This window comes from Hermetia illucens, chromosome 4 (assembly GCF_905115235.1).
Source record: "Hermetia illucens chromosome 4, iHerIll2.2.curated.20191125, whole genome shotgun sequence".
NCBI lineage: Eukaryota > Metazoa > Arthropoda > Insecta > Diptera > Stratiomyidae > Hermetia > Hermetia illucens.
Window position 1 is genome coordinate 169569962 of NC_051852.1, and position 226675 is coordinate 169796636.

The following is a 226675-nucleotide window of genomic DNA, read 5'->3' on the forward strand; positions in this document are numbered from 1 at the left end:
GTAGGTCAGGAGGCCAGACAGCTTTTAGGGGTACCGAATTGGTGGACCTCGGCGTAAAACCGGGATGTCTGGAGTTCCTTATTAAGGCATGCCTAGACCGGATACCGGTTGTTGCGCCGTTGATGATGATGAAGAACATCTTGAGTCTCCTCTCGCTGGCCACTGGATTCAGTATATACTTCTCTTACGCGCAGTTATTTGCGTCCTGTCTAGGCCAGTCAGTTCTTACTACTCAACAAAAATTAATTTATTCATTTCTTGATGAAAAGTTGAAAATCACAACAGGTTGTTAGTGCTAATAAAATGAGATGCGAAGATGACTTTGAGAAACAGCAAGTGCGAATTTGATTAACAAAAAAATTTCCCATACCGGGAATCGAACCCGGGCCTTCTGGGTGAAAGCCAGATATCCTAGCCACTAGACCATATGGGATATATTTACGATTCTTCCCAAAGATATCCATCTTGTTATGTATTAAACAAATTTATATATTACACAATCATATCAAATGACAAACCAAAAATCACGCTAATGATGAACTGTAAAATGGATCTGGAATACAATTTGATTGCTATCTTTTGAAGCAAACCATCGATAAAACAACATAAGGATCGCACGTCGTGAATTAGATGATAACGATTTTGCGAGAAAAGAGAAGAAGTCAACTCACGTACTTACTCGTGCGGTTCATCAATCATCAGTTCGAGTGTCATTATGGACACGGAACGCAACATGCACTGAGCTACTTTCACGAAGTTACGTCATCCTTATCCATCCGCCTACACATGTCGGCATCATCAAAGAACGATGCCTAAATAAATACTCGCTAGCAAGTAAGTTAGTTTTATTGCACTAGACCTAAGTAAATACATAATTGTTAGGAAGTAAGAATAAGGAGAAGATGTGTATTTTATTGCTTGCATTGTGACCCTTTAAAAGGACATGTAACTGCAAGCAAAGGGTGCACTCTTATCCAAGATATTAAAGTGAAGAGTCACAGTTGAAATCATTTGTTTTGTAAAGGCGGATCACGGTCGGAAACTCGTGATCATAATTACGACACTTTCGTTTCTAGACTTAAAGTTAACAATAGCTTCCGCATTGGATCTAGAAAAGACCGTTGACTCCGTATGGGCAAACGAATTGATAAACAAACTAATCGAAAACAACTTCCCAATTCCTATTATCAAAATTGTCATCAGTTTCTTCGAAGATAGGCTATGTATGTCAAGGTGGGAAATGAATTTTTCGATCTCTTGCCAGTAACCACAACGATCCATTTCAAAACCTACCTTATACAACGTTTTCACGACTGATGTTCCCATTCCTGAGATCGGCACTGACATTATCCAATATGCCGATGACACTCTTATCTTCGCGTCACAGCTCCGTCCCGACAAGGGCGCCAAAGCAATAGAAAAATACTTGGTACTTCACTGCAAATACTCCTGCTATTGAGGCATTATAATAAATGAGGCAAAACACAATTGTGTACTTTCAGGAGACAATCTATAATAGATACTCAGGCTCTAGAAGTATCCACAAAAGTGCTAAACGTTTGAAAATTAAAATCGGAAATATCTATAATAGTGAGCAATTCACAGACGATCGAATATTTGGGAGTTAAGTTTCACGAATTTTTCAAATTTAATCCGCACCTGGAGTTCCATGGCAAGTAAGGCACGGAGCGCAGTTAATAAGGTCTATTATCTTCTTCCCAAGAAAATAGATCTTAGCGCCAAAGTCAAGCTGATTCTCTGCAATACCCTGATAGGACCCATCATCTGTTACGGAGTACCTACATACGTGGATCACCTGTTCCAACCCTGCCATGAATAAATGCGAATCGTTTGAAAGCCGAATATTAAAATATTGCGCCGGCCTATCTTATAACTGGCAGACTAGAAAAGTCGGGAGAAATACTGAATTATATCGGCGAGCAAGAATGAAACCACTTCGAGGCTATGTTCTCAATTTGATGAAAAAGGGAAGTTCACTAATTCGGCAACTCTATCAACATTTTACCACATTCCCTTTGCCATATTTTTAAATGAATTTAATGGAATATTTTTAAGATTTTTTTTTGTGGATACAGATAGTGCCAACTTTAGTCAATTTTCATCATCAATCATAGTTTTATTGGTGGAAACTTGAGCTCAACAATTGCTAATAATTTGGGAGCTGACCGGACGTGTTTCGTTCGCGCTCCGTGTATTTTATTTGGAAGCAATACACTCCCCGCCTTATTTTCATTAACGCTGAAAATCACTCCTATGGTGCAATCTAACAAAACTCTCAAAGACCATTTCTGAAAAAAAAATATATTTTTATAGTTATCAGCATTTGAAATTTCTACGAAATTCAAACGCACTAAAAAGCCCGCGCCATGTTGTGTGACGTCATAATTCGAGCCAAGAAACTTCAGTAGCCCGGGAACTGACAGTTACTCATAAAAATATAAAATTGTCAAAATTATTTTCCCGCAAAAAATCAAGGAGGACACTGGAAGATTGTTTCGTGCCTTGCTGTACAAATAACTCCATAAAACCCACAGAAAGCTGGCTGTTCCGAAAGAAGATTTACGGAAGAAGTAAATCGCCATTGTCCAACGGAATCCAGTTTCCTTGGAGTCAATTTTAAATTGTGACGATCATTTCAATGAGAGTTAATATTTTTTAGACTTTAACTTAATCTTAATTGATAATATATGAGTACGTTGAAATTTTGTGCCAATTGTATCCAAATTCAAATCAAGTCACAAGAGATACGCAAGATACGCAAAATATTCAACGTGCCCAAGGTCCGAATCCCGCTCAGGGCAAATCAATTTTTTTTTGCGGTCTGTGAATCTTTTAGAATGCGGTAATGGAGACGAAGATGCTACGTTGGACTAGTGGCGTCACACGTTTAGATCACATCCGAAATGAGGACATCCACGATCGTTATGGGGTTACACCGATCGTGGAAAAGTTGCGAGAGAGGCGTCTTCGATGGTATGGTCACGCAATTCGTGCAAACGAGAATTCACTTGCCAAGATTGGTCCGAACATCGAAGTCGATGGTAAACGACCAAAAGGAAGATCTAAACAATGGTGGCTTGATACGCCAGATGGAGATTAGAAAGCCTCGAGATTGCACCCAGATCAGGCATTCGATAGAGCCAAATGGCGCAGCCGATCACGACGAGCCGACCCCGCTTGTGAACGGGACAAAGGCTGAAGAAAAAGAAGGATTGTGCTATTATAAGAAATGAGGGATTCGTTTTACGGCTCCAAGCGCCGCAAGATAACTGTTACCTACGCAACAACTCTGGTTCCACGTTGGACGCCAACTCTGTTACGATGAGAGTCCAATTTTGCATCACCGAGGCACCAAGGCTGTCAACCAACCTAACTCCCTTAACAGGTTTGCTAGTCGTGAACTCCGACTGGAACTAACCCGAATGCTAGCAGTTCGATGAGATATGGGCCGGGGTTCTTAGTTCTCATATTTTATCTCCCTGTCAGGACAGAGATTTAATCACGTACCTTGACTCAGGAGTCATCAAAATAAAACCCACCCGGGGTAAACTACTCTAATAGAGACGTGAAGTCTCGAGGGGGAGTGATATCACCGAGGATTTTAATCTCAGAGAAGCTAAAATGCCCAACGGCTTGATAAGGAAGAGGATTAATTCGATTCGGACTGAGTGTATTTATGCGGTGTTTCCAACGATTAATTATCTGAAATAATAAAAAACTTGTTGTTTCTTTTTCGTTGGTGTAGATATTTATTCTTGTAAATACCGATATTTCGGGAACCACTTGTTCCCTTCATCAGTGGTAACAGGTCTGCTCATCAAAGCAATTTCTAGGATTTCTGAAATTGTTCCTGGATATGATGCGTTGATGACGTTAGTTTTAAGTAGAGATGAACTCCTACATATTCGACTCCTTGTACTAGCTAGCTTTTCATACCTGATAAGGTGAGTAGTATATAACTGCCCCGATTAAGGTTCCTAATGAACAAAACTAGTTCAGCCTTCTCGGCATTCACTGTGAGCCCGTTACGGAGGCCTTCGTTGTGGATTACCTGCAGAGTTTAATTTATTGGTTATAAACTGTACTCACACAGCCAATAATAATAGTAATAATCGTTGGCGCAACAATCCATTTGGATCAGGGCCTTGATGTGTGTTAGAGCACTTCATTCAAACGGTACATTACAGTACACTTACAGTACTCTTGTATCTCTTTCGGAACCCACAGCAAGGTATCTTATCTCAATGGATGTCCGTTCGACAATAATATCGATCTTACTCCACTACAGTATTCTGCCACTACGAACAAGACGTAGTTTAAGGTACCTTCGATATTCTTGAATTTTCAGGCATGGCTTTTTCAAGGTCATTGAGTCCTGTTTTCTTGAATTTGTCTCTCTAGTATAGTCGTGGAGTATAGGACATCCCCACAGTCAGGTTGTGCTTCAGTTTTGCTATCATCACACTTAATGCTGTACAAGTGATAAGCACACAGCAACGAGACAAACACAAAACAAACACAGACTGCTTAATAATTTCTGGTGACAGTTTCGCGATAAACTGGTGGTTTTAGAAGTTGGAAGACTTTTAGGAGCGAAATTGGTTTCTTGGTAGAAATTTCAAAGAAGTTCTAATCAATGTTCTTAGTTTTTCGGCAGTGATCAGGAATGACCTTCTTGGTCCCCTGTTTCAAGCTGACTGGGAAAGAATTCCGAATGCTGTTTCGAGCAAGGGAAAGGCAAAACACATACCCGAAATGGCTCTTCAATGACGCAGGCAAGAGTAACCTTTAAGGGCACAGACTTTATTGTAGACTTCTATAGAATTTTTGAAATCGACTTTTTCTTAGAAATATCCCTCTGTGCGACGGAACGACGAAATTGATTGGATACCACAACCGGCTAAATAGGTTCCGGTGGTTATTGATGGTGTTGGTAATAACATTCTGTTTACAAACTATAAAATGAGACAGTTCTTTAAAGCATTGTAATAATATATATTTATATTTTGTATATATATTTCATTTACAATTTTATTGTTTGCATTTTTTCTTTCAAAATTACAATGTAAGTACATAAATAGTATTGTATATGTGTAAAGATCAAAAAGGTTTCGAGAAACACTGAGGAAACATTAGTTATTCGGTTTTGTAGGTTTCTTTTAGTTAAGAGATTTGTAGCTGCTCATTGAAAGGAAATTACAGATATAGCAACAGGTCATTAAACGAACTGCATAGAAGCCTATAAAACGGTCCCTGACCCATCAATCATTTTCCCAATAGATTGCATTTCTGTATATATCAAATGCAAGTATCTACACATTTTCATGAGAGTGAAAAAAGCACTAAAACATTCATCAAACTGCGGTGTTTAATTATTTGCTTCGCTTAATGATTTTAATAAAAATGGTTTTGCACGTTAAAAAATTTCTTATATCCTATTTGAATTTTCGTCACTTTTTGAGAGCTTAGTTTATTCGAGTTCGCCTCCACGAATGAGACAATTTGAAAATTTCCTTAACTTACTTTTGTGTTGTTTCGCTAATATCTAAAAAAGCAGTCATTAGAATATCTGAGGCCAAAAATGCACGCCTGAATTTTTCTTTATTTTTACTTCATCTTGATTCTCAAAAAATGTTAATCAGCTAGATTATATTAGGTTGGGGAAAAAGTAATGTCGTATTTTGTCAGTAGATGGCGACACTTAAACATGTGTTGTGTTGTACTGATCGCATCGGGTCATACTATACGGCGATTTGAAGACGACAATCTGGGCTACAGGTGTCTCTTTGACAGTTTTATGATCGTGTGTTTTAATCTTAAGTTATAGCGCGTCAAAGATGGAGTCCACCAAGGAAGAAATTCGTCATATTTTCCGTTTTTACTACCTGAGAGGTAAAAATGCCACGAAGGCGGCCGAACAAATTTGTGGGTCCGATACTGTAACGATTCGCATAGCACAGCGTTGGTTCGATCGATTTCGTTCTGCTGTAGTAGATGTCGAAGATACACCCCGTACTGGTAGGGCAATCGTCGTAGAAACTGATAAAATCGTCGAAATCATCCAAGTAGACCGGCATGTGAGCATTCGCTCGATTAGCCACGAACTTGGTAAGGACCATAAAACTGAACCATTTGCAGAAGATTGGATTCCAAAAAAGCTGGATGTTTGGGTGCCACACGAGTTTACGCAAAAAAATCTCTTCGACTGAATCAACGCCTGCGATGCACTGCTGAAACGGAACGAATTCGACCCATTTTTGAAACGGATGGTGAGTGGTGATGAAAAGTGGATCACGTACGAAAATCAGATTCAGTCCTCTACTGTGAGCAATTCGACGGTTTGAAGCAAGCGATTGACCAGAAGCGGCCAGGATTGGTCAATAGGAATGGTGTTCGGTTGCACCAGGACAACGCTCGGTCTCACACATTTTTGATGACCCGCCAGAAGCTACGGGAGCTCGGATGGGAAGTCCTATCGCACCCACCGTATAGTCCGGACCTGGCACCAGGTGATTACCACTTCTTTCGGTCCATGCAAAACGCTCTTGATGCTACTAAGTTCGCCTCAAAAGAGGCTTACGAAAACTGAATGTCTGAGTTTTTTTCCAAAAAAGGAGGGGGGTTTTATAAGAGGGGGATTATGGAGTTGCCTTCTAAATGGTAACAAGTTGCGAACAAAACGGCGCATATTTGACTTAAATCAGATGATTCCAAATATGTTAAATAAAGCGTTAAAATTCCATCACAAATACGACATTTTTTTTTCCCCAACCTAATATTATAGTTTTTTTCTTTTGTTTTTATTCTAAAGAGTTTTGATTTGCTTTATCATTCGCTTTTATGTAAATTTGTTGGGTATATAATTTTTGTCCGCTTATATTGTTCTCTTTTTTCTTTATTTTCACTTTGAAAGTTAATTTGTCGATGTCATATTGGGAAATTATAATAAATTATCATAATAATAGTTGTGTATAAATTAAACAAAATATTTGAGCGGTACGACTTTTCACTTAAGAGCTAGGAAGTTGTCTGAGTATCTTTGATGATCGTTTGAGTTGGGTAGATAAATCCTATTTGATGCTGCTGCTTCTGAGCAGATGGCAGTGACATAAAAACATTTCATTTTGACCAGCATCTTTTGTGAAGAAAAATGGCAAGAAATATGCCGATGGTGACATTGATTTCACATGAGATTCGCCGGTGTTCAAACAGTATAGATTGATTCTAATGTACTATTGTTCGGCTGGCGTTAATAATTGTATATCTAACGGCAGTGTTTGTGAATTTCATGGGCTTGCTTGACCCATTCATCGCAACGTTATCGCCAGTGGTAATGTGTAATAAAGTGTCTGTTCGGTCCAGCCGGATTTCAGTTTCTGTCACAGCCGACCAGACATCAAATATTGAGAAAGGGAAACATATGTAAGCGTCCAAAGGCATATTACTATGTCAACAAATCAATTTGCCGCTTAGTACCCCCTCGGTCATGAATCTTACGTCCTAATAAATACTCACTGGAGGGAAAGGAAAATTTAATCATTTTCTATAAAATAATTTTTCTAACTAAATATCTACTTTAAGGAATAGTTGGGAATTGTTAAAGCTTAGAAAAACTACTCAAATCTATTATTTCGAAAACAAAATAATAAGCACGAGAATGCAGGACTCTAATCAAACTCTTTTCCGCTGTTGGTTGTGGCAATCAAAATTGTTTTCTACTTTGGATATGTAGTTTGGATTATGGTAGGAGGTGTCAGTCACTTGCATCGTTCAAGTGAGGAATCGAGTTTAATGAAAGTGAGCATTGCTGTTGGACTGGTGTTCCTGGAGAGACTCCAACTATTAATTGGAGATTAATATTTATTGAGTGGCTAATTCAGAAATAACATACCGTTCAATAAGTCCCGGGACTAGCGTAGAGATGGTGCTAATAATGCCATTTATATACCAAAGTTCAGAAGTACCAACCTTCAGATAAGTTGTGTCAAAATTAGATGTAATTCGAAACATAACCAAGAAAGCTATAGTGGTTAAAGTGACACTACCTTTGCAATCGTCAAAAAATGGACCAAAACGAGTTTCGTTTGTTGATAAAATATTGTTTTCTAATGGGAAAAAACACTGTTCAAGCTCAGCAATGGCTTGAAAAACGTTATCTGCACTCTACTCCGTCAGAAACAACCATTTGTCGGTGGTATGCTGACTTGAAACGCGGTCATGTTGATACAAATGATGCGGAACGTTCGGGTCGGCCAAATGAGGCGGTAACTTCCGAAAACACCAAGCAAGTATTGAAAATCGTGATGGGTGACCGCAAAATGAAAGTGCGCGAGATAGCTAAGATGGTGAACATATCAACTGGTAGTGCATTTACTATTTTGCACCAAAAATTGGCTATGAAAAAGGTTTTTTCCAAATGGGTGCCGCGTTTGCTCACAATGGAATAAAAGCAACAACGTATCCATGATTCGAAGAGCTGTTTGGCACTGTTAACTCGCAATAAACAGGATTTTTTGCGTCGATATGTGACAGTGGACGAAACATGGATTCACCATTTTACTCCGGAGTCAAGTCGGCAGTCAGCTGAATGGCGTACGACCGGTGAAAGCCGCCCGAAGCGTCCAAAAACACAACAGTCGGCCGGCAAAGTAATGGCGTCCGTATTCTGGGATGCGAATGGTATAATTTTCATTGACTACCTCGAAAAAGGAAAAACCATCAATAGCGACTACTACATGGTGTTATTGGATCGTTTGAAGGTCGAAATAGCGAAAAAACGCCCACACATGAAGAAGAAGAAAGTCATCTTTCATCAAGACAACGCACCGTGCCACAAGTCAATCAAAACGATGACCAAATTCAACGAATTAGGTTTCCAACTGCTTCCTCATCCTCCATCCTCGCCGGATGTGGCCCCCAGCGACTACTGGCTCTTTGCGGATCTCAAAAAGATGCTCCAGGGAAAAAGATTTGGCTCAAATGAGGTGATCGCTGCTATTGAGGTTCATTTTGAGTCAAAAGACAGCAAATCGTTCTACAAACATGGCATTGAAAAGTTAGAGAAGCGTTCAAATAATTGTATTACACTTGAAGGAGATTATGTTGATGAATAATAAAGTATTTTGCCGATAAAATGTTGTTTTCATAGTTAGTCCCGGGACTTATTGAACGATGTGTTATAGTTTTCGCATTCAAACAAACGCGGAGTCCTTTTGTATTCTATTCCTAATCAGAGAACTTTGACTTTGAAAGCCTCCAATTCAAACCAATGCCAGCAATGTTCACACTCCACTAAACTGTCTTTCCAGTTCCTAAACTTCACCAGGGGTGCTTTTCATTCATTCGATCAGTTTATATGCGAATGAATGTGTGACATTTTGTCACACCGATGTCTCCGAGTTTAACTTCAAAACAAATTTATTGCTCTTCGGATCGACAACCTCCTCTGAAACATTGAAGTGCGGCAAACGATGCACGGTGACAATCAGCGATACATCGCACTGTATCAACTGAAATGTAGTTTCATTTGAAATTGGTCGCGACAGAAGTTCCTCGCAGACAAGTGACCAAGACTGCACTGAACGACGCTCTTTTTCATTTTGTAGAACCGGTGATTCCGTTAGATAGGGCTCCAAGAATGCTCTGGGCGACAAATCGTGTTTCAAACAATTCGACAAATGTTTCAGGATGCTTTCGAAAGTATGACGAGGTTGCTGTCGAGTAACACGCAAGAATTTTTGAAGTGCTCGTGCCATTGATGGGAAAACTGCCTGAGCGGCCTCGGTAGGATCCAGCGGGATAGCAGGAGCTGGTTCATTGTGGATACGTTTGATATGCGTGAAAGCTTCCTCAGCGGCCGTAATAAGACGAGCTCGACGTTTCTTTACGCGGCGTTCGTACTCATGTTCTTCATAGAATCGTTCATTATGTGATGAGTCACGACGGCGAGCATTGGCTGCTAACACAGCCCGACTCTGACTCTGTTGCTGGGATGGATTAGCTCCATCAACTTCATAATACTTAAAGCTAGACGAATGCTTTCGTTGGGATTTCGAGACAGGAATACGCTCCAAATAAGGATTGTAGATTGAAAAGTCTACGTAGTACCTTTGTAAGACCCACACCGCAGCACGTTGAATACTTAATTGACCTATACAATAGGATTTACTCACTCCGTCCGGTGAGCGGATAACTTTGATATAATACACTGGCTCCTGATGGCGGAGTTCAAGCAACACAACCGCTATATAGTGAATAAATAGTAGCGTATCAACAAAATTTGTTGCATAAGCCACTAGCGATTTATATGTGATTGCTTCTCCCCCCTCGACAATAATCTTCGAACCATTCGTCACTTGTACAATATAGAAAAGCCAGTAGGAAAACGTCGACACCACAATTAACAACAGAACAGTCGCCCGGAATAGAAAAATTCGGGGCATCGTTGCAACCGATCGTCTAAGGAACAGAGCCCAAGTTCCTAATGCTAATAAAATCAGTCTTGCCGTAAGCGACACCAACAATCCCTTACACTCACTGCTGCATGCCAATAGCTTTGCTTTATCGGTTGGTGTTAAGTCACCATGATCGAATGCTGACGTGAAAAATCCCAACTTTGGGAGCATTACCATCGCCACAGGCGAAAAGAATGCCACAAATCCTAATACTAATGAAAATATCGATTCGACATAACGTCGACATGCAAATCCTAATCCTGATTCGTTCTCTCTATGCCATATTTTGTTTACGTCTTCCATTGATATGCTCTGTTCCGATGTGTTGCCTGTGACGGCTGTTGTGTTTTCGCCCCAATTTTCATCCTGGGGAAGGATTTGAACTTCGATAATTTCCTGCCCATCTCGATTTTCGTCACCTGTAATGGAAAAAGTAAAATTTAAGAATAATTAAGTTTAGCGCTTTTGTATTTACGAGGTGAATAGCGAAACCGAATGTCCATAGAGGTATATTAAAAAAAATCGCAAACCGGCTTGGCGCTTCAGGATCGATAAACAGAGGTGCATCCAGTAAGGGGAGCTAATTGTTTATGAGATCTTAGATATTCACGGCGATGAGAAACTTTGGCCAGGAGAGCTCCCTAAACACCCTGAAATGTGAGTAAACGGAAATGGAGTTCATTCTAGCCCAGAAACAGGTTCATAAACAAAACTCCAACCTACAAGTGTCATCCAACTTTTCGTTTAGAGTTAAAATTGTTGAGCTGTCCGAAAAAGAATTAACTAGGAATATGGTGAGAGACCGTGATAGTCCCACCGTAGGGCTGAATCAGAAAAGTTAAAGAGAAGAAGGACTAGATAAAGATGTCATTCACAGGCATTTTAAGAAAGGTGACAATGCCAAATGCTAACGGCCGGCGATGCTTACCCGCAACTATAATGGATCCTGTTCTTCCTCTGATCGGTGTGGCAAAGACCGACCCTAACTTCAACTTCTGGCTCAGTGAACACATAGAGAAATAAACTACAACATCATGCAATTTTTCATATATCATAAGTGCTGGTGAAGGGCAGCACCTACTGCAATGTCTGAGGCATCGATGAATACTGTTAGGGGTGCATTTGGCTCATGGCTAGCTTTGTAGACCACGCAATCACCCCGGAGAATTTAGTCTTAGATCCAGAATAGTACGCATTCACGATCGCGCGATGTTGTGTGTCTTTGGTGTCAATCGCTATAACCGTCTCCGAGAAAAATGCGTGTGACGGACAGACAGACCCCGCCAGGGGAACCGTCCTCCTATAGACCCATATGTCTTCTAGACACTATGAGGAAAATGTTGGAGCGGGTTATTTATAATAGACTACTCCGTCATCGAGAGCCAAGGGGTCCTTTCAGATGGGCAGTATGGGTTCCGTAAAGCCAGATCAACCATTGATGCCATCAAAATGGTTACTGTACTGGTTGTACCAGCAAATATTGTGTGGTGGTCACCTTGGATGTGAGGAATGCATTCAACTCGGCCAATTGGAACCTTATACGAAAGTGTCTGGTGACGATTGGTGTTCCCACCTACCTCGCCATTATTATAGTTAGCTATTTGCATGAGCGAACATTGTGGTATAATACTGATGATGGACCCAAGGAGTACGTTGTCTCCGCGGGTGCCCCACAGGGCTCTGTACTGGGCCCACTACTGTGGAACATCATGTACAATGATGTGCTTAACCTTCCCGTTCCGGAGGAGGCCACGGTGGTGGGTTACGCCGATGACATAGCACTGGTTGTGGTCGCAAAGCATCTCGAGGATGCTGAGTTGTACTCAAGCGAAGTAATCAGTGTTGTTAAGGCTTGGCTAGAGAGTGCTGGACTGACACTCGCGCAGGAAAAGACGGAAGCGGTCCTCATCACTAAGCGCCGCAAAAGAAATTACGCCTGCATTAGAATCGGGAATCGTATCATCACTTCCAAATCTGCCCTCAAATACTTGGGGATGATGATAGACGGAAAACTCAATTTTAAGCAGCACACAGAGCATACTTGTAAAAAAGCATCCACCACGAGTATGGCTCTAGCAAGGATGATGCCGAACGTAGGAGGACCGCGGCATACTTGCAGGTTGCTCATAGCCAAGGTGGTGAGTTCTATTATGCTGCATGCAGTCCCAGTTTGGGGAAACGCGCTGCAGGTTTTAGTCAATGCTTATAAACTGAGTACGGTTTACAGAAGAACAGCCTTAAGGGTGTGTTCTGTCTTCAGGACCGTCTCAGACGATGCAGCGTTCGTTATCTCGGGAATGGTGCCGATTGACATCCTGGTAACCGAAATGATGAACATTTATAACACCAGGTCCATCTCTCCCTTATCGAAGGTGAAAAAAGCCGAAAGAGAGAGTTCCGTAAGCAGATGGCAACAGCGATGGAACCAGTCAGAAAAGGGTCGTTGGACTTACAGGTTGATCCCTTCCATCAGGGAGTGGCTGGAGAGATCAATTATAATCTCACCCAGTTTTTCACCGGCCATGGAGGATACCGTCAATACCTGTACAGGTTTAAATTGGACACCGGACCTAATTGTCCAAACTGCGACGGGGTCCCGGAGGACCCAGCGCACGTATTCGTCCAATGTCCTAGGTTCGTGGAAGAAAGAAGGAACCTAGAGGAGACTCTAGGTGAAGTGCTATCACCGGAAAATTTTGTCCGGAAAATGGTAGCTTGCCAGGAAGACTGGGATGCCATCAATTCCATGACCGCAGTAATCCAGAAGAAACTGTGAACAGCACAAGTGAGGAAGGCGCGGTTACGAACCCCGCGGGACGACGGAAGGAGACTTAGCTAAAGTAAGCTAACTCCGCCCCGTGATGTAATAATTAAAGGTGGTTCCACCGGGTAGGGGGGGAGTCGGGGGTGGTTTTAGTGGGTAAAAATCCTATACTCTGGCGTGCCCAGGCCAGAGTTTTTTGAAGATTTCCACCTCCTTTAAAGAAAAGACAGACAGAGGGGTGGTGATAGACAGGAATCTTAGCTATAAGCAACACGTGCGGTATGTTTGCAACAAATCATTATTTGCAAGTATGACCCTGGCAAAGATGATGCCGAACGTGGGAAGGCCACGGCATACCTCTAGGTTGCTTATAACCAGAGTGGTGACCTCAATAATGCTCTATGCGACCCCAGTTTGGACCGAGGCATTGCCGATGCCAGTTAACACTAGCAAACTGAATGCAGTCTACAGGAGGACAGCTCTGAGGGTATGCTCTGCCTTCAGGACTGTCTCAGATGACGCAGCATTCGTCATCTCTGGAATGATGCCGATTGACATCTTGGCAGATGAGATGGCGAATATATACCATACGAAGCGAATCTCTCCCTTATCACAGACGAAGAACGCTGAGAGGGAGAGATCCATAAATAGATGGCAAGAGCGGTGGGAACGCTCGGGAAAGGGTCGGTGGGCGGGTCACTTAATCCGTATGGATGAGAATGAGCCAGACAGCTTTTGGGGATATCGAATTGGTAGACCTCGGCGCAAAACCAGAGTGTCTGGAGTTCCTTGCTAAGGCAGGCCTGGACCGGATTCTGGTTGTCGCTCTCCGTTTTGCATGTATGAGGACCCTCCTTTTTTTTTTGAGGCTAGGGTAGGTGAATGCATTTACGCACACAATGTTGGACTCCCGATTCGGTACGTCGTCGGACTACCAACTAAACACCTCCCCATCGTCAGAGAGCTAGACTGGAACCGTTTGTCACATTACTTCGAGCTAATCCCCGAACTCTCCCGCTTTGCGGAGCTTTCAAATCAGGGAATTCCTTTCACCAACGGGGGGGGGGGGGGGGGGGAGAGGAGGAAGGGAACTGTCAGTTCAAGGAACTTCTTGCCATCCGGCTCCTCCACCGGTCGAGTTCTATCTTCTTAGCAACGAGAAGGGCCCGAACGTAATGGGCAACACGATTCCACCTGTCAGCAGTCCTCAGCATCTCTTCGACAATGTTGTCTGGAGAGAGATCCCCTGTGTTTAAATAGAGCTGCTGACGAACCCCATCCCACCTTCCACAAGAAAAAAAAGTGTGGTGGGCGTCGTCCACAACTCCATTGCAAAGCACACAATCCGGAGAACGCGCCTTTCCAATCTTGTGCAGGTAAGACTGAAAACCTCCATGCTCACTTAAAAATTGGGTAAGGAAATTGTCAATCTCACCATGCTTCCGATTCAGCCACGCACCTAAGTTGTCGATGAGTTGCGCAGTCCATCTGCCTCTAGTTTCATTTTGCCAAGAGAGCTGCCACTCGTCTAGAATGTGTTGCCGTTCTTTGCGAGCAACTACCTCCCTTGGCTCATCTCCCTTGCGCTTGTATATGCCCTGACGCTCCCTAGCAAGAAGGGCAACGGGGATAACTCCCGCGATCACCATCACGGCCGGTTCAGAGACAGTGCGGTATGCAGACGCTACCCGTAAAGCTCTCCGTCTCTGTACTTGCGCGAGGCGTTTACGATATACCTCTTTTTTAAGAGCGCCAGCCCATACCTCCGCGCCGTAGAGCAGGACAGACTGCGTTGAGCTCATCAGGAGACGTCGCCTACTAGACGTAGGACCCCCAATGTTTGCCATTAGTCTACTTAACGCCGAAGCTCCACCCGCAGCCTTGTTCGCTGCTGCTTGGATTTGCTCAGAAAAGCTAATCTTTGAGTCAATAGTCAACCCGAGGTACTTTACCGCTGATTTTGACTCCATGATCGACTCGGCGAACGATATGGGACGCAGGGTCAGAATTCTCTTTTTAGTCAGGATGACTACTTCGGTTTTTTCCAGTGCAAGGTTGAAACCATGAGTAGTCATCCATCCGCTTACCCGTCGCATCAATATGCCGAGTCTGCTTTGCGCCTGTTCGACAGTGCGTCCAGCAACAAGCGCTGCGACATCATCTGCGTAGCCGACCAGGCGCGACTCTTCTGGCATGTCGAGTTTAAGCAGAAGGTAGCGTTCCAGAGGTCCGGCCCTAGGATGGATCCCTGTGCTACCCCCGACGTGACCTCCATTCACCTTTGACCCTCTAGTGTTTCATAGAGCAGGGAGCGGTTCCTCAGATAGTCCCTCAAAATCCGTAAGAGACAGTTCGGCACATTGAAGGTATTGTCTAGTGTGCCTAGAATGTCTTTCCATCTTACGGAATTGAAGGCGTTTCTGACGTCAACCGTTACGAGGAGCACCACCCGTCGAGTTCGGCGGCTATGTGCCTCTGCTCGTCGAACGGCGTCCACGACTTGCATGACAGCATCAATTGTCGATCTCCCCGCCCTAAAACCAAACTGCCAGGGAGATAAATCTCCGGCAGCGCGTATCGCTTCAGCGAGTCTTCTTCTGATGAGCTTTTCGAGCACTTTCCCAGCAGTATCAAGCATACATAGTGGGCGGTATGAAGACGGCAATTCGGGATCGCCTTTCCCTTTAGGGATCAGCGCAAGCCTCGCAACTTTCCAACGAGCAGGGAAAATGCCCTCTTTCAGGCAAGCGTTGAATGCGCCGAGCAGTAGGTCTGGCCGGTGTTGGAATACCAGTTTGTATACCTCTGCTGGAATACCATCGGGTCCTGGCGCCTTCTTGTTTTTCATAGAGAGGACTGCCTGTTCCAACTCTTTTATAGAGAAAAGTGGATAGTCCTCTGCGCTCTCCGCGCCGACGTCACCATCCCATACGGGATGCCCAGGGAAGAGTGCCCTTACAATGCGGTCCATCTGCTCGGCCTTAAGTGAACAGGGTTTCCGTAGAGCTCCGATTTTTCGGGTTACCAGTTTGTAACCGAGTCCCCACGGATCCCCATTCACCTCGTCGACCAGATCTTGCCAGCGAGGACCCTCCCTTAATCTCAATGTAGAAGGATGTAACTCAGCACATGTTTTCACTAAATTTCCTATCGTTTCTGAGAAAAGTGCATGTGACAGACAGACAGATTTTAATTTTACAAACAAACCCTTAAAAAACACCAAGATCCGTACACAAGGGCGGCTGGATGACGATGGCGACGAATCTACTGGGTTTCACCTCGGGAGATCGATTTTTTCAATATATATCGGGTCTTCCAATCTAGCTAAGGAACGACCTTCCTTTTGAACAAGAAAAGAAATTTTTCAAAACATGAGTGACGTGAGTTTCCTTGAGAGGAGTTTGAGGTTTTGGTATTTGAATAAAAAATATCAAGCTTTTGTTCGAGTGGAAATGTTGAGGTCGTGCCGAATAATTAGAAGTCGCCAGAAAACAATGCACCGGAATTGACATTTGCATGGCTCGATAGCGCCGGCACTCACTCAAACCGCATACCTGTTAGGTTGACGCTCGTTTGAAAAGGTGCCATGTCGCCGCCCCGCTTGCTCTTGTTGCTTCGATGCGAGTGCCTGGTTCGATCCCGGTCTCGATGGTGGTGGCTTCCGCCGCCGATTGTCGGTGTCGAGCTAAAGGATCCTCCGCCGCCTGAGTTTCCACCGACTACGCTACCTGCCAGTCCCCCGGCTCCAGGACCCGTTCCGCTGCTGGCGTTCTGATTGCGAGATCTCCTCGACCGTCCACTATGCTCCGACTTGACGGATTCCGTATCCATTGTAGACGCAATTGCGAAAAACTAATTTGGGAAAACTAAAAACAAAACAAAAATCGCACAGCGAAGACATTAATCCAAACGACATTCCGTCGCGCGTTCTTTTCGATTCACACACTTCCGAAAATGCGAAATGAGTTCTAGACAAAATGCACGCGCGATGGATAGCAAAAGTATCCGCGCGGCTCGAGCGAGGTAGAATTTATGTGAAAATCAATAGACGAACATGTTTTTTGTTATCATTAATGTCGAGTCGTGGCACACACTCAAGTTTCGATCTGACGGCGCCGGGGTGTGGAAAACGTAAAAAGCAACAAAACTTAGAACTCGCCGTGACCGGAGAGTCCAATTAGAAACTTGTTTTCACGTTCTCGGTGACAGGTGCATGGCGACGGGTTGTTATTCACTTTATCTTTATGAAGTTTGCACTTCCGGGTGAACAAAGCGCACTATTTGAAACACCTCATTCGTAGTAAAGCAGTATTTCCACCGAATTAAAAGGAAACCGCCGTGCTCACGAAGCCATCTCACAAGAGTTCAGTCACTTTTTGTTGATGTTCAAAGGTTTTGGAAGGGAGGAACGTGGATTTCTGTCGCGCATGTTGGCAGCGCCAGCGGGTACAGATTCGGAAATTATCTTTATTCATGCTGTTACTGAAATGAAATAAAGTCAAAGGATTTCTGGAGTGATGTCAGATATTTTTCATATTTTCGGATTTTTTAATGCAGGTGATAATTTCTCTACAAAGTATTTTAGCCACATCAAATTTAATTCCTCCACTATCTCCGCCCACAATTACAGACTGACAGTTTACAGTTTGACTGTTCGTCGGGGAAGATTAGACCACGAGTGTTAAACTGAGATGTCAAAAGGGAATTTTCACATCTATTCAGTGGGGGTTTCCCTGTTTTTATGGAGTTCTTGGCACTGATTGGCCAACGCTAGACACGTATTCGTAATTTTTCCTTGCATCGATTGCATTCTCGGTCATTCTTTTTGTTTTCATCCGGCTGTCACTTGACAGTGTCAGATCCCTAAAGTGTCGTGTTCGTTTCCTAATTATTTTGTGTTTATAGATTGTTGAATTCCACAAGTCGACTTTCTTCGGAACACGAATCGATTGCTCATTTGTTAGGGGAATAAGCCAGCATAATTAGTTGGAAATATCAGCTCTGATTTGTGGTTTGGTGTTTCGCGAAGTAGCAAATATTGGATCGTGAGCTCGAGGCTTAAACAATTGCAGTTCGCGGATAGGGTATAAAACCTTCAAGACGTCGGGCCGGTCATAATACTTTCGAACAAAACGTACAAGTGTCGAGGGCGTAGTTTGAAACATCAGAAATGGAGGTAGATAGTGAAACGGTATATTGAATTTCATTGACTTTACTAACCGTTAAATGTTTTCTAACGCGACTTAATTTTTCCTACAGGGTCCCGGGAGCGACACTCTCAAGGCGAGACCCTATCAGACTCAAATTCTGGAGGTAGCGCTCCGACAAAACGCGATAATATATCTTCCGACAGGCTCTGGAAAGACTTACATTGCGATTTTGGCTATGAAAAAAATGTCGCAGGCTTTGGAAAAGTGAGTACTGATTTTCACTTTTAGTTTGTGGCGAGAATGTTAAAAATTACTGGCAAAGTTTCTACTGGAAATTGCAATGGTGGCTATAGGTCTTCAGAAATATTAGGCGGTGCTGTGATTGCATGGACTTGGAAATGATTTCGTCATTATCAGAAATAGGGCTTCCAACAGCTAAATCTGGAGAGTAAAATAAGTGATATCCAGCAAAGGAAGGAAAGTGCGCGCAAATCATGGACATATCGTCAAAGTCAGAAATCTTCAAAATTGTAGGTTTGATGAAATAAAGGATTCGAAGTTTTGAAGGTCGCTGGAGAATCGGAATTTTCTTATTATTCCTGGACAAGACAGAGGACTAAGGCCCCCTGGCAGCTAAGATACATAAAAGTGATGGCGGCACAAATACACTGGTTCTGACGTCCATTCATAAACCGAATGACTCATTTGTCGTTATTTGATAATATTTCGAGTTTCCCTTTATCTTGTTGAGAGAGAAATGGGTGCAGTGTGCGAAAAAGATAGCATGTGTGTTTTTCTAGGGTTTATAGTTTCCGCGCTTTATACTCGCGACCGCGATGATGCCCGTTTTATTGCCTTTCCCCCCTCAATCCTCCTAGTTTGCAACAGGTACAGATTACTGCAGCAAATGAACCTATTATTTCACCGACTGCGTAACAGATGCAACGCTGATCACTGTTTGCTCTCCGAGATCATTAGAAACCTGTCCAGCAAAATTAAGGGGGAGATCTACAATTAGTCGAAAAAAAGGCTTATTTTTGAGAATTTTTTTTTTAATAGAAAATTAATATTTCACACTTATGAAACTATACAAACTTGAAGATAATATATTGATCTGTGAAAAAACAATTTTTGTAATATGAGTAAAAACAAAAAGGCGGAGTTATGGCACATTGTTGCGGCAGCAGTTTTAAAACGGTGTAGACTCTCTCGTTTTGTAGCCCACATCCTGCCAACGTTTCGTGACATCTGCCGCTGTTTAGTTTCAAGTTAAATCTCTCTTTGCCTAGCCTATGGGTGTAATAAAAGGTTTTTCTTTTTAAGGTTTTGTGTAAACACAAAACCTTATTAAAATCGGTTTACCGTCTGTCTGTCTGTCTGTCTGTCTGTCTGTCCGTCACACGCATTTTTCTCGGAAACGGTTACAGTGATTGACACCAAATTTGGTAAAAATGTGGGAACTGTGAACGCTCACGCATACAGTGAGTTACATCCTTTTACATTGAATTTAAGGGGGGGTCCCCATACATGCAGAAGGGGGGTGTAAATTTTTTTTTCATCAAATATACTCATGTAGGGTATCAAATTAAAGGTCTCGATTAGTACTTTTTGAAGCCGGTCTTAGTTTTGACATTTGTTAGAAAGGTGGGGAGTGCGGGGGGTTGAAAGTGGCCATTCCTTTAAGGGGGCCATTCTCAGAAACTAACAAACCGAAAAATCTGAAAAAAATCAGGAGGCTGCCACTATATGGTGCCTAGGCTCCGAAATACCTTCCATACTGATATCTGTACAAATAAAGTTAATAATAGTATATTACCATAATTTTTAGTAATTGGCTGCAAAACCCCCCTTAAGTTCATGTTAGCAACATGAAATTTCGCAATAATATAGGGCATAACATAAAGCACGATCTCACCAAGTTTGGTCGAAATACCACTATTACTAACAAAGTTATAATACGTCAAAGTTGTCACTTCCTTGTAAATTCAAGACTATGAATGTCAATGTCATCCGAAAGTGGATATTCTCACATAATATATGAATATATTACCTGCTACGTGCAAAGGAATACACAAAACCTTTCGTACCTGAAGCGTCCAGCTTCCGGTTTCCCGACTTGTTTTTATATTTTTTTTGGCTGTGAATCCGTTCCTGCTAACAGAAGGTGAGTGCTTAAGTTTTATTTCTGCTCTTACATCCAATCAAACTTTAAAGTGGAAACCTGTTTCTGTATTTTTCGGCGTGTGTTTCCCCTGTAAACAGGAATTTACAAACTTAGATCGGTCCGTCTCGCAAATTTCAACATCTCCTCAGGCACCAGTAGGACCACAGCTTAAAAGCCCAATAGAAATCAGTGGCTATGTCCTAACCAGGAAAGCCTTCCCAACCAGGAAAGAGAGAAGGGCATCGAGGAGCCTGTCAAGATCCCCAATTCAATCTGCCACAATCAAACAGGCAAAGATTTCTGGAATTCTACCAGTCACGGCTCAACTCAAGCTTTTCCTGAGGTTGCCCGGTCTCAGGACCTAAGTAAAACTTTCCCACTACATACATAGACAAAATTAATGATGTAAAAAGAATTGCGACTTTCAAACCCCCCAATTTCTATAAGCTTACGAGGCGTCTCAACCTCAATGACCAGGTAATTATGGTCAAGGACGAGGATAGAAGTTTATTGTAAGTCGGCGTCTTGTGCAAACAATCTGGCATCTGACAACCGGTTGAGTACATTAGGGCTAAACGCGTATCTATCCTTGAGAGACTCACAGATTTGGAATTATGAAAGGTATCCCCGCTGATTTCTCAGAAGAAGAAATATTACAGGATATAAACTCCCCGACTAAAATAACGAAAATACAACGGCTGAATTTCAGATCTAAGGAAAACAAAGATGTCTTCCTTCCATCTCGGAATAGTCAAACTAACCTTCGTGGGGTCTGAGATCCCCAAACATATCTCAATTGGTAGCGTGAGGGTAGAGGTTGACCATTACGTGAACAGACAATGTTCGCTTGTGGTAGATTGGGCCACATTGCCACGAATTGTAAAGCGAAATCGAGTAGATGCTTAAAATGCAGTGGACCGAAAGATCAATGTGATGGCAACTCGTGCGAAAAAAATGTTCTCTATGCGGCAAGACAGATCATGACGCCAGGGACAAAAATTGAATTTGGGTTGAATATTTGAAGATTATCTAGACGGCAGCAATAAAAAATATCTTCATGAGGGAAGCTACCAAAGAAGTAAAAAATTATTATGATTCATTGGACTGTAATGTTGACTGTAACGTTGCCTTCTCTCCGCTGGAGAAAAGAGCAAGTCTGAACAACTGGATGAAGAATCCCCAAGATGAGTTCAACAGAACCATCAGAGGAAGTAAACAATTCAGGTCTGCAGTAAAATCAAATCCACGCCCGAACCCCAGAATACCCTTCCCCAAAACTGATCAAGATCTACCTATGCCAAACCATCCTGTTTTCGAACATCCAACCTGCACTGTTGTATCCGAGTATCAAAAAGTTCTGTCTCATGAAGAACATCTCCTCAAAGATACAAGATCTGTTTTTGGCAGAAGAAATACAAAAAATCAAAAAACAGCCGGACAAACTTAACATCACGAGCGACTTAACATTCGTAGAAGTTGCAAATGGTCAACATCCTACAATATAATATTCAAAGTCTGGCTAACAATCATTTTGAAATAGAATATTTTGCCGTGAGTGTTGGCTATGACATACTATCCCTACAGGAAATTTTCGCTTTTAACTCGTCCCATCATTCTCGCTACCTAAAAGGTTTCAGCCTTATATATAAATTCAGAGAGGATGGCTATGGTGAAGTTGCCCTTGCGTTTCGCAAAGGACATCATTATCGCTAACATCCTGAACCTTAATCCAAACATCACCATTGCCTCCATATATATGCCACCACATATACCCACGACTACTTTCAAAGTAGAACTGGACAAATTATTTCAATTTCTTAGCAATGCTCCAAACGCCGACGTCATTTATACTCGGGGACTCCATAGAGAATAGTACAGGGACACATCTCTCAAACACAATATACAGATTAGACTGTAGACCACTCAACAATGGTTCAATAACCTTTGTTGGACAGTTAACAAATGGCAGCTCAAAAGCATCTGGCCCAGATGTCACCCTCACTAATTCCAATACTATATCCTGGTCCTGGACCTCCCTGGTACAACCGATTTCTAAGAGCAGGCATAAACCAATTGTCATTCACAGTAACACCATTGTAATTTAACAGAAATACAAAATAGGCCTCCATCTAAAAGTTGCCTTGCAGTCCATCTCCCCACTGAGAATTTGAACGGTTTGACATTGGAAATCCAAACTAAAATTAAAGAGTCGACATTAAAAATCCGTAAGGGCTCCACCCACAAACCGTGGTGGAACAGCGATCTGACAACACTCTTTGTAGAAGAAAGACAAACTCTGAGAGCTTACCACAGTAATGTCAGTCATAGTAACTTCATGCCCTTCTCTGTTGCAAACAAGAAATGATTACAAGCGGTGAAGGCGGCTAAGAAAAAAGCCTGGGATGAGGTCTGGGAAGAACTCAGCGTTGAAAAAGTCACTAAGATATTCTGGAAAAGTATAAAAAAATTTGAAAATTAGCCTGGCGGGGACAACGTGGGACAAAACAAAAACACACACATCCACGCTTCGTAGCCTTTGATCTGGAAAAAATAAACAATGGCGTTTTATTTTAGACACATATAGTTTGACATTGACATTGGCGAAAATTTTAAAAATACAACGAAACAAATGGCTGGTATGCTTGATTGTTAATTAAAAACTCTTTTTCGAACTTATCAAAAAACAATAAATGACATATAGAAGTCAATGGTATTGTTTAGATGTGTAAAAAGGCTCAAGTGGATCGGTTGTGAATTCTTCGCGGTATCCTGTACACCGATTTCGAAAATGTTGTTTTGAGATAAACGCGTTTAAAGTATTGGCACATGAAAACAAATGGTTCAGATTACTTTCGGATTAATCAGCTATATACTAGGTCCATAAAATGACCCTTCCTGTTCCTCATAGAAGTCATTTTCCGCCATCAAGGATTTTTTCCTAGCAATTCGAGCCCCCTTTAGTTGCAAAAAGGCTGCGCTGTTTTCGATCCAGGTCTCTTTTTTCAGCGTAGTTTTTGCACGTTAACCCAATTTGGAACTGCAATAGATGAATAGCTTTCGTTGAACATTCCAGCAGCCAAAAACGCTGCTATCAACTATTTTAAGGTCGGAATGCAGGTGCTTCGGAGCAAGATGTCAAACGGTTGGATTAAAACTCTCGTTTGAATTTTGCGTGTGGGCACCCAAGCAGCTTCCCATTAAATCACTTCTCGTCAAATCTTCGTAAATGGGAAGAACGCACCTTTCGACGTCGGGGTGCAGTGGTGGAGGGTGCTGCAGTAGCTCTTTATTGGCTCCTACAGCTTCGTCTTTTTTCCACCTTCACCGGCTGTCGGCTCCAGTAGGGCACATATCCATGCCGCGGATTTTTGGCGGTTGAACACCGATGACAAATATGTACACAATTTTTTAATTAGCGCATCCGTTAATTCACCCCTGCCACTAAGTTTCTGTTGGTTTTTGGCATTTCAGAGCCTTTCTCTTTGCCCTCACTCTTTACAACTGGAAATTCTTCGCCATATGGGTTAACATCTAATATGGCCTTAAAAGTTTTTGAATCACCGTCTTTGCCATATTTCGCACCAAACTTATCTTCAGAGGCTGAGACCATTTCAGTGGTAGAAGTAACTTCCATGTTGCCTGCGGAATCCTCGTGATTTCTCATGCATTCTTCTGTGTGATTTTCAAGCCAATCATTATGTTCTTGGGAAGGTGCTTTTTTTCCAAGACGTACACGCTTGGCAGTAATTGCTTTTTACACGCAAATCAATTACTTTTCCAGAATAATAGCCTACAGGCATCGTGACACCATATAGCGATTTAAAATCACGTTTCTTCCAAGAGCCGTCTTCGGAAACTTTAAAATTCAATATCGGTCGTTCGTGATCTTCATTTTCCTTTTTTTTTTTCTTTTTCAACGGCTTTTTTCGAACACCATCCAAACATTAATTTTGTGCTTTCGTAAATATGCCGGACGATGTTGTTGTATGCGCTTTCGTTGAGGCAAAAATCCATTAAAATTTAACTGTTTACACTCTAAATATCAAGATTTGAGAGTGCTGTGAATACCGTGAAAAATTCGATAAGCCGGTATGTGTGCATAGGATTACACGGTACCACAGTTAGATACTAGACAGCTACCTCACTCCTCCTTGCCCCTCAAGGGGGGAAATCAGTGCGAGTACACACGATTTCAAATTGTTTTGCCCTTGAGCATGAGCGAGATATACCGAAAACCCGACCAGCTGTGTTTGGCATACCGCCCGGACTTGCCAATGTATTGGTGAGATTGGCAAGTTTTTGCTTATGGATAAGTGAATACGTGAAACAACTTTTTGCTATATGGGTGAGCACGCCGTAGTACCAGAATAGCAAAAGCTCACCGATCTCTCTCTTACCAATACGATTTGACGAAGATTATGCCTTTTCCTTGTTTAGCGTCTCTGATGCGTACAGATAAGCTTTTGCAAGCACATTTGCAAGTGGGGTCATTTTTGTACGGGTACTGCCTATAGTAGATCTACTGTGCACGGTACATTCTCACTACTTGCGGTGAATAGTTTCCTGGAAGTAGCACTATTTGCGGTATCTCTGGCGGACTCATTTCTATCTTTCGACGTGCGCGGTCCTTTCCTTTTTCGTGGCCTTGATGATCGAGACGGCTGCTTGCTTGGGAGGCCCACGGAAAATCCAAGAAAATTGAAAATGTCCACGACCCCCGAGTAGGAAAAATGGTGAAAAATACAAAATCGTCGGATTGCTGCGGGCAATATCTCGTTGGAAAGGGGAGGCGAACCAGATTCAGAAAATGCAAGAATTTTAACGCGTAGTGCTTTATACAAGTTCGTGTAATGAACTTCATTTGACGGCTCTCTCACTGCGGACAGATACAGTCACTCCGTTGTTGTGTTTAGGCCGTTATGCTCGTGGCCGCCATGATTCCCGTTTCATTTTATTGTGAGCGCTTTGATTCACACTAATGGCATCTTGGGCTTCTCTTGCGTAAAGCATTCCACCCTCTTTCCACGCTGTAGAAAACCTTTTTGGAAATCGAGAGACCTTCAAGACTTTATGGCAGATATAATTTCGCTTCAGTTTGGAGGAGTGATCCATATCCATCCATCCATATGCTACGTTGGCTTGCCATCCATCAGATACTCACTCCACTTATTCAGCAGCTTATTATCGTACCTGAGAAGCCTCTCGTTGAAGTCTCTCACAGGACCATCGAGTTCCTGGCCATCTGCGATACTTTTTGAATGAAATCAAGGAAACATCTTTGTCTTCATTACCATGAGGCGCCGTTCATTGCCTTTGACAGACGACGGACACTCAGAACCATAGAGGTTGACAAGGCGATTAGCACTGTCGTAAGTTTGTGATTTAAGACGTTCGCTGATATGTCGCTTATAAAGAACACCAAGTTGCCCTGTTGCGTAAAGCAATTTTATAATCCAGTTCACCCTTCACTGATAGTATTTATCCGCAGCACTTTTGGACAAGTCCTGCTGGTTTCCCTGGTTTTGATTGGTTCAATAATAGATTGGTAGTATTTGGTTGATATCTGCCGTTAATAAGCTTTAAATGTAAAAATGAATGAAATTGTGAAAAAATATAAACCATGATAAGGAACACAATACTGGAAAGTTTGGTGGAAATATTACCATTATCAGCAAAGTTTATTAAATCCCCTGTATAGGTTGTTGCTTGTTTTGATTTCCTGAATATACTGAAGTAATTATTGTATATATGTATATTACAATCTGTGTACAATGGATCCTTAAAATATGATTGCCCAGAGAAATTCGGATTAATGCAAAAATATTTAAGTGAAGATTGCAGAAGAAAAACTTTGCCTAGAAATCTTTCTAGAGTTGGGGTCCACTATGTGTATAGAAGGTCAAATTTACAACAATAAAAAAAGTGCTACCATGTCCTATTGTATATATTCGTCGATTCGATTTCGCCAGCTGGAACCTTTTTGGCATTTAGCTACGAATCTATTTCTACGGCGCACATACAAATTGTTAATCGAATCTTTAAAACAATGTATATTTATGATTGTCATTAGAGGCAATTAGCTTATCGCCAAACAAAACCAAAGGAGATGAGTTTCTCTAATGAAGTGTAATTGTTTACAATTCACCCTCAATTTGAAATGTGATAAACGACTTAAGCCAAATAAGAATTAACAAAGTTTTGTTTATGTTTAAATCTCGACCAGACGTTTTTATCAGTTTGATGAAGCCCTGACGAGGTATTTTCCATCGCTCAATCGAAATGAAGTTTAATACATGATTTGTTTGCTGGAATATCATCAAATTCAAAATATGTTTGGGTTCCCTCTCAAGTTTCATAATAGATATGAAAATATTTCAGTTTGATTTTTTGCTGGCTTTAAATGTGTAAAGTTATTTTTATCCATTGAAATACCATTTTTATGGTCGACATCGTCTCTTACCATAAATATTGCCCTTCAGAGATTCCGGGCTGGGTCTTATGACCCTAAGCTATCAAAGAATACAAGAAGACTTTGAAAATCACGCGATTGTCCAGTAAGCGCTTAGAGCCTTTGATATTTGAAGGGTATAGTTTTGATAGACTGAAGTAGGCTTTGTTGGCTGTTAACACTTGTGCACGGATTTCTTCATTGGTTTTTAGTGCGATGATTTTTTAGCCAGGGTAGGAAAATGATTTAAACTCTTTTAAGTTGATATTTTCCTATTCTCGATTCATCAGCCTGCCTCGCTTTTGTTTTCGATGCTGATGCTACCATTATAAATTCGGTTTTGCTTTCGTGGTGTTCAATTTCAGATGTTGTACTTTCTGGTCAATCTGGGCGAACGCTTCCTTTGAGGTACATTCGTTTCTATAAACGATATCAATGTAGCTAACATAGGACAGCAATAAAGTAAACTAATGGTTTCCAGATATTTTTTTCGAACGCCAGGACTGCACCTTCCTATGTATCCGATAGTAATGCAGCTGTTTTGATCTGGCCCCGAACATTACTCATGGTCAATAAGTTTAATTTATTTTAATGGCTGCTGAATTTTCCCATGGCGGTGCAAAGTTTTCCCTTGGTTGTACTGCTTGCCATAGGAGCGCCTGAAATCAATGAAATGGTGGTATAACTTCTGTTCGTATTCCAGAAGTTTTTCTATCAATTATCGCGGGGGGATATTTGATTGACAATTTTTCAGGGTAAAGCCTCGTTAAAATAGACCAATGATGTTCTGTTCTATCCTCGTAAGTACAGTCATCATCATCAACGACGCAACAACCGGTATCCGATCTAGGCCTGCCTTAGTAAAGAACTCCAGACACCCCGGTTTTGCGCTGAGGTCCACTAATGCGATATCCCTAACCGCTGTCTGGCGACCTGACCTACGCCATCACTCCATCTCAGGCAGGGTCTGCCTCGTTTTCTTTTTCTACCATAGATACTGCCCTTATAGGTTTCCCGGTCTGGATCATCCTCATCCATACGGATTAGGTGACCTGCCCACCGCAACCTGTTGAGCCGGATTTTTATCCACAACCTGACGGTCATGGTATCGCTCATAGAATTCGTCGTTATGTAGGCTACGGAATCGTCCATCCTCATTTAGGGGGTCAAAAATTCTTTGGGGGATTCTTCTCTCGATCGTGGCCAGGAGTTCTCAAATTTTCTTGCTAAGAACCCAGGTCTCCGAGGAGTACATAAGGACTGGCAAGATCATAGTCTTGTGCAGTAAGAGCTTTGATTCTATGATGAGACATTTCGAGCGGAACAGTTTTTGTAAGCTGAAATAAGCTCTGTTGGCAGCCAACAACCGCGCAGATTTCATCGTCATAACTGTTATCGGTTGTGATTTTCGACCCTAAATAGGAGAAATTTTCAACGACGTCAAAATTGTAGTCACCTATTTATTGTTTTCGTTTGACCAGTGCGATTCGATGTTGCTGATCCTTTAGTTTTTGGCGTTGACGTTACCACCATGTACTTCATTAATGTGCTGCCCGAGATCTTGCGCCCCATGCTCGATCTGGATGAAGGTAGACTGTACATTTCGGGTTGTTCTTCCCATAATGTCAATATCTTCAGCGTAGGCTAGTAGTTGTGTGGACTTGAAGAGGATGGTGCCTCTTGCATTGACATCCGCTTCGTGAATCACTTTCTCCAGGGCCCGGGAAAAAAGGATGCATGATAATGCATCCCCTTGTTTTAAACCGTTGTTGATGTTGAATGATCTTGCTGCTTTTATCTGCCCTCGCACATTGGTCAGGGACAGAGTAGTCAGTCATATCAATTTCGTCGGGATACCGAATTCTTTCACGGCCGTTACAGTTTTACCCTGGCTATGCTATCATAGGCGGCTTGCGAGTCCGGGGATGGGTATAAGAATTCCGAAGAGGAGCTACGAAAATTTGAAGATGATTTGTATGGATACGTAAATCCAAAAATAAAGTTGCAGACGTGCCGTTAGGTGGATATTTTTTATAAGGCTTTGGTACTGTCTCCAAGAGAATAAAAGGAGTCAATTTCTTCAGTTAGATATAGTCAATTGAAATTAACACGGCTTTGTTTTGTAATACATTTTTTCTTTGTTTTGCAAAAAATCATTTTTTTTGTAAAACGACATCAAGTCTCCTGAATATACCGAAATGAAATTTGTGGACGACAATGTGGGCACAGGTCGTTCCTAACGACGGGTCTGCCATTGGCTCTAAATCCTCACTTGGAGGACCCTGCAAAACCTTGACAATCACTTACGATTGCAGTAACAGATTCATCGTCGGATGTAGTTGCAAGACTGTGCGACTCAAGCAAAAATCTTTTACCCGCTCCTCACAGTTTGAGGAAGAAATGATGCGGATGCCCAGAACCCACAGACACTACAACAGCAATAGTGAACACTAGAATCCAGACGAGTAGAAATTCAAAGAATGCAATGGTTAAGCTATAGCAACGACCAGATCTCCAACATTCTAAGGGTCAACAAAAACGTGGTGGAAAAATGGATTTCCTAAGGAGGAAAAGAAGAGAAGGGGCGGATAAGCGAACAATGACGAAACGGTTAAACGATATTTAAGATATAAAAGTCATAATAGCTGGTGGAGTGAGCAGTGGGGGAAAAGATCGACTACACGTTATCGAGGAAGGACCGTCCATTAATGGAAAGAAACAAAGGAAAAAAATATGGACGGAGAGGTGACGATTTCGATGCAGGATGGAAAGCTTGACCGTATACAGTTTTGACAACTTACGGAATGATTCATGAGCACTTTGGGAATGTTTATATAGATTTCTCTGATTACTCTCACAACTGTAGTAGTAAATTGTATGGTAACGATGATCAATGACTACCCTGAGTGGCTGAAGACAAATCCTAACAAGATGACCAAATACTGATGCTCCATCGAGGTGTTCCGTCGACACGCTCTTTGCTAGCCAGGCTCGGGAATGTCGGGGATCCTTTGAGCACTTCCATCCCTCAAGTTTCACTTAGCAAAACTTCGTGTTCTTTAACAGATAGGTAGCTCCGTACCCGAGCCTGAAAAGTGCAACTACCACAGGACTTCTGTGCGCATAAGGAATAATTAATACCCAAGCTATATAGGAATTGAAACAACAACAAAATAGCGGCTTGACCGCGCGTGAGGAGCCGTGAGCCTCCGGACCCAACTGCCGCGATCAAGAGGGAAGATCCACGAATACTCGAATGCTCAATCTATGCTTCTTCTGCTTCAGGTTGCTATGAGGCAGTTAAGAACAGTTAAGGTTCCCGACAGATTGGGTGACGTATAAAATAGAATTGAGCGCCCGACTCACGATCCCTGGGAAGCGCATCAAATACATTGCTGGAATTGAGAAGACGACCCAGATGATCACAACTAGCATGAGAGAAGCTTTCGCAGAAAGCTGCCCACGCAAGATGTCAAAGAAGGGTAAAACACCATGGTGCAACTCGGATTTGGCAAAACAGGAGAACGACAAGGATGCTCCTCAATCGTGGGCTGAAGCGTGATTCAGACACTAGCTGGAATCGCTATAAGAAGACACAGAAGGCTCTAAAGAAGAGCATAAGATCGAATAAACGATCATCATGGATACGCTTTTGCGAAGAGACTAACTCTCTTGAGGCAACCTCAAAGCTGAAGCGGAATCTGGTTAAAGAACGTATCCAGAAAATGGGTTCTCAGGCGTTTTCACAAAAAAAATTATAAATGAATATAGGAAATTATGTCAGCTTATATTTTTGCGTTAAAACTTAAACTCTAAAACTAATTTAGCAAATCGCTCCGCATATTTGGTTGGATTTGTTTCCATTTCGGTTTGGTTACGTGAATCCTGAGAACGACCACTAAATTTTTTGTGTATTTCCGGTGTGGCAAAGAAATACGACTTGCTCCATCGTTCGCGGTTACCTGAAATGCGCTCCAACTCGCCCCACGACTTCACGAGACGCCCGCACTCCTCCTCTACTGTTCTGCGCCAAGTGCCCGAGATGGCTTCAAGGACCAGACGTTAAGAAAATTCAAGGCATGAAATCCATGACCACCAAATGGTGATTAATATGTTGGATCCCACAGGGAGTCATACCACAACGAATGTAAAAAATATCGAATTTTAGGAATAATGCATTTTCATATTTATACCGGAGACTCTTAACATAGCCAGAACCTATACATGGCTTGGCTTGATAAGTTGTTTCCGTTTCCTGTGTTCCAGGATTTGTAGGAAACTCCCTTCTAGGGAGGCTTTGTTTTATAAACTTCATCATATCCAAAAATCAAATTTAAAGTGTCCTTTATGCATCATTTTCGTCATCTGCGCCCCACCTTATTTTGAGTCTTAAAAAATCGCGATTGTATTCCTTCTGAGTGGAATTATGCGGTGTTTCCAACGATTAATTATCTGAAATAATAATAATAAAAAAAAACTTGTTGTTTCTTTTTCATTGGTGTGAATATTTATTCTTGCAAATACCGATATTTCGGGAACCACTTGTTCCCTTCATCAGTGCTAACAAAACAAGTTTCATCAGTGCTAACAAAACAAGTTTCATCAGTACTAACAAAACTTGAATGAAACTTGTTTTGTTAGCACTGATGAAGGGAACAAGTGGTTCCCGAAATATCGATATTTGCAAGAATAAATATTCACACCAACGAAAAAGAAACAACAAGTTTTTATTATTTCAAATGGGGAATAGCAATTACCCAGATCTGAATTCAACCTGGTGTTAACCGGTTGTTTGCTAATGATCCAGCTTTCATAGGCATCCAGCTGGTTAATTTTCCTTACCTGCTTTAGAACCTTCAAATCCTCGGCGCTTATTTTATGGCCGCATTCCACCATATGTTTAGCCACCATAGATTTAGTAGGTTTTCGGGAGTACTTGACAGCCAACTCTGCCTCCTTCATGTGCTCCCTAAATCTGGTAGTTACCAATCTTTTTGTTTACCCGATATACACCTTCGGACAATCTGAGCAAGCGATTTTATACATGCCACTCATCTCCTCTACCGTTTTTCGGGCTTTTTCCCCTGCCAGCTGGGATTTTAGCTGGTAGATACGGCTTGATCCTACCAGGGGCAGAGAGTATGCAGATTCTTCATTGAAGAAAACCTTGTCAAGGTGTCTTCGGCTGAGATCTGAAGTGGCTGGACAGCTGCAGGGGCGTCTCCTCCTCCTCACATTGGCTGCTCATAGCCGAAATTATCACCCCAACCTTTTTGGGTCTTTTTTCGTATGATAGTTCAAGGAACAGTGTCCCGTTAGAAGCCCTACTAGGATTTTATGTCCCATTTCTTAAGGGACAACAAAAATGCCGATCTAGTGACCTCAGGCCCTTTCACAAGGATTGCCGCCTGCCGGCAAGAGTTCAAATTTCTCCACTGAATCCTTGCAATTTCACCCTTCAGAGTAAACTTGACATTGGATGGCCGGATTCCAAAAGCTGGTTCTGACCCCACCGTTGTGGATCCAGACCCTCGACGAGCCGATCTGTTAGCCTCCTCATTACCAGCGATGTTAGAGTGAGCCGCCACCCACATCAGGAATGTTTCGTTCAGTCGGCCAAGTTTCAGTAGCACCTGATGACGACACCACACCATCTGGCTTGATATGTCGTTGCTGTTTAGTGCTGATAATGCCGCCCGACTGTCGGAACAGATTCGAATGGTGCGACCCTTCCATTTTTGTCGCAGACATTCTTTTGCTGCTAATGAAATGACATATGTCTACGCCTGGAATATGGTCGCAATTTTTCGGAAGGGTCGGGCCAGTTCCATAATCAAATTCCCCGAGGACACCCCTGCACCCGATCCCGTCGGTGGAGATTATTAAGTCTGTAATCTGAAAAGATTCATGGCCATGTGTCGACCATTCTTCTCTTTCGGTGATTACGATAGTGTATGTCTTTTCAAAGACGAATCTGCAAACCATATGATCGGTCGGCATCACAGCTACCGGTTGTTTGTCAATGAATTTCTAGATAGACACATGACCGTGTGATTGGCCGTTTATCCACGCTCCAATGGTTTCGACTTGAGTTTCCCCTCCAAGTGAATAGGAGGTAGATTTAGGATAGCTTTAAGTGCGGCAGTCGGCGTAGTACTCATTGCTCCAGTAATACTTAGGCAACCAAGTCTCTGAATCTGCATTAGCAGCTTCCTGCTGTTAGCAAAGTTCAGTCGTGGCCACCAGACGATGCATGCATACATCAAAATGGGTTTTATTATGGATGCATACATCCAGTGTATCCGTTTTGGTGAAAGTCCTCAGGTCTTACCTATCGCATTCCTACAGCAACAGAGCAATCTGCAGGATTTCTGATATTATACCTGGATATGGTCCTTCCACGTTAACTTGGAATCGAAATGTTCTCCTAAATACTTGACTGTTTGTGCCAGCTGGATTTCCGCCCCTGCTAAGGTGAGTAGTGTATAGCCCGACCTGACGTTCCTAGTGAACATAACTAGTCCAGTCTTCCTAGCGTTCACCGTGAGTTCATTGCGGAGGCACCAACTGTGCAGAATTGCATTCAAGCGGTCACACACTTTGTCTGCGAACTTGCCGGTAATTATTACGGCTAGGTCGTCCGAAGACTTTTTTGTCCTCCAGGAGCCACAGCAAGGCCTGAGGCGTATTCTTTTTCGGACATCGCCTTTTCAATTTGTGGCATGAGTTCATGGAGTGCTGGCTCTGTGGATTTGCCTTTCTGGTAGGCGTGTTGCCTATGGTGAAGTGGCCACTTAGGAATGTGCGTATCCCTTATGAACCGATTTACTAGTCTTTCTAGTCCTTTTAGTAGAAACGGCATTAGACTGATCGATCGGAAGCTTCTTGCATCTGTGTAGGTGGGTTTCTCTGGTTTGGGAATGAATAACACCTTCACATCACGCCAGTTAATTGGAATATAAGCGTGTGCTAGGCATGGGCAATATATATTCCGAGAGCCAGCTGGGATTTTAGCTGGTAGATACGGCTTGATCTTACCAGCTGTAGGTCAAACCTTTTCAATGTCCTTTTTATGTGCTTGGACAGATTTGAGAAGATGACACTTGATCGTTTTTGAGCGGTAGAGGGCGATTGTTGGCTATATAGTGTAGTGAGATTACTACGTTCTAACCTTCGTGTGTGTCTCCTAATCATTGTGTCTATGGTGGCGCTGGTGTACCCGTTCTTCTTTGCTGTGTCCATGTATCTATAATGTACTCCCGCATCTCTTCTCTTTCGTCCTTCATATTAAATGTGCTGTATCATGTAGTGCATTCAGACTCTATGAGCTCAGATGCTTGGCGGTGAAGCCCTACATAGTTTGGTGTCATCATAGATGAAGTACCTCGAGTACTCTGGCGATTTTCAACGGACTACGCTATACGTATGCTGATGGGTTGCACCGAAAGTTTTTCGCTCCGGTAATCTTCCCCTGTGAGAGGGATTCTTAGGAGGCGGTGGATCATAGTGCCATAAGTAGCCATTTTGTGCTGGTAGCTGTGGAACGAAGTGGCCTGGATTGTACGCTGAGTGCTGGTTGGTTTCCTGAAAATAGAAAAAGAAAATTGTCCGTTTTGACGTTTGATTAGTAAATCTAGGAAAGCCAATTGGTTGTTAACTTCAATCTCATGAGTGAAGGTTATTTTAGGGTGTAGCGCGTTGATTTTATTCAGCATATTTTCGATACTTGTGTCCGGGATCACTGTCAAAATGTCATCAACGTACCTCAACCATATATTTGGCAGTAATCCATCCTGCTCCATTTTTTCCTCCAGTGATGCCATAAAGATTTCACTTAGGACTGGGGAGAGAGGATTGCCCATCGCTACGCCCGAGGTCGTTTTGAAGTATTTTCCCCTGAATGTGAAATAATTTTCATTCATGCAGAGGGAAGTTAACCTCGCATATTGTTTAGCCTTTTTCCTCCATTCTGGTGCCGAACCAAAACGTAGTAGCCACTCTTCAAATTTTGTTATGGCCTCTTTTACAGGTGTACTGGGAAATAGGGCTTTGACGTCAAATGACACTAGGCGTTCATTATCAGCCAAAGCCCCTACTGCACTCAATCTATCAATCAATTCTTTCGAATTTTTGACGGATTGGTTTCCGTTAATAGACCCCAATTTTTGGCATTCCTCGGCCAACCATTTTGCAATATTGTATGTAGGGGAGTTAGAATCTGCAGTAATCTCTTTCATCTCATTGCCTGATTTGTGTATTTTTGGTTGGCATCTAATTCTAGGTAAAGATTGGTTTGGCATCCGCAGCCGGGCTTGGTTATCAATCACTAGAGAGCATTCCTTGAGGGCCTTCTCTACCCGTTTTATGGATCCTGGTAGCGGGTCGTTCCTTAGTTCGAAGTAGTTTCCTCCAGTCAACTTTTCCATTACTAGGTTATCGTAATGTTGCTTATCCATAATTACGATTGCATTACCTTTGTCCGCTTATATTCCTTCTTGGCTACTATGCATTGATAACATTTTTCTCGTTCTAGGCCGCTAAGTCAAGGCGGAAAACGTTCAGTTTTCTTGACTAACACAGTTGCTTTGGCCCGTCAACAGTATGAGTGCATAAAAAATTTGGTAAATTTGAAAGTTACTCATTATACAGGTGATATGAATGTAGATAATTGGAAACGAGAAAAATGGCGAGCTGAATTTGACGAATATCAGGTAAGGAGCTGTTAGGAAAGGAGAACTTACAGGGAAATTCTAAATGTGGGATTTCAGGTTGTTGTGGCCACAACTCAGATAATATTAGATGTTGTTCGCCATGGGTTTTTGTCTATAACCGACTTCAATTTAATGATCTTCGATGAGTGCCATCACGCTAATAACGATCATCCCATGAGCCAGTTGATGGGGCATTTTAAAAATCAACCAGCTCATCTATTGCCGCGTATTATTGGATTGACCGGATTACTTTTGAAGTCAACCTCGCCCGTCAACATCGAAGACGATTTGAATAAAATGGAGGCCACTTTTCGAGCAACTATTGTAACGGTTTCAGACAGTGCGGAATATGCAAATGTGCTGGTGTAGGTATTGTTTCCTGATAGCTATGAAACTCGAAAATAATTCTGACTATTTATTATAGGTATTCAACGAAACCTAGCGAAAAAATTCTTAGATATCACGAGTCGCCTTCCAGAGAATCTATTTGCGGAAAAATTACTTCTCTGGTAGATGAATGTACAAAACGAATAGGACGATGGGATTTGGACAATATGCAATTGCAACCAACGAAAAACCTAGAAAGTTATCGTGCGGCGAATCCAATTAAGAAACATAAAAATTTCTATAATGATTTTCTGCATAAAATGGAAGATATGGGCATTTACGGGGCTTCGATAGCCATTCTATCAATCTTAGTTGAATTTGAGTTGAAAAAGCGAGCTGCTGAAACCGTTGCTATTCGACAAATGTCGCGTTTATGCATCAGCAGTGCTGAGCGTATCCGTCACGAATTGGTTGCTTACATGAAAGCCAATAGCGATTACACGGACGATGATGAAAATGAACTTCATGAAATGATCTACGATAATTCGTCTCAAAAAATTCAATCTTTTCTGGGATTTTTGGAAATGACATTCAAAGGGAAGAATCCGAAGGAGATAAGTTGTTTAGTGTTCGTTGAACGCAGACAGACCGCGAAGTGTCTATTCTATTTGGTTAAACATTTTGTGGAGAGTAAAAAAACAATTCCAATTATCCCGGAATTTATGGTTGGAGGGAGCAGAGCTATGCCTGAATCAATAGAAAGTTGGTTGGAGTCAAAACGGCACAAAAATGTAAGTAGTCGGGCATGTTTATGAGAATATTCAGAAGGAATGATATAATATTATTGGTCTGCAGGTTTTGCGAAAATTCAAAAAAGGTGAATGTAACATGATGATAGCTTCGAGTGTGCTTGAAGAGGGCATTGATGTACAGTCTTGCAACTATGTCATTATGTACGATACCATAAAACATTTTAGTGCGTACGTCCAAACAAAGGGGAGAGCTCGCATGCAAAGCAGTAGTTACACGATTATGATCGAAGAAAAAGAGATTTCAAAACTTCTAGGCAAGTTGGAAAAATGGAAAAAGATAGAAGATCAGCTACAGAAATACCTGATCGGGAAAACGGTGGAACGTCACTTACCGCTTGAAGATGAGATAAATGAACGATTTCCCGTTACAATTAAGCCGTTTTATACTAAAATTGGAGCTGTTTTGGAGGCTAGCTCAGTGGTTCAGCTATTGAATCGCTACTGCATGGCGTTACCGCAGGATTTATACACTGCTTCAACGGTGAGTTGGTTTAAAGAAACCACGGATAGCAAGATTGTTGTAAGACTTGTAATGCCACCACAATCTACAATCAAAGAGGACATTATTGTGAGTATAGTTTTGAGGGAGATGCGACAATAATTGCATGTTTATATTTGTAAATTTCGCGACAGAGTGACAAGGTCGGAACAGTGAAGGATGCGAAACGATCGGCCGCAATGAAAGCATGTATACGCTTGTATGAAAATAAGGAATTGAACGAGCATCTTTTGCCTATTTCAAAGACAAATTGCTTCGAATTGGTTGATAATATATACTTTGAACACTGGAAGGAATTTAGCACAGGTAAAAATTAAAGACTCGTATGGATAAGATTAACAGTCACCATTATTATAGGGCCTACAAATAAGTTCTGTTGGTTTTTTTGTTAAATTTGAAGCTTTATTGTGAAAAATTGGTTATACATTCATTGTTCAAAGTATTGCCCATCGCTAGCCACAACTTTCTTCCATCTTTCAGGCAATTCATAGATACCATCGCGCCAAAAATTGGCCGGCTTGGCCGCTATCCACTCATCGAGCCATTTTTTGAGTTCCTCGTAATTGGAGAAGTGCTGGTCAGCCAGGCCATGCTGCAGCGACCGGAACAAATAGTAATCAGAAGGAGCAATGTCTGGGGAGTACAGCGGGTGGGGTAGGACTTCCCATTTCAACGTTTCTAGATATGTTTTAACGGGCTGTGCAACATGTGGACAAGCATTGTTATGTTGCAAAATAACTTTATCATACCTTTGCTGGTATTGCGGCCGTTTTTTCTTGAGTTCGCGGCTCAAACGCATCATTTGACGTCGGTAGAGGTTGCCCGTGACCGTTTCGTTCGGTTTTAGCAGCTCATAGTATACCACACCCAGCTGGTCCCACCATATACACAGCATGATCTTCTCACCATGAATATTCGCTTTGGCCGTCGATGATGAGGCATGGCCGGGGTATCCCCACGTTGCCCGGCGCTTGGGATTATCGTAATGGATCCACTTTTCATCGCCAGTAACTATTCGATGCAGAAAGCCCTTCCTTTCTTGTCGTTGGAGCAGTTGTTCGCACGTGAAAAAACGGCGTTCGACGTCTTTTGGCTTCAGTTCATACGGAACCCAATTTCCGACCTTTCGGATCATTTCCATTGCTTTTAAACGGTGGGAAATGGCTTGCTGAGTGACTCCAAGTGTTTTTCCAAGTTCTTCTTGCGTTTGCGATGGATCTTGGTCGAGCAATGCCTCTAATTCTTCATCTTCAAAAATTGTTGGCCGTTCGGCGCGCTCTTCGTCTTCTTCGGTTGCTTTTTTCTTCATATTGAAATAATGAAGTAGAACTCCCCGCAAAACACATTTGGTACAAAATTGGCCATTTTCGTTGATGAAAAAAGTATTGTTGTTTACACTTCAATTAAATAATTTATACTGACGTTTGTGCCTATTGACAGTAGCTTTCCGATGAATGTTTGGAAATGTGGTTCAATGGAATAAAAAACAAGCTACGCCATCTATTGTGAAAACCGACAGAACTTATTTGTAGACCCTATAATAATAACAATATTGTCAAGGGACGTCACCCTGCGTGGTAAAAGAAATTATGATATCCCTTTACTGGTTATAATGTAATAGGCTATAGTGTGTCGTTTAAGCCTAGCAGGCAACTAGAGCCACCTACATATTTTTAGTTTCACATTAATTCCTGTGGCGCCTTTTTCTAATTTTTCGCGTTGTCACAAATTGCCCCGGTCACCACTACCATTCATATTGAGAGGGTTGTTCGGATGGTTGGGGAGATTGACACACAAGGACAAGCAATTTGAGCTTCTATTAGTAAACCATTTTTTTATGAAGGAGCCTGGTGCAATATTAACGTTTGTCAAGAGAAGGAAACTGAAAGCCCAAGTAGGATTTCTAATCGGACTTCTAAAGAAGACGATATATTTCTGGCGCAGCAGGGTCGAAATAAATTTTGAATGTTGTTAATTCGATTGACAGTTGCCAAATAATCGTTCGTTGTTTAGGTTGTTGCTGCGAATGTTAGAAGGTGGTCGCGCTCGTTGGACTTCTGATGCACCGGCTCTCCGAGTGGGTTTGGATACGTGGTAAATGATGGGTTCGCTGTCGCGAGCCAGAATTGCAACAACGGCGGCGGAGTCTTCTGACATTGCGAAGACCCGTTAGTCTAACATTAACACTACTATTTTCTCGATTTTCTCGAAGGTGCGTCCCCTACTACCCCAGAAGCTGGCTATTGCACGGAAAGAATTTGAACAACTTATCTGCAGACCTTCGGTCTTCCGCACTCCATATGGTCCCTGAGCCAAATGGCGCCCCTGTGGAGATTATATAAGGCTAAATGCACAGACTGTTCCTAACCGATATCGCATTCCACTCATCCACAACGTTGCGCATCATCTCGCAAACTGCCGCATCTTTTCGACCTTGGATTTAACCAAGGCATATCACCAAATTGCTGTAGCTCCAGAAGACATTCCAAAGACGGCAATATGCGCACCCTTTGGACTCTTCGAGTTCACACGGATGATTTCCGGGTTGTGGAATGCGGCGCAAACCTTTCAAAGGTTTATTCACTCGGTCCTGCGAAACCTCGACTTCTGTTTCGTGTATGATGATGTTTTGGTCGCTTCTTCCTCAGAGTCTGAGCACTTAGCCCATCTCGAGTGTATTTTTAAACGTCTCCTTGAGGCCGGTTTAGTCCTAAACGTTGATAAATGCAAGCCTCTCCAGACACAGGGAGATTCCTCGGCCACTTCATTTCCCCTGACTGAATACAGCCCGACTCAGACAAGGTGCAAGCAATCACAGGCTTTCCGCGTACGAAAACTTTGAAGGATTCGCGGAGGTTCTTGGGCATCCTAAACTCCGTTTTGACCGCATACTTCTCTGGCCCTAAAATAAAGGACACACGAGAGATTGTGTGGTCTGAAGAGGTTGTCCGCGCAACTAGCTGATGCTACACTTTTGGCATTTCCTTGACAAGATGCACTCCTAGCCGTTTTTGTTGATGCCTCTGCAATCGCAGTAGGTGCTGCTCTTCACCAAAAGGTGAATCAAGTCTGGCAGCCGTTGAGCTTCTTCTCCAGACAGTTAAAATCCGCTCAACGGAACTACAGTACCTACGCTCGTGAACTGCTCGCCGCGTACTTGAACATCAAATACTTCCGCTTCTCCCTTGAAAGCAGGCCGTTCACAGTGTTCACGGACCATAAGCCTCTCACATAAGCTTTGAAATAGAAGTCCGTCAGCTTCGACACCTGAGCTTTATAAGCCAGTCCACGTCCGGCTTACAGCACGTGTCCGGCAAGGACAACGTAGTTGCTGACGCTTTGTCACGTGTCTCCGAGTTTAACATCCCCGCCTCACTCGACTTCTCGGCTATCGTCAAGGCACAGGAGGATGGCGCAGTACTTCAGAGCCTCAAATCCAACCCCAAATACAAATTTCGGGAGTTGCCCATGTTCGGCTCGAATCTCTCTGTTGCGAATACTCGGAAAAGGGGACCCCGGTCACCTTCCACGCGGTTCACGACGTAGCGCATTCAGGCATCAGGACGACAAATCGGCTAGTCACCGAGAAATATTTCCGCCCCCCCCATGAATAAGGACATCAAGCCAGAGAGTGAATCGCATGCCAGAAGTGTAAGGTCACCAGGCATGTAAGAAAAGAAGTGGGCTCATATCCCTGCACTACCAAGCGGTTCCATAACATACACCTCGACATCGTAGGGCCTTTGCGAGACTCACACGGTTTCAAGTATTGCCTTACAATCATCGACAGGATTACGCGGTGGCCTGAGGCAATTCCTCTGAAGGACATTATGGCGCAATCATGTGCCGAAGCTCTGGCGTCCCTGTAGTGATCATCACTGACCAGGGAATGCAATTTGAGTCCACCCTTTTCTCGGAGTTAGGCATACTCCTGGGATTCAAACGCCAGCGAACTACGGCATACCATCCGCAATCCAATGGGATGCTAGAACGTTGGAACCGGACGCTGAAAGCCGCCATTATGGCTCGCGACGATCCGTCCTGCACTCAGGTCGTACCTCTCGTCCTACTTTTCCTCCGAACAACCCGCCGGGAGGAATTTGCTGCCAACCCCGCGGAGCTGGTATATGGAGAGAACCCAAGGCTCCCAAGTGATCCTGTCTTCGACAAGAGATCGGGTCTCACAGATTCGGGATTGCTGCGCCTGCTGAAAGAGAATCTCTACCGCCTTAAAACTACACCTCCCACCTGACACACATCTGTACCTGCCTGCGCTGGTGCTGTCCGGAAGCCGCTGCAGACTCCATACGAAGGCCCCTACCGTGTTCTCGAGAGGGGAGAGCATTTCTTCCAGCTCGAGAGGGGACATAAAAAGGCTGTCTCCTTATCCAGGCTGAAGCCCATTTGCGCCCCAAGCCAACGTCGCGTTCGCTTCACCGAATGATGGGGAACGCAGTAGGTTTCATCTGTGGCGCAGCAGGGTTAACAACATTCGAAATTTATTTCGGTTTTTTTCATCGAAATGTTGCCAGAAGGCATCTTTCTCGGCATCAGGTCGACCTGTCTGTGGTATCTATGCGATGAATTAGTGCGATTAGCTGATATAATAGTGAGCTTCATCAGCCGATCATTAAATCGTTCGCGTTCTAAGTCGCAGCTTTTTGTCCCAAACCATCGGGTTTCTTGCAGAACGCTTTTTCGGAAGAGCTCTTGCAAGTTCCTCGGCCTTTCCAGTTAGGGTGGCAACATTTAGCGTCCAGACACGTATTTGTTTTGCTCGGACTAATTTACATACATCCTGACGCCGTCCATGTGTCAAGAACTCTTGCCCATTTTTCAACAGGACCGGGGCCCGTCCTGCCGCGTCGAATGAGGTAGACACTCTAGTATTTTTCCAAGGCTTGTGACTCAATTCGATCATCTTGTTTCTAGCGACATTGTAAGCATTTTCTTGGTGTTAATAGCTTGGCGGAGTTAAGCTGAATGTAAGGTTATTCACCACGTTTACTTTCTGAAATCTCCGAGCACGATGAGCTTTGTCTTCTCCGTTTTCAACTGCTTTGGGACCGCCTTTATGGAATATGGAGATTTTTCTTTAGGAGTTTGTTTTTCAGTGTATAAACGATGAATATCCTGAAGCAATGGTTCGATAACTTTACTGACCAATGCAATAGCCCACAAACTATAATAATAGGGGAACTTTTGTAGGCCTTTTTTGTTTTCCTCGTGAAATTTCTTATCATGGATATCCTGAAATCGAAACACTTTTCACTAAATAATATAAGGTTGATAAATCCCCGAAGCATAATCTAATCATGTTAAATATTTCTTTTTCAGATGACCCTCGTTTGGCCGGGACTAAATACAGACGGACTCATGTGAATCAGTATCCTGATCAGCTAAGTGGCGCTACTCCCAAAGTGGGAAAAGTTTCATATTTGTACTCAATTGAGTTAACACCATGCTTCCCAAGAGATGATTCCAATCAGTATGTACTGGATTTGCTGGGAATGTCGTCTAGTTTCGCCTTTTTTACTTCCAAGGAGCTTCCTCCGTTGGCAAAAATGCCACTTTTCATGTCGCAAGGCCAAATAACAGCGGCAGTCAATTCGAATCCTACACAAACCACAATTTGCAGTGACGAAGAGATATCTGCATTACGTGGATTTCATGTGATGTTATTTCGCGATTTATTGGAGACTTGGCATGGATTCTTCGCAAGTAACTTTGAGAACAAAGAGAATTCGTTTTTAATTGTACCAACGAAAAATGGGAATTCAATTGATTGGGAACTGGTGAAACGTTGTCAAAGTTTGCAAAAGCCGAGGGAGTTAACAGAGCTTCAACGGAAAAAATTAGATTTGGATCCTCGCGAATACGAGAATAGTGTGGTGTGTCCTTGGTACAGTTCCTCCCAGCGTGATCGGTATGTTGTTACAAAAGTGCTTATGGATATGAATCCTTGGAGTCCATTTCCCAATGGCGAATACCAAGACTTTGCGTCATACTTCAAAGATAAATATAATCAGAACGTTGTCAAGCGAAATCAATTTATGCTTCTCGTTAAACCTATGACTAGAGAACGTAATTTGACACGTCCAGGAATGGGTGTGGCTGGTGGTCGAAATAAATCGAAACGTTTACAGGAAATGTTACTTGTTCCCGAGCTTTGCCACAACTTCTGCTTTCCTGGTGATCTATGGTTTAAAGCTTTGTTTTTGCCAAGCGTCTTGCATCGAGTACACTATCTTTTGCTTGCTGAGAATCTCCGGACACAGATAAATGGTTTTCTAGGTATTGAAAGCAAAAATGACCCACTCGATACTCTTAAAGTTGAAAACTTAAAACAAGCTGAGTTGGCTGAAGACGAATCGATGGACGTGGAAGACGGGGAATCTGACGGTTGTCTGAAGAAGGGTCCCCAGCACGTGGGCAAAGTGGATATTATGGATCCTCAATGTCACTGGGAAGAATATAAAGAACCTGTAGATATTGAGAGGAAAATGGATGAATTGTACGAAATTGAACTGGATTATTACGTCCAATTTTTGAACTCTGCAATGGAAGCACTTTCTAACGAAAAGCATAACGACAAAGTTAATGGAAATAACTCGGTGAAAATGCCGAAAGTTTCTGCCATTTGTGATAGACCAAGTAATAACAGCTACACGATCGAATTTCTTCAAAATGTTAGTGCTTTAAGCCAAAGTGACCTTTTGATGGCTATAACGCGAAAATCTGCCGGTGATGCGTTTGATATGGAACGCCTGGAACTCTTGGGAGATTCATTTTTAAAGTTCAGCGTCTCTTTTTATCTGCTTGATCAGCACATGGCCTGGAACGAGGGCTGTTTGACTGCACTTAAGGGTCGTTTGGTGAGCAATCGTAACTTGTGTTATCACGCAATACAATTAGGATTGCCAGGCATGCTGGTTACTACTCCGTTCAATGGAAATGATTTGCAACCACCCCTTGTGTCCGTTCCTGTAAAGATACAAGAAGCAATGAACGTTACAGGGGTGTCGCCGTTTATGCTATGTCAACTAGCTTTGGACAACGACGAAGTGAACAGCGGAATAGTAAAAGAGAAAACGCTGAGTGATTTTATACGTTCATTTCAACAAGAGCCATTCCAAGAGTCAACATTTATAACCATGCTGGGAAAACGTTTCGTAAGCGACAAAGCCTGTGCTGATTCGTTAGAGGCAATTTTGGGCGTTTGTGTTAAGAATTTGGGCGTTGAACGCAGTTTTGCTATGCTAAATTTCTTCGGGATATGTCCGAAAGATCCGAGCAAAAACATCACGGAATTAATGAGACGCATTTCTTACACTCCACGATTGAAACCCGATATTAAAGACGCTGCAATTGATTCTTATTTGGTGAATCATAAGGAGCTGGAAGAACATTTGGGTTACAAATTCAAAGACCGAGCTTATCTACTGCAAGCACTAACGCATCCTTCGTGTGTATCAAACCGATTAACAGGCTGTTATCAAGTTTTGGAATTTTTGGGCGATGCCGTTCTGGATTTTCTCGTGTCGTCCTATATATTTGAACGGTGCAGTCACATGGGACCAGGTGAATTGACTGATCTACGATCAGCTCTAGTGAACAATTCATTTCTTGCTTGCTTGACGGTGAGGTATAAATTCCATGCATTTCTGTTATCCGAAAGTGCTTCATTGATGAAAGCAATCGAACAATTTGTACGATTCCAAAGCAGTGAACATAACAAAATTACGGATCAAGTCCGTATTCTGATACAAGAGGAGGAATGCTCCATGGCTGATTATGTTGATGTTCCGAAGGCTCTTGGGGACATTTTTGAATCGTTAGTCGGGGCTGTGTTTCTCGATTCCGGGAATAGTTTGGAGCGCACGTGGTCTGTTATATACAATTTAATGTCTGAAGAGATTGGCGAGTACGTGCAAAAAGTACCGAAACAATTGGTTCGACAACTGTACGAATATCCAGGTGCAAACCCTAAATTCCAGGAGCCACTTGTAGAAGATGGGATTGTGATGGTGAAGTGTCAATTTACACACCGTGGAGTTTTATGTGAGGTAAACGGATTTGGCAGTAATAAGGAAGGTGCGAAAATCTCAGCAGCCAAGTTAGCTCTGCAAACGCTAGCAAATAAATAATTTTTATTTCGTTTTAAATCGTTAATATCTATGTATAAAATATTTTTTATCGGATTTCAATAAAATAATTGTATCAGTTTGAGTGGTTCGTTTTAATTTGATTGCATAAATAGTAATGATATTATTTATCACCCATTAAGATAACCGGAAGCTCAGCGCTTCAAGTATAAAAGGTTTTCTGTTCGTGTTTCTGTCGATGTTCATCAATCAACCACTCGTCCTCTAGCAACTTCTCTTTGTTCTTGTTATGGAGACTGCCACGCGAGACATCCAGCTTTATGTAGATTACGTTTTCCTTCTCATAGCAACAATGATCTCGAGCAACTTGTTCAAAAATGCAATGATCGCCTCATGCAATGCGGTCTCAGATTGAATCTGAATAAAACTGAATTTTTGTCGACTAATTCCCATGAAATAGGCACTATCACTGCCAGCGGCAGTGACCTGCCCAGAACTGAGTGATTTAAATATCTCGGGGCAATGCTATCAGCCAATGAAGAACTGTGTTATGAAATTGCTTCACACATTAGCGCCACCTGCACGAAGTGGCGTTCCACAACTGGTGTTTTTTGTGACCGACGTATCAAAGAACGTTTAAAATTTAAAATTTACCGGAATGTCGTCCGCCCTGTCGCCCTGTATGATTGTGAGTGTTGGCTGACTATAAAAGACAATGAGCCGCTTTTCGCGGTAATGGAGACGAAAATGTTGCTTTGAATTAGTGGCATTACATGCTTTCATAACATCTGAAATGAAAATATCCGCGATCGATATAAGGTTGCATCGATCGTGGAAAAATTGTGAGAGAGATGTCCACGGTGGTATGGCCACGTAATTCGCGCTCACTAAAATTCACTTGCCAAAAGTTAGTCTGAACATCGAAGTCGATAGTAAACGAAAAAAAGATCGAACGAAATAACGATGGCTGCATATGCTAGATGCTGTTTTGAAAGCCTCTCGACCGCATCCAGTTCAGGCGTTTGACAGGAAAATGGCGGCAGTGGGATTTGTATCTTAATTTGACATCGGATACCAATTGGCTCAGCTGTGAATGAGTATCTGAGTCAAATTAGTGCTCTAACACGCTTCAAGACTCTGGAGGACCCACCAAAGTGCCCTAATCTTCCGATCCCATCGTGACTATGGGTGCATTTTTAGCTGACCGAGCTTGTTTATTGCCAAATTTATATAAACAGTGAAGAATTGATTATTCGAATGATGATAGCACCGCTAAATGGATCTGTATTCGCCGAAATCGTCATCACCAGCTCTGCGCAGTTGTGTCTCAGCGTTCGCTTCGAGGGGAGATTCTCCTTTATTTCTGGTATTTTTATTATATTTTCATTTTTTCATTCCTTTCTACTTCATTTTTCTATTTTATGAGGTTTGCTTTTGGAATTGTGAATTGGAATTTCAGTTAAATCTTTCTTGATTTGACTCTTCCTCTTCCCCTCCAATATAATGGTCTGAGGATGCCAAGGTAGGGAGGGAACTTCAAAGATCCCGCCTGAGGCAGGAGAACTATCCATTGAGGATATGATTCGTCGTGGAAATTCCCTTTCGATCGCGGCGCTCGGTTCGGAGTTTGACGGCTCTATGCGGGCGGTCGAGTCGTAATTTTTTTTGTTCTTTTGTGTGCATCGGTTAAGGACACACGAAATTTTGTTAAATTACACATAAGGGATTGAAGTTTAAGGACCACCCAACGTTTGTTACGTCAATATAATTTTCCTGGCCGCTTTCGAAGTTTGAATATTCCAATTTGAAATTTAAAATTTGAATCTTCATGCTTTGACCACCAAAGAGAAATTTACAGCGGTGGCTTCCCTACTCTGCTTTGCCGCGCTACATGGTTGGGGAATTGGGTCTTGGGAGGAAGGCGGAAGAAAAAGAACGATGGCCGTTGACAGTGTGGTGAGGTGTTTTGTAAGCGCGAGGTCGCGATCCGAATCTTAATTTCATTGCGATGGTGGTGTTTTGCGTGATTGGATATGCGCTTGGATCGGTTGTTGTATTCTTGTGATGGAAGAATTGAATCTGTGCCAATATCAATGCATGTATGTACTTATGTATGTATGTGATGGCCGTGAACTGGCAAATAATGGGCCCTAATCAGTACTAGCTGCAGGCAGTCCTTCTGTCCTTAGATTGCAACGTCTAAATCTACAGTTCGTTCCAGTTCAATGAGTTGCTGATCATCTGTGGCTTGCGGAACTAAGGTTACTAGAATAAGAATACGACGTAAAAAGAGTCCAAAGACAGTAAAATAAGGATAAGAAAGGATATGTTGTAATGATAGGAGTGGATAGGAAGATCAGGTCGATCATCTTGAGTGGCCGATAACGACCTAGAGGGCAGAGCTATCCCAGAAATCTAAACAAATTGGCTAAGTTGACTGTGAAGGTTCGCCCACAAAGATTGAAGCTCCATCAAAGTGCTCGGTCGACACGTTCCTGCACGCCTCTGTGCTAGCCAGGCTCGGGGATGTGGGGGGGTCCTATGAGCGCTTTGATCCCTCACGCTTCATTACTACAAAATAACGTGTCTATTCCGATGCGTGGGCCCGCACCGGATTCCAAAATAGACATTAAAAGGGACTTCGCGACGGCCTATCGAATGATAAACGGAACGCGAACTAAAATTGGAAAATAGAAAAGAAAAAAAAACGGCTCAACCGCGCGCGTGGAGCCGTAAGTCTCCGGACCCGAGTGCCGCGATCAAGGAGGGGAAGATCCACGACGGATCACCGTCTCAATTATTGCCTCTTCCGCCTCAGATCTTGTATGAGGCGCGGCCCCTGAGGTTCCCACCCTTCCTCGACATCCTCAGGCCAGTTTATCATTTTGAGGATGTCCCTATTAATGTCTATTTTGGAATCCGGTGCGGGCCCACGCATCGGAATAGACACGTTATTTTGTAGTCGTGCAAGAACGTGTTGACCGAGCACTTTGATGGAGCTTCAATCCTTGCGGGCGGACCTTCACGGTCAACTTAGCCAATTTGTTTAGATTTTTGGGATAGCTCTGCCCTCTAGGTCGTTGTCGGCCACTTAGGATGATCGACCTGATCCTCCTACATCCACTCTTATCATTACAAATGGCGCCCAACGTAGGGCCCGAACCCACGACCCTGAGATTAAGAGTCTCATGCTCTACCGACTGAGCTAGCCGGGCTAGCACAGAGGCGTGCAAGAACGTGTCGACCGAGCACTTTGATGGAGCTTCAATCTTTGCGAGCGGATATTCACGGTCAACTTAGCCAATTTGTTTAGATTTTTGGGATAGCTCTGCCCTCTAGGTCGTTGTCGGCCACCTAGGATGATCGACCTGATCCTCCTATATCCACTCATATCATTAGAATGTATTGAAGAAGTATGAGCTATACACGTGCTTCTATTAATGGAAATGAAAAAAAGAAAAAAAATTGCATGAGTAATAGCTTTGCAAGCACATGATCGATTGGAGATCATAGCAATTAGTCGGACTTTAGTCAGATTTTTTAATTCTTAACTCTGTGAAATATTCATAGTAATAAGATTCTACTAAGATGCCTAGTTGTTTAGTTTTTCAAATGTGAAATAGGATCAACGGATCTATCATAATCGTCGAATATGTGTAGGATACTGCAAACTTATGAAAACGCAAAACCCGTTATTAATACAACAACGATTTATTGAAAGTTGGAATATAATTCTTTGTTGGATGGATGCCTGATTTCGACTGAATCAATGCAACCCCTTCACGACACTCATAAAACACTAGCACTAACTATATGTTGGATTCATCTTCATCAACGGCGCAACAATCTCTATTCAGTCTAGGCCTGTCTTAATAAGGAACTCCTGACATTCCGGTTTTGTGCCGAGGTCCACCAATTCGATATCCTTAAGAGCTGTCTGGCGTCCTGGCCTACGTCGTTGTTCCATTTCAGGCAGGATTTGCCTCGTCTTCTTTTTCTACCATAGATATTGCCCTTACAAACTTTTCGGGATGTTGGATTAAGATACAAAAAGAATAGTAGTACTACCATGACGAGGGAGTCTTTAAAAACCCTTTATTAATTTCATATATTTTTTTTTAATTGCAGATAAATCGAACAAAAAAGGTAGATAACATTGAAAATTGTTCGCTGAGAAGATCTAGCCCTTCCGCCCCCCCCCCCCTTAATTTTAAAGTGGCAGGGGGGCGAACGATCCTCCATGAGCATGAAAGGGAGACGGGTGTAACAGTGTGAACTAACCATTAAATGTATAAGTTTACTACAACTGTATTGGGTATACATTCAACTGTCAAATATGTTCTCAAATAAATATGATTCCACAACATACTGGCGACGAGGACGGTCGTGTTTTTCGTTTTTCCGAGCGCGAGTTAAATATGGACGCCACACAGTTTGCCGAATTTTTACGTGTGCAGGCGGAGCAACAAACCGTCATCCTAAAAATTCTTGAAAATTTCGCCACCGTGACGGTTGGTAGAGAAAACATCTCTACAGAGGTAAAAAAACAAAACATCCTAAAAGACTTTAAATGTGAGAAATATGATGGCGTTACAACGGCTAGTGTTTTCGTAGATTATTTTGAAGCCCAGTGCCACATGTGGGAAATCGCGGATGATATAAGTTCGAAAAGAGAATTATTCGTATCATGTCTAAAGCCGGAAACCTATCGTGAACTAAAAATTGCATTTGCGGACGCAAAGAAAAAATTTGAAAACCTGACTTACACGGAAATCGCGGAAAAATTCGTGAAGCTTTTTGAACGGAAAACCACGCGCTTCAAAGCTCTAACGAACTTTTGGAATTGTGTGGGGAAAAAAGATGAGTCATTCGAATCTTACGCGAACAGGCTAAAAGACATAAGTCGCGATTGTGGCTACGACGGCGACATGCTAGAACGTCAATTACGTGATCGGTTTGCAACGGGTCTCAACCATCCCCGACTTGAAGTGGAATTGAAACAAAGGTGGCCAGAGCTAAAAACATTCGATGATATTGAAGGCATAGAAAACGAAGTGTCGTTCGCGGAAGTTTTCAAAATAGCGCTATCAAGAGAGTTGGCGGAAAAAGACATTGTAGAAAGTGAATGCGCGGAAGTGAAAAAGATAGTAAAACGTCGTTCGAAAATCGGTAAGCGGATCCGAATTTTGTCGGAAGAACAATGTTTAAGATGTGGTGCGCGCGAAAAACATTCAAAAGACAACTGCAAGGCGGTGAATCACAATTGTGAAGCGTGTGGCAAACGTGGACATTACGGGTCGTGCTGTATAAGAAAAGGCAGAGCTAAATTGATCGCGAGAGACAAAAAGAAACAACAGCGTATTTACAACGTAAAAAATAGTGATACATCTATTTCGAGTTGTGAGCAAGTTTTTAAAGTAATGAGTGCCATTGCTAAGAAAAGAAACATTGACGTTAAGATAAACGGTGTCACGTGTACGATGGATTGGGATCCGGGCGCGTCAGTTTCCATTATAAGTACAGATTTTTGGAAACAGATCGGATCACCAACGCTTAAAGGGAAGCCAAAACTACGGGCTTATGGCAATTTCGATTTACCTTGCCAAGGGGAAGCTACAGTGACAGTGACGCTGAACAAGCGACCGCGATCTTTGAAAGTAGTCGTGGTGGACAACGCGAATCCAATGTTATTTGGCTTAGAGTGGAATGAAGCCTTCAATTTGCCACTGCCCGAACCAGTGTACAACGTAGATCGTGTCAACAACCACGTGCAGCCGACAACGATACCACTGCATCAGAAGTTAAATGACATATTGGAAGAGAACAAGCAGCTATTCGAAGAAGGACTGGGAAAAATAAATAACTACCAAGTTAAAATTCACGTAAAGGAAACAGCAACACCAATACATATTCCAGCCAGGCCAGTCCGATTCGGAATTCAAAAAAGCGTGGAATTCGAACTTGAAAGGTTACAGCAGCTTGGAATTATCTCACCTGTTGACCCCAACGAAACACCGATCGAATGGGCAACACCCACTGTCAACGTGGTTAAACGAAACGGAAATATACGTATTTGTGGTGATTTTCGTGTTACACTGAATCCAGCACTAGTAACAATACGACATCCAGTACCAACATTCGAAAACATCCGTCAGCAGCGTGCCAAGGGTGAGAAGTACACGAAATTAGATCTACGCGATGCCTATCTACAATTCGAGATTAGTCCAGAGTCAAGAAAATACCTAATCATATCCACACAAAAAGGGTATTTTCAGTATAATGACTCCTGGTATATCGAGTGCACCCGGAACATTTCAAAATTATATGGAAAATCTACTTGCTGGCATACCCAACGTTGCAATCTACTTCGACGACATAGGCATTACAGGTCCAGATGAAGATAGCCATCTAAGATCATTAAGAGAAGTTTTTAAACGTCTGCGTGAAGCTGGTTTTCGTATCGAAAAGAACAAATGTAGCTTTTTTCAAGACAGTATCGACTATTTGGGCCATCAATTCAACCGAAAAGGGATCTATCCAGTGGAAGACAAGCTGATAGCAATCAAAAATGCTGCAATACCCACTAACAAGAAGGAGTTACGATCCTTTCTGGGATTGGTCAATTTTTACGAAAAATTCATACCCAACTTACATGGAGCATGTTCCGAACTACATGCATTAACAGCTAGCGCCCGTCATCTAACTCCTTACGATCACACAAAACCGCTTTATTTGGCAACAGACGCATCCGATGTAGGCCTTGGTGCTGTTTTATATCATCAGGACGAGGCTAACAACGAGTTAACTATCGCCTACGCGTCACGAAAATTCAACGAAGCAGAACAAAAATACGCTACCATTGACAAGGAGGCATTAGCAATATTTTTCGCCGTGAAGAAATTTGATCCATATTTACGTGGGACAAAGTTTACATTAATTACGGATCACAAGCCGCTTCAACACCTGTTGGGAGACAAACGAAATTTGCAAAAAATCGTAAACAACCGTCTGACGAGATGGGCACTAATGTTAGGTGCATACAATTACGATATACAGTATCGTCAAGGCAAATACAATATTCTAGCTGATTGCTTATCACGCTTACCAAACGCACATGAAGCAATTTCGGAGGAAGCGCAGAAGATTCATAAAATTTATGCGGTAATTCAAACACGGAAGCTTGATGATATTGTACTAACAGAACAGGAACTTAGGAAGCAGACGAAACATAACCTAATATTACGACGAGTAATTGAGTTAATTGAGCGTCACTGGCCAGACACGAAGTGTATCAACAACGAGCTGAAACCATACTACGACAAACGGGAGGAACTATCATACGAAAACGGTATTTTGATGTGGCAAGGACGAATTATCGTGCCCGATAATCTTCAAGAAGTAACATTGAGGCATCTTCATAGAGGGCATCCAGGCATTGGCTCTATGCGTGCGTCAGCGAGGTACTATGTATGGTGGCCGAACATCGACAAGGACGTGGAACATACAGTGAAATCATGGATGGCATGTCAACGGCAACGCCCAAAACAATCTGAACTGCCAATCTACTTTTGGTCCCTGCCAGAGCATTGTTGGCAACGACTGCATGTGGACTTTGCAGGTCCCTTCGAAGGAAAAATGTGGATTGTGCTTGTTGATGCTTTATCAAAGTGGGTAGAAGCAGATGTACTTTATGCTGCCACCACAAGAACTTTGTGCGAATTCCTAGAGGAGAAGTTTATAACATTTGGTTATCCGGAAATTATCGTGTCGGATAATGGTAGTCAATTTACGTCAGAAGAGTTTCGAAATTATTGTCAAAGTCATGGAATAAAACATGTAACGTCTTCACCGTACCATCCGAAAACCAACGGACTAGCCGAACGATTCGTACGAACATTCAAGGAGCGTATGAAAGCCAGTGAATATGATGGTTTATCACAACGTCAGTGCTTGCGCACATTTCTATTTACATATCGAAACACACCACACTCCTTTACAGGGAAGGCACCATCTGAATTTTTGCTAGGTCGACGCCTGCGAACTTTATTTGACAATCTGAAGCCTAATGTACGGCGAGAGTTGCATTTTAAACATGTAAAACAAAATCTTCAAGCAGAGCAGTCTAACAGAGAGTTCCAACCAGCACAACCAGTATTCGTAAAGACAGACATCGAGAAAATGTGGGAACCAGCCAACATAGTCGAAAGAACAAATCGATATTCCTACCGTGTTCGAACAAAGGACGGTGTAGAAAGAAGACGACATGCAGATCATATCCGAGAACGGAGGGTAATACCACCATCAATCGACTTCCGGGATGTTTCAGATTTTAAGCGAAACAGTTTCCATTACCAATCTGCAAGCCCGACAGCAAATGATGAACAGGAACATCAGCAGTCTATGCAGCCCGCTATACCGTCGCATGAAAACGGAAACATGAGTGAACAAGGACAACACACCGAAGCACAACAAATTGAACATCCAGTACGGCGAAGCCAACGGCTAAGAAATCGACCCAAGAGACTAGTCGAAGAGATGTAAAATTACTGAAGGAAGGAGAAATGTAACAGTGTGAACTAACCATTAAATGTATAAGTTTACTACAACTGTATTGGGTATACATTCAACTGTCAAATATGTTTTCAAATAAATATGATTCCACAACAACGGGGGCCACTTGTCGCGTAGATGTCCGAATCGGCTCAGAGCTGATCCTTACCCGTCCATTCCTCCCGCGTGATATTTTTTTTGTGAGTTAGTCCTTTTACTTATAAGGCCGTTTGGCATTTTCGGTGATATCACTACCCCTCAAGATTTTACGTCTCTAATAGACTAGTTTACCGCGGATGGGTTTAGTGGCGCGCGATAGAATCTCTGTGTCCTGACAGGGAGATAATATGTGAAAACCAAAAACCCCGGCCCACATCCGCCGAACTGCTAGCATTCGAGTTAGCTCCAGCACGTGCCGTCCGGTTCTATATATTATCTCGCGCAGTCGGTGTTCACGCCTGGCAAACCTTTTATTGGATTTTGGTTGATTGACAACCTTGGTAACAATTCCGGTGCCAAAGTGATGCAACGCTGAACTTTTATCGTAACATTGTTGGCGCCCAAGCTGGGGCTAAAGGTGTTGCGTACGTAACACATTCCTGAGCTTGGCCAGCATAGGACTAGCTAACCCGTGTTGACGGAGCACTTCGGTGGAGTTTCAGTATTTGTAGGCGGACCTTTACAGACAATAACGCCAACTTTCTTTTGTTTTGTTTTTAGGTTTTGGGGTAGCTCTCTGCTCTTGGTCGTCTCTGGCCACTCAGAAAGGTCTTGAGGCCATCCACATTTTGTCGTTACAATTGGGTTATTTTTTGAAAAAAGGGGAAAGGGTGGAGAATATGCTAAAGTATAGCAAACCTATCACAGGAAAGGCAACAATTTCAAAAGGAAGCGAATCAATCTTTGTTTGTTTTGTTTTATTTAAATAAATTTCAAATATACGCGAATCAACACTATAACTTGCATTCTACAGGCATTCATCCTACATCTTTACTCTTAGATTAATACATTGAAATATAATAAACACGTTATAGAATTCAAATAAAATACAAATACATTACAATAATAGTCATTTCTAAAATAAGATAAGATAGGAAAACTAGTTTCTAGGTGTGTTTTGGAAGCGGGAATTCTTAATCGTATTTCATGCCCAGCTGAACACTTACTATTATGGACGGGATATGATTGCAGTAGTTACAGTATAAGTCAAGGATTGTATTTTATTTGCAAATATATGTATGTGCAGGTCTAGATCTATATTTAGTAATCTAATTCGGGTCTGATTCCTTACCGGACACACGTCAGCTATGGCATCGCTGGGCGATACGTGAAATACTTTCTAGTTCGTGTCTGATAACGTTTCTGAACCCTACGAATTAGATTCCTGTCGTTGAGTGCATTTCTTTACATAGAATCTACAGCTAGTAATATAATTTGATTGAATCAAATCACAGAAGTGCTTTCATTACTGTCCGGGGATGTTGGGTTCCGCGCCATTGCATTGCTCTCGCCCAGTGGAGCAGCATTCAAAACCAAGTTCTCTACTGATCTAGATGTAGTTTTCTTGCTATGTCGCAAAGATGATGATTTGAGAATGTTGTCCATGGTTGTTATAGCGGAAGCACTACGTTCGTGCCTTGGATGATGGTGGGAGGAAGAACGTAAGACTTGGGCCACGTCAAATGCAGTGAACGTTTGGGTGTTTCGTCTACTACTAGCGGAAGTGGCTGTACTCGTGCTCCTGCGATGGCCCGATCGCTGAGATGTTCTGCGCTCTAGGGAGAGAGTTCGATTTGTATGGCTGTTGTAAAGAGCCCGTGGGCCCATGCTTTGTTGCGTCGACTGGCATTCATCACCCGAAGGATTGGTGAGAACGGTGGAGTATTCAGGCGGAAGACTAGAATCATGAGGCGGGGAAGATGCAGCTGATGCATTAGCATGTGATGTTGTTGTGATGGATGGTCGTGGACGACTCGGTTCTCCTAAAATCCTATGAAGCAAACGTTAAAGGAATCATTAATACACACGAAATCTAAGCTAAACGTAATATTGTTTTCTGCAATGCACAAATAACAAGTTTGAATAATGTAAACATAACTACAACTGTCGATTTGATATTAAAAAGGGGAAAAGACATGCCCGGATTTTATCCACAATCAAACGGTCGTTCGTCAATTTTATTATTATATAGGCTACAGAATCGTCCGTTCTCCTGTAGAAGATCAAACAGTTTTCGGAAGATTTTCCTTTCGAACGTAGCTAAGCGTTCTGGAGTGAAGCCTATTTGATGTGAACTGATGCTATTCCGACCTAGCAAGATAGTGGATAATATCTTATAAATGGTAATCAGCAACGTGATACAGATAATGCCTCGCTACCGAATGGTAGCGAATGTCAGACATTGATTCGTTCTCTCGAATAATAAGCATAAGCTGACCCGTTTGGCATAGTCGGTCGCTCCCATATTTATCCAGTCCCGCTGTAATTCCATCGGCTCATCGTGACTTATCATTCTTAAGCCAATGAATTGCATAGGCCGTTACATCCATGCTTGTTTGCAGCACGCCATAAATTTGAAATTCCGAACAAGAATGTCAAATGGAGGCATTAATTTTGTCAGTTTAGACGTTCGGCATTAACCTTGTCAGGGCTATACCCGCCGTGCATCCCTTGTGGAAGCATATTGCAAGTGTTGCTTAAGACTCGTATATATCATTACTCCCAGGTATTGGATGCTCCGTTTGGAAGTGATGTTGTGATTGCCGATTCTAATTCGGGCGTAACTTCGCTTCCGACGCTTAGGGAGACAATGTGTTCCTTGGGTCGCGTCCCTTCTCGCAGGTAGCTATCGACAATAGCTGAGAGATACGTGGGAACACCAATCGTTGCCAGACACTTTCGTACAAAATTCCAATTGGCCGATTTGAGTGCATTTCTGACGTCCAGGGTCACCATCACGCAACATTTGCTGGTATTGCTCCTTCCGTAAATTGCATTTTCGGCCAAGTCAGTAACCACTTTCATGGTATACATGGCTGATCTGGTTTTACGAACCCATACTGCCGATCTGAAAGGCTTGCGTGGCTCCAGATGATCGGGAGTAATCTGTTGTCAATTACCCGCTTCAACGTTTTCCCCATAGTGTCTAGAAGACATATGGGTCTATAAGACGGTTCAGCTGGAGGTTTACCAGCCTTAGACAGTACCAGCTTCTGCCGCTTCCATGCTACAGAGAATATCCCCTCGGACATGCATGCTTTGAACAATTCAGCGAACAGGTCCGGTCTGAATTTTACGGCGAGCTTAAGGGCTTTGCTCGGTATGCCGTCCAGGCCCGGAATTTTGTTCTCACCTATTCTGCCGCAGATATCCAACAGCTTACAATTCGGTCTTGAATGAAGTGCTCTAACACACTTCAAGGCCTTGATCCAATATGGATTGTTGCGCCAACGATTATTATTATTACAATTCTATAGGTGCTCTCCCACGGATTTACATTCGCTTCCGAGCAGAGCTCCTTAAATATTCTCTCTTGCTCCGCTGGATGGCAAACTTGAGGTTTTTGCGGGCTACCTTGTAAACATGCCTTTTTTGTCCCTGATCACTCCTAAATACCGTCCTCTGAGCCGTTCGTCTGGCTCGGTGGCAGACTGGTCGAAGGCTGGCCAGTTCACTATTCCACCAGTAGTTGGGTATTCTACTGGGGAATGAGCACCTCCTAGGCATGGACGCGTCACATGCTTTTGCGATGCCTTGTATGACATGGGGAGCTCTCTCCGTGGACCGCCTGCCTTACTAGGTTGGCCTAGTTACACTTTCCCCGTGTAGTCCTCGCTAACTTGCCAGGACACACCACGTCCCAGTGCAGCGCTACCAAAGGTCAAGTCAGGTCTACGATTAAAGAAAACCCCCCTTTGCGAAAAGTGCTTGCATCACCTTCATTAATCAGAACTAAATCCAACTGGCCAAAAGCCTCCAGCTCCTGGCGCTACTCTCCCTGCTTCCCCACTCGAGGGCACAACCGTTGAAGTCACCGGCAATCATTTTGTCCAACATGTCTTCAAAAATTTAGACAATATTAGACTGAGTGGGGCGTAGTAGCTGTACACGTACACATCCCTTATTTTCGTCCACACGAAACCACTGGCCGACTGATTCATGGAGCATTGTATAGCTTGGCGACTGCACGCCTATATTGTGTGTGACTCATACAAGTATGTCTTCAGCGACCTTGCAGCAATTGAAGTTGATTTGAATAATCCTCATTTTTTCATTGCAGTCTTCCATAATTCTGGCAACATGCCGGTTAACCCTTCCTTCCTTTCCTTCGCACAATAGGCATTTGGGGTCCCTATTGCACACCTTGGCAATATGGCCTTAAAATGAAAGATAGTTTTCCTTTTTATTAGCTAAAAGTATTTGGTAATATATACCAATACATATTTTGGGGACCAACTGTCCCCTTCTTCAGTGTTATAGGCACTTGAAAATCTCTTTAATGAAACCTGCTCTCGCAGGCGGCAGACAACCCATCCAATTCGAAACTTTCCGGCCGACAATAATTTCTGCGCTGCCTGCACAAGTAGCATTATGGCGGTTTGAGTATCACCATAGGCTTTTCTCAAGCTAACCATGGATTCTTCTTCCAGTTCCTCCAACCTAGATTGTTCTTTTAAGGCAGCGCATACTTCTTCTCTGGATGTCACTTCGTAAAGATCCTTGCACTGTCTGTAGATCTCATACTTTTAGGCCCAAACTGTAATATTCTCCCCAAGCGAGAGTACTTCAGTTGGGTGCGAAAGCCTTTGTCAAAGCTGAATTTTTTCAACTCAAACATGAGAACGCCTTTTTGGATCGTTCGGATCTTGCTGAAATTTCCACCCAGCTCTTTTAGGTCGAGGTCGGATTTAACATTTTTTAGAATTTGCGCGTATGACAAATTTCCCTTACTCGAGGTAACAATTTCCTCTGAGCGAATTTACACTTTTGTTTTCTTCTTTGCCTTTTTATTAACGACCTTCGTCCATCCATCATTTTCGTTGCCCTTGGGTTTCTCTTCGATTGTTGACACTCGCACTTGGGCACAGGTCTTTTCACTTTCCGTACTGTTAGTTGCGTTCTTGGAAACTGCAGGTGTACTTTTTTCCTCTTAGGCGACTGCTGATTCCCTAGAAGATCACTGTCTTTCCCCCAGACTATTCGCTTGTGACATTGTTAGAAAGGCAGGTTTCGGCTTTTCCTTGGGACCTCTTTCCCCTTCTTGTGACCTATTATAGAGGACCCTAATGGTTCTCACCATGTTTTTAATAGCTTGGTGCAGGTTGTGCTTGTCCTTGATGAACTCGGACAGTTAAACTATTTTTGCTCCAAGCTGCTTGAAAGGTAGTTCCTCCGGGTCAAGGCCTAATGCACCTTCACTCGTAGCATTTAACGTGCTTTCTTTGGCATTGGTGGAGATCGAAGAATCGAGGAGCTTCTCCTGAATGGGTCAATTTCTTGGTCTAGAAGTACCTTCTGTGGTCGTCCTTCTTGGACAAATGCGGTGGGGGTCGAAACCGCTTTAGGGATATTTACGACCGGGAGCCTGCTTGCTCACTGCCAAAGGCCGCCGGTACTGGGTTCCGAATACGTGCACAGTAAGTTTCCTCCTTCTCTCTTCTTCCATGTTGGTTTTATTTTCTGGGTATCCTTTCCATGAAATTACATGAACACATATATACACATCAATAGGTATGCTCCAATTCGCAAGCCGGGGTTGCACCTAATGGGTGATCTGGCAACTCCTCACAGGCCCGTCCGTCTGTCACACCTTATATCTCAGAAACGGTTACTCGTATTTGTACGAAATTTGGTAGGAAAGTAGGACCTGTGAATTACATTGCATGCAGGGAGCAACATAGTTCCACGTTGAGTTTAAGGGCGGTCCCCCTACATGCAAAAGGGGGATGTATACTTTTTTCACCGAGTATAGTCGTGTAGGGTATCAAATGAAAGGCCTCGACTGGTGCCAAGAATCTAGCCCACATTCCCAGATTCGTAAGCAAAGCGATATGAAAGTACATATCCACCATCCATTTGTGGCAAAATCTCAAAGTCAGAACATTGACAACAATTAAACTTACCGTCGGACACTTCTTCTGATGCTTTGTCTTAGCATTTTAGCCAGGCGTGCACCAGTAGCCGTTGTATACGACGGCGGAGGTGTGTACTTAGGTGGGGCATCGTCTTGGATTTGTTGTGCTTCGATATTCGTTACTGTCAGTCCTAAAGTGCTTTGCTGCTGACTCGTCAGTCTTTCTATATGTGGTCGATTTCTTCGTCGCTCTTGACTTGGTGTCATTGATGGCCGATATAAAAGTTGAATACGCTAAAATTAAAAACAATTAAATAGTTTCCATATATTCCACATATTCACTGGTGGCAACAAATTACGTCGAATATATCAGGTGGTCCATTGCTCAGATATCTATAAATTTGGATGATGGCAGTTACTGGAACTATGAGCAAGAATCCGATCTGTATCAATCCACCAACTTTCCGACTCCAAAGTGAGAAGTACGATTTTCCCCGCCAATTAAATAGTTGACTGGATAAAGTTATTTTATACTGTATGATGGCCAAGGTCACTAGTCCTATTGGCAGTAATACATTCCAAGAGAGTGCCAAGAAAGCAGACATTGAACTGGCCATCCTTAAATCATTCACCAATAGATCTCCGTTGTATGGGCGTCCGCGAATTAAAAACACACCAAAGATTTGAGCAGTCCACAAGATTAGTAGGAACCAGGCGCCTCCAATAATATAGTCCAAATAATGCATAATGGACATTCCCATTTCAGTTGCGAACGGTATGCCAAGCAAGAGTCCAACTACACAGCTTAGGAGAACAGAACTTGTCGAATTGCCCAAAATGCTGGATATAGGTTTCCACATAGCACACATTTGTCCTAGGCCGAATATGAGGAACATCAAATAGGTCATTAGGGTCCAGACCGGCGAAATATATTCTTGGGTTGCAACGGCTACCGTGGCGGGGAACAGTTCAGTGATCAGTCGTAAAGCCTGGAAGCCGCTTTCGCGAAAGGGTGGGGATGTTGTTCTGCGATAGTATTCTCCAATTACTGATGAGTAGTGTGGCGCCCATTTGGCTGGTACACCAATTCGGTCTGGTGGCACTGGGACTTGTAAGGAGTAAAGAAAAGTGTAGGTGTCTGTGTATTCTGGAAGTAAATGTGAATGGCAAGTTGTCCGTGTGAATATTTTAAAAAATGAATAAACCCAACACCGAGACAAAATTGAGATCTTACCAAAAGATCCTGGCAAATAGATGTAATTGTTATTTTGCAATATTTGTATGCACGCATATCCAAACAACGCTGCTATTGATAATCCGAATAACGTTAATAGCACCACTATAATAGCGTCTCGTCGTAGAATGGTTTTTCCTTCGCTTTTCTCTGCTGATTTGGCCGACATCGCTATAACGGATGGACCCAGTAGCCCCCATGTCAAAAAGATTTCTTGGGCCGCTGCAATCCAACTCTTCGAATTGACCAAAAAATCTTCAAAATCGTTGGCAGAAAATATATGCTGGAATAGAAGTAAAAAAAAAAAACATTTTGAATTGAATTAGGCGCTTTCAACTCAGTTCTCTTACCTGCACGGTTGAGAAGTCCACGAGGTATAAAAATTTACAGCAAATCACTATGAAAATGACTAGGGGCAATAATGTTAAACCTAGCACAACCTTCCCAAATGATTTAAGGCCTTTGCACAAAAATAAGAATATTGCGATCCATATAACGGCTACATTGAAGGCAATCTGTAAAAAAATGGGTATTGGTTTTAGTTGTTTACTGAATTAAAGTTTAATAAAAGTGTAAGATGTGTATGATGCACCTCATGCAGAATTAAGTTGGTATGTAATCCGGGACTTCATTTTTGACGAAATGTTCGTGGATTAAACAACTTCGACAAATATTTACAAGAAACAATTTACAATATAATAACAATGGATGCCCCCTCTGAGTGAAGCTGAGCTTTTAAATCGGACTTTCCTCTTTCCTTCCTTCCATCATTTTGTTGAATCGCTTTAGCTTTTCGTTTTCGAAGTGATATTGCTGTTGGTCTCCCTAATGTGTTGCATATCCTTGATGAGTCTTACGATTCTACAAGATAAGCGAGTGGCACCCTTCAGTTGATATACAGGGTGTATACTGTTTCCAGCAATCTAGGTGAGGTAGATCCCGACCTAAAAGATCTGAGCGGAAATGTGAACAGAATCCGAAGAACCCCGAAAGGGGATCTCATGTTCGAGCTGAAAAGATCCAGCGTGGGCAAAACTGATGACTTTCGCACTCAAGTGAAAAACTCACTTGGGGAGAATGCCGCAGTGCGTGCCCAAAAACATGAGATCTACATACAATGTAAGGATCTCGATGAAGTTACATCGAAAGGAGAAATTTGCACTGCTCTGAAGGAGCAATTCAAGTTGAAAGAACTTACAGAGGAGTCTGTTGTCGGTCTATGGGAAGCCTATGGTGGCACTCAAACGGCCACCATACGAGTACCAGTGGAGGCAGCGTAGATGTCGTTAGCTGCCGGAAGGGTTCGGATTGGATGGGTTGTCTGCCGTTTAAGGGAGCAAACTTCACTAAAGAGGTGCTTTAAATGCCTCATGTTTGGGCACTTTGCGAAGGCATGCACCAGCAGCATTGATCGGTCCGATCGATGCAGAAGGTGTGGGGAGAAAGGCCATATTGCCAGAGAGTGCAATAGGGACCCCAAATGCCTATTGTACGAAGCAAAAGAGGGACAGAATAACCGGCATATTGCCGGAAGTGGCAAATGTCCGGAATTTAGGAAGGCGCTCACTGCAATGAGAAAATGAGATTTATTCAAATAAACCTCAATCATTGCAGGGTCGCTCAGGATTTACTTGAGCAGACCACGTTCGAATCTAAGATGGAAGTTGCCATCATAAGTGAACCGTATAGAAATCGTCACGGTGGCGTATGGGTCACAGATTCGACTGGTGGAGCGGCAATATGGGCTTGTGGTTGACAGGCCATACAATGTACTGCAAGTCAGGCAGCCAGGGCTTTGTGTGGGCGAAAATAAGTGGTGTATATGTATACAGCTGCTACGCCCCGCCAAGTTTGACACTGCCTGAATTCGAGCAAATGCTTGATAATCTTGTTCTCGACGCAAGGGGACAAAGTCCAAAGGTGATTGCTGGTGATTTCAATGCTTGGGCCCTAGAGTGGGGTAGCAGAGAATCAAATGCTAAGGGGCGCAGTCTATTAGAGGCTTTTGCGCAGATGGATATGGTTTTGGCTAACGAAGGTGCTGTAAACACCTTTCAGAAAGGGGGGTCAGGCTCAGTTGTAGACCTGACCTTTATCAGCCCTTCCCTAGCGCGTGGTATGTCCTGGTGCGTCAGCGAACGCTACACCCACAGCGATCACCAAGCAATCTTCTTTGAGACATGTGTCGAGCCATAGGGCAAAGAGCTATCATGCCTGAAACCGAAAAAGGTTTCAGGCTGGTTTGCAAAATCTTTGGATGAGCAGACCTTCATACAGGTGTGGTTAGATCAACCTGATAAAGCAGGCGCCTCTACGGAAAGAGCCGTCCATCTGGCTCAATGCATCGCGAAAGCATGTAACGCGTCTATGCCTAGGAGGTGCTCATTCCCCAGTAGAAGACCAAACTACTGGTGGAATGATGAACTGACCGGTCTTCGATCAGCCTGCCACCGAGCCAGAAGAGCGGCTCAGAGGGCGGTAGGTAGAGTCGATCAGGGGCAGAAAGAGTGCGCCTATAAGGCAGCCCGCAAAACCCTCAAGCTCGCCATCCAGCGAAGCAAGGCGAAATGCTTTAAGGAGCTCTGCTCAGAGTGGGGGAGTACTTATAGAATAGTGATGAGACGATTCAGTGGCCGCTCCTCTCCGCAGATCACGTGTCCCACCCTCTTGTTGAAAATCATCCAGGGGTTATTCCCCCAGCAAGAGGAGAGCACCGACATATTCCAACCACCTCTGAATGTGACGGCAATTCCTCCAGTCACCAGAGACGAACTGCTGGAGATCTGCGGTAGAATAGGAGACAATAAAGCGCCGGGCCTGGACGGAGTACCGAATAAGGCCCTTAAGCTTCCCGTGAAATCCAGGCCGGACATGTTCGCTGAGTTGTTCGAAGCATGCATGTCCGAAGGAATATTTCCGGCGGCTTGGAAGCGACAGAAGTTGGTACTTCTGCCTAAACCAGGTAAACCTCCAAGTGAACCATCGTCATACCGACCCATATGTCTTTTGGATATGGTGGGGAAAATGTTGGAGCGGGTAATCTATAATAGATTACTCCCGATTGTTGAGAGCCAAGGCGGCCTTTCAGATCGGCAGTATGGGTTCCGAAAAGCCAGATCAACCATTGATGCCATCAAATTGGTTACTGGCTTGGCCGAAGATGCAATTCACGGAAAGGGTAGTACTAGCAAATATTGCGTGGTAGTAACCCTGGACGTGAAAAATGCATTCAATTCGGTCAATTGGAATGGAATACGCAAATCCCTAGCGAAGGTTGGTATTCCCGCCTATCTCGCTGCTATCGTCGATAGTTACTTAACTGAAAGGAGGCTCTGGTATGACACTGATGACGGACCCTAGGAGTATGTTGTTTCCGCCGGTGTCCCACAGGGCTCCGTATTGGGCCCACTACTGTGGAACATCATGTACAACGATGTACTTAATCTTCCCCTTCCGGAGGAAGCCATAGTGGTGGGTTACGCTGATGACATAGCACTGGTTGTTGTCGCAAAGCATCTCGAAGATGCTGAGTTATACTCAAGTGAGGCAATCAGTGCTGTCAAATGCTGGTTGGAGAGCTCTGGTTTGATGCTTGCGGAGGAAAAAACAGAAGCGGTCCTCATCACGAAGCGCCGGAAGAGAAATTACGCCTGTGTTAGAATCGGGAATCATATCAGCCGATCATCAAATACTTGGGGGTGATGATAGGCAGGAAGCTCAGCTATAAGCAACCCGTACAGTATGTTTGTGATAAATCATCCACTGCTAGTATGGCCCTGGCGAGGATGATGCCGAACGTGGGAGGGCCACCGCATACCTCTAGGTTGCTTATAGCCAGGGTGGTGACCTCAATCATGCTCTATGCGACCCCAGTTTGAAGCGAGGCATTGCGGATGTCAGTTAATACTAGCAAATTGAATGCAGTCTACAGGAGGACAGCTCTGAGGGTATGCTCTGCCTTCAGGACTGTTTCAGATAATGCAGCATTCGCCATCTCTGGAATGATGCCGATTGACATCTTGGCAGATGAGATGGCGAATATATACCATGCGAAGTCAATCTCTCCCTTATTCCAGACGAAGAACGCTGAGAGGGAGAGATCCATAAATAGATGGCAAGAGCGGTGGGAACGCTCGGGAAAGGGTCGGTGGACTCACAGGCTCATTCCTGCCATCAAGGAGTGGTTGGAGAGACGACACGGTGAGATTAATTATAATCTCACCCAGCTTCTCACGGGACACGGAGGATATCTCCAATATCTTCACAGGTTTAAATTGGAGACCTCACCCGACTGTCCAAATTGTGATGGAGTCCCAGAGGACCCGGAGCATGTATTCTTCCACTGTCCGAGATTTGTGGAAGAAAGGAGGAATCTAGAGGAGACTCTAGGAGAGGTGCTGGTACCAGAAAATCCGGTGCCGAAAATGCTAACACATCAAGAGAATTGGAATGCGGTCAACTCCATGGTCGCATCTATTCAAGATAAATTGCGAAAGGCAGAGGAAAGGAGAAAAGCGCGGTCACGTGCGCCGCGTATAGAAGAAATGGGATTAAGCTAGAGTGAGCTGACTCGGCCCCGTGATGTAATACCTTATGGTGGTTCCGCGGGGCAGGGAGGGAGTCGGGGGTGGTTTTAGTGGGAAAAAAACCCACACGCTGGTGTGTCCAGACCAGTGTCTTTTGAAGATTTCCACCTCCTCAAAAAAAAAAAAAAAGGTGAGGTAGTGCCTGACGAGTGTATGCTGTTAACGAGCTAGACTTCTCGTCCTTCCAATATCTTTGGATAACAGGCAGTTCAGTTACTTCTGAATATGCATGAAGCGTACAGGCCGTAGATAGAAAATCCCGGCTCGGGGTGAAAATATTGCGGAAAACAGATCCCGGGGTGGAAATTTTACTATTCTGTGGAGAAAATTATATGGATCCCTGTTTTTCATCCAAACTTATTTTTTGGGCTCCCGAAAGAACTCCTAGCCCGGAGGAATCCTCCTCTCTCGTCAGGCCTACAAGTGTAAAATGATATAAAAATGGACATAGTGAGAAGAGGAATATTTGCTTCAACGCTAACAACACAGTTGCGTAAATCAAAGTTCAATAAAGACTTTGATATCACCGATTTGAATGCAATCAGATCAAATGAATTCTAACACGGTAATAAGCCTATCGTTTCAGTTGGCTAACAAGTACTATTTTGCTCTGAAGGGAACTTCACTCGGAGCACCAAATACCGAAAGTCTACCATGGACAATAGTATTTTTCAAAATAACTTTTATTCATGGTTAATATACGAACTAAATCTATACAATTTGACATCGAACCAGTGATTTAATTAGTAATATTAGATATACCGTAATGTAATAGGATAGAAGAAGAACGGCACAAGATTACATATTCATTAAGGGAGTATTTCAGACTAGAAATTTAAAAAAATAGATGTTTTTTTTTTACATTTCCTGACTGTTTATAGTCTTAAAAATCATGTCCCGAAATATTTTAATGAAATTCGAATGGTTTGAATTAGGAAGTGAAAGATTTGCCTTTGCAGATATTTTCCTTTTTATTGGCTAAAAGTATTATGTAATGTAAACAAATACGTATTTCAGGGACCAACTGTCCCCTTCTTCAGTGTTTTATCTTCTGAAATTTTTCTTTACAATTTGGGTTTTTTAAAGGTATTCCTGTAGTGGTAACTTAATTTTGCTTTTTTCTCCTAGTCCTTCCTAAAAGTTTAGTCATTTTTCAAGGGTAATTTTCGAGATGTGGAGGCTCTCCTAGGAGTCTAATTTTCTAATGTCATTCATTAACTTCAAAATATTGGCCCTTTCAGTACACTCTTTTTTGTCCTTGACTGATTGTAACCGGGCCCTAAGTAGGTATTGTCTGCTGGTCGAGGTGATCCGGAATACACTTTTGTGTAGCCGCTTTTTGATGTTCTGCGTCCGACCCGAGTAGGTTAATGTTATCCATTGCCTAGGTTCTGTGCTCGACTGGAGGAGTGTTGCAAGTTACTGTCTTGAGGTCTGACGTAGTTTCTTTTCGATGAGGTGCCTGTTGTATCCGTTTTTCTTGTCTGTTTCCAGAATGTAGTTCATTTCTTTATTTCTTCTCTCCTCGTTGAGCGGTGTTGTGACCATTGTGTGAATCATTTCCCGGATTATTTTTAAGTCCAAGAACCGTATCTCCCCTTCCTTTTCGATCTTCACGGTGAACTCGATATTCCTGTTCGTCCGGTTGAGTTCCTCGAGGATCGTTCCTGCTTCTTCCCTTTTGATGATTGCCAATACATCATCCACATATCTGATTCAAAATCTCGGGAGTGCCCCAGATTTCTCGAGTTCATTCTCCAGGTTCTCCATAAATACCTCGCATAGCAGCGGTGCGAGGGGTTGGCCATTCTTCCTGAATCTGAAATAGGATTCACTCATGCATGTGAACGCCAGTTTTCTATACAGTTTAGACTTCTTCCTCCTTTGGAATGAGTTTTCGTGTGTCATGATCCATTCTTCGAACAAGCATAGGACTGCTTTTATGTCGAAAGATACTAGTATTTCATCACTTTGTATCCCCCCCCCCCGCCTCGTTAAGTCTGGTAATGACTTCTCTTTTGTTTTCCACTGCCCGTTTTCCTATTTCCCTCCAAAAAAGTTGAAACACGGACATGCGCAACTATTTTTCCACCTTGGTGGAACTTTTAGGAAGGGCTAGGAGAAAAATGCATGACTAAGTTATCATAGTTATAGGAATAGCTTTAAAAAACCCAAATAGCAAAAAAAATTTCAAAAGATAAAACACTGAAAAAGGGGACAGTTGGTTCCCGAAATACGTATTTACATTACATAATACTTTTAGCTAATAAAAAGGAAAATATCTTCAATCATCACCAAATTACCAAATTTCGTGAACATATTTATGTATGTCTCGGACATAGTAATTCAACAGAAAATTTAAGAATTTTCCATAAAAAAACAAATTTGCGATAAAAAAGGACCAAAAATGGGGTCAATTTTTCAAAATGCCGCCATTTTTTTTTAATCGATTTTCCGAATTTTCTGCTGAATTGCGGTGTAAGAACCTTTTCTTCCCTTTCCTTGTCAATCATCCTTCATTAGTGCTAATAAGTCAGACTTGGTAGCACTGATGAAGGAAGCAAGTGGTTCCCGAAATATCGGTATTTGCAAGACCAATAAATTAACACTACCGAATAGGAAAGACAAATTTTTATTATTTCAAATAATTTAATCGCTAGAAATACCGCGTAATTACACTCAGGCCCTCTATATTTTGGAAAAAGAGTGATAATTTCTTTTGTATAATTCTTTATATAATTATATGTTAAAAAAAGTTTCATGTCAATATCTAATAAAGGTGTCCAGAAAGAAATTTCCAAAGACCCTTTTTTTTACGTTCTAGACTGAAAGAGTCCCTTTTAAAGAAAACAAAAGTTTTATTTGCACGTAGATTAGGAGTAGAAGAATATTTTTATTCATAAGCCAGGACAAGAAATAATAATAGAATAACACAAGAGTAGAAAAAGACCATAAGAAAGCCTATTCACAAAGATAAAAGCAAATGATACCTACGATTTTTTCCGTAATATTTACAATTTTCGAAATATTTTTTGAGTCTGAAAGAGCTGTAGATGTTCAAAGAAATATAAATTTAATTTTTCCAAACATTTTAACAATTTTCCCTATAAGATTTGTTTTAAAATGGACTGGAGCCAATCGGTGTCGCGAAGTAGGGACTTCAAAGTCTCGATTTTGGGCTATCTTCTAGGGACTATATATCATATTTATTTGATGGATTTGTTATGTCCGCTAAAGTACCCCAATATATGTTTGATGGATTTTGGTCGCGGAAATTCGAAAATGAAACGCTCCTTATCGAAATCAGTACAAATTATGTCGTTACCGGTGATGTACCCTAAATATTAAATCTCTTCCATTACGAACTTTGCTGCGTACGTAACAGAGTTGGAGCCCAAAGTGTGGCCACAGTTGTTGCATATGTAACAAAGTTGGCGCCCAACGTGGGGCCTGAAAGGTTGCATTTCCACTATCTCTTGGGGTTTACACTCACCGGGCTTGTTAGTATTAGGATCGAAGCTTCTTTCGCTTGCGAAAATTCTCATGCCTAAATGAACTTAGGAGGATTTTGTTCACTAAGTGAGCAGCCTTTTGTAAGTTCGAGCTTGACGCTCAAAACAGGGCTCTTCACAGGGTTCCCCTAAATAGCCGGCTGAAATTATTGCCAAGGTTCCTGAATGTAGTATGTAGAAAGAAGTAAAAACCATACTCCCCTAACAGGTTTGCCAGTCGTGAACCTCGAACCGGACGGCACGTACTCGAGCTAACCCGAATGCTAGCAGTTCGGTGAGATGTGGGCTGGGGTTCTTGGTTCTCACAAAATATCTCCCTGTCAGGACACAGAGATTTTATTACGTGCCTTGACTCAGGTATCAACAAAACTATACCCACCCGGGGTAAACTACTCCAGTAGAGACGTGAAGTCTCGAGGCTGGTTGATACCACCGAAGATTTCAATTCCAAAGGAGCTACACTGCCTGACGGCCTAACAAGGGAGGGACACAATCACAAAAAAACCCAACGCGCGCAGGATAGACGGGGTAGAATTAGCCTACCCTAAACGTTCCCCCCATTATGTTTGAAGCGGCAGGTTGATGTTAAGGTAATGCAATGCTGAACTCTCATCTCGTCATAAATCAGAGCCGCTACACTTAAGAGTAGCAAGTGCGGATCTCTGTAGTGAATAACAAATCATCTAGGTGTACAGAAACTTGATTCCGCAAATATGGAGGAATGACTTTGTGCATTAGTGGCTGCACCTTCTGAGGTAGTCCGAACGGCATGGGCACGCATTGATAGAATGGTCGCCTTGAAGCAGTGAGGTTTTATCTTTAGATGTCTTATCTAGTTGAAGTTGTCAGAATGCTTCTTTCAGATCAGAGCTAATGATGGCGACGGAAGAAAACTGAAAATTCCTTTGAAGAGTGGTAAAGGATGACCGGTCTTCACAGTGACATTTTTCATTTTACACGCATCGAAACGAATGCGTACTTCACCAGATTCCACCATGAAGGTTACCATCGAAGACGCGCCAAACACAGCATCTAAGCGATTTCTGCATAGACAAGTTTATCAATGGTGAGAGAGACTGAAAAGTATCTCTGCTTATTTGAATTTGTGGCGCGGCAGGATTCGCAGCATTTGAAATTTATTTCGAATGTTGCGAATACGAACTAATAGATGGCGCGGATCTATCCACTTTGCGGAGCTCGCCACGGGAGTGGAGGACCGGCGAGAAAAGTGTGCCATGAGTTAGGGGCAGAAAAGAAACACATGAAGTGAGAGATTCTCTTCTGCCTCTAACGAGCAAACAGTCACAGTCACACAAATTATTTAATAAAGTTTAATGGTTAAATCTATCGAGTATTGATTGTAAAAACCCAGTCTATGTTCCGGTGTACCTAAAAGTGTGGTTTGCAAAGAAATTAATATTAAAGTTAAATTGGTGACCCCGAAGAGCACAAAGCCCTAGTACTATCAGTATCCAAAGTGAAGAAAGAGAGGCTGGACCCTCACCTGTAAACATAACTATTGAACAACCTGTGCAGCCGATACCTCAGATGACTCGTTCTGTTCCTCTGATCTCGAGCGCGTTTTATCAAGTTAACCAAACATCAGCACCGCAGCCCCAGACGCCAGCACCGCAGCGCCAGACGTCAGCATCACTGCCGCAGCCACCATCGTTGCCACCGCAGCCGCAGCCATCACCATCTCAAACGTAGCTGACACCAGCATTATTGCCGCATCAGAAATTCAACGAGCGCGACCACCTTTCAACATTGGCAGCAGCAACTTAGGTTATAGATGATTTAGCAATCAATCTTCAAATTTAATTGTTAAAAGTTAAAATTGTGATAATATTTCAATAATAATAATTGAAAATCGCTGCAAGAGGCGGCGTTAGGTGTTTCACATCGCGGGTTCTCCGTTTCCTTGGTGGTGTTTTTGGTCTGCGCTGGAGAGCGTCCGCTTCGGTCGTCATTTCTCTGTTCGTGCGTGCATTTGTGGGTGCGGCCTGCCGTGTCGGAGCAAAATTCACCGCGTTTCATCATAAACTCACCGCGTGTTCATTGAAAACTATTACTTTTTTTTTTCGTTGTTACTCGAGATGTCGTTTGACAGTAAAGACGCGGCAGGCCCATCGGACCCGCAAGTGACCGCCCTCGCCGTACGCGTTCCTCCGTTTTGGCGGCGGAACCCGGAGCTGTAGTTCGTGCATTTGGAAGCGCAGTTCCAAATGTCCGGCATCACATCGGACGCGACCCGCTGCAACTACGCGGTGGTCGGCCTGGACGAGGAGTTTATTCTTCTGGTGTCCGACGTAGTGAAGTCAGCATCGTACACAAAAATTATTATCGCCGACGTCGATGACGTATGTCATCAGCAAGAAAATTACATATAGGAGAAGCAAATCTAAGTTTCTAGGCAGCACGGAATGACATTGCATATACGCGGATTAGGTGCGTGGTGGCCAACGGGGCGTGGTTTATATATTCGTCTGTCAGTGTGTCGATGACGCCTAGATCGTTTTTTTGAGTACGATTTCTCAACCCATATATCACATAACATACACAATACCGGAGAAATGCGTGAATTTTTTCACGAGCAAAGGATTGGAGAACGTCAAACATGCGCAATGCTTTTCTTCCACCATACAAGCAATGCGCCAGGGGAGGAATCTCCTGTATGCAATCTTCTTAGTCATAAGATTTTTACGTCTTAAGCTTTCCACTTCCTTGGCTCGATCAAGAAACGTGATATCAAGCAAAATGCCAGCGATTATCTTGATGGTTGTTCTGAGATCGATGGGTAATCTTTTCCACTTGTACCAATCGTCATAAGTTATTATCAATGCAAAATCCGAATTTAGATAACTTATGATGGCACAAATATCGATTAACTCCCCTCACGCGTCCAATAATCGACGTCAAGAAAGTTGAACATCGCTTCCACGAAAATATAATAGCACCCCATGACACAATCAACGAGAGCCTAGAGCCCTTTAAGAATTACAAGTGTCAAACAGATGAGTGAATTCAAATAGTAACTTAAGTAAGTGGTAAATAGTGCTTATACGGATGATCCAAAGATTGAATTCCGAGGTAGAGCCGCAAGATACTTGAGGCTTGAGTGGTTCACTCTACACGGGTTTACGCAGCACCAGTGTGAGAGGAAGTACTAGCATGTGGGAGCAAACGAAGGAGAGTGAATATGGGGTATCGCTAAGTGGCGCCAAGTGCATGCATCGTTTTCAGAACAATGGTCTCGATGAATCTTGTGGTAAATGAGGGCACAACGTTTATGAGACGAGCAGAATGAATATACCTGCAATGGATACAAAATATCGAAAAGACTGCCGTGAATAAAAAAGTTACAGTAACGTTGGGATGATTCGCATAGGCTCGCTGGGCCCACATAGTGATTCCCGGTATTACACAGGACAGTTTTGCGGTTTCTTACCAGGACAGAGGCAAATCGTCAAATGCTTCCTCATCTCGGCGTATATCCGCCCATACTTTGGGCTAAAGCTTGACCAGAGATAGCAAAATTTTTTTTTTAAGGATTGAGGGGTCCTAAGTCCTCATCGACTTGATGTCAGACTGGACCAAATGGGAAGCAACTTACTCCCTCTTTTTTTTTAATCCCTCGGACCCCTCGTTTAAGGCTTGGCACCCAAACTTCAAAAAAATATTAGGCGAAGATGGCTTTACGGTTTCTTACTAGGGCAAAGGTTTCGGTCGTGCTACTCCCAGGACACAGATGAGGCAGCATCTGACGATATGCCTCTGCCCTGGTCAGAAACGATAAAGCCGTCTTCGCTTAATATTTTTTTCAAGTTTGGGTGCTAAGCTCTAAACGCGGAGTCCATGGACCATATTTGGTCGGGTCCGACATGAAGTGGATACCGACTTAGGATCCTTAAACAAAATATTCCGCGTATTGCCTAGTAGATTCAGCGACGGCACGGCGAAATCAATTACCACTTGACAAATATTCTTGTCAGGATATGGTGGTTGCAGGATGTAACGATTCAGCTTGGGGGTAAACCTGAGAACTCAGGTCATGTCATCCAGATTCAGGAGGATATTATCAGGGCAACGAGCGTTAGTCAGGTCCGAGGAGCGCTTAGAGCGCAGTCCTTATTATTAACCCAAAATTTATATTTAATGAAAGCCGTTTAAATTATTCCTTTTTTCCTATCATCATTGCCCTTCTAGTTAGCAGCCACTTAGCAAATTATGTAAATGGCAAAGATAGACAATCGAAAAAATATGTGCGATAAGACGTAATAAAAGGAAAAGATTACCAGGGTCCCCATTAGTGCTGACAAGATCAAGAAGTCCACGGAACTGCGGGTATGTGGATTTGCTCTTTCCGGACTTACGAATATATACCGTAGGCGGTACCAAATACAGAGCGCAACCAAATTATACTTACAATCAGAGTACACTCGTGACTACCACTGTCTTGTAGTTTCACATATCGACCAAAATCCGCCGACAAGTCGGCCGATAACTTCCGCGGGAAGGTGGAAAGTGTACTTGGAGAGGAAGCTGAGGTAAGAGCTCGGAAACAGGAGATAGTGGTTGAATGCAAGGACCTAGATGAAGTCACCTCACGGGAGGACATCTGTGCTGCGCTAAAGCAGCAGTTCAACCTTGGCGATATAGACCAGCGTGCCATAAAAAAGATGAAGAAGGCATATGGTGGCACACAGACCGCTATTATTAGTTTGCCGGCGGAATCAGCTATTAAGTTAATTACCGCGGGCAAGGTAAGAGTAGGTTGGGTCGTGTGCAGGCTCAGGGAGCAAACCTCTCTAAAGAGATGCTTCAGATGCCTCGATTTCGGCCATTTTGCGGCGGCATGCACTAGCCAGCATGATAGGTCAAGGAGTTGCAGTAAGTGTGGGGAAGAGGGCCACCTCATCAAAGATTGCACCGGAGATCCACGGTGTATGTTATGTAGTGGGAAAGAGGGCGTGGACGGCCGGCATATTGCGGGAAGCAGCAGATGTCCGGTATATAGGAGGGAGCTGAACCGCACAGGCAAATGAGATTGATACAAATCAATCTCAATCACTGTGAGGCAGCTCAGGACCTGCTCTCGCAAACCATTCGAGAGTCGAATGTCGATGTCGCGGTTATTTGCGAGCCGTACAGAAACTACGGCGGTGCGACTTGGGCTGTGGATGCGTCTGGCAACGCCGCAATCTGGGCGTGCGGAAGACAGGCCATTCAGGAAGTCGTGGCCCCCCCGGCAGCCGGTTTTATAAGGGCGAAGGTCAACGGTGTCCGTATTTACAGCTGCTACGCTCCTCCTAGTGCAACCTTAGCACAATATGAGGAGATTTTAGACAGTCTGGTGTTGGATGCTAGAGACCGCAGCCCTAAAATCATTACGGGCGATTTCAACGCGTGGGCCCTGGAGTGGCGAAGCCGATCGACGAACACCAGAGGTCAAATTCTGTTGGAGTCATTTGCGGAGCTGGACATCGTGCTGGCCAACGTTGGATGCGTGCCCAACTTTCGAGGAAGAGGGTCGAGTTCGATCGTTGACCTGACATTTGTTAGCACTTCACTAGTGAGGGGGATGGCTTGGCAAGTGAGTGAGCACTACACCCACAGTGACCACCAGGCCATCTTCCTCCGCATTGGGAACCGGGGAAGCAGTCAACGACGCTCTGGAGGTGGAAAGGCTAAGGCGGTTGGCTGGTCTATCGGAGCTTTCGACGAGGAGACATTCCTGGCCGCATTGGAGGGAGCCCATGATCCGGATGGAACAGCGGTGGAAAGGGTCACACAGCTGTCTCAGCATGTAACCGAAGCATGTGACGCAACGATGCCACGACGACGTTTGCACCACGGCAAGAGGCCAAACTACTGGTGGAACACGGAGATCGCTGCCTTGAGATCCTCTTGTCTCCGAGCGAGGAGACTTTCCCACAGGACAAGGGAAAGGCCGGAGCACCAGGAGCATCAGGAGGAATACAGGGATCTGCGAAGCAACCTTAAGAAGGCCATTCGGAGAAGCAAGCGGGAATGCTACCAGAAGCTCTGCATGGAGGTTAATACGAATCCGTGGGGTACAGCCTACCAAGTTGTAATGAAGAAGATCCGCGGGCGAAAATCACCTCAGGTGACATGCTCACGGCTCTTGTTGCAAATAATTGCAACTCTTTTCCCGCAGCAGGAGCAGGACGAAAGAGAACCCCAACTGGCAGCTCAGCAGGACTTCTTCTCGATCCCTGATGTTGCCGAAGAGGAACTTTGGGAAATCTGCAGACGTATTGGGGACAGCAAGGCTCCGGGATTGGACGGAATTCCGAACAGGGCTCTGAAGGTGGCGGTCAAGGCCAGACCAAGGTGGTTCGCAAGCACATTCGAATCGTGCATGGCGGAAGGAGTGTTTCCCGCCCAGTGGAAGCGGCAGAAGCTGTTCTTGCTACCGAAGCCCCGAAAACCACCCGGCGTGCCCTCTTCATATCGCCCTATTTGTCTCCTAGACACCATGGGGAAGATGTTGGAGAGGGTGATATACAACAGGCTGCTCCCGTTCGTCCAGCTTGCGGGTGGTCTTTCAGAGCGGCAATATGGGTTTCGGCGAGCCCGTTCTACGGTCGATGCAGTAGCAAAGGTCGCGGAATTGGCTCGAAATGCAATGGCAATGGGCAAATGCTGTGCTCTGGTGACGCTGGACGTCAAAAATGCTTTTAACTCAGCCAACTGGGGCTGGATTAAGGGCACTTTGGCCAAACTGGGTGTTCCTAGCTACTTGGCTCGGCTCATCGAGAGTTACTTTTCGGACAGACTTCTCTGGTACGAGACGGACGACGGGCCGAAGGAGTACATTGTGACAGCAGGTGTGCTTCAAGGTTTTGTATTGGGACCGCTGCTGTGGAACATAATGTACGACGGAGTGCTTGGCCTTCGCGTGCCGGCGGAGACAACGCTGATTGGTTTTGCGGACGACTTGGCGGTAGTTGCAATTGCAAAGCATCCCGAGGACGTGGAGCTTTATGCAAATGAAGCCATTCATACCATCAAGTCATGGTTACGAATGGTCAAGCTGGACCTGGCGGACGAAAAGACGGAGGCGGTCCTCATTACCAACCGTAGGAAGAACAACATGGTTACAATCCAGGTTGGTAATCGTGAGGTCGTCTCAAAATCGGTTGTCAAATACCTGGGGGTGATGATCGATGCCAAGCTGAGTTTCAAGGGACACTTGGATTATGCACGAGAGAAGGCAGCAAATGCCAGCTCATCCCTTGCAAGGATGATGCCTAACGTGGGAGGGCCGAAGTATAGTCGCAGGCTACGCATCGCGGGAGTGGTGAGGTCGATCCTGCTATACGCGGCCCCTGTCTGGGCGGGAGCGTTGAACCACGCTGTCGACCGGAGGAAGATATGTTCGGCATACCGGCCTTACGGGACACGGGGTCTTCCAACTGTTAACTGCAGTAGCGAAGAGTGGGGATGGTTTAAGTGGGTGTGAAAAAAACAAAAAAAAAAAATACCGACCGCATAGCCGGTGGGTTACCATTAACATGTCGCTGAGTCCATGATTTTAGGGGACTATAGTGCGTCGGCAAACTGGTGTATTGTAAAATGCATTGTTGTAAGAATAGAGTCATAGAACTATTTATTTTCTCAGTGATTTCGAAGAAGACCACTTCTTTCAGCCTGGGATCTTCATGTAGACCAGCCCTTTTTAATTTAAATTTCTGCAACTACACAACATGTAAAGTGGAGCCCATCTGAATTCTATATAATGACAACACTATACTTGAACAGGAAGCGTGAAACACCCAAGTGACTACTTAAATATCCGAAAATTCCTCACGGAGGGAGAAAGAAGACATTGGGCGACGATTTCGAAAGATCTCTCCCTTCGTTTTGACTACCGTGCAATCGCACGCATATGCATAGGAATCGTGAAATTACTCGACAGTCATCTAGGGTCTACCCAAAGATTGAACAGACAAAACCGAAAGATATGATTATGCTGGCATTTGACCATAAATGATAGTAGGATGGCAAAACCGAAGGAAGCGTCCTTGCATTCGGGTTAGTTCCAGCACATGCCGTTCGGTTCGTCATATTATCTCGCGTAGTCGGTGTTCATGACTGGTAGACCTGTTAGGGGAGTTTGGTTGGTTGACAGCCTTGCTGACTATTTTGAAGTCAAGTTGATGCAATGCCCTACTCTCTTTGCAACAATTATTCGAGAAGACGTTCCATCAAGTATTTTTCCTTCGAAATGGGACCTTTGCGAAGTCTAACGTTGTCCTGTCATGGGTCTGTAGAATTCTCCATTCTAAGTTAACTGAAGAAATCAGTGCGGCCTGTTATTTACGATGTGAATAGTGTATGTGTATATGTGGTGTTTTACAATGAACCGAAAACCAGTTTACATCTATCTTACCTGAAACCTTACCCCTCCAGCTTGATCTCTTCGATCTTCACTTAACTGCCATCGTTGCAGCACCATTCCATTGAAATAGTCTGCAACGGTCTCTGTCAGATTATTCGTTATGTTGCTTGGTCTTCGAAACAAATGATATGGTTCCTGCCATCGATACTTGTCGTTTCGCGATATGAATGAATCCCGGAAGTATATCAGGCACCAGGCAAGGGTGACCGCAGAATATAATGCTATGATACCCTGGGCCAATGTTAAAGATATCCCTATACCCTTGCAAATGGGACTTATTTTCCACATGGAGATTGGCCCACTTTTGATTTTTGCACCAAGACACATCTGCAACCAAAGCATCGGAATTCCAAACACAATGGAAAGGAGCAAGAATTGTAATAAGAAATTGCCGCCATAGTGAATGGTGAGGACCGAGAAGCGTGAAATGTTGAAAAGGCCCAGTGTGCAGCTGAGAAGCGCTAGAGTCCGACTAAATCCATGTGGCCATTGGGAATTAATGTTTGTATCCAGACGCTCATGGACGTAGGGTTCGTCAATTATGGTAGTACCTTGTTGAGCACTGAAATTAAAAGTTTGATAAAGAAAAGAAAGAATGAAGAAACTCTGAAATGGATATCTTACCTGTTAGAAGGTGGGGCAGCGTTGGTCGAGGCTAGTGAACTTGAAGCGGTGCTAGACAGAAGAGACACTGGACTAGGGTTTCGGGATGAGCCGACGGAACTCGGTTCAGAACTCACATAACGATGATTTCCACTGGTTGCTGTAGGTGCGGATCGACTTGTGGACGAAGATGTCCTCAAGTTCCCTACAGGAGCGCTCACCGGACGATCGTGATTGACTGTGATTCTTGGAGTAGCGTTCACTGAATGGCTCATTTCAGCGGTGATTGATACAATTCTGGGATTAGCTTCAGCACGACGGCCAAATTGCCGAGGTCTATGCTGATAAGTGGTGTCTTCGCAAGAGGAGGTAGATTGCAGGATGTCGTTGATTATGTCTATGTGGGTCAATGTATTGCTTCGATCATTTGATTGAACCGGAACCTCGGACGAACAGCGTCTAAGCTCATGACTAGGCTCTGAATGGTTTTGTGATGTTTCGGAAGTTTGATTGGCTCCTAAGCTGATAGTATTGAATACATGAAAATCTTCCAAAGATGTCCTTGCATCCATTGTCGTAGGTGAATTAAGGTTTGCTACGGGAGATGGAGATGATCCTGGGTCCGATGCTATATGCGTTGCCAGATTACTGGGATGTGATATACTGCGATTGATAACATTTCCAGAGTCAAGTCTTTCAGAGATTTCAGCCGAATATTGGGATGGAGAAGGCAGGCGAGGTGAATGCAAGACATCTTCACTGCGGTTTTCGATGGGCATATCAAGTAATGATGTTTTACGCATTGAATGACGCCGCCATGATTTCTGCCGCCGATTTAAGGGTTTCTCTGAAAAAATAAAGTCGGACGTTACTAAAGTTTAGACATGATATTTTCTCGAACAATGATATACGCTTGAAGAGAAGATTTATAAACTCTGCTTGCAACTACATCCTGGGAAAGACTGAAAATGATTTGCGTGACACTGTTTGGGTTCAGCCGTTGCTAGGATTCTTCGGCATATGCTGCAAACACCATTTCGTAGTTGCAAGTCGAATTATGGACGCTGAATTCTTATGCTAGAGCATTAAAGCGTTTGAAGTGTCTTCAAATTTGTTGGGCTGACTTATAGTAACTGTTGAGTCAGGAGTAAGCTTGTTAGAAAATCTTTTAAATTAAAATAATTGGAAGGATTTAAATGGTTCCTGAAATACAATATATGTATTCAAACTAAACCTGAAGTAAATTTAGTGTTAATAGTCTTGGAACCTGTTGAATTTAGTGCGGCTGGGAGCTCAGTAATATGTGCGAAAGGTTCACTTAATGTGAAGCAACATAAATGAATCGCGACACCTTTTATGGTTCACTAAAATAATTTATTTTACAAAAGGGACCCAGAAGTGAAAGTAGCGATACAGCGTCTTCAAAGTCAATACTCCTAGTAGGAATAGAGGCCAGAAATGATAGCTCAGCAGCGGTTCTTTTCTAGATGACAAGGAAATATTATAGTCACGCAAAAAGAGAAGGTTTAGGGATTTTAAAATAGAATACCCACAGTGGATTCCAAATCCAGGTTGGGAAGAAGATGACCGAAAATAAAGCAGTTTACAAGAGGTTTTTGCCGATCACAGAAAGTGAGGGTCATCCCTTCGACAGGCAGCCTGAATTCCGGAAAACGAGATCTACTGTCAATTCCATGAGTACAGTAATAAAAAGTGCGGAGACAGTAAATTTCGATATGAGGAATGTATTTAATTCTACGGGTGAAATAACTGAAGCTTTAGTCGCATTCAACGTTCCAAAATATATGATGCGAAGACGACATGTAGAAGTTAGCTATGCTGAAACGCACGGGGCGGAGTTGGAAACTGCCATAGGGTCGCTGTTTGAAGAGTTTCGGAGGTAGTTAGTTTAGGTTAGTTTCCGCAGTTCCAAGGATTCAAGCCTTTTGTTAGTCCCATTATACTATCCCTTAAAATCGCCTATGCAGTTGCCTCCAGCCTGCGGCGCTCGCAGGTCACAGACGCAGACAACGCACAGATTCTTGGTAGAAAAAAACCTTGACGAAGTATCTTCGTTTGAGATCTGAGGAGGGCGGGAAGCTAGATATGACTGCAAGATCCTTTTTTCCTCACATCGGCTGCATATAGTCGAAACAACCACCCCTTTTTTTCGTTGTGGTAGTTTAAGGAGCATTTTTTTGTTGAAGGACCTACTAAGGATTTTGTGTCTTATTTCTCAAGGAACAACAAAGATGCCATTCTAGCGGCCTCATGTCCTTTCAAAAAGATTTTCGCTTGATTGCAGGAGCTCAAATTTCTTCATTCGACTGTGTGAATCATAAAAAGTTCACCCTTCAGAGTAGAGCTGACAGTGGATAGCCGGATGCTAAATGCTGGCTCTGGCGCCCCAGCGGCCCACAATTGGGAATCCTGAAACTCAACAAAGGAAATAATATCGCTGTAATGGACAAAACTGAATACAACGAAGCTGTGACCACAAAATTAAACAAAGGGGATTTGCATAAAAGAAAATGACTTCGCCTTTAGAGGGAAATCTTGTAAAACCGCAATAGGGGTAACGATGGGAAATCCACTTTCACCACACGTCATTGAAATATTCATGGCGTATATCGAATGAATAATTAGAGAAAAAGGAATAATGCCAAGAAGATGGTTGTATTATGTCGAAGACGTGTTCACCGTAGTGCAAAACAATAAGGCAACGAACTTTTTGACGGAAACCAAAAATTCAATGCACCATGGAAATGGAAGTGAATAGATCCCTACCATTCTTGGGCCTGCGAATCATAAACAGCAAAGGCAAATTTGAAGTTTATAGGAAACCAACAGCAACCTAGAGAACGATAACAACAACTTCAGCTCATAGCACAGCATAGAAGGCTCTGCGCATATCCTCCAACGAAAATTAAGATAGGCAGGTTTTGACAGGGAAAAGAACCCCACTCTCGACAAAGCTGAGAAGAATGGATACAGGAAGGCCACAATTGACAAACTAAGAAGCACGCAGATGTCAATCAGCAACGTTAATGGCGAAAACCGCTGTTGACACAACATTCCACCTTTTCATTAATGATAAGCGGACAAACGAGACATACCTCATCGACACAGTCTCAGTCTTGTCCCTGCTTAAAAATTCTAAGGTGTCACCAGAGTCTTATACTCTTTACGCAGCCAATGGTACCCTATCAAGGTTCTGGACTTTACACTAAGCTGACTTCTTCAATGGGAATCCGTCATTGCATCCCGTCATGGGAGCTGACTTTTTGGCTACCCATGGTCTTCAAGTAGATCTCCAGCAACGACAACTGATCAATAGCAAAATCGACCGAACTACGAAAGGAAGAGTGATGAAAAGCAATCTACCCGCCGTCTCGACATTCCTAGGAGGCAACTGTTTCCAGTATCTTCTCAAACAGCTTCCTGAACTGACAAAAACCTGTGCAGCCTAAGGGCTGACCAAAGTATCCTGTGGAATACATGATAGAAACTGCAGGCCAACCCGTGGTTTATAAGGCTAGAAGACTTCCCCCGTCAAAGTACCAAGCGGTAAAACGAAAGTTCCAGTGGATTATGGACCAGGGAATCTACCGACCGTCCAATAGCCCTTAGTCGAGTCCCCTGCACATCAAGGAATGGGCGACTACTATTCGCCTCTGCGGTGACTTCCGACGCCATTATTAAAAAATATTGAAAGGTAAATTTTTGGTGCCTTGTAGAACTTTTTTTTGTAAATTTTGGTGTCTTTTCAAGGCTTCTTTAATGAATAAAAAAAACTACTGAATGAATCCCAATTATCCTAGTTTGCGGACCGTAGAAATATGTTCTGAATAAGTCGTGAAAATTTCAAAGAATTTCGTTGTATAGATTTTGGGCTATAGTGGGAGCCGTTAATTTGCTGTACCTAGTCCATAAACCTTAGGTTTCTTGAAGAAACACATGTAAACCCTTGGCTTCAAATTTTAAGATTTTAGCGAAGTCATTCGAATGTTATTCGGACCGATAAATACGCGCTCTATTAAGGAGATCGACATAAATCTGGCGTACCTATTTAACACTGTAATTTCCAAACGACTGCGAATGCCAAAAAATCACTCTGCTCATAGATTCTACACTATATCTAGATACAATTGATGTCAAAAAAATCGACTCCTCGGATCCGACACACGGGATGGTTTTTCAAGCCGAAGTATATGCGATCCGATAAGGCCGGCATACTGGGTGATTGACGAGCGGTTGAAAGGCAGGCGCATCGCAATCTGTAGTGATGGCCAGGCTGCATTGAGGGCGTTGAGTAATCCTTTGATTATTTCGAAAATCGTTCAGGAACTCTATTGCTAGATTCAATACGGTTGAATTACTCTGGGTATTTGATCACTGTGGCGTAGAGGGAAATAAAATCTCGGATGTTTAACAAAAGAGGGTTCAATCTCTCCTATGCCAAGACCGGAACTAGAATTGGAATACCAGTAGCATTGGCGAAGGTTGTCTTCAAAAACTGGGAACAAGCGTCCCACAATGACAGGTGGCAGAGCCTAAATGCTGCTAGACATACCAAACTTTTCCTGTCAGAACCGAACATGCGTACCGCAAATTTTATCCTGTCGAAAAACAGGAGGACTTGCAGGAGTATTGTAGCATTCTGACAGGCCATAATTCACTAGCTAGGCATATGTTCAGGAATAGGAATTATTCAAGATGATACGTGTCCCTCCTATAATGAGGAAGCGGAATCCATGGAGCATGTGAATGGCCCGCCTATGGACGCATCAGACATCAGATTTTTGAGTGCCGATGTCCTCCAGTTGCGACGGGGGGCATCACATTCACTAATGGAAATCCTGCGATACCTTAACGAATCCAGGATATTCCATTAGATAGGGGTGTCGAGTTAGATGGGCCATTGCGGCATGAGTGCTAGTTAGTTAGTTTAGTTAATTGGGGGGGACCAGCTCCAAGCACTCAGGCCATTGCCAGGCCCATTGTACTATCCCCGTAAGTTGCCTATTCAATGGCTTCCCGCCAACGGTCTTCGCAAGCTTTAGCGAATCTTAGAACATTCTCCAGAGGCAGAGAGTGTGCAGATTCTTCATTGAAGAAAACGTTGCCAAGGTGTCTTCGTCTGAGATCTGAGGATGCCGGACAGTTGCATAAAAGGTGCAGGGCCGTCTCCTCCTCCTCCTCACATTGGTTGCGCACAGCTGAAACCACTACCCCAATCTTTTCCATATGGTAGTGTAAGGAGCAGTGTCCCGTCAAAAGCCCTACTAGGGTTTTCATATCCCACTTCTTAACGGACAACAAAAATACCGCTCTAGTGGCCCTAGGCTCCTTTACAAAGATTTTCACTTGCCGGCAAGAGTTCAAATTTCTCCACTCGGTTGCGTGAATCCTTGCAATTTCACCCTTCAGAGTAGACTTGACAGTAGATGGTCGGATTCCGAGAGCTGGTTCTGGTCCCACCATTCTGGATCCAGACCCTCGGCGAGCCAGTCTGTCAGCCTCCTCATTACCGGCGATGTTAGAGTGCCCCGGCATCCACATCAGGAATGTTTCGTTCAGTCGGTCAAGTTTCAGCAACACTTGATGACAACTCCACACCAACTGGCTTGATATATTGTTGTCCATTTAGTGCTGATAATGCCGCCCGACTGTCGGAACAGATTCGAATGGTGCGACCCCTCCATTATTGTCGAAGACATTCTTCTGTTGCCAATAAAATGGCATATATCTCCGCCTGGAATATGGTCATCATTTTTCCGAGGGGTCGGACCAGTTCTATAATCGGATTCTCCGAGAACACCCCTGCGCCCGATCCAACCTCCATGACTGACCCGTCGGTGAAGATTATTAGGTCTGTAATCTGAAAAGACTCATGACCATTTATCGACCATTCTTCTCTTTCGGTGATTACGACAGTGTATGTCTTTTCAAAGACGAATCTGGAAACCATATGATCGGTCGACATCAAGGCTACCGGATGTTTTTCAAGGAATTTCCAGATAGACGCATGAACGTTTGGTTGACCGCCTTTCCACGCCCCAATGGTATCGAGCCTATATGCGTCATTGGCCGCTTTTCGTTTCACCTCCAAATGGATGGGAGGTAAATTTAGGATAGCTTCAAGTGCCACAGTTGACGTAGTACTCATTGCTCCAGTAACACTTAGACAACCAAGTCTCTGAATCTGCGTTAGCAGTTTCCTGCTGTTAGCAAAGTTCAGTCTTGGCCACCAGACGATGCATGCATACATCAAAATGGGTTTTATTATGGATGTATACATCCAATATATCCGTTTAAGTGAAAGTCCCCAGGTCTTACCTATCGCATTCCTACAGCACCAGAGCAATCTGCAGGATTTTTGATATTGTTCCTGGATATGATGCTTCCACGTTAGCTTGGAGTCGAAATGTACTCCTAAGTACTTGACTGTTTGTGCCAGTTGGATTTCCGCCCCTGCTAAGGTGGGTAGCGTATAGCTGCCCCACCTGACGTTCCTAGTGAACATAACTAGTCCAGTCTTTCTAGCGTTCACCGTGAGTCCATTGCGGAGGCACCAGCTATGGATTTCATGCAGAGTTGCATTCAAGCGGTCACATACTGTGCCCGCAAACTTGCCGGTAATTATTACGGCTAGGTCGTCCGCAAATGCTTGTGCGAAGACTTTTTTGTCCTCCAGGAGCCACAGCAGGGTATCCATCACCAAGAGCCATAACAGTGGAGAGAGAACCCCTCCCTGTGGGCAGCCCCTGAGACATCCTGCTTCAATAGACTTCTGGCCGACCGATATGTGGATTTTTCTCCACTCTAGCATGTGAAGGATCCAACTGATTAGCAGCGGTTCGATTCCATGCTGTCTTGCCGCATCACAAATTGCCGCAAATGAGGCATAATTGAAGGCACCTTCGATGTCCATGAATGCGCCTAAGGCGTATTCTTTTTTGGACATCGCCTTTTCAATTTTTGCCGTAAGTTCATGGAGTGCTGTCTCCGTAGATTTGCCTTTCTGGTAGACGTGTTGCCTGTGGTGAAGTGGCCACTTAGGAATGTGTGTATCCCTTATGAACCGATCTACTAGTCTTTCTAGTCCTTTTAGCAGAAAGGACGTTAGGCTGATCGGTCGAAAGCTTTTTGCGTCTGTGTAGGTGGGTTTTCCTGGTTTGGGAATGAACAACACCTTCACATCCCGCCATTTGATTGGAATGTAAGCGTGTGCTAGGCATGCACGATATATATTCCGAATGTGTAGACCCAGGTCATCCATTCCTTCTATTACTAGCGCAGGGATGATGCCATCCGGACCTGTAGACTTGTATCTATGGAACGAGTTAAATGCCCATTTCACTCGCTCCAGTGATACTACTTTGCATGCCAGATTCCAGTCTCTCGGTTGAGGGCTGTATGCACCTGTTGGCCCCGAGATTAGATTTTGGATGCTGCCTGGGAAGTGCACTTCAAGTAAATGATTTACCGTTTCTTCATCGCTTTCTGTGTACTTCCCATTCTGTAAACGTAAATAACCCAGAGCTTCTGGCTACGTTCTTTGACCAGGATCCGCTTCAGCTTTGAGGTTGTCTCAAGAGAGTTAGTCTCTTCGCAAAATCGTCTCCAAGATGATCGTTTAGCCGATCTTATGTTCTTCTTTAGAGCCTTCTGTGCCTCTTTATAGCGATTCCAGCTTGTGCTTGATTCACCCTTCAGAGCACGATTAAGGAGCATCCTTGTCGTTCTCCTCTGTTTTGCCAAATCCGAGTTCCTCCATGGTGTTTTACCCTTCTTTGGCATCTTGAGTGGACAGCTTTCTTCGAAAGCTTCTCTCATGCTAGTTGTGATCATCTGGGTTGTCTTCCCAATTCCAGCAATGGATTTGATGCGCCTCCCAGGGATCGTGACTCGGGCGTTCAATTCTGTTTGATACATTACCCAATCTGTCTTCCTCGGATTCCGAAATGGAGTGGGTGGAGGTAGATCCATGCCCATAACGAAATCAATGCGTCTGTGATCCGAGAGTGTGATATCGTTTGATACTCTCCACTCTCTGATCAGAGCCGCGATGTCAGGAGATGCCACCGTGATGTCGATGACCTCTCGCCTGACCACGTTGAAGAAAGTGGGTTCATTACCCACATTTAGGATCTGCAAATCGGTTCCTACTAGATACTCCAGTAGTCTCGATCCTCTTGCATTGATGTTCGAACTTCCCCAGCATATGTGGTGAGCGTTGACATCACATCCTGCTATTACCCCCATGCCTCTACTTTTGGCATATTAGATAGCTCTGATGAATGTTCCACTGGGAACGTCTTCTGCGTCGTAGGGGAAATATGCAGAGCACCATAGTATCTCTTTATCTCCCTGTTGACTTTTTATGGTTAGCTTAGCCGATGTGGTGTCGCCATCACATAGGTCGTTAACCAAGAGACTACCATGCAGGTGCGGGGTCGATCGCTTCCATTGGCATACAATAGGTCGGCATGTTGGAAGTTCAGGCCCCTGACTGCCCCACCAACATCCCACGGTTCTTGTATGAGGCCTGAGTGCTAAGAAGCTGTGGCTTCTCCCCCACCACACACACATAACTTAAGTTATATTTTGCAATCCTCTCTCGTTAAAAATTATTGGGCAATTTCATTTCGTTGATTCACATTTAATTCGTAAATGAAAATAAACTGATCTGTATATGACGTCATAAAGTGGGTCGTAGTCTTAATCAGAATAGAAATTCAAAACTGTTAGGTGAAAGTGCCATAACCTGATGAAAACTAAGAACCTGAACAAAGTCTATTCTTTAGCACTCTAAACCGGTAACTTGGAGATTGCCTGATGATAATAACGAGCTAAACGTCATAATAACGCTCAATTATTCATTTTCGTGGCCCTGCTTGATTTTACTACACTAATGACGAGACTGATGTAGCGGCGCAACAACCGGTATCCGGTCTAGGCTTGCCTTAATAAGGAACTCCAAACATCCCGGTTTTGCGCCGAGGTCCACCAATTCGATATCCCTAAAAGCTGCCTGGCGTCCTGGCCTACGCCATCGCTCCATTTTAGGCATGGTCTGCTTCGTCTTCTTTTTCTATCATAGATACCCTTATAGACTTTCCGGGCTGGATCATCCTCATCCATACGAATTAAGTGACCCGCCCACCGTAACCTATTGAGCCGGATTTTATCCACAACCGGGCGGTCATGGTATCGCTCATAGATTTCGTCATTGTGTAGGCTACGGGATCGTCCATCCTCAAAGGGAAAGGGGAAGGAGGATGGATTGACCAGTTTTAAGGAACAAGAGGTTTAGAAGACTATCGTAACTGAGGCCGCCTTCAGGCTTGTCGATGAAGTACTCGATAAGGAGAGGGGTAAGAAGGGGAATGGTTGAAGATGCCGAGGAAACTACATTCGCTAGCGGTAGAGAAGAGGAGGAAGAAGAGGGAAGATGGACTGAGGGAAAAACGCGGCAAAGTAAATCACAAGATAGTTCTTGGAACAGAGTAGACAGAGAATTTAATGGAAGGAGGAGATAGTGGGGTGGGAATGCGGGAGTTGCGAATGTGAGACCAGAAAGGTTTGAGGTTTTTTTGTGGACTTCAGTACTGAACCAGACAGGGTAAGAACGTAGAGGCTTAGAAGAGGAGGAGACGTAAGAGAGAAGATCTAATAAAACGGTATATAAGGTGTTCAGTTCAGCTTGATCACAGGGTAATAGAGAGATAAGAGAAGTCCAGTTGATTGTTTCCAGGGCTGAATTCAGACCTTCGAAGTTTGTCTTACGAAAGTTAAACTTGGCAGGCTTGCCCACGACAGGGAAATGGAGTTGGGAGATCTGAGTATCGAACTCGTGAGCAGAATGATGGGTATTAGGAGTAACGTAAGAGGGGGCGTGAGAGGACTTGGAAAGTCAACGCACGGGAAGGTTAGATTGGACAAGATTTAGAGTGCGATTTAAGTGATTTTTGGAAAGGTTGAATAGGAAGGTGACGCAGGTGTTTATAAAAGTGGAAGCGGAATTGGAGAAAGTCAGGCTGAGAGTAGTAGGCCAAGAGAGCATAGGAAGGTGAAAGTAGCCACAGAGGATGAAAGAAAGAGAGGGGAACAAAACGGTTAGGACTTCAGATAATCTGTCGAAGAAATTTTCGTACATTGAAGGGGACTGAAGCCGGGAAAATTTACACATGATATGATAAAGGGGCGTACGTTTGGCGGAACAACTCGCCTGGCGACAGAACGATAACTGGAGGAGGAAAAAAGATAATTTCAGCACGGTTGAGGGGACTTAATAACTATTTGGACCGGACCGGACCCCACCGGTTGGCTTGTCAAGCGTAGCGCAATCTCTGCCGCAACGAAAGACAGAGTAACCTTCGGGGAGCTTGGAATCTAATATCCTGTCATTCAATCAGGTTTCAGTAATGCAGATGGCATGATGTTGAATGCTGAGGCAGATAACTTGAAACCCAACCCAACCCAACCTTAGACCCCTAGCATTTTGGCAAAAAAGTTTTAAATTTTGAAAATCTTTCAATTCGGCAAACCAGGCGTGTCAGAAATTTTCTCAAAGCTTAGTCTTCTCATAAGGCTTCATGAAGAGACTTTGTGACCAAAAGGAAGATTGAGCGATAGCATTGAAGTCGGGGGCGAAACTGCCACCCGGTCTTCAGAGTCATCTTTTGTCAGCTTCACACACGCGTAGGGTGACAAAGTTGATTTGGCCTTACCTCTGATGTAGGTTACAATATCGTCGGAGTATGTTAGCCTCGACACGAATAGTGTTTTCGGTGTCGAGACAACGTTCAGCAGGGAGCCACTAGTGCGTTCTGAACATCCACTTAAGGGTGATTATGGAATGAAGTACCAGCATGCGTACCTCAAGGGAAAATCCACAGAAACCACTCTACCCGAGGTATTTGGCATGGTTGAGCGGTCACTGCAGTAAAAGTAGTATACTCTCGCCGCCTTCTTGAATATAGGGGGTGCGTTCAACAACGTTAATACCAACGCCATTAAGGAAGCCTTGACTAGTATTGGATTGGAGGAAAATCTTGCGCATTGGATTATATCCATGCTGAGTACCAGGATAATCCAGTCAGATCAGGGAGACAACCACTTGACCAGAGCTTTAATCAGAGGCACCCCCAAGATGGTACCATCTCTCCGGCGCTCTGGTTAATAGTGATGGACGAAATTTTACGAATATTGGACAGCAGCGGGGTGAAGGTAGTGGTGTATGGTGAAGACCTGGTGATATTAGTGTCAGAGATGTTTCCGTCCATTATGAGCGACATTATGAATCGAAAGGTGTACCTGTGGGCCGTAAGATGCGGACTCGGCATAAACCCAATAAAAACGGAACTGATTCGATTCAGGACCAAGACAGAGGTATCTGAATTCCATCTACCACGGCTGAATGAACAAAGATTGGTTATTTCCTTCAATGTAAAGTATCTGGGTATAATCCTGGATCCAACATTAAATTGGAGATTTTACGTTAAGTTGGATTAAGAACGGACACTAGGTAAACCATTTTTTGGGGACCTCAGAGAGAGTTCTAGCTGCAGGGTGGGAGAGCTGTTTTCTTTCGTGAATGCTACGGGCTGCCTCTGAAGATCGGAGCCGGCTCGTCTCTCCCTCCCTGCTCTCATAACAGCAGTCACGATCGTTGGAGTTTATGGCATCAAAACGGCGCATCACAGCGCTAATTGGGCTCCTCGGACTGGCCACTGATATCTACCTACCTAGCCTTCTGTAAATGATGTTTAAAAGTTGTTTTAACTTCTTTAACTTTTTTGCATGCCAGAGTCCAGACAGTGGAGGTTTGGCCACATGTTTCAAAGGAGATAATGGGCGGGATATCCATATTTTGCAATCCTTTATAGTTAAAAATTATTCGGCAATTTCATTTCGTTGGTTCACATTCAATTTCTACATGGAAAAATTGATCTGTATATGACGTCAAAAAGTGGGTCGTAATCTTAATCAGAATAGAAATTCAAAACTGTTAGGTGAAAGTGCCATAACCTGATGAAAACTAAGAACCTGAACAAAGTCTATTCTTTAGCACTCTAAACCGGTAACTTGGAGATTGCCTGATGATAATAACGAGCTAAACGTCGTAATAACGCTCAATTATTCATTTTCGTGGCCCTGCTTGCGGTCATTAAAAAAGATGATTTTACTACACTAATGACGAGACTATGGTATATACAGTTCCGATTCACCGTCTTTAGGAAAACTGTCTGGAGACAATTCAATTTCCCTAAATAAAGGTTTACTCACCTCCAATTAGTAACTGGTTTGAGATGATTTTATGCCGTTAGATTTTATCTACTAAGCGTAGTAGATACGTACTCCATAATTTTTTTTTTACTTTGGAAGAAACAGGGAAACGAGAAGTTGTTGTAAACGTAAGATTAGGAAAATCATCTATCATGTTTCTTGGCAGTAATATATTATGTTTTAAACTTCGGTCATTAGCTACACATATGTAGAGAAATCCACCCATTACAGGTATATCGTCGGAGTAGTGACGAAGAGTAGGTTATCAGGTCAGAGTAGCCAAGTTTTCGCATATTGATTGTATCTTTCGCTGTCGCAATTCTGATCTATCTGATTTCAAATTAGTATATTTGATGCTAGGTGAAGACTGCAAAAGATATTTCAAAGATTTGTCAGATTTTCACCAAGAAAGTATCTAAGGAAATTTGAAAAGATAGCAGAACTAAACTTTCTAAGGAAACTCCTGGGCGAAACATGAAAAGTACAATGGAATTTAGGTTTCAAGGAGAGCCATAATTGCTTTTCACTGAGCATAAGTAGGTGTGCGTGTTTGTGTTTGAGGTGGGGGAGAGGCAAAGTTTCTGAGCACTCAAACCTTAGTGGTCCATTGTACTCGATTCCCCCCGTCTAACAGAATATCCCGGATTCGTTTATGCATCGCAGGATTTACGTTAGTGGAAGTGATGCTACCCGCTGCAGTCGGAGCACACCAGCACCAAAAATCTGATGTCTGATTCGTCCATAGGCGGGGCACTCACATAGAAAATGTTCCGTGGATTCCGCTTCATCATTACAGGATGGACACGTATCATCTTCGAGAATTCCTATTCCGAACATATGCCCAGCTAGTGAATTATGGCCAGTAAGAATGCCCATGATACTCCTGCAAGTCTTTCTGCTTTTCAACAGGATAAACTTTTCAGTATGTTTGTTTGGTTCTGACAGGAAAAGTTTGGGTGTGTCTAGCAGCATTAAGGCTTCGTCACCTGTCATTATGAGAAGCTTATTCCCAGTTCTTGATAGTAGCATCAGCCAATGCTACCGAATCCCCAATTGTTGGTTTTGGTCCAGGCATGGGGAAAGTTGAAGCCTCTTTTGCTAAGGCATCTGAGATTTCATTTCCCTCTGAATCTAGAAACAGAATTCAATCGGTTTCTACATTCCTGAACGATTTTGCAAGTGATCAAGGTACTACTCAACGCTCTCAATGCAGCTTGACTATCGCTACAAATTGCGATGCGCCTGCCCTTTAACCGCTCCACAATCATCCAGGTTGCCGCCCTTAGGATCGCATACACGCCTGAAAGACCGTTGTGTATTGTCCCAAAGGAAAAGCCCACTTCTCTTTTTTATTCGAGAGGTAGACTCCGGCTCTAGAACCATTTTCTGTCTTTGAGCCATCGGTGTAGAAGACGTCAGTACCAGGTGTACTAATTAATTTCGGGTTTTTTTAGATAGATGGCCTTCTATGCTTTGTGCTGCTGTTAGTCACACATACCTGTCATTTTGTTTAGCTGTTGTCGAGTGTCTAAACTGCGTTGACGTTTCCCCAAAAAGTTCCTCCAGCAGGTTTTTATTGCGCGTCAAAAATGTCGGCGTTCATACCGAATTTCGAGCATGTGCGCCATGCATTTCTTTTCATGTCCAATCAAGGAAAAAAAGTTTCCGAGAGCCACTGTGCACTTGTGGAAGTTTATGGCGATCGTTCATTAACACTTCAAACCTGCGAAACTTTGTTTCGACAATTCAAAAATGGAGATTTCGACCTAAACGGCGTCGCATGCTCCGGCAAGCGAAAATCGTTTGATGACGTCGAATTGCAAGCATTATTGGATGAATACAACACGCAAAAGCAACGACACCTTGCAGATACGTTGGGAGTTCGACAGCAAGCAATTTCGAAACGTCTGCGAACTATGGGAAAAATTCAGAAGTGTGGAAAATGGGTGCCGCATGAACTAACCGAGAGACAAATGGAAAACCGAAAAGTGACGTGTGAAATGCTGCTTCAACGGTAAAAAAGTATGTCTTTTCTTCATCGTATTGTTACGGGCGACGAAAACTGGATTGTCTTGGAGAACCCTAAACGCAACATATCGTGGGTGAATCCAGGTGAAGCATCGACGTCGATGGCCCTACCAAATCGTTACGGTCGGAAGGTGATGCTGTGTGTGTGGTGGGATCAGACCGGTGTGATCTACTTTGAACTGCTGAAACCTAGTGAAATTGTGAACGCCGTTCGCTACAAACAACAAATGAAAGATTTAAGCCGAGCGATTGCGGAGAACCGACCAGAATATCAAGAAAGACAGAAGGTGTTTTTGCTCCACGACAATGCACCATCGCATAAGTCGAAAATCGTTCGCGACACGCTGGAAAAACTCAAGTGGGAGGTGCTTAACCATGCGGCTTACTCACCAGACCTGGCCCCATCGGATTACCACCTCTTTGCCTCGTTGGGCCACGCACTTTCTGAGAAGCGCTTCGACTCCTACAAAAATTTGCGGAAATGGCTCACTGAGTGGTAAATATTTCGAATAAAATAACTATTACGGTGCCCTTGGAATTATGTGTTTTATTCACAAAAAAACCGGAAATTAATTAGGATTACACCTGGTATATCCCGACACGCATTCTTCTGGTTCGTCCCAGTTTTCTTTCCGTTTCAAGATAACATCATATCTTCTACCAAACAGATGTATGGGGATCTGAGAATCGGAAGGCATTTCGAAAACTAGATTCAGTTCGCCCAATGACTCTTCTAATGCTCTGTGCCAAAGGTCCGCCTACACAGCCCATAAGCTGTGAGAGCTCGTTTCATCTTTACCTCTACATGTTTGTTCCAAAGAAGCTTCTTGTCTAGAATAACTCCCAGATATTTCATTTCTTCGGAGAGTTGAAGGGTTATACGCCTCATCACTGGAAAGCAAAGACCATTCAGTTTCCTTCTTTTTGTAAATAATACCATTGCGGTTTTATTTGGATTTAATGAAAGTCCATGCCTGAAACACCAACTGTCAATCAAATCAGCGGCGCGTTGTGTATGTCTACACACTATTCCGAGATCTCGACCAACAGCCAGCACAGCCACGACATCCGCATAAACTTGAACGAATATTGGCACTACTATGCAGTTCGCATAGTAGTGAGTTGATCAGCATACTCCACAGAAGTGCCGATAGCACACCTCCTTGAGGGCAGCCTTTCGTCGCTTCCATTGTTAAGTAGCGATCAACACCCACTTCAGCACACAACAATCTCTGCGTTGGCATTGCGTAGATCCACTTTATTAGAGTTTCGTCAACACCATGCTCTCTGGTGGCATCACAGACCTTTTGAAATTTTGCACAGTCAAAAGCCCCTGCAATGTCCATGAACACCCCAATCGCGTACTCACTCTTCAGAGTTGCATCCTCTATCTTTGAAACCAAAGAATGAAAAGCAGACTAACAGGACTTTCCATGTTGTTAAGCATGTTGGTTTTCATTTAGGGGGTGCGATTTTAGCGCCTTCTCGCGAATGTGAGGCTCAACCAGTCTCTCCAGACATTGAAGCGAAAATGATGTTAGGCTGATTTGCCTGAAGTTCTTTGGATTAGAATAGTCATCTTTCCTAGGCTTTGGTCCATGAAGACTACCTTCACTTTGTGCTAAGAGGAAGGTAGCTAGCTCAGAGCAAGGTATCCTTGAAAAATATTTTTTAGAAGTTGCTCTAAGTGTTCTATACCCTCCTTTAGCACTGCTTGGTAGATGCCATCCATGCCAGGTGCTTTGAAGTGTTTAAATGATAGTATATCAGCTCTCACTTTTTCATTGGTAACAATCGCTCTCGCAGTGTCCCAATTCCCTTTGGAACACCTTCATGTTGAACGGTTTGCAGAAACCGCCAATTCACTTCTTCCTACTTCTAAGACCTGCTCCCCCGGGTGATGTACTTCTAAGATGGTCTGTATAGACTGAACTCTGGAGTTCGCGAAAGTACCATCCAGTTTTCTAAGAGAGTCCAACTTGGCCGACACATCCTTATTAAGGACTCTGCACAATCTGGAAGTCTCCCTTTCATCTTCCAGTTCATCACAGTATGCTCTAAAAGAGTCTCGTTTCGAACGTTTTACAGGCCTCTTATATTCACGCTGTGAGTTCCGGAAGTTTAACTAGTCTTCTTCTTTATTGTTTTTGCAAGCACGATTTAGAAGTTGTCTGGTTGATTTCCTGAGTCTCTGCAGTTTTCGGTTCCACCGATGGAACCGTTTTATCACGTTGGCCTCGGGAAATAGGACAAGCCTCTTCAAAGCACTCTAAAAGTGTATGATTCAGAGTTTTCAATTGATTCCCTATTGCCAAAGGAGCTCATAGTCGCCTAGGCAGCTCAACTCTGTCGCCAAGAAGTTCAGTGAACTTCATCCAATCGGTTTTCCTAGGATTCCGTCTTTGTATTACAGGTCGTTCGCCTGCAATAGTTAGACTAAATTCTAGGTAACGGTGATCTGAGAGTGAGACTTCATCTAGCACTCGCCAGTTTCTAATCAACTCTAACAACTTTGAAGTGCAGATTGTTAGGATAACTTTTTCAGTTCTTCTTGGCCCCACGAACGTGGGGCTGCACCCTACATTCGCAGTCATCAAACCAGCTGAAGTGATAAAATCAAACAGCTTCTCTCCTCAAGGATTGCATTTGTTACTGCCCCAACAAATATGCTGAGCGTTCGCATCGCAACCTATTAAAAGTTCAAGGCCATTTGATTCTGCATACATTACCAGATCCCTTAAAGTATCATAGGGTAAGAAGACAGAGGCAACTATGACGTTTCTCCTCTTACCATTAACCTGGTATTGTAAAATGACCGCAACAAGGTCCTGGGAACAGAATTTTCTTAGCATGATTGCCTATAACAAATTTTACATCAGAACGCAGGCCCTTGGTTTCGAGGATCTTTCATCGAAGAAGATCCTAGTCCCCTCGGCTGATCCAATACCACAGATTCTGTTAAAACGAAGCCATGGCTCTTGAACCAGAAATATATAAGGACAGTCCTGCAACTTTTCCAGCTTTGCCGTCAGTAGATAGGAAGAAGGGTTGGCATGCTGCGGGTTGATTTGACTAACTCTTATGTTTGTAGCCATAAGTGCAGTCTAATATGAAAAATGCCGCTGTGTCCAGTGTGGATCTCACCTTCTGCCGAAAGTTCCGCTTTCTTGCATCCGATTTCTCTGGATATCGACACACTTGGTGATGTAGCAACGTCCATGTCCTCATTCCCAAGAAACTTCGCCTTCTTTCGCAGTGCCTTCCATTGTCGTCTGCTAGAAGCCCTCCCCGGTTCACGGAGTCCGGGCTGCATGGATCTGTTTTCACATACAGGCGTTAGACCAGTTGCGTCCACATGACCAGCTTCCTTTTCTTCTGTTTTTCCAAGTACAGGCGGAGGATAAGATTTTGACAGGCAAGCCTGTCGTCCCTTCTTCTTTGCGGCTAAAGTTTCCTTCTATCGAATCTTTCTCCCCCGTATTTTAGAAGATTTAGGTAACAGTGTCGCCGACAGGGCGGCTGTAGTCCACAGATTTCTCCGTGGGGAACATGAATTAGGTGAGGCCTCCAAACTCCGTGCCTCGGCCACGACCTGATTTTTCAGAGTCACGGGTGGGTTCGAAGTCTGTGAGTTCTTATCACTTGGAGAGTTAGTAGGTGATCATATCAAAAAACCTGCTCACCTTCCAACAATAGTTTACGACCCTAAGACTGGAGAGTGGAAACACGCTTTGATTCTCGTGACCAAGGCTAAAAGTTACTTTGAAATGAACAATTGCGAGATATGTAGATGTTAAAGCCGAAGTGGTCAAAGGGTAGCATAGGTCCCAGGGCGAAACGTGAATTGGTACCCACAATGCAGCATAAAACCTGGGAAATGACTGCCGAACCAACACCAACAGCTCTACTACCAAACCCTATCTCCACGTGGTGATTGCTGGGAGCTCTTTCTCAACGAAAAGCTACAGACGGAGAAGGATGAAGACGAGTCTCCCGCGCCCAAAAACGGGACAAATTGTACCAATTGGTCCTCCAGGTTGGGGGTTGGGTAGGGCTGACAACCCTACATGGAAAACAAATTGTTACGAAGCCACAACAGGAGCCTCGGACAGGACGGACTTTAAAACGACGGACCCGGCAACGACAGCGGATCAACGATTTGCGCATTTTCTCATGGAACGTGCACTCCCTGTACAGAGATGAAGCTGATAAACAGCTAGCCGATACCCTGTCCCAATATAGGGCTGATGTAACAGCGTTACAGGAGATGTGTTGGACAGGGGCCGGTTTCCTGGAGAAGAGCCACTACACCATATGTTATAGTGGCCATCCAGTAAACCATGTGCTCGGAGTAGGTTTCTTAGTCAGCCAAAAAATGAAACCTACTGTTATCGGCTTTGAAAACATAAGCGCACGGCTATGCACTCTGCGCTTGCGAGGCAAGTTTAGAAATATAAGCATCATTAACGTTCACGCCCCTACAGAGGAGACTGCAGAGTCGGAGAAGGATACCTTCTACGAGGCAGTAGAACGAATCCTCGAAGCCAAGTAGGGAAGGAGCCGTATTCAGGCAATATGTTGGCTCCCATAGCTTACACGAAAAAACAAATGATAACGGACTGCGGATTATTCAATTAGCAGGGTCACACGAAATGGTTGTTGTAAGTACCTGGTTTGCGCGGAAAGCGGTCTACAAACATACGTGGGCCTCTCCAGACGGGACCACTTTCAACCAAATTGACCACGTGCCGATCGAACCCCGCCACCTCTCAGCCTTGATGAATGTCAGAACATATAGGGGGGTCAATATAGACTCGGATCACTATCTCGTTGGCATGGTGCTCCGAGCTCGAATAACAATACCACACCTACACCTACCACTGAAGCCATCCATAACACAGCCCTCCGCGACACCTATAAGAGGGAAATGGATGCCGCAATAACCGCAGTCAACAGAGGACCTGGAGATGAAGCATCAACAAATGATCTTCACAACCACCTGAAGAACGCTATCATGGATACGGCTACAAACATACTTGGCCCCAGCCACAAAAGGAGTCGGAAGGCTGGTTTGACGATTAATGTAAGCTAGCAACGGAACGGAAGAATGCTGCATACCGAGTAATGTTGCATTCTCAAAGAACGCGGGCACGCGCAGAGACTTATCACGAACTCCGTCGAGCGGAGAAGTGACTTCACAGACGGAAAAAGGAAGCCTTGGGAGAATCAACAAGCCTGTGAACTAGAAAAGTACAGGGAGCAACCGCACCAGGCGCGGAAGTTTTACCAACAAGTCAGCAGGATGAAGCCTTATACACCTCGATGCTCATCCTGCCGAGACAAAGAGGGAAATCTGATTTCCGACAGAATGGGCATATTAGAGCGATGGGTTGAGTACTTTGATGAGCTACTGAACAACCAGAACATCGGCGAGTTGGAGGTCCCGCCAACTGAAGGCGACGGACAAATACTGCCACCACCAAGTTTAGGGGAAACAGTCCGTGCAATTCATCGACTCAAAAATCATAAGTCGCCAGGAGCCGATGGAATTACAGCCGAATTGGTTAAATATGGAGGCGACCAGTTACACCAAGTGTTTCATCAACTTGTGCCCAAGGTATGGGACAGCGAATCAATGCCTGATGATTGGCAACGAGGCATTATCTGTCTCATACATAAGAAGGGAGATATCACGCAGTGCACAAAGTATTTTTTTTTTTTTCTGTGCGGCAAGTGATGGAAAAACTGGTGGAATATGGTCAACAGGGACGGAATCTTCTTGTGAAACCTTGGAGCTGCTGGTGCAAACGCACTTTCCCTCCAGCGAGGAGGACTGTGAGTCAGAACCTCGCTTGGAGGGTTTGCGGCAACCCCAGCTGTGTGAGACTATCAAATCGGTAATTACCGGGGATATGATCGGCTGGGCTATAAACAGCTTCTCCGCATACAAATCTCCAGGCCCAGATGGCATAATGCCAGTCATGCTACAGAAGCAGCAGGAAAGGGTTGTGCCGTGGCTTGTTGAGATTTACCGGAGCTGCATCACTTTAGGATACGTACCGCAGTCCTGGAGGCGCGCACGGGTGGTTTTCACACCGAAAGCCGGCAGGCGGGGTCATGAGTCCGCGAAGGACTTTCGGTCAATCAGCCTGACCTCTTTCGTGCTGAAGACCCTAGAACGCGTCCTGGACATTCACTTAAGGACGATTATGGAGAGAACGCCTTTCTCTAAGTCCCAGCATGCCTACCTCAAAGGAAAATCCACTGAAACCGCCCTCCACGAGGTAATTGGCACGGTTGAGCGGTCGCTGCAGTACAAGCAGTATACCGTTGTTGCCTTCTTGGATATAGAAGGAGCTTTCAACAACGTCAGTACCAACGCCATCAAGGAAGCCTTGACCGGTATTGGATTGGAGGGGTATCTCACGCATTGGATTATATCCATGCTGAGTACCAGGATAATCCAGTCCAATCTGGGAGGCAACTACTTGACCAGAGCTGTGAACAGAGGCACGCCCCAGGGTGGTGCTATCTCACCGGTACGTACATTGGACAGCAGCGGGGTGAAGGTGGTGGCGTATGCCGACGACTTGGTGATATTAGTATCAGGGATGTTTCTGTCCATTATGAGCGACATCATGGAAGGAGCGTTGCGAAAGGTGTGCCTGTGGGCCGCAAGATGCGGACTCAGCATAAACCCAACCAAAACGCAACTGATGCTATTCACCACCAAGACAAGGATACCTGAATTCCATCTACCACGGCTGAATGAACAAAGATTGGTTCTTTCCTCTAATGTAAAGTATCTGGGTGTAATCCTGGATCCTAAGCTAAATTGGAGGTTGAACATAGAACTGAGGGTTAAGAAGGCCTGTATAGCCTTCTATGCCTGTAAGAGAACCTTTGCAAAGAAATGGGGTCTCCGGCCGAGGATGGTTCTCTGGATGTACACCGCTGTAGTGCGTCCGATCTTGACGTACGGCTCTATTGTACGGTGGCAGGTTTTGAAGAAGAAATACAATAGAACGAAGCTTAATAGGATTCAGAGAACCGCGTGTGCAGGTGCTACGGGGGCTCTGCAGTCTTGCCCGGCAGATGCTCTCAATGTACTCCTGCATCTCCTACCCCTAGACCTCCATATCAAATATGTTGCAGCCTCGGGAAATCTGGGCATCCCCCACGGGCTATGTCACACGCAAGCTGAACTTCACGAGAAACTTTGCTGTGGACCTTCCAACCAGGGCAAAGTGGAAGACCGGCGGCGTGTTGCAAGACTATGACACGGTATTCTTTACGGACGGATCAAAGATGGCCTATGGAGTCGGCGCGGGGGTTTTTTCGAATACATACGGTGTATCCAAGTTGTATGGTCTCCCAGGTTTCACCAGTGTATTCCAGGCGGAAGTACTGACGATATTGGAAGTCTGTCGATGGCTGGAGCGTGATTCGAGCCCCAAGCGTAACATAGCCATTCTGACCGACAGCCAAGCGGTCATCAAGGCCTTGTACTCAACGACGACATCTTCCCGGTTGGTGGGGCAGTGCAGAGACGCACTCAACCATCTGGGCGGCACGCTCAAGGTCATTTTCCTCTGGATTCCCGGGCATAGGAACATAGAGGGGAATGAGCGGGCTGACGGATTGGCCAGGCAAGGCTCTGCTCTTGGCAGTCCCTCGGGGAATACAGTCGGTGTTCCGCTGGCGGCTGTCGGGGGCCGAGTCTACTCGCAGTACCTAGCAGCCGCGGGCCTGAGATGGCGAAGGCTTACAAGCTGTGCTAAATCAAGGAGAATTTGGCCCGCTTATAACATAGCCCGATTACGATAGCTCCTGTGCCAGACGCGTGCAAATGCATTCAAGATTGCGGCGGTCTGCACGGGGCACTGGCCCATAGGGGACCATGCCACTAGGCTCGGCTTACCCTACAACTCGCATTGCCGAAGCTGTGGAGAAGGAAGGGAAACCCTTATTCACTTTCTCTGCGATTGCCCAGCTCTGGCTCGAGTCAGGCTGCGGACACTGGGTAAACCATTCTTTGGGGACCTCAGTGAGATTTCTAGCTGCAGGGTCAGAGAGCTGCTTTCCTTCGTGAATACTACGGGCTGGCTCTGAAGATCCGAACCAGCTGGACTCTGCTTCCCTGTTCCTATAACAACAGTCATGGTCTTAAGAGTTTGCGGCATGAAAACGGCGCACCAAAGCGCTAATTGGGCTCCACGCAGCAGCCACTGATACCTACCTACCTACCCTACAATGGAATTTTCAAGGAGGGCTATAATTGCTGTTCGCTGACCATAAGAAGGTGCGCATATAAAAAAACCTGCTCACCTTCCAACAATAGTTCACGACCCTAACACTGGAGAGTGGATACACGGTTTGATTCCCGTGACCAAGGTTGGAAGTTGATTAGTTCTGTATTGTTACTTTGAAATGAACAATTCCGAAATATGGAGATGTTAAAGCCTAAGTAGTAAATTGTCCGTGGTACACGTTACAATATCATCTGAGTCTAGAAGCATGGAAGCCTGTCAGGAAAATATCTTCCAAGCGCAACATAAGCAAATCCAAATGGCTACTGTCCATAATCAGCTTAAACGGCCTCAATCAAAATGTTTATTCGTATAGTACCAAAAAAAATACTCCCAATGAACCCGGACGCATTGAGTCAATGCTTTTAATAATAATTCCAGTCTGTCCTCATTATTCACCTACGAATCGAGCACTGTCAAAAAATTTTAAACAAACTCCAAGTGAAAAACTTTCACTCTTCATTTCAATTATTATCGAACAGCTTGGCACACGCTGAACATACCAAAGCATAGTTACTAGCGTAGTTCGCCCTAGAGCTGAGAATGGGGTTTTGCCAAGTCTTTTTTGCGCTGTAGATATTTTCAAAGACATCCATTAATTCAATTAGCACAGAGAGGTGTGTAGCCAAGGTATTTCCGTACCTGTCCCAACTGTATATCTTTTGAATTTCTTCGTGGATAGATGTTCTGGCAAATTAGTGAAAGTTTATTGTGAATAATTTGAAAGAATAGAAGATGGAAAAAAGCGGTCAACGGCTTGGTCAATAATTTCTTTGAAAAGAATGACTCAACTGATTTGGTAGAATGCGTAGATTAGATAGAAAGTCAGAAGATTACGGCTAGAGACTTACCATGTATGAGACGAATACGATCACTTTCAGGTTGTGATGACCCAACGGTGCTTCGTAATTTATGGCCACGATCAAATGAGTAATTTAAATCTGCCTCGACCGCTGATATCTTTTTCTCAGCCACTATTTCTGCAGGATCACCAGGTGCAATTAAGCGTCTTAACTTTTTCGGGAGAGTTTCAGATCGCTGAGCATGTTTCGGGAAGTTGTTAGCGTCGCTGGTTCTCAGATAAGCTTCAAGATTTTCCTGCTGATGGTCATCACTCCCCTGTTTTCCGCATCGTTCCATCTGTTCTAGATACGTATCTAGTTCCAGAAGATAATCTTCTACTTTTTCTGGCGAAGAGGACGATACGGAGGCGATCTCGATCCCTTCTTGGTTATCTAAGATTGCGTCGAGCTCATTTAGGATGTGATATGCTTCAGCGGAGTCTGGGTTTATTTTATCCGAATTCAGGTCCGGGGATTGTGCTTTATCTGGGAGTCTGTCGAAGCGATCTCGGCGCATTGTGCAATATGGATGGAAGTTTTCATGGCGACGCTTCCGATCAGTGGAGGATGATCGAGCTGACGATCGCAATAGCGAACGCCGAAAATTGCTACCAGTGATTTTGTCTAGTAACGAGCCATTCACTGCCTCCACCGATCGCCTTGGATCGACTTCGTCACTTTCATCGTCGCTTAGAACATACAATTCGCAAGCGTTTTTTATTGATTCCGTAGATAAATTGTTGGATATTCCGAAATTGGTTGACGATGTAGATAGCGATTCATTCAGCTTCGTGTAGGGCAGTTCATTTTCGAGTGCGCTTGTTTTAATGAAATTTTTCAATCGTCTTCCAACAGTGCAATAGGTCGTGAGATTATCTTTTATTGAATACTGATCTCCATCGTGCTGAGATTTACCTTTGTGATCACCAAGTGATCGTGACCGCAGAGTGCAATATACCCCAATTTTCGATGTTTCTTGCTCATGATTACTGTCCCCGCTGGACTGTTCATCGCTATTGGCGCCTATTGATTCTGCTGCTACGGTCGCTGCGGTGTCGACATTTTGTATGGACTCCATTATTGAATTTAGCGACAGAACCAATGTGACTTCGCGATGTCGATTCTTGTTGTTTCACAAGCCTTGTAGTATCAGGTCGGACCATTAAACACAATTTACTAGCACGATTTTGTTTATGACCTTATAAACCTACAAACAGTTCATTTCACTGTAAAGTTTCCCATGGCTTAGTGGAAGGCGTCGTCCAAACCGGCGGAAATGACCGCGATTTTATCTGAAACAATAAAAGAATGTGTTACTTCTATAGATTGATAGAATGACATAGAAAATTATGGAAAATAGGAAATGTTTCACAACAACAGTGTAATGATATGAGTGGGAATAGGAGATCAGGTCGATCATCCTGACTCGCCGATAACGACCTAGAAGGCAGAGCTATCCCAAAAATCTAAACAAATTGGCTAAATTGACTGTGAAGGGCCGCCTACAAAGATTGAAGCTCCATCAAAGTGCTCGATCGACAGGTTCTTGCACGCCTCTGTGCTAGCCAGGCTCGGGAATGTGGGGGGACCTTCACGGTCAATTTAGCCAATTTGTTTAGATTTTTGGGATAGCTCTGCCCTCTAGGTCGTTATCGACCACTCAGAATGATCGACCTGATCTCCTATTCCCACTCATATCATTACAAATGGCGCCCAACGTGGGGCCCAACATTTCCTGGATTCAGGTCTAATTTCTTATTTGCAGGTTTCCTGAATCAAGTGGAAGATAGCCTATTCCGGCTCACAACTTCGTTTGGTGGTGTCGGATAGAGAATCATTAGATTCTCAATATTGTTCCCGGCTAGGCTCCACGTACACTTGCCTTCAGATTTCTAGTTTTAGGTTTCACGCCTTTTTCCCCGGAAGCAAGTGTTCCTAAGCCTCAATTTCCTTTCCCACCTTGTAACGTAGAGTTTCCTGTCCTATCCTTGGTAGTATACCATAAGAGCTAGTCGTTTGTTGTGTTTGTCTTGAGATTTAACGTCTCGTAGGTGATTGCCTCCCAGAAGCCTCTGGATCTACGGGCCTTTGCGGCTATAAGCTGAAAGGTATTGCCGTCCGAGCTTCTGAGGAGTGTCCTTCCCTACCTTTATGTGAAACGGCTATCTCTTCGTTTCAGAATTTGAAGAAAACTAAATATTCTTTTTTCTTCGTAGGGATGAAGTGACGGCTGAGATGGATCCTTGATGGAATACGGAGGTAGTCGGCTATATGCTGTGCCGTTCCGTCCTCAATGATTCATCTTCACTTTGTTCTCTGACTTCAGACGAGGAAGACTGAATTCTCGCGATCCCTTTTTGGTTGTTTTTTTTATTTAATATTCTGCGACGGGGGCGGACCTTTACGGTCAATTTAGCCAATTTGTTTAGATTTTTGGGATAGCTCTGCCCTCTAGGTCGTTATCGGCCACTCAGGATGATCGACCTGATCTCCTATTTCCACTCTAATCATTACAACAGTTTGAGCTAAAAAGTTCACGCGTCATTTTTGGGCTAGTTTCATTTTTAAGGTTACAAAGACATCACTGCATCAGGTTGCAACTGTGTGATTCTTATTCACTAAATCCTTTTTCCTTCTACCTTCTCTTCGGGATTGTCGCAAAGCATTACTTCGCGGGGAAGTCTGCGCTTTAAGCGACCAAAGCGTCCGCTCTTCGAGCCCTCCTTGCGGGCTCCGCTTCTCCACCAGCAAGAGTTTGACTCCAATTTCAGCATTACCCCGACATTCTTCTCAGGGCTTATGTTGGTTTTAAGAAAGTCTTTCAGGCTTCTCCTCTCTGAGAAAAATCGTGGAAAGTAGGACATGACATGCTCCGGGTCCTCAGGGGTGCAACCACATTCATGGAAAAGGGGTGCACCATTCAACCTGAATCGGTATAGATACTTCTTCTAACCACCATGCGTTACAAGAATTAGGTCAGGTGGTAGTTAATTTCGCCATGTTGTCGCTGAATCCACGGTTAGCTGTCCAACGATGGAAGGTGCTGGCAGATTTCACGGCTAGTAATCAACAGTACATCTCCTTCGAAGTGACTCTTCCCAATGTTCTACCGCTCGGCAAACACCTATCGGGTGGAATATCGGGAAAATCGACGTGGTAAAATTTGTCGAAGCTCTCTCAAGATAGGTAAATCAGCGAAAATACCCAGGCGCAGATAGAAGAACTGCAACTGAATCGCTAGTTCCTTCAACAATGAGCCTTATTACCGCAGCTTATAATGCATTAGCTACCAAACGACAACTACGTTCCTGGAAATTACCGGTGTAGTAGTGGGCGGCTGAAATTGCATGCCTACGGAGGAATTGCCCCAGACTTCCGCGGATTGCTCAGCGCACAAGAGGCCAAGGCGAGGTGATGCTTAGATCCGCAGAATATAAGAGTGGGAAAAAGGAACTTTGCCACGAAATCAACAGGCAGAGGGACGCTACTACCAGGAGCTAATTAACGACGTAAAGAGAGAGGCCTCGGGTATAAGCTGGTTTTGAAAAAACTCGATGCCCATTGGTCCCCCTGTTCTATGAAAACAGCGAAGATGGAAGTAATTGTGCAGGATCTTTTTCCTGTCCAAACCATTCGAACTAACGCTGTCGATGAAGGATTGAGTACTGAGGAATGCCCACTCTTTACTGCAAAGGAACTAGAGGGGGCAGTCCTGTCCATGAAGGACATAAAAGCACTAGAACCGGATGGTTGGTTATACAAGCCGGACTTACTACTTGGCGCATTCAACACATATTTGACAGTGGGGTCTTTCCCTCCCCCCGGAAGTTTGCGAGATTTCTGCTGATAAGCAAAAGCAAATTAACGTCGTAAAGAGAGAGGCCTCGGGTATAAGCTGGTTTTGAAAAAACTCGGTGCCCATTGGTCCCCCTGTTCTATGAAAACAGCGAAGATGGAAGTAATCGTGCAGGATCTTTTTCCTGTCCAAACCATTCGAACTGACGCTGTCGATGAAGGATTGAGTACTGAGGAATGCCCACTCTTTACTGCAAAGGAACTAGAGGGGGCAGTCATGTCCTTGAAGGACATAAAAGCACTTGAACCGGATGGTTGGTCATACAAGCGGACTTACTACTTGCACATATTCGACAGCGGGGTCTTTCCCTATCCCCGGAAGGTTGCGAGGCTTTTGTTGATAAGCAAAAGCAAAGGCTACCCAGAGGCGCCGTCAGTTTATCGTCCGCTCAGTATGTTGGACACAGAGAGGAAGCTGCTTGAGAAGCTCATCAATCCACGACTGACTGATGCAATATGTGCTGCGGGAGATTACTCACCAACCCAATATTGTTTTACTGCGGGGCGATCCGCAATTGATGCCATTGAGGAAGTGGTCGAAACGGTAAAATTGGCTAGGGCACACAGTCGCCACTGTTGGCGAGTGGTGTTCCTTGTGACCCCTATCTTAAGAAACACCTTTAATTCTGCGAGGTGGTGCGACCTGCTTGAAGCACTGGAAAATCCACACTCCAGGCTCCAGGGACTATTTAAAAGACCGCGCCCTACTCGGCGATCAAAGGGTAATATAGGTCCCAGGCCGAAACATGGATTAGCACCCACGATGGAGCATAAAACCTGGGAAATACCTGCTGAATCAACACAATAGCTCTACTACCAAAGCCTATTTCCACTTCCACGTGTTGATTGCTGGACGTTCTTTCTTAATGAAAAACTGCAGACAGAGAAGGATAAAGGCGAGTCTCCCGTGTCTAAAACGGGACAAATTGCACTAACTGGTCCTTCAGGTTGGCGGTTGGGTGGGGCGGATAACCCTGCACGAAAAACCAACGTTACGAAGCCACAGAAGGAGTCTCGGAAAGGATGGAATTTACAAGGACAAATCCGAATTACGATTTGCGCATTTTCTCATGGAACGTGCGCTCTCTGTACAGACCGAATGCTACTTAGCAGGTAGCGGTACTCTGTCCCATTATAAGGCCGATGTAACATCGTTACAAGGGATGTGATGGACGGGAACCAGTTCCCTGGAAAAGGGCCACTACACCATATATTATAGCGCCCATCCAGTAAACCATTTGTTCGGAGTAAGTTTCTTAGTCAGCCAAAAAATGAAACCTGCTGTAAACCATATGTTCGCAGTAGGTTTCTTAGTCAGTCGAAAGCGAAAGGTCATGCACTCTGCGTTTGCGAGGTAAATTTAAAAATATAAGTCTCATAAAACTTCACGCCCGTACAGAGGAGACTGCAGAGTCGGAGAAGGATACCTTCTACGAGGCAGTTGAGCGGACCCTCGAAGCCTGTCCCAGGTATGATATCAAAATCATATTTGGAGATTTCAACAGTCAAGTATTCAAACGATACGTCGACTCTCATAGCTTACATAGGGGTACCAATGGTAACGGATATATAGCACGAAATGGTTACAGAAAGTACCTGGTTTTCGCGAAAAGCGGTCCACAAACATATGTGATATGTGGGCCTTCCCAGATGGTACCACTTTCAACCAAATTGACCACGTGCTGATTGAACGCCGCCACCTCTCAGCCTTGATGAATGTCAGAACATATAGAGAAGACAATATAGACTCGGATTACTATCTCGTTGGCATGGTGTTCCGGGCTCGAATTACAACACCACCTAGAATCCCCTCTGAACGTAAGAATGCTGCATAACGAGTAATGTTGCATTCTCAAAGCACATGGGCACGCGCAGAGACTTATCACGAACTCGGTCGAGCGGAGAAGCGACTTCGCAGACGGAAAAAGGAAGCCTAGGAGAACCAACAGATCTGTGAACTAGAAAAGTATAGGGAGCAACCGCACCAGGCGCACAAGTTTCACCAACAAGTTAGCAAGATCAAGCCTTATACACCTCGATGCTCATCCTGCCGAGACAAAGAGGAAAATCTGATTTCCGACAGAATGGGCATATTAGAGCGATGGGTTGAGTACTTTGATGAGCTACTGAACAACCAGAACATCGGCGAGTTGGAGGTCCCGCCAACTGAAGACGATGGTCAAATGCTGCCATCAACAAGCACGGAAGAAGTGGTCCGTACGATACATCGGCTTAAAAATCATAAGTCGCCAGGAGCCGATGGAATTACAGCTGAAATGGTTAAATATGGAGGCGACCAATTACACCAAGCGTCGTTAAATTTGGCTCAACAGACTGCGATGGGCGGGTCATTTAATTCGTATGGATGAGGATGATCCAGCTCGGAGTTTATAAGGGCAATATTTATGATAGAAAAAGAAGACGACGCAGACCCTGCCTGAGATAGAGCGATGGCGTAGATCAGGATGCCAGACAGTTTTTAGGGATATCGAATTGGTGGACCTCGGCGAAAAACCAGGGAGTTTTGGGAAGTTCCTTACTAAGGCAGGCCTAGACCGAGTACCGATTGTTGTGCCGTTGATGATGATGATGCCCTACTCTACGAGACCCGGGAAGGTTAGGACAGAATCATGGTAACATCGGGGCCGGCTCAAGGATTTATCCTTTGGAACGCCTTCTAAAACTCGAGATGCCTAACGAATCGCATCTGGTCGGATACGCGGATGATGTTGCGGCACTGGTTATCGCACCTATGGTCGAACAGGCTCAGCGCACACTGGGAATGGTGATGTGGCGAGTAAGCAGATGGATGACTGAGCATGGATTCTCTCTCTCTTCTTCTTGGAGAAAACTAAAGTCGTTGTGCTGACTAAGGAGAGGGTTCCAACCGTCCTCCTTATTCAGGTTGGTGAAACCATGGCTTTGCGAAGCCCGCGGTGAAATACCTGGGCATGGATTCTATCTCTCTTCTTCTTGGAGAAAACTAAAGTCGTTGTGCTGACTAAGGAGAGAGTTCCAACCGTCCTCTTTATTCAGGTTGGTGAAATACCTGGGCATCATGATAGACACGAAGATGAGCTTTATTGAGCAGATCCGCAACACGGCAGACAAGGCAGAATGGCTAGAATATTTGCGATTTGCCGGCTGATGTCTAACATCGGCGGTCCCTTATCGGTGGTCCTTCCTCCTTTACGTTCTGTTCCGAAATGTGGGCTGACTCCCTCAGTAAGGAAATGTAGCGCAAGCGCCTAGCGCAAGTACAAACACTGTCTCGGAGCCGGCTGTAATGGTGATACCGGAGTTGTTCCGATCGATCTCCATGCCGCCGAGTAAGGAAGCTGTCGATTATGAAGAGAGAGCCCGTACGTTCTGCGCATGGTAGCAATCTTGGGAAAGAGAATCAAGAGGTAGATCGCCATCGCCATCACATTTCGATAGAAGGGTGTCGTGAGTCTCCAGACACCATAATTGAGGCCGTGCTGCAGAGTGAAGACACGTGGAGCCAAGTGGAACGCTACAGTCAAGGCATTCTTAAGATGAAAAAGAGGGAGATGCTAGGGTAGCTGAGGCTCCCTGAATCCACGGGGTTTTGCTCTTATATTGAGTAGGCTTGGCCTGAGATAGTGTGTCAAAAGGTTTCGGGTCAGAGTCCTGGAGGCTCCAGGGTGGTACTTTAGCCGGTAGTGATTCCGACACTTTGTGGGTAAATGCACTTCACCTCCCTACACATCCAACCTCCCCCCCACCCTTCAAAAATAGTATGCTAGCTTAATCTAGGCAAGGAAAGTACTGAGAATAAAGAACTTATTTCAGTTGGGTAGAAGTTAAAGAATTTGACATTTTATTTTCCAAATTGCGATTTACTAAGATATCTTCAGTTCGCAAATTCATACTTTCAGTTTTGAGTTGTCATTGTAAACCGTTCACAAAACTACTTTGTTGATATGGGAACGCATGAAGGCCAGCAGAAATAGCGCTACTGGTTGAAAAAGTATCTGCGTTTGGCTAGAGGTTAGCTAGTAAGACAAGCAAGAAATCATGGTACATATGTGCAAGGTATCCCATATGGTAGCCCGTTACAAAAAAACATTTCGCCAAATCAATACTGCAAGCTGTCTAGAATTGCATTGAGCACTTTCAAGCTTTTGCCTCGATAGGTGCGTATAGGTAATTTATGCGCTCGTTAATCACTAAAGATTGTTTGGGTCATATGATCGAGTGGAGCTAGACGTCATGGTTTAAAGTGATTGCTGACAAGATCACTACCTAATATGTTACTATGCGTGCAATGACTTTGAGCGAGGTGATTTGCGTTTTTTTTTTCACTGATCCCTGAGATGAAGAGTTGCGAACGGTAATCAATGGAAGATCTGTAGAGTAACCGCTAATGAAGATCGCTGAAGATCATTGAAATATCAATTTTCCATTTCCCATATTTTCGAGAAAGAGCTGTATTAATCGATTCACCAGGTGTGTTTTTAATAAAGTGAATTTTCATCCGCTGAGTTTTGTCATTATGGATTTTTTGTTGAAAGATCATTGCCATCTTTTAGATTGATATGGTGGGAAATAAGATATAAAGATTGGCGGATGATTTGGGTCGTTCGAGTAAATTCATTATGTGATGCTTGATGATGTGGTGCCAAAAAAGGTTAGCGGAAACCAAAACACAAAAATCTGAAAAATATCTACGAAAGAGGTCACACATCACGAAGTTTTCGGCTCTATTTCGGGCATGGAATGACGGTGGCAATCTTGCACATTGCTTCGACTCGACTAGATGGCCTTCAAGATCATTCCATTTAAGATACTGGCTGTTGAACTTGATCTGATCGAAGTAGTATGGAAAGCTATATATGTAGGCAGGTAGATGTTGTATGATAGTTGCGCTTAATGAAAATGGTAGCGCAACGACCATATTAATGATCGTAAGATAATGATGGTCACCAATTTTGCTCCGCAATCTTTGTTGCGTAAAGTAAGTAACCATCCATTCCAAACTTGAGACATCTTAGGTTTTCCTATTGTGTAATGTGGAAGAATTGGTCGGGTAATCATAGACGCTCGTGACCGACGACCAGTCTGTCTTCTCTCCGTTTCTTCTAAGAAGAATTTGTAGAAGTCTCTTTGTGAAGATACATAGATGAAATATGCGGAAAGGTTAAGTTTTACTATTGAACGCATCACATTGAATCTAGCCACCAAAAATGGAACGTTCGTATATCAACCAGTTTCCTCTGTAGCCTGCACCAGCGTTACAGATATCAGTGATCGTCTCCGACAGTTCAGTAAGCTGGCAGATACCACGCGTGTAAAATCTGGGTTGGCCTTCAACTTAGTCATGATTTAATATGGGGAGTTTACTAATCTCTGCGATTTAAGTTTGTAATACACGTCTCAAACCTGCTTCTCGTTGGATCGTGATTGACTCAAACATGAATTTTCCTCAAGTGGTGGACCCACCTTTTTTGTGCAACGGATTTTCAAGGTATTTATTGGCCACTTAACAATCTCGTCGTGACAATGTATCTATTTGCATTTGATTTCTTTCATATTTATTATGTGATTGTGAGAAGATGCAGTTTTAGATGGTGATTTTATTTTATCTATATTGCATTGTTACCATGAAATCGGCAAGAAATGTCGAAGTCCACTGGTGAATGCTCCGCTATTTTCATACAGTCACTCAAAGTGAAAATGATCCACCCATTGAAAATGACTTTAGTCGAGTTAGGTTAAAGTATAGTTAATACAAATGAATTTATTTCAACGTAATAATAATTCTTGATATGTTAGTAATAAATACTCAAGATATATTTGAAATTAGTGTATTTTCTTTGCAGTTACTTGTTAATATTTGTCATTGGTCCGAATATGGGGTCAAAGTGAAAATGATCCAGGCAACTTATTCCAATGAACTTGGTACTAAACTTTTGTGATGTACTGTTAAAATGCGTAGCTGTACAACTGTGCAGTTGACTATAGCCCTTCGCTGAGTGCAGTCATCAGTTACATTTCTATTTCGGCAAGTTTTCTAGTGAAATGGGTCGACACACGACGTACGAAGAGCGGGAGGTAGTGATCCATCATTTTATGCTTGGAAAACGTAAAAGAGCGATAGCGAATATTGTTAATAAAAGTCCTTCAACTGTACAACATATAATTGAGCGATTTAGAGAAAATCGCATCGGTAATAAAGTTCGTATAAGTCCTAAAAAGGCTTTTTCCGAGCGTGACGAACGATGGATTTTAAATTTGGTTCGAGACAATCCTAAAATAAGTGCACCAAAAATACGTGTAGAAGTTGAAAAGCATTTAGGTATCAAGGTCTGCGACGAAACAATCCGAATCGTTTTGAGAAATCATGGATTTAACAACAGAGCCCCTCGAATAAAGCCGTTAATTAGTCCAAAAAATAAGCAACGCCGGCTAGAATTTGCAAATCGTTACTATTCACACGGTCCAGAATTCTGGAACAACGTTATCTTTGCAGATGAGAGCAAATTTAATGTTTTTGGATCCGACGGAAAAGTTCGAGTATGGAGAAAGAAGAATGAAGAGTTAAATTTGAAAAATTTACAAGCGAGCGTAAAACATGGGGGCGGTTCAGTAATGGTTTGGGGTTGCATGGCAGCCAATGGGGTCGGGAATATTTATGTCATAGACATTTATGTACCTTCAAATTCTAAAGGACAATTTACATGCCAGTGCCAGAAATTTGGGTCTTGAAGGGAATTTCCAGTTTTACCAAGATAACGACCCCAAATACAAATCGTTTCTCATTCGCGAATGGATGCTCTACAATTGTCCTAAGGTTATCGAAACTCCACCACAATCACCAGATCTGAATGTTATCGAGCATTTGTGGGACTTTCTAGACGATCGAATCAGGCAACATAGAATATCTAGCCGAAATCACTTAAAGCAGGTTATTTTGGAGGAATGGGCAAAAATTCCATCAGAATTCACAAAAAAATTTGTTGAGTCAATGCCAAGAAGACTGTCAGCTGTTAGGGTGGCTAAAGCGCTTCATACTAAATATTAATTAGCTAAAAAAAATTTTGAATTTACTTTGTTTTTGCCTTTTTTATTTTAATGGATCATTTTCACTTTGACTAGGAATTATGCATTTTTATGTTTATGTTATTATATTTATAAATGAAATAAATTTTTTATTTTTTACAAACTTAAAAGTAAACGAGTTCATCTTAAGCAACATTTTTTTATTTATAGTAGTTCATGATCTACTTATTTTCAATCAGTACAACACATTTTAACTGCTTTATACCGGGTGGATCATTTTGACTTTGAGTCACTGTATATACAAACCGTTGCCCCTTCAATAAAACAAGTCTAGAGCAAAACAAGTCGGGAAACCGGAAGCTGGACGCTTCAGGTAGGAAAGGCTTTGTGTATTTCTTAGTACGTAGCACGTAATATATCCATATATTATGTGAGAGTACCCACTTTCGGGTGATATTGACTATGAAGTCTTTCAAATTTTCAAAGAATCAACAAATTTGAGGTATTATAACTTTGTTAGTAATAGCGCGATTTCCACCAAACTTGGTAAGATCATGCTCTATATTATAGCCTATATCACTGCAAAATTTCATGGTACTAGGATGAACTTAAGGGGGTTTCTAATCAATTACAAAAAATTGTAGTAATATACTATTATTAACTTTATTTAAACAGATATCGGCATGGAAGGTATTTCGGAGCCCAGGCACCATATAGTGGCAGCCTCCTAATTTTTTTCAGATTTTTCGGTTTGGCAGTTTCTGAGAATGGCCCCCTTAAAGAAGTGATCACTTTCAACCCCCCGTGCTCCCCACCCTTCCAACCAATGCCAAAACTAAGATCGGCTTTGAAAAGTACTAATCGAGACCTTTAATTTGATACCCCATATGACTATATTTGATGAAAAAAAATTTTACACCCCCCTTTTGCATGTATGGGGACCCCCCCCCCCCCCATCGCTCCATCTTAGGCAGGGTCTGCCTCGTCTTCTTTTCCTACTATAGATATTGCCCTTATAGACTTTCCGGGTGGGATCATCTTCATCCATACGGATTAAGTGACCCGCCCACCGTAACCTATTGAGCCGGATTTTATCCACAACCGGACGGTCATGGTATCGCTCATAGATTTCGTCATAGTGTAGGCTACGGAATCGTCCATCCTCATGTAGGGGGCCAAAAATTCTTCGGAGGATTCTTCTCTCGAACGCGGCCAAGAGTTCGCAATTTTTCTTGCTAAGAACCCAAGTTTCCGAGGAATACATGAGGACTGGCAAGATCATAGTCTTGTACAGTAAGAGCTTTGACCCTATGGTGAGACGTTTCGAGCGGAACAGTCTTTGTAAGCTGAAGTAGGCTCTGTTGGCTGACAACAACCGTGCGCGGATTTCATCATCGTAGTTGTTATCGGTTGTGATTTTCGACCCTAGATAGGAGAAATGGTCAACGGTCTCAAAGTTGTATTCTCCTATCCTTATTCTTGTTCGTGCTTGTGTTTGACCAGTGCGGTTTGATGTTGTTGGTTGATTCGTCTTCGGTGCTGACGTTGCCACCATGTATTTTGTCTTGCCTTCATTGATGTGCAGCCCAAGATCTCGCGCCGCCTGCTCGATCTGGATGAAGGCAGTTTGAACGTCTCGGGTGGTTCTTCCCATGATGTCGATATCGTCAGCATAGGCCAGTAGTTGGGTGGACTTGAAGAGGATAGTACCTCTTGCATTCACCTCAGCATCACGGATCACTTTCTCGAGGGCCAGGTTAAAGAGGACGCATGATAGCGCATCCCCTTGTCGTAGACGGTTGTTGATGTCGAATGGTCTTGAGAGTGATCCTGCTGCTTTTATCTGGCCTCGCACATTGGTCAGGGTCAGCCTAGTCAGTCTTATTAATTTCGTCGGGATACCGAATTCTCTCATGGCCGTGTACAGTTTTACCCTGGCTATGCTATCATAGGCGGCTTTAAAGTCGATGAACAGATGGTGCAACTGTTGTCCATATTCCAACAGTTTTTCCATCGCCTGCCGCAGAGAGAAAATCTGATCTGTTGCTGATTTGCCTGGAGTGAAGCCTCTTTGGTATGGGCCAATGATGTTCTGGGCGTATGGGGCTATCCGGCCTAGCAAGATAGTGGAGAATATCTTATAGATGGTACTCAGCAACGTGATACCTCTATAATTGCTGCACTGTGTGATATCTCCCTTTTTATGTATGAGACAGATTATGCCTCGCTGCCAATCGTCAGGCATTGATTCGCTGTCCCATACCTTGAGCACAAGTTGATGAACCACTTGGTGTAACTGGTCGCCTCCATATTTAACCAATTCGGCTGTAATTCCATCGGCCCCTGGCGACTTATGATTTTTTAGCCGATGAATTGCACGGACTGTTTCTCCTAAACCTGGTGGTGGCAGTATTTGTCCGTCGTCTTCAGTTGGCGGGACCTCCAACTCGCCGATGTTCTGGTTGTTCAGTAGCTCATCAAAGTACTCAACCCATCGCTCTAATATGCCCATTCTGTCGGAAATCAGATTTCCCTCTTTGTTTCGGCAGGATGAGCATCGAGGTGTATAAGGCTTCATCCTGCTGACTTGTTGGTAAAACTTCCGCGCCTGGTGCGGTTGCTCCCTGTACTTTTCTAGTTCACAGACTTGTTGGTTCTCCCAGGCTTCCTTTTTCCGTCTGTGAAGTCGCTTCTCCGCTCGACGGAGTTCGTGATAAGTCTCTGCGCGTGCCCGCGTTCTTTGAGAATGCAACATTACTCGGTATGCGGCATTCTTCCGTTCCGTTGCTAGCTTACATTCATCGTCAAACCAGCCGTTCCACAGTTCCCACGTCTCTACCAAATTTAGTGTCAATCGCTACAACCGTCTCCGAGAAAAATGCGTGTGACGGACAGACAGACAGACAGGCAGACAGACAATTAACCGATTTTAATAAGGTTTTGTGTTTACACAAAACCATAAAAAGAGGAGTACGGGAACTACAGAAAAGAGGAAGTAAGTTGCTCCCCAAGCGGTTCGGTCCGTCACTAAGTGGGTGCGGACTTAGGACTCCCAGCATCCTGTGGCGCAGCAGGATTCGCAGCATTCGAAATTTATTTCTGTGGTCCTCGCATGCGGCGGGGACTATAGCGGCCGTTCAACCGACGTCGCGAGGCGCGAGATAGCCGCCTTAACAGCCAGCGTGGTCGAAATGCGGGCGACGCTGGACGCTCAGCGTTCGGGCGCCAGATCGCGAGCTCGCTCGAAAAGGGCGTTCGGGTAACAGGTCGTCAGGACAGCCTGCGGACAGAGGCATTTGCTGGTACCATCTTAGATTCGGTGATAAAGCGAGCAGATGTACGCTCCCGTGTAAATTCGCGTCTACCGCAAAAAACTAGGTCCGCGAGGGGTCCTGGCGACGGCCACCCAGAACGCGGCGCCACGTCGCCTAACTATTTTCGACCCCTTCAACAGGCGCAACTACCTCATGGATACTGGCGCGGAGTTCTCGGTCCTTCCCGTACCCCGGCACCATCGACTTTTTCCACAACCGCTCAAACTGGCGGCAGCAAATTCCTCCCACACCAACACATACGGGTATAGGCAAGTGGACGTGAGTCTTGGCTTGCGTAGGACGTTTCCGTGGCGTTTCATCCTGGCGGATGTCAACTTCCCCATACTAAGCGCAGACTTTTTGTGTCACTATGGGTTGCTAGTGGACTTGCAAAATAAGTTCCTTATAGATCCCACGACCAACCTTAATTCGTCGGGCCAAATGGCATCTCACCCCGACAATAATCTTTTCGTTCTTTTAGAAGACATTACCGACTCTCGTGTTCGGACACTTCTCCAAAAGTTCAACCAGATTACTGCCGAGTGTAGTCTCACAAAACCAGTGACACCACATTAATACTACTGGTTCCCTGATCTTCTCGAAAGTGCGTCCACTACCACCCCAGAAACTTGCCATTTCGCTGAAAGAATTTGAACAACTTGTTCAACAGGGTATCTGGACGCCCTCAAACAACTGTTGGTCTTCCCCACTGCATATGGTCCCTAAGCCAAACGGCGAATGGCGCCCCTGAGGGGATTACAGAATCTGACGGTTCCTGACCGATATCCAATTCCACTTATCCACGACTTTGCGCATCACCTCGCGAATTGCCGCATCTTTTCGACCTTGGACTTAGCCAAGCCATCATCAAATCCCTGTAGCTCCAGAAGACATATCAAAGATGGCAATATGCACACCCTTTGGACTCTTCGAGTTCACCCGGATGACTTTCGGATTGTGCAATGCGGCGCAAACCTTTCAAGGGTTCATTCACTCAGTCCTGCGAAGCCTCGATTTCTGTTTCGTATATTTGGATGATGTTTTGGTCGCCTCTTCCACTGAGTCTGGGCACTTAGCCCATCTCGAGTTCATTTTTCAACGTCTCCTTGAGGCCGGTTTAATCCTAAACGTTGAGAAATGCAAGTTCCTTCAAAAACAGGTGAGATTCCTCGGCCACTCCATATCCCCTGAAGGAATACAGCCTGACCCAGACAAAGTGCAAGCGATTACAAGCTTCCCGCGTCCGAAGACTGTGAAGGAGTTGAGGAGGTTCTTGGGCATGCTAAACTTCTACCGTCGTTTCCTGCCCAAGGCCGCCCAACATCAGTCTGTTTTCAACGCGTACTTGTCTGGCCCCGAAACTAAGGACTCACGAGAGATCGTGTGGTCTGAAGAGGCTATCCGCGCGTTTGACAAATCCCGTCAACAACTGGCCGACGCTACACTCTTGGCATTTCTTCTGCAAGATGCACCCCCTAGCCGTTTTTTGTTGATGCCTCTGATGACGCAGTAGGTGCTGCTCTTCACCAAGAGGTGGATCAAGTCTTGAGCTTCTTCTCTAAGTAGTTGAACCCCGCTCAACGGAACTAGAGTACCTACGATCGCGAACTGCTCGCCGCGTACTTGAGCATCATATACTTCCGCTTCTCCCTAGAAGGCAGGCCGTTCACAGTGTTCACGGACCATAAGCCTCTCACGTATGCTTTGAAACAAAAGCCCGACAAAGCGTCCCCTCGTCAGCTTCGACACCTGAGCTTTATAAGCCAGTTTACGTCAGACATCCAGCACGTGTCCGGCAAGGACAACATAGTTGCTGACGCTTTGTCTCGTGTCTCCGAGGTTAACATCCCCGTCTCACTCGATTTCTTGGCTATTGCCAAGGCGCAGGAGGATGACGCAGCACTTCAGAGCCTCAAATCCAACCCCAAATACAAATTTCGGGAGTTGCCCATCTTCGGCTCAAACCTATCTCTCTGCTGCGAAGACTCGAAAAAGGGACCTCGGCCATACATTCCGGCCACCTTTGGCAAGGAAGTGGTTCAAGCGGTTCACGACATAGCGCATCCAGGCATCAGGACAACAAATCGGCTAGTCAGCGAGAAATACTTCTGGCCCTCCATGAACAAGGATGTCAATTCCTGGGCCAGAGAGTGCATCGCATGCCAGAAGTGTAAAGTCTCCAGGCATGTAAGGAAAGAAGTGGGCTCATTGCCCCGCACTACCAAGCGGTTCCACACAATGCACCTCGACATAGTAGGGCCTTTGCGAGACGCGCACGGTTACAAGTATTGCCTCACAATCATCGACAGGTTCACGCGGTGGCCTGAGGCAATACCTCTGAAGGACATTACGGCGCAATCTTGTGTCGAAGCCCTTTGTCGAGAGTGGATACCTCGCTTTGGCGTCCCTGCAGTGGTCATCACTGACCAGGGAATGCAATTTGAGTCCACTCTTTTCTCGGAGTTAGGCAAACTCCTGGGTTTTAAACGCCAGCGAACTACTGCATACCACCCGCAATCCAATGGGATGCTAGAATGTTGGCACCGGACGCTGAAAGCCGCCATTATGGCACGCGACGATCCGTCCTGGACTCAAGTATTGCCTCTCGTCCTACTCGGCCTACGTGCAACCCGCCGAGAGGAATTTACTGGCAGCCCCGCGGAGCTGGTATACGGGGAGAACCCAAGACTCCCAAGCGATCCGGTCGTCGACAAGAGATCGGGTCTCACAGAGTCGGGGTTGGTGCGTCTGCTGAGGGACAATCTCCGACGCATCAAAGCCACACCACCGACCCGACACTCGTCTGCACCTGCCAGTGCAAGGAGCTGGACACGTGCACGCACGTCCTGGTCAGGACGGATGCCGTCCGAAAGCCGCTGCAGCCTCCATATGAAGGCCCGTACCGCGTTCTCAAGCGGGGAGAACATTTCTTCCAGCTCGAGATCGAGGGATGCAAAAAGGCGGTCTCCTTGTCCAGGCTGAAACCCGAGTGCGCCCTGAGGCTACGTCGCGTTCGCTTCGCCGACTGATGGAGAACGCAGTTCCGGGTTCCGTCTAGGTTTCATCGGGGGACGGAGTGATGTGGCGCAGCAGGATTCGCGGCATTCGAAATTTATTTCAAATGTTGCGAATATGAGCGGATAGATGGCGTACGGAACTCTCCACGTTTTTTTTTTAGAACTCGCCACGGGAGTGGAGAGCTAGCAGTGGTTGGGGGCAGAAGGACCGCATGGAGACGAACCGGTCTCTTCTGCCTCCAGCTGTGACCGCGAACAGCCCGAAATACGCTCGACGTCTCCTTACACAAAATTTAAGTAGTATTTGAATTGAAAATTAAAAATAGGTAAATATCTAAAATCCTCAACAAAAAATATTATTAAAGTCTAGAGCAATTCAGGAGGACGAAGCAAATTAGACCAAAGTGAAGATTATACCAAGATGGGATGAAAATCCAATCATGCATCAACCTAAGAAAGGTACTTATTACTTTTTGATGTTTATGAATATGGGTATGAACTCAACATGGTCCCATTGCAATTGAATGGTATTTGCTCTGGGTTACTGTCCGTGTAATAGTAAACCTTGATTTCTCAGATCCATTGAGTTGCTATTTTCGAAGAAATGCAATATCTGTAGAACCTATGCGAGGCTGTAAAGATCTTAACCATGAACATGTAGTTAAACAGCACTTATTTGGAGCTGAAGAATCGAACATAAAGTCAGATACATAACTGTTTAGCGCCAAATGTTAAGGCCAGTCACCGGTACATTGGCGATACAAACAATGACGGCAAAAAAAAGAATGGAATTAATCCTTGAATTAATTTAAATGATCGTTATAATATTTGAAAGAATGACTGGAAAGCAAAAATGATGCCAATACAAAACTTTTTCTTGCAATAACCGATTCACTCTCTTAGATGTTATGCAACAGCAAAATGTAGTGTAATGTTCCGTTGTGCAGTCTCAAAATGAAGACAATGTGTGCTACACAAAGCTCTAAATGGGAAACAATGTGGAATTTATTAATGAGTTTTTAAGCCAAACGTATTTGGCTGCGAACGTCCATGGTTGCATGTGCTTGGTATACATGTACAGCCCATATTTTAGGAGGAACAAAACTCACTCCAACGATTCACAAAATATTTAGTGACACAATCAAATTGATAGTTGAATATTCATTATTCGTTTCAATTTCAATTCAATTTCTTGGGGTTGAAAAATCAGCATAATAAAACCTGATTCTAGATTCATTGGTGATTTTGTTATGGACTTGGCTGCTTGTCATTCACTTCCTTGTCTGTATTTTGGAGCGATTTGAATAGCTGGGGAACAAGTCGACAAAATTACTCACTTACAAGTATATTGCTTATAATCAAAATAATTTCTAGAAATAATTGATTCCTCGTAAGAAAAATTTAGGGGAGCTGAAGGGTAATATGCATCTTAGGGAGGTTACAGACTCAGCACTACAATTCTCAACAAATATCTACATAATACACCCTGATCTGACATATGTAGCTCTACTACTAAGTCCTACTTACGCCTCCACTTTGGTAACCCCTAGGCAACGCAAGCCAGTAAGGGAGACAGCTATTTGATTTCATCACTTCAGCTGGTCTCATGACTACAAATGTAAGGTGCGCCCCTACATTCGTGGGACCGAGAAGAAGTAAAGTAATTAACCTTTTTTTTTTTGTGCGTACACGGAGGTGGAAAATTTTAGAAAGACACGTCCGCCGCAGCTGGGATTCACACCCACTAAAAACCACCCCCGGTCTCTCCAGCCCCAACCCCGCGGGACCACCATTGAGGTATTACTTCGCGGGGTAGGTTTGCTCTTAGGCACGCATCCTTCTCCTATTTGCAGCTTTCCTCCTTCTTTGTTCCTTCAGCAACTCCTCCTGCATTTGGATGATTGCGGAGCCAACCGCAAGCCACTTCTCCTCGGACTCCAGCATCTCAGTAACCAAGCTCTCCGGGGTCCCGCTCCTGCCCAGCACCTGGTTTAAGCTCCTTCTCTCCGTCGCAAACCGTGGGCAGTGAAAAATCACATGCTCTGGATCCTCCGGTATGCCATCGCATCTGGGACAGTTCGGAAAATCATCCAACCCAAAGCGGTGCAGATACTGCCTGTAGCAACCACCGTGTCCCGTGAGGAACTGGGTAATGTGGTAGTTGGTCTCCCCATGTTTTCGCTCAAGCCACACCCTAATGTTGGGAATGAGCCTGTGCGTCCACCGACCTTTCGCAGACTCGTCCCATCTGCGTTGCCAGAGATCAAGCGACTCTGACCTTGCCGCATTTCTACGCTGTGCATGCCCCTCCATATATCTTGCATTGTACAGGACACTCATTTCTTTGGCCAGAATGTCAACCGGGATCATGCCTGCCACCACCAATACTGCCTCATCTGATGTGGTTCTAAAAGCACTGCAAACCCTCAAAGCCATCCGCCGGTAAACCGAGTTCACCTGCTTCCGTCTCTGAGAGTTTGCAAGCGCCTCTGCCCACACAGGCGACGAGTACAGCAGGATGGAGCGCACCACTCCGGCTAACACCAACCTCCGGCAATGTTTCAGCCCACCAATATTTGACAACATTTTTGCAAGTGCCGTGGTGGCACTGGCTGGCTTTTGGCATGCATACTCTAGGTGTTGCCTAAAACTCAATTTGGTGTCAATTATTACCCCCAAGTATTTGATAGCCGGCTTTGATACGACCGTATGTCCACCGACCTCCACTTTTACAGTGTTATTTTTCTTGCGTTTCGTTATTAAGACCGCTTCCGTTTTCGCGTCCGCCAAGGTCAGCCCGGCCTTTTCTAGCCAGGACTTTACCGCTCTCACCGTTTCCGTTGCGTAAACCTCCACATCTTCTGGGTGTTTTGCGGCAACAACCACAGCTAGGTCATCAGCAAAGCTGACAATCGTAGTCCCCTTTGGGACAGGAAGAACAAGCACCCCATTATACATGATATTCCACAACAGGGGACCAAGTACCGATCCCTGTGGTACCCCGGCTGTGACAATGTACTCTTTGGGGCCCTCATCCGTCCCGTACCAGAGAGTCCTCTCTGAGAGGTAGTTTTCCACCAAATTCGGTAAGTATCCGGGGACACCTATGTCAGCTAACGCCCGTTTAATTCTATTCCAGTTGGCCGAGTTGAATGCATCCAACGCCACCACGGCACAGCAGCCGCCAGAAATCAGTGCACCTTTTGCCAGGTTTACCACCATGCCAATTGCGTCCACCGTAGAGTGGGCGCGTCGGAAACCAAACTGGCGTTCCGACAAACCATTGCTGGCTTCGACGATGGGCAGGAGTCTGTTGTAGATGACTCTCTCCATCATCTTCCCCATTGTATCCAACAAGCAGATAGGGCGATACGACCTTGGGTTTCCAGGTGGCTTGCCAGGCTTCGGAAGCAACACCAACTTTTGCTTTTTTCACTGGGCAGGGAATATTCCTTCTTAAAGTAATTAACCTAACAATCTGTACTTCAAAAGTGTTAGAGTTGATTACACCCTGACAGATACTAGACGAAGTCTCACTGTCAGACCACCGATACCTAGAATTCAATCTGATTATTGCGGACGAACAGTCTGAAATACAAAGACGGAATCCTAAGAAAACGGATTCGACAAAGTTCAATGAACTTCTTGGCAATAAAGTGCAGCTTCCTAGGCGACTAAGTAGCCTCCTTTGGCGCTTGAAAATAAATTGGAAACTCTGAATTGCACACTTTTAGAATGCTTTAAAGAGGCTTGTCACATTTCCCGAGGCCAAAGCGGTGAAACAATTTCTTGGTGGAACCAGGAACTGCAAAAACTCATGAAAACAACCAGGCGACTCCTGAACTGTGCTTGCAAAAGCAATAAGAATGAAGACTGGTTAAACTTCCAGAACTCACAGCGTGAATATAAGATATTCATTAGGTCTTCGAAACGAGACTTCTTTCGAGCGTACTGTGAGGAAATGAAAGGCGACGGAGAGATTTCAAGGCTGTGCAGACACCTTAAAAGGGAAGAGTCGACCAAGTTGGGCTCTCTTAGAAAACCCAACGGTACTTTCACGAACTCCAAATCGGAATCAGTACATACCTTCCTGGAAGTACACCATTCGGGAGAACGGATGAGAGAAGTGGTAGGGGGAGATTTGACGGTTTTTGCAATCCCTTCAATATGCAAGTGCTGCAAGGTGAACTGGAACATTGTGAAAGCGGTTGTTACCTGAAAAAAGCTGAGAGCTGCCATACTATCCTTTGAATACTTCAAAACACATGGCATGGATGGCTCTCTCCAGCAATGTTAAAGGAGGCTATGGAGTAGTTAGAGCGATTGCAGAGAAATATTTTTCGAGGATGTCTTGTTCTGGGCTATGTGCCTTCTCCTAGGCAGAAGGTTAAGATAGTCTTCAGAATGAAGTCTGGGAACCATGACTATTCTAATCCAAAGAACTTCAGACAAATCAGCTTGACTTCATTCCTGCTGAAAGGTTCGGACAGACTGGTTGAACGTCACATTCGTGGGAAGGCACTTAGGTCGCACCCACTTAATGAAAACCAACATGCTTAGCAGCGTGGAAAGTCCTGTCAGTATGCTCTTCATACTTTGGTTTCAAAAATAGAAGTTGCAGCTCTGAAGGGTGAGTACACTATGGGGGTGTCCATGGACATTTAAGGATCGTTTGATTGTGCGCCTTTTCAAAAATTTCACGATGCCGCTAGAGCGCATGGTATTGGTGATGCTTTAATTAAGTAGATCCATGCTATGCTAACGCAGAGATTCCAGTGTGCTGAAGCAGGTGTCAGTCGCTACCTACCAGCAGAAGGAACGAAAAGCTGTCTAAGGAGGTACATCACTTCTGTGGAGTATGCCGATCGACTTACTACTATGCGAACTGCAAAATTTGCCAATAGATGGTACACAGGGTACAATCCTTTAACTCCCCGAAGAAGTGAAATACTGGAGAGACAATCTTTAAGAGGAACGTGTAGAGGTAAAAATGAAACGGGCTCTCACAGCCTATGGGCTGTGCAGACGGACCTTTGCTTCGACATGAAGACTCGAGCCTCATGTCGTAATGTGGATATACGTTGCTATCATTAGGACGATCTTTGCTTATGCATCCTTAGGGTGGTGAGTTAAGGTGGGACAAAAAGTGTTTCGCCATAAACTAGCCGCACTACAAAGAATTGTGTGTTTGGGTATTACCGAGCACGATATCCAGCGCAGCTTTTAATGCATTACTTAATTTGCAGTCCCTGGATATTTTTATTCAAAGCACTGCAATGAAAGCAGATCTTATACTAATTCAATTACATCTATGGTGAAACAACGGACGTGGGGTGGGGGCACAGAGCATTGGAAAAGTTACTGGGAGTACTGAATCCAGTTCTTATAATACCTTCCAATTCTCGGATCCCCATACATCTGTTTGGTAGAAGATATAAAGTTATCCTGAAACGTAGAGAGAACTGGCAAGTCTCAGAAGAATGCATGTCGGGATATATGGAAGTTTTCTACACCGGTGGCTCAAAAATAGAACATGACTCTGGAGTTGGAGTCTACCTCTCGAATAAAAACAAGAAGTGGGCTTTTCCTTTGGGACAATATACAACGGTTTTTCAAGCCGACAAACTGAGCGATTGACGAGCGGTTGAAGGGCTGGCGCATCGCAATTTGCACTGATAGCCAGGCTGCATTGAGGACATTGAGTAGTCCTTTGATCACCTCGAGAATCGTTCAGGAATGCAGAAACCGTTTGAACTCTATCTCTAGATTCAATACGGTGGAACTACTCTGGATACCTGGTCACTATGGCGTAGAGGAAAATGAAATCTCGAATGCTTTAGTAAAAGAGGGTTCATTCTCCCCCATGCCAGGACCGGAAGCATCAATTGGAGTATCAGTAGCAGCTCTATACCGGATGCAAAGTTGAAAGATTTAAAAATGGGGAATATGAAATATTCAAAACCAATGACATTCTTGTGTTAAAACCACTTAGAAATTCTTTTAAAACTAATTTTTCTGAAGCAACTCCTAGGAAGAAAACAACATCCAGGCTGGAATGGAACAGTTGAAGGATGAACGGAGGCCCGTATAATTTTTACTTTTGACTTCGATTTTCTCTATGGACCTGGTTAGTAAGTAACTTTCAAATTTTATAAAAAAATCTGCCAAAACCGGCTCAAAAGCTGATGCTTCTCCCTGGAATTTAGATCTAAAAATGGGTGGAAGCGGGGACACTTCAGAGCCCGATCCGCAAATGATCGCAAGTTCAGCTTTCTATGCAGGTACGTTATCCTAGTAAAAGGTGATTTCAGTTAGTTGCGTGGCTTATCTTTTCTTTTTAATAGTTTATCTATCTGTATCTACTACATATAAACGTATCCTACTACCGGGCCTTACTACTCTCTATTTTAGGCTTTCTCCAAGGGTAACTCTACCAGATAGCTTGAAATCTTAATTTTCTCGATATTGATGATGATAGTTGCTTCCAAATCATGGACTGAGTCATGGCGATAGGATCACAGTGAAGGATGCAGATTTGTCCTTGAAATGTCCATTTTTCTTTTTGACTTTTTACAAAGTTGTTTTGTGGTCGTCCAACAATTTTCGAGCCTCAATCCGGTTTCTTCTCTGCCCGACTCTGCGGTTGGCTGTACTAGACTAGACGAACGTCTCAAATCTAAAATTTACTGCAGTGTCGTACGCCCTGTCGCTCTCTATGGTTCTGAGTGTTGGCCCAATATAAAAAACAATGAACGGGGCCTTGCGGTAATGGAGGCAAAGATGTTGCGTGAGATTAATGACGTGACACGCTTTGATCGCATCCGAAATGAGGATATTCGCCATCGATATGGAGTTGCAACGATCGTGGAAAAATAAAAATTGCGAGAGAGGCGTCTTCGATGGTATGGTCACGTACTTCGCGCTAACGAGAATTCACTCGCCAAAATTGGTCTGAATATCGAAGTTGATGGTAAGCGACCAAAAGTGGTGGTGGCTTGATATGTTGGATGGGGATTTGAATGCTTCGCGATTTCAATCAGATCAGACTTTTGATAAAACAAAAATGGTGCAACCGATCACGACGAGCCGACCCCGCTTGTGAACGGGACAAAGGCTGAAGAAAGAGAAGAAGATTATGATATCCTTATTTATTAATAAATGTTTGAGCCAAATGTTATTTTGTAAATAATAGTGGTTCTTCCTGAAAGTAATGAGCATATACCATTTACAAGCGCTAACCTCCCCTTTTAGTAAGTAATACCCTCAGTCATACAGATGCAGGCAAGCAGATCAATATTCAGGATGACCGGTAGTATGAGTGAGGCGGGGAGCTGCCTGAATCGAAGGAAGATTGATATTATTTCTAGGCGGTATCCTGAATTACTGATACCAAGGGATAACATGACAACGAGGTTTCACTTCGATAAGAAGTTTGAAAGACGTTGGAGTGACAAGGCAAACTGGGAGAGCGTGGCTGCGACATACGGCTTAAACCAGCAACTGATTACTCGGTACACTGACGGATCCCTCACAGCAGAGGGAGCGGGTGCCGGTGTCATTGGCACTTTGAGCCAATAGGCAGGTACACTAGCATATTCCAGGCGGAAATATACACCATAGACAAATGTGCCTCCTTTAATCTGCAAAGGAACTACAGGGGGCAGAACATAGCTATTCTCACCGATAGCCAAGCAGCGATCAACGCACTTAGGTCCAACCAGGTGAACTCTAAACTGGTATGGGAATGCCTTGAGAGACTGAATACACTCGGCTCGTCCAACAAGGTCTGGATACTTTGGGTTCCAGGCCATGCTGGGTTGGAAGGCAACGAGGCAGCGGACGAATTAGCCAAGAAGAGAGCAGGGACGCCTTTACACGGGCCAGAACCCTTCTGTGGAATCGGAAAGGGTTTCATGGCTATGACTCTAAGAAATGAAGAAGAACTATAGTGGGCGGGCCTATCAGGGATAGAGCAGTCCAAAGTGCTTATTGGGGGATACGAACCCATGCGCACAAAGGATTTCTTAAAATTCACCAAAAAGAACCTCCGATTCATAGTGGGAATTCTCACTGGTCATTGTCGACTGAACTATCACCTAGGGAAGCTAGGGATATCTACGGACACTGCCTGCACGTTTTGTGAGGAGTATGATGAAACCTCTATACACGTCCTGGGACAGTGTCCGTCACTTGTGCAAAGTAGGTCGAGGTATCTGGGAGAACACTTAAACATCTGGAAGTAGGGAACATACTAAAGTTTCTGACGGTTATAGGACTGCTTCCAATTTGAAATTAAATTTCGAAAGTTAAAATTTGAATCTTCGGACTTCGACCACAGGGGGAAAATTTGTCCGTGTGGCGCCGTGCTCTGCTTTACCGCCCTACATGGCTGGGGAGTTGGTTTTCGAAAGGGAAAAGAAAAAAAGAGGAAGAGTAACGAGAGTGAAATGAGACGCGACTGGGTGGAAAAAGTAGATAGTCGAGTAAAAAAAAAGAAAAAGCGTTTCAAAAAGTTGGTGGTGAAAAATATAGAGTTCTCAATGCCGCGTTTCAAACCCTTACCATCGTGGCACTCGTATAAAATCTGTGCAGGCACATTTTTTTCCATGGAATGTACGACATTTACTTTTCGCGTAAGTTGTACGGAGTGCGCGATAAAGGACCACACGTTGGAGGAGCTGCACGCTTATTTGGTGGAGCCTTAACCTCAAATCATTCTGTTGAATAACCTGCTCGATCTTCATTCATCCCATAGACACGGTAATAATCAATCTTTGAATTCGTATTACTTCCATCAAACAACCATGCATCACAAGGCCCGCCACAATTGACTGGAGCGTTCCCAGTGCAGTGAATCTAGAGCACTTAAGGATTATTGAACCCGATCCGGTTACGGTGTATATGAATAACATACTCGTACTTGTGGAATAATTGAAGTCGGAGAAATTGTGACATTTGTAAGTTTCAATAAAATTTACCATTTACTACCTTTGGAAGGTGCCAATTATAGATTTAAGAAATGTATACCCATTTAACGATTATAAGAGAAAAAAAAGAAAAATTCTCATTTTTATATGCTGTACGATACTAGTTCATAATTTAAAATCTATTGACGTTGAAGAGAGTACGCGAGAAATTGCATTTAATTCATCATCATCATCAACGGCGCAACAACCGGTATCCGGTCTAGGTCTGCCTTAATAAGGAACTCCAAACATCCCGGTTTTGCGCCGAGGTCCACCAATTCGATATCCCTAAAAGCTGTCTGGCGTCCTGACCTACGCCATCGCTCCATCTTAGGCAGGGTCTGCCTCGTCTTCTTTTTCTACCATAGATATTGCCCTTATAGACTTTCCGGGTGGGATCATCCTCATCCATACGGATTAAGTGACCCGCCCACCGCAACCTGTTGAGCCGGATTTTATCCACAACCGGACGGTCATGGTATCGCTCATAGATTTCGTCATTGTGTAGGCTATGGAATCGTCCATCCTCATGTAGGGGGCCAAAAATTCTTCGGAGGATTCTTCTCTCGAACGCGGCCAAGAGTTCGCAATTTTTCTTGCTAAGAACCCAAGTTTCCGAGGAATAAATGAGGACATAGTTTTGTACAGTAAGAGCTTTGACCCTATGGTGAGACGTTTCGAGCGGAACAGTCTTTGTAAGCTGAAATAGGCTCTGTTGGCTGACAACCGTGCGCGGATTTCATCATCGTAGCTGTTATCGGTTGTGATTTTCGACCCTAGATAAGAGAGTACAGTGAGACTTGGATAGCCAAAAGGGCCCCTGTCAAGAACTCTGAAAGACATATATACTTTAAATTACATTTAATAATAAGTGAAATAGCGTAATACATCCTTCAATTGATACGAGAAAAGATAAGGTATTCCAAGATGGTAAACACTAAGCCTCAATGTAATTGGCATATGAAACAATTTAACTAAATGGACCTATATGTTACAGTAACTTACATTTATAAAGTTGGTAATGAATTAATTGAGTTGGTGCTGTTCTAGCCCTCTCCCGGGACAGCGTCGGTCCTCCCATTTATTTAGGGTTCCCCCCATTATGTTTAAAGCGACAGAGGCAAACGATTAGGTTGAGGTGGGCCGCCGCAGGGCCACCATATCATCAAGCCCCCATGAAAAAGAAAGGAAGACAGGGGCCGCTCGCTGGCATAGATGTTCAAATCGGGTCAGAACTGATCCTTCCCCGTCCGTTCCTCAAGCGTTAGGTTTTTGTAAGGTAGCCCTCTCTCTTATCAAGCCGTTCGGCATTTTAGCTCCTTTTGGATTGAAATCTTCAGTGGTTATACTCCACCTTGAGAGTTCACGTCTCTATTAGAGTAGTTTAACTCGGTTGGGTTTCGTTTTGTTGAGTCTTGAGTCAAGCCCGTGTATCCTGACAGGGAGATAATATGTAAGAACCCCAGGCCACATCTCGCCGAACTGCTAACATTCGGGTTAGCTCCAGCCTGTTAGAGGAGTTTGGTTGGTTGACAGCCTTGGTGACCGTGTTGGTGCCAAGGTGATGCAATGCTGGACTCTTATCGCAAAAACATAACTGGTGGAATTTTTCAGCGTTTAATTTATCAAGATATGTTCGATCCGAAGATCAGGACGACTCAGTAAAAGACGAATTTTGTAATCGCTCTGTGAATTGGTCCTTAAGAATACACTCAAAGTTTTACCTGCTTGTCATAAGAGACAACTAAAAGGAATAGAAATTTGTGGATTAGCAACCTACAAATTTGGAATCTTTATTGCTACCGAAACATTAACAACCTCTCGGATACCTTTGGGTATCGAAAATGGACTATGATTGGTTTTTGGAATATGCGCATGTCCTCAGAATTTTCGCGTTCTCCAACTTGAGCGGGAATTTCAACGATATAGGCGAAGTAAGATGGTGGGACTCTGCAGAGTACTTTGGAAAGCCAAGTGGTAGCAGACGTAAATCAGATGTCGGGTTGTTTGTGACCACTACCGTGTGCTACGTTGTCCTGGGAGCCGGTTTCTGATAAACTGGAAAACTGCAAGATTCCGGTTCAGGTTGAGGAGCATCACAATTGTACGATGCTATGTACGAATGGAGACTTCCGATATAGTGGAGAAGGATGCTTTCTACAAGCAATTACACGCAGTTCAGGTTAGGCTTCCTAAAGGTGACATTGTAATTCTGATGGGCGATCTGAATGCTAAGGTGAGTTTTGGGAGATTGAAATTGATTCCTTTGGCATAGAGCCTGCCATAAGGTCAGTTGGGTTTCAGCTGTCCGACACCGTACGAGCAATCAGATCGACCACTTTGCGATCAGCAGTAGATTTAGTGTTTGTCTTCTGAATATGCGTAACAAGGGACACTTTGATATCGGTGTGGAAATGGATCACCATTTGATGGTCGCTTACGTTCGCTTACATGTTGCGTCCCTCACTTTTCGCAAGGTTGGGGAGCTATGATCAACATCGACCGCTTGTATGAGCCAACAGTTGCTTGACAGTTGGAGAGCTACCTCCTTGATCGAATGGCAGGTACACTGAGAAACCCGCTTGAGAATATCGATGAATATTGGGCTGCCATTGAAAATACTCTTTTCTCGGGTGCTACACAAATCGCCACTTTCCGAACAGGTGTCATAAGATCTAGCTGAGTGTGGAAGTGGATCGATGAACGGAAGGGGATGAAGGCTCTATTGACCGCTGGAAGAGATGGCGGGCTTGAAACTGAGAGAAGTTCAGCGTAGTGTACACGATATGTAGTGGCCACGGTCTTGCGACATCGACAACATTTTCGTTGTTGTTGCAACGTTCCAACACAGCTACTGAACGGGGCATGAGGTGTTGTTGTTGTCGCTGAGGCGATATGAACTTCGAAGTTGAAAGCCACTTTGAGCGGGACCCGCTGATCGGGCGGATAACGGGTGTATCATGTATTTTGGCACTAACTTCAAAAGCATGTCATTTGAAAACAAACAATCGATTTGAAAAATCCTTTTAATCGTACTTTATTCTGTTCATGATTCGTCGAAAAATACATTTACAGTACACTTAATGGACCATGGTCCTCGATTTTTCGTAGTGTGGAACGAATGTTCCGAATAAGGTTTTGGCGGACCGATGGATCGATTTCCTTCAACTTTCTCTTGATTCGACCAATCAAATGTTGCTCGTTTCGAGCCTCCCAGCCACCGACGTAGACCATACGCTTGAGAACTGCCCAAAAATTTTCGATTGGACGTGCCTGAGGTACGTTTGGGGGATTGTCCTTTTTCGGCACAAATGGTATATTTTGCTCAGTCAGCCAATTCAATGTTTTTTTTTGCATAATGACAGCTTGCAAGGTCCGGCCAAAACATTATTTCGTCACGACCATGATGTTTTTCGATGAATTGCTTCAATTTCGGCAAGCATTGGCCGATATAAATGTCAGCATTGATCGCTTCTGATTTGTTTGATCGAATCAAAGGCTCTGAAACACCCTTCGATGAAATGGCTGCCCACACCAACACCTTTGGTTCAAATTTTGATTTGCCGGCATATTTAACATCATCTGCTGTTGCTTCAATGTTGTCAGTATAAAAGCCGTCGTTGCCACTCAATTCATGATGCGAGAATGTGAAGTACGATTCATCATCCAAAATTATGGATTTTCCATTCGCAAAGTGTTTGTCACGAAGTGCACGGCAGCATTTTGGTATTTTTTCGAGTTGTTGTTGTGTATAGTTTGGTGCTCGTTGACGTTTACGATAAATTACGTTGTTTTCCTTCAAAATACGATGGGCTGTATCTTTCGAAACACCAAATTTTCCCAATTTGCGTGTTGATTGACCAACCTTGTTTTTCGCACTTGATAGAAGACTTATGACTGTTCTGGGACCTAATTTGGATGGACCACCGCATTGCTTTTTGTTTTCGGGCTCTTTACCATCGCGACAATCCTTCAGAACACGGAAAATTGTTCTGCGAGAGATTGGCTTGTCTTTGAACATTTCAAGAATTTCACTAGAACTTAGTCCGCCAAACATGTTGGCGACAGATTTCCGTAAATCGAGCTTGTACGACATTTTGAATGGATCTAACTGCACAATTTGAGTTTGACAGTTCAGTAGGAGTACAGTTAAGTGTGACTAGTGCATTGGTTTACATTTGTGTGTTTGTTTATGCAATCAAATAAACGCCTGAAGTTAGTGCCAAAATACATGATACACCCGTTAGCTGATAAGCGAGAAGGTCGTTTTTGACTGTTGAGGAAGAGGAAATGGCGACGGATTTGGAGAGCGCAGTAGAAGCGACTATCATAGTCGGTGTGTTGATTCAGTATTAAAAAAATCGGAAAAGATATTAAAATATACAGCATTGACCGTCGATTAAATAAAATCCTAATTTTATTTGTATTATTAATTATTCTCATTTTAATTGAAGAAATCGATCGTGCCCTTCGTTTGAATTTTGAATTTTCAAGTAACATTGAAAAAAAGTGAAAATTTTGAACCGCTCTGTCAAAAGAAACAAAACTCTCGACGTCTGCTTTCTTCTAGTAAGAATACGGAAAATATTACAATAACAATTTAAATTTGGACTCCCTTCTTCTCTCTCTCAAGGATCAAGACTGTGAGCTGTCGTGGATCTTCCCCCTCGATTTCGGCTCTCGGGTCCGGAGATTTGTGGCTCCATGCACGCGGTCAAGCCGTCGTTTTTTTTTTTTTTATTTTCAATTCCCTTGAATGCGCATAACAAAGAGGCTTTGACATCAGCCTCGAAAGGCATCACCATCTAATGGTCGCTTACGTTCACTTACATGTAGATCGTCTACAGCCATTTAGGAAGGTCGTTTGACCGTCTCACTACTGCTACTACAATGTTAAATAAAAGTTTTCATTCAAAAATAAATTCAAATATTAGAATAAAATTTACACTCTTTTCTATACAAAAGATCCGTACTGTAGTAGAAAATTTGGAGAAACAAATACGCATCATGGCTTCACTAAAAAACGATATATGTCATATGAAAGTGAAATGCGTCACTAAATTTTACTTCCTCTGGTGACTAGTATTCAGCAGGAAATCCCAAGGTTAGCTTGAAACCATTAATCATCTTTTTGTAGTAATCACCTACAGTTAAAAATGCCTCCAAAGTCATAAAAGCAAGAAACAGTGGATTTGACAGTGATAATGGCATGTTGTAAATTTTACTATCGAATACATGCTAAGTTCATACTCGTTAATGATCTAAACTTTCGCGATATTTATTGTTTTTCACATTGCATTTAAAACAAGTCGTAGACTGGTACCTCAAAGGCTTCAGATGTGGTTTTTTTATTTTGTGTTTATAGAATTTTATTCAGAGAACCGTAACTCTTGCTTTTACCTAATAGCGTAATTTTAATAATTGTGGGATTTTCACCAAATTTACCAGTTTCAGACTATGTATGATTTAATTGAGGAAATATATGAATTTCTTGGAATTGTGGCTGTATTTAATATGTAAACATCATGATAATTTTCTTTGGATAACCTAGATCAATAGCTATGAGAGCCATTTGCTATACCACAGAGCATGTCATAGTTCTCATACTATGTACTCGTATATTCTTACTAAATCTCGTGACAATAGATAGATAGGCAAATAGGCGGATGTAGAATGAATCACTGGAAATATGCTTCTAATAATTTCAATCCATACAGACCAAAGAAAAAAACCTTATGCACGACAACGTTAAAAATAGCACGTATTTGCTCAGAACAAGAAGTTAATGCTAAAATAATTAATATATTGTATCTATCTCGATCTTAGGTTGGAATGACTTTTGAAAGTCAACTCTAATTACACGTTTGCTCATACTCAGTCACTTAGCACTCCAATGCCACGGTCTAGAATAAATCCAAGGTGAATCTAGTTTTCCAGTTGCAATTCAGATAATAAACTACTTTTCTTTCTTGTATATTCGTCCACATAATTTTTTTTTTAAAATGGATTATTTCTTAAATAACTGACTCCAATTTTTTTTTCCATTTATTTGCATCGAGTTGGAGAGCAACAGATATAAACAGTTCAGATACAATCCGGAAAGCGTCGAGTTTTAATTACTTAGGTGGTTAACGAATCTGCAATTGTGCAATTACAAGTTGATATTTTTATCGACATAACTTCCTTATCCGCCGTCCAATAGCCACAAGCATTGTTTCAATGTCGTTGATATCATGTTCCACTCCAATATCCATAGTTGTTTGTGATAGTTTGCTGGTGCACACCTAGTTTTATAAATTTCTAATTCTCGAAAGTTGAATTTGCTAATGCAGAGTTTTAAAAGAAGAAACAATATACGCTGCACTCTCCGAGTGAGCAACTTCGACTATCCGGAAAAAGTAATTCAGTTATTTATTCACTTTTGTGAATGTTAAGCTTCATGGCTAACCATTTTAGCTCTAGGAATATAGATTTTCAATTGTTGGTACTTTGCATGCAATTGATTTAGCCGTTAAGACTTCTAGGATTGGCAATTTTTGTTGAGCTTATGGAGCCTTATGTAGCCTCCTCCAACAAGTGATTCCCTGTTCCAATAATGCAGAAGCTCTTGATACATAAACCCGCTCTGTTATACTCGTAATATACTTGCATCTTTGTGAAAAGTATTTGGGTAACCATAGCGAATCAAGCAGTGGAATACCCATATCTTTCAACTGTGATCCATGAATCATCGGAATAAAATGCTAATCATTCTCTTCTTTTCTCTCGTTATTATAATACTAGTTAGTTAGTTTAGTTTAGTGGGCGGAGCTACAGCTCTAAGTACTCAGACCTTTTTAGGTCCATTGTACTATCCCCGGAGTTCGCCTATCAATTGGCCTCTCATCTACGGCGTTTAAAGGCGGGAATCTGAGAACATTCTCCAGAGACAGAGAAGACACAGACTCTTTGTTGAAGAAAACGTTACGACAAAGATACCTTGTCTGAGGTCTGAGGAGGTCGGGCAGCTGCATATAAAGTGCAAGATCGTCTCTCCCACCTCCTCCGATTTTTCCCATGTGGTAGTTTAAGGAGCAATGTCCCATTAGAAGCCCTCCTAGAATTTTGATGTCCCATTTCTTAAGGGACAACAAAAATGGCGCTCCAGTGGCCCCGGGATCCTCCACAAAGATGATTGGCCACCTTTCCAGGCGTCAATAGTGTCTAGCCTATATGCGTCGTTAGGTGCTTTCCGTCTGCATGATGATCGTTTGGCCGAACTTATGCTCTTCTTTATAACTTTTTGAACCTCTTTGTACCGAATCCAGCCAAACGCTGAATCATACAGCTCGGTTGAGGAGCACCCTTGTCGTTCTTCTCTGTTTCGCTAAATCCGAGTTCTACTATGATGTTTTACCATTCTTTAGCAACATGAGTGGCCAACTCTTTTCGGAAGCTTCTCTCATGCTAGTTGTGATCATCTGGGTTGTTTTCTCAATTCCAGCAATGGATTTGATGCGCCTCCCAGGGATCGTGACTCGGGCGCTCAATTTTATTTTATACGGCGCTCAATCTGCTTCTGCTAGGTGGATCTATGCCCATTACGAAATCAATGCACTTGTGATCTGAGAGTGTGATATCGTTTGATACTTTCCACTCTCCCACAAGAGCCACAATGTTAGAAGATGCCACCGTGATGTCGATAATCTCTTGTCTGACTATCTTGAAGAAGGTCAATCCATTACCTAAATTGAAAATCTGCAATTCGGTTACTACCAGTCGTCTCGCGTTGATGTTGGTACTTCTCTGGCATATACATATGATGGGCGTTATCATCACATCCTGCTATTATTCCCATGCTTCTACTTTTGGCATATTGGATAGATGATGAATGTTCCACGTCATAAGGGAAATGAGCAGAGCATAGAATCTTCTTACCTCCCTGTTGGTTTTTTATGGTCAATTTGATCGTTGTGATGTCGCCATCATATAGGTCGTTAACAAAGATAGCTTGCACGTCTTTTGAAACCACCATGCAGAAGTGGGGTCTATCATTTACAAGTCACCAGCAACCCATGGTTCTTATATGCGGTATATACGTGCCTTGCAACTTTTGATCCGACGACTGATAAGTGCAGCAGCCGCTTTAAAGTGCTGCAAATTTATCTGAGAGATATGGCACCTCATCTGCGATTCAGATGAAGATGCCGGGGGCTGCACTTCCCCTTTTATGGTTTTATGAGGTGACATTTATAATGTGACGGGCAAAGACCGTAACCGAACCACTTGATTGTTTTTTCAGATTTTTCGATTGAGTAGTTTCTGAGAATGGGTTCGTGAAAAAAATGATCAATTTTGAGCTCCCGCACTCCCCACTTTTCCAACAAATCTTAAAACTGGAAGCACTAACCGAGACATTTCATTTGATACCATACATGATGGTTTCATTTTGTGAAAAAGATTGACACCTCCCTTTTACATGTATGTGGTCTCCTTCCCATTGTAGTGACCGCGGCTGCGCGACGGAAGTGGAATCTCATTCGGCTCTTTCTTAATTAATTTACTTAAACAATGCATTTAATAGTGTGCAATTGCCTTAATGTTCGCCGCGGATTGCACATAATTGAATGCATTCGAGCGAATTGATCTTGACAAGAGGCGAATGATTTGCCGCATCCGCAGGCGCATGCGCATGTTGCCACAACATTGCCTAGCGAGTGAGAAAGGCTATGTAGCGGGAACTGAAGCGGTGCGCGAGGAAAAAAAAGAACGGAGAGTTTCGGTTTGGCGTTTGGAGAAGGTGGAAGTTTGGAGGAGCACCGGGGAAGAGCCGCGAAGTGAGACTAGGGAGAAAAAAAGAAGAAACGTGTGGATTCTAGCATAATATGTCATTTGTGACGGGATTGATCGTGAGTGTTAAACATTGTGGAGAAATCCCAGAAAGATCTTCGCTAATAGGAAAAGACCGATACAGCTAAGAAACGTGTGGAATCTAGCATAATATGAGTAATCGTTTACGTAAGAGTTTAAGCAATACGCCTGTTAATAATATTTATATATAAATGAATTAATTTTTTTTATAATCGTTTTCCTTATAAAATTGTTTTTAGAACTTTGTACACCAGGCGCAATCCGAGCTCGGAGTGACGTCCTGGGTGAGTTATTGTTTTTATTTTTCTTATTTTCTTATTTTTTTCTTGTTTTCCTTTTATTTATTTTCTTTTCCTTCGTTGAATTTTATCTTCATTTTCTTTATTTTAATTATTGTTATGAAATTGATTGGAACAATGAATGAATATTAATGCCTAAATAGTCCAATAGCAGTTTGAGGACTTCCTCCCTTCCGAATCCTCCACGCGCGCGGTCGAGCCGTTTTTGTTTTTTTTTCTTTCTTTTAATTTCCAATTTTAGTTCGCGTTCTGTTTGTCCTTCGATAGGCCGTCGCGAAATCCGTATTAAAGTCGAGTTTAGAATACGGTGCGGACCCACGCATCGGAATAGACACGTTGTTTTGAGTAATGAAGCGTGAGGGATCAAAGCGCTCAAAGGACCCCCCCACATTCCCGAGCCTGGCTAGCACAGAGGCGTGCAAGAACGTGTCGACCGAGCATTTTGATGGAGCTTCAATCTTTGTGGGCGGACCTTCACGGTCAATTTAGCCAATTTGTTTAGATTTTTGTGATAGCTCTGCCCTCTTGGTCGTTATTGGCCACTCAGGATGATCGACTTGATCTCTTATTCCACTCATATCATTACACCGTCTTAAATTCGACGTAGAATGATGTAGCTCACTCAGTTCCAACCTTCCTCCCAAATTTGGTGTCAATTGTTATAACCGAGACAAACAGACAGACAACCAGTAAACCAATTTTAATAAGGAAGGTTTTGTTTTACACAAAACCTTCAAAATCTATGCAATTTGTCTTTGGTGCAGTAAAATTGGAAGAAGCAGAAAACTTTTACCCAATACAACTAAGTTAATAATAGTAGGAGCTCCATCAAATTTCCCAGTACTGTGGGTTATATTATTGATACCTATGCCATTTTGTACATAGATGCAAGGGGTGCATTAACTTTATTTGGAGAGGCATCGAGTTGGGTGCATTGTTGTGACTGTGTTTTTTTGTCGATTTTTCGGTCCTCTATGGTGCATATATATCCTAGCTTCCTCATCCTCCAGGCACACACCTCTTGTAATGGATTGCTCGGGTAATAGCGATCGCTTTCTTTGCTATGTGTTTGGTATTCTTATGAATTTATCGAAGGACCCACTAGCGAATATTACTTGGAAGTGAATTTGAAGTCAGATAGTTGTAGATCATTGCCCAAACAGAAAAATCCATTCCGTTAGTATGAATATTACTGTGAAGATTCTTTGTGCCATGTCTTTCTTATCTATCGACTATAACAGATAAGGTAACTGGAAATGGTTTGTGGTTACTTCATTCAGTGACCAACCCTGGTTGACAACTTTGCCTATTACCATATGCACATACATAATCTATAACTTATCCAAAATATGAACAGGTGCATCCATTCATCCAAAGTTCTTTGGAGCTGAAACACGAGTAGTTAATTAGTCATTGTTATTTCCCAGCGCAAACGCTATACGAGCATTTCCCAATAGTTATCTATAAATACACATTCGAGAACAATGTCCATAATGAATAGTGAAGTGGAACAGTTTTTCGAAACGAGTAAAGAACATTTCACTGCATGGAGCTTGTGTGGGACATAAAACGAACTGGTTTGACCGCATTGGCTAGTTTGAGCTTTCTTTGGGAAAACTACACTAGAAAAGTTGGAAATAAGGTCTCATATGTATGTATGGAGCTAAACAAACAAAGAACAAATAGCGAAAATCTAGTCGATCTTTCGAAATAGCTGGAGCCCCTTTGACAATAATTCAAAATGTAGTTTGTTGTCCAAAATATTCTCAAAATTTTACTGATACATACAAAAGTATGTATGCAGAGCAAGCAATGAATGTTTAATATGAATACATACTTACATGGAATGTTCTGACTATCCAAATATGCAGAAGACGTTTTCAGATACCAAATACAAGTGTCTTTTGGATCAATTTGTTTTATGATCTTCATAAATAAATTTCGATAAATTTTACGTCTCTTATTCTCTAGAATGGTGGTCGGGAATGTATCTGATATTGTTTGCATTGAAATGAATTCTATTATAGTAGATTTTTAAATGGTGGTGGAAACCAAGAAAAAGGCCAACCCCTCTTTTCCGCAGCTTCGGCAACGCGAAGTGTAAGGGAGTGCAGAGCCTGGCGGCATGTCCGCTATGGGCCAGTGCCCCGTGCAGACCGCCGTAATCTTGTATGCATTTGCACGCGTCTGGCACAGGTGTTCTCCTGATCGGGCTATATTATAAGCGGGCTTAATCCTCCTTGGCACAGATGGTAAGCCTACACCATCTAAGGCCGGCGGCTGCTAAGTAGTGAGAGATTCCGCCTTTAATAGTCGCCAGCGGGACACCGACTGTAGCCGCCGAAGGACTGTCAAGAGCAGAGCCACGCCTGGCTATGCGCGGGAATCCAGAGGAGGGTGGCCTTGATCGTACCGCCCAGACTGTCAGCTCGTTTCTGAACTCACGTCACGTCACGTGCCCGTGACTCTTGTTCAAAATAATCGTAATCCTTTTCTTAGAATAGGAAGAAAGTTGACCTCAGCCAATGGTTCAAAAGAACGTCTTCTCAATCCTCGGGGTGACCGAGAAGGAACTACGGGAGATCTGTGAACGAATTGGGAATAATAAGGTTCCGGGATTGGACAGGATTCCAAACGAAGCCCTGAGGTTGGCTGCTAAAATCAGGTCCGCACATCTAAAATCATCACCGCACATGTTGGAAGGACTATTTCCCGCCCATTGGAAAAGGTAGAGGCTGGTTCTTCTACCGAAGCCCCAAAAATCACCTTGCGCACCCTGTTCATATCCCCCTTTCCGTCGTTTAGACATTATAGGGAAGATGTTGGAGAGGGTGATATACAACAGGCTGCTCCGTTCGTCGAGCTAGCGGGTGGTTTATCGGAGCGACACCATGGGTTTCGCAGGGCGCGGTCTACGCTCATAGTAACGGTCGTGGACCTAGCCTGGGAAGCATCGTTGGCTGGTCAGTCCTGCGCGGTGGTGATGCTGGATGTGAGGAATGCCTTTAACTCCACCAATTGGAGTTGGATTAAGGGCATACTGGCTAAACTGAGTGTCCCTGGTTATTTAGCTCGGATAATCCAGAGTTATCTCTCCGAGAGATTTCTTTGGTACGAGACGGATGACTGGCCGAAGGAATATGTTTTGACAGTAGGTCTTCTCAAAGGCTCCGTAGTGGAGCCACTGTTGCGGAACATAATGTGTGACGGAGTAATCGGCCTTCGCATGCCAAAGAAGGAAACTTTGATGGTGAAACTGGACGGAGGCAATCCTCATTACAATAACAACAACACTGTCAAAATCCGGGTTGGTAATCACGAGGCTGTTTCAAAATCGATCATAAGATACCTAGGGGTAATGATCGATGCCAAGTTGAGTCTTTAGGGGCGTCTGAAGCATGCACGCTAAAAGGCAGCAAAGGCCAGCTCATCTCTAGCAAGGATTATGCCTAATATTGGAGGGCGCAAATCTTGTCGCCGGCTGTTTATGGCAGGAGTGGTGAAATCCATCCTGCTAAACACGGCTCCCGTATGAGCGTGCGCACTGGATAACACAGTGAACCAGGGAAGGGTAAATTCAGCATACTGGCCAGTCGCGGTGAGGGTGTACAGTCCATATGTGATGATATCTGGTGAGGCAGTGTGTATTATTACGGGAATGATTCTCGTGATCTTCTAGCGAATGAGGCACACTGTATCTACCGAAGAAGAAGAGCGAATCCGGCCGAAGTGACTGTAGGCTTCCGAAAAGCCACTAGAAAGGAGTTGTTACAGGAGATGGCGGTAACGGTGGAATAATTCCGAAAAAGGCCACTGGACCCATACACTGATCCCGTGTATAGAAAAGTGGATTGTTGCACTGTCGGAAGGTTAAATGATGTCCTCAACGCAGTTATTCGACCCCATAATTTCGTGGAGGAGATGCAATCTGGGGCATCTATACTCTTCCCCGTCTGCAGTAGGGTAGTGGGAGTTTTGCATCTTTATCGGCAAAATCGTTAAGTAACAATTTTGACTGAAAAGAATGAATTAGTATGAGCCGTACCGCAGCGACCTCGAGGCGAAACTTACGCAACCAATTGTCAGCGTTGGAGGACATTTTGATACCCCGATGGTTAAAATATGCAAGCAGACAAGCCATTCAAATCTAAGGAATTTGCGGCGCATTTCAATGGGTGAATTTTTCAAGATGTCTATCGATATGTGCTGGCAATGACGTGGTGATGGGAGTTACAGGAAGCCGCAAAATTCTCACCGTTCTCATTATGGCCCTTATGTTTCTCCTTCATATATCGCAGCAAGATGTTATCAAAGCCCACCTTGATGACCCATGTCTAAAAATGATGGTCTGGAAATGCAGTTATCTCAACACTAAAATCAAGTTGAGATTGTTCTGTACTGGGATTCTTTCTGTGTTGCTATATGGGAGTAGCACATGGAAAGTGAACTCCAATGTTACTCAAAAGCTTCAAGCTTTCGTCAATACCTGTTTGTGTCATATCATCGGAGTACGCTGCCCTGACACTATCTCAAACGAGCAACTTGGTCGGCGCACAGGTTAGGCACTCGTATGCGATGTGATCGGAAGACGGAAGTGGTAGTGGATAGGTCACATATTAAGGAGCGGCGACAAATGCATTGCGGGCTACGCCATGCAGTGGAAACCACTCTTCCAAGGTGGTCGATGAGTGGGTCACTCCAAGGGTTCTTGGTACAGAACAGTAGAGGAGGAGTGCGATCGTCGCGGGAAGTTGTTGGGGAGCTGAAGCGCAATTCAGGTAACCGTGAGTGATGGGGCGTAGGTGTGGTTGATGCGCTATACCCCACTAAGTGGTGAAAGGCAACCATATCACGAATGCAATGTCACTTTTAGGAAGCCTACGTTGGTCTATATTAGGTTGCTTAAAGTGTTTTAAGACGGGAATTAATTAGATTTTAAATTTAACTCCAGGTAAGTGCGGTCTGGTCACTGAATATGCTAATGCTAAATATTTGAATTTTTCACTCACTACAAAGGCCATGCTGAACTATCGGTTGCTTCCTGATGACTTTTCACTCAGTGAAAATTGTGTACGATCAGTAGTCGTTTATTTTTTTACTCAGACAATTCATTTCCTAGTGTGCTAAGATGCTGATGTTGATGGATACCTCTTAAAAAAAGGTTCCCGCATTGCACCTGTGCGATGTAGAGCTCACGCATTCCAGGATCCAGAGGATTAGCCCACTGTGAAGTTACGAGTCCATTATGGCTTGATTCGTCCATTCCTGGAAAGTTGAATTCAGTGGTTCATCCTCTTTTAGGAGCTTTAACTCTCTTTTTTCATTGGAGTTTAAATAGTATCTGACTCGTGCTCAGTTGCCAATCAGGGTTAAAACAACTACATGGGATAGTACCGGGTAGGAACTCTAGATGAGAGGCAAACAAAATTTTATGTTATATACCCCCCGACTCGAAACTTTGTTTAATGCCTTGCGATGATGCAGTCTTTACAGCAAGGTGGACTCTCATCGGAAGTTCACTTGGTGCCAATGAAGACTTAGCCGTTACTGGACCATGTTTGCTGCCATTTGAGTTCACGAGTTAGCGTAATCAGATGCCCCGGACAATCGTTGCTAGGAAGCGTTATTTTGGACGCAAATTCTTACTCCTGGATAAGACTTTGGCCTCATTATGTGGGACTGACTGGAGCTGAGGGACAAAAGTGTCAACAGACAGGGACTACTTTAGATCCCAATGGGATTGGTTCCTGATTGAACAAATGGAGAATTTGAGTCCACATTTAGGTTCTCCAATGATGAACTCAGGAGTGCCCGCCAATCAAGGTTGACTTGTCACGTTGAAGGTTTAACTCTTGTTTTAATTTTTGTTTTTGAAATTTTGTAGTTTTTGGCTTTTTTTACGATCAGTTTCGTGCAGACATTCATCAAGCCGGGTAAGCGGTACATCAACCGAGATACTTGGCTTTGGAATGATGATGTTGAAATGAAGGTCCATGAAAAGAAACGCCTCTACCACAAATTTCTCGACGATAAAACGCCTGCTAATTGGCAAATTTATAAGAATGCCAACCGGGAAGCAAAGAAAGCGGTCGCTGTCACCAGAGCGAACCATTTCAAAAATCTTTACGATAAACTGGACACTCGGGATGGCGAGAAAGATCTGTATCGACTTGCCAAAAGCCGTGATGAACGCACACAGGATATCGAACACTTCTGTTGTGTTAATGACAAGAACGGTACTTTGCTTACCGACCGTCGAGCCGCAACGGATAGATGGCGAGAATACTTCGAGCAGATTTCAACTGAAGAATTTGCTCATCCTCCACTTCCACAATCATTTCCGACATTGGGACCAGTTCCACCAGTCAGCGCAACTGAAGTCGAGGAGGCAATAAAACAAATGAAATCGGGGAAAGCAACAGGACCTGACGACATCGCATCTGAGCTCTGGAAAGCGAAGAGCTGGGACCCAACACTGTGGCTCAGTGAATTCTTTAACCGGGTTATTCAGGAAGGAAGAACACCATCTGACTGGTAAGAAAGTACCACTGTTCCAATATGGAAAAAGAAAGGTAGCCCAGCAGAATGTTCAAATTACCGTCCGATCCGGTTACTTTCCCATACCATGAAGATTTTTGAACGCATTCTTGACAACCGTATTCGCGAAATCGTTGAAATAACCGTGAATCAAGCCGGATTTGTCAAGAACTGCGGAACTACTGACGCAATACACGTTGCGCGGTTACTCATGGAGAAACACCGTGAGAAGCATCGCCCTCTTTACATTGCCTTTCTAGATCTAGAGAAAGCGTTTGACCGTGTACCACACAAACTCATCTGGTATGCTCTACGACAACACTTCGTGCCAGAAGAACTCGTGCGCTGGGTTCAATTGCTCTACCACGACCCGAAAAATAAAGTTCGAAGTATGGCGGGTGTATCAAAACCGCTTCGTGTCTCTGTTGGAGTTCATCAAGGAAGTGCCCTCTCACCACTCCTCTTTGTCCTTGTTATGGACACCATCACAAGGGATATCCAACGTCCAGCGCCCTACACACTGCTTTATGCAGATGGTGTTTTCCTAGCATCTGATAGCAAAAATGATCTTGAGCAACTTGTTCAAAAATGGAATGATCGCCTCATGCAACACGGTCTCAGATTGAATTTAAACAAAACTGAATTTTTGACGACCGATCCTCATGAAACAGGCACAATCACTGTCAGCGGCAGTGATCTGCCCAGAACTGAGCGATTTAAATACCTCGGGTCAACGCTATCAGCCAATGGAGAGCTGCGTTATGAAATTGCTTCACGCATTAACGCAACCTGGATGAAGTGTCGTTCCACAACTGGTGTCCTTTGTGATCGACGTATCAACGAACGTCTCAAATCGAAAATTTACCGCAATGTCGTCCGTCCAGTCGCTCTCTATGGTTCTGAGTGTTGGCCGACCATAAAAGACAATGAGCGGCGTCATGCGGTAATGGAGACGAAGATGCTACATTGGACTAGTGGCGTCCTACATTTAGATCACATCCGAAATGAGGATATCCGCGATCGTTATGGGGTTGCACCGATCGTGGAAAAGTTGCGAGAGAGGCATCTTCGATGGTATGGTCACGCAGTTCGTGCAAATGAGAATTCACTTGCCAAGATTGGTCTGAACATCGAAGTCGATGGTAAACGACCAAAAGGCAGACCTAAGCAACGGTGGCTTGATACGCTGGATGGGGATTTGAAAGCCTCGAGATTGCACCCAGATCAGGCATTCGATAGAGCCAAATGGCGAAGCCGATCACGACGAGCCGACCCCGCTTATGAACGGGACAAAGGCTGAAGAAAAAGAAAAAAAGAAGAAGTCGTTTATTTTTCTACTGAGACATTTCATTTCCTGGTGTGCTATGTTGATGGATACTTCTTGAAAACAAAGGTGCTGCATTGCGCCTGTGCGATGTAGAGCTCACGCATTCCAGGATCCAGAGGATTAGTCCACTGTGAAGTTACGAGTCCATTATGGCTTGATTCGTCCATTCCTGGAAAGTTGAATTCAGTGGTTCATCCTCTTTTAGGAGCTTTAACTCTCTTTTTTCATTGGAGTTTAAACCGTATCTGACTCGTGCTTAGTCGCTAATCAGGGTTAAAACAACTACACGGGATAGTGCCGGGTAGGAACTCTAGATGACTCGAAACTTTGTTTAATGCCTTGCGATGATGCACTCCTTACAGAAAGGTGGACTTTCACCGGAAGTTCACTTGGTGCCAATGAAGACTTAGCCGTTGCTGGACCGTGTTTGCTGCCATTTGAGTTCACGAGTTAGCGTAATCAGATGCCCGGGACAATCTTTGCTAGGAAGCGTAATTTTGGACGCAAATTCTTACTCCTGGATAAGACTTTGGCCTCATTATGGGGAACTGACTGGAGCTCAGGGACAGGAGTGTCAACAGACAGGGACTACTTTAGATCCCAATCGGATTGGTTCCTGACTGAATAATTGGAGAATTTGAGTCCGCATTTAGGTTCTCCATTGATGAACTCAGGAGTGCCCCCCAATCAAGGTTGACTGGCAATCAAGGTTTTTGGCTTTTTTACGATCAGTTTCGTATAGACATTCCAACGGGTTGCACATCACTCCCTCTCGAATGCTAAATAATGTTTGCTAGTGGGGCATCTAATATAGGACGTGTTTCGATACCTTGAGGATACGTAGTCAGAATTGCGCTTGCCTTACTTAGGTGCTTACTCACCCCTTACTCAGGTACTTTTTCGGGGAGGGGGACAGTAGGATTAGAAAATGATGCCTAAAATGGAGAAGTGCCCTATAGTTCTGACTTACAGTGCATTCTAAAATTGAGGCACTTTGGAGAGGTGGGAGGAAAGAGGAGGTTCTCCGAGGTATGGAATTGTATGTGTTATATGTGCTATACGTAATCATATGATTTCATACATCGCAGCTTCAACTTGCAGATAATTATTCAAGTGGCTACGCCAAGTACACTATCCAGTATCCATCTACAAAGTTTAGTTTTATACATTCTTGAAAATTTAAATTCGAGTCAAGTGATTAATGAGAACACATGAAGCCGTCTATTTTCCTTCAATTCAAGCGAGTTGCACCCACCAATTCGCTACATTCACTAATCCTGTTCAAGTCATATTCCATGCAACATTCTTCACAAGTGGCTCATATTGTCCATGCTAAATGAATAATAAAGTGCGTGGTCGGTCGGCTTGACCGTACAATGGAGCAAGACCCCCCCCCCGTCCCAATAACGCAAATAATTGAGTAATATGATCTGAGTAGAATACGAGTACATGTTGCAATAAAACAAGGCGTCTACTCGTTGACACCCTGGACCACTGATTACTTGGGCAATTAAGATATATTTTCATTTTCATACCGAATTCTCATGCATATATGCGCACTATGTGCGTGTATTTTCGGATCATAACGTTAGGACATGGCTTCATATCATAAATAAGCACGTTCGCAAGACGAGACAATCATGAAAAGACAACAATCTTTATTTAATTCACCGACAATTAAACAAAAGTACTACGAGAAGACAATTCATCAAGCACTATCACTATAGGGAACTTGGGACTAGACAGAACGTTTTGTTTGCTATCTTTTTTTGGTTTGGATATCAAACGAGTGTTTATCTCAATTAAAGAATTTGAAATATTTATTTTTATTGCCTCAATCCACATTCAAGTCTGGCTTGAAACAAACAGCTTTAGGCAGGCAGGTGTTATGATGATCGCCGTCCAAGTGAGAACGGTAGTTTCACCGATTTTCAAGTGAAAGTCCAATCTAGATGCTACATACCAACATGATACACACGCTGCCTCTTCTGGAAATCCATACCAATCAGATACAGATTGTTTCAATTTGAATCTAACGAAGCAAGAATTGATAAAGGTGATAGGAAGCGATTTTAGCGGATTCCGTCTGATACGCGTTCGTCTTGATTTACGCAACAATAATTTTTCCGCCCAGTAAACCGTAACTTCCTCATATGCTTTGCATAATAAACATGCTGGAATCCCTTGAATGATTCCGCGAGTTCAAGAAACCTGCTACCATCTACACCCACAACCATCCGTTCCAAACTTTACACCCAGCTAACTGCCTACTTGGCTTCTACCGAAATGATCATCAGCGCGTAAAAGATGGCGAAGTTACATATTCCTTGCTTGCTGAATTGTTGCACTTAATTCAATGTCACCAACCTTGAGGTGAAGACCAACTCCGCTAGTTGAGAAATAATGGTTGTTTTCGCGGCTGAAGTGTCGCCGACACAAAACTATTACTGTCATTTCGTTAAGAAAGCAAAAACATGGTAAAAACAAAGAGCCACCATCAGCCAGGTGAATAATGAATCAGCGGCAGCAGAGGCAAGTGACCAGGTGAAATACTAATAACTCAGTTTGCACCGGTAAATCTGAGTACGTTTACTTGGAACAGTAATGAAGCGCCTTTGCTCTGCTATTTGTTGATGATCACATGTGAAAAAAAAACATAGTTTGCGCTAAAAAAAGGGCAGAGCGACATGTTCTTCGTAATATGTGATAAATGGTCATACAAAATTTGGACATCCATCTCAGTTCATTCTATGTGTTATCCAACTCAATTAAGGAGTGATATCTCGCCGGTAATGAGGAGGCTGATAGACTGGCTCGCCGAGGGTCTGGATCCACAATGGTGGGGCCAGAACCAGCTCTTGGATAATAATGGATAATAATAATAATCTTCACCGACGGGTCAGTCACGGAGGATGGATCGGGTGCAGGTGTGTTCTCGGAGAATCCGATTATAGAACTCGCCCGACCCCTCGGAAAAATGACGACCATATTCCAGGCGGAGATATATGTCATTTCATTGGCAGCAGAAGAATGTCTGCGACAAAAATGGAGGGGTCGCACCATTCGAATCTGTTCCGACAGTCAGACGGCATTATCAGCACTAAATGACAACAACATATTAAGCCAGTTGGTGTGGAGTTGTCATCAGGTGCTGCTGAAATTTGGCCGACTGAACGAAACATTCCTGATGTGGGTGCCGGGGCACTCTAACATCGCCGGTAATGAGGAGGCTGACAGACTGGCTCGCCGAGGGTCTGGATCCACAATGGTGGGGCCAGAACCAGCTCTTGGAAACCGACCATCTACTGTCAAGTCTACTCTGAAGGGTGAAATTGCAAGGATTCACGCAATCGAGTGGAGAAATTTGGACTCTTGCCGGCAAGCGAAAATCCTTGTGAAGGAGCCTAGGGCCACTAGAGCGGCATTTTTGTTGTCTCTTAAGAAGTGGGACATGAAAACCCTAGTAGCGCTTTTGACGGGACACTGCTCCTTAAACTACCATACGGAAAAGATTGGGGTAGTGGTTTCGGCTGTGTGCAGCCAATGTGAGGAGGAGGAGGAGACGGCCCTGCACTTTTTATGCAGCTGCCCGGCATCCTCAGATCTCAGACGAAGACACCTTGGCAAGGTTTTCTTCAATGAAGAATCTGCACACTCTCTGCCTCTTGAGAATGTTCTCAGATTCGCTAAAGCTTGCGAACACCGTAGGCGGGAAGCCATTGAATAGGCAACTTACGGGGATAGTACAATGGGCCTAATAATGGCCTGAGTGCTCGGAGCTGCGGCTCCCCCCAGTTAACTAAACTAACTAACAGACAACATTATTATTAGTGCATATTAAAAACGAGTTGTAGAAAATGATGATGATTGTAAGTTAAGGGCCGATCGAAAGAATGCTGAGTACTGCAGCAATGTCAAAGAACACTGGCTTATTGCGGCCTCTGCCTGCCTTTGCTTCACAGACAGAAAAAGGAAGCCTTAGAAAGATACCAAGTCTATTACCTCGAAAAATACAGGGAGCAACTATACAAAGCGCGGAAAGCTTACCGATCAGCCAGTAGTATGCAGCCATATCGATAGTCATCCTCTCGGGGGAAAAGTAGAAACTCTGATGTCCTTCGTATGGGCATGTTGATGGGTTCAGGATGTTGATAAATTGGTCAACAACCGGAATACGTGGGATTTGTAAGTTCTGCTAACTGAAGACGACGAACACATGCTATCGCCATTAAAAATTTAAGGAACGGTCCTTACAGTTCATCGACTTAAGAAGTCGTAGAGAACTGATGGAGTTATAGTCGAACTGGTTAAATAATACGTAGGCCTCTACTACTACACTAAGCAGTCTATTAGATCAGTACAAGGTTTGAGACAAAAAATCAATACCCGATGGTTGCCAATGAGGCATTATCTATCATGTACATAAGAAAGTAGACATCACTCAGTGAGATACGATATTTTCCGCTTGTTTGTTAGGCCGGATAGCCCCATTTGCCGAGAACATCATCGGCCAGGAAGAATTCGGTATCTCGTCACAATTATTGTAATAATTGTAGCCTGCCCAGAACTGAGCGATTTAAATACCTTGGGTCAACGCTATCAGCCAATGGAGAACTGCGTTATGAAATTGCTTCACGGATTAACGCAACCTGGATGAAGTGGCGTTCCATAACTGGTGTTCTTTGTGATCGATGTATCAATGAACATCTCAAATCTTAAATTTACTGTAGTGTAGCTTTCTATGGTTCTGAGTGTTCATCATCAACGGCGCAACAACCGGTATCCGGTTACGGCCTGCCCTAATAGGGAACTCCAGACATCCCGGTTTTGCGCCGAGGTCCATCAATTCGATATCCCTAAAAGCTGTCTGGCGTCTTGGCCTACGTCATCGGTCCATCTCAGGCAGGGTGTGCCTCGTCTTCTCTTTCTACCATAGATATAGTCCTTATAGACTTTTCGGGTGGTATTATCCTCATCCATACGAATAAAGTGACCCGCCCACCGTAACCTATTGAGCCGGATTTTATCCACAACCTGGTATCGCCCATATATATCATCATTATGTGGGCTACGGAATCGTCCATCCTCATGTAGGGGGTCAAAAAATCGCAATTTTTCTTGTTAGGAATTCAAGTCTCCGAGGAATACGTGAGGACTGACAAGATCATTGTCTTGTATAGTAAGAGCTTTGACCCTATGGTGAGACGTTTCGAGCGGAACAGTTTTTGTAAGCTGAAGAACGTTCTGTTGGCTGCCAACAACCGTGCGCGGATTTCATCGGAGTAGCTGTTATCGGTTGTGATTTTCGACCATACATAAGAGAAACTATCAACGGTCTCAAAGTTGTAGTCTGCTATCTTTATTCTTCCCGTTTGACCAGTGCTGTTGTTGGTTGATTTCTGGTGCTGACATTGCCACCATATATTTTGTCTTGCCTTCATTGATGTGCAGCCCAAGATCTCGCGCTGCCTGCTTGATCTGGAGGAAGGCAGCTTGTATGTCGGTTCTGAGTGTTGACCAACTATAAAAGACAACGAACGGCGTCTTGCGGTAATGGAGATGAAGATATTGCGTTGGACTAGTGACATGATACGTTTTGATCACATCCGAAATGAGGATATCCGCAATCGATATAGGTTGCACCGAGTCCGTGTCCGGGGTGAAAATTATAAGAAAAAATTGGGCCGGAGGTGATAATTATACAGGTCCGAGTTGAAAATTATGTGGGCCAAATATTGCACTTTTTTAATTCATTTCCAGTTTCAGACAAAACCCCGGCCTGGGGGGAAACCACTCCTTTCCAATCCCTCATTTAAGGTCTGGATTAAAAGATCGTGTCAGTCCTCAAGTATTCTTCGTAGACTTTGGTTCTTAGCAAGCAGTATTACGAGTTTTTGCCTTCGTCCGAGAAGAGTCCTTTGGGCCCTTGCAGGCTGGTAGAGGTAGCTTATATGAGGAAGGAATCTACAGACGATATCGTTATTTTTTTGTTGCGGATAACATTCAGCTAGATAGAGGCAGCAATAAATTGGGCTGATTATCGAATTCGTATTTTGAGGCCTAGATTTCGTAGGGATGCACCATTGTGATTTTTTTTTAGATTTTTCGGTTAGATAGGTTCTGAGAACGAGAACTGTTACACTTTTTGGGGGTCATATTTTGAGCCCTCCCTCCTCCATGTTTCCCCCAATATCAAATATTGAACCAGTTTCGAAAAGTACTAATTGAGGCCTTTCATTTGATATCCCACATGGTTACATTCTCTGAAAAAAAAATTTGCACCCTCCATTCACATGTATGGGGAGCCCCCCTTAAACTTAACACAAGATGGCGCCACTTACTGCATGTAAAGGGAACACCAGATTACATACTCTCACAAATTTTCGTGACAATCGGTCTAGCCGTTTCCGAATAAATCGGGTGTGACAGACAGACAGACAGACAAAGCGTATTCGAGAACAACGTCGACGTTGCGATTGTATCTGAACAATACGAAAATCTGCATAGCGGAGTATGGATAGCAGACAAAATCAGTAATGCGGCAATATGGAGCTGCGGAAGCCAAGCTATAGTAGATGCGAAAAGACATCCAGAAGACGGGTTCACCCGTGCCAAGATTGGAGGGATATATATCTATAGCTGTTACGCAGCACCGAGCCTCACATTAGAGGAATTCACGTCATTGCTGGAGAAACTATCCTTCAATGCAAGTCGCTACAACCCCAAAGTAATAGCCGGCGACTTCAACGCATGGGCAGAAGAATGGGGTAGCAGAGAAACTAACGCAAGAGGACGAATATTGCTGGAGACATTCTCGCGCTTGAACGTGGTACTTGCCAACTCTGCGGGAGCCAACACATTCCGGAGGGGAGAATTTCAATCGGTGGTAGACCTCACCTTCGTCAGTGATACCCTAATCAGAGACTTGGAGTGGCGTGTCAGCGAGGAGTACACACACAGCGATCATCAGGCTATCATCTTTCAAACCTCGCAAAGGAATAATTTGAAGCCATTAACACGAATAACGATGAGCTGGGTAACTAAGAAATTCGACCCAGAAATGTTCAAGCAGGTACTTCTGGAAGATACATTGCTATCGGGAAGCGCACAAAACAAAGTTTCACAGGTCGTGAAAAAATTGCAGCGGGCATGCGATGCCGCTATGCCTCGACGTAGCACTTTCCGAAGACGAAATCCTAATTTTTGGTGGAATTCCGAAATTGAGGAATGCCGGAAAAAGTGTCTCAAAGCTAGGAGACGCTCCCAGCGCAGAAGAAACCGACCTGAGTTCGAGGAGCTACACGTGCAATATCAAAATGCGAGAAAAAAATTTCAAGTAGCTATCGCAAGGAGCAAATCCGAACATTTCAAGCGGATGTGTACTGAAGCTGATTCTGACCCATGGGGTGGCGCATATAGGTCGGTGATGTCATCACTAAAAGGCGAGCGCTCCCCACCGATTACTTGCCCAGAGTTGTTGGAGAATATAGTGAACACTCTATTCCCAGTGGACCTGAATGGTACAAGTCTGCCTGCAGTACATTTAAATCCCGACAAAGTTCCGATAGTGGTAAATGAGGAGGTTCTAGACGCAGCAAAAAGATTGATTGAAAGACTCCAGGACCGGATGGAATCCCTAACATTGCCCTGAAGGTAGCCGCCAGGACAACACCAGGTATGTTTGCCCAAGTTTTCACGGCATGCCTTAGGGAAGGAGAATTCCCCGAGCAATGGAAGGTACAAAAGCTAATACTCATTCCGAAGGCAGGTAAACCATTGGGTGACCCCTCCTCATATAGGCCGATATGTCTGGTCAGTACCATTGGCAAACTATTTGAACGAGTAATATATAACAGACTGCTCGCTGTTGCGGAAAAGTAAGGAGGCCTTTCCGACAAACAATTCGGATTTCGTAAGGCAAAATCAACTGTCGACGCAATCAGCATGCTGACTGGCTTGGCTCAGGCTGCAATAGAAGAAGGAAAATGCTGTGCAGTAATAACCCTCGACGTAAAAAATGCGTTCAATAGTGCAAAATGGAAAGAAATCATCGAGGACTCGACAAGAAACAAGCCCCGAAGTACATTGTACGCATTGTGGTCGAGTTTCTCCTTGGGAGAAGACTTTACTGCGACTCGGACGATGGGCTAAAAATATTCCCGACAACTTGTGGAGTGCCACAGGGTTCTGTCCTGGGTCCCTTGCTGTGGCTAGTTATGTACGATGGAGTGTTGGCGCTACGCCTACCGGCCAACGTGACAACTATTGGCTTCGCCGATGATATCGGAATAACGGTGGTTGCAAAGCACCAAGACGAGATCGAGATCTATGCAAATGAAGCGATATGGGAGATCAATTCCTGGTTGAGAAATTCTGGCCTTTCACTTGCCGAGCATAAAGCAGAAGTAGTTCTCATTAGCAAGAGAAGAAAGAACACAACTGTGAAAATCAAAGTTGGCGGAAAAACAATTTACTCCCAACCATCGCTCAAATACTTGGGAGTAATTATTGACAGAAGGCTCAACTTCAAAAGACACATTGAGTACGCCGCAACTAAAGCGTCTTCCATCGCTACAACGATCTCGAGGATACTACCGAACATTGGTGGGCCAAGACAAAGTCGACGTCTTCTGCTCTCCAGGGTAGTCAGCTCCGTACTACTCTACGCAGCTTCAGTTTAGGCAACTGCTCTGAATAACAAAGTGAACTGCCGAAAATTGGGAATGGCGTATCGGTTAAGTGCACTCCGGGTATGCTGTGCATATCGGACAACATCAGGAGAAGCGGCATATGTACTAGCAGGGATGCTTCCCATAGACATCTTGGCGAAGGAAAGTCGGCGACTCTACGACAAAACGTATGCAGCTGGAGAGTCTAGCGCATTTCGACGGCAGCTGGCACGGTGGGAATCTATCGAACGGTGGCAACAGCGATGGGACGAGTCCCAAACTGGTCGTTGGACATACCGCATCATTCCGGATATTCGGAGATGGTTTGAACGAAACCATGGGGAATTAAGCTACGAGTTAACACAATTCTTAAGTGGACATGGAGGTTATCGTGCTTATTTACATCGATTTGGTCACGATGAATCACCATGCTCCCCAGGATGTGGTAACGTGGCTGAGAATGCGGAGCATGTCATATTTGATTGCCCCAGGTTCACCGCGCACCGAACAAGAATGGAAGCGGTCGCAGACAGGCGTTTAACACCCGAAAACATTGTGGAGTTTATGCTGGAGTCAACGGATGCCTGGAACCAGGTTGTAAGGGAACTGCAAGCTATCAACCAACAGCTTAGGCAGGAAGAACTACGACGAAAACAAGGAAGGGAGAGAACCATAATGAGCCGCAGTTAAAAGCTGATCCAGCCCCGCGATGCAATACTTGATAGGAGTTCCGTGGGGAGAGTGGAATGAGAAGGAGGTGGTTTTAGTGAGTAGAAGTCTCACATAACTGCGTGGCAGGAGCCAGCAATAGGTTTTGAACCTTTCCACCTTCCAACGCCGAAAAAAAAAAAAAAAAAGACAGACAGACAGACAGACGGACAGACGGACAGACCTGTGAGGAGTTGCCAGATCTCCCATCAGGCGCGACCCCAGGTGGCGGATAGGGGCACACCTATTGATGTGTAAATATGTGTTCATGCACTTTTCTTTTCTGACTGTGTATGGGCTAGTGTTTGCTCATCTCTGGTGCGTGGACCAAAATGGCTATGGGAAGGATACCCAGAACATAAAACCACCATGGAAGACGAGAGAAGGAGTAAACTTACGGTGCAGGGGCTCGGAACCCCAGTACCGGCGGCTTTTGGGAGTGAGCAAGCGGGCTCCCGGTCGTCGACATCCCTCGACCGCAGTGCCTCGGTGGGGGACAACTTGGCCACCCTGGCATATAATGTTACAAGTGATTTGGATCTGGAGAAGGAAGTGTTCAAGCGAAGTACGACCTTACCGAGAACACCAGTAGAAAGAACAACCAAGGATGAACTGAAGATGGATCGTTGGACGACAAAAACTGTAACAACAACCACAGCATATGTTCAAGATGCGCGACAACAAGAGGTGCTCCAGAAACAAGATAAGGATCCATTCAAAAGAAGCTCATCAACTTTGAGATCTCCACCAATGCTAAAGGCGATGAAGGAAAAAGTACAGTCAAGATCAATAACTGGCAAAAGTGAAACAGCGTATAAAAGGAGTAACCCTGTCGGGGCTTATAAGGAGCGAAGTCCCGATCCGGAGGAATTACCATTTATCCAGCTTGGGGCAAAAATAGTTGAGCTGTCCGAGTTCATCAAGGACAAGCACAACGTGCACCAAGCCATAAAGAATATGGTGAGGGCCATTAGAGTCCTCTATAATAGATTGCAGATGGAGGAAAAGAATACTAAGGATACGCCGAACCCCGCTGCACCAACAGTGTCACAAGCGACCCAAGTGACACCTAACCGTACTACCATCGAAACACGGCGAAATAAACGAGTACGGGAAAAAGAGGGGGACCCTTCAAATAATCAGCAGGCACCTAAGAGAAAAAAAGGCGAACAGGAAACTCTGAAAACCAGCACTAATAGCTCTGAAGGAGGAAAGCGTACAGCGAATGTAGAAAAGTCGACCAGCGTTGCGAAGCCCAAGACGAACGGAAACGATGGATGGACTAAGGTTACGAGCAAAAAAGCGAAAGGAAAAGCAAAATTGCGAACCCGTCCAGATGCAATTGTTATCTCCAGTAAGGGAAATCTGTCCTACGCGGAGATACTCAAAAAGGTCAAAGCGGATCCCGACCTAAAAGATCTGAGCGGAAATGTGAATCGAATCCGAAGAACCCAGAAAGGGGATCTCATGTTCGAGCTAAAAAGATCTAGCGTGGGCAAGACTGATGACTTTCGCACTCGGGTGAAGGACTCACTTGGGGAGAATGCCGCAGTGCGTGCCCAAAAACATGAGATCTACATACAATGTAAGGATCTCGATGAAGTAACATCAAAAGCAGAAATTTGTACAGCTCTGAAGGAGCAATTCAAGTTGAAAGAACTCACCGAGGAGTCTATTGTGGGCTTACGAAAAGCCTATGGTGGTACTCAAACAGCCACAATACGAGTACCAGCGGAGGCAGCACAGATATTATTGGCTGCCGGAAGGGTTCGGATTGGATGGGTTGTTTGCCGTTTAAGGGAACAAATTTCACTGAAGAGGTGCTTTAAATGCCTCATGTTTGGACACTTCGCGAAGGCATGCACCAGCAGCATTGATCGATCCGATCGATGCAGAAGGTGTGGGGAGAAAGGCCATATTGCCAGAGCGTGCAATAGGGACCCCAAGTGCCTATTGTGCGAAGTAAAAGAGGGACAGGATAACCGGCATATTGCCGGGAGTGGTAAATGTCCAGAATTTAGGAAGGCGCTCACTGCAATGAGAAAATGAGGTTTATTCAAATAAACCTGAATCATTGCAGGGTCGCTCAGGATTTACTTGAGCAGGCCACGTTCGAATCTGAGATGGAAATCGCCATCATAAGCGAACCGTATAGACACCGTCACGGTGGCATATGGGTCAAAGATTCGACTGGTGGAGCGGCGATATGGGCTTGCGGTCGACAGGCCATACAATGTACTGCAAGTCAGGCAGGCAGTGGCTTCGTGTGGGCGAAAATAAGTGGTGTATATGTATACAGCTGCTACGCCCCGTCAAGTTTGACACTGTCTGAATTCGAGCAAATGCTTGATAATCTTGTTCTCGACGCGAAGGGACGAAGTCCAAAGGTGATTGCTGGTGATTTCAATGCTTGGGCCCTAGAGTGGGGTAGTAGGGAATCAAATGCTAGGGGGCGCAGTTTATTAGAAGCTTTTGCGCAGATGGACATAGTTTTGGCTAACGAAGGTGCTGTAAACACCTTCCAGAAAGGGGGATCAGGCTCGGTTGTAGACCTGACCTTTGTCAGCCCTTCGCTGGCGCGTGGTATATCCTGGTGCGTCAGCGAACGCTACACCCACAGCGATCACCAGGCAGTTTTCTTTGAGACATGTGTCGAACCTCAGGGCAAAGAGCGATCATGCCCGAAACCGAAAAAGATTTCAGGCTGGTCTGCAAAATCTTTGGATGAGCAGAGCTTCTTAGAGGTGTGGTTGGATCAACCTGATATAGCAGGCGCCTCTACGGAAAGAGCTGTCCATCTGGCTCAATGCATCGCCAAAGCATGTGACGCGTCCATGCCTAGGAGGTGCGCATTCCCCCGTAGAAGACCAAACTATTGGTGGAATGATGAACTCACCGGCCTTCAATCAGCCTGCCACCGAACCAGAAGAGCGGCTCAGAGGGCGGTAGGTAGAATCGATCAAGGGCAGAAAGAGTGCGCTTACAAGGCAGCCCGCAAAACCCTCAAGCTCGCCATCGAGCGAAGCAAGAGGAAATGATTTAGGGAGCTCTGCTCAGAAGCGGACGTAAATCCGTGGGGGAGAGCTTATGGACTCGTGATGGGACGATTTAGAGGCCGTTCGTCTCCGCAGATCAAGTGCCCCGCCCTCTTGTTGAAAATCATCCAGGGGTTATTCCCCCAGCAAGAGGAGAACACCGACACATTCCAACCACCTCTGAATGTGACGGCAATCCCGCCAGTCACCAGAGACGAGCTCCTGGAGATTTGCGGCAGAATAGGAGACAATAAAGCACCGGGTCTGGACGGAGTACCGAATAAGGCTCTTAAGCTTGCCGTGAAATCCAGGCCGGACATGTTCGCTGAGTTGTTCGAAGCGTGCATGTCCGAGGGAATATTTCCAGCGGTATGGAAGCGGTAGAAGTTGGTGCTTCTGCCTAAGCCTGGTAAACCACCAGGTGAACCATCCTCATACCGACCCATATGTCTTTTGGACACGGTGGGGAAAATGCTAGAGCGGGTAATCTATAATAGATTACTCCCAGTAGTTGAGAGCCAAGGCGGCCTTTCAGATCGGCAGTATGGGTTCCGTAAAGCCAGATCAACCATTGATGCCATCAAATTGGTTACTGGCTTGGCCGAAGATGCAATCCACGGAAAGGGTAGTACCAGCAAATATTGCGTGGTAGTAACCCTGGACGTGAAAAATGCATTCAATTCGGCCAATTGGAATCTAATCCGGAAATCCCTCGCGAAGGTTGGTATTCCCGCCTTCCTCGCCGCAATTGTCGATGGTTATTTAACTGAAAGGAGGCTCTGGTACGACACTGATGACGGACCGCAGGAGTACGTCGTTTCCGCGGGTTTCCCGCAGGGCTCCGTATTGGGCCCACTACAGTGGAACATCATGTACGACGATGTACTTAATCTTCCCCTTCCGGAGGAAGCCACAGTGGTGGGTTACGCTGACGACATAGCACTGGTTGTTGTCGCAAAGCACCTCCAAGATGCTGAGTTATACTCAAGCGAGGCAATCAGTGCTGTCAAATGCTGGTTGGAGAGCTCTGGTCTGATGCTTGCGGAGGAAAAAACGTAAGCGGTCCTCATGACGAAGCGCCGGAAGAGAAATTACGCCTGTGTTAGAGTCGGGAATCATATCATCACTTCCAAGCCGGCCATCAAATACTTGAGGGTGGTGATAGACAGGAAGCTCAGCTATAAGCAACACGTACAGTATGTTTGTGATAAATCATCCACTGCCAGTATGGCCCTGGCCAGGATGATGCCGAACGTGGGAGGGCCACGGCATACCTCTAGGTTGCTTATAGCCAGGGTGGTGACCTCAATCATGCTCTATGCGACCCCAGTTTGGAACGAGGCGTTGCGGATGTCAGTTAACACTAGCAAACTGAATGCAGTCTACAGGAGGACAGCTCTGAGGGTATGCTCTGCCTTCAGGACTGTCTCAGATGATGCAGCATTCGTCATCTCTGGAATGATGACCATTGACATCTTGGCAAATGAGATGGCGAATATATACCATGCGAAGCCAATCTCTCCCTTATTGCAGACGAAGAAGGCTGAGAGGGAGAGAGTCTCACGGGACATGGAGGATATCTCCAATACCTTCACAGGTTTAAATTGGAGACCTCACCCGACTGTCCAAATTGCGATGGAAAAAAAAAAAAAAAAAAAAAGACAGACGGACAGACAAACACCGTCTCGATTCTAATAATAAGGTCAGTTATAATTGACCAGGTGTAACGATGCCTGGTCCAAATATTCTAACAAAGGTTACTGGTATTTAGCTTCACCTTAAGCAGTTACATATTCAAGATCTTTTCGAATTCAAGTTCTAATGGTCGGAACATGTTGTTTATTATATGGTTTACGTCTTCTCAGCTCCACTCTAATTGGACTGAAAATTGGTTATCGTGTGTACATTTGTGAATGGAACTAAAATGTAGGAATTCAACCAACATGAAAGCGGTTCATTACGGCTTTGTTGTGAAATTATCACTTATCTCCACATGTGTTAGGCCACTGTAAATTGCGCACCTCGGGCCACATTATATGCCGACACTACGTCAATCTTCACATTCGTGCTAATAACAATTGCCGTGGGTAGTTGGGTGGATTATTTATGCTCTTTATTATTCGCATGAGTTCTTGATCTAGGTGACTAGAATATTATATTAAAACTCTAAATGAATAAATTCAATGTTTGCAAATAGCGTTTGCTTTCGCCATAAGAGTTCTTCTGGCTTTTGTGACTAGAATTCGAATAGTTGACCGTTACAGAGTAAAACCCTTCATCAAAGCTTCGTTTTTCAAATACCCTCAATGTCGTTCCCAACTTTGCTATCTAAGTATCGAAATTCCCATCTGAACCCGCAATAAAATAGCAACTGTACCTTTACCAGGAACATACCCAAATGGATTCACGTATGTGGGCGTTAATTATCTACCATTAATCCGTGCTCAATCGTGTATAATGATTCGCATCCATTATTCATTCACTATTTCCATTCTCACTTCTTCCGAGATAGATCGCATAAATAACACAGATATAAAAGCCAATGGATAAGTTCGTGTAGAATCCCACGTCTATACTTCATGATCCATGTAGGCATCTTGGAGGGATGAGCTGAAACTTGAAATAGCAACAAGTATCTAAAATCAGATGCTAATTACTTTCATATGATTCTCTGTATCCATGAATTGTGAAGTTTTCTTTAGAATGCGGAAAATAAACGAATAAATCCATGAAGAATATCAAATCATAACTTATTTTATCCAATGCCTTCGATAGGTACATATATAGTTATATGGAGAAAGAAGGCCAACGACCACTAGATTCTATGCACGGTTTGTTATCTAGTTGCCCTCACTCAAATGATGTGGCTGTTCAGGCCAGCAGATAGCATTTTCAGACCTTATATGCGCTCCGTTCACGGGGAACCATGAAATATTATTAAAGCTTTATAGGCAAACAATCGCCAACTCTAAGCGCAGAGTTAGCTGAGGTGCTAGGCCTAGCCCAGGCTATTGTTTGGCTCTGGAGTAAAACTCCAATGTCTAACATAAGATCATCAGGAGGTCGATTTTATAGGAGTATGGAAAGTGGTAAGACAACTTACCAGCACGTAGCATCCATACGAATCACGATAAATGTATGGTCTCTCATGTATCGTGACTGCATCATCGAACAGTCTCGCATGGCATGTTCCAACTCTCATATGAGATGTAACCTTTAAGACAGTTTGGGAATGGAGGTGTTGAATGAATCGAAAAATCTTAGGGTGCGCCAGGAAAGTTGATAATTCACAATCGCATCGACAAGACAATTGTTAATGCTACATTGTGCCATGTACTCATAAAATGATTTCTTAACTCCCACAATTTGTCTCGAAAGTCTTATCACTTTTTCTAGAATGAGATAAGTTCATATCTAAACCGCGCCTCTAAGAAACTATTAAATAAATGACGCCATGCATCTTACATGATTGTCGCTGCAGTTTTACCAGTTGACATACATACAGTAAGTCAAGTAGGAGCGTGGTCGTGTTAATTTATAAAAAAATTTATTTGATGAAACTTTCATATTCATATATTCATTGTACACATTACAAACAATGATGCAATTCGGTCAATAATGTGTCCAGTCACCACCGGCGTCGATAATTGCCTGGCATCTCCAAGGCATGCTTTCTACTAATTTGACGGCGTATTCTAGTGGCAAGGATCTCCAGATCCGACGAATTTCATAAGACAACTGCTTGAAAGTGTATGTGCGTCTTCCACGAAGCTTCCGTTTAATATGTGCCCACACATTTTCAATAGGGTTTGCATCGGGCGACTGCGACGGCCAATCCAATGTAACAATGCCAGATTGAGTTTTCCACTGAGTACAGACCTTGCTGCGGTGTTTAGGATTGTTGTCCTCCTGCAAAATCCAATCTTCATTTCTTATAATGAACCATCGTTTGGCAGATGGCAGTAAAGCCTTTTTGTAGATTTTTATCATTTTCTCGGCATTTAGGTTGCCAGTAAAGAGGTGCAAAGTGCCGAATCCCTGCTTTGAGAAGCAGCCCCAAAGATGCACCTTTATTCCATGTTTTACGGTCCACTGAACAAGCCTATTGGTGGAAGTTGACCAGGCTTGCGTGAGGACAGAACGTGCCCATAAAAAACATTCATCAGTAAAAATGGCATTTTCAAAATCTCTATCAATATTCTCATGCGCCCAAGCGAGTCGCTTTGTCACATGTTTTTCAGTCAACAGAGGCTTCGTCATTGTGTTGCGCCATTTCAGATCATGAGTATAAAGATGGGTTCGGATAGTTTCGTAGGATATATCTAAACCTTTTGCCATTAATTTTGCTTGTCCTTGCCGCAGTGTTAAAGCAGGATTCCGCCAAAACAAATTCACTATTCTTTCTTCATATTTTTTGTTCACTTTTCCTATCGAGCCAAGTTCTGGTAAATCATCGACATTTTTAGTCACTTTATATCGCTGTGTCCACTTCTGTACAAATGCCTTCGACTTTCTCATATATTTAGCAGCCGCTGATTGCGACATTTTGGGACCTTTCGGGTGGATGCAAAGGAACACAGCCTCGTAGCGCGACGCGTACTTAGCAGTCATGGCGTTTAACGTGATTCTCTTTCAAAAGATCAACGACAACTGAATCTTTGTTGACAATGCATCAAGGACAAAGCTTCCCTCTATCGGCTCGCGAAGGAATTAGAGCGAAATCTTCCATTACCTGTCGGCGAAGTCGACCACGCTCTTACTTGACAGACTGTATTTATATGAAGTACGCCCGGAAAATACGTGTAGATACAAATAAGCGCTATAAATCCAAATCAAGGGGACGTAAAACAAAAAAATCATAAAAAGATATCTTCTAGTAGCCAACGAATTTAAGTTAAATGTGGGGCCCATCCACAACCACAAGCTGCAGTAAAATAGGTTGTTTTCATCACATGAAGTCCGTGTATTAAAAAAAGTTAGAAGAGATAAGCTTGCAGTCAATAGCGCGTAGACGCTAATGAGATTGGACCAGAAGTCAGTAACCGAGACCATAAAGCTAGTTCCTACTTACTGACAGGATTCACAGAGAAATATGCACTCACCTAAGTATTGTGTGCCTATTTAATTCAACACTTCAACACTTGCTTTTCGTACCCTGGTGCGAAATCGGAATCTAAAGTGCTATTAGCGTGGAGGGCGAAGGAGAGTCCCCGGGCAGGGCTCCGACAATAATTACCGGAGTTGTAGATAATAACGTGGAAAAGGAGGCGTGTATGGAAGTGGGTATGACTTCCCCTTCCGACAATGACAATTCCGAAGCAATGTCTGGGAAGCAGGCAAAAGAGTAAAATCCCTGAGTTGCAAACCCTTTATACCGTTCAGCGCAACATGCCGCTACGGAATTATTAAATATGTTTCTCTAAACTGGGATAAGGAAAAGATAGCAAGTCGGTCGGAGTCGTCTGTTAAAATTTTGAAAGTTCAGAAGTTTAGCAGAACAGACAAAGAAAACACAGATCTACATCTCCTAACGGGCACGGTTAAGTTGATCTTTCTGGGGGAAACCTACTTCAAAGGTAGATCATTTTGAACAGCGAGAGGTACAGTGCTACAACTGGGGGTAGCTCGGACACATTGCCAAACTATTGAAAACTACTTTAACGAGTGTTACAGTATCATGTTCAAAGCATCTCATTGGGGAAACGTGTAACCCTCAACCCAACATGACTGTGGAATCGGTCTATTTTCCCCCTCAAATGAACGCCTCGTCGTTTAAAAAAGATATCAAGAAACTAATTGCGTTTCTATTAAACCGTCCCAATGCGATAATCCTTGGCGACCTGAACGCCAGGTCAACAGCCTTTGGGGATACTGTTAACCAGGCACTAAAACTAAGCGACTTTCGAGTACTAAATAACGATGATAGAACCTTGCAGTAATAACTCTAACAGGGAGTTTTAGGTCCTCAGTCCCGGATATCTCCCTTACCAACTCTTAGGCGCTCTCTTGGTACTGGAAAAGCTCCCACAAAGCAAATCATTTACAGTCCAACCAGGTATCAAAATTGCCACAAACAAACTAAATAATCTAATTGGAAAGATGCAACCACAGGACACCATTGAAGGCTTGACCGATAGCATTCAATAGAAAATCAAACTTGCGATGCGGACCTAAAACCATACTTCTTCGAAAAAATGAGTGCCTTAAGAGATTTCAGGCGAGTGCCTAACTTCAGGAACTTCCTCAGAAAAAGAAACGCCTCAGAAAACTGGAGGATAGAAATTAAGAAAGCCAAAAAGAACTGTTGGAATATGGACAACAGTTACACCATCTGTTCATCGACTTTAAAGCCGCCTATGGTAGTATAGCCAGGGTAAAACTGTACACGGCCATGAGAGAATTCGGTATCCCAACGAAATTAATAAGACTGACTTGGCTGACCCTGACCAATGTGCGAGGCCAGATAAAAGCAGCAGGATCACTCTCAAGACCATTCGACATCAACAACGGTCTACGACAAGGGGATGCGCTATCATGCGTTCTTTTTAACCTGGCCCTCGAGAAAGTGATCCGTGATGCTGGGGTAAATGCAAGAGGTATGATCCTCTTAAAGTCCACCCAACTACTGGCCTATGCTGACGATATCGACATCATGGGAAGAACCACCCGAGACGTACAAACTGTCTTCATCCAGATCGAGCAGGCGGCAATTGAGGCGAGATCTTGGGCTGCACATCAATGAAGGCAAGACAAAATATATGGTGGCAACGTCAGCACCGAAGACGAATCAACCAGCAACACCAAACCGCACTGGTCAAACACGAAGAAGAATAAGGATAGGAGAATACAACTTTGAGACCGTTGACAATTTCTCCTATCTAGGGTTGAAAATCACAACCGATAACAATTACGATGATGAAATCCGCGCACGGTTGTTGTCAGCCAACAGAGCCTATTTCAGCTTACAAAGACTGTTCCGCTCGAAACGTCTCACCATAGGGTCAAAGCTCTTACTGTACAAGACTATGATCTTGCCAGTCCTCATGTATTCCTCGGAAACTTGGGTTCTTAGCAAGAAAAATTGCAAACTCTTGGCCGCGTTCGAGAGAAGAATATTCCGAAGAATTTTTGGCCCCCTACATGAGGATGGACGATTCCGTAGCCTACACAATTACGAAATCTATGAGCGATACCATGACCGTCCGGTTGTGGATAAAATCCGGCTCAATAGGTTACGGTGGGCGGGTCACTTAATCCGTATGGATGAGGATGATCCCACCCGTCTATAAGGTCTATAAGGGCAATATCTATGGTAGAAAAAGAAAAAAAAAGACGAGGCAGACCCTGCCTAAGATGGAGCGATGGCGTGGATCAGGACGCCAGACAGCTTTTAGGGATATCGAATTGGTAGACCTCGGCGCAAAACCGGGCTCCTGGGAGCGATAGAATTCTGTACAACTATGTGAACTGGTTAAATGACAGCAATAGACTTCACCTTCTCAACTCATTTAATAAAATTTGAAAAAAATTCCAACCACCTCTGGAATGGAAGAACATAAAAATTTGATCGGTTCCTAAGAAAGACAAAGATCCCTCGGACATAGTAAACTACAGACCTATTTCTCTAGTTAACCTGTTTGCGGAAACTTAGAGTACTCTCTCAGAACATCGTGCATAAATGAGTTTCTGCTTCAGGTGTCCATCGCTAACGGTGAAGGGAAAATAGTGAAGGCTTTTACGTTGGACATCAGCAAGGCTATGAGAGAGTTAAATTCAGAAATTTGGCTAATATTATGAGAACGAATAAAATCCTAGCTGATATCTGCACGTGGGTGTTGAAGTTTCTTGAAGTAAAGTACTTGATGCTGGATGAATGGTTTGAAACTGACTTACCCTAGGGAAGCGTTCTGAGTCCAATACTCTTCAATTTATACACAACCACTCTCCATAAGAAAACACATGGATCAGTATATATCTACCAATATGCTGATGACGTTCTGTTATTAGCAGCAGATAAAGATAACCACCATGTCAACAAACTTCTACAGGACCAAGTCAACATCTTCCTTAACAAATGTGGTGACAAGTCCAGCTTAGGCAAAATAAGGCAATTACTTTTCTGGGTAGGACAATAACTACTTGTTCCAAGAGTTTGGACAAATCTCCTAGTGTTCACCTTCGCGAGGTTCCACGCATACAAAGAGCGCCGGGGTGGCGCAAACCAAGAGGTTGTGTCCACCATTTCGAAGGCAATGTATTGATGGTCGCTTGCCGAGACGTCTTTCAGAACTCGCCATCCGTCCACCATCGACACCAGTGAGTCCGGCGGAGTTTACGTCTGCCCAAGATAGCGTCCTCCAAAGCATCAAGCCTGCGTCAAAAGTCCAGCATTGTCTCATTATCCCTAGACACTCAATCCAGACAAAGCAGTCCCCTCTGCTTTGGGCAAGAACTCCAAGGAAGCTGCCGTCCTGAACCCGTATGGCAGCGGTACCTGATACGCGAATTTAGGGTTATGAATGGTGGTCTTCAAAACCGCACGACGAACCTAATCTGATGAAAATCTCCGGCCTGCTCGCTTGTCTTCTATTTTACCAAAATGTAAGAGGTCTAAGGTTGGATGACAGGATTTTAGATTCCGAGATCCTCGAAGGTTACTCGGTTTTTCGTTGTGACAGAGGCTGCGCTGTGCTTGACAAGACAACCGGCGGGGGTGCATTAATAGCTGTTAAGTCTCCTCTCCGTGCCGAAATCATCTTTTCCTCCTCCTCCTCCACCTACAATTCTGTCACCATACGAGTCGTTTCGCCAAACATATGCCCCTTTATCATGTCGTGTGTATATTTTCCCTGCCTCAGCCCCCATCTCTGTACGAGGACCTCTTCGACAGATTGTCAGAAGTCTTAATCGTCTAGTTCTCCTTACTTCATTTCATCCTCTGTGGCGACTTTAATCTTCCTACGATTTCCTGACCTATTACTCCCGGCCTTCCATCCTTCCCTAATAACTTCACCCACCCGTCCTTTCCTTTATCCACTTTCATGTACACATGTGCCGCCCTCCAATTTAACCTTTCTAGAAGCCACTTAGATCGCACTCTTGAACTTATCCTCTAAAACTTTCCTGTGTGTTACCTTTCCCAATCGCCTCATGCCCCCTCTTACGTTGCCCCTGACCCCCATCATCCTACTCTCGAGTTCGATACTCAGATATCCCGAGTTCACTCTCCTGTCGCGCGCAAACCTAAAAAAGTTTAACTTTCGTAAGGCGAACCTCAAAGGTTTGAACTCAGCCCTGGCGGTAATCAACGGAGTTCCCTTCCTCTTTTCTCTCAACACCTTCTATACCACTTTATCTGATTTTCTTCCCTGTTACGCCCCCTCCTCTTCTAAGTGCTTACGCTCTTACCTTGTCTGACTCACCATTGAAGTCCACAAAAAAATCGTCAAAAACACATTGCGAGGAAGAAGTTCCTGTCTTCCAGAACGTATGCTGATTTAGTTCTCTGCGTTTCTCGGTGAAATCCTTTATACGTAAGTCCAAAAACGAATATCTGACCAGTGTTGAAAACTCACTGAAGGGTGAAAACCCCAAACCTTTCAGGTCCTACATTCGGAAGTTCCGCTATCCCCATTAAATTCTCTGGCTCCTCAGCCAACTGCCTTTCCAAATATTTTGTTACGCTGCCAGAGAGCCTAGTGTCAACGATAGTTCAATTAATATGTTAAGCTAAGGATGAGAATACTGTATGCTGAAATAGGTGTTAATGGCTACCTGACAACAGAAGGAGCAAAAAGGCTATCGCGAAGGAGAGAGTTCTACCGTCACTTCTGTGGAATATGTTGGTGAACTCACTGCTTTGCAAACTAGAAATATACAACGCGCCGATGATCTGATTTACACTTGGTGCTAAGACATGGACTTTCAGTAAACCAAAATAAAAAGAAGAAATTGAATGATCCTTGCCCTCCAGAGATAAGGGATACATCCCCATACAATTGTTCGCTAGAAGATATGAAGTTATACTCAAACGTGGAGAAAACCGGGACGAATCAGAACAATGCGTGGAGGGATATACTGAAGTCTTTCAGACTGATAACTCAAAACCAGAACAGGGAGCAGGAGAAGTGGCCTTCTTCCATAGGACAATATGCAATGGTCTTTCCGGATGATATATATGCGATTGTAGGAGCGGCAACCTGAGCGATTGACGAACGATTAAATGACAGGGCCATTGCAGTCTGCAGTGAAATCCTCTGATATATCGCATATCGTAACATATATGTTTCAATATTCTTCCTGTACTGCTATATGAGAGCAGCAAAGAAGTTGATATCAACTCCTGATTGCGCTCTATTAACGGGGTATTCTGATCTGACACTATATTGACCGAGAAGCTACGTCTATCTAGAGATTGTGCAGATGCTCTCTGTTGATTAAAAGCCGAAAACGGCGGTGAACAGATCACACATTAGGAAAGGGCGATAACTCCACTGCAGTGAAATTCATTATTCTAGGATCTAGGATTTTATCATGAGCTTCACACTTTTAATTCTTAGAGAATAAATTTAGTCATCCATTCTCCAATGAACTTGCCAGTCCTCATGTATTCTTCGGAGACTTGGGTTCTTAGCAAGAAGAATTGCGAACTCTTGGCCGCGTTCGAGAGAAGAATCCTCCAAAGAATTTTTGACCCCCTACATGAGGATCGACGATTCCGTAGCCTACATAACGACGAAATCTATGAGCGATACCATGACCGCCCGGTTGTGGATAAAATCCGGCTCAATAGGTTACGGTGGGCGGGTCACTTAATCCGTATTGATGAGGATGATCCAGCCTGGAAAGTCTATAAGGACAATATCTATGGCAGAAAAAGAAGACTAGGCAGACCCTGCCTAAGATGGAGCGATGGCATAGGTCAGGACGCCAGAGAGCTTTTAGGGATATCGAATTGGTGGATCTCGGCTCAAAACCGGGATGTCTGGAGTTCATTATTAAGGCAGGCCTAGATGGTGATGATGGTGATCCCCATGTAACAGGCACAATCACTGTCGGTGGCAGTGACCTGCCCAGAACTGAGTGATTTAAATATCTCGGGTCAATACTATCAGCTGCGTTATGAAATTGCTTCACGCATTAACGCAACCTGGCTTTCCGCAACTGGTGTCCTTTGTGATCGACGTATCAACGAACGTCTCAAATCTAAAATTTACCGCAATGTCGTCCGTCCAGTCGCTCTCTATGGTTCTGAGTGTTGGCCGACCATGAAAGACAATGAACGGCGTCTTGCGGTAATGGAGACGAAGATGCTACATTGGACTAGTGGCGTCACACGTTTAGATCACATCCGAAATGAGGATATCCGCGATCGTTATGGGGTTGCACCGATCGTGGAAAAGTTGCGAGAGAGGCGTCTTCGATGGTATGGTCACGCAATTCGTGCAAACGAGAATTCACTTGCCAAGATTGGTCTGAACATCGAAGTCGATGGTAAACGACCAAAAGGCAGACCTAAGCAACGGTGGCTTGATACGCTGGATAGGGATTTGAAAGCCTCGAGATTGCACCCAGATCAGGCATTCGATAGAGCCAAATGGCGAAGTCGATCACGACGAGCCGACCCCGCTTGTGAACGGGACAAAGGCTGAAGAAAAAAAAAGAATACTATCAGGCAATGGAAAACTGCGTTATGAAATTGCTTTACGTGTTAGTGCAACCTGGATGAAGTGGCATTCCGCAACTGGTGTTCTTTTATGATCGACGTACCAACGAAGATTTGAAATCTAAAATTGACCGCAATATCGTCCATCCTGTCGCTCTCTATGGTAGTGTTGGTTGACTATAAAACGGCATCTTGCGGTAATGGAGACGAAGATGTTTCTATGGACTACTGGCGTGACACGTTTTGATCACATCCGAAATAAGGATATCCGCGGTCGATATGGGGTTGCGCCGGTCGTGGAAAAACTGAGACAGTGGCGTCTTGGACGGTATGGTCACATAATTTGTGCTAACGAGAATTCACTTATCAAGATTGGTTTGGATATCGAAATCGATGGTAAGCGACCAAAAGGCTTGGCAAAACAACGTTGGTTCGATACGTTGGATGAGATTTAAAAGCCTCGCAATTGTATCCAGATAAGGCATTTGATAGAGCCAAATAGCGAAACCGCTCGTGACGAGCAGACTACGCTTGTGAACGAGCCAAAGGCTGAAGAGAAAGAAGAAAATTGAACTGTACATAGACAACTCGCCCTGAAAACTTCGTTGGACTGAAGACTTAGCAAACGTTAGGAGGAGGTGTATTTATGGTACCCAATAAGCTGATGTGGAATTACAGCTCGGAGCACTCAGCAATAAGGACGTATTGGTTAAGTGCGGTGTTTTCAGCTTTCTATACAAAGAATTTTCAACATATTTAGGACAGCGGGAACAGATATGATTCAACTGAAAAAGTCCCAATGGCTCGCTATATCGCAGTGAAATCTACAAAGCTGCAGGCTGCTGATGCAAGAAATGAATGCATCAAAAATGATGGTTGTACGGCTGGTATTAGAGAGGTAAGTAATGTTCACTCGAATCTCAAAGAATGGTGCAGGAAGGCCCAGACAATTTAGCCGGAATGCTGTTCCTCAGTAACCGCCACAATCGAAATATTTCCAAGGCGAACGTTCGAGATAATTGCAGCGCGCACATCAGTCCACAGTTCAGTAATGGACAATGCTTCGCGTTAAGAGACGATACCTTTTGTGGACAAGGGCAGTACTGCATCACCAAGTGCGACTATTTGCTGAGAAATCGATCATAAGGTAATCGAGTGTTTGACGGTTGAGTGTGAGCGAAACTTTCGCTTATGCAAAATCATTCGCAAGACCAAGAGCCTGCATCCGTACAGCGCTAGAATAGGTGTTAAAAGTGGGAGGAAGGAAGTTGACGGTTTCTGCAAACTCTACACTAAAGTATTGCAAGAGAGATTGGAACACTACGAAGCAATGGTTACCAATGGAAAAGCGAAAGCTGCTATATTGTCATTTAAGCACTTCAAAGCATGTGGCACGGACAGGATCTGGACATAAAGCCACTAGAGCCAGTTCCAAAGCATATTTTTCTTGTATATCTTGCTCCTGGCAACGAGGCATTATCTGTCTCATACATAAAAAGGGAGATATCACACAGTGCAGCAATTATAGAGGTATCACGTTGCTGAGCACCATCTATAAGATAGCCCCGTACGCCCAGAACATCATTGGCCCATACCAAAGAGACTTCACTCCAGCCAAATCAGCAACAGATCAGATTTTCTCTCTGCGGCAAGCGATGGAAAAACTGTTGGAATATGGACAACAGTTGCACCATCAATTTATCGACTTTAAAGCCGCCTATGATAGCATAGCCAGGGTAAAACTGTACACGGCCATGGGAGAATCCGGTATCCCGACGAAATTAATAAGACTGACTAGGCTGACCCTGACCAATGTGCGAGGCCAGATAAAAGCAACAGGATCACTCTCAAGATCATTCGACATCAACAACGGTCTACGACAAGGGGATGCCCTATCATGCGTCCTCTTTAACCTGGCCCTTGAGAAAGTGATCCGTGATGCTGAGGTAAATGCAAGAGGTACGATTCTCTTCAAGTCCACCCAACTAACTGGCCTATGCTGACGATATCGACATCATGGGAAGAACCACCCGAGACGTACAAATTGCCTTCATCCAGATCGAGCAGGCGGCGTGAGATCTTGGGCTGCACATCGATGAAGGCAAGACAAAATATATGGTGGCAACGTCAGCACCGAAGACGAATCAACCAACATCAAACCGCACTGGTCAAACACACACACGAAGAAGAATAAGGATAGGAGAATACAACTTTGAGACCGTTGACAATTTCTCCTATCTAGGGTCGAAAATCACAACCGATAACAACTACGATGATGAAATCCGCGCATGGTTGTTGTCAGCCAACAGAGCCTATTTCAGCTTACAAAGACTGTTCCGCTCGAAACGTCTCACCATAGGGTCAAACCTTACTGTACAAGACTATGATCTTGCCAGTCCTCATGTATTCCTCGGAAACTTGGGTTCTTAGCAAGAAAAATTGCGAACTCTTGGCCGCGTTCGAGAGAAGAATCCTCCGAAGAATTTTTGGCTCCCTACATGAGGATGGACGATTCCGTAGCCTACACAATGACGAAATCTATGAGCGATACCATGACCGTCCGGTTGTGGATAAAATCCGGCTCAATAGGTTACGGTGGGCGGGTCACTTAATCCGTATGGATGAGGATGATCCCACCCGGAAAGTCTATAAGGGCAATATCTATGGTAGCAAAAGAAGACGAGGCAAACCCTGCCTAAGATGGAGCGATGGCGTAGGTCAGGACGCCAGACAGCTTTTAGGGATATCGAATTGGTGGACCTCGGCGCAAAACCGGGATGTCTGGAGTTCCTTATTAAGGCAGGCCTAGACCGGATACTGGTTGTTGCGCCGTTGATGATGATGATGATGATGAATTCAGCCTCACACGTTTAATTTTTGGAGGATAAATTTAGGCTTCCATTCTTCTACTATCAACATAATGACCCCAATTGTCTGATTTGGGGGAACGAGACTCATTTCCCATATTTTTTTGATGATTAGTCATGATTAATTATGTGGGTATGGAGAGGAATTAGCAACTTTCTTCATAGTAAGTTCAACGCCCTTAAACCGTTCGGCAGGTAGTACTATAATCCTGCATAATTACTGCCAAATGAATAGTGAAAACTACATTCCACCTGAAAACACAAGTTTCACTCCTGCAATCAGCCTACCTGATTAAAAAAATTAGGACTTACCTTCATGTGTCGTGCACTGAGCACCCAAGTCCGGGAGTGGTGGTACTTTGGTTCTATGGTTACGGTGTATGCATGCAATGTTCAGGTGAGTAATCGATGCACATACAAAACCATGAGTGAATGTGGGCAGGAAACAATATGTGCAGCTCGACAAAGCGGATAACGTGATCGACGATTACAAGAAGTGCACTATAGTCTTCCGCTGGGGTCTAGCAACATAAACACCGATAGACTAAAAACAACCACATGACCGCGATAAAACTAGCGATAATTCTAGCAACATCATTACCATCCACTTAGATGGGAAGCCGTTATGTATCCAATTGGCTCAAGCTTTCTATCCGCCTCTTCTTCTCCGAAAGAGTTGGATTCCTTCGCGGTGGACCGTTTGTTGCACTCCAAAAACACAATTCGCGCTTTTATAATAGATTATTGAGCAATAAATTAAGCTTGGCCTCTTTTTATTTGGCTCACTGCTTTTATCTTAGATTCTGTAATTTGTTTTCCGAGCCGTTCTCTAGGTTGAAAGAACTTCACTCACTCCATTGAGTCGCGCACACTAATAAATTGAGGAATTTCTAACACACTGCACCTTGCACCCTTCCAATCCTGAACCTCGAATCCCGTTTACGTGCTGCACATTTCGTGAGCTCGTTACCCGGCCGTTCATTTCGTTGTTGCAGGGCTGAAAAGTAACACAAGAACGCCTCCGTAGGACTATTGCGAATATGCAGCTCGACCCACGGAAGGTAGAGTACCACAAGGGTATGAGTGCGATACCTCGTTGATTGTTACGTGAATGCAATAGGGGTGAATCACGGACGGCATACCCTCGTTTTTCGCACGATTACACGGGAAATTTATGGAGGTTGTGCACTGTGTGAAAAATTCGGGACTAAGAACAGCAAACCCTGCGGATGCAATAACGAGCGGAGAGTAACGAACGAACCAGCAGAAGAAGCAGCCAACCAGCCGTTCAACTCGAAACTGGTTTCACGGCCTATCTTAAGTCTTCGCGTTGGCTTCAGCCAACCTTTAAATGAGCAACGAGCAAAGCAACTAACTAGAAGCAAAAGCGGTCTTACTTCAGGTCCGCATTCATTCAAGCAAGTCTGCAGTGCGGGCTATCTAGTATCTGTACCATCACATGTGCTACCACTAGCACTGATCATGAGCGCGAGCGAACTGTGAAGCGAGGAGGTACGTACATGAAAGTTTCCTCAGAAACCCAGCCGAATCGCACCTCGAATCATAATGACGGTGCGTGTGTCTAGAGTATAAACAGTGGCTTCAAACATACTTCAGGTAACCAGGGATAGGTAATTTTCAATTGGCTCAGATGCAGCAAATTATGCTCCTAAATTTAGATAAAAGGGCGAATAAAAGATATTTTTCAAATCCACCAGATACACTGAGAAATTTTACATTTAACAAAGGCTGAGGAAGATGCATCTTTCTGAAATCTCAAATTTATTGTTTTTGGAAATTTGAAGCTTTATTCGAATTTTATTATTTTTCAGTGGAAAAAGATACCACTGGCTAAATTTCGGTCGTTTCAGCAATTTGAAAAGGAGAAGGTATTATTATTATTCTGTTAAGGGAAAGTCGCACCGCGTCCTTGAAGAACTATTGTGCCCCTTTTACTGGTTATAGTATACCTGTTGATCATAGTATCTCAAGCAGGCCTGTAACCGTTAGGAACTTTAGTATGTTCCCCACTTCCAGAAGTTTCAGCTTTGCATCTGATATTAAGTGTTCTCCCAGATGTATCGACCTACTTTGCACAAGTGCCGGACACTGTCCCAGGACGTGCATAGAGATTTCGTCCTCCTCCTCACAGAACCTGCAGGCAGTGTCCGTAGATATCCCTAGCTTCCCTAGATGATAGTTCAGTTGACAATGACCAGTGAGAATTCCCACTATGATTCGGAGGTTCTTTTTGGTGAGGTTTAAGCAATTCTTTGTACGCATGGGTCCGTATCCCTCAATAAGCATCCTGGATTGCTCTATCCCTGGTAGGCCCGCCCAATATAGTTCCCTCAACCGTTTCTCTTCGTTTCTTAGATTCATAGCCATGAAACCGTTTCCGATTCCACAGAAGGGTTCTGGTCCGTGTAAAGGCATCCCTGTTCCCTTCTTGGCTAGTTCATCCGCTGCCTCATTGCCTTCCAACCCAGCATGGTCTGGAACCCAAAGTATCCAGACCTTGTTGGACGAGCCGAGTGTATTCAATCTCTCAAGGCATTCCCATACCAGTTTAGAGTTCACCTGGTTGGACCTAAGTGCCTTGATCGCTGCTTGGCTATCGGTGAGAATAGCTATGTTGTGCCCCCTGTAGTTCCTTTGCAGATTAAAGGAGGCACATTTGTCTATGGCGTAAATTTCCGCCTGGAATATGCTAGTGTACCTGTCCATTGGCTCAAAGTACATTTTCCTTGGACCAATGACACCGACACCCGCTCCCTCTGCTGTGAGGGATCCGTCAGTGTACCAAGTATCAATTAAGCCGTATGTCACAGCCACGCTCTCCCAGTTTGCCTTGTTACTCCAACGTGTTTCAAACTTCTTATCGAAGTGAAACCTCGTTGTCATGTTGTCCCTCGGTATCAGTAATTCGGGATACCGCCTAGAAAGGATATCAATCTTCCTTCGATTTAGGCAGCTCCCCGCCTCACTCATACTACCGGCCATCCTGAATATTGATCTCCTTGCCTGCATTTGTATGTGCAGATGGAGAGGAGTTAATCCCAGAAGGACCTCCAGGGATGCCGTTGGGCATGTCTTCATTGCCCCACTGATACACACGCAAGCCTTACTATTGCAGTATATATCCAAAGTAGTATCTTCGGGCTGCAACCCCATTTCTTTCCTGCTATGGATCTGCAAGTCATCAGAGCCCTCGTGGCTTTCCGACAAGTGTTTCCGACATGTGTCTTCCAGAGTAATTTTTGGTCTAGCGTGATTCCCAAATATTTGACCTCTGTTTCTCGTTTCACCTCCATATCATGTAATGTTATGGCTTTCAGGTGATCCAGCTCACGCCTCCTAGTGAATGGTACTATGGTGGTTTTGGTTGGGTTGATCCGCAGTCCCACCTTCCTGCACCAGGCACTAGTAACCCTTAATCCCGTTTGGATTCTATCACATAGGGTATCTTCATATTTGCCCCTGCAGATTAGAACAATGTCGTCCGCGTAGCCCTGGACTTGTATTCCAGTATTAGTTAACACGTCCAGGAGTTCATCCACTACCATAAGCCACATCAGCGGCGATAGTACTCCACCCTGTGGACAGCCTTGAGTGGTGTTCATGATAATAGAATTTGTACCTGTTTGTACCTCTATTTGTCTGCTTTCTAGCATTTTGCCCATCCAGAGTGCCAGGGTGTTTCCCACTCCTTTGCGGCTCAGGGCATCCTGTATCTCTGTGTGTGATGTGTTGTCGAATGCTCCTTCGATATCCAAAAACGCGCACAGTGCAACTTCTTTTGTTTCTATGGCGTCCCGTAATACCTCTGTCAGCTGATACAGAGCAGCTTCAGTTGACCGTCCTGCCCGGTAAGCGTGTTGACAGTGATGTAAGGGGATTACGCTTTAGAACGTTAGTTCTAATATAGTTGTCTATGACCTTCTCCACCGTTTTGAGTTCGAACGATGTTAGGCAGATTGATCTGAAAGATTTAGGGTGAAAAGGATTCTTTTTACCCGCTTTCGGAATAAAGGCCATTTTTGCCCGTCTCCATGCCCTTGGTATGTAACCTAGTGCTATGCTCCCCCTTACCACCCTCAGAAGAGACTCTAAGATAATTCCTAGGCCTCTCTGGATAAGTGCTGGGAAAATGCCATCAACTCCGGGAGATTTCATTGGTTTAAAAGTTCCCACTGCCCATCTTAGCCTAACTTCTGAGCATACCTCTTTTGCTAATTTCCAGCTCTCTTTCCTTCCCCTTTTATTCGTTGTTGGGGTGTCAGGCAGATTGTTGTCGCCTGCCGCCGAGGGGTAGGACCCCGGGAAATGAGTTCTGAGAAGCAGGTGTACCCTATCCTCCTCATTTTCGGTGAATGTCCCATCTTCCTTTTTCAAGCAGACAGAGGATATTCCCCCGTCTTTGGCTACAGCCTTGTACAGCCTGGTTGCTTCTGTGATCTGTTCAATCCCTTCACAGAATTCTTTTAATCTGTTCCGTTTCGCTTCCCTGATCGCGTTGCTATACGCAGTCAGTGCATTTTTATACCTCTGCCAGTCCCCGGTTTGTTTTGCCCGGTTAAAGAGTTTTCGTACCTCTGTTCTCATTCTGGCTAGGTTCTTGTTCCACCATGGTACATCCCTTGATGACTTTACTGTCTTGGCCGGACAGCTGGCCTCATATGCGTCAATGACGATTGTGTTGAGGTTTTCCACCACCGTTTCTAATTCCAATTCGCTCCTGATGTCACCACCCCCTTGAAGGTGGGCAGTGTTGTTACTCAGGTGCGCTGTGTAGGATTCCCAATCCGTTCTCTTGGGATTCCTTATTATTCTTTTTATTTCGAAGTTACCCTCAAAATCGAATCTGATTATCCTGTGAAGGAGAAGGTAAGACAGGGAATCATTTCGAATTACGAGAAACTTTTGTCAGAAGTCGAAAAGTCATATCGAACTTGATTGAAAATTTAAATAACTATTGGTTTTGTAAGTCTAATACAGAATTTTTCAAATCAAATTCCGAATTTTACAAACAAATTTCAGATTTTTCCAAACTAATTTTTTTGAAATTAGTCCGAACCAAAAAAAAATCCGTGGATGCTCCGTAAATATTGGTATCCTCACTGGTAAGATGGAAGGAGTGTGAGAGCCCTCCGAATGAAGTGCATCGAAATCTGAGCTCTACACGAAACTCTATGACGTGGTTCCAAAAGCTTCGGCGTAGAGCGCGAAGATCGTACTTTGTCAGCTCTTGTACTAAATATGGAGTCGATATTGATATCTCTGAGGATTTCCGTGATTCCACAAAAAAGTCAACAGTAGTCAGTTGACTACACGATTCATTTCTTTACCTGCCGATGGCTATATCGTCATTTATTGTGATCTTAATGATGATGTTGGCGAACAGGCAGGCGACAACTGGCGCCATGGCGGTATGACATCCAAAACTAGGGTGGCCAACGTATTGTCGATTTTGTGTACACTCACGACCTTGTAATTGTTAATACAAGGTTTATTAAACAGTTGTCTTATCATCCTAAATTTCATGTGGAAATTATAAAATGAAAATCCACTATATTCTCATAAGATGCCACTGTTTTACCACCATCTCCGATTTTCTCAAAAATGAACCATTTAGGTATGAAAGCTATTAGTTAAGGGTGAAGCGCGTTATGAAATTGGGCAACTTAGATTAAGTGGCATGTTATAACTGCCGTTCTTTGCGATAAACGAAACTATCAAATTCAAAATCTATCGTAGTTGTGTACGTAGTGTACGGTTTTTTGTGCTGGCCGAATACCAATGACAATGAATGCTGCCTCGCAGTAAGTGACACGAACATGTGTTATTTGATCAGTGGCGTAAGTGATTTTGATCACATCTGAAATCAGGACATCCGCGATAGTGTAATGACTTATTGATTGGGCGGTAGTCGAAAGATTACCCAAGTTGTCCGAAGTTGATCTAGAAAGTTACCCCTAGAACTTGGCGGCCAACCACCGAGCGTTTACTGACCGAAACAGCTTCCGACTTTGTACAGGCAGGCGTCAGAGAAACGTGGAAAGCATTCATAATCTTATGGCAACCTGTGTTCCAATAGCAGCTTGTTCACCACATGGATGACTTCCCTACGAATTATTAAATGTAATCCGTGCGTCATTTTATTTGATAATTAGATGTGCATAGTACTAAGTAGTACAAAAGGCACGCCTTTTACTTTTTGGTTGTAAATTGTATATCGAAAATTTTGTTAAAAAAATACGAAAATGTGAAATTAAAAAAAAAAGATTTCTTCTAACGTAAATTAAATATAAAATTTATTATGAGTTAATTAAGTGGTTTGTGCTCTAACCTCCCCAGGAGGGCCTCAATCATCTCATTTATACAGGGTTCCACCCCATTATATTTAAAGCGACGGGGAGCGAACAATTAAGTTCAGGTGGATCGCGCTATCGTATCGTATATTTGTTATTTTTATAAATAAATATATAAAAAGAAAGTGCACACTGAAAAGCCCACTGAATCCAGAGTCCTCAATTTCAACATATTCGTTTGCTCGTTCTACACTTTCAAAATGTGTGCTCTTAAGATTCTCATTTAGGAGCTCTGACTTCACGTTGCAGGTTGTACTTTATGAATTATAACTCCAACATTCACCAATTAGTATCTCATTTGCATTGCACCATACCCAGGGCGAAAGCTATTATTACGTTTAAATATGTCTTTCGACGGAACGCATGGGTCATATGTGCTATAGTGATCTTCCCGAATAATGTTTACAATTCGATTATTACCAAACAAATGCTCATTTCGCGTCGACTCGAAGCTTCAAAAGCCTTTGATGCTACAAATAAGCGAAAATATTTATAAAATTGGAATTCGATATTGATCATACTTGGCCCGGGAAACCTGGGGCACTTTGCTTCCACTTGTGTTATTGTTTATTAAAAAAACATTATTCTATTTCTAGAGTCTAGTCCGCCAGTAGGAGCTTCACATTAGGTACTCGTACTCGTACTTTTCTAAGATTTATTTGTATACAATGGGGAAACATTATTTTTGATGCAAATGGGGTCTATTTGTGGTGATATACGTCTCTACAGGGTAACCAGATCAATCGTGATTCGTGTGGTTCGTGGTTGATACGTCATGAAATCTTGATGTTGATATCAGAATAATGGTAAACGTTCGCATGCGGAAAATTCATAAAAACCTGGCGAGTAGTCCGTGAAGCTTCTCAGGAACCGGGTATAGGATTGCTTGGTGAAAATCATTTTGAAAATTTGAATGTTACCCGTTGGCTTTGGAATCGCAAAGGCTTTCCATGCCTCAAATCTATTAAATAAGAACAATCAGACAATTTTTGTTTAGAAATTGAGGAGTCTTAAGTCCGCATCCACTTGATGACGGACTGGACCAAATGGAGAGCAACTCACTCCCACTCTCTATGATCCATGGATTCCTCTTTTTGGGTTTAACACCCAAAGTTAAAAAATTAAAAGAGGGATGAAGACAGATACGGTTTCGTACCTGGGCAGAGGCAACTCATCAGACGCTACCTCACCTCTCCGTGGACCATAAAAAGTGAAAACGAGTTGCTCTCCATTTGGTCCTCCTCCTCAATCCCTAAACAAAAATTGTCTATTAGCTCCGGGCAAGCTTTGGTCCGAACTTTGGGCGGATTTACGTGGGATAGCTGAGTGGTTAGAGCACAAGGCTGTCGTACGGAAGGTCGCGGTTCGAATCTCGCCGGCGGCAGTGGAATTTGTATCGTGATTTGACGTCGGATACCAGTCGACTCAGCTGTGAATGAGTACCTGAGTCAAATCAAGGTAATAATCTCGGGCGAGCGTAATGCTGACCACATTGCCTCCTACAGTGTTCTGTAGTGTACCGTTACGGTCTTGAATGAAGTGCTCTAACACGCTTCAAGGCCCTGATCCAATATGGATTGTTGTGCCAACGATTATTATTTCCGAGTTATCACAATCTCGGCAGATGCCGGATTTTATCTAATACTAGCACTAAGTGCCAAGCATTTAGGCTCAGACGATCCTACCTACTTAAAAACTAAAGGGGCACTGGTGGTGGTGGCCGGTGGTAGGTCAGTGGGAGAATCCGTCGAGTACTCCCCGCAACATCGAGCACGTATGCAGAATGGTGTACTTCTGCATGGTTTGAACCAGACTGTGCGAAAGTCCCAGGACATCAACGGAAGCCGTGAGGGATTTAGGTACAATACCTGTAGCTGACAATATTATGGGAACTACAACCACCCGCTCGAGACGCCAAATTTCTTTGATTTCCCGAGCCAATGGCTCATAGTTCACCTTCTTCTCCACGTATTTCCGTTCAATGTTGCTATTATGGGGGATAGCAACATCAATAATATACGCGGAGCGACCTGTCTTGTCAACTAACAGTACGTCAGGCTTGTTGTGTGCGGTATGGCGATCAGTCAGAACTTGCCGGTCCCAATACATGCTGTAAGCAGAACTATCAAGTACTGCTTGCGGCTCGTATCGGTAAACCGGACATGTCCCCGTGATCAGCCCATGCTTGTATGCAAGGTTTTGATGGATAACCTTACATACAGCATTATGCCTGGTGATGTACTGCACCGGTGCCATAACAGTCAGCCAGAAATGAGATGGTCCAACGTCTCTAACGCCGAACCACACATTCTGCACTGGTCGTTCTCCACCCGTTCTTTCATGATGAGCTTTTTATAAGCTCGAGTGGCGACCACGCCATCCTGAATGGCACACATGAACCCCTCCGTCTCAGCAAAGAGCTCCCCAGCACACAGCCATCTGTTCGACAGATGCAAATCGACAAATGGCTGCCAAAGACAATTCACGTGTTTACCGTGCATTGCCTTCGACTTCCATTCCTCGATCCGCTCCTGGTCCGACTTCACCCCACTCAGAGGATTGAAAGATCGATCCTTCAAGTTAAGTGGAGTCAGTCCACAGTCTGCCTTACAGACAGCCGCATGCAAGGGACTCGCCTGCTCTTTGCTGTAAAAATAAGCGCGCAGCGAGTCGACTTGGCGATGATATTGTGCCGCCACGTCAACCACGCCCCTACCTCCGATGTCACGAGGCAGGTTCATCCGCTCCATGGCAGACTTTGGGTGATGCATTCGGAATTTGGACATAGTTGTCCGTATCCGCCGCTGGACGTTTTCCAGGTCGGTCTTCGTCCACAGCAATATTCCGAATGCATAAGCCAGTGAAGGGATAGCGAATACATTCAACGCGCTTATTTTATTCTTCCCCGAGAGATGCGATTTCAGCACCAGCTTTACACGTCGCAGGAATTCGGACAGCAGAGCTTCCTTCAGATCACCAACTCGAGCATGGGTTCCTTTCAGAATTCCTAGGTACTTGTAGAAGTCTGTTTCGGTCATAGCTTCGATGTGGTGGTCACCAATGCTATGTCCGGCATGCGGCTCTTGATGGCCTTTGCGGATGGCTTGGATTCGACATTTGTCTAATCCAAACTCCATCCGAATATCACGGCTGAACATGTCGATTATTGGTAACAGACTTCTAAGATGGTTGTCAGTCCCAGCATACAGCTTGATGTCATCTAAGTTAATCAAGTGTGTCAGTTCGCACTTAGCATACTTTATTGCAAAACCATGCCCTCTAGCATCATTCAGTAGCCATGAAAGGGGGTTCAGTGCCATACAAAACCAAAGAGGACTCAATGAATCCCCCTGGAAGATGCCCCTCCGTATACGGATGGGCTCTGAGGTATTAGCACCCTCAGATGTACGGACTGATAAGGTGGTATGCCACCCTTCCATGACTGTCGCCAAAAACTTTATTAGTTTCGGATCAATGCGATACAGATGTAGGATGTCGATTAGCCAGGTATGCGGAACGCTATCAAAAGCCTTGGCATAATCGATATAGCAACTGAAGAGGTTTCTTTGGCCTCTAGTTGCTTGTCCTACAACTACCGAGTCGATAATGAGTTGCTCTTTGCAACCCCTTGACCCAACTCGGCAGCCCTTCTGCTCCTCGGACAGAATGTTGTTGGTCTCGAGGTGCGCATTGATCCTTCCACTAATAATGGACGTGATGAATTTGTAGAGGGTTGGTAAGCAAGTGATCGGTCTTGTGTCTGCGGGGTCCTGCACCGTGTCCTTCTTAGGGATAAGGTAGGTAATCCCCGCAGTGAGGAAAGGTGGAAATTCCTCCGGCCGACTCATGACCTCATTTATAGTGCGTGCCAACCGACTGTGTACGCTGGTAAATTTCTTATACCAGAAATTCTGCACCCGATCCAGACCTGGGCCCCTACAGTTCTTCGAGCTGTTTATGGCTCGTCGAACTTCCTCTTCGGTAACATCCGCGAAATTCATGCCAGGTGTATTGACATGGCGGGTGCCTTCGGCGGTGATCCACTCAGCATGCTGGGCAGGTAACCCCCAAAGTCCACCCCAATACTCTTTCGCTTCCGTCACCGAGAACTGTATTGTCTGGGCGCTCTGTTGGGATTCGTTGAGAGATCTGAAAAAGCTCCGCTGGTTCCTCGCGTATGTTGCATTCTGGACACGTCTGGAATAACTTTCGCCATACCGTCGTAACCGACTGCATATGACAGAAAGTTTCTGTTTTAGTGTGTCCAGAATTTCAACAACGGGTGTCTCACAGGGGATGGCATAGTTCCGGTAAACCCTCTGCACTTTGTTTCTCACCCGTCGGCTGGCATTGCCAGTGCTGATCTGAATCAGTCTAGCAATGTCCTGCCTTAGTGAGTCCCGCCGACGTTCCAGACGAATTTTCCATGGTGGATCTCTTTTGTCACTCAAACCAATAACGCGAAAGCGAATCTTCTGACAGTGCAATCTGATAGCCGCAACTGCACCACAATACACAAGTGATTGTAGCGACATAGCAGCACACAGTCGAGATGCAATCTCATCATTGATTTGAGATAGAATTCCCGGAGTTGCTGGAGATGCATAGAGCCTGGGAATGCCTGGTCTATGCAAAGGATCCATATCCGAGAATTCTATGCACGCTCTTTGGAATTCGTCCCGAACCTCAGCTGGACGGTGGAGAAGAGTGCTTCGGCGAGTACTGAACCTGTTGCCTGCAGTGCGGCGTGGTGTTGATGATGCCGCCGCCTCTGCCCCCATCGACTCTCGGTCACCAGTTTCCCCGATGACTTCAAGTCGAACACGTTCCCTGATGGTGGCCGGGATTGTGTCGCTGCGAGTAATAAAGCGGTACTGGTCTGCGACTCGCTGCACAGTCACGTGCGCGAATTGCGGGAAACGCTCGACGAATCTCTGGTGCAACAAGGGGCGGTAAGATGTTGTACCCGCCCCCGCCGTTATTTCGTAGTAGGAGCGGATGATGAAGAGGTCCATTTCATCCGCTTCCTACGCGAACCTGCTGAAGTGGTCGCCACAGGTTGTGGCGAAACAGCTGCAGCAGGCGGAGCTGTGCTCCTGGTCGTCGTGGCGGCTAGACGTCGAACCGCCCCACGACTAGCGGTTTCGACGCCGTGCTGTCCATTACGAGAGCCCGACCCAGTCACCAAGTCAGACGACTCCCGCCGGACCTTAAATTTCTCCTTCTTCTCATTTTTGGTGGTGCATTTTATCCCTAGCTGCCAGGTGTGTAGATAGCTTCCTTAGTGAGTAATCTGCAAAGACTGCAAAGTTCCTGCACTTTCCTCACCTACCCCCTAAGACGCTGCGGTGGCGTACAGCCATTCAGACTGAAGCTATCCATCCCTCCTCCTTTCACAACCGGGCTTGGGACCGGCTTCGGCGGCGATTATTATTATTATTACGTGGGATATAGTTCGCACCCTTGTTGGGTTTTGCGAATTGCGCCTCGGTCACGCTGCTGCCAGGGCAGAAGTGAGGCAGCGTCTGATGAGTTTCCTCTGCCCTGGTACGAATCCTAGCGAACGAAGACGCTAGTTTATGGGTCCGATACTGTAACGATTTGCACAGCATAGCGTTGGTTCGATCGATTTCGTTCTGGTGTAGTGCATGTCGAAGATATACTCCCTACGATAAAATCGTTAAAATCATCCAAGTAGACGCTCGATTCGCTCGATTGGCCAGGAACTGGGTAAGGACCATAAAACCGTTTGGAACCATTTGCAGAAGATTGGATTCCAAAAAAAGCTGGATGTTTGGGTGCCACACGAGTTAACAGAAAAAAATCTCTTGGACCGAATCAACGTCTGCGATGCACTGCTGAAACGGAACGAATTTGACCCATTTTTGAAGCGGATGGTGACTGGTGATGAAAAGTGGATCACGTATGAAACCCTCAAGCGAAAAAGATCTTGGTCGAAGCACGGCAAGCCGACCCAAACCATCACCAAGCCCGGATTGACGGCCAGGAATGTTTTGCTGTGTTTGGTGGGATTGGAAGGGAGTCATCCACTATGAGCTGCTCAACTATGGCCAGACCCTCAATTCGGTTCTCTACTGTGAGCAACTCGACCGTTTGAAGTAGGCGATTGACCAGAAGCGGCCAGGATTGGTCAATAGGAATGGTATTCTGTTCGACCAGGACAACGCTCGGCCTCACACATTTTTGATGGCCCGCCAGAAGCTACGGGAGGTCGGATGGGATGTCCTATCGCACCCAACGTACCATCTCTTCCGGTTCATGCAAAACGCTCTTGGTTCTACTAAGTTCGCCTCAAAAGAGGCTTGCGAAAAGTGGCTGTCTGAGTTTTTTTTGCAAATAAGGGAGGTTATAAGAGGGGGATAATGCAGTTGCCTTCTAAATGGCAACAAGTTTGTGAACAAAACGGCGCATATTTGACTTAAATCGGATAATTTTAAGTATGTTAAATAAAACCAGACAGCTTTTAGTGATATCGAATTGGTCGACCTCGGCGCAAAACCGGGATGTCTGGAGTTCCTTATTAAGGCAGGCCTAGACCGGATACCGGTTGTTGCGCCGTTGATGATGATGATAAATAAAGCGTTAAAATTCGATCACAAATAGGACATTACTTTTTCTCCAACCCAATATGTTGCTTTCCAACTGGACTGAGGAATCTCTTGATTCCCAACGAATAGTCCTGTTCAAGATGTCTGCCGTCCAGCCAGCGAGATACTTTTCTCCACTATCGGGTGACCGAACCGCATTGAGCTTCAGTGGTTGAGTCCTCCAATTCCTGTGAGAAGATTCGGACGCAATACGCAAGGGAAGGCAAGCGACTATCAATCAAAAAACATAGTAAGAAACGAAAATCCGCGACAGAAGAGTAATGATGAGCTAACTGATAGACCCTGTTTGCTTTCGGTGAACAACTTTCGAGTTAGGAACGAAACCATTCGGTATTTTCAGGTTTTATAAACATGAAAACAATTGCTTCATCCATTTCTTTTTTATATCTTTCCCTCCGTTTTAATTAAATGGAAAGATTGAGCGCTTTTATCAATTGGATGAAGATGGCAAAGTGCACATTTCACCATAAAGATGAAGCAACTAAATTACAGTTCTTGACGGCGATAAAACGTCACCACCAATTTCGATATTATCAAAAATAACACACAAATCTTTGATATTCCGATTAACATTTATTCAATACTCTCTCAAAACCAACGAAAATATGTAGATCTGCTTCCGAATCATTTGGAAATACTGACCGAAATTCACAAAAAAAAAACAATCGTTTTCTTTTCTTTGTATATGAAAATCTGCTTTTTTTAGATATAAACCGTTTGGATTCTATAAAACATAAACTTTTCTATCATTATTAACACAGATAAAATATTTTTCTCGTATTTCTTTTGCATTATCTCAACTTTCTATCTACTTATGAGTACATTAACGTTAAATGTATATTTTCGCGCGAAAAGATCTTTTAGTTACAAATTTTATTTTTATTTATTTTTCCAAGGAGTTGACTCGTCGACTAGAGTTCACGAATCTTTCGTTTCGTTTCCTTCAGGTATTATTGTTTTGTTACATTGGAAGAGCATCTTCCGACTTGTAAGATAGATACACGAGAAGGGTGGACGCTTAGATAGTACATGCGAAGAGGAATTACTAGAAAGACGACACAGTCGTGACGGTTTCACGACAGGTATGTACGAACGAAGCCTTTGATGGGCGACCGACAGATAGGACATTGTGAGATCCCTGGGGCGCATAGTACGCAAGCAACTGAAATAACCAAAAATATCAGTGTCAGTGATCGTCAAGGTAACACTTTGATGGAATATTATAACAAACATTTCTAGACATGACTCCAGCGAAGCCGTTTAACACTTACCTAGATGACCGCAAGGTAAAAATACAACTCCACATTCATCGTCCATGCAAATCTTACAAGTGCGAGCATCCTTCAGTCTACGGTTTTCTTCCTCCAGGGACATTTGTTTCATGAGTTCCACCGTAGCTTCGCTAGCCATATCAGAATTCGTAGCGTCGCCACTTGTGTTGTTAGAACTGGTACTTGTATTGGGCAAGCAATTTTCAGGTACTGTAGCGGAAGTAGAGTCGGGTGATGTGGTTGGTCGAGAGTTGCACTGGTTAACACTGGAAGTTTGAGTTTTATGGTCGACTCTACTCGGATTTAATATATTTTCAAAGAATCGCGACATGTCATTTAGCATCGAAGAACTCATTTCCGCGCGATTCTGTTCCTGTTCTTCTGTGTAGACGTCTTCACTGGCTTGGCCCTCTAAAACTGCTTCGACTAGTTGCTCGGCTGTGTCGTATGGTTTCCCGTACAATTCAAGATGACGTTTCGTTGCACTTTTAATTCGTCCAGCGTTCAGACCCATTTGTAGGGCCAAACGTACAGGTTCCATTCCCATAGCGTCTTCCAATGACATAGTTCGCTCGAAGCATTCCTGAGCGTTTTGATTGGTATTTTCTTGCGACCATTGCTGTTGCATCTGTGCCACGACCTGATCAATATAAGACTGACCTTTTGCTAGCTGTACATAATGACAGTGTGGAAACCATTTGGCGTGCTCGAACCACGGAACATCTTCTTTCCGCCATGATCGTAATCCTCCATTACAGTGGAAACAACGAACTTGATCGTCTGTGTTTTGATAGTAAAATCCCGCTTGGGCGAGAACTTCAGGTTTCTGAATGTCACTACGTGGCCAGTTTTCATATGTGCGCAGTCTTGCACTCAGGCAGGCATACATCGGCTTTTTGGGTGCTTTGAACTCTTGTATTCCGCTGCCTTGGAGATCAGTCAAAGGAATATCTGTACCATGTATCATTAATGGGCAATTAGGAAACAACCGCTTGTGCTCGTCGAATGCGTTGTCGCCCAATTCCCACTCGGCTACGATACCTGAACACCATGCGCATTTCACTTTGTCGGAGTCGTTGAGGTAATAGAAACCGGCTCTAGCTAACGATTCCGGTGATACGTGAGGATTCTGCAAGTGGACGGAAATCAAATTATTTAACATGCCCTTGAGACATCAAGCAGCGAACTTTAAATCTATTTCTCATCACAAACAATAATTTAATTCCGCAAAGATAGCTTGAAATAAAAAAATCTTTGACAATTTCATCCAGGACACTGCCTTACTTCTGCCTTCTGTTGCCCCACCTATGCCTTCAGAGCAAGGTGACCGAAAGCAATTATAGGTGTTAGTTTAGTTTAGTTAACTGAGGGGAGCCACAGCTCCGAGCACTCAGGCCAATATTAGGCCCATTGTACTATCCCCGTAAGTTGCCTATTCAATGGCTTCTCGCCTACGGTGTTCGCAGGCTTTAGCGAATCTGAGAACATTCTCAAGAGGCAGAGAGTGTGCAGATTCTTCATTGAAGAAAACCTTGCCAAGGTGTCTTCGTCTGAGATCTGAGGATGCCGGGCAGCTGCATAAAAAGTGCAGGGCTGTCTCCTCCTCCTCCTCACATTAGCTGTACACAGCCGAAACCACTACCCCAATCTTTTCCATATCGTAGTTTAAGGGGCAGTGTCCCGTCAAAAGCCCTACTAGGGTTTTCATGTCCCTCTTCTTAAGGTACAACAAAAATGCCGCTCTAGTGGCCCTAGGCTCCTTCACAAGGATTTTCGCTTGCCGGCAAGAGTCCAAATTTCTCCACTCGGTTGCGTGAATCCTTGCAATTTCACCCTTCAGAGTAGACTTGACAGTAGATGGTCGGATTCCAAGAGCTGGTTCTGGCCCCACCATTGTGGATCCAGACCCTCGGCGAGCCAGTCTATCAGCCCCCTCATTACCGGCGATGTTAGAGTGCCCCGGCACCCACATCAGGAATGTTTCGTTCAGTCGGCCAAGTTTCAGCAGCACCTGATGACAACTCCACACCAACTGGCTTAATATGTTGTTGCCATTTAGTGCTGATAATGCCGCCCGACTGTCGGAACAGATTCGAATGGTGCGACCCCTCCATTTTTGTCGCAGACATTCTTCTACTGCCAATGAAATGGCATATATCTCCGCCTGGAATATGGTCGTCATTTTTCCGAGGGGTCGGGCCAATTCTATAATCGGATTCTCCGAGAACACACCTGCACCCGATCCATCCTCCGTGACCGACCCGTCGGTGAAGATTATTAGGTCTGTAATTTGAAAAGACTCATGACCACTTGTCGACCATTCTTTTTCGGTGATTACGACAGTGTATGTCTTTTCAAAGACGAATCTGGAAACCATATGATCGGTCGGCATCAGGGCTACCGGATGTTTTTCAAGGAATTTCCAGATAGACGCATGCCCGTTGGATTTATTTATTTTATTTATTTATTTAATTGGATTGGCCGCCTTTCCACGCCCCAATGGTATCGAGCCTATATGCGTCGTTGGCTGCTTTCCGTTTCACCTCCAAGTGAATGGGGGGTAAATTTAGGATAGCTTCAAGTGCCGCAGTCGGCGTAGGTTATAGGTGTTACTTACTCCATTTATATTGAGTTATAAATACATGGATATGAGCTCATCGGCAGGTTTTGGCCTTAGTTGGCTTCTTCTTCTTTTTCTTCAGCCTTTGTCCCGTTCACAAGCGGGGTCGGCTCGTCGTGATCGGCTTCGCCATTTGATTCTATCGAATGCCTGATCTGGGTGCAATCTCGAGGCTTTCAAATCCCCATCCAGCGTATCAAGCCACCGTTGCTTAGGTCTGCCTTTTGGTCGTTTACCATCGACTTCGATGTTCAGACCAATCTTGGCAAGTGAATTCTCGTTTGCACGAATTGCGTGACCATACCATCGAAGACGCCTCTCTCGCAACTTTTCCACGATCGGTGCAACCCCATAACCTAACAAATACTCATTCATAATCTCAAATAAAATATATAGCTAAAATAGTCCCCTCATAAAGGTGCAATGCTGCTCTTCTTGGATTTCGAGAAGGTACCCAACAATTTCGACATTGGCATTCTAGAGAAGTCTATGAAATTGTTTCAGACATCAGCGCAACTTGGATGGCGTTCCACAGTTTGCATTCTTTGTGATCGACAAATTATTGAACGTCTCAAATCCTAAATTTACCGCACTGTATTCGTTTTGTTGTCCTCTAGGATTCTGGTGCTCGCCGACTACGAAATACAATAAACGTCGCCATGCGGTAATTGAGACGAAGATGTTATGTTCGATTAGTGGCGTAACACGTTATTACCATATCCGAAATAAGGATATCAGTGATAAATATGGGGTGGCATGTATGGTTTAAAAAGTGCGGGAGAAGAGTCCGCTGACTCCGGCCACACCCAAGCATATAACCGAGAGAAGTGGCGGATTCTATCTAGACGTACCGATTCCGCTCTAATGAGAGATTTGTTCTCTCAAGAAACAGTTGCTAAAATAGCCGTGGTCGAAGATGATTTTCATCGACGAGAAGATTTTCACTGCTGAGTCGTTGCATCACCAGAGAGTCGCAGCAAATTGCTGATAAGGAGCCAGCAAACAGAATGCGCCTGCGAAAATTTTCCTCGTCGAAAGAAATATACCGCCAACTTTCAGTAGTGTGTCAATGGCAAATCTGGTTTGAGAAAGTCAGCGGTAGGAATTTTGATATTAAAGATGGGCCTCGTTCAGGACGGCCAGCCGACGTAGTGATAAATTCAAACTCAGATTAAACTACGCCAGATATTACAGAAACACAAAAGGTTAGTCCAAAAGTCCAAGTAATAAATACGATATTAAGATTCCTCGTGAACTCAAAGTAGTTGTGTATGTGTGTATGGTGGGGGAAAAGCTACAGCTTCTGAGCACTCAGGCCGTGTTGGCCCATTGTACTCGCCACTCCCGTCTAACGGAATATTCCGGATTCGTTGACGTATCGCAGGATTTCCGTTAGTGGATGTGATGCTACCCGTCGCAATTGGAGAACACCGGCACCAAAGATCTGATGTCTGATGCGTCCACAGGCGGAGCATTCACATAGGAAATGCTCCGTGGATTCCGCTTTCTCATTACAGGAGGGACACGTATCATCTTCGGTAATTCCTATTCTGAAAGTAGTTAATTCACGATATGCTGCAAAACCGTCAAGAAAACGATTCTTTTTTGAAATGGATGATAACTGCTGATGGGAAGTGGATTGTTTACAGGGACGTGGTACGTAAACGGTCTTCGAATCAAACGAATACTAAAGCTGAACTTCATCAAAGAAAAATTATGTTCTCAGTGTCGTGAGATTGAAAGAGTGTGGTGTTTCTTAAGCTTCCGCCTATTAACCAATCTAGCATCGTCGGAAAGTCTAACTGTCGATAGTATCTCTCATCCAGAAATTCCCAGAGGTCTACGTCATCACAATGGCAGACCACAGGCATCTTAATGGAGCTGAATATTTTTGGCCTAAGCGGAGAGCATTCCGTCTTACGGCAATGTGCTTTTGTACTTTTGAAAGCCTAAGGGTACTAGAGGCGACTTTTGATGTCAATTGTTGAGAGCTAACTTTGGTTACTTACGTTTACGTGTCGCGAATGCCTCTGTTCACAGAAAAGCAATACGTCGGTTTTCCAAATTTAATATGAGCCGTTTCTCCGATCCGGTTGCAGTCCAGCAGGGGGTGAACCTTCTCACTGCAGAAAAGATCATACTGTTCACAATTCGCCCCAAAATATTGATGAGTATTGACCCGCCCTTAGAAAGGACCCTAATTCAGGCGCGGAAGACGTGGTCAACCTCGTATTAAAAGGACACGAGACCTGGACGACTTCGGAATTGTGAATGTGGATCGGTGGAGGTAAGAAACCCAGGTTTTCTTGATCGTTGCGAAAAGAGGTGAGCACGATGCGTTGGAGTTCGTCCGAGCCATTGCCAAATTAATAAGCTAAAGTAATCCTGGAATTCATCTCGAAAGTTTGAGTGACAGAAAACAGCACCCAACAGGGAGCGTATCTAAAATGCTCTACACAGGAGACGACGGGCTTTCGGAGAAATTAATAGGTGTTCACATCCGGAGGATTCATAAGAGTGAAAATGAAAGGAATCTATGTATACAGCTGCTATGCTTGACCCAGCGTTACTCGTGCCTGGTATAAGCAAATGCTAAGCTGAGCTGGAGGTGGGAGGACATGGGCTGAAAATCATAGCGTAAGATGAAGACGCATGGGCTTTGGATGGAGGTCTGCTCAAAGCATTTGCGATTTGGTACGCGCGATTGTTGGTACCTCAAAAACTCTTTCAGAAGAAGAGGCCTGGGGTCTATAGTGGACCTGACATACATGAGCGCTGCTTTAATCAGAAAAGTTACTTGGCAAGTTGGTGAGGACAACACTCACAGTGATACTAGGCAATCTGCAAGGAGATCTAAGGGCGCAACGAGCTCCAAAAAGGACCGGGATGGACGACGAATGCTTTTGAGGAGGACATAATTTTTTTGGTCGCTCGAGCCCGACGTATCTCTTAACGGTATGGCCATAGAAAAAAATCAACCAGAACACCTAATGGATGACGGAAGCATATGATTTTTCCGTGCCCAGAAGGCGATTGTTCTGCAGTGGCAAGCCAACCACTGGTGGAAGAACAACATGGCAACTTTCCAAGCCGAATAGTTTCAGATAAGGAGGCTTTACCAAAGCTTACGAGAAAACTCGGTAAAGATGGTCAACAAGAGGAATACAAACTGCGGGATCGCTCAAAAGGGAATTTTCAAAAGCAAAAGGAACTGCTTCCAAACATTGTGCGAAGATACTGATTTAAAAACTTGGGGTAGGGCTTTTAGGGTTTATATTTCAGATGATCTATCCGCGCCTTCTGAAAGATATTGTCGCCACTCTGCTTTCTCACCACCAAAATAGCGGAAGACAAACGATGATCCCGATCAACGAGTACATGGTATTTTCAGTTATCGGTGAGGAGCCGCGGGAAATATGTGGCAGGATCGGTGACAATAAAGTTTCCGGTTTGGATTGCATCCATAACAGAGTTTTAAAACTGACAGTATGGATTTTGGCGTGCCAACTCTAAAGTGGATGCAATGGTTCAACATCATGTTGATTGTAAAAAACGCATGCCTAGAGAAGAATTAAAAGTGAATTGTATGACATACGTGTCAGCCTGGATATTTGGCGAGTCTGGTCACGAACTATTTACTTCTACTAATTACTAATTTCTGGTACCGGACAGATGAGGACGTAAAGAGTATATCCTTACTGTGCCGGTGTCTTAGAGCTCGACACTGGTTCCTCTTCTGTGTTATATATGTATAATGGAGTGCTTGTGCTTTCTGTGCCAGAGGAGGTTAAACTTGTTGGCTTTGCCGATGATCAAAGAACGCAGCGGATTGAAGGAGGCCTACGCAACGGAGACAGTGAGAGCGGTAAAGCGCTGGCTGGATAAGGGCGGGTTCACTCTAACGATTGAACATAGTGGACATAAGGTTGTCTCTAAAGCTGGTATCAATTACCGGTGATAACTGAGCCGAGTCAGTGCAACCATTGTACTTTGAAAAATGTTGTTGGACCGAAACAGTGTAGAAAATTGCTTTTAGGTGGGGTGATTCGAGACATTGTTTTATGCGCGGTATGGGCGAAGGCGCTGCACGCTCTCAAAGAAGGACACATTCTAGCGAAAGAAATGGATTTTCCGTACTACGCAAATCGTATGGAGTAGAACAGAGAACGCAAGAGACTGGGAAGATCATAATCGCACGATCTCTAGTGACGTAGATGGGATGAGTCTTTGCAGGGTCAGCGGAATTACAGACTTATTCTCAACATTAGAAAGAAGGTCATTGCCACTGTCCCTGAGAATACAGGGAGCCAACTTTTCCATAGCGGGAAAATGAAGATCGGGTGGATTATTTGCAAAATAAGGTGAAGAGCAGTTCCATCTCGCTTCTTTAAGTGCTGGGCATACGGACATATAGCAGGAGCAAGGCAGAGGCAGAATTGTATCCTTTGAAAGGACCGCGGTCTGAGTGTTACAGAAAGCGAAAAGTCAAGCACAATTATTCGCATTCTGCGCTGCAACTGCTCACGACCTGATGACGCAGATGGTGCAAGAAACAAGAATTGACTTGCTGCTTCTCAAGGAACGGTACCGAAATATCAGCTCACCATCGTGGTATCCCGACATATTTGGCACTGCTTCTGTCTGGGTCCCATCGTCGAGGGGACGGCTTCGTTGTGCGGAAGTGACGTTTTTCAGCGAACGAATTTATACCAGTTTTTCGGAATAGGCTCGCCGCATTGGAGGAAGAGATTAGAAACACGGAAGAGAGAATTCTAGTCGAAGAAGACTTTAACGCCAGAGTCCTCGAATGGGCAGACCTCAAGCAGATTTTCGAAGTACAAAGATTTTGGGGGATGGACGCCAGAACAGGACTCATTGTCCTAAATACCGGTAGCAGTCCGACATTCCGATGACCTGGTCGCGAGGACACTATCCCTGACGTAACTTTTGTTGCGGAGTCCTTAGTGACAGCGGTCCAACGATGGAAGGTACTGGAAGATTTCAGAAGTGACAAACGCCCCTCCCCCCTCCCCAACGTTTTGCCATCCTTTAAACACCTATCGGATGGAAAATCGACGTGGCAAAATTTGTCGAAGCTCTCTCAAGAGAAATAAAGCAAACAGAAGGACTGCAACCAAATCGCTAGTTCCTTAAGCAATGAGCCTTATTACCACAACTTGTGATGCATCGGCTCCCAGAAGAAAACCGCGTTCCGGGAAATTACCGGTGTACTAGTGGGCGGCTAAAATTCCAAGCTTACGAAGAAATCGCCTCAGACTTTGGCGGATTGCTCAGCGCGCAAGAGACCAAAACGAGGTGACGCTTGGAACCGTAGAGTATAAAAGTGGGAAAAAGGAACTCCGCTATCAAGCCGACGGTATGCTGGTGGCAACAACTAATCAGCGACGTAAACAGAGAACCATGGGGTTTCGGATATAACCTGGTTTTCAAAAAATCGGTGCTAATTGGTCTCCCTGTTCTATGGAAACAACGAAGATGGAGAAATCATGAATCGTGCATATTACCAGGGAAGTTTTGAAACTCGTATGTAAATATAAACCGGACTTGCTACTCGGTGCATTCACTGCTTGTTTGACAGCCGGTGTTTTTCCCTACCATTGGAAGGTCGTGTGCTTATAAGCAAGGGCAAAGGCGACCCAGAGGCGCCGTCAGAGTATCCTTCGCCTATTATTTTGAACACAGCGGGCAAGATGCTGTCTGACTCAATAAGTGGTGCGGGAGGCTACCCATCAACACAATATGATTTTAGAGCGCGACGACCCACAATTGCTGTCGTTGAGTAAGTGGTCCAAGCGATAAAACTGGCTGAGGCGCACAGTCCCCACCCGAAAGGCGAGTGGTGCTCCTTGCGACCCTCGACGTAAGAAAAGCCTTTAATTGTGCGAGGTGGTGCGACATGCTTGAGGCACTGAAAAATTGCTTCCATTTACACAAAACTGAATTTTTGACGACCGATCCTCATGAAACAGGCACAATCACTGTCAGCGGCAGTGATCTGCCCAGAACTGAGCGATTTAAATACCTCGGGTCAACGCTATCTGCCAATGGAGAACTGCGTTATGAAATTGCTTCACGCATTAACGCAACCTGGATGAAGTGGCGTTCCACAACTGGTGTCCTTTGTGATCGACGTATCAACGAACGTCTCAAATCTAAAATTTACCGCAATGTTGTCCGTCCAGTTGCTCTCTATGGTTCTGAGTGTTGGCCGACCATAAAAGACAATGAACGGCGTCTTGCGGTAATGGAGACGAAGATGGTACGTTGGACTAGTGGCGTCACACGTTTAGATCACATCCGAAATGAGGATATCCGCGATCGTTATGGGGTTGCACCGATCGTGGAAAAGTTGCGAGAGAGGCGTCTTCGATGGTATGGTCACGCAATTCGTGCAAACGAGAATTCACTTGCCAAGATTGGTCTGAACATTGAAGTCGATGGTAAACGACCTAAAGGCAGACCTAAGCAACGGTGGCTTGATACGCTGGATGGGGATTTGAAAGCCTCCAGATCAGGCATTCGATAGAGCCAAATGGCGAAGCCGATCACGACGAGCCGACCCCGCTTGTGAATGGGACAAAGGCTGAAGAAAAAGAAGAAGACTCCAGGCTACCTAGTGCGGATGTTGAGGCACTATTTAAAGGACCGTACCCTACTCTACGAGACCCGGGAAGGACAGCGCGGAATGAAAATAGCATCGGGGGCGGCTCAGGAATCTATCCTTGGTCCGGTCTTTTGGAACGCCTTATATGATAGCCTTCTCAATTCGAGAAGCCTGATGAATCGCTTCTGGTTGGATAAGCGAACGGTGTTGCGGCACTGATTACCGCACGCACAGTTCAGCAAGCTCAGCGTAGCAAATGGATTGCTGAGCCTGGATTCTCCCTAGTTTTGGAGAAAACTGAAGTCGTTGTAGTGGCTAAGGAGAGAGTTCCAACAGTCCTCCCTATTCGGGTTGGTGAAACCATGGTTTTGTCGAAGCCGGCGGTGAAATACCTGGGCATCATGATAGACACGAATATGAGCTTTTTTGAGCAGATTCGCAACACCGCAGACAAGGTTACGACTAGAATGTTTGCGATTTGCCGAATGATGTCCAACGTTGGAGGTCCCTTATCCAGCAGGCGTCGCTTACTAATGAGCGTGGTTCCTTGCGTCCTCCTTTACAGTTCCGAAATATGGACTGACTCTCTCAGTAAGGAAATGTATCGTAAGTGTCTAGCGCAAGTATAAAGACGAGGGGCTCTGCGTCTCGGAGCCAGCTGTAATGGTGATAGCGGGAGTTATTCCGATCGCTCTCCATGTTGCCGAGCGGATGCTTATATACCACAGGAAACTCTCAGGGATCGTCAACGATCCTTCACGGGTCGCTTACGATACGGGGAGTGGCGTCTCCGAGGTGCCTGACCAAGTAGTTCTGACCCCCTAGCTGGCATAATACTTGCTTCCTAGGTAGTAGCCTCGAGAAAGTTTCTCGGTGAAAAGCGAACTGCTAATGACCGATACACGCCGGGACACACTGGGAGTCCCCGGAGCCGTCAACAACTCCTTGTCGACGTCGATGGGATGATGTGAGCCTAGCTCTGCCAAGGTGGTAGTTGTGGCGTGTATCAGGAACCAGCCCCTTCGGGACCCTGGTCGGGTAGTGTGCATTGAACTAGTTGTGTTGCCCCGAGCGAGCGCTGATCCGTCCGTAGCGTAGGTCAGGCCTCAGGGAATTGGGGTAGGGGCTGTGTCCCCGAGGGTATACCCGTTCCTGACTATTGCGGCCCGTTCCCTTGCACACGATGCGCGGCGTAAGCTGAAGGGGAAAGGCTTATTAAGAAATGCACGGCAGTTGTGAAGCACATGCGATCTGCGACGTTCATCAAGAAAAACGTCAGCAAGGGTGTGAAAAACGGGCTAATGGAACTGGACGAGCTCCTGGACAGGATTTCATACTATAGGCGAACATGGAAAGTAAGACAAAATTCGCAGGAAGCAGAAACATCCGCGCTTCCCGACGAGAACACCACGAGTACCAAACGGATCGCTGACAGCCCATTGCAGAGCGAACTTGGTAAAAAACGAAAGGAGGAAGGGATATCTGAAGGAGACTTCACTCAGATACTCTCCAGGGCTGAAAAGAAGAAGGCGAAGAGGAGCAAAAGACAACAACACGTCGCGCCATCAGAAAAACCTCTGGCTAAAACTAAGGCGGACACGAAGGACGGAGCACCAAAAGAAAAGGTGCGGAGACGAAGCGGAAGTCCTCAGCGAAATCGGTTACAAGATTAAACCCGAAGATAACGGAGCAGAAGTGTCTTCCATTCGTAAAACGAAGAGTGGTAGAGTCTTAGTCGAAATAAATAAAGTCACGTTCTGTGAAGCAGTCAAGGGGCTTCTGGGAGAAAAAGGTTTGGTATCCTGCCTGGAACCCACGTGTTCTTTGGAAATCCGAAACCTTGATTGTCTCACGGAAAAAAACGAGGTAGAAGAGGCCATCACACGCGAATGCCCGGAGGTAACCAATGTCCGGATTGGTATCACCTCCGCTAACTCCCGAGGCCAAAAACTCGCTGTGGTGGAAGTTGCCGAGCAATCCGCGAGGAAGCTTCTAAACAGCGGGAAAATAAGAATTGGTTGGGTAGTGTGTAGGATACGAATGCGGGCCGCCCCAACCAAATGTTACAGATGTTTGGATTATGGGCACACATCTGCAAACTGTCGGGGACCTGACAGAAGGGCAACATGCCGTAAATGCGGTCAGGCAGGCCATAAAGCGAACACCTGCAATGAAAAGGAAAGCTGCGTCCTATGCAGGGACCGTGGTGCGACTGATGAGAGCGTTGCGCACACTGCGGGATCGGGGCGGTGTCCAGTTTTCAGAGCAGAACTGGAAAGAGCTACAACACGGTCAACATGATTCGCATCCTACAAATCAATATGCACCGGAGTGCAACCGCTCACGAGTGGCTAGCGCCGTTCGCTGTGGAGACCAAAGCTGATTTAGTACCGAAACAAGGGCCCAGTTTCACGACACCCTGACATATCAGGTACCGCTGCCATCTGGGTTCGGGACGGCACCCTCCTTAGGGTTCTTGCCCAAGGCCGAGGGGACGGCTTTGTCTGGATTCGGTGTTCAGGGATAACGTTTTTTAGTGTCTATCTTACGCCGAATGAGACGATGCCGGACTTTCGTCGGAGGCTTGAGGCTTTGGAGGACGCTATCTTAAGCACGGATGGGCGGATCCTGGTCGGAGGTGACTTCAATGCTAGGGCACTTGAATGGGGCATGCCTCACACAGATTCCAGAGGGAAACGAATTCTGGAAATGGCGGCGAGAACAGGACTGGTAGTTCTAAAGAACGGATCCACCCCAACGCTCCGGCGCCCGGGCTGCGAAGGAAGCATTCCAGACGTAACCTTCGCATCGGAATCACTGGTGTCGCTGGTGGACGGGTGGCGAGTTCTGGAAGACTTTTCGGCAAGTGACCACCAATACATTGCTTTCGAAGTGGTGGACACAAAGTCTCGGTGTGCGCCACCCCAGCGATCTTTCTGTGTATGGAACGTTGCGAAAGTGAACACCGGGAAGTTTGTCGAAACTCTGGGAACAGGTGGGGCCACGCTGAAGGGTACTCCTGGGGGCGGTGGCGCCGCTGCTGACACTGTCGTAAATTCAGTTATGAACCTGATAACGACGGTCTGTGGAGCCTCCATGCCCAGGAAGACATCGAGGCGTGGCAAACCTTCCATGTATTGGTGGACAGTGGAAATCGCAGAGCTCCGGAAGGAATGTCACAGGCTCCGCCGCTTAACACAACGTCTAGGCGACCGGGAGGAGGCATGTACCATAATGATGGAGTACAAATCAGCCAAAAGGAGACTCCGCAGCGCAGTAAACAAGAGCAAAGCTCGCTGCTGGCAAGACTCGATTACAAACTTGTAACCCGAAAAATCGGGGCTCTGCGGAAACCCTGTTCACTTAAGGCCGAGCAGATGGGCCGCATTGTGAGGGCACTCTTCCCTGCACACCCCGTATGGGATGGTGACGTCGGCTTGGAGAACGCAGAGAACTGTCCACTTTTCTCTGTAAAAGAGTTGGAACAGGCAGTCCTCTCTATGAAAAACAAGAAGGCGCCAGGACCCAATGGTATTCCAACAGAGGTGTACAAACTGGTATTCCCACACCGGCCAGACCTACTGCTCGGCGCATTCAGCGCTGAAAGAGGGCATTTTCCCTGCTCGTTGGAAAGCTGCGAGGCTTGCGCTGATCCCTAAAGGGAAAGGCGATCCCGAATTGCCGTCTTCATACCGCCCACTATGTATGCTTGATACTGTTGGGAAAGTGCTCGAAAAGCTCATCAGAAGTAGACTCGCTGAAACGATACGCGCTGCCGGAGATATATCTCCCCGGCAGTTTGGTTTTACGGCAGGGAGATCGACAATTGATGCTGTCATGCAGGTCGTGGACGCCGTTCGACGAGCAGTGGCACATAGCCGCCGAACTCGACGGGTGGTGCTCCTCGTAACGCTTGACGTCAGAAACACCTTCAATTCCGTAAGATGGAAAGACATTCTAGGCACACTAGACAATACCTTCAACGTGCCGAACTATCTCTTACGGATTTTGAGGGACTATCTGAGGAACCGCTCCCTGCTCTATGAAACACTAGAGGGTCAAAGATGGATGGAGGTCACGTCGGAGGTAGCACAGGGATCCATCCTAGGACCGGACCTCTGGAACGCTACCTATGACAGTCTGCTTAAACTCGACATGCCAGAAAAGTCGCGCCTGGTCGGCTACGCAGATGATGTCGCAGCGCTTGTTGCTGGACGCACTGTCGAACAGGCGCAAAGCAGACTCGTCATATTGATGCGACGGGTAAGCGGATGGATAACTACTCATGGTTTCAACCTTGCACTGGAAAAAACCGAAGTAGTCATCCTGACTAAGAAGAGAATTCCGACCCTGCGTCCCATATCGTTCGGCGAGTCGATCTTCGAGTCAAAATCAGCGGTCTAGTACCTCGGGTTGACTCTTGACTCAAAGATGAGCTTTTCTGAGCAAATCCAAGCAGCAGCGAACAAGGCTGCGGCTGACGTTTCGGCGTTAAGTAGGCTAGTGGCAAACATTGGGGGTCCTACGTCTAGTAGGTGACGTCTCCTGATGAGCTCAACGCAGTCTGTCCTGCTCTACGGCGCAGAGGTATGGGCTGGCGCTCTTAACAAGGAGGTATATCATAAACGCCTCGCGCAAGTACAAAGACGGGGAGCTTTACAGGTGGCGTCTGCGTACCGCACTGTTTCTAAACCGACCGTGATGGTGATCGCGGGAGTTATCCCCGTTGCCCTTCTTGCTAGGGAGCGTCAGGCCATATACAAGCGCAAGGGAGATAAGCCAAGGGAGGTGGTGGCTCGTGAAGAACGGCAACACACTCTAGACGAGTGGCAGCTCTCTTGGCAAAATTAAACTAGAGGCAGATGGACTGCGCGGCTCATCGGCAACTTAGGTGCGTGGCTGAATCGGAAGCATGGTGAGACTGACTATTTCCTTTCCAGTCTTACCTGCACAAAATTGGAAAGACGCGTTCTCCGAATTGTGTGTTTTGCAATGGAGTTGTGGACGACGCCCACCACACTTTTTTTTTCTTGTGGAAGGCGGAATGGGCATGGCAGCAATCTTGGGGAACAGAATCGAGAGGTAGGTGCACCGCGCATCTCATAAAAGACATGGTGGCTGTGGTACAATCGAAAGCACGCTGAAGTTGGCTATTACCTAACCCAGCTGCTCAGCGGACACGGATATTTTCAACCTTATCTGAACACAATTGGGAAATTACGATCTCTCGACTGTATTTATTGCAAGGACATGATGCATGATGCCTGCCACAAATTTTTCCTCTGCAGAAGGTGGGGGCGTCATAGCTATCACCTTTCGATGGATGGTGGACACCATAATTGAGGACATGCTGCAGAACGAAAACCCGTGGAGCCGAGTGGTGCGTTACACTCAAGGCATTTTTAAGGCGAAAGAGGGAGATGGAGAGGAGAAATGCCAGGGTAACTGAGGCTCCCTGAATCCACGGAATTTTGCTCCTCTACTGAATATGCCTGACCTGAGGTAATATGTCAAGCGGTTCCGGGTCAGAGTCCTGGATGGGGGTGTTTTAGCGTCGGTAATTTGGGCGTAAATCCCTGAAATACAGGTCCACTGAGGAAAGGAAAGAAGGTTCCACTTCACGAGTCCCAAATTTTTTAAGCGAGGAACCCGGATTAGAAGCTTTGCCAAAATTAAGTTGATTCTGCAGTTTTGGGGACGAGCCCCAATTTTCTCGCGTTTTTCCCTTCGAAACCTACCATGCGTTCACAGAGTTCTTAGTTTCCCCGATAACAGCTCACAGTTATGTACACAAAAACATTTCACTGATAAGACAATTGTTTGGCCTCTTATCGCGTGAGACGCTACATTGCAGCGTCAATCGCAAGAGCCACACGAAAGTCACTTTTCTCGTTTTCTAATGAATGCAAACACGCGTCTGCGCCAACCATACTTACTGGCCAATTTTTGTACGTTGCCAAGCGGTCCGTAACTCTGCGATAGTCGGGAAAGTCGCCGTTTGTGGTGGCGGAGTCGTCGATGAGTGATACGTTTCGCTGCGAGAAACCTTCATATCCGGACATGCTACTTTCCGTGGAAACGACTGAAATGGCCTTTGGTCGAGTACTAGGAGGAAAACATGATAGAATTGCTGTGCAGCAAAGTGAATGTAAGAAAATTACCTGAGAAATCCTAGCCACGGGCGAGGGGCTTCCCTTGCTGTCCTATGGACCGTTGATGCTGCAAATCGAAGCGCGGCGGGGCTAGCACCAGTGAAACCTGCGAACTGCGTATTAATGTCGGCTGCTACGCGGCGGCGTTCTTAACTTCGAAGGTATTAGACTCGTTCTCTGGCAAAATAGAACTCTGCGCCCTTGACGGATCTCGACCGCGTCTCCCCGTTTATCTCGTTTACGTTTGATGACGAGATTGATTTCTTGTTTTTTTCGCGAGCACAGAGCCCGGGGCCAAAGATTCCGTTTATTCTGCGTTCACTCGATAATCATATTCCCCGGGCGAAGGTCTTCTTGTTTTGGAAGCGAAGCACACAGAGTTTCAGCGACTTAAGGGCAATCGAGCCCAGCTGTGGACGCCGTCACCGTGAAAATTAGTAAATCGCGAGTCAGCTGGTCGGGGATGCCAAGTAAAAGTACCGTTGCTTGTTTTGAATGTTTCACGTCACTGTTGTCGTCTAAATGTGTGTTGGCACGCTGACTTGGCAAGTGGAGAACTTATCTAATGGCGCTAGAACAGATTTCGTAAGATGTCCGATGAATAAATTACGATGAAATGATATCTTGCACTGACCTGTCGTGTCAGAAGAGTTCTGAAGTTTTTCTTTTCTAGGTCAAATAAACTTGTCAATTGAAATGTCAAGCAAGGGTTTTTGTTACGGCTGCTTTCCAATGTAATTATGTATTTGCCATAAACCAGTGGCGTAGAAGAATTATACTGGGTCAGTAAGTAAATGTGAAATGCTCATACGCAGTTGGTTTGTCTTTTGGTTATTTTGATAATTCACTATCACCCAACCTCAATATACAAAATTAACAGTTGAGATATATTAATTACAATTAATATCTTGACTTCGTTTAGAGTTCACTTGTGTCCACCTACGCGCATGGTTTGTTCTGCCGATTGGTCTCGCCAGGGTTCGGATCGGGCTTTTGAGCTGTAGCAAAGTTTACGAATATCGTTATTAAGTTGTTTAGCTGTGTTTGGTTTAACGGTAAAACAGTGCCAGTTAGAATTTTAATACACGTGACTTCTCGATAGCAAAGTGCAGCCGGTACAAGCGTCGCGCCGCGAGTGCGGAACTCATCCTTACTCGAGGGACAAGAAACCACCGCGTGTAAGGGACGCGGAACCAGCTTACACTATCGCCGCCCATGGACTGGACAATTCCAACATCACCGGACAACCTCTCCATTCGACCGACAAGACTGTTACGTCCGAAGAAATGATCAGTGGCGACTGCCCTGTCATAATCATCGACGATGACCAAAGCTTCCCTCCTGGGGACCAGCCCGACGCTCGGATCGGGGGAGCAAATTCCTGTGTCAATTGCATCCAAGGATTCCAAGACAAATTCAAACTTGCTTCAGATAAGACTGTCTTCAAGTGAAAACAAAACGAATTCGGGCATCTTGGATAACTAGGCCCCAGCGAAAGAAAAACGCTTTTATCTTCTCTCTGACAACGAGCATCGCCCCGAAGCGATGCACGCATGTGCCGGAACCTCGAAATATGTCGACACAGTCAACCCACCATTAGTTAAAGATAAGAATAGAATTAGCTTTCTACCTCCGATTTTCTTGTATGGATTGACTGCCAGGGCACTAGACCTTGTCATTAAAAACATAGACAAAAATGCCAAATTTGAAATTACCAACTTACCGGCCGACATGCTCAAAGTTCGGCTCATTTGTCCCAATATCCATAAGAAATTTCTCCGCCTAATCAAGATCACCTAACTGGAAGGCCATTCCTTCACGCTGAAAGAGGAGAGAAAGCCAGCCCTTACCCTCAGAGTAATCTCTCCCTATGAATTCACTACCGAAAACGTGGCTTCTGAACTTAAAGAGCTAACGCAGATTACGCCTGTCCGCGTAACTAGGCTTTCCACTCCGTAGTCAAGAGCCAATGTCACCAATCTGAGCGTCTTCTGTGTGACTCTCAACTCTGAGGCAGATGCCAACTTAGTTACTAAACAAAATACCCTACTTTATCAGTGGATTAGCCGGGAGAAACCCCTAAAAGGGGACGTCACCCAATGTTTCAATTGCCAACAATTTGGTCACGTAACCTCAAACTGCGGATACAGCCCCAGATGCGTGAAGTGCGCGGGTCCGCACGCCTCCAGGCACTGCCCCCGATCGAATGTAGAAGAAAATGCCGAAAAGGAGTCGGCGGCGCCCCTCAAATGTGCAAACTGTGGCCAACTGGATCACCCTGCCAACTTCTCTAAGTTCTCTCGTGGGCTGGAATCAATTCAGCATAAAGAGCGAGCAAAAAGCATCCCGCACTTCCGATCTGCTTCGTTCTTCCCCAACCTTTACAGACCCTCGTCTGTTCATGTTTCTCAGCCTAGCACTCTGCCTCATGCCAACTGGACCGCCCAACCCTCACTGACCCCGTTTTTTGCCGCAGTGGTCAGGGGTCGAACAAGACCCGAAACCCTTAGCTCTTTATCAACCCCATATTTTCCCATTCCCAGGGGCTTCTTTATGGAATCCAGGTCCCTATTCGAAATGCCATTCTCCTCTCTGCGGAACACAATCTCTGACTTCTATCACAACTATCTCCGTCTACCTTCTCAAAACAAACCTGAAGCTAGACAACCAAAATGAAGGTGCTCACACTGAACACTAATTCGCTTATTTCTAACGACAAACGTTTCGCTCTCCACAAGCTCCTCGAGGATTCCGATCCTAACCTCGTTCTTCTAAACGAAACCAGACTGGGGAAAGCCCCCAACGTAAGATTATATGCTCCCAGTTATAGTACTTTCCGCAACCTAATAACGTCAACCACATTCCGATAAAAATAAGCGACCTCCAGTGTCACTTCCTTGAGGAAAAAATATCCGCTTGCGTAGGTTATTTCAGCCACTTATTCAGAGCCAAATCGCCACGAAACCCATCTAGAACTGGGTGGTCGCCACTACTGTCAACGATAAAAGTTTGAGCTTGGAAGGGTCTTACTTTTTCCCCTTTTCTTCTAGCTGCCCGGCTGATATAGTCAGAACTGGCCCATTCGCCACCTTCTTTACCTCCCTAGAAGAAGTCGAACTTGCAGTCTCCCGGTCCTACAATAAAAAATCGTCGAACCTCGACGGCATCTTTAACTTTGTCCTACGGAAGTGTGTGCCTACCATTAGTGAACGTCTCGCCATCCTCTTCAACAACTGCCTGAACAACGCTAGCCTTTCTCATACCTATCCCTAAGAAGGGGTGCTCGGGCGATCTCAAAGATATGACGCCTATTTCTCTTCTTTCTTACATTGGAAAAATCGTCGAACGTATCCTACTAAGTCACCTCAATAGACACTACTCCCCTGTCATTCCACTTAATCAATTCGGTATCGAAAACCTCAGATCCACCGAGCAGGCAATACTGCATCTGCAAGACCATATACTCAATCACCTGGAAAATAGACATTGCACCGTAGCCTGCGCCTTAGACCACGAAAAGGCATTTGATTCAGTTTGCAAAGAGGGCTTGCTCTACAAACTAATTCAGTCCAATTGCCCCCCCCCCCTTATTCAGAATCCTCGGAGACTTCATTTCCAACAGAACTTACCACGTGCGCTTCGATGGACTTCACTCCATCGACTTCCCGGTAAACTTAGTCCCTCAGGGATCTATTCTAGGCCCCAAACTTTTTAACATCTTCCTCCACGATATTCTCCTCCCTTCCGTAAACTTGTCCCCCACGCCAACGGCAACTCAGGCGGCCCCTCATCCGCCCTTTTCCCCCAGCGACAATGCTCCTCCCGCATCAGGAGGGATCCTCTTCGCTGATGACACCATCCTATATGTGAGCAGTCTCAGGCCCTCACTAGCCTCTCTCTGTCTCAAACTCCTAATCAATAGGGTCATCGCTTATCCCTTAAGTCTGAGGTTATTTGCTTCAGAAACCCCAGCGGGAAGTGCCACTGACGCAGAGTGCCAGAAAACAAAAACCTGAATTTACGCATTGTCAACCACACACTCAAGCCGAAACTAAACATTAAATACCTAGGAATCTCCCTCAACAATAAACTTAAATCCAACCCTCATGTTAGATTTGCTATTGCCAATGCTTCTAAGGCTTCAGCTGTCTTAAAAACCTCCTCTCATCCCGGGCCCTGTTCCCTGCCACCAAAACCCTTTTACACAAAACTCTTATTCGCCTAATCCTGACCTATGGTTTCCCAGCATGGGGTACCATTTCACCGAGCGTAGTAGAAGCCCTCCAACGTTTCGAAAGGACGATACTTAGGAAATGCACGGCCAAATACAGAAGGCCAAACCAAAAAATTCACAAAAACTGCCTCTGATCTCTCCGGGGTTTGCCCCATAACTCCGCACATGATCAAGCTGTCGCGTATCAGACTGAAAAAGTGGCTGTTCCACCCTAAAAAAGTCTGATAAAATGTCTCGCTAAGTGCAATGCATTGTTATGCGAGCAGAGGTACTACGTGTCAGGGCTGGCTCTCCTCTGGGACAGTAATTCTCCTCTCAACCATCACGCCTCCCCTCCTTTTATCAAAGCTCCTCCCCGGACTTTCACAGACGCTAACCTAGTAGGGCCAATGTTCCGGCAATCAATCCCCGCGCAGGTGTAGATCACATTTCATCATTTTTCTTTACCTAGTCTAGATTAAGTCAATCAACATTAATTAGCCTGTACAATATCTGATATCTGTAAATATTAACTTCTCCCCTAAATTAAGGTCCCTCCTTCTACCAATTAAGCTCCACAATTCATGCCCCGCAATCCCATAGTCCTCTTCATCCCTCCCGCCTTTGATCACTGACCTCGCACAGATACAAATCGAGTAAAAGGTTGCCCTTTCTCAGTTTGCTATCACCATTGAGAAAGGATTGTGTCCAGATAGCCGAGTGGTTAGAGCGCAAAGGCTGTCGTACGGAAGGTCGCGGTTCGAATCTCGCTGGTGACAGTGAGATTTGAATCGTGATTTGACGTAGGATACCAGTCGACTCAGCTGTGAATGAGTACCTGAGTCAAATCAGGGTAATAATCTCGGGCGAGCGCAATGCTGACCACATTGCCTCCCACAGTGTACTGTGGTGTACCGTTACGGTCTTGAATGAAGTGCTCTAACACACTTGAAGGCCCTAATCCAATATGGATTGTTGTGCCAACGATTATTATTATTATTGAGAAAGGACTGTGCCTTACTCCAAATCCGTCGATCAATCCTGTCCACCGGTGCCTAAAAACGGCACCACCTTTTCACTTTACACCATATAACCGGCTAGGCCGGATATTTCCGTAGGTTAGCGTTACATACTGAATTAGTCACGCTTGGGCTTTAAGTTATTATTCTTTCTGTACCGCAAATGCATTTCTTTTCTTTGCTTAATAAATAAATCTGAATCTGAATCTTGATTTCGTTTGTTATTGATCCGTTTGCTATAAAATTTATCCAGGGCCTCAACCACTAGCCGAGCCGGCCACCAGTGATAAGAGCCAGATAAAATGTGGACCGGCAACTGGTTACGAAAGACGTCGCGAGGTGTAGATTGGACGGACGGGCATCGTCGGAGTTTTTATTTTTATTTCGATTCCGTGGTAAATACTTAAGTTCAAAGTTCTTTAAATTTACATCAACTGAATCCAAGGAAAATGGCATCCGTTCTAAAAATTGTAAAGGTAGGTTACGACCCTCAGACAATTAACTTTAAAAACGTTATCTCCCACTGCGTATTTGGATTTAATTTGCCTTAACCACTGATTTTGTAATTTTCCATCAGAAATTGTCCCATCAGTCTCGCAGTTACAGCACAAAACTGCACGATGTAGTCATTGTTTCCGCCGCTCGGACCCCAATTGGGAGCTTCCAGAGCTCCTTGGCCCCCCTGTCAGCCACCGAATTAGGAGCTCGTGCCATAGATGCGGCCATCCAGCGTGCAGGCATCGCGAAAGAGGACGTCCAGGAGGTCTACATGGGGAACGTGGTCTCGGCCGGATTGGGACAGGCTCCGGCTCGCCAGGCCGCGATCTTCGCGGGGCTCCCCAAGAGTGTCTGCTGCACCACAATCAACAAGGTCTGCTCGAGCGGAATGAAATCCATCATGCTAGCCTCGCAGACCCTCATGCTGGGCCAGAGCGAGATCATCGTGGCCGGCGGAATGGAGTCGATGTCGAACGTGCCATACTACCTGCGACGTGGAGCCACCCCCTATGGCGGAGTAAATCTTATTGACGGAATCGTGTTCGACGGACTGTTCGACGTCTATAACAAATTCCACATGGGCAACTGCGCGGAAAACACTGCCAAGAAAATGGGAATCACTCGTGCCGATCAGGATGCTTTTGCCATTGAAAGCTACAAGCGATCGGCGAAGGCGTGGGCCGACAAAGTTTTCGATGCGGAAATCGCTCCGGTCAAGATTGTCCAGAAGCGCAAACCCGAAGTAACCGTCACTGAGGACGAGGAATTCAAACGCGTGAACTTTGACCGCTTCGGGCAACTTGCTACGGTTTTCCAGAAGGAGAACGGAACTGTGACTGCAGGAAATGCGTCCACTTTGAACGACGGAGGGGCTGCAACCGTGCTGATGACGGCTGAGGCTGCCGAGCGCCTCAATTTGAAGCCATTGGCTCGCATTGTTGGATTCCAAGACGCTGAGACCGATCCCATTGACTTCCCAATCGCACCCGCATTAGCTATTCCAAAACTTTTGGAGAAAACAGGAGTCAAGAAAGAGGACGTTTCCTTATGGGAGATCAACGAAGCCTTCTCGGTTGTGGTAGTCGCGAATATACGGAAACTGGATGTGGACCCAACAAAGGTAAATGTACACGGGGGTGCTGTCTCCATTGGTCACCCGATTGGAATGTCAGGAGCACGCCTTGTGACCCACCTCTCACACGCTCTGAAGCCAGGCCAGTACGGATGCGCTTCGATTTGCAACGGCGGCGGCGGTGCTTCCTCCATCCTTGTCCAGAAATTGTAAGCCCTCACTTTACTCATTGCCCGAAGTGCCTTGCTCAGTCTTCCCTGGTCTATTTTGTATGATCGAATTTTCGATACCAGATTTGCATTTATATCGTTTTGTAGGCGTAATTGTTTTATTTGAAATAAAGTTAGCATCCATGATGTCCTTTGTGTAAGAAAGTTTTTGTTTTCCTTCTCTGCCTCTTCTAGATCGAATGCCAGCACTGGAGGACGAAAGCCTGTGTTGACTTTGTACACAAAGGATCCGTGTCCACTCTGTGACGAGCTTGTGGAGGAATTGGAAGCGAGATTCGCCGGGGAATATGAGCTCCAGAAGGTGGATATCACCCGGAAGGAGAACGTCAAGTACTTGCGCTTGTATCGGTTCGACATTCCCGTCTTGTTTCTTAACGGACAGTTCTTGTGCATGCACAGACTGAATCCGGATTTGTTAAGGAAACGGTTGGATGATCTAAAAGAAGAAAATTAGGAATTATATTGTTACATGAAATTGGAAGTTGTATATTTTATTGGTTGGTTACGCCGAAGAGCTGGCTTGTTGTCGGTGCCGTGAAAGGCCATCCACTGAAAAAAAACGTAAAAAAATTAAAGACGCAAATAGGTACGTGTTGCACATGCAATCGAGTGCATTTTGTCTTTAATAAAGTGGCCAAAGGGTAGTATAAGTCCCAGAGCGAAACGTGGAAGCATAAATACTGGGAAACGCCTGCTGAACCAACACCAACAGCTCTACTACCAAACCCTATCTCCATCTTCATGTGGTGAAGCTCTTTCGTAACGAAAAGCTGCATGAAGGCGAGTCTCCCGCACCTAAAAAGGGACAAATTGTAGCAGTTGGTCCTCTAGGTTGGGGGTTGGGTAGGGCTGACAACCCTACACGGAAAACAACTTGTTACGAAGCTAGGACTGGACGGATTACACAACGACGAACCCGGCAACGACAAAGGAATAACGATCTGAACATTTTTTCATGGAACGTGGGTTTCCTGTACAGAGATGGAGCTGCCAAGCAGCTAGCCGATACCCTGTCCAAATATAGGGTTGATGTAACAGCGTTGCAGGGAATGCGTTGGACAGGGACCGGTTTCCTGGAGAAGAGCCACTACACCATATATTATAGCGGTCATCCAGTAAACCATGTGCTCGGAGTAGGTTTCTTAGTTAGCCAAAAAATGGAACCTGCTGTTATCGGCTTTGAAAATATAAGCGAAAGGCTATGCACTCTGCGTTTGCGAGGCAAGTTTAGAAATAACAGAACAGTTATGCATGGACGAGCTCGTATTCCGGCGATACGTGGACACCTATAGCTTGCATAAGGATACCAATGATAACGGACTACGATTATTTAGTTAGCAGCATGGTCGGCTTGCGCAGAAAGCGGTCCACAAACATACGTGGGCCTCTCCAGACGGGACCACTTTCAACCAAATTAACCATATCGGGGTCGCCAGAGAGGCATTTTTGTTGTCCCTTAAGGGGGTCAACCCGTGTGAAGGCCGTTTTTTTTTGGCTTTTTTTGAAAAATTATTTTGGAGGATTGGATAAAGATAAAAACGTGATTTTTTCACCATATGTTTATTGATATTTCTAGTATATATGATACATTTTCCAGATTGATATCGCAGCTAGATTTCGGAATACGTGTCAATTTATGCACCCATGTCCAAAAAAAGGTGTTTTCTTCTGCCACGCTGGAGGGCGCTGTGTTCATCTGATGAAAAAAACTAAACGGCATTTTAATGTGGACAAAATTCTACGGTCCTCAAATTAGGATAATTACAAAATATTAAAAGGTAAATTTTTGGTGGGCTTTTAAACTTAATTTTTTGGATTTTGGTGTTTTTTTATGAATAAAAAAAAACAACACGTCCGATTGCAATTATCCTAGTTTGTGGTCCGTAGAAATATGTATTAAAGAAGTCGTGAAAATTTCAAAGAATTTGGTTGGATAGATTTTGAGCTATGGTGGCAGTCGATTTTCAAGATGCAGTTTCGAGAAAAACGCATTTGAAAATTTAAATGTGATTATCAACAGTAAAATTTTAATAATAATAATAATAATCGTTGGCGCAACAATCCATATTGGATCAGGGCCTTGAAGTGTGTTAGAGCACTTCATTCAAGACCGTAACGGTACACTACAGAACACTGTAGGAGGCAATGTGGTCAGCATTGCGCTCGCCCGAGATTATTACCCTGATTTGACTCAGGTACTCATTCACAGCTGAGTCGACTGGCATCCGACGTCAAGTCACGATACAAATCCCACTGCCACCAGTGAGATTTGAACCGCGGCCTTCCGTATGACAACCCAGTGCTCTAACCACTGAGCTATCCGGACGGATTTTGGTGTTTTTTTACGGCTTTTTTATGAATTAAAAAAAACGACCAGTCCGATTGCAATTATCCTAGTTTGCGGACCGTAGAAATATGTATTGAAGAAGTCGTGAAAATTTCAAAGAATTTAGTTGGATAGATTTTCAAGATGCAGTTTCGAGAAAAACGCATTTGAAAATTTAAATGTCATTATCAACAGTAAAATTTTAACTCACCATTAATTTGCTATACCTGGTCCATAGAGAGCACCCTCCGTTTCTTCAAAAGAGTCTTGTAAGGCCGATTGTTGCTCTCTGGTTTCAATTCTGGCTCTTTTAGAGAGGTCAGTCGATCGTCGTTCGGACCGCCAAATTCGCGCTTCATTTAGGCGGTCGGCATAAACCTGACATATGTGACCAACTTGACATCCCATTGTCACTTGGATTATGAGAATGCCATTGAATCCCTCATTGAAAATAATTACAGCCAGAAAAGTGGCTATTTCTACGACATTGGCCCCAGAATGAAGGTGTTTAGGAGCGAAAGTCCAGATCAATGCATTTAACGACTCATTGTTATTCTGGGTCTCTGCTCCTAAACATCTGTTCAAGAGATCATCTCGTGACAAATCTTCGTAGATTGGTTTAATGACTGTTTGAACTTCTTCAGTCAAAGGTGCCTTCTCGTGGTGGAAACTATCTAGTTCTCCTTTAGCTTCCGCTTTGCGCCATTTGCACCAACTGTCCTCGCCTGCTGGAAAATTTTGATGCTGAGAATTTTCGTCTCTCATTTATGGAAGAAAGTTACCCAAATTTCTTGCTTGATTCCTTTTATCGAATTTGCGCGTCGACGAATAGCTAGCCCAAAAAATGTAGTGAGGTCGTTAATAACCTTATCAGTAAGTTTTCCAGCCCCTTTTCCACCAATGCCTTTGTGATTCTTCTTTGCATTTCTAAGCCGCGTTCCCATTCTTTTCTCGACATGTCCTACGCATTCCTTTTTTACTACTACGTATATTTTATAATTTGCAAAAATTTGCAGAAATACCGGAGAAAACTCCAGCAAAATCCAATATACAATATACAAAACTTGTCGCAATTGGAACATCCATGTTCATGATTGCTAAAAGTTTCTTTGCTGACGTTGATGCGAAGTCCTTTTTCTTCTCTGATCATTATTGACTCCCATGAAATACTTGTTTTTTAGTGTGAGCATGACGTTGAACGTTAAAGCGATCTCCCTTCGCACGATCCATTTAAAAAAATCACTGAACACACAAACAGCACAATACTTACAATAAAATATAACTGAGTAGCTTGAAAGCCTTTCAATGCTCACTCTAGACTGGATTATCCTTTTTATTCCAAACAGCAAATAAGTTTAGACAATTGATTGGTTTTCCATCTTTTTATATTTATACCTGTGTTCGAATTTATAAGGCGCAGGTAAAAAACTAGCAAGGAAAAAAAGATTCGATGCTCTTTCTCATCGAGTACCCTAGCCGCGGCTGCAAACTCCTTACCTGTTTAACACTGTAATTTCTGAACGACTTTGAATTTCGGAAAATCCCTTTGCCCACATACTCTCCACTATATATAGATACAATTCATACAAAAAAAAATCGATTTCTCCAACCCGACACACGGGATGACCCCCTTAAAAAGTGTGACATGACAACCCTAGTAGGGCTTTTAAGGGGGCACTGCTCCTTAAACTACCATACGAAAAAGATCGGGGTGGTGGTTTCGGCTATGTGCACCCAATGAGAGGAAGAGGAGGAGACGGCTCTGCACTTTCTATGCAGCTGACCGGCCTCCTCAGATCTCAGACGAAGACACCTTAGTAAGGTTTCCTTCAATGAAAAATCTGCGCACTTTCTGCCTCTGGAGAATGTTCTCTGATTCGGTAAAGCTTGCGAACAACGTAGGCGGGAAGCTATTGAATAGGCGATTTACGGGGATAGTACAATGGGCCTCACAATGACCTGAGTGCTCGGAGCTGCGGCTTCCCCCAGTAAACTAACCTAGCAACGGAACGGAAGAATGCTGCATACCGAGTAATGTTGCATTCTCAAAGGACGCGGGCACACGCGGAGATATTTATCACGAGCTCCGGCGAGCGGAGAAGCGACTTCACTGGCGGGAAAAGGAAGCCTGGGAGAACCAATAAGTCGGTGAACTCGAAAAGTGCAGGGGGCGCGGAAGTTTTACCAACAAATCAGCAGGATGAAACCTTACACACCTGGATGCTCATCCTGCCGAGACAAAAAGGGAATCTGATTTCCGACAGAATAGGCATATTGGAGCGATGGGATGAGTGTGTGTGTGTGTATGGTGGGGGAGAAGCTACAGCTTCTGAGCACTCAGGCCGTGTTGGCCCATTGTACTCGCCTCCCCCGTCTAACGGATTATTCCGGATTCGTTCACGTATCGCAGGATTTCCGTTAGTGCATGTGATGCTACCCATCGCAATTGGAGGACATCGGCACCAAAGATCTGATGCTTGATGCGTCCATAGGCGGGGCATTCACATAGGAAAAGCTCCGTGGATTCCGCTTCCTCATTACAGGAGGGACACGTATCATTTTCGGTAATTCCTATTCTGAACAGATGCCCAGCTAGTGAATTATGGCCTGTCAGAATGCCCACAATACACCTGCAAGTCCTCCTGCTTTTCGACAGGATAAACTTTGCGATACGTATGTTGGGTTCTGGCAGGAAAAGTTTGGTGTGTCGAGCAGCATTTAAGCTCTGCCACCTGTCATCATGGGAAACTTGTTCCCAGTTTTTGAAAACAGATTTAGCCAATGTTACTGATACCCCAATTGCTGGCTCCGGTCCCGGCATAGGGGAGATTGACCCCTCTTTCGCTAAATAGTCCGAGATTTCATTTCCCTCTATGCCACAGTGACCAGGTACCCAGAGTAGTTCCACCGTATTGAATCTAGACATAGAGTTCAAACGGTTTCTGCATTCCTGAACGATTTTCGAGGTGATCAAACGACTGCTCAATGCCCTCAGTGCAGCTTGACTGTCACTGCAGATTGCGATGCACCTGCCCTTCAACCGCTCGTCAATCAACCAGTTTGCCACCCTTAGGATCGCATAAACTTCGGCTTGAAAAACCGTTGCATATTGTTCCAAAGGAAAAGCCCACTTCTCGTTTTTATTCGGGAGGTAGACTCCGGCTCCAGAACCCTCTTCTGTTTTTGAGCCATCGGTGTAGAAGACTTCCGTATATCCCGCCACGCATTCTTCTGGGTCTTCCCAGTCCTCTCTACGCTTCAGGGTAACTACAAATCTTCTACCAAACAGATGTATGGGGACACGAGAATCGGAAGGCATTGTAAGAACTGGATTCAGTCCTCCCAGTAACTCTTCCAATGCTCTGTGCTCCCCACATCCGTTGTTTTCCCATAGATCTAATCGAATTAGCCTATGAGCTGCTCTCATTGCAGTGCTTTGAATAAATATATCCAGGGGTTGCAAATTGAGTAATGCATTCAGAGCTGCGCCGGATGTCGTGCTCATGGCACCAGTGATACCCAGACAAACAGTTCTTTGCAGTGCGGCTAGTTTACGGTGAAAACCTTTTTGTCTCACCTTAACCCACCAGACTACGGATGCATATACGAACATCGGCCTAATGATGGCAACGTATATCCACATTACCACATGAGGCCTGAGTCCCCATGTCGAGGCAAAGGTCCCTCTGCACAACCTATAAGCTGTGAGAGCTCGTTTCATCTTTACCTCTATTTGCTCCAAAGAAGTTTTTATCTAGAGTGACCCCCAGATATTTCACTTCTTCGGAGAGTTGAAGGGTAGTACCCCTCATCTCAGGAAGGCAAAGTCCATCCAGTTTTCTCCTTTTTGTGAATAAAACCACTGCGGTTTTATTTGGATTAACTGACAAACCATGTCTAAGGCACCAGCTGTCTATCAAATCAACGGCACGCTGTATATTCCTGCACACCGTTCCAAGATCCCGATCAACAGCAAGTACAGCCACGTCATCAGCATAAGCTTGAGCGTGTATTGGCAAATTTTGCAGTTCGCATAGCAGTGAGTCGATCAGCATACTCCACAGAAGCGGCGAAAGCACACCTCCTTAGGGGCAGCCCTTCGATGCTTCTGTAGTCAGGTAGCGATCGACCCCTACCTCAGCGCACAATAATCTTTGCGTTAGCATAGCATGGATCCACTTAATTAAACCATCATCAACACCATGCACTCTGGCGGCATCACAAAGTTTTTGAAAAGGCGCACAGTCAAAAGCCCCTTCAATGTCCACGAACACCCCCATCGCGTACTCACTATTCAAAGTTGCATCCTCTATCTTTGTGACGAAAGAATGAAGACAAGACTCACAGGACTTTCCACGTTGGTAAGCATGTTGGTTTTCACTAAGTGGGTGTGACCTAAGTGCTTTTCCACGAATGTGACGCTCCACCAGTCTCTCCAAACCTTTCAGCAAGAATGAAGTCAAGCTGATCTGTCTGAAATTCTTTGGATTAGAATAGTCATCTTTCCCAGGTTTCGGTATGAAAACTACCTTAACCTGTTGCCAATAAGAAGGCACGTAGCCCAGAGCAAGACATCCTCGAAAAGCATTTCTTAGAGGTCGCTCTAAATGCTCCATACCCTCCTTTAGCATTGCCGGATAGATGCCATCCATGCCAGGTGCTTTGAAATGTTCAAAGGACAGTATGGCAGCTCTCACCTTTTTTTGGGTAACAACCGCTTTCGCAGTGTTCCAGTTCCCCTTGCAACGCTTGCGTGTTGAAGGGGTTGCAAGAACCGTCAACTCTCCCCCTACCACTTCTCTCACCCGTTCTCCCGGGTGGTGTACTTCCAGGAGGGTTTGTACTGAGTCCAGTCTGGAGCTCGTGAAAGTACCGTCGGGTTTTCTAAGAGAATCCAACTTGGCCGACTCATCCCTTTTGAGGACTCTGCACAGCCTTGAAGTCTCCCTTTCGCCTTCCAGTTCCTCACAGTACGCTCTAAAGGAGTCTCGTTTCGAGCACCTCACGAGCCTCTTATATTCACGTTGTGAGTTCCTGAAATTTAACCAGTCTTCGTCCTTGTTACTTTTGCAAGCACGATTTAGAAGTCGCCTGGTTGATTTCCTGAGTTTTTGCAGTTCTCGGTTCCACCAAGGAACCGTTTTACCGCTTTGGCCTCGGGAAATAGAATAAGCCTCTTCATAGCACTCTAAAAGTGTGCCGTTCAGAGTTTTCAATTCATCTTCCAGCACCAAAGGAGTCCTTAGTCGCCTAGGGAACTGTACTTTATTGCCAAGAAGTTCATTGAACTTTACCCAATCCGTTTTCCTAGGGTTCCGTCTTTGTACTGCAGACTGTTCGCCCGCAATAGTCAGATTGAATTCTAGATATCGGTGATCTGACAGTGAGACCTCGTCTAGCACTCGCCAGTGTGTAATCAACTCTAACAATTTTGGGGTACAGATTGTTAGGTCAATTACTTCGCTTCTTCTCGGTCCCACGAACGTAGGGGCGCTCCCTACGTTTGCAGTCATAAGACCAGCTGAAGTGATGAAATCAAATAGTTTCTCTCCTCTTGGATTACATTTGCTACTGCCCCAACAAATATGTTGAGCATTCGCATCGCAACCTATTAAGAGTTCGAGACTACTTGATTCTGCATACGCCACCAGATCCCTAAGTTCTTGCGTCGGTGGAGGATACAAAGAATCATAGGGTAAATAAGCGGAGGCAACTATGATGTTTTTCCTCTCGCCATTTATTTGGTATTGTATGATGACCGTAGCTAAGTCCTGGGAACAATATTGTCTCAGCATAGTTCCTTCTAACCGTCTTGACATCAGGACGCAAGCTCTCGGTCTTATGGATCTTTCGTCGTAGAAGATCCTAGCCCCCTTTACTGATCCAATGCCACAGATTCTGTTAAATCGAACCCACGGTTCTTGCACCAGAAAGGTATAGGGGAAATCCTGCAGCTTTGTCATTCTCGCTGCCAACAGGTAGGAGGGAGCTTTGGCATGTTTTTCGACATAAACTTAGTCTATTGTCGCTGACAGAAGAGTCTGGTGCGTCCAGTGTGGATCTTACCGGGGTTTCCAGTTTATCCCCACCTTCCGTCGGAGATTCCGCTTCCTTGTGTCCGATTTCTCTGGGCGTTACCGCCCCTAGTGGTACAGCCACGTCCATGTCCTCATTCCCAAGGTGCTTCATCTTCCTTCGCAGTGCTCTCTTTTGCCGTCGGCTTCGGGCCATTCCAGGTTCACGATGTCCGGACCGCTTGGATCCATTGCCACACACCGGCGTTAAACCAGTAGTGTCTACGTTACCAGCTTCCCGTTCTTCCGCTCTTCCTGGTAAGGATGAAGGAGAAGGTTCTGACAGGCAGAATTCAGCCGTAGTCGGATTTCCAGTTTCTCCCAATTTGAAAGTTTCCGTACTTTAATTTCTGGCTAACTTCGCCGTAGGCACCAAGTGCAAACTTTCCACTGAGTCGGAAAGCATGCCTTCTACAGATTGATCTGTAGGCGAATATGAATGTGGTGAGGCCTCCAAAATCCGCGCCTCGGCCACGACATGATTGCTCATGGCCGCGGGTGGATTCGAAGTCTGTGACTTCTTACCACTTGGAGAGTTTAAATCCATCGTTTCCATATTCATATTTTTGGACACCCTTAGTGTAGTAATAAACTACTACAGGCTCCCCCACCACGACAAGGTGGTGTCCGAGGGGGAGCTGTAATCAGGTAGTGTACCGTTACGGTGTTGAATGAAGTGCTCTAACACACTTCAAGGCCCTGGTACAATATGGATTGTTGCGCCAACGATTATTATTATTATTATAAATGCCTGATCTGGGTGCAATCTCAAGGCTTTCAAATCCCCATCCAGCGTATCAAGCCACCGTTGCTTAGGTCTGCCTTTTGGTCGTTTACCATCAACTTCGATATTCAGACCAATCTTGGCAAGTGAATTCTCTTTGGCGCGAATTACCTGACCATACCATCTCGCGGTTTTTCCACGATCGATTCAACCCGATATTGATCCCGGATATCCTCATTTCGGATGTGATCGGATGGTGTTTAGAATATATGCATATCAGAGGAAACGTCAAATTTTGAAATAATAAAAACTTGTTGTTAACAAGTTAGCACTGATGAAGGGAACAAGTGGTTCCCGAAATATCGGTATTTGCAAGAATAAATATTCACACCAACGAAAAAGAAACAACAAGTTTTTATTATTTCAATTAATTAATCGTTGGAAACACCGCATAATTTCACTCAGGTCAAATTTTGGTTTATATTTGGCTTGTTGGTATCCAGCGCACTTCTGGGATTTCTGCGCAAGTACTTGTGGCCTTTTGGAGAAAAAAGGATTTATTGTATTTTTAATTAAATTCATATTGTCACTTGGTTAAATCCGCCTCTACCCTTTCTTTTTTTCTTTTTTGATTTAGAACGTTGATTTGGTCTCGTTTGTTTATTGTTAGTTCAAACCTTCTTTCTGAACAAACTGCATTGGTTTTAAGGAATATTGCTTCTTTTCTATGGGCTCTGAACCATTTTTCTTCCATAGACGTTTAAATCATTGTTTTAAACTACTTCAATTATCTGACGTATTACAATAACAGGACAGCAAGTGCTTTCTCAGATATTCGAATTTTCTGTCAAATTTAGGCAAAGCTTACAAACCTTTGACCGGTTAAATTCTTCAAATTGACCTATATGTATCGGCCGAAACCACGCTTCCTAGATATATATATATATGTTGATGGTCTTTATATATATATATAGGTATATATTTCCTGGCGTACCAGGTTTATCCTCACCTGAGTTGCAAACGCAGAGCTGCATGCGACCAGGCGCGTGTTATGGGTTGCGGATAATGACATGATCCACCGGGTCAGCTACGAATATCGCAAGTTAATCTTGTAAATAAGTAGCCACGGACAAGCAGAACGTTTCCCTTTGTGTTCGTCCTCCCTTACCGATTCTTCCCGTTCAGGGGGAGTAAACCTCCTTAACAAATCCGTAATCTGGGGTGAAGGGATCGACGCGCCTATCGGATGAATTGCAGTGACGTTACACTGTATTTCAGCGGCTCCCCTTCAAATACCTTCCCTACCTTTGGAGGTAACCATGGGGCATTGCAACATTGGGGCTCTGTTGCAGGGTTGACTGCTTCCCCAATACTCGTGGGAATAAAATTGGGGAAAACAATTTAAATTCTTTTAATGGGATCCCAGGGACACGAAGACAGTACCCAACACGGTTAAGGGTCGTTCAACAACATCAGAGCGGCTCTTCGCCCTTGGATGTTTTGGCGGTTATGCCGTTAACCACCAGGGACGGGAGACCTAGGCGTCGTATGGTTTGGACGAACCAACTCAACGAATTTATCGTCCGCGCCTAGTACCGTGTCACGGATTTGGAACGGAATCCATCAGGGTACAGACATCGACTACATGACGCGTTCATAACCCGATTTCCGGAGCTAAGTCATGTTCCGGAACAGAACGTCGTTAACCAGTACCGGGTGATAATGAATAACAACCGAGTTGCCTTACCAACTAGGCAACAAATCTTCCAAGAGGTTTCACTTGAGCTCGGGCTGGAGTCATCAAATTACCGGACTAGTCAAAGGAGTAACACAAGTACTCCACCTGTAAGGCACTCCATGAATCCAGTAGTCAGGAGAAGCTTAGTAACTGGGGATGTCGACCCAATTTATAATGAGGCTTTGACCGCATTCCAGGTCGCATTCACAGAGTATGCTGAGATTCTCCCAGACGCTAGGCCAAAGATCCCAAAACTGAAGTTTACTTCGGCAACTACTAACATCATTGCTGCCGTTGACAGAATTTTGGCTGATCGCTTGGCTAGCGAGATTATTGCTACAGAGGTTCACAACCTGATCTACGTTGCAGCTGCCACGGTTATTCGTCTCCATAACCAACATCTTAGAGCGAATAACAGAGGTATGCGCAGAAGGACTTTACCGTTCTGGGTGTTTCGACTCAACAAAAGAGTCGAAAAGTTGAGAAAGGAGATTGGTCGTGTGACGCAAGCACTCCTTGGAAATCCATCACCAAGCGTGCACAGATGCGTTGTGAACATCATTGGAAACTACCATCTGTCCAATGATATGCCAATCGAAGAAATCCTCGAGGTGCTGAAGCAGAAACTTGCGGTATGCTCCAATCGCATCCGTAGGTATCAGAAAAGCTTTCAACGAAGGACAGACAACACCTTGTTCTTCCAGAACCAACGGGGATTCTACAAAAATCTCACCAGCTCAGATAGGGAAAGTAACCTCAATCTGGATCAGGCAGAAGACTTCTGGAGAAGTGTTTGGAGCGAATCCAGCCGTTGCAATTTAGAAGCAGCGTGGCTCCCATACCTTATGCGTTCATGCGAGGCCCTCCCCGAAATGACCATGCCTGACGTAACTGAAGTCGACGTTAAAGCAGCCCTTGACAAGGCAGGTAACTGGAAGGCGCCAGGAGTTGACAAGATTCACAACTTCTGGCTGAAGCGGTTCAAGAGCACTCACAGGATATTGGCAAATCAATTTAATCAGATGATTGCCGATCCTGATTTAGTTCCGCCATTTTTCACCAAGGGGATAACTTTCCTCATCCCCAAGGAACAGGGTGCCTCTTGCCCTTCAAAATGTCGACCAATTACTTGTCTTCTTACCATCTACAAGGTCTTCACTTCAGTTCTGTGCGCAAACATCTCAAAACATCTTGATGTTCATAAATTGATAGCTGAGGAGCAAAAAGGATGCGCAAAAGGCTCCCGGGGCTGCAAAGAACAGCTTATAATCGATACGGTAGCTTTAAAGCAGGCTGTCCACCAAAAACGAAACATCTCGACAGCCTACATCGATTATAAATCAGCCTTTGACTCCATATCACATTCGTGGTTACTACAAGTGTTACGCTTGTATAAAATCAACCCGAATGTCGTTCTTCTACTGAGAACAGTAATGAAGAATTGGAGCACGAAGCTATGGGTATCTTCGCAAACATCAGGAGAGATACCAATCAGGCGTGGCATTTTCCAAGGCGACTCTCTAAGCCCACTGTGGTTTTGTTTGGCTTTGAATCCGCTATCCCACTTTTTGCATGAAAGCAAATACGGGTTCCAAGTCAAGCATGGCATATTGTCGAAATGTACATTAAGCCATTTGATGTACATTGACGACATCAAATTGTATGCCAAAGACATCACCATCCAGTTCAGCAGGGATATCGGCATGCAGTTGGGTTTGGAGAAATGTCGCATAAAAACAATTGTTCGGGGAAAACACACCGACAACGAAGGATACAGCCAAAATAACATCCGAATTGAGGGCATGGATTCGAACGACGTCTACAAATACCACGGCATATCGCAAGCAACAACACCTGCTGTGGCAATAATTAAATCTAAGTTGCTGGGGGAATTTCAAGGGCGTCTGGATCTTGTCCTTAAAACTGAGCTGTACGGGAAAAATAAGATAATTGCAATCAACACCTTCGCCATTCCCGTCCTTCTATACACTTTCGGTGTGATACAGTGGAGTAATACTGATTTAGAAGCTGTCAATAGACGGGTAAGGGTAGTTCTTGCAAACAACAACATGCACAATAGAGCTGCCGAAAAATTGAGGATCACTATCCCACGTCATCAGGGAGGAAGGGGGGTACTTGATTTAAGAACGTTGCACTACAATCAAGTGCATTCTCTTCGTGAGTTTTTCTATGAGAAAGAATCCTCTAGCCAAATACATCAGGCTACCGTCATGGCAGATAATAAATTATCTCCTTTGAACTTGAGAAGCAGAGAATGGGATCCCATGTCGAATGTTACTTCAGTCCAACAGAAGATCGAGATGCGGAAAGAGAAACCCATTCACGGAGGTCATATAAAAAATTTGTTGTTGTCAGGCATTGACATCGAAGCCTCCAACAAATGGTTGACAAATGGTGTACTTCTCTATGAGACCGAAGCATTCCTAACTTCAATGCTTCGTTCCCAACAAAAAATTATAAACGGTACATTCTTCACGACTCCTCAATCACCAACTCCAGTTGTAGGTTATGCAACTGTGAAGAGGAGACCATCCAGCACATAACATCTGCGTGCAGGATGTTGAGCGATACCGAGTACACCAATCGTCATAACTCTGTCTGCAAGATTCTCCATCAAAACCTTGCGTTGAAGTATAACTTAGTGGCAACCTACCATCCTTACTATAAGTATACTCCGCAGAGAATCTTGGAAAATGATCGGGTCAAACTACTGTGGGATCACACTATTGCCACCGACCACAGTGTTAATCATAACAGACCCGATCTAGTTCTGCTTCTGAAGGAAGAACGAGCGTGCCTTATAATCGATGTAGCCGTACCGTTGGACCGGAACACTGTTGAAAAACAGCACGAAAAAATTCGGAACTACGGCCCCTTGGCAGACGATATGAAGCAGACTTGGAGACTACAAAAGATCCAAGTAGTCCCAGTAATAATTTCAGCGACGGGATTAGTCCCGCAGAACTTACATAAAGCCCTGAAAACGCTCGATCTTAGGGCTGGACTATACATGGAGATGCAAAAAGTAGTTATCCTTGCAACCTGTGCTATAGTCCGAAGGGTCCTGTTCGTTAACAATCTGACCTAATGGGTTTCAGTCTTGATCCGCACTGTCTTCGATATAAGATCCATGTCTCTGTAGTGTAGAACCTCCGCGTCATTGGCTGAAGTGTTTGCGACAATCGGGATGTAGTAATATATTTTCGAATGGTCGCACACACTTTGCGTTAAAACGCATCATCGCTGTGATGCGGGCCTTTGGATGTTGCCTTCAGCCCATCCTTAGGTTGGTCGCCCCTCGGTCCGTGGGCTTTTTTAAATATAGGTATACAATATAATTGATTAACGCGTTCGATGCTCTACTGATTAATGTATATAGGGAGAGAACGACGACCCTTCAGGCTGAGAACTTTGGTTTGGTTGGTGTTTATCTTCAATCCAACTCTACTTGTTTCTCTTTTCTAAATCTAGAGCCATTTGGCCAAGGTCTATATCTCGGTGAACGTCGTCGATATCAAAAAGAAACAATCTCGGTGATAATATACAACCCTAGTGAACTGTGCTTTGGACTTCAAATACCTTTGAGATTTTATCTCGATGCAGCAGGTGACATTTTCCTCTTAGATAATAGCTATTCGTTTCTCCAGAGTGCCTCTCCTGCGCAAAGCACATCAGGTGCACGCCAGGGCGGAAACTAGCCGGTTCACTGTCGATCAAGTTTTAGAGGTGTTCATTGATGCGTTCGGAGATTATTTGAGCTATTATTTTCACGACGGCAGGGAGCATGTAAATACTCCTCCAGTTTTCGCACTGAAAACAGGTGCCTTTCTTTGCAATCTTAACTATCGTCCACTTCTTCCGTTCTTTAAGAGAGGTCTTGGATTCCCAAGATTTTCGTATGAGTGGAAGTAGCTGATCTGTGCAAACTACAGATGCAGCGATGAATAACTCTGCAGGGGGACTGTCGGACTCAGCGGCTTTACTTCGTTCGAATGCATTGATGGTCGTGATGGTTTCTCTTCTGTTTGGAGAAAAAATCCAACATGCAGTTGTTTGCAATTTGCTGCCACGTTAGTGAAATATAGGCATCACGCGTTGCGGTAGTTGTGCTGAATTTCATTCAATTCCACCTCTTCGGCTGCTTGTCATCGTGAATGAGGAGGCGACCTTTGATGCCTCTCGCTCCCCAGGATTTCGCACCGTATTAGAGCTGGAATGCTTCATGCTCACCATCATTGGCAGCGGTCAATAACGCCATCCATTCTGTAGTCGACCAGATAAGGAGGAAAAATAGTTAATTATGGCGAAGTTAATCGACTACTGAATTTATATTTAACCTTTGTGTTAGCACCTGGGTACCCATCAACCTACAATATGTTAACCTTTAGTCTGTAAACGTTTTTGTTTGTATCTTTAACCCGTAAAGGTGGGTCCTTTTTGTCCTGATGTTTATAAAAGTTTTTGGGTAGGGGTAGATAGGTATCAGTGGTCGCTCAGAGGAGCCCAATTAGCGCTTTGGTGCGCCGTTTTGATGCTACAAATTCCTAAGACCGTGACTGTTGTTATGGGAGCAGGGAGGCAGAGCCGGCTCGGATCTTCAGAGCCAGCCCGTAGCATTCACAAAGGAAAGCAGCTCTCCCACTCGACAGCTACAAATCTCTCTGAGGTCTCCAAAGAATGGTTTACCCAGTGTCCGCAGCCTCACTCTAGCCAGAGTTGGGCAATCGCAGAGAAAGTGCATGAGAGTTTCCCTTCCTTCTCCGCAGCTTCAGCAATGCGAGTTGTAGGGTATGCCGGGTCTAGCTCTCGTGATCGGGCTATGTTATAAGCGGGCCAAATTCTCCTTGACTTGGCACAGCTTGCAAGCCTTCGCCATCTCAGGCCCGCGGCAGCTAGGTAGTGCGAGTAGACTCGGCCCCCGACAGCCGCCAGCGAAACACAGAATGTATTCGCCGAAGGACTGCCAAGAGCAGAGCCTTGCCTGGCCAATCCGTCAGCCCGCTTATTCCCCCCTATGTTCTTACGCCCGGCAACCCAGAGGAGAGTGACCTTGAGCGTGCCGCCCAGACGGTTAAGCGCGTCTCCGCACTGCCCCACCAGCCGGGAAGATGTCGTCGCTGAGTACAAGGCCTTGATGGCCGCTTGGTTGTCGGTTAGAATGACTATGCTACGCTTGGGGCTCGAATCATGCTCCAGCCATCGACAGACTTCCAATATCGCCAATACTTCCGCCTGGAATACACTGGCGAAACCTGGGAGACCATATGACTTGGATACACCGTGAGTATTTGAGAAAACCCCCGCGCCGACTCCATAGGCCATCTTTGATCCGTCCGTAAAGAATACTGTGTCATAGTCTTGCAACACGCCGCCGGTTTTCCACTTTGCCCTGGTTGGAAGGTCCACAGCAAAGTTTCTCGTGAAGTTCAACTTGCGTGTGACATAGTCCGTGGGGGATGCCCAGATTTCTCGAGGTAGTATATCTAGGATGTTGCTGTGGCCGTAGGACTTTGCTGTCCAGCATCCGGACTCACGTAGTCTGACGGCACTGCACGCTGCAACATATTTAATGTGGAGGTCTAGGGGGAGGAGATGCAAGAGTACATTGAGAGCATCTGCCGGGTAGGACTGCAGAGTCCCTGTAGCACCTGCACACGCGGTTCTTTGAATTCTGTCAAGCTTCGTTCCATTGTATTTTTTCTTCAAAGCCTGCCACCATACAATAGAGCCGTACGTTAGGATCGGACGCACTACAGCGGTGTACATCCAAAGAACCATCCTCGGCCGGAGACCCCATTTCTTTGCAAAGGTTCTCTTGCAGGCATAGAAGGCTATACAGGCCTTCTTAACCCTCAGTTCTATGTTCAACCTCCAATTTAGCTTAGGATCCAGGATTACACCCAGATACTTCACATTAGAGGAAAGAACCAATCTTTGTTCATTCAGCCGTGGTAGATGGAATTCAGGTATCCTTGTCTTGGTGGTGAATAGCATCAGTTGCGTTTTGGTTCGGTTTATGCTGAGTCCGCATCTTGCGCCCCACAGGCACACCTTTCGCAACGCTCCTTCCATGATGTCGCTCATAATGGGCAGAAACATCCCTGATATTAATATCACCAAGTCGTCGGTATACGCCACCACCTTCACCCCGCTGCTGTCCAATGTACGTAAAATTTTGTTCATTACTATTAACCAGAGCACCGGTGAGATGGCGCTACCCTGGGGCGTGCCTCTGTTCACAGCTCTGGTCAAGTGGTTGCCTCCCAGATCCGACTGGATTATCCTGGTACTCAGCATGGATATAATACAATGCGTGAGATACGCCTCCAATCCAATACAGGTCAAGGCTTCCTTGATGGCATTGGTACTGACGTTGTTAAAAGCTCCCTCTATATCCAAGAAGGCAGCAAGGGTATTATACTTGTACTGCAGCGACCGCTCAACCGTGCCAATTACCTCATGGAGGGCGGTTTCTGTGGATATTCCTTTGAGGTAGGCATGCTGGGACTTAGAGAAAGGCGTTCTCTCCATAATCGACCTTAAATGAATGTCCAGGACGCGTTCTAGGGTCTTCAGCACGGAAGAGGTCAGGCTGATTGATCGAAAGTCCTTCGCGGACTCATGACCGCGCCTGCCCGCTTCCGGTATGAAAACCACTCGTGCGCGCCTCCAGGACTGCGGTACGTATCCTAAAGGGATGCAGCTCCGGTAAATCTTAACAAGCCACGGCACAACCCTATCCTGCTGCTTCTGTAGCATGACTGGCATTATTCCATCTGGGTCTGGAGACTTGTATGCGGAGAAGCTGTTTATAGCCGAGCCGATCTTATCCTCGGTAATTACCGATTTGATAGTCTCGCACAGTTGGGGTTGCCGCAAACCCTCCAAGCAAGGTTCTGACTCACAGTCCTTCTCGCTGGAGGGAAAGTGCGTTTGCACTAGCAGCTCCAAGGTTTCGCTAGAAGATTCCGTCCAGGAGCCTTCCGACTTTTTAAGGAAGGATGGGCTCTTATGTTCCTTGGACGGAATCGTACTGAGACTCGCGGATT

The 226675-nt window shown here is 44.5% G+C and overlaps 6 protein-coding genes and 2 non-coding genes across 10 annotated transcripts; 3 read left to right on the forward strand and 5 right to left on the reverse strand.

Moving 5' to 3' along the window:
* Nucleotides 1-361: 361 nt before the first annotated feature.
* Trnae-uuc lies at nt 362-433 on the reverse strand. Its single transcript has one exon. It is a non-coding gene; the product is annotated as a tRNA-Glu (tRNA).
* Nucleotides 434-9077: 8644 nt separating this feature from the next.
* Nucleotides 9078-17632, reverse strand: LOC119655855 (vang-like protein 1). The gene is made up of 2 exons (XM_038061974.1): nt 16794-17632; nt 9078-10894 (listed from the first exon to the last, which is right to left on the reverse strand). The coding sequence occupies exons 1-2, from the start codon at nt 17068-17070 to the stop codon at nt 9402-9404; spliced, it is 1770 nt and encodes a 589-aa protein (XP_037917902.1). The 5' UTR covers nt 17071-17632; the 3' UTR covers nt 9078-9401.
* Nucleotides 17633-17922: 290 nt separating this feature from the next.
* On the forward strand, nt 17923-45579 carry LOC119653883 (endoribonuclease Dicer). Of its 2 annotated transcripts, none has more exons than XM_038059000.1 (8): nt 17923-18430; nt 18499-18653; nt 35535-35712; nt 35770-36077; nt 36137-36830; nt 36895-37419; nt 37485-37656; nt 42688-45579. In XM_038059000.1, exons 1-8 carry the CDS (start codon nt 18410-18412, stop codon nt 45495-45497), a joined length of 4863 nt encoding a protein of 1620 aa, XP_037914928.1. In that variant the 5' UTR covers nt 17923-18409; the 3' UTR covers nt 45498-45579. The 2 variants fall into 2 exon arrangements, with proteins under 2 accessions (XP_037914928.1, XP_037914929.1); XM_038059001.1 differs by having other exon boundaries at nt 17923-18415.
* A 3018-nt stretch (nt 45580-48597) lies between these two features.
* Nucleotides 48598-48670, reverse strand: Trnak-cuu. Its single transcript has one exon. It is a non-coding gene; the product is annotated as a tRNA-Lys (tRNA).
* Nucleotides 48671-50383: 1713 nt separating this feature from the next.
* Nucleotides 50384-53996, forward strand: LOC119654155 (uncharacterized protein K02A2.6-like). The gene is made up of 2 exons (XM_038059318.1): nt 50384-51630; nt 51731-53996. Exons 1-2 carry the CDS (start codon nt 50384-50386, stop codon nt 53994-53996), a joined length of 3513 nt encoding a protein of 1170 aa, XP_037915246.1.
* Nucleotides 53997-54901: 905 nt separating this feature from the next.
* LOC119654515 lies at nt 54902-173518 on the reverse strand. Its single transcript, XM_038059953.1, has 9 exons — nt 172356-173518; nt 101921-103203; nt 78460-79285; nt 77827-78397; nt 61663-61827; nt 61313-61595; nt 60438-61225; nt 60128-60372; nt 54902-55995 (listed from the first exon to the last, which is right to left on the reverse strand). Exons 2-9 carry the CDS (start codon nt 102987-102989, stop codon nt 55449-55451), a joined length of 4494 nt encoding a protein of 1497 aa, XP_037915881.1. The 5' UTR covers nt 102990-103203; nt 172356-173518; the 3' UTR covers nt 54902-55448.
* Nucleotides 173519-185596: 12078 nt separating this feature from the next.
* LOC119654977 (death-associated inhibitor of apoptosis 2) lies at nt 185597-202395 on the reverse strand. Of its 2 annotated transcripts, XM_038060637.1 has the most exons (5): nt 202346-202395; nt 201721-202282; nt 201496-201664; nt 186315-187443; nt 186064-186205 (listed from the first exon to the last, which is right to left on the reverse strand). In XM_038060637.1, exons 3-5 carry the CDS (start codon nt 201619-201621, stop codon nt 186117-186119), a joined length of 1344 nt encoding a protein of 447 aa, XP_037916565.1. In that variant the 5' UTR covers nt 201622-201664; nt 201721-202282; nt 202346-202395; the 3' UTR covers nt 186064-186116. The 2 variants fall into 2 exon arrangements, with proteins under 2 accessions (XP_037916566.1, XP_037916565.1); XM_038060638.1 differs by having other exon boundaries at nt 185597-186205; nt 201721-202390.
* Nucleotides 202396-207244: 4849 nt separating this feature from the next.
* LOC119654848 (acetyl-CoA acetyltransferase, mitochondrial) lies at nt 207245-208887 on the forward strand. Its single transcript, XM_038060428.1, has 2 exons — nt 207245-207419; nt 207521-208887. The coding sequence occupies exons 1-2, from the start codon at nt 207393-207395 to the stop codon at nt 208724-208726; spliced, it is 1233 nt and encodes a 410-aa protein (XP_037916356.1). The 5' UTR covers nt 207245-207392; the 3' UTR covers nt 208727-208887.
* Nucleotides 208888-226675: the final 17788 nt, after the last annotated feature.

Bases quoted from the DNA above. Each gene is read 5' to 3' on its own strand.
- LOC119654515 (XM_038059953.1), bottom strand. From the start codon at position 102,989: ATGGAGTCCATACAAAATGTCGACACCGCAGCGACCGTAGCAGCAGAA. The intron at 79,286-101,920 runs GTAAGTCTCTAG...TTATTTTTTCAG, and splicing joins TCGTATTCGTCTCATACATG to AGAAACCCTTAAATCGGCGG. The intron at 55,996-60,127 runs GTAAGTTTAATT...TTTGCTTCATAG, and splicing joins ATCAGAAGAAGTGTCCGACG to GATTTTAGGAGAACCGAGTC.
- LOC119654977 (XM_038060638.1), bottom strand. From the start codon at position 201,621: ATGTCCGGATATGAAGGTTTCTCGCAGCGAAACGTATCACTCATCGAC. The intron at 187,444-201,495 runs GTAAGTATGGTT...GTCCACTTGCAG, and splicing joins CAACGTACAAAAATTGGCCA to AATCCTCACGTATCACCGGA. The intron at 186,206-186,314 runs GTAAGTGTTAAA...TGGTTATTTCAG, and splicing joins TTTACCTTGCGGTCATCTAG to TTGCTTGCGTACTATGCGCC.
- LOC119655855 (XM_038061974.1), bottom strand. From the start codon at position 17,070: ATGGATACGGAATCCGTCAAGTCGGAGCATAGTGGACGGTCGAGGAGA. The intron at 10,895-16,793 runs GTATGCGGTTTG...TTTCCATTACAG, and splicing joins AACGAGCGTCAACCTAACAG to GTGACGAAAATCGAGATGGG.
- LOC119654155 (XM_038059318.1), top strand. From the start codon at position 50,384: ATGCTAGAACGTCAATTACGTGATCGGTTTGCAACGGGTCTCAACCAT. The intron at 51,631-51,730 runs GTACACGAAATT...GGGTATTTTCAG, and splicing joins CAGCGTGCCAAGGGTGAGAA to TATAATGACTCCTGGTATAT.
- LOC119653883 (XM_038059000.1), top strand. From the start codon at position 18,410: ATGGAGGTAGATAGTGAAACG. The intron at 18,654-35,534 runs GTGAGTACTGAT...TTCTCGTTCTAG, and splicing joins ATGTCGCAGGCTTTGGAAAA to GCCGCTAAGTCAAGGCGGAA. The intron at 35,713-35,769 runs GTAAGGAGCTGT...GTGGGATTTCAG, and splicing joins CTGAATTTGACGAATATCAG to GTTGTTGTGGCCACAACTCA.
- LOC119654848 (XM_038060428.1), top strand. From the start codon at position 207,393: ATGGCATCCGTTCTAAAAATTGTAAAG. The intron at 207,420-207,520 runs GTAGGTTACGAC...ATTTTCCATCAG, and splicing joins CCGTTCTAAAAATTGTAAAG to AAATTGTCCCATCAGTCTCG.